Here is a 288,358-nt window from a genome sequence, read left to right as displayed (position 1 = left end):
CTGTCTTAAAATATTCGTCAACGTCCTAGAATAACCCGTCTCAAAGTAAAACGAAGGGATGTCCGAAAGGAAGCGGCAAAACCAGTCGTCCTCCCCCTAACACGAGCACTTGTATTTTGTCATTGTCTGATACTCCACACTTGCTATTGACTGAGGGATGATGTAAATCCGGCTGCAGGAAGCAAATGCACTGGTCCACATGGTCCCTTGTATGGTGATCTGCCTTCAGTTGATGACAATCTATAGCCTGGTTTCATATTGTATAGTCATTTACTGTTAACACATTTTAGATTTAATACCTAGTTTTAAATTAATTTCTGTGATACTCTGTTTTACTGAGCATTGCAATATATTTGCTGAGAGAGAAGCCGTATTCTGGGAGTTGTTTGGGAGAACGTGTGATGGAAAGAACTCGATCACCAATAAACGTCTCTTGTTAGCGGGTCCAGTTATTTTCTCGGAAATTTGAAAATTGATCACACAAAGTTAAATCAAAACTCAACATTCAACCCATTTCCCCGCAGCTGTCGGTTATTGGCATCTGTGTGGTATCTTGAGTGAGTAAGTGAGTGATTTATTAAATGAGTGACTTTAGTATTACCCCTCTTGCATCAATATTCCAGCAAGATCACGACGGGGGACAACAGAAATGGACGTTACACATTATGTCCGTGTGGGGAATCGAACACGGGTCTTCGGCGAGTCAGGACGAACGCTTTAATCACAACACTGCCCTACCGCCCTTGATTTCTTGAAATGTGTATGGGTCAGGAAAATAACTGTACTTGTTAACGTCATACTATCGTACTACGCAGGCTAAAGAAACAAGTCAATGGTTTGCTCCTCTAGATGAACTGTAGTTTCTCCATCTGATAATGTTTAGAACTGTCATTTAACCATTCCTTTAAGGCCAATTACTGAAGATAGAAATCTAAATTAATGGTAGGATAAATCTCGTTGCTATGGTTAATGGTAATATGTTGATTTAATGGAAAATATGGTAGGTAGCGATACCTTTTCCACGTGTGTATATTTGGTTAGGATACAAATCAACAGTGTGACAATTTTACATTAATGTTTTATTTAGAACAATTACTGTTCACTCATAATTTATCTCTTATCATGATTGTGTGTATGTTCAGTGCGAATACAGAGCAGCAAGCTTCTAGGTAGGTCTGTTGACTATGAAATGTAATCTTTCCAATGTTATTTAATACATATGGCTTGGACGCCAGTGGCAAACACATCTATATATCGGAGGCTGAATACTCATATTCTATGTTGTAGAAATAAATACAACTGAAAACAAACACTAATTTACGTAGTTCCACAATTTGAAAATATATCTCTAAGAACGGGGGTTCAATGTAGCATTTGCGACAGTCGTAAAATTGATGCTGAGTATCATTCTATGGTATTGCGAAATACGCATTTTCCAAATATTACTTGTCCGTATAAATGAAAACTTGACCTTGCTTTTTTAAAAATATAAGCAGAAAAATAAAATCTGTTGCTAAATATTTTAAACATGTTAAAGAATAGCTTTGCATCAGTGTTAGTTAATTGTACGAGCTTTATGTTCGCTTCATAAAACGATTTGCGTCTTGTCCCTAACTGGGACCTATCTGATACCCTTCCAATCTTAATGATCAAACAGAACTTCTACTTTGTGTCTGGCTCCGATCGGAGTACTTCTGTCTAAGGACATGGCAAGGTTACCAGTGGTCTCTTTGACAAACTTCACCCACTGTATCACAAACGGTAGCAGGTCAGATAATGGAAAAACGCTTTGTCTTTACTTATTACAAATGTAACATTTACAAGCTGTATTGTTAAAACAAACACTGAGAATGGGATATATTCATTCCAGTGAATATGTATAAAACGTCGTGATTTTCAGGGATTTTGTTAAATCCCCTTTAATTCCCGGGATTTTGTGAAACCGAGTGAATTAGGAATTTCATAAAATCCCTGAAATTTTTGGTAATTTTGCAAAATCACTGTAACATATACACAATCAATCACTGAGAACCGATCAAGAAAGAGTTATAGAAACAATGATAATTGGGATAAGGTAAAGCCAGTCGACACAAATAATGAGGATGAGGAAATATGAAGACTAGAGTGATATACAGTTAATTAAGTGAACTGTAAATCTAATTGTCACTTACTCGATCTACGCAGTTGGGATACGATGACATGTGTTTACTAGGTCTGCGAGCTGACCACCCTGACCCTATATTGGTTATTAGCTATCTTGCTGTCTCTTTGTCCAGAGATCGGTGGTATCCAGGTATCTTGGTATCTTGACATCTGGGTGCTTGCTCATTGCCAAGAAACCCCAAATTATTACAACTGAATTCTATAATTATTGTTATTATGCTTCAGGTGCAACCGTCTTTGGTGACAGATTTAGGTTGTTAATAAGATAATTCAGCATTTCCCAGTTTTCTGACGACGTTTATTTTATCTATAAACAAAGAAAGGATTTGATGAATCCGTTCCAGGGTAAAACTCAAGGTTACCAACCCTCTGTATATAACAAGCATTTCTATCATTTCAAGATAACCATTTTACAAACAATACTTATTAAATTGCATAATGAATTTGTTGATTTGCAAACGTATTGAATTTTAGAATGATGTTAATGTCATGTCATTAACATTGATTTTGCTTACCTTTTTAACATCAGAATTCACACCTTTGCTCTATAAGACAAAATACTACGGCAAATTAAATTAATGCTTAATTTCTACATATTTTAATTGGTTCATGGAGATAATAAACTCTGTCATTAATAGAATTTCTATAAATAGGAGGAAATATATACTCATGGAAACAAATAATTATTTATTTCCAAAGTTTCACCTACCGTGCAATACATAACGTGTAAAGAAACCTCAAAAAACATAAAGGAACACTTGTACTTTCAGGTGTTCCCTTATTTGATTCCATGAGTATATGTTGTTACATTTGACGCTGTGTCCGTGTGTAATGGTAGAGACATTCCGCTGCCAGGGTGAGGAGCGCTAGTCCTGCACCGGCTGCAGTAGCTACTATGCCTCCGCCAACGTTGGCAAGTGTCACAGTCCTTGTCGTCTTCACAGCGATACACTCAGATCTGTTTGACCAGCCGTTCGCTTCACGAATCCATTTATCTGGAAGTCCTGAATCAGTCAGAATCTGCATCCTAGTCGAGAAATAAAATTAGATTTAATAGCTGTAATAAATTGTCTCATGTGTCCACTACATGGAACCAATTACCCGTCAGATAATATAGAAATAGATTTAGTGATAGCACCTGGGCCACAGAATAGGAGTCATCTCATTTAGCCACCGACCTTTGTTCCGATTGCAAATGCAGTCAGCTGCTGCTGATGATAATGCACCAGACAATACAGTGATCAACAACATGAGCATCGATCTGCGCAATTGGGAACAGATGATATGTGTCAACGAAGTCAGTGAGCCTGACCACCCGATCCCGTTAGTCGCCTCTTACGACAAGCATAGTCGCCTCTTGTGGCAAGCATGGGTTGCTGAAGGCCTATTCTACCCCGGATCTTCACAGATCTATAAAGCTATCAATAAACGGCTTTGTGACACATACACACGCTCAAATTCCGGCTTTAAAGGTGAGGATTTAGGAACACCAAACGTCATCTGTTCAAACAGGAACCTATCTCCGAGCAAGGTAAGACCGCAAACTTTCGTCATGTAGAACTGTGCGATAAATCCTGGCATGATGGCTGCATATTTGCTCCTTTTCATTTGATTTATATGGTAGTCGAAATCAGTGGAGAAAACTCGTGGATCCGTCATATTTCTTAATGTTATTCTTTTCCATATCTTAGCCATATCTTCCCTCTTTGAGTTCTGAAAACCAACAGGTAAAATGAGCCTGATGGATTTACAAATGATACCTTCTTGGTACTTTTCGTTGGAGTCAGAACCTATTCCATATAAAAAATATCATTATAATATATATAAATTAAAGAAATAAATCTTATATAATATTATATAAATCTACCCGTCTGTCTGACTAAGCTCTGAGTGTCCTTAACAAGAGCCGCTTTAATTATCTGGCGTGAAATGTATGACCTATGTGTGACCTAACAGAGGTAGTTTTACAACTGCCGCGTTGACGTCATTGGGCACCGATGAAGTCTATGAATGTGGCTTTGAATCCATTTGAGGCGCCCTTTGATTTTTCTCAATCAGTTGGCAACTTGAGACAGCAACTACCAGGTAAGACCCGGGGGCTAAGATAGTCGCAAATCAATGTTAATGTATGGGACTTACGACTATCTTAACGCTAAGAGAGCTTCGAAAATCTAAACCACTTCCAAATAACAACAGATGTCAGTCTACTCCTTCATGTATTCTTTTGCCAAAAATCATTTTTAAAATTGCAGCATTTTGTGTTACAAATATATCATAATTACATAAATGCATGAACTACTGATTAAGAAGACACAAGAAGGAGGTTTAACATCTTTAAACTATTCACCTGATTGTACCCACACTGTTTGATAATACAATGCAAACTGTGGCCAAAAATGTTGCAACAACACGTTAGTTGCCATTCAAACTGCGTATAAAGAAATATTTCTGCTTTAATTTCTGATTAGTTATATGGAATTATGATACTATTGTAATATGATAGAATATCTACCTGGACGAATGCTGCAGGAAAGCCGACCATAGGAAAGCCTATGGTATAATCGTGCCTCTGCGAGAGCTCAAGGAAGTTCGTGAATGGCGGCGGTTTGGATTTCTTCACGGAGAACAAGGCAACAAGTCTTGCAGTGTACACCGACGAGATGACAATGAGGAAAATCCACCAGAAACTTGTAAAAATTCTCGCAGAAACGTGAGAGAATGTATGAGTACTTGCTGAAATAAGAAAATATAAATGGCATATGTTCACAGGCATTATACATCGGAAGCTGGTAAAGTTGTCAACATGACTTGTTTGTTGTCAACATGACTTGTTTTGTGACGCAAGTTGATTTTTGTGACAAAATAGCAATAAATGGCTTTATAAACTGCAAAACTGTATGAAATTGTGCACTGGGTTTCGTATGATTATACAGCAGATTTCATTCCACAGATGGGAACAACTCACCGCTGTACTTTTACGATTAAGATAAGGTTAAATGGTTCAGGAGTTCACAGAATGGGCACTTACACTCTCCAGTGTAACAAGACGTTATACATATAAATGCTTCTTGGATACATCCCAAACAGGTACCGGGAATGCCTTCACATTTAGTTCAAATTTGGTAGAAACTGTATTATTAACAAACATACTTATTCGAAGAGGCTACGGTATGAAAGTACCTTGTTTTAAAAATGATCCCACAACAAACCAGAAGACACGTGTTCCTCTTGTGTCTCCAGAATGCCTTTGGTGCAGTTCTAAAACCCCATAAAGAAGTAGCACAGATATTATGCATGCTGCCAACACAAGTAAGACCATAGACTGAAGAGGTTTCAGCAACAACAACCAGCTATAATCTTCCACATCATCTTTCCTATAAAGGACATCCACATTTGTCGTTATGAATGGGGGCAAGAGGTAGTCAAACACTGCTGCCCTGTCGTCAGATATTGTCAAAGCTGCTGCTGCCAAGTCCACCTCCTGAAAAGCAAATACCATACAGAGCACACACGAACTGACGAATAAAATCAAACTCAGCCGGAGAAAATAACAATTTAGATGTGAAACCATGAGCAACGGCTAATGCAATGATTATCACCTTGCAATTCACACAGAATGCAGGGACTGATCTGCCCATTCCAATTTAAGTTAACTCCAACAGCCCAAATGGAGTACTGGATAAATATTCTGAACCATGGAAACAACAGAGATCTTATGGTATGGATTGGTACATACTCGATACAAGGGTACCCTACATGCCAAACTCGGCTTTGTCGGTGATATGTGCAACATATATACCCGGCTATATCAACCGGGCTCCGGTTGTGCCAATCTCTGTATTACCCTTTCCTGTAACTGTTTCATAATACCAGTCCATGTCCCATTTCTGTCCGCACCCCATTTTTTATCTGGTGGTTCTATGATCTGAAAACTAAAAAAATAAAAGGTGACAGTTATTCCGATTGCGTAAAAACTGGTTGTCCACATGGGCAAGATCCGTTGTTCTTAATCTGACTCTCACACTTGCTTAAAGCTTTTGATATTCTGAAATGATTAATTCTTACGTTATATTTGATCGTACAATTTCACTACAATTGAAAATTGACTCTCATAAAGAAACACACATATTTTCACTTTTATGACATTTTCAGTCAAGGTATGCTTGTTTCGGAATTAAGGAATATACTCTTGAAAATGAATAAAGAAACACATGATATATACGTGTTCCTTTAATTATTCTCAGAAATGCCGCCATAGTGCATTGTACATAAATTGTGAAGAAACCTGGAAAAGAATAGAGGAACATTTGTAGTTACAAATGTTCCCTTATTCGTCTCCATATGTATATCATAACACAAAAATATCGTAATAATATAGGCAGGAATATTTATGAACAGAAATATTCTTGTAAACATAACACATATGTGTTCGTTGTGTTGATGATAAACAGAAGCAAGCAAACACACAATTAAATGTAACACGCTAACAAAAGGCACCACCAGCATGTTTGCAGAGACCAATGTTTTATTTTGTGCATGATATGAAATGTTTTTGTTGCTCCTATTTCTATGATGGTAGTAGTAATGTAAAACAATCCATACCTGAAATTCAAATGATGAGCCATTGCTTCCAGTATGTTCATGGACACGGGGTACATGGACGCCTTCATTTGGTATTTCATTGGCCAAATATACAACAAAACAATAGTAGGTGACGAAATGCATACATATTCAACAATATTCTGTAAATGGAGAAATTTAATGAGTCACATTTAGAAACATATCATGTAAGTGACATTGACACATTGTCACAACACACTTAAAGAATTAATTGGGTAAATATCATAGGGAATGGCTGTTTAAGACGCCAGTGTGCATCATACAAAGTGACTCAAACCCATTGTTGACTCCAGCCATTACAATGTTCCGAGTTCAGACTGCGTGCAACAATACGGACGTCAAGACATTCACCCTTTTAATAGTGGTAACTAGGAGCTGCCTGTTATTGTAGCCGTACTTCATATTCGGGAAGACATCGTTAAGATCATATGACGTCACTTGGACAAGTCTTCCTGTCTTCCCAGTCCCATGTAAAGTGAAAACATTCATCCCGTCAGTGTCCTAATAAAAAGAGTGTTCTATCTGACATAATGCTGTAACATTGAAGCAGGTTATATTGTAACTAGCATTAATATTTGTTTACGTTTAGGACACAACACACGTTGATGTCAAGGCTGAGAATGGTATATCAATGAGTTCCCAGTAGTCATAATTTCATAATTGTCACAACGCCCGATTTTAGGCCTTATCCGGCCTTATTTAGGCCTCATGAAAATATACAGAAATTATCAAGAATGGAATGATTAAAAATATATGAGGTAACTCTTGGAGCCATTGTGATATTTTCACTCCCAATCTGTTTTGACATTAGTGATCGGTTAAAATCAGTCTTGTATCATGCTTAGGTACTCACCTTGTCAACAATTAAAGGTATTAGTATAAATAGGACATTTTCCAAGTCCAGTGATAGATGCTTGATATCCTGCAGAGATTTCCTGTCCATGAGGACTATCCACTTGGAGAGGTGTCTAAAGTCAGTTGTTCTGTTAGAACTGCTGTCATGGGAATTTGCCTGAAGAGTAAATCACCAAGAAAGCAAATGCTGCATGTCATTACATCACTACGGCACTGAGCACACTGAAAAACGTGGGTGACATGTTTGTTTGAAATTTTGGAACCCAAGTTTGGAACCCAGAACAACAACAGAAAGGAGTACAGTGTATTCCAAATACTCACCATTTCCAGGACAAATCTTGTGTTCGGAGAGTTGCACATTAGTACGATGTTGATAGATGGAAACATGATGCTGTGTGTTGTTTCGAGGATGGTTCTCATACTTCTGTTATCAATGTTGGAGAGAACAGTTTGAGTGGCCGGTGTCTTCTGTCTTAAATAGTTATGCAAGGTCGAGACGTTAGGTTCTGAAAGTATAATTGGTAGGATTATAGAATTGTTGGTTTACAATATCACAATCGGATATCCAAGAGCCGCTCAGACTAACCAAAACCATTCGTCCCATGCTCATGCTAGAAGATACAAATGCATCACACTGAATAATGTAAACAAATGAAAAATAATTGTGCTTCACATGAAGCGGTGTACATGTTATGGTTTTGAAAGTAACAACACAATCGTTTGTCATTCGTCTGAGCAATGTTTTCACGTCTGATGAATACGATTCTTCCTCGGATATTGTTCTGTCAAGTTTAAGGCATTTAGGTCTTTAGTAAATCTTCAAAACTTCGATGGTTTGCGACATTAATGATGGTTTGTTTTTCAAGTGAACTGTCGCCTTGCTTTTTTTGCATGTATTTGTGACTTTGCTACGGGTGGAGCCAGATACGCTCACCCGTTTGCGAACCTTTAATGTCATGTTTACAGTGGCTCATAAGACGTAATTATCATACTGTCGAAATAGTACAATACTATTTTAGCCTATAACACGATTTCTCTGGGGTATTCAAAACATTTGTCGTTTTTATTTATTTGTTTTTACACATCCTTTGTCAAAACCTAACCAGGTAATAGCAGCAATCATCGAAAGGGTGGTGATATAAGAAACTGATATTTGAAATAACATTCTACTTTCGCTTTCCAATTATGTGATGATTGTCTTCACCTGTATCCAAACAAAGGATGGTCATACCCGATACTGATGTTATCGAATGAGTTGGTATGCCACTCCTGTAGGCCTCTCTGAACCAAATGTCTGTTCATTTGATGCGATAAACATTGATTGGACGACTAACCCAATGTCGCGTTATGTTCAAAAACATAACATCATTTGTCATGAAAACAGTATTTTGACACCAAGTTTTATCCTCAGATTATAATAATACCACAACGGTGTCCCGAGAACATAATAATGCCCCAAGGTTATCTACAGCACAAAGAATGACTCAAGATACCTACAGAACATCATGGTATCCACGGAACATATCAATGCCACTAGGGCATCTAAAGAATATTTTGACACCACAGATATTTCTACATACTATTTTGACGTCACAAGTATATTTACAGGTCATTTTGACAACACAAGCATAATTATCAACTTAACATTTTGACGCCAAACGGATGCCTACAAACAAACTAACACATCAATGTGCAGAGCATCATATCAAGAAGCAACAAATTACCTTCAGAAGAGCATGGTGTCAAAATGACAAATACAGGCGACACGATACTGCATATGAAACACTATGATGCTAAAATGATATATGTGATATATATGCAATATTATGCCATATAGAAGAACAATTCATAATTATATTATAGAACAATAACATTGAAAATTAAAACGAAAAACAGTAAAACTACAAATGTATCACAGGTATCCATTTAAAATTTGTTATTAAAACTAAATCGTCTTTACCTTTTCGCTGCTCATAAATATATACCGGATTATTTGAGTGACTGAAATGTGTCAGGTCAACCTGTCAAGAATCATGTTAAGGTGGATGCACCAGTCGTTGATTGTATGGTGGGTGTTCTTCTTTAGACATCCGATCCACATTTCCTTCCGTTCTAACATCTAGATCGCTACCCAAATATCTACATACGGATTTGGAGAATATATTTACCTGATTCTGTGTCATGTAGGACTCCAACTGACGTCCAGTTGAAGGATTTTACTAAATCGGCGATGAATTTGCTGCGTCGTGAGAGTGCAAGTGGAGACGCGTTGGTTAATGTATCCCTATTAGGAAAGCTTCCTTCTTTGTGACAGCAAGAAAAAGGAAAACGGATATAGATACTGATAAAAATGTAACATTATATTTGGCAAGGTTTCTTTATAAATTCTTTAGGATAAGAAGTACAGCAAATAAAAGTTAGATCTTCAGTATATATGTTTGATAGTTTAGCGTGACATTTTGTTTTTCTGTTACTAGAGAGTTTTTAGGATAGGAAATACAACGAATAAAAGTTAGATCTTCAGTATATATGTTTGATAGTTTAGTGTAGCAATTTGTTTTTTTTTATTACAAAGCTCTCCAGTCCTGTCCAGTGATAAGACACCTGTAACAAGACCAGCCTCAGTGTGTATGTGAAAATCCCTATGTAATATGGGCCGTGGACCTGAATACGGATATAAATTGTCTGTCTGTCTGAAAACGGATATTGATGTTCGTGAAGAAGAGAATTGAACGGGTTTGCTGAAGAATTGTGAGCATGTAAATGTCAGTATTCTGTAAAATTATCTCCAAAACACGAATTCTGTTAATGATCTTTTATGAAAAAGATTTTCGTTTATTTTGTTCATGACCTTATGGAAAAGATCATTATTTTTTTGTTAATGATCTATTGTGGAAAATCATTATTTGTGCTCTTTTTAAAATGATCTTATGTCAGGGTAATAATTTCTTCCATATAACTGTACTGATCAATATTCAATGAACAAACACCATTTCGCTATCACTCAAACAAACACTGCAGTCTTCATTATATGAGAGGTGGAAATGTTACCGACAGACATTTAAGTATTCATGGATAATTCACATTACCACATTTTATACTCTTCAAAAAAGGTAGGGAATAATGAACGTTCAATCTGGATAGGAAGTGTAAACGTTAACATACTTTTCAAGGACAGGCATCTTATGAACACAGCACCATTTCCCTCTATTACCACTCCTAAACACAACGCATGATATTCACGGTGCAAAACGTAGTAGCCCCATACACGTGCATGGGATTCCAGTCTTGATTTTGACGTTTTTCTCAAGAATGTCGGGAAATCACTTAGAACATTAATTTTGACACTCATTTTGCATCACACATTTGTTAGTGTTTGTTTCTAGTCGTTTGTTTTACAATGAAAATCGTGTACATGAAAAATTACACGCCATACACTAATCATCTTTCAAAGCGACAACATTCTAAATAACTATGGTTGTAAGGAAGTGCAGATGTTGATGCACTCTCAAAACATTCAATAATATCATATCAACATTGACTGACTCCTATAATTCTCCTAAATAATTTTAATCGTAAATAAAACAAAAACACGAAGATCCCCTACATTTTTTGAAGAGTATAAAATCCCATTAATAACAGTAAGCACGCAACGTACAAACATTGAACATCTTTCATAGATTTATTGATAGCTGAAATGTGCTTTTTACTATTTCATCCAATACTGAAATATTTCAATGTCAAAGAAATAAAATACGGCTATATACGGACGTACCTGTTGAGTAGACAACGTTCAGCAAAGTAAATAATATACACACTAAATTATGTCCGCTCCACAGCGAGTGATCATCCGGGACTTTAGATTCCATGCTGTATGACAGTATTAAATCACCATGTGGAGACAAAATCATGTTGAAACTGAGATAAAGAACTGTTATAGATCGGTAGGAGTTCACTACACTCTTGAATATCAGATATGTTTAGGCATATAACAGGGACATTTTCAAGAGCGCTAGTTGCCCCTGATAGCACTACATTGATCCATTCACGTTGATCAAACGTATGTGATGAAACTGGGGTAATTAGGCCAGTGCCAATACCAAGATGAGGAGGAAGGCACCAAAGTGTGTTCTGTCTGGTTATCGACTTTTTCGATCTAATTATGGTTCTGAAGTTGGTCTTGGAAATTTCCTGTTCTCATTTAGCAAATTACTGGTATTTATTGTTACAAGTGTCCACAAACCACGGGGTATTTATTGTTACAAGTGTCATTGAACATTGAATACCCACCGTTTGGGTTACAATAAATACGCGCTGTAACGGCGTGCTTAACTGAAATGGTCACAGCCAACCAAATACATGTTGGTATACTTACATGAGATGGTATTATTATTCAAAGGGGTTTCTGACAAATATGGCTAAATATTAACCGATCTAATAAATCTTACGATGTGAGAAAACTGAGAGTTAGAGAGTTAGGGTTTCGGCCATTTTTACAATATAACAGCAATATTATCACGTCAGTGGACACCAGAAATGAGCTCCACACATCGTACCCACGTGTGAGAGGACGAGATGTGTCTTTGGGGTGACAGCGAATGATTTAACCTCTAGGCTACCTCCCTTCCCCGTGTCATATAAAGATCAAAGGTAATTTTCTTTTTTTTTCAAAATCCATTTTCGGGAGACCTATCCTTATCAAACAAAGTTTAACATGAAAGCATAACACATTACAGTTTGAAAGTTGTCAAATTAATTATGTGGTCTAGGTATCCTGAATAACGGAAAAAAAAATGGATAATGGAAAAGCCATACTTTCTCCTTTAGATCGACTCGTGGTTTTCTCTTCAAACAAGCAAATAAGTGCAACTGTGATCTTTCCAAAGGTGATTCGCTTGGCATTGATCGTTTGTCAGAAATTCAGGTGAGTCCAGTGTTGTCATGAAGAGATCATGTAAATAGACGGAAGTTTAGAAAGGGCATCTTGGTTGAATCTGCCTCTCTGATGCGCATGTCAGTCATGGCTTGATCAATGGTGCAATTGATATCTCCAATCGAAATGCCACTAAACAGACAGTTGAAATAGGGGAGGCATATACTGGACTATTGTCGGCAAGTGGATCAAACAAACACCCAGTGAGGGACAGTGAGAATCTCGTTAATCCATTCATGCGCGTCACTAATTAGATGACGAGGACATACCTCACTCAAATTTGATTTGACCGATTTTCGGGGGAATGCTTGAAGAGTTCCAATATATCATTAAGAGTACCAAGAGTACCATTATTAAGAGTTCACTTTGGGGGTCATTTTCGACAGGTTCAGAAACTGTTTAGAAATGCATGCAGTCATGACAGATTCCATCAAGGGTTTTCAGAATGTAAGGAATCTTCCGAAACAAATATGACATTAAGTTTGGTTGACGATAGCCACTTACTCATCATGACATAAAGCTGCAACATCGGAAGCTGAAACTCCAGTTGCAGATAATCTGAGGTGTGAGATATTCAAGAAAATGCCTGATTCTGCTCTCGCTTTTGAAAACATGCTGGTGGTCTGGATCTGTTCCACAGACTTACACATGCCATAATTTTACATTTACCATTGCCAGGGAGAATAGCACATCAATTTGTCTTCAAGGAGATCGCAATTGCTTCTCGTGAATGTTTATTTAACAAAGCACGTTTCACACACAATAGAAGTCCAGCAGGTTTCATCCGTGCTACCGATTTGGGTTTACACAGCCTTCAGAGTGAAGTTCTTGAAAAGCATTTAGAAGTTGGATGCACATGAACATGCGACAAATTTTATAGACAATGTCTTGTTATCCTCTATACAAAGTTTTATAGTTAATATTTGCTCCTTCATCATGTGGAGGGTGCATGGTTATTCAAGCTGAAATAATGACCAAATAACCAAATATGTTAAACTGTTTGAGAGGCATTCTAGAAGTTGCTGAGATAAAGATGACAAGAATTTTTATGGATGATCAACTTCTTTATTCCAGGGTAGCGACGTTTCGGTATAGATTCTTATACCGTTTTCAAGCGTGAAAACGGTATAAGAATCTATACCGAAACGTCGCTACCCTGGAATAAAGAAGTTGATCATCCATAAAAATTCTTGTCATCTTTAACCAAATATGTTTTTTTAAAATCATTGTCTGAATTCTAAATAAATGAGACGTTTTTAAGGATTACAATTTTTTTTGCATTCTTCACGTTTCAGAACTAATGCTTGCTCCTTCCTCAAGTGTAGGGTGCATGGTTAATCCAGCTGAAATAATGAAGAAATAACCAAATATTGGGTTTTCTTAAACCACTGTCTGAATTCTAAATAAATGAGGCGTTTTAAGGATTCAATTTCTTTAATTCTTCATGTTTCAGGACTAATTCACTCTGCAAAATATCAATATAATTACAAAATGAAAGCAGTTTCACAAAGTTTTCCTTCTTTATTTTGCTTGTCCTCCTTAGAAGGTGACCCGTGAAGGTCCGGGGTAGAATGGGCCTTCAGAAACTATGCTTGTCGTAAGAGGCGACTAACGGGATCGGTTGGTCAGGCACGTTGACTTGGTTGACACACGGTTCAGAACTGCACAGATCGATGGTCATGCTGTTGTTCACTGGATTGTCTGGTCCAGACTGGATTATTTACAGTCCGCCTCCACATGTCTGGAATATTGCCGAGTGCTAACTAAACTCACTCACTCACTCACTTCTTAGAAGGCATGTACTCGAATCTATCGTGTTTATAGAGTACAATTAATCCAAGGGCATTGACTCTTTGTTCTCATTGTCCTGGATGACTGACCATTAGATTCAATAACCGATAATGTAGGACTTTGGCACCTGAACAAAGGACAAACCAACTCCTTGAACCACCTAATCGCCGTTGTGTGAAGTTATCCAAGGTTCAACAAAGCAGGAAATCGATGACTAAATTGAGAGAGTTTTACTTTGAGAAAGCCGAAAGTCCCACAAGTCAAAGTTTGCTACAGTTTGAATGCAGTATTGTGGTACATAATCCATAAAAAGAAGATAAAAGTAAGAAATGGTCCTTGCAACCAAGTGACTGCCCATTGCAAGAGGCTACTATGAGGGATCGAGTGGACAGACTCGCTCACTTGGCATGTCATCGACCGATGCTCATGGGGCAGTCGCTGGACTGTCTGGTCCAGGTTCGATTATTTACAGACAACTGTCACATGAGGCGTTGATAACAAACTAAATATCGAAGAACCACCATATATCACTGTTTCCTCAGATAGATAAGTATTGTTTATATCATCCATAGCATAATGTTACAGCAATGATTATTTTCACTTATTTCACCCAAGATAAGTTAAAATCTGCAGCGGTTGTTTATATCACTGACCGGTAACTATGAAGTGGCCAAATTATGAAAATTTTGCAATGTAACGAATATTGGTGTTTTTTTTTACCAACTTGGACAAATCATAACTTTTTCACGCCCTTTCCGACAGGATTTCCCTTCCTTACACTCTATAATGTTTTTCCTCGTTATGTCGCGAGAATAGGTGACGCCTCGAGTGGCGTCACTGGCGGACGACCTTGTTTCTCATCGAGTTAAAGAGTGGTAATACACGTGGTGGATCAATACGTTGATAGATGCAGATGTTAGAGGAGGAGTCTCTCCATTCAAAAACAACAAGCATTCATACAAAAGAACTGTTTGTATTATTTTTTCAGCCGATATCCGTAGCACCGTGAGAACAGGAGAACGCCAGTATACATAACAGTCCATACAACATATTATCGAACAGAATAGAGTAAGGAACATAAGCTGTTATACATAGACACATAAACATGTTAAATGTTCTTCTTCACACCTCTACCAATATTCCAACATTAAGGAAATGAGACAGAGGTACGTGACGTGATGCTGCAACTGCGTTTCAACAGCTTCTCATCCACCTGCATACTTAGACGCTCATAAGTCTATGTCAATAATGTGCCTTCATCCGGAGTGGCAACGCCAGAATGTTAACGTTTGTTGACGTCCTTTGATCTTAGGACACGAGAATACAAAAACTCCAAAGTTAGTATAAGAACTGCTAGTCCCACAATTGCAGCCACGCCTCCACCAACCTCCTCCACAGTAAACGACTTCGTCGGCGGCCCCGAATCACATCCTGACCCGACAGTCACCCCTCTGCTTTCGCGTATCCATCTTTGTGTCAGCCCGGAAGCAACCATCATCTGCATCCTAGACAGAGTAAAACAGCAGAAAAACATTGATTCAATACAACACAACGCTCTCGACCACAAACAGATCAGTCCTCACAGTACAAACTATGTACTGTGTGATATCTTCCGGCTCTGCCATACTATTGGAAACAATGTAATCGTGATCCGAATATGTAGATGTTTTTCTCACAGTCAATGGCTGTATTACCTCCAAAATACCTAACTATATAAAAACAGCCTTGATAAAGCAGTGAAACAACCCTAAGGTACAGAAAGGGTGCGGAATAAAATGATTTAAGTAATATTGTATACAAAGTTTATTAAAAACATGTAATGGTAAATGTTGATTCCACGTATTGGTAAAGATAATCGCAACGGGTCTGAGACATAAGGGATATGCTAATATTTCTATTCACGCACACTTGGGAAATCTAGTGGTTAAGCGCTTAATGCCGAAAACCTGTTTTCGATTCCATACATGGGTTCAAAGTAATGTGATTTATCCTACTAAAAAGTGAGATATAGTTAAAACGTCATCGTGACCAATACTGAGATGCAGTTTCTCAAAGTGTGTTGGAATTAAAGGGGTATCAACGCTGAGGTTTGTTCTGAACATTCCTCTAACCCTTGAAGACCGAGATTAGAACTGGGTGCCCATTTTCGAAAGTGTCCCAGGTAAGACAGATTTTAACTACTTAGGACAGGAGCTAGGACATCCTACCGGATAAGACACATTCTCGAAAACATCCTTCCCCTGTCCTAACTTGAGCCATCGATCCCAGCTAGAATAGCCAGCTCTTTGGTAGGTGAGACTGAAAAACCTTCAGTAAGCTGGGATTCATCTAAATATTATGTGTGATTTATTGCATGAAAAACACATATATTGGGGTAGCGACAATCTCGTTTACAAGATAACTGATAAGACTACAAAACAAAGTAAAGAGTTTGAAAATGGTGAATTTCAGCTTTTGATGGACTTACTAGATCTAGAAGAGAGTATAATTACACACACACACACACACACACACACACACACACACACACACACACACACACACAAACAAAACAAAACAAAAAAACAAAAAACAACAACAAAAAACAAAACAAACAAAAAACAAACAAACAGAACAAAAACAAACAAACAAAAAACAACAAAAAAACAGTAGGATATCTGCAGAACAGTCATGACTTGAACGCCCTTTATCAAAAAGTTATGGTTGACCCCGGAAATAAACAGGAGCAATGTTTTGAATAGGATTAGAATAGGTAGGAATTGAATAAATCTCTTTTGTAAATCTAAACACTATGTGTTTTTAAACATGTATGTCTAGTCATTACCAATAATCTGATCGTATTCACTCAAAAAACTCTTCTAAACGAATACAAAACTGTGTGTTGAAAAAAAATTCAAATGTAATTTAGGTGAGTTACGTCAAAGTTGATGAACAAACAAGACCACACTATGCTGACGTCCACTAAGATTTAGGACAAGTCAGAACCTTCCCCAGTATTTGTGTTAAGTTAGAATGCCCTAGCGCTAGGATACTTTCCGAGAATAAGGTTGGACACCCTAGAGCACGGGATCAAAGTCATGATATCCTAGAGCAAGGATCCTTCGGAGATGGGGGACCTGGTCTTCAGTAACCAGTAAATGGCGACTAACGACATTGAGTGGTAAGGCTTGCTGACTTGGCTTACGTTGCTTGTGTGATCCAGACTTGATTAACAGACTGCGGCGATACAGCTCGACGTTTGCTGAGTGCGACGTTAAACAACAAATAAACCGCAAGAACAACATTTCTCTGTCTGCCTTTAGGATGGGATAACGACATGAATACCACAATATGCGAGTGAACTAGGTGGTTCTACCCATGGTTTCAGTTTGAAATCAAACGTGTCCCGCCCCGCAAAGTTGCACACTTACACCGGTTCAAACTCTGGTTTTAATGGTGAGGATTTCGGGAGCCCAAACGCCATCTGATCAAACAACAACTTCTCTCCAAGCGTGGTGAGTCTGCAGTCATTGGCTATATACATGTCTGAATGGAAGTCAAACAAGATGATTGCATATTTTCCTTTTTTGACTTGGCTTAATTGGTAGGGATAATTAACGAGGAGAACTCGCGGATCAGTCCTGTTTAGGTCAGTAATTCTTGTCCATACTTGAGACATCCCAGGCATCGTGGAAGTCTGAAACCAGCAAGTATGTATTGTACATCTTCAACGCCATCAGCAGACAAGTGACATGGATGACATGCTGTATTAATGATTCACGTTTGACACTTGAAAATCCTTGGTATTTGATGGTAAGAATCACCGTGTAAAAACAAACTGTGTACCCTCTTCATGCCACCTTTCTTTCTCCGGGAAACATATCACACAGTATGTACTCTCGAATAGATATAGTTGTTGGTAAAATCACATCTGTCCTACCTTTAAGTTGTGTGTGTGTGTATTTATCTTTATGAGAAAGGATTTGGCATGTATTCTTATTGCTGTAACCGAATCATTCTCTCAGCTGAAGGGAAAATAAACCGTTTCATCAGTATGTAGGTATGTATAACGTTGTTACATATCTAAATATCCCCATTAATTTCATAAGAACCAAACAATACTCTATCGTTCTGTAAACATCGTCTTTGAGCGACATTTTCCAAGCTGGGAAACATGATACTGACAAATGGATGTACAGTACCTTTGCTTTCGTGAGGCATTTTGATATAGATTCTTGTGTTGGTGTCATGTTTCGCACTCACATGCTAACAGACGCTGTTATGCTCTCTTGTGAAGTATTGACGGGGCCTTGTTGACCTACCCTGAAATACTCTCGGATGTGGCCTTCTGGAACAATACCAATTTTGTAGTCCTGTCTTTCAGAGAGTTCTAGTAGGCTGGTAAATGGTGGCTTATTGGAAATCTTCACAGAAAGGAAGGAAACGAGATTTGCAGTGTAAAGCGATGTGATGATAATGACAAACATCCACCAGAAAATTAAAAGCACTTTGCTAGATCCACGGGTGAATTTATGAGTACCGGCGCCTGCATTGAAATGAAAAAAAAAATACAAATGTTACATACGTATAGGCATCAAATCAATAGGAAACATTTCCATATCTTAATATCGTTATTTAACTGTTTAGAAGTTTAGAACTGTTTAGAATGCATGTAAAAGTTCAGAAAATATATAGTGCAACAGATGGTGCTTTTATAACTAGGTATGGCCAATACGAAAGAGGGATTTCAAGTTCATGATCAATCAAGAAGAGACACTTTCTGAATCCTGTTGAGGTTATTTTGGACTGATTGAGTTACATTGACAGATTACTTCATATAAAACATGAGAATGAAACGCAATTACAGCCGTAAGATCAGACAATATACCTTGTTTCAAGGACGATCCCAGAATGAACCAAAACATATTTAGAAAGACTGTTGCTTTCCTTTCGGTTTTCGGGTTTTCCTTGTATTGTCTTTGATGGAGTTCTATAATACCAAAAAGTAGAAGAACAGCTGTTGCGGCCACCAGGAAGATGAGGAACACCATTGGTTTGAAAGGCTGAAGCAGGAATCTCCACATGCCATCATCGAGATCCTCCTTCTGGTACAGCACGTCTAAAGAGGAGGTAATAAATGCAGGGAGTAGGTATTCCATTACTGTAGCTCTGGACTGAGATATTGACAAATACATCGCAGCCATATCCACGTCCTGGCAAATAGACAGAATATGTTCATTCGTTCCTGACCGGCGGTATTGGTATTGTATAGGAAACCTATGGTGATATTTATCAAATGTTTAAAAACAATTACGTTTCTTCTTCAAGGTTTTAATTGTGATCGCAAGTTAAATATTAATCTTGAATTCATGGTATGTTATTCAATATTTCCACAAACGTGAATTTACAGTAATATTTAGTAATATTTGTCGTCGAGTCAAACATGCCATCAATCTGACATATGGAGACAAGCAACATGCCATGTAGCCAGACTTATACAAGGAATTCTACTTTTGACAATTGAATCACGCTAGCCTTTGTGGTTATGTGTTCATGAAGTGCATGCAGTGGGCATCTCATGTGAGTGAGTGAGTGAATAAGTGAGTGCGTGCGTGCGAGCGCGAGGGGGTGAGTAAGCATGGTTTCACTTGGCGCTTTTAGCAATATTCCAGTAATTCCCCGTCGGGAGACACCAGAAATGGCATTCACGCATCATTGTGCCGATGTGGGGATCGAACCTGGGTCTTTGGTGTGACGAGCGAACACTTTAACCACCCCACCTCCTTATTATAAGAGGATTTAGAGCAGAGACGGATCAACACTTTTCGGGGTCAAAATATCACGATTATGATACAGGTTTTTAATGGCTGATTCTGTGTAGTGTACATACTTGTAGGTCTGTCATGAAATGAGCCATTACTATGGCACAAGGTTGCTTTTAGAACACTCTACCTTGAAGAAACATATAAAAGACAACTAGCTTATGGTCCTGGAATATGTCACTTTAGGTGTATGTTTTCTGTATAATTTTCAGCGTAAATAATTCATTATACTTACCCTATCTTTTAACTGTTTTATCATTCCATTCCACGTCCCGTTCACTATAACACCCCATTGTTTATCAGGAGGTTCAATGATCTGAAAGCTACAAATACATGTCTAATTTCACATTTCTTAGATGTAGACATATATTTCTTGTTGTGCAGCAGACAATTTACATTGTTTAACGGGCATTTCTTAGACGTTGACGCATGACGCAGTAGACACGGTAGATTTATGGGTAAAAAGTTTTTTGATATACCAACTTACTTCTAAAGCAAGCAGGCAAGCAAGAATCACAAAGACATACGGATCCAAACAGAATACCTTTAAAGAGCTGTACGGCAAACCATTTACATATTCTAACTAATGATCGCCGCGAAACAACGCCAATATAAAACCAAACTCTAAATAAAAAATCAGATTACAAAAATTAAGAATCAAACCATTTTGTGATGACACATTGTAAGAGACAACACGCACCTGAAGTTCAAACGGTGTGCCATGGCATGGAGAAGCTTCATTGACACATCATACATACTTGTATTCTGTTGCATTGATATGAAAAACAATTACATCTAGGTTAAAACTAGGTTAAAGATAAATTGCCGGTTTACGTAGGTTATTGTTGTTGTACGTACATGTGACGTATACCAGTAGTGTAAGATTCATATTTTAGAAAAAAACCCAAAACAACAAGGATACTTTCAGAGATATTTTTATAGTCTCCACTACAAAACATTTACGCTTCTAAACTCTCCCAGTTACTCATGGTTCACCTGTTAGAGTGAATCTAATATAGTAAAATACATAAAATAGGATTTCAAATGAAACAAAAGTTAGTCTGTTGATACGTCAGAATGGGATTTAGTACGATTTCAGAACAACATTCCCGATTGTATCCGGCTAATACCTTTAAGCACAAAAGACAAAATTACATCAGTATTTCACTAATCCACCTCATGTTGGTCTTCTCCAAATATTGAATAAGGGTGACGGATGTAGTAAAAACAATAGAGCTCAAAATGTCAACATTATTACCGAAACATAAAATGAACGAAATAATACACTTCCACAAAACTTGCATTATGCAAAGGTACCCATTCAGCAGATTTCAAAGTGAGAGACGTTCACCTTCTTCAATGCCGCAATCAGAAGTGTTCGGTTGTTGTAGCCGTATTTCATGTTTGGAAAGACATTTGTCATCTCAAATGAAGTAACTCGGACATATTTCCTTGCTATTCCTGTTCCTTGCAAGGTGAAGACATACATGTCTTGTGACGTCCCCTGGAACCGACGTTGTAATGGTCATTATTCCTGGAGTGAAATATACCAGTACACGATGTTCCATTTAGCGATCAAACCACTAGCCAATACCAATGTATGTGAGAAAAAGTAATACACACACACACACACACACACACACACACACACACACACACACACATATATATACACACACACACACACACACACACACACACACACACACACACACACACACACACACACACACATATATATATATATACAGAAGGAGAGAGAGAGAGAGAGAAAGAGAGAGAGAGAGAATTGCTTCCACCTTGGCTTAATCATCTGCGTTCATTCGCAATCTTGTATATCCAGTATTCCCTGCTTTTATACCTTTAATATAACGCCAACACAGCGAATACCATGTCTGGATTATCCAAGAAAACAGATCCCAGTAGGCATAGAGGGCTTAATAGCTATGATTTGATTCGAATATGTCACTAATAAGCAGGTGTTGATAAAAGCGACAAAACCCTTTTCCAAATTACAAGAAGATCCTCTGTAAGCTTTTCTCTACATCATTCGCATCTGTCTACGTCATTACAAAACCATTTTGAAACGAGTGCAGTTATATTACCCGCAATGGTCACCAATAGTAGAAACAATCTGTTTCTGTTTCATTCAAAGGCATTCAAGGATTTCGTTTTAATTAAAAATAATATACCATTATCTCTGGGTCGGAGTACAGATCCCGCCACATTAGTGCGTCTTTTCAAGCTCATACAAACGTGAAGTGTGCTTCTCTCGTATGTATTAGATCATCTCTTGTTTTACCAGAATAACCGCATTTTAGGTTTCTGTTTTTTTGGGGACAGGTTTTACTTTTCGCTAGAAGATATCTTCCCAGGTTTAATTTTCCTAACTGTATATGAACATCAACATTCAAATGATACATGAGTGTTTGAAATCAATTGAAAAAAATATTGTTCAAGATTAAACTCAAAGTACACGTTTTCCTTAGCAAAACTGAATGCTCAACTTTCAGGTTCGTTGGCAGAAGCTCTATCGCAAGGCCACGAGGCCGACGATTGTTGATGGGATTAAATTATCTACTCATAGTTACTGTCATTAAGTTGATTTTACGTGCGCTTTAGTTATTGTTATGTAGCTGCATTAAATTATCATCTACATCGTAATTATCCATCATTGACGGTATGTATGTTAGGAAAAACACTTCTCGGTTTTGGTAAACAATGAAAAACCATCGGGGTCGGAAATCCCCACCCCTCCGGTTTCTCATTGTGTTTTCTCCTATACATAAACACGGTGGATTCCAACAAGTTTCAACATCATTCAACCCCAGCATTCAGCACATTTATAAATACATGCATATAACAGATTCTTTCAAAATCTCTTGGTCAACAAGAGATGTCACAAATGAAAGTCCCCAACAAAAACTAAACTGAAAAAAAAAAATCCGCAACCAATCGCAATGCCCTTACCCTTCTCATCTGTGAAACTGGTGCTACGAAAAGGACATTTTCTAATTCAAAAGTCGTTATTGTGATGTTCTGCAGTGAACATAGCTCGGCAAGTACTATCCATTTGGAGAGATGTCTGAAGTCGCTTGTCCTGTTCGATGTGCTGTCATAAGCGTTTGCCTGAAGAAAAGGTTGGCGTGAAACGATCTGTTCCAGGTGAAGTAATATTCCATTCTGTGCACTGGCAATAAACTGGTATTATGCAGTATTTCATACGGACACTTGTGGTGAATTTCACTTATAAATATTAACATACATTATTCTCTTATTTTCAAGAGCAATAAAACTTAAATGTATGACATTATACCTTGCTTTCAGTAAAACAAATTGATGTAAATCAGTTTAATAGGGAGGAAAGTGATGCAGAGCGTTTTGCGCTCAAATAAAACTAGAGGAAGGTGACAAATTTAATAACATAATGGCTGACCAAGATTTGAAAGCGCACAGATTTACAGGAGAGGCGTCTGTGCAGCTAATTGCAGCCCCTTAGATGACAGGAGCCAATTTCTCCTCGAAACATAGGGTGGCATCTTACCATTTGGAGGACAAAATTGGTGCTCCCTGGTCTGCACATCAGTATGACGTTGATAGAGGGAAACATGAGCGAGTGGACTGTTTTAAGGAGTTTGTAAGTATCTGTAATCTCAATATTGAACAATAGAACTTGAGAGGATGGGGTCTCGGAGGCTATCATACTCTGCAAGGTGGATGCTGTAAGTTCTGGAAGTGGAAACATTTTGTGACACATTCAAAACGTTCATTGGTCACGATGTTTGTTTAGGTTCCCTGAGCCCGAGGGCACAAACATCGAGGGCACATCAACCCGAAAGGCGAGGGGTACATCGGGGGACATAAACAAACATCGTAGTTACATCACCCCGAAGGTCGAGGGGAACATAAACAAACATTGAGGGTACACTAGCCCATGGGCTCCGAGGGACTAGTGAACAACGTATTTATCTTACCGAACACCTCAATATTAATTTTGAACTGTTTTAAGCGCGAGTATCAGATCGTACGCTTTAGCCAACCTGTATGAATAAAACGATTCGAAACTTGCATCTTGCAGTCTTTTTCCAGCAGGTATTGTCTTAGTTAAGTCGCGTTGGTGTAATTTCTCTTCTTAATATTCCCAAGGATTAAATTTGGCAAAATATATGTATTGGAATGCGAGGCAAATCCTTTCGTAGCCATCGCTAGATTTTGCAGACGTCAAACAAAAAGAAAAGAAAAGAAAAAATAGAGTTATCTCCCTTCCATCGACTTGAATTCGCAAAACATAGATAATATACATCCTGTAATAAATAATATAAAGAAGTACCGAATGAGTTGCTTTTAAGCTTTTATATACTTTAATTGCCAACGGGATTTTATTTTCAGTTTCACTAACTAGGCGCGCCTGAACGAATTAGAACAAAAAAAGGACGCAATTGATGTATGCAGTCATGAAAACGAAAGAAACGGATCAAGATCAATAGAAAAACTAAGTGTCATGGTGATTACGCCAAAGAGAGTTTCAAAACGAATCAGTCTTTTGCCAGTATCTACAGATCATATTGTCAACACGGTAGAGCATATTGTCAAGTCGTCCCTATCCCCCAGGGAACACAATTATTGAATGAACGTTAAAAATTCACATGGAAGCAGATGCAAACACAACACAGTACGCTGTTATGTGACGTCATCGAGAGACAGAAAATAGATATTGCCCACTGCTTGATCCCGCAATGCCATCCCTTATGTTCATCTCACCATGTACTAAGGCAAGAGTTGTTACCCATATCGAATATATGCATAAGGAATAAAAGCAATGTTTAAACCGTTGTTGAAAGTGATAGTTGGACATATAAATATATTTACCTGTTGAATCGTCAAACAGAATAGCGACTGATGTCCATCTGAAAGATCTGACTATCTCTGCGATGAATGTAGTAGGTCTGGCACACATCATCGTACCATTGCTAGAACATCCATAAGTATCGGTGAATCCTCCTTTAAAATAGATAATATTGTACCAGCCCCAGCTCAGATAATACAAAACAAAGCATGCTAAGCACATGCATAGATAAAACTAATATGTAACTCTCTCTCACACACACACACATTTACCTATGTATTAATCTCTCCATCTCTCCCTCCCTCCCTCCCTCCCTCTCTGAGAATTCAAAACTCAAAATAATAATGATAGTGACAAAGTGAACATACACCTTTGAAACACTTCATAATCTTAAAGCTTCTTTTACAAACACTATTTAGGATATTGACTTTATCAGAAAATAATAACACATTAAATTTATAAATGGATGTATGTTTCCAGAAATATTCAGAAACATACTTTTGTCTTGAAATGGAATAAACTTTACATATTAACAGAAAATGATATTCATCGTTTATGCAACCATTCATACATATATTACAAAATCGTTCATCACGAACAATACCACGACGTCTATTATTAAAGGCAATTCTCCAGATCTTGACAAAAATAAAAGCCTACTATGTTCGCGATCATTTAGAGTGGGTACAAAATATTCAACTGTAAGTAGAGATTTATATTCTTGACAGAAACGTAATTTATTTGATTCACAAACTTTAGAAAACCAATCTTGCTGGTGATAGTCTTTAACGCTTTGCACAAACTCACTAAAACATAGAACAATTACCAGCTACTTTTAAAGCCAATGTAACTCGATTATAGTCATCTAAAGATGTACATCGAAGATAGCATTGATTAGGATTTCTATGATTTGACATAGACATTGGCGGGAACATTACCAGTAAATATATAGCTAGCGGCGTCAGTTGCGTTGATGACCGAATTATAATTTTATATAACTATATATAAACAGCATCTTTATATGTTTTCAAAATTCATTTTCTTTCCAGACTCAGGTTAAAAGCAGTGTATTTGATCTCATTTTATTATATTTAAATGTCACGAGCACATTTCATTGCTTTTTTCATGTCGTTGCTGCACCTTCTTACTCCATGGGAGTACTACAGTGTATGTGAGCACTCTGTAGAATTTTTTTAAAAAAAGAAGAAGTTTTTTTTCGATAGGCAATCTGAAAACAATGCAGTATAAAATATATCGGACTTGTCAGCAATCACATGTCCAATAATCGTTTTTCAATTTGAAATAACGAACATATTATACCTTACATAAGGAATTTCTTTTGATAAACAGAGAACTGGTAAGTGTTATATTAACGTACCTGTAACGTATACTGTGGACATGAACGTAAGCACGAGGAACATCGTCATTCCTCCAATCACGAACACTACCAATAGCATCTGTAACGAGGCAAAGAACTTCTGGTCGCTCGAGCTCCCGATACATATGTGAGAAATTTCCACTTGGTCACTGGATCAATGCCACTGTGTACATTGAAGTTAATTATATGTTTGGCTTAACGAGACATCATAATTCGATTTGTAATTATGGTGGAAATTCTACGGAACGCCAACTGCAAAATATCACGCCCGGTAAGTTGAACCCTATTTCATCTTAGAGTGCAACAGATTATACAGCTTTTAGAAGTTAAATACAGGTACCTAACGTTTTAATTGTTTACGATTACTTTTAGATAGTGAGTAGTAGGCTCGTGGACTTACAAACATTAAAAAAGGCATGTGGTCGTCAACAAACTAGCCCCAATTATGATGAATATGATTGATTAAAATTACTTGCTTTGTGGGCTTCTGAAGAAAGGCCAAAGAAGTAAATAGGCATATTTCCCCTTGATGACGTCCTGTTTTGATTGGCTGTTGTTTATCACCGCTCTCAGCAACAATGCACCTATATGGCGGCGGTCTGTACATAATCAAGTCGGAAATTCCAGTGACTGATGCCATGAGCATCTCTGTTGTGACGTATCAAATCACGTCACCAAGATTGACCAGATGATCACGTTTGTTGCTTCGTACGACAAACATGGCTTGCAAGAGATTCTAAACGAATAATGGATCATTTGAACATATTTAAAAATAACAAGTGCCCCCAAATCAGGACAAATGGGTATTCTCCATTCTTTAAAGCAATCTTGTAAATACGATGGATCAGATCATTTGATGTACTTTCTTCGAGAGTTTTTTTAACATGAGTTGACCAAAATAACTTCGCCTTTGTGACGAATGTCATATGTTGCCGTGTATGTATTTCAGGTACGCAATCTATTTTCTTTTACAGGTGTGTCCTTGATGTGTGTCCTTGGCTGGGCTGGATACCTATAAACAATACCATGCTATCCTGATAACTTTTTATAGCGATCCATGAACATGTGGTAATGATACACTGCTGTCGTACAACGGATTTTAGTAGAGGTTTCTTGTTACAGTGGAAAAGGTTTCATTTCGTGTAGTGTTGTTCTGCTCCGTTGTACTTCCACGCATAGACACCTATGACCAGAACTGCTTGAATATTGCTCTACAAGAAGTGTAAGTTGACTTTTAAACGATATATTTGGGACGAAAGTATTCTGTTTGTCATGCTGCCTTGTGCATAGCTTTTATTTATCTGGATCTCCAGGCAGAGAACTCATTATGCCACAGAATCTCCACAATCTTCATAATTGTCCGGAATCAAACATCAATGATACTAATGTGTTTGAACGTGTGTTTAAAGATGTACGCCTCCCGTGAGTGTTTAATAAAACCACATAAATGCTGACAAAAATCAATGACAACACACTAAACATACAACTCATCGCAAGGGTTGTCGATAATATAATATGCCATAGTACGGAATCAAGCCATTGTTGTTGATTTTTCGATCTGAACACAATAAATAAATATTGACCTCCACTGATCTTCAGAGTTCTCCGGCAGTTGCAAGATTAGGTATGATAAGGTGTATGAATCATAGATTCTCGATGATGACAACACAAGGTGTCTATGAATGCGTGGTTCCTCTTGCACATTGGGCGAAGGAGATGAACCGTTAAGGAGAGAGAAAGTTATTCCCCTAATGCGGATATCTCCAAAACACTGAGTCCTGACATTAGGAGTGTATGTTGCATTGTATCATAAGCTGAAATAAATAGGGAAATGTCATCGTATCCCACAAAATCGATTCTCATAATGTCAGTCGCATGATCGTCTATAGTCACGATTGTCTACAGACACAATCATATAACTTGGAAACTCCTGAGTGCGGAGGAATTAGTGAGTTATATTTAGTGGGCGTCGACAAATATTTGGGAAATCTTTTTATCCTCTTAATTAAGGTACCGAAGTGATCTGATACACACCGCGAGATACTGATAAGACCTCATTTATTGGAACAAGAAAAAGATAACATAATTAGTCTGCGGCAATCTGATATGTCAGTAGGAGAGAGAGAGAGAGAGAGAGAGAGAGAGAGAGAGAGAGAGAGAGAGAGAGAGAGAGAGAGAGAGAGAGAGAGAGAGAGAGAGAGAGAGAGAGAGAGAGAGAGAGAGAGAGAGAGAGAGAGAGAGAGAGAGAGAGAGAGAGAGAGAGCTCGGACTGGTTGTTCAGTTGCTTCCTTCCTGCACTGTGATGAAGGCTTTATGTAGAGTACAGGTGTTAAAGGACCACTAAACTCAATTGTTTGGTTCTCTTTTTATCATCGCATATGAAAGACTTTTGGTTAGTCATAAACGAAACACCATTTTTTTTAAAAAACAAAAAACACCTTGTGCTTAATTAATGACAAGCGCTTAAAAGTTGCTAAAAAGCCGCCTGCTTCTCTCTCGCCCGCAAACGAAACCGCAGACAGGTTACGTAACTCTGTCGCCAGAGCCCTACAGTGACGTCATAGAAGGAACGCTTTCCCGTTAAATGTACAGAAAATGTGTAGGAAGCTCGTCATTTTGCTGATTTCTCGACGTCACCAAAGACATGCCGAATTGTTGTGTTGCCGTCAATTGTTCCTTGGGGTCGGGTGATGGTGTCACTATGCACAAATTTCCACCAGGCTCCGTAGCTTAAATTGGTTCTTAGTGTGTGCGAAGTGAGCTATGTGGAAGCCTGTGGTATATACTAAATCGGATGGTTCGCCCCCAACCACGCTTCCAGGATAGAAAGTGGAGTTCAAGTTTCATCAAGCTTATAAATTCAAGTCTGCTTACTACACATTGCTTACAGGATTTTGCATGGATATATAGCTTTCTTCCTCGGAAACCAGGTTGTGGTCGAAGTGACATATTACATTGACCCCTTATATTGACCGATTCCAAGACTGAAATTGTTATGTTATCAGCAATGTCATGTAAAATCCCGATGTCCATCAATAAAATACATATTTTACTACCGGTAGAAAGTAATTTTGATTTTGGAAGTCGGTGAAAACAAACTTAAGTAGCATTTCTCCTCAGACAGGGCGCCGCCAGTTTTGAAAATCGTGAAGTCACGGGCTAAAGTGAGATTATGATTTGTTCTCATCAAGTTAGAAAATAAAAACTACTGTTTAATGGTAGTTAAATATGCATTTGAATCATGTCCAAAAGGATTTTGAATGACACAACTTTTAACATAACGACTTTTTCCAAGGAAGCAAGGTGCATGCTGGTGACAGTGCGCCTTGCATTGGTGGATGTTGTGGTGTACGCCTGTATGTCGGTGGCGGTGTGCCATGCATTGGTGGATGTTGTGGTGTCCTCATGTATGCCGGTGGTGGTGCGCTATGCATTGGTGGATGGTGTGGTGTACTCATGTATGCCGGTGGCAGTGCCCCATGCATTGGTGGATGTTGTGGTGTGCTCATGTATGCCGGTGGCGGTGCGCCAAGCATTGGTGGGTGCTGTGGTGTGCTCATGTATGCCAGTGGCGATGGGCCATGCATTGGTGGATGAGATGGTGGTGGCTCATGTATACCGATAGTGGTGCGCCATGCATTGGTGGACGTTGTGGTGTGCTCATGTATGCCGATGGCGTTGCACGATGCATTGGTGGATGTTGTGGTGTACTCGTGCATGCTGGTGGCGGTGCCCCATGCATTGTTGGATGTTGTGGTGTACTCATGTATGTCAGTAGCGGTGCCCCATGGATTGATGGATGTTGTGGTGTACTCATGTATGTCAGTGGTGGTGCCCCATGCGTTGCAGGATGTTGTGGTGTACTCATGTATGTTTTGGTGGTGTGCCATGCAATGGCAGATGTGATGGTGGTGTCTCATGTATGAGGGTGGTGGTGCCCCATGCATTGGTGGGTGTTGTGGTGTACTCATGTATGCCGGTGGTGGTGCTCCATGCATTGCAGGATGTTGCGGTGTACTCATGTATGCCGGTGGCGATGCGCCATGCATTGGTGGATGTTGTGTTGTACTCATGTGTGTTTTGGCGGTGTGCCATGTATTGGTCCATGTGATTGTGGTGGCTCGTGTATGCCAGTGGTGGTGCCCCATGCTTTGGTGGATGTTGCGGTGTACTCATGTATGCCATTGGTGGTGTGTCATGCATTGGTGGATGTGATGGTGGTGTCTCATGGATGAAGGTTGTGGATGCTCTATGCATTGGTGGATGTTGTGCTGTACTCATGTTTTTCAGTAGCGGTGCACCATACATTGGTGGATGTGATAGTTATGTCTCACGTATGCCTGTGGTGGTGCATCATGCATTGGTGGATGTTGTGGTGTACTTATGTATGCCGGTGGTAGTGTGCCATGGATTGGTGGATGTGATGGTGGTGTCTCATGTATGAGGGTGCTTGGGCACGATGCATTGATGGATGTGATGGTGTTGTACTCATGTATGCCGGTGGCGTTGTGCCATGCATTGGTGGATGTGATGGTGATGGCTCATGTATGTCTTTGGTGGTGCCCCATGCACTAGTGGATGTTGTGGTGTACTCATGTATACCGGTGGCAGTGCCCCATGCATTGGTGGATGTGATGTTGGTGTCTCGTGTACGCCGGTGGTGGTGCCCCATGCATTGGTGGATGAGATTGGGGTGGCTCATGTATGCTGGAAACAGTGCGCCATGCATTGATGGATGTTGTGGTGTACAACTGTATGCCGGTGGCGGTGCGTGATGCAGTAGTGGATGTGTTGATGGTGCCTCAGTAGGCTGGTGGTGGTGTCCCTTGCATTGGTGGATGTTGTGGTGTACTCATGTATGTCGGTGGGAGTGTGCCATGGATTGGTGGGTGTAATGGTGGTGTCTCCTATATGCCTGTGGTGGTGTGCCATGCATTGGTGGATGGTGTAGTGTACTCATGTATGCCTGTGGTTTTGCCCGATGCATTGGTGGATGTTGTGTTGTACTCATGTATGGCGGTGGTGGTGCACCATGCATTGGTGGATGTTGTGGTGTGCTCATGTATGCTGGTGACAGTGTTCCATGGATTGGTGGAAGTTGTGGTGTACTGATGTATGTGAGTGGCGGTGTGCTATGCATTGGTGGATGTGATGGTTATGTCTCTTGTATGAGGGTTTTGGTTCCCCATGGATTCGTGGATGTTGTGGTGTACTCAAGTATGCTGGTGGTCGTGTACCATGCATTGGTGGAAGTTTTGGTGTACTCGTGTATGCCGGTGGCCGTGCGCCATGCACTGGTGAATGTTGTGGTGTACTCATGTATGTGAGTGGCGGTGTGCCATGCATTGGTGGATGTGATGGTTATGTCTCTTGTATGCCTGTGGTGGTGCCCCATGCATTGGTGGATGTTGTGGTGTAGTCATGTATGCCTGTGGTGGTGCACGATGCATTGGTGGATGTGATGGTGGTGTACTCATATATGCCGGTGGTGGTGCACTATGCATTGGTGGATGTTGTGTTGTACTGATGTATGCTGGTGGTAGTTTGCCATGGATTGGTGGAAGTTGTGGTGTACTCATGTATGTGAGTGACGGTTTGCCATGCATTGGTGCATGTGATGGTTACGTCTCTTTTATGAGGGTTTCGGTGAACCATGCATTGGTGGATGTTGTAGTGTCCTCATGTATGCCAGTGGTGGTGCACTATGCATTAGTGGATGTTGTGGTGTACTCATGTATGCTCGTGGCGGTGCTCAATGCATTGGTGGTGATGGTGGTGTACTTATGTATGCCGGCGGTGGTGCCCCATGCATTTTTATATGTGATGGTGGTGTCTTATGTATGACTGTGGTGGTGCCCAATTGATTGGTGGATGTTGTGGTGTACTCATGTATTGCTGCGGCGGTGTCCCATGCATTAGTGGATGTTGTAGTGTACTCATGTATGCCTGTGGCTGTGCGTCTTGCATTGTAAGATGTTTTGGTGTACTCATGTATGCCGGTGGTTGTGCCCCATGCTTTGGTGGATGTTGTGGTGTACTGATATATGCCGGTGGTGATGCGCCATGAAGTATTGGATGTGATGGTGGTGCCTCAGTAGGCCTGTGGTTGTGCCCCATGCATTGGTGGATGTTGTGGTGTACTCATGTATGCTGGTGGCTGTGCTCTATCCATTTGTGAATGTTGTGGCGTACTTATGCATGCCGAAGGCGGTGTGGAATGCACTGGTGTATGTGATGGTGGTGTCTCATGTATGAGGGTGGTGGTGCCCCGTGCATTGGTGGATGTAGTTGTGTACTTATGTATGCCGGTGGTGGTGCTCCATGCATTGGTGGATGTGATGTTGGTGGCTTATGCATGCCTGTGGTGGTTCCCCATGCATTGGTGGATGTTTTGGTGTACTCATGTATGCTGGTGGCGGTGTGGAATGCACTGGTGTATGTGATGGTGGTGTCTCATGTATGAGGGTGGTGGTTCCCCATGCATTGGTGGATGTTGTGGTGTACTCATGTATGCTGGTGGCGGTGCCCCAGGCATTGATGTATGTTGTGGTGTACTGATGTATGCCGGTGGTTGTGTCCCACGGATTGGTGGTTGTTGTGGTGTTCCATGTAATGCCGGTGGTGGTGCCCCATGCATTGGTGAATGTGATGGTGGTGTCTCATTTACATGTTTTGTGGTGTACGATGTTGAGGTGATTTTTTTACTTTAAACAAAACGTAAACCAAACATAGTGAAATTAATATTTAGTATCCACGTCATTTTATCTTGCAACTGAAAATTTAAGTCTTAGAATTTTATTCAACTTAGGATAAAAGTTGTTTAACAAACGATTCAAATCGTTATTACTGGTTTGTATTGCAAGGAGGTAAGCGCAGCAGTTAGAACAGTGAAACAAGTGCACGTGCGGTACGTGATGAGCGTTAACTTAGACCAACCCAACTTCTCGACGTTTTATTTAATGTGCACCCCAAATCCCCTGTAATACAAACAAAGAAAGTGATTTGAAATTATGATCGTTTGTTTAACAACTTTCATCTTAAGTTGAATAAAATTCTGAGAATTAAATGTTCAATTGGCAAGGTATAAACTTATAAGAAATTTGCCATCGTAATTTCATTTTATTCGATTTACGTTTTTGTTTAAAGAGACATTCATCGGTACGCTTTCACGGCAAACGGACTGTAATTGCAGAATAACACGAGTGAGTCACGAAAGCGATGATTAGTGATAAGCACATCACAATTTACAACATTCCCACCCACGGACGACACTTTGTTTTAATTTATTTACACTGAATGTTCCATACACCTATGTCACTTTGGGTTTAACTTGTAATTTTAAATTTACAATGGGTTATACCTGTATTATATTAGCCGTTGATTATGTTTTAGCTATATTGTCTTACATAAATAAATCTGTAATTAATGAAAGAACATTTTGTTTCGTTTTGTTTCAATAATGAATATTACCAGGTCTTACTTGGCTCACGCTAAATAAGAAAACATGCCTCTTGTGATTGAGGTGCTTTCAATAGCTCTAATCCTTTGTTTCGGGTTCGGCGACTGGGATTAGGTTGCGTAAGCGAGCGACCCGAAGCGAGCGACTGAAGCCCGCTTGGAGCTTGAGCACCCACCTATAGTGATGTGAAATATTCGTCTTGGGGACAGAAAGTCTTGAAATCCTGTAGAGGTAGGACGACTTTAAGGATTCTTCGGAAGGGCGACAGAGGACCAGACAGGTAGGTGTTTCCATATCTATTTGGAGGAAAATATGCATCTTCATGGATATTCGTTTAATATACAGTGCACACTCATTCTCTCATAGTACACAGCCATTTAGGTAGAGATGGGAAAGGTTGATACTGGTTTCTGCATATAAACGGAGTGGTAGTGTAGCCTAGTTGTTCAAGTGTAGGCACGTCTTGTTCAGTACCATTGTTCGAGTCCTCACTTAAATACTATGCCCCACGCCTACTTATGAGGCCCGTCGCTGGAATATTGCCCAAAGCGGCAGAAAACCACACTTACTCGCTGTTGTTAATCCAATCTACATCCGAGAGAAATGTGATTACTGATGCTTATGCATGACTCATTTCTTTCAGACGCAGGAACCCTGGCACACTCTGGATTTGGTGTTGTGTCACTCTAAACCCTTCCACCTGGACTTTAGTACACTGACTTTCCGAGTGTCCGATGGGATGAGCTTTTGTCTCATGGTGGCTCCATTGTGCGTCTGCTCTCCGCGTAGCCCCCTGCCGAGCGTACATGGAGTAGGTTCGGTGTTAGGGCCTGACTGTACAGTCAGGATGGTTGTTACAGCAACCCAGCTAGTTTAGGGTTGGCACACTCTGTGGCCCCAGTCTTTTCAGCACCCCCAGTAGACCCAATGCTGACTGCACTTGACTGGTAGATTAGGGGTTAGTGTAGATAGGGCCCCCTTCGTGCATGCCCTGTACGATGCTATCTATAGATAGTATAACTTAGTGTTAACCCACCATTCCGTCCTTCAATAGGTAGTTCGAGACAAAGCAAGTCCCGGATGGTCACTTTGAAAGTCAGTGTACTGGCCACCTGCTGGTAAAGCATTCACTATTTCAGTTTAAAACTTAAATTAAATTTTGTTTTTCACGTCCCGACATATTTGCTTTGTATTTAAATGTAAGGAGATCGTCGAATAACCGAATGGTTAAAGCGTTCGCTCATGACGCTCCAAACAACCCTATTTCGATTTTCCATATCTGAATGATGTGTGAAGCATCTATTTGTTGTTTCTCACCGTGATATAGTTAGTATATTGCTGAAAGCGGTGTACAAAGTACACTCATGCAGTCATAATCTGTGTGAGAAGCATAAATTATGTAAAGTGTTCTTTGCCTTTTTAAGTAGAAACGTTGCTTACGCATGCAACTGTTCCTTTCAAACAATCTTTTGAATAAACCATAACATGCAATGCATCCTTGTTTATCATGACGTCTACTGCAAAATTACAACTTGAGTTTCATGTTTGAGATTTTACGTGTAGGCTTATAAGTTGCATTTATGCACACAGTAAGTGCCAGCGATGTAAACTATATTCTCTTTACTGTTATGAGCAGGGATGCCATCTACCTGGGGTCGGAAATGGACCCTGAAGTCCCCCAGAGGCAGGACGACTGCCAAGAAGATATTCCGTGGACAGAAGTGGATCAAGGCCTCTTCTGGCGGCAGGACAACGACCACAAAGCCGCCAGACGACCAGGAAGGCAGGTTCTCCAAACTGTCTTTTGAAGACAACATACAATATATTCTTGTTGACGATGACGTCATGAGCAAGTTACAACTTGTGTTTCAGGTTACAGCGTTTTCCTGACCAAAAAGCATATGCTTTTTATATTTATTATCTATGTAGTAAGTATCAGTGATATGAAACATTAACCTATTCGTTATCGTTACTATTAGGAACGTGGATGCCATCGTCCTGGGGGCGGAAATGGACCCTGAAGTCCCCCAGAGGCAGGACGACTGCCAAGAAGATATTCCATGGATAGACGTGGACCATGGATTCTTCGGAAGGGTGACAGAGGACCAGACAGGCAAGTGTTTTCAACTCTATTTGAAAAAAATATTTGTTTCATATATAGTGCTCACTAATTCTCTCATAGTATACAGTCATTTAGGAGTGAGTGAGTTTAGTTTTACGCCGCACTCAGCAATATTCAGCTATAAGGTGACGGTCTGTAAATAATCGAGTCTGGACAAGACAATCCAGTGATCAACAACACGAGCATCGATCTGCGCAAATGGGAACCGATGACATGTTTCAACCAAGAAGTCAGCGAGTCTGACCACCCGATCCCGTTAGTCGCCTCTTACGACAAGGATAGTCACAGCCATTTAGGTATAGATGGGAAAGGTTGATACTGGTTTCTGCATATAAACGGAGTGGTAGTGTAGCCTAGTTGTTCAAGTGTTGGCACGTCTTGTTCAGTACCATTGTTCGAGTCCTCACTTAAATACTATGCCCCACGCCTACTTATGAGACCCGTCGCTGGAATATTGCCCAAAGCGGCAGAAAACCACACTTACTCGCTGTTGTTAATCCAATCTACATCCGAGAGAAATGTGATTACTGATGCTTATGCATGACTCATTTCTTTCAGACGCAGGAACCCTGGCACACTCTGGATTTGGTGTTGTGTCACTCTAAACCCATCCACCTGGACTTTAGTACACTGACTTTCCGAGTGTCCGATGGGATGAGCTTTTGTCTCATGGTGGCTCCATTGTGCGTCTGCTCTCCGCGTAGCCCCCTGCCGAGCGTACATGGAGTAGGTTCGGTGTTAGGGCCTGACTGTACAGTCAGGATGGTTGTTACAGCAACCCAGCTAGTTTAGGGTTGGCACACTCTGTCGCCCCAGTCTTTTCAGCACCCCCAGTAGACCCAATGCTGACTGCACTTGACTGGTAGATTAGGGGTTAGTGTAGATAGGGCCCCCTTCGTGCATGCCCTGTACGATGCTATCTATAGATAGTATAACTTAGTGTTAACCCACCATTCCGTCCTTCAATAGGTAGTTCGAGACAAAGCAAGTCCCGGATGGTCACTTTGAAAGTCAGTGTACTGGCCACCTGCTGGTAAAGCATTCACTATTTCAGTTTAAAACTTAAATTAAATTTTGTTTTTCACGTCCCGACATATTTGCTTTGTATTTAAATGTAAGGAGATCGTCGAATAACCGAATGGTTAAAGCGTTCGCTCATGACGCTCCAAACAACCCTATTTCGATTTTCCATATCTGAATGATGTGTGAAGCATCTATTTGTTGTTTCTCACTGTGATATAGCTAGTATATTGCTGAAAGCGGTGTAAAAGGACACTCATGCAGTCATAATCTGTGTGAGAAGCATAAATTATGTAAAGTGTTCTTTGCCTTTTTAAGTAGAAACGTTGCTTACGCATGCAACTGTTCCTTTCAAACAATCCTTTGAATAAACCATAACATGCAATGCATCCTTGTTTATCATGACGTCTACTGCAAAATTACAACTTGAGTTTCATGTTTGAGATTTTACGTGTAGGCTTATAAGTTGCATTTATGCACACAGTAAGTGCCAGCGATGTAAACTATATTCTCTTTACTGTTATGAGCAGGGATGCCATCTACCTGGGGTCGGAAATGGACCCTGAAGTCCCCCAGAGGCAGGACGACTGCCAAGAAGATATTCCGTGGACAGAAGTGGATCAAGGCCTCTTCTGGCGGCAGGACAACGACCACAAAGCCACCAGACGACCAGGAAGGCAGGTTCTCCAAACTGTCTTTTGAAGACAACATACAATATATTCTTGTTGACAATGACGTCATGAGCAAGTTACAACTTGTGTTTCAGGTTACAGCGTTTTCCTGACCAAAAAGCATATGCTTTTTATATTTATTATCTATGTAGTAAGTATCAGTGATATGAAACATTAACCTATTCGTTATCGTTACTATTAGGAACGTGGATGCCATCGTCCTGGGGGCGGAAATGGACCCTGAAGTCCCCCAGAGGCAGGACGACTGCCAAGAAGATATTCCATGGATAGACGTGGACCATGGATTCTTCGGAAGGGTGACAGAGGACCAGACAGGCAAGTGTTTTCAACTCTATTTGAAAAAAAAATATTTGTTTCATATATAGTGCTCACTAATTCTCTCATAGTATACAGTCATTTAGGAGTGAGTGAGTTTAGTTTTACGCCGCACTCAGCAATATTCAGCTATAAGGTGACGGTCTGTAAATAATCGAGTCTGGACAAGACAATCCAGTGATCAACAACACGAGCATCGATCTGCGCAAATGGGAACCGATGACATGTTTCAACCAAGAAGTCAGCGAGTCTGACCACCCGATCCCGTTAGTCGCCTCTTACGACAAGGATAGTCACAGCCATTTAGGTATAGATGGGAAAGGTTGATACTGGTTTCTGCATATAAACGGAGTGGTAGTGTAGCCTAGTTGTTCAAGTGTTGGCACGTCTTGTTCAGTACCATTGTTCGAGTCCTCACTTAAATACTATGCCCCACGCCTACTTATGAGACCCGTCGCTGGAATATTGCCCAAAGCGGCAGAAAACCACACTTACTCGCTGTTGTTAATCCAATCTACATCCGAGAGAAATGTGATTACTGATGCTTATGCATGACTCATTTCTTTCAGACGCAGGAACCCTGGCACACTCTGGATTTGGTGTTGTGTCACTCTAAACCCATCCACCTGGACTTTAGTACACTGACTTTCCGAGTGTCCGATGGGATGAGCTTTTGTCTCATGGTGGCTCCATTGTGCGTCTGCTCTCCGCGTAGCCCCCTGCCGAGCGTACATGGAGTAGGTTCGGTGTTAGGGCCTGACTGTACAGTCAGGATGGTTGTTACAGCAACCCAGCTAGTTTAGGGTTGGCACACTCTGTGGCCCCAGTCTTTTCAGCACCCCCAGTAGACCCAATGCTGACTGCACTTGACTGGTAGATTAGGGGTTAGTGTAGATAGGGCCCCCTTCGTGCATGCCCTGTACGATGCTATCTATAGATAGTATAACTTAGTGTTAACCCACCATTCCGTCCTTCAATAGGTAGTTCGAGACAAAGCAAGTCCCGGATGGTCACTTTGAAAGTCAGTGTACTGGCCACCTGCTGGTAAAGCATTCACTATTTCAGTTTAAAACTTAAATTAAATTTTGTTTTTCACGTCCCGACATATTTGCTTTGTATTTAAATGTAAGGAGATCGTCGAATAACCGAATGGTTAAAGCGTTCGCTCATGACGCTCCAAACAACCCTATTTCGATTTTCCATATCTGAATGATGTGTGGAGCCGATATTTGTTGTTTCTCCCCGTGATATAGCTGGTATGCTGGTATGCTGGTAAAAGCAGTGTGAAAACGACACTCGTGGAGTCTTAATATGTGCTGGAAGTATAAATTATGATACAGAATACTGTTTACCTTTATTAGCAGAAGCCACTGTGTTCTTCCAAACGATCTTTTAAAGAAAACATAAAGTGCCTCCTTGTGTACAATGACGTCTACTGCCAAGTCACAACTTGTTTTTCGTGTTTGAGATATGTTCTCGTGGAATCATATATTTTGCATTTATTCACACAGTACAAATGATGTAAAATATGTTTACCTTTATTATCAGGAGCGTGGATGCCATCGTCCTGGGGGCGGAAATGGACCCTGAAGTCCCCCAGAGGCAGGACGACTGCCAAGAAGACATCCCATGGACAGAAGTGGATCAAGGATTCTTCTGGAGCAGCATGTGGATGTTTTACTGTTCGGACATTTTGTGACAATGTACTCTGCGTGTCTACTACTGCAAACCCTCCAGTAGAATAGGTAGCGTTGCATACGTTGAGGGAACACGGTTCCAGAGGTTTTTTTTCTCAAAAATGTTTTTTATCTCTGGTTTTACGTGTCGGGCTTCAGTTACCTTTGACCTTGTTCAAATCTCAAATTTGATCAAGATCAATTTAGACACACATTCTGCGACAACAATGTTGGTGTTTATGTTCGACGATTTGGTACTGTTCCATGTTGGGAATGATGACATTAATAAAACATAATCCGCACAGCTGGTCCAGTTGTACTTGTTTGTTTTGCTGTTTTGTTTGTGAAACTTGTGAACTCGAGAAGAATTGTTTTTGTCCATGGAAATCGGATGTGCACGACATTATCGCCTTGTAAGAGTGCTTGTTTTTAGCCACACACTGCCATGCACTGCTAAACACCGCCAACACAGAAACACATCACGAAACAAGTCCAACATTATGACAATAGATCAATACACGGGGGTATTCTAATGTCTACAAACCAGAACTTACAATACAAAAGCCTATCAACATTACCAGATCACATCGCACAGACCTTTAGTTCAATGTATGTACTAAACAATCCAGTGGTGTCTGTAGATGAGACAAGACATTAAATGAAAAGCTCCCACCAACATCCAATAGTCTAGAATATTACATTGCGCAAGTGCATGTTTGCCAATCATATTCCTTAACCAGCTGACCATGGTTTGAGCATTTGTGATGGTCAGCGTATCCCTATTCTGGTGTTCTGATGTCGAGAGATGCTGCTCCCCATGGATTGGTTGAACTGACACAGAGTAAATGCAATAAAGTCAGTATGCCATTAGAGAGAGATCTATATCAAAGCAGATAAACTGAACAAATTGTAAGCTTCTGAATGTATCAAAAGTGATTAACAGTTATCTGACAGACCATTTGAATAGCTACTACGAGAGCTTAGAGGCAGTTATCGATCGTGAAGCATAGTTTTCTAATACTTTGGATACTGCTATTTCATCAAATAGTTTAGGAATGTATAGCTTTTATTAAGCATAACATTGAAGTTTGTTTTTTTCTAAACTGTGTTAAACATGTGACACCAAATGAATTGTTTGTTAGTTCTCTACTCTGTATAGGCACTAAAACTACAATGGTGGCCATCTTGGCAGCCATTTTTGAATTCTGGGTAATATCAAGTTATTCCATGTAACATGTTGTCACTCTAGAAGTAAACAGGAAACAAAATCTTGTCTCAAAGAGTAAGCTGTAAAACATTATCTTATCACGACATGACCATACAAAATCACCTGTTTTGTGCCCGAGTCACCACTCTAGAAGATAAAAGTGTCAAAAAACATAAAAAGTATCAACATTGGCCGCAAATGGACACATTCGGTGTTAATTTTTATGTAAATGTAACTGCCGAGAAGACCATTCAAAATGGCGGTCATTGTCATTATTTTCAAAAGCAAATATATGTCAAAAAACATATACCCCCTTTAGCAGTACACAAAAGTCACAATGACAGTGATCAGACTGATATTAGTAAAACTATCCATGATTAACTTTGAGATGTTGTCGGCCAGCAAACCAAATGTCATGAAAATGCTCACAGACCTCCACCACATAAAATGGCCTGTGAAAACCTGAGTATTAAAGGCCTTTTCATGAGCCAAAGACATCATACTAACTGAAGGAAGATAGTGTCAAACACACTCAGTACTGGGGAGGCTACGACATCAGATTTTTCAGCTGCCTCCTCCTGTACTACTTCAATGCCCTTGGATACAGCAAAGGGGTTCACCTTTTACGGTGTCTTGTCAGGAGTCTCGATCACAAGGAAAAGTGGCCAATACTCAATCGATGCAGAAGGTCTGTGATCAATATCAATAGGGTCAATTTCAAGTGGACATTTTGGGCGGAATTTCATAGTTGTAAACCATGGTTAGTGTAATATGGTTCATCATCCGAGCCACCCACCCACCACGGAGTATCACAAGGACAATGCTGAAGCAAGTGGGTCTCCAACGTACAGCACCAAGGATACCCGGATGATCTACTCCAGCAGAAGAATTGATATTAATATTTCTACCTGACTGGCCCATGAGCCATATTAACTACGAGGTCGAAAATATCGGGGTTCATATTTTGTATACGATGACCTAGGGGAAAATATTACTTTGTCATGGTGAGGTGATGTCGTGAGCAATGCAAGGACGACACGTCTCCTCTATAACGTTGCGTTCTAAATGAGGCCACTGTGGGTAACCAGCCCATGTTTGAAAGTTGAGTTTGGTAATAGATAGGCACACTTGTGCCTAAATATCTGTACACCCCTCGCTTCTGTTCGGGGAATACCAACATTCCAACATAGTTTCACATTAATTAGCAACAGCCTTAACAATAATAAACGTATTGTATCGTGCTTACGTCAACTTTCAGGGTGTATTGCACTCTGTAGACAGGTGTAAGTTGTGGTAAGTTGTCAAAGTTAGGTGTAAATGGAAAATTAATGTCAGTTATATATTCTTTGTATCTGAACGTTAGATCGTTTGTTAGCGTTGGCGGCTATTTTGGTGAATCCTTTAAGAATAATTCGGATTTAATGCAAGGCGATGTTTTGTCTCCAATTCTATTTTCATTTTATGTCAGTGATTTTGAGACCCCCTTTTTGAAGGTAACTGAATTTCTTACAAATGTAAATCCCTAAGTATTTTTCTATTACTGTATGCAGACGACGTGTCCTAATGTCTGAATCAGTTGATGGTTCACAAAAGCAGTTAGATTCGTTGTTGAAATACTCCACTGAAGTTAAAAACTATACATGTAATTCTATGGCTTATGCAGAATTGGGTCGTCTCCCTCGCATATATCAGAGACAATTTAACATGATAAAGTATTGGTGCAAGTTGCTTCACACAAATGATCTTATCCTTCGAAATTATTATGAATGTCTTTCGTGAGAAGTAAAGACCCGTCGTGTTAATAGCTGGGCGTATCAGGGGAACAATATTTAATCTAACATTGGTATCAATGAATTATGACATAGAGATGAAGTATGTCCTGCATGCCTACCTTCTTACATACGAAGTTTCGATCAAGCATCTCAAGAGATTGTTGCTATTTATCCAATTTATCAGAATGTGTAATTTATATAAATATTATTGATATTTGCACTTTGCTGTATTACCTATGTAAAGCTATCCCGCACATCTTCGGGAAATATTTATCTAAATTCCTACGTAACTCTCGTAATTCAACTATAGAAACAGCTTGTTGAAATAACAGAAAGAAACTGTGTTTTTTGTGAAGACGACATTGAAGACGAGTTGCATTTTATATTAGTATGTCGTTATTTTATTAATTACAGAAAACTGTACATAAAACCATATTACTACAGATGCCATATTACTAAGATATAAAACCATATTAGTACAATGCATAAACGCATTCAACTTGTAAGTGTTAGAAATGTAAAACAGTTGTGTAATTTAGGTGAATATTTGTATAAAGCTTTTTGTCTCAGATATGAAATGATGCTAAATAATAAGGTTCTTTCTGTACATTCTACATTATAATCAATGTTTCGTCATCCACCTGTGCCAACTTTCGTCTTGGTAGGCACCACTGATTGTCTGTAAAGGTAAATTATGAATCTCAATCTGACATGGGCAGTCATATAATGGTATAAGACATCACTTCATATAATGGTGTAATACATCACTTCATATAATGGTATAATACATCACCTGAATCATCCAAACGTTCATCGATAGGTAGGGGTCGTGTTTGCATTATCCCAAGATTGATACTAAATGTGATTTCAGACACGTGTAAGGAGGAACCATTGTTATACCATTCAGTAAGTTAGACTGATTTAACGGAACGGAATCGATGACGAAAACAGCAGATTGGAATAGGCAAGGCAGGATGAATGACGTCTTTAACACGAGCCGAACCTAAGTATGGGAAATTGACGTGGGCTGTTTTGGAAATAACACTATGCAATTTGTGTCAGCGGTTTCTGGAAAGCAAATTAAGAGTTACTGGAGAAGCGATAGATTTAATGCCGTTCAAATACACGACAAGTTGTACCACGGGGCGTTCAGATCAGATGTGATTTCATTCCGACTTTAAACACGTTTTCTTTCAACATAACGGTTCCGGTGACTTTTATTTTGTATGCAGTCATTCTTGTGAATTGGTGGATGTTTTGGTGTACTCATGTATGCGTGTGGCGGTGCGCCATGCATTTGTGGATGTGATGGTGGTGGCTCATATATATCGATGGTGGTGGACAGTGCATTGGTAGATCTTGTGGTGTGCTGATGTATGCCGGTGGCGCTGTCCCATACTTTGGAGGATGTTGTGGTGCATTGAAGTATGCAGGTGCCGGTGTGCTATTCATTGGTGGATGTGATGGTGGTGTCTCATGTATGCCTGTGGTGGTGCCCCATGCATTGGTGGATGTTGTGGTGTTCTCATGTATGCCGGTGGCGTTGTGCCATGCATTGGTGGATGTGATGGTGGTGGTTCATGTATACCGATAGTGGTGCACCATGCATTGGTGGATGTTGTGGTGTACTCATGTATGCCGGTGGCGGTGCGCCATGCATTGGTGGATGTTTTGGTGTGCTTATGTATGCCGGTGGTGGTGCGCCATGCATTGGTGGATGTTGTGGTGTGCTCATGTATGTCGGTGGCAGTACGCCAAGCATTGGTGGATGTGATGGTGGTGTCTCATGTATGAGGGTGGTGGTGCCTTATGCATTGGTGGATGTTGTGGTGTACTCCTGTATGCCGGTTTCGGTGCACCATGCATTGGTGGATGTTGTGGTGTGCTCATGTATGCCGGTGGTGGTGCGTCATGGATTGGAGGATGTTGTGGTGTGCTCATGTATGCCAGTGGCCTTGCGCCATGCATTGGTGGATGTGATGGTGGTGTCTCATGTATGCCGATGGCGGTGTCTCATGCATTGGTGGATGTGATGGTGGTTTCTCATGTATGAATGTGCTGGTGCTACATGCATTGGTGGATGTTGTACTGTACTCATGTATGCCGGTTTTGGTGCCCCTTGATTGGTGGATGTTGTTGTGTCCTCATGTATGCCGGTGGCCGTGTGCCATGCATTGGTGGATGTTGTGGTGTACTCATGTATGCCGGTGTCAGTGCACGATCCATTGATGGATGTTGTGGTGTACTCATGCACGTTGGGGTCTGCGTGACATTTATATTGGAAGCAATGTTATATTGACCTCCACCTCACTTCCAAGGGTGAAATTGTTATGTTATAAGCAATGTCATGCAATATCCTGTTGTACATCAATAAAATACATATTTTACTACCAGTAGAAAGTAATTGCCCTTTTGTAAGTCGGTGAAAAGAAACTTAAATAGCATTCATCTCAAGACAGGGCGCCGCCATTTTTGAAAATCGTGAAGTCAAATCCATTTGAATTAATTGAGATTATGTTTGGTTTGTTTTCATCAAGTTAGAAAATCAAAACTACTTAAATATTATTTGAATGACACAATCTGTAACTTAACCTAAGCGAGGTCGGGATCGAAGTGCAAATACCGCGAGATAAATTTCTTCACTTGCTAAATTTACTTGTATGTAACGTTCACTCACCAGTATGTAGACATTTGTCAATATACGTCTTTATATTTGGTCTCATAATCCTAATTACTTTATAATCATACTTGCGTGCATTTTGAAACTTAATAAAAAGAAGCGATCTGCGAATGTATAACAGAAATGTAATATGTAGACATTTCATAGTTTTCCTATATGAATCATAATTCGCACGCAGCCCTAGTGTTATCATTACACTTAACGACGAAAACAATGATTCTGTTGAAAGGTACGATAGCTTATTAAAAACAAAACTGCAAATATTAAAATTAAAGTTATAGGAGCAATGTTACCTTCTTCGAGGAATGTATGCATTAATATCCACAAAAACAAGTGACATATAATTCTGCCAAGTGATGTGTCTTTTAACAGTCTAGTATACGAAAACGTAATGTATCGTTTCAGGTTTTGCACATTGCTGTATAGTTTCATTGGTTACCCAAGATAGCACACCTGGCAACTAATTGCATAATGTGCGTCATTCTTTTTAAAAGGTTATTTAGTTAGCCAATAATGAGCAATCAATCAATGTATTGGCGGTTAATCTTTTGAAATAAGGGTGTTGTTTTACATAGACAAAGACACGACAGAGTGCATTTAGTATAGATTAGTAAATGCACATACTTAAACACTACCTTTTGACAAATCCCCCATTTACATCCCCATAAACTAATTAATCAATCAGCGTGTTATCGGTTCATCCTTTGATCGATCCAGACAAAAGAAATGCCAAATAGGGGCCTTTGGCGGGTAATCTAAGTGGCGTTACCACTAATTATACCTGTTATAAATTCATTAACTGAGCATCAAGTGAATAATGACAAATAACGTGTAGGTTTGTACCACCTAACACGGATTACAACCTAGCGACACCAAGTGATTTTGACAGAATCGTCTATGAAAACAGGGGTTGTGACTCGAAAACTAGGCAAAGCGGGAGACAAAAGTAAATGATAGTAGATTGTGAGAACATATAGCTTTCATTTTTCTCAACAGCTTTTGCGATTTCAGGTTTGTACAAACCTGTAAACGAAATAGTTTACCCCTGAAATGTAGATGAATACTGAACAGACACTCATTTCTATACCCACTATTACGTCACGGAGACACGCCGCTCTGATTGGTTGAAATTTCGTTTGCGGTTGAGAATTGTGCACTGTTGACAAAAAGGTCGATTTAAGGTAATTAAAGATCGAAATGAGCATTTTTAATGACGGGGTTTCATTTATAACGATGTCAGCAAGTGATTTTGCATTTGTACCCTATTAGAGTATATGTGACCTTTAAGTAAGAAGAAAGCTAATCTCATGGCCTGGTATTACCATTCTTCTTTCTTACATTTCAGTTATGAATACACCATCGTGTATTAAAGAACCAAAACACTTCGTTCATTACTGAAGTGCCAGATTTGTGATAGTTGTATCAGATTCAGTCCATTTCTTTGTTCTTTGCTACATTTTCTGTGTGATTTGTTACATTAAGGATCTGCGATTGTGACTTTGTTTTGTATATTTTGCTTTTCTGAATACCAATTAAAAATAGATCAATTGATTTTTAGAGCCTTCCCATTACCATCCGTAGACAACAAAATAAGTCAGCTGATATTTTGTCTTTTTTTTCTGAATCAGAAAATTATTCTAAAATGTACTGCTTGCTTTCAGTAGATTATTGAAAGTACTTTTCTGAAACTGAACTGAACCCGTTTGCACAAAGACATCTCAGCGTTACGATGATCGTAACTTCCATAATTTAATATAGGCTTACGATCTTCATAGCGCTAAGATTGCTTTGTGCTAGCGGGCACAGGATGCTGTTGTACAAAGCGATATAAAGGCGAAGTTGATCGTAACTCCCATACTTTAGTATAGGCTTACGATCGTCATAACGCTAAGATCGCTTTGTGCTAGCGGGCACAGGATGCTGTTGTACAAAGCGGTATAGAGGCTAAGTTTATCGTAACTCCCATACTTTAATATAGGCTTACGATCTTCATAGCGCTAAGATCGCTTTGTGCTAGCGGGCACAGGATGCTGTTGTACAAAGCGATATAAAGGCTAAGTTGATCGTAACTCCCATGCCTTACCATCGACTTAAAATTGTCGTCGAAATATGGTTTGCATGTACAACGGCGCCCTGGGGCCCTTCAAAACAGCTCTTAAGTAATCGTGAGTCTCTAAGGTAACCTTAGTGCCATGTGAAAGAATGGGATTTAGTGTTAAATTTAGTAAAAGTTGCTTTGTGAAAGGAGCCCAGGTTTCCATCATGTTCTCGCACTCTGTACCAATAAGCCTAACATGGGCGTTTCAAAATATAGATGTTCCTTGTGAGACGTTAATGATTCTGGATTATGGGAGTGATATAAGTATTGCCTTGTTCAACACATTAACGTACTGTTTATTGATTTTCTCAGTCTTAAATGTGTCCTGAAATAAATCCAGTAACATTTACTTTATCAGTTTTCAGTACAGCGAATCATTATTGTAGATACAGCTGTTCAGACGAATCTGATGTACGTTTTATCTATCATTTAATTTATGCCCATAAACAGACATTACTCGTTTCTCCGGATGTCATTCACAGGTTAATATTTAAGTAGAACACGTGGAAAAGTAATTTAAAAATGACAACATGAAACTGACCTGGAATATCTAGAGTGAACAATCATGGACGTTTTATACGCTCTGACCAGTCATGTCCCCTGTCAAAATAGACATATATATCTGCCGAATATTTGGTTTGACTGACATTGAAGATCACATATACCGAAGTCACTGGTCGCTGGTGATGCCATATACAATTTGTATACCTGTCCACGAGTACAAAATGACGTTTGCTTGGAATGACGTTAAGAAACCATTGTTCACGCGTAGGTGTTACTGAATCAGAAAGAAGTTGAGAATGATACGAGGTAACCCGTCAATATGTCATCATTTTTAAATAAATAATATTTGCTGAGTTTTGGGGGTGCCATATGTATGAAATGCTAGAAAGAAATGTTTAACAGAGTATCAAGATATTATGTGACTTACAAGACGGTATAATGTTTACATCTTGCGTCAGGCGAATTATCTTTGTTTGTGTCTAATAGGGTTGGGTATATTGCTAATTCGTATTGCGATATATAGCAATATATGTTGGCGCATTGTAATATGTGTTTCAATATATTGTGAAAGTGTAACACATGGGTTAAGGCAATGAGATTATTGCTTACTTCCGTCTGGAACAATGTCGCTGGCATGAAAGGTAGAAGTAATAAACAGAATTACACAAACGACACATGTTTGTTTTCGAAAATAACTCTATCCGCAATGTTTAAGGATGTCATCTGCTTGACGTTTGTTGTTCTGCAGAGTCCATCTAGACAAAGCGATCGAAGCTTTAAGCTGATCTTAACTCCCACACTATAACATAGACTTACTCTGGATCGATTTGTGAAATGTGCTCCTGGGCCCCGTTTCACAAAACTCTCGTAAGCCTAAGATCTCGTAACTTTTCTCGCAGCATTCGCATCTCCTATGTTACAGTATAGGAGGCACAATGGCTACGAGAAAACTTACGAGATCTTAGGCTTACGAGAGTTTTGTGAAATGGGCCCCTGGTTGGTCAGCAAACCCTTCCGAGATGTGAGTTGTGTCTATTGCTGATTGTTATTTTCGAGTTGAGCTAAGAGAGGGACAAACCATGTAATTTTTTAAGGAGGACAATGCTTTTTTGCACGGTCATACTGGAAGGAGAATGCTAGCACGCTAAATCCATGTCATTTAATTTACTTGATGAACCAATTAAGTTTCTTCTGTTAAATGCAAACTTTATTTGGTTCTTCATTTTCTGGGGAAATATAAGCAAATCCTAGAAAAGTTCGAGACAATTAGAAAGTGGTCGTTTCGGAATATCATCGCTGTATTTGTTGTTGTTAAAATACTAAAAAAATATAAAAAGAAAAATAAAACAAATAAACAAAACAAAACAGACAAATTTATGGAAAAAAGCCAACAACGTACCGTGTTCATTCAGATGTGATATTTTAATTATTTTGATTGATACAAGGGAGACACTTAGCTTTCTGGGACATTTGGAGACATAATAACGATACTGTCACATAATAACAATACTGTCACAATAATAACAATACTCATACCTGTTTCGACCAGTTCCACCCGTGAACACTGTCTGTTGTTGCCACTATTCTAGACCTACACGGCGCTCCACAAGGGAATTGCAAAGTTACAGTAAGTGAGTTTAGTTTTACGCCACACTCAGCAACTGTTTCAACTATATAGGGTCGGTCTGTAAATAATCGGGTCTGGACCAGAGCGACAGAATAAAGCTCGATCTAGCGCAACTGGGGACCTGATCTTCACGGATCTGAAAAAGAGAGTACAGCATCAGAGAAAATACCACCTCTTCTTAGTCCATGCTAACACGCTTACAAGGGACATAACGCACACTTTTGATTGCTATGACCACTTGCTGATAATTTTAGTCTTAATACGTATAACGAACTAAGTGTTCGAACCCGTTAGTTCATTATAGTTTACTCGTGTAAACTGTTCAGTATAGCTGGGCTGTTAATTAAATTTCACATATCATTCACATGTTTATATATTAATCAATAAAAGATGAACTGTGAAAACAGCCGGGTTTTCTTGGCTTATTTAAGGGTGTGTCCGAACCATCATCATCAGCAGCATCGACATCATCATCAGCATCGACATCAGCGTCAACAAACACACCAGATTAAACACTACACACTACGATGATCGACTGTGTACAGCATGAGGTCGACATGGGCGTGACGCCTTTATTACACGAAAGTTTCAAGAGGAGGATTATATCACGACAATTATGCTCACAGACACTAATAAGGGAACAGATGAAGTGCATGTGGTCCTTTTTTATTTCCATGTCAAGACATTGATTACAGAACAGTCTCGTTTCATTCATATTTGGTTCCGTGCTATTGCACAACTTAGTGCGATAACCAGTCCAGAATTTTAGACTATGCCATTTAACTGGATACATATATATTAATCAGTATGATCTGATTAGTCTTCGCACTTTTATATTGTAAAACTAACCTCCTTTTAATCGTAGCAAACACGTCGTATAGCGTCCTTTGTCGCTCTGACAAACGGAAACCTGGAAATCATGGAAATCTCAAAACGAGGCTCTGCCGCTAGAAACGTTTGCCGTTCTCTGACGGAACTGATATTACATGAACTTCACTGTGCATTACAGAACCACGCTGAATAAGCACAAAAAACCCCACATAACAGTTTCAATCAGTGAGCCAGATGCTTTGTGAATCATTTTGCGACCTCATCAAACAGGGGCACTATGTGATTCCATAGTTAAGGTATGCTGCCTGAACCTCGACGTTGAGTATAGAAAGACGGTGTTATTTTAGTTTAAAATAATAATTCATTTGTAAATACCATTTTCTTATGAAACAAGGAGTTGGAATTCAGTTTAACCAGAGGTGTTTGTGGTGTCAATTTACACTTTCACACAAGAAAAATCGGATCGGCTGAAAAGAAGGTCAGTGTCTGAATAGGTTTATGAGACTTATGTTTCAGTATGCTTACAATGTAAAACTACCTTGATTGGGAAGGAATGTAGAAAAGAATAAAGGAACACCTGTTCTTTCATGCGTTACCTTATCTGTGTGCCTATTGTGGCTGGTAACTGACGTCAGTGAAGAGTCAGAGGTTATTACCCAGGTGAAACGTACGCGAACAGATATGAGTGTGGTCAACCAAGAAACATAATTTAGGTGAATTACGGATTCGAACTCACAATCGCAGGTTTGCCTTGAATGCATAAGGTATGCAAGCCTGCTGGACTAATTGCAGGACATCTAATCCACATGAGCACCTACGATAGTGAGATCCCAACAGGCAATGTATCAGCGTGTTTCTTCTGTGCCACCTTGCTTCTCTGAACCACTCCCATCTGTCCCAAACACAAATTATGCAGTGAAAGTTAAAAAGAATGTATGAAACAACACGAATGTCAAAACAGAAGCTTTATGTATATTTTTAAGTGTTTGATGGTTGATTTAATGAGGGGATATCACCAGATTAGCATGTTTATTATATCCTATCTAAAAAAGTACAATAAGATAACGATGAAATCCATTCACACCTATTCAGGGGCACATTCAGGGGCACAAAACTACTTTTTCTGAAATTCTAGATAATCATAATGCATCGTTCTACAAGTCTGGACTATACCCAAAAATGTACATAGAATCAATACATATGAATATACTCAAACACATTCTTTCGTATTTTCCTTTGATCATTTATTGCTATTAACAGTAAAACTTTTTCCTATACACAAAATCGCAGCTGGCGTGACAGCTAGGCCCACAAGGGCGTTTTACTAACATAGATCTTTGTAAGACTTTTGTGAGTTAGAGATTAAAACATCAAACGTTTTGTGATATATTGCCTTGTCATTTATCGCACAACAGATCGTAAAACCGATCTATAGATTATGTAACACGTGTTTCATACATTTTCAGTGATTTCAAGCTAATAAACAGAAAGCAGTCGTCAAGAATTGATTATCGATGAGCAAATCCAGAGCAGTATGTACTTGTGAAATGACATTGACGTTCCACTATTGAATCAGTATTCTTCAGTCCGAAAGTCAGCCTAATTATTTTGATAGATCAAAAGGTGGACAACGCCAGTTATTGCTGGTAAATCCAGGATGATCCCTAGATGCAATACATCCCTAACAATACATGGACATTGCCAAATATTGATTCAATTAACAAAACCCTTTCCACTCCTTTAAAAAGTGTCTGCAGAAAGCGTGCCATTGTACTACTTAGAACATGCTATGAACATGCATTAAAGAATCACTATCTTATACACAATAACTGTCAGTTCAAGTGTTGATCAGGATCTATAGTTAAAAGCATTTGGGAAAGAGTTGCATAGAGCGACTGAAGTCTAACACTGCATGTACCCCAGACTTATTGAAGTGTAGATACCAATTTTTGTTACAGGATCTTCTTCTGAAATATGGCTCGAATGTAGTAATATAGTGCTACTGTGGATCTAAATATGAAACATGTTCCGGTTCACAAATTTGTGGAAGGCTTTTGTACTAATTGATGGCACTCAGTTGAGTAGAAATACCCTCATCAATACTCACAAATTAGTGACACGGACATACAGCCAAGCATTATTGTACCAATCCTTGATGAGTCGAATCTACTGATTTGTGTGTCCCTTGTATTCCTTACTCAGTCATCATTTTCGGTGACAACCAGCCTGTGATATCTGGAAGTATTTACGCAGTTTCCTTCAGATGCCAGTGAGTGAACCCGCGAAGGTCCGGGGTAGAATAGGCCTTCACCAACCCATGCTTGCCATAAAAGGCGACTATGCTTGTCGTAAGAGGCGACTAACGGGATCGGGTGGTGAGGCTCGCTGACTTGTTGACACATGTGATCGACTCCAAATGGCGCAGATCGATGCTCACGCTGTTGATCACTGGATTGTCTGGTCCAGGCTTGATTACTTACAGACCGCCGCCATGGTTATCCAGAGAAGTGTAGATTTTGCACTTGTCGCAGTCATGTGTCTCCATAACCAGGAGACCGTCTTGCTCGGTGTGCTAGGGGAATCTGTGTTATATCCTACAGCATACGTGATCAAAGTTGTCTTGAAAACGACAACATAGCGGAACATATTCATGATTCATGTACAACGTATGGAAATCAAAAAAGGAATTGCTGTATGTGTGGCTCACTATTACCTATCCCTGAAGACCATCCTCTTGCAGTGCTGGCTTATTTTGGCCATCTCTGAGTAGACATCAGTGGACAACCTAAGGAGACGGCCTATATCAACTTCACGAACTACATCACAGCAACAATCTGCTGTTGACAAATAAGCTGAATATTTACAAAACGAAGCAGGCTGATGCCGTTGTCTTCATCAAATGAGCTTGTTGTGTATACAGTTCCTCTCCTTCGTACAATATATACAATGAATGTGCTAGTGACATTTCTGAACAAGTCTGCTTCAGGCGCCCATTTTTAAGATGATCCAAGATAATGATTCTGCGATATATGTGTGTTCGTAAACAACTTAGTCATCAAACTATAAGTTGTGTTATAACCTCCATGTGAAAATGAAACATACGACGTCTTTATTCTTTATGCTTGTGATTCAACCACTCATGTGCTGTATCAGGTATTCATCAATACAGGATAATCCTTCACGGCACAAACAGATGTGACACGTATGTGACAATGTATTTACCTCAACACCATACCACACTTATCATAACAAAACAATAGGCGTGGCCTTGAAAAGAATCAAGATGAAGATTACATTTCCGTCATACGTGAAGCCTACTGCTTTACATTCGAGACGGGTCTGCATGAGCTATGTCGAATGTTTACCTCTATTTAGCTTTTGTGATTCTCCTTGTTGACTTTAGTGAACAGCAGCCCACAGCTGAAGGTGAAGTATACATACGTGAGGCATATTTAATAGTTACGGTATTTTTTAACATTAGTTTTGAATAACACTACCAATCCGTGAAGGTAAGGTTACGATGGTTGACTTGGTTGACTCATCACCTCGTTACCAGTTGCTCTGGTTGATGCTGATGTGCTGGTTGACTCATCACCTCGTTACCAGTTGCTCTGGTTGATGCTGTTGATGTCAGTAACTGGATTGTCTGGTCCAGGCTCGATGTTTGACAGACCACCATCGTATAGCTGGAATAGTGCTGAAGGGGAATAAAAACGAAAACAGAAAGGTATAACATTTTACTCATTATTGTTTGATTTTTAAATGCATAATGACCAAGGCTTAGTTTGATTGTGTTGCATCGCAGATTTTAAAATTATGATTTTAATGCAAAACGGATTCATAACATTATATAAATCTTGTGCATGTTGTAAATACACGAGAATACAACTTACCCGGATGTCTAACACACTGCAATTTGTTGTTAAGGGTGTGCGTGGTGTGAGAGATCAGTACGTAATGTCACATTTCCTTAATCTGTCGTCAGGCAGATTACGCAGAATTACCTCCCTTCCCTTAAAGGGAATCTCTAGTCAACGAAGGTTGACAAGTTGTTCTTGTCTGGTGCTAAATGTTTAATAAGTCTGAATTATGCCTGTTTAGTTGAGCTGTTATTGTAGGAGAATGGGCCTGATTCTGTATGATTATGTATGGCGGTACGTTGCATTGGATTGTGAACATATACGCATTCAGTTAACCACAATAAAGAAATTGTTGTTTTAGTTTTCAATTGTAATCTGTCGATGACGTAAGTTTACCTAAATATTTTTATTCAATTCGCCATTTTTTCAAATTTCTGGATGATGTATGTCTGCTTCTGGTATGTTTTACTCCATTAGGTCGATTGAATCACTGGTAGCACATGCTGTTTATATTTTATTTTACGTCTGGATTATCACAGTTCAACTTGGAGTGATTATGCGCTGAGACAGGTTCCATGTGACATTTATGACCACATTTAATAGTCTTATGGTTGTATCAGTGAATATCGGTGATAAAACAGATGTTCGCAGAATGGGTAAGCATGTCTTGCACCAGAAACAGCGGAATAGAGACATAATGTGTCCTAATTACAAAATGCAGCTACACGTTACATTGCAAAACTTTTCAATTCATATTAAGATGACATGCAGTTGACAAAATTTCACCATTCCAAACAAGTTTCGTGAACATCTGACATGGGAAAAAGAACATAAGAATATCAGACGCCCGTACAGTTATTACCTATGTGACAACTATCAGACATTTATTTCACAATGAAAGGCCACAGGCCTATAGTACAACAATTCTTCATGTGTGGGTGGTAGTGTATTCCCTCTGAGAATACACGCTTTATGAATATATAGGGACAAACACTGTAATTATTTATCAAACACATAAGCTTGAGATTCAGGGTGTACATGATAATGTTTCTTCATACATCTATACTTAGCATCAAAAGTAACGTCAGTAGATATTCCAAATTTGACAGGCACTTTATTCAATTCATTACAGAATGTGATGCAATAAGTGTATGGAAAAACGGTTTTGTTTACAGTTTCTACACACATTGATGAATAACTAACCAGCATTTCATTGGAATACGTTAACGTTTAATGTCTAAACAGAGTCCTGACTTCAGTACCTCGTGTGACCACCACGGGAGGCAATGACCGCAGCACAACGTCGAGGCATGGAGTGCACAAGTCGATTGATGAATGCCATGGGCACCTGGTTCCACACTCTTAGGAAGGTTTGACGCAGTAAATCAGCAGTGTCTTGGGATGACGTCATTCAACCGCCTTTGAATTTCGTCCCAAAGGTGTTCAATTGGATTTAAATCGGGACTTAGGGCTGGCCACTGCATTACATTGACACCATTCTGCTGTAGGAAGTCCCGTGTAGCCCTTGCAGTGTGGGCTCTGGCATTATCGTGCTGAAACACGTTGTTACGGTGACGAGCAAACTGTGGTATAACGTGGGGTCTGAGGGCTTGGTCAATGTAACGCGCTGCTGTGATGCCGCCTCCTCTTCCAGGACCAAGATTCTGGAATACCACAGGACCAACTCTCTGGTTTAGGCCAATCCCCCCCCCCCCCCCCCCACCCCAAACCATGATGCTGGCACCTCCCCATGCGTCCCTTTCTATCACACACTCGTCTGCGTAACGCTGGCCGCGACGTCGCCAAATTCTTGTTCTGCCATCTGCCGTAGAAATGCAGTACCGACTCTCATCTGTGAAGAGAACAGTTCTCCACTGTCTGTGTCTCCAGTTTTGACGGTACTCCAGTGTGGAGGCCCTGGGGTAACATAGGCCTTCAGCAACCCATGCTTGCCATAAAAGGTGACTATGCTTGTAAGAGGCGACTCAGCGAGAGCAGGTCGTCAGGCTCGCTGTCTTGGTTGACACATGTCATCGGTTCCCAGTTGCGCAGATCGATGCTCATGTTGTTGATCACTGGATTGTCTGGTCCAGACTCGATTATTTACAGACCACCACCATACAGCTTGAACATTGCCGAGTGCAGCGTAAAACCAAACTCACACATTCACTAGTAGGATAACACGTTTATTTACAGATTTATAGTTTATGTACCAGATTTCAGTGCACAATTGTACATTTACGTGTAACATTTGGTTGAGAGCTGGTTGGTAAATGTTGTTTTCAATATTTATCAATGCTAAAAGGTTTGGATCTATAGTATATTACATGGAACACTGCATAGTTAGTCTTGCAACTGATGTTCAGTGTACACTACAACCTAAAATTGTATGTTTCTTTTAATTGGATCCAAACACCAGTTCAGAAAGCTAGAATCGGACGCCATCTGTCTTCACATTGGTTATGCTGAGGTTGTGTCCTCACGCAGTGCGGGAAATCTGGGAGTAATCAATTCATGATTCCACCATGTCCATGTTGTTCGTGTCAGCAAAGATTGCTACGACATTTTCAACATCAGCAGAGTACGCCACCATTTTGACATTCACACCTGCTAAACGTTGATGCACTGCCTAGAAACTACAAAAGTTGCCCATTGCAACGCCAACATGTCATCCAAGTCAATTCAGAAACTCCTAAGAATTCATCTCTCAGCGGACCAATGTATCCCCCATTGTTCCCGCTATGACCACATCTCCCTTGTGCTTCAGTCAAGTCAAGTCATGTTCCATGGACGCCCATCATATTATTCCTGTCAACATTTTCAACATCAGCAGAGTACGCCACTATCTTGACACTCAAACCTGCAAAACGCTGATGCAATGCCTTGTTACTTCAAAACGTGACTATACGCTAACGTGTCATCGAAATCAATTCAGAAACTTCAAAGAATTCAGGACTCAGTTCCCCGGTGTATTTCCCCTTGTTCCCGCTATGGCCATATCTTTCCAGTGCTTCCGTCAACTCAAATCATGTTTATTGTACTCAAGGCCTCCGGCCCACATACAAGGAGCTACATGCATATACATAACATCAAATATTTTGATGCCAAACTATTTTTGTCCAATATATATTTTTAGGCAATTTGTCTTACAACTCCTGTGCTTGAAAACAAGATGACGTCATCTGAAAATGGGGACATGGAATGGTAGCATTATGTCTGCATGTGATTGGTTACCGTTTGAACAGTTTTCTTGGTTTGGGTTGCAAATTCATTGATAAAGAATGTAAATAGAGAAGGACTTAATATATAACCTTGCTTAACTCCTACTTGGCTCACACAAACCTCCACATTGTCATATATACTCAGGAATAATTTTCTAAAGGACACCTTGTTTGTCTAAGTGATTCCGTAGTTTGTTTCTGTTCAGAGAATCGTACGCCTTAGACTAAAATCTACTGCTGGGGAATAAACTGTTTGTCCCCATTAATTAAGATATTTCTGAATAACAGAATTTAAAGCAAATATATGTATCAATAGGAAATGCTTTTCTCCCTGAAATGTGATTTTTAATCTTGTCTACTGCCTTTGCCCATTCAACTAATCTCATTATCTATGGTAGATGTAAATATTTGAGTAAATATGCTTACTAATGTTATGCGCCTATAATTATCAGGTTTATTTTGGTCACCGTTCTCACGCATAGGCATTATCATGCAGGTGGACTATGATTTGGGGACTTATCCCTTTTCCAAAATGATATCCGTTCTAAGAGTATCAGTAACAAATCTGATGATGAAGAATACTTTAAAAATCCGAACATAGCATTGTCTACACCAGAGGATTAGCTTTTCAGTGTGTGATACTATGAAGCATTTCCTCCTTATTGCTTCACGGGGGCGGTGGGTAGCCTAGTTGTTAAAGCGTTTGCTCGTCACGCCGAAGACCCGGGTTCGATTCCCCACATGGGTACAATGTGTGAGGCCCATTTTCTGGTGTCCCCCGCCGTGATATCGCTGGAATATTGCTAAAAGCGACGTAAAACCAAACTCACTCTCTATTACTTCACGATTCAAGAATATCTTTTATGAAGCCTGAGTCAAGATCAGAATTACTCACTTTAATGTCAGAATGGTTACCTGATTCACTGTCAACAATTGTCATTACTATATTGCTGGGTGTGTAAAAAAGGATGTGTTAAATATATGACAAAAGGAACAAAAACTATACTGAATTCTCCTCTTTAACTTTCCTAGGTACTGTCATGGCACTAGATTAAACATTATGTTCGTGTCTTGTATCCAGGATTTGTTTCATGAAGTCTTCATAGCATGGTTTATATAATTGTTGTCCGACTTAAGAGGTTAGGCTTTGTGTTCGTTTGTTTTCCTCTTTGACATATATATGTATATATTTGTATATTGTCCTTCAGTTTGCAACCATAAGCCGGACAGAGGACCATGCACTGCATTTTACCGTCGGTATCACTTCAACCCTGCAACCCAAGCGTGTCAATCGTTTACCTATGGAGGTTGCGGTGGTAACGCCAACAATTTTCAGACCATCACGGACTGTGAGAAAGCCTGTTTCCCAAGTAAGATTGCACATTACATGTTAAGTTTCCTAAATACCAAGCACATTTCCTGATATGATTTGGTTCATATGCTGTTTAACGCCTCATTCAGCAATATTCCAGTTATATTGCAGGGGCCTGTAAACAGATCGAGCCTGCTCCAGATATGATTATTTGCAGTCGACGACCATACAGCTGAAATATTGCTGACTGAGGCGTTAAGCAACAAACTGCCAAGCATTCCAGACTGCCAGAAGGTTGTTCAACGTTATATTTTTATATAAAGCTGTAAAGTGTCATACAATATGTCATATGGACGGATACCATTATTTTTCTTATCAGAAACAATAGCAACTGGATCTGCCAGACGTACAACTTGATCATAGTTTCTTATAAAACCGAGATTATTCGAGACTAACACTTATTTAAATAACTATGTTTAATTCTAACTATATTTAATTCAGATAGTAACTGAGAAATCCTTGAGGAAATCTAGACTTGATTCATTCAGAGCTGTAGCACTTTCGAGAGGGCCAGGTTCGACGGGACATGTGGTTCAGGGACTCTGAGACTATGGTGATTCCTTAGTCGAATGACTGATCGTATTATACTCCTTCTTAAAATTACCAGAACTCTTCTAAACATCAAACACCTTGTGTAGAGGTAAACATTTGAACATTTCGAGTAATCCGAGGCAAAATGACGACCTAATAACCAACACAAAGGGGCCAAGTTTTTCGCCTCAATTGGAAATAATAACTGAAGTAATACCAAGGGTCCACACATTCGCTTCTAGTGAACTATAAATTCGACACATCAAGGTTCGACACAACAGTGTTTGACAATTCACTCCCATTTCTGTTGGCTGTTTTACGCATTTAAAACATGTCAAGGTGTGTTGTTTTCTTCTAGCTTGTGCTGAGCCGTCGGACAGAGGACCATGTAGGCCCATTATCAACCGGTATTTCTTTAATGCTGAAACTAAAACTTGCGAGACCTTTATATACGGCGGTTGTGGCGGTAATTCCAACAACTTCGAGAACGTCACGGAGTGTCAGGACACCTGTATCAATGGTACTTGACTATTCCCGTCTATTCCATAACATACAAATTGACACTACCATCCAGGCTGGAACATCATGAACTATTACGAGTAGCGGATCTGAATCAATATTTTCAAGTATTCTTGATTTGTACATATTGTTTTTTAAAGTTCTCACGTTTGTCCAACATAAATACGACCCGGATGAGAATTGATGTTCATTAACCGATGCTTGTCGTACGAGGCGACTAACGGGATCGGGTGGTCAGCTTTGGTGGACACATCGTATTATATGTCAAATGGGTAAATCGATGCTCATGTTGCTGATTACTGGATTGTCTGGTCAAGACTCGAATATGTAGACGTCATATAGCTGGGATATTGCTGAGTGCGGCGTGAAAGTAAACCCATTCACCCTCATAAGTACTTTGAAAAAAGTCGAGTCGAAAGTATAAGGGCCGGTTGTTATACATTTAATGGCAATAGCAACAATTAAACATGTCCATGTGTTACTATGGAAAAAAAATAAAAAAAATAAAAAATAAATAAAATCAAGTTCAGTTCCAGAGAAGCATGGGTAAGTTCGCTCAACAGATAGTCCCCACTGTCCCCACAATTTGAATAAAAAGAGAACATTTATAGCATAGTTAGTTCATAAACGTTTAATAAACTTGAGTACAACTTGTGAAGCAGATTTCTTGTATACGAAGTCTCTCACCTGAAGACAGATCTATGCGTTCTTTGTACTGGATTTTAGTCACCTGAAATTCTGTGTAATACAACGTTGAAGGCTTTGATTGATTTTCAGGACTGGCACTAAGTAAGGAATCAAGGATATTTCATGAATCCATTTGGCAGATCTCTCTCGTGATTTTAGGTCTCTTTTTTGTTCCAGTGACTCTGATATACATACGCATAAAACGTATTAAACACATCTGAAACGTGTAAAGCACTGACAAGACCGTTTGTGTAATCAACATGGTCTGAGACCTACATTTTTTCTGTCGTTCCCGCCAGAGGTGCGGTGTGGTAGCCTAGTGGTTAAAGCGTTTGCTCGTCACACCGAAGACCTCAGTTCAATTCCCCTGGTGGGTACAATGTGTGAAGTCCATTTCAGGTGTCCCCAGCCGTGATATTGCTGGAATATGGCAAAAAGCAGCGTAGAATACACCCACTCATTCACTTCCCTGTCGTAAGAGCGATGATCTAACTGGAGGAAGTGCCGTAAAATTATATTGTCCCTTAAGCAACTCGTAATTTCTGTCATGGTCAATGTAACTATGTAACAACTAGTCTTTTAAGCCAACTCAACACTGAGAAGTTTCAAGTTTCACAACCACCAATAGCTTAAGTGATTAACAAGTTCCTGCTGGGGTATCATGCAGACAGCACAAATCCAGTCATGTTTCCATGATCCCCACCAGGCATGTGTGGGAAACATCCAGATTTGATGTATGATACAAAATTATATTTTGACTCCCTATTTTGACTTATACCATACGTTCTCGAATGATTTCAGGCTAATACTTGACATGGCTTAGCATGTGTTTATGATGGGCGTAACCGATGGGGTAGGATAAGCTCACCTTTTCGCGAACACCTGGTGTCATCATCACTCTGTCTTAGTGACTCAAAAACACATGCTCTGTCATCGTATCGCATGGTGACAATCACTGGATTGCCTGGTCCAGACGCTGTTTACAAACAACAACATACAGCTGTAAACGCTGTTTACAAACAACAACATACAGCTGTAATGCTGCTGAAACACATATCTATTTATGAAATAGTCAGAGCTGTACAATCTTCTCCGCATTTAGCACAGATTTCTTATGAATGCAGAAAGGGTTTTGTCCCTTCTATTTACGACGGTGTAAGCACTATTGTAGTGTTTGAATGTGTTTGACAAATCGTTATTTCCGACGTTATATGTCGAGTACAATGCCGACGCGATCTGCCTTTTCACTCACTCACGCTGTCATTGTTTTACAGTACGTTGTGATTATTTTGTAGTCTGTAACCTGACACCGGAAGTTGGACCCTGCACGGCACGTGTCCGTCGTTTCGCCTTTGACCCGATTTCGCAAAGGTGTAAGAAATTTATCTACGGCGGCTGTGGTGGCAACGCCAACAACTTCAAAACCATCGATGCTTGTTGGAAAAAATGCAGTCGGGGTGAGCAGGAATAAAGATCTTGATATCCTTGATATGACTTCTCTGTTATGGCTATCACCTCTTTGGCAGGTGTGGGATCATCTACTAAATGGGTTATCTCTGTTACATGGAGTCATTCTATTAAATGGTTTACATACCAGTACTCAGTGTTTGATTCCAACAAAGGTATTCTGTGTATTGCGAAGAGTATTCGGTGTCCAAGATGGCTGGTGAATGTGGATACATCTCTTGTGGTGACGTCGATTCCCAGCCAGCCATTACATGTCAAGTATGTTTACATCAATACACATTTACCCTTGTTGAAATAAGTTTAAAATAAGCAGATATCAAGGGATGGTGGTGGTCACATGGAAAAGCAAATACCAGTCCAGATGAACAATGAAATTCCTTTGCATGTATTTGTGACGGGCTCCTCTGATAGAGCAGGGATCATTCAACTCGTCGCGAAGGCAAGGTGGTATCAGATACCCACGATGGCTTATTCGTTTTGTTTGTTTGTTGCTTAACGTCTCACTCAGCAAGTATTCCAACTGTGTGGCGGCGGTCTGTAAATAGTCCACACTGGACCAGACAATCCAATGATCAACAACACAAGCATCGATCTACGCAACTGGGATACGATGACGTGTATCAACCAAGTCAGCGAACATGACCACTCGAACCCATTTGTCACATCTTACGGCAAGCATTGGATACTGAAGACAGTTCTAACCCTGTATTTTCGTAAGGTACAGTGGTCTCTAAAGACACTTTCATACTTGTGATGGTTTGTCGCTTTCTCTCTGACCCTGTTTTACAGTGAGGAAGTATTAGGTGGAGGAAATACTGCCATGAGGATGCATTACATTGAGGATATGTACGAAGGCCTATGTCAGTAACACTGTATGTACTCGTGATGGCGTCTTTCTGTAATATGTAGAAGGTATACACTTTCTTAGAGGTACAAATGTTTAACACAGACCCTGAGCAGTTTGTACCCTTACTCGTAACACCTTCCACACAAGTTCCTGTCTATAAACCTTCCCTGTGTACAAGTATCCTAAACTGGTTTGCAATAGTTGGAAGAGGAATACTGAAAGTTAAGCAACGTAAAGCCAGCTCTCATATTGATGCAGTGGTAAGATTTATCCACATGCACAAACCATCTTGGACATACTGATGTAAGTGACGATGACTGATACATGTAGTTGTCATAAGATACATTGTCTTTCCCAAATCGTTTACAAACCGAGCTCAGTATGTTTTAGGAGCACATTGGAAAGAACGTATTTGAATGTATGTGACCCGTCTGATTCTGTTGGCCCGTTAACATCCGGGTTAGTAATGATCTCCAGTAACCCATGCTTGTCGCAAGAGGCGACTAACGGGATCGGTTTACACATGCCATTGTATCCCAGTTGTGTAGATTGATACTCATGCTGTTGATCAGTGGATTGTCTGGTGCAGACTCGAGTAATCACAGATTGTCGAGTGCGATGTTAAACAACAAATCAAGATGCAAACAAACAAACAAACAACGTGTATTGGTATATTTCAACACAGTTATTCAAGCAACAATCGTTTGCTCGGTTCATAACTAGAGCTCATGATCTTTTTGTCAAAAACGTGGGCATCGTCTAACGTGTTTCCTGCTATAACACTAAGACTGAATGTATATCTGTAGCGGGGTAAATTATTCTATATCTAACTACACCATTAGTCGGGAATATTTAAACATAAAATATGACGGCTGTACCTCGTTAGGTACCGTGTATGGCGTCACTGTCACCCCAGTCCTGAGCACACTAAGGGACACCCAGTTCGTATTCTGGGCTTGTGTGCGTGTGCGTGTGCGTGTGCGTGTGCGTGTGCGTGTGCGTGTGCGATGTGGTGCGATGTGGGTGCGGGTAGTAGATGTGGGTGGGACCTGAAATATTTATGGGGACTGAATATTTTTAGTTTTATTTTTACAGCTGAAGGCGGATAAACTCTGTGGACGCCTTTTTACCATATTTTGATATAGTTTAGGAAGCGTTGTTTCTGTATTTCAGAGGCTAGCTAGATGCTACTTCGCTAGTCCTGGTAATCTTTGGGTTGGTAACTGCCACTTTGCAGATGAAAGCAATCGCTGAACACGAACAAACCAGCCACGACGTAGTTAAAAGTTTGCCTGGGAACACATGTGTACGTGTATATTGCTGCGTTCTTAGTATGGGTTGTTTAGCTTACCCGGCTCCGTTGCTTGGTGTTCAGATTATAGAATCGTTCCTAACTCCTTAAGCTGTCACCCAATAATACGACAAACGACCTACCCCACGCTCGCCAAATGACTGGAACCGTTGCTCACTGTCCAACAAGAAAGATTCGTGCCTTAAGAAAACAGTTTCATGATATTCCCACAATATTACGTCTGGTCAATCGCGTCATATTGTGCGGGGACTGTGGGATAGCCAAGTGGTTAAAGCGTTCGCTCGTCACGCTGATGGCCCGGGTTCGATTCCCCACATGGGTACAATGTTGACGTCAATTTGTGGTGTCCTCCGCCGTGATGCTGCTGGACTGTTGCTAAAAGCGGCGTAAAACTATACCCACTCATGTTCTGCGCTGCTCTAAACAGAAGATTAAAATAATTATCATAATGACACTTATTTAACGCCGAATGCCAACCTGCATGGGTATGATCTAAGCCATACAGTGTGATGCACATTACTACCCCGGATAACCCAAGTCAAGATTACCTAGAAGGTTATAAGTCATATGTCCTATTCTACTGGATACCCATGGTCTGCTGGGGAAACAGAAGCACATCGAACCAGATAACTTGTCTTGGGTGAGATCACATGCATCATAATAGTGCATTGTTGTAGAGCAGACCAGATCACTTGTCATGACAACCCATCTAAAAACTACCCGCGCCAACCCATCTAAAAACTACCCGCGCCCATTTTCAACTGATTTGTGACCTAGGTCCCATGCACCACCACACACCATCAAGATACTATCTAGTTGATATGCAAACAAGATAAGAGGAGATAAATTGTAACTGCAAATACAAACGCTACCTCACGGGCTGACACAGCTTTTTGAGAAAGGGGTTGGGGTAGGGGTGGGTTGCACATTTTTGAGAAAAGGGTGGGTGGGGATGGGGGATGCACACTTCATTTTCACCCCAGTTTCAATGAGCATTTAACAATATTTCGGGAAAAGGTAGGGTGTGCACCCCTCCACTCGCCTCTGGATCCGCCTATGTACCTAGCTGGTGGTTTCACGGTGCATTGTATGATTTCGTGACTGTTTGTTATCTCACAGTCGTTGAAGAGCAGGAAGGTCAAATCAACATAAATTAAATCTAAGACGAGTTCGTGTACTTCATTGGATAAGAATGTTCACATGCTGGGTACATACCTGTCTGGACATTGAGTGAGTGAGTCCGTCAGTCAGTTAATATTGATCTCCACATGACGATACGGTGAACTCTTTTGAATTGTACAGAGGGAATCCATGATCTACTGTTGACAGATTCGCATTATAAATGAAGATCATTCCTTGAAAAAAATAAAAGGATAAGGGGTGAAAATGTTGTTAAAAAGACAGGCAATTATGAAAGAAAGTCCGGACTTACCCATGATAACCGCTACAAAGTTTGGACAAGCCCTAAATGCCATCTAAATATAAAGCTTTCGAACCTGTGGGGCTTACAAGAAAGAAATGGCTTTCTGCTCGACCGAAAGAGTCTATACTTGAAGAAGGAATGGTGGGTATGACAGGATTTGGTGTTCGTCACTGTGTTTTAAGTGTACGTTGAATGTAAAGAAATAGTGTTGGGAATTGGTTGAAATGCCGCAGATCATTGACTGACTGATTGATTGATTAATTGATTCATTACCAAGGAGCAATCATCCAAGAAGAATGGTTATCGTCATTTTTCTGATTTTCAGGTGATTACCAAAATTCACATCCAAGTAAAATGATACAACCTGCTATTTTAAAGTGATGACTACTGTATCATGAACATAAACTCCTGTAGTCTTTAAGAAATATGCAGCCATGACTTTTCAGCACGTGAAGTGAGTTTTCTACCAATTAAACACATTTTCAAACATAGACAGCGCTAACATATGTTCTTCCATAGGCGTTTCAAACTCTAAAGCAATTGTTCCAAAATAGTTTGTGTTCGATATTGAGAAAATATGATCGATTGCTTGATCGGTCGGTCATTGCGACCAATCTTCGAATATTTTCAATTCACCGGAACACCATGAAAGTGAGAGTAGACTTTACCATTGATAATGGCCATCGATAATATACATACAGTCAACTGAAAACTGGTACGAAGCGAAAACAAACCCCCAAAACAAACACACACACGCACACACGCACACACACACACACACACGCACGCACGCACGCACGCGCGCGCGCACGCACACACTGAAATACAACTACATACCTTACGCTTTCTAGTGCATATATAGCGGAAGCTGTCTAAACCGGAATTCTTTGGGACTGAAGGAAGATTACGGTTAAGACGATGTGTCGGATTGTAGAGCTGATGATAAATGTACAAGCCAGGGGAGGGCTTGAGACTTTGTGCCGGTGTTGACAACTTGCCGGAATGGATAGATGTCAGTTTTGACAGCTTCCATTGTAATTCATTTCTCGACCAGGGCCAACTAACATGAGATATCTAAGCAAATATCGCTGTTGAAAATGGAGCGAGTTCCATTGTCGTGTGGTGTATACAATGCAGCAGTATATTCATAAAACACTACGAACAGTTTCAAGAACCTGGAAGGAACGAAACAAAACGAGATTGTATTGCCGGTTTACTTCTTACCTAACAGACCAGTAAAGATTAAGTAAGATTAGGTCCGTATTAGTCCTCAGCAACACATACATGAGAGGCAGCTGACGGGGTCGGGTGGTCAGGCTCGCTGACTTGGTTGACATCTGTCTCACTTATGTAGATTGATGCTCGTGCTGTTGATCACCGGATTGCCTGGCCCAGACATGATTATTTACAGACCGCCGTCATATAGCTGCAGTATCGCCGAGTGCGGTGTAAAATTTAACTCACTCACTCCTACCTATTAAGTAGGATCGTATACGAGAAAATAATTTCAGCATGATCAAACTAATATCATCTCAAACTTCAGCTCGGAAAAGCGTCATAATGTTACGAGCATTTATATGCAACCTGTGACAGCCATTGCGGCGTTTCTGTGAGTGAGTGAAGAAGCTTAGCATAACGCCGGTTTTAGCAATATCGATCGAACGCTTTAATCAAATAACATAGGCTTGACGTTTAACTGGCTGCGAAATCGATAAATGTAAAGGATATATAGTGTGGAAATGCACGTACACACACACACAGAGAGAGCATGATCACCTGTTCACGCACGCACGCACGCACGCACGCACGCGCGCACACACACACACACATACATACATACATACATACATACATACATACATACATACATACATACATACATACATACATACACACAGCATGATTCCCGTTAGTTGACTCTGACGACATGCATGATCATCTCTCACATAAGGTAACGTTGAAAGCTTTCGTGGAATGTACATATCACAAACCAGTGAGTATAGACAGGAGGCAATGTAGATCCAACTGATAGTGGTTCTCAAGATACTTAATACTGTTGACGACACTCGTTGTGACGAGATATATGTTAACGGTTGAACATAGACAACAAAAGTAGGGTAGTTGATACATATTGGATTTATCCGTAACTACGACAATAACACTCTGTCTACTTGTCATGAAAAAGTCGCCGTGACATAAAAGGTCGCTGTGACATTATCAACAACAAATGTTCTAGTCCAGTAATTATATTTACAGGTGGCCTCGATATAACTCAATATTGTTGAACGCGACAGAAATTAAGCACAAAGAGTTATGTAAAATGTCAATAGATTGAATACAATGCCTTCGTCTAGTGTGGTGCGCGGTCAGGTAAGATTAATATGAAAGCAATATGTCACAGTGTTCACTTAAGGATGCAACAACGTTACCATTCGGAATGTTGCTTTCCATAGTAGACTCTTACAAACAATATACAGAACAAATGAAACCAACAACATCCAACAACAGCTGTGTATGTGTGTGTGATGTCCTCGTCACAAACTTGGTTAGGTATTTTCAGCAACTGGATACCATGACATGTGTCAGCCACATCAGAGAGACTGAACACCCGATCCCGTTAGTCACAACTAGTTACCAACTTAGTTATCATCAAATGCACATGACAAAGTTCATCTCCCACAAGCTGTCAATTTCAGAGAAATTATCGAAAGTGAGAATTTTTCATTCTGACTAAAAGGAAAGGATTAATGACACTACATGAGTAATAACGGAATTTTAGATTCGTGAAACAAACATTAATTTTCACTTCATTTGCATGTCTAATTTCAAAGTTCTTTCCTGGCATGTCCGCCACAACGATTTTAGAGGACGTACATATTTAACTTTGTGTCAACAGTATCATATCAACACTGTGGCAAGAAAAACTGTAAACATCCTGAGTACATGGCACGTAGTTACAACAAAATAGATTGACAAAGTACTATGGGCATATAGGTAAATATTTATAACTGAATGACCATGGTAATAAAATCATTGCTCACAAGCTAGGATACCGACCAATTCTTTAATTTTCAGTTGTTTACTCCAATAAAAAGAATTCGTTTCAGTTGCAAAGGGGCCAGAATCAGGCAAAGTACACTTGATACATTTCATGATACAGTTAATACACATATACGCTTGAAAGGTTTCAAAGCCGCTTAGCTTCGATGTGATGAATTGTGAAAGTCTTGTATTGTGTAATTTGCGAATCGATAACTAAAGCATTGTGAAAAAGGTTTTATACGAATCTGCTACTCATTAAATGTGTCAAAGTGAACAAAGCATCTACAAAGTCAAGGCCTAACTCTGCTCTCATGATTCAGTGATAAAAATAAGCGATCCCAAAAGAATCTTCTGGCATCCTCCTCGTCTCCCCATGGGATAAAGGGATGCATTCTGACCAGGGCGTACACTGACTGTGTCAGGTGGGCCACCTGAATCTCCTCCAGCAGCACCAGGATAATGGGATTCCTCTCCCCTTCCAGATGTCTCTGGACAAACATCAGCTCGAACTGACACTGTTCATCTCGGGCCATGGCATTCGACAGAAGAATCAGGATGGTTTTACTTGCATTCAGATTATTAACAACGTTATCGACAATAGGGAGACCAGCCAAAGAGTCTCGGTCACGAATGTACAATCTGGAACCATGTGTTTCCTCTGCTCTTGGAATGAGTTCGTCTTTTATCCATCTGATGTCCTCCACACTATATATTACATAAGCATCATATGTAGTCTCTACATTGTCAAGTCGCTGGAACTCATTCAGCTGGTGTCTTCTCTTGTACATAAAAAATCGAATGTGCCACCTATACCTGTATGCAATAGACCCCGAGATGAGGACAAATGACAACAACCCACATACACCAATAAGAACAAAGATAGCAGGAAAAGGGAGAAGGCAAGATTGTTCAGGCATAGTTACTTTTGATAGTACTCTGCCTTTCATTTCCCCAGGACTGGAACACACGTACTTCTCTGGATAGCCTGTGAACTTCTTACTGTCCGACTTTATCCATTTCAGAAACCAGAGGAGTTCACAGTTACATGCAAAAGGATTGTGCATAAAGTCAACAATCTGAAGCTTTTGTTGGACTTCGGAGGTGAACACGCGTTCATCTATTCGAGCTAATCGGTTACTCGCTAGCCAGAGATGGGTGAGATTCTTAAACGGTGTAAGGCTGCCAACGGGTAACTCGTCAATGCCATTATCATACAGCTTCAGGTATTGCAAATTGGGCAAGTAAACTGAAATAAACTTTGGAAACGATAACAATCCACAGCTCCCAAGACCAATTCCAGTTAATGAACTTAAGTGTCCAAACCAGTCGGTTAGGTCCTGGTCGGATGTGTGTGAGAGTTTATTATAAGAAACATCAATTGACTGTAGATTGGAGCATCCTTTGAATGCGTCCTTGTGCACGTAAGTCTTGAAGTTTATACCATTTGACTCCAAAGATATGTATTGTATTTTACTGTTGTTGAATGCAAACATTTCTATATAAAGGGAGCCTCGTCCTACATTCTTGAGGATTACGCTAGTTAGTGAGGGCATTTCCGAGAATGAGTTTGACTTTATCTCCTGGATATTTGCATTACTGTTGATGGTAAAGACTGACAAATTCTTTAAGCACTGAATGTAACGGCCCTCAATTGTGTGAAACCCATTATGGTCCAACTTCAGTGTTTCAAGGCCTGGGAAAAAGGATCCATTTGTCCTACAAAAATTCGGAAACGTGGAAATATAGTTGTCTTTGAGGTCCAAGTAGAGTAAGGATGGGGCGTTATCCAGAGTTACTTCACGGATGATGTTATAAGCCAGTGATAAGGTCTGGATGTTGACAAGACCACTGAAGTCTGTCTGATTATAACTTTCAAACTCGTTTCTCTCTAGGTCCAGAGACTTTATTGTAGGGCTGTATAACCGCTGAAAGATGCGTGAATCATTCAACTTTAGTCCACACAGTGATAAGTTTGTAAGAAGAAGATGGCTCAAAGTTGGGAATGTTTCTGCTAAACACGTTCCTGAGAAAATGTTTCCATCAAGACTCAACTCTGTTAAAGTAGTCAGATGAACAAATGAGTCGGCAGACATGCTTATTATCCTGTTTGATGTCAGAGTTAACCTTTGTAACTTGAGCGATTCGATGTTTTGGAAGGTTTTGGAGGAAATGTTTGGAAGAAAGTTGTTAGAGAAAGTCAGGTCAGTGATGAACTGTGGTAGCCTTGGAATATAAGTAAGTTTCCTTCCATGACCTTTGCATGTTGCTTGTTTGGTGACATTGTTACAGCTGCACCAGTTGTTGCCACAGTTACCGTGACGTGAAGCCGTTGTCAGCGTCACCAGCAAAAGGACGAGGAGGAGTTGGCAGATGGATGACATTCGAATTAAGCCTCTGAAATACAGAAAAAGAAACTATCGAGCAAGATGTTTCGTGAGACAAGTCGGTCTTGGAATAGTTTGTGACACTGGTGCAGGTGTTTACGAAGATTACAGAGTTAATGGATGACACTGTTCAAGAATCACGGGATCTCATATTACAGAAAAACGGAAGTCCAAAATAATGCAGGCATTAGGTCTGTACCGTTTGGGCAATATTCATAAAATCATGTAGGGATCAGGTAAAACCACGAACATGAGTATGGTGAAGAGAAACCCCGAAACATATAAACATGCCTTTGATCAACCTGCCATACATTTTTGCACGTCTGAGGGACGCAGAGTGTGCAAGTCTGCAAAGTTAGTTAGACCTCTGATTGCCACAGCGTATCGATACTCACTAATCTTTATACAAATCTACACTACTCATTTTGGATGCCAAGCCAATCTTCCAACAGGTAAAGGCTGGTAAAGGACACCTTTGTTACGTTCAGATGAGATCAGACCCTCTTTTCACAAAGCACTAAGGGGATCGTAAGTCACTAAATTAGCTTTAGTGCAATGTTTAGGAATGGGAGTTAAAGTTAACCTTAGTGAAAGGTGCTTCGTGAAAAGCCCCACCTCAGTATTACAGCATGACAACAACCCTGATTATGTTTAACCAAGGAGACTGGACAATCAACAATCCAACATTTCTATACATCTTTGTTTCCATTGACCCCAGGAATAGGACAGAAACAAGGCACTCTTCACCACACTCCAAAACCAATATCAAACCCCCAAACCCCAGGATCCGCTCCCAGTTGAATCATTTGAGACAACACCGGCTAGCCACAGCAGATACCTAAACACCCAGCATACACCGATACCATAGCTCAATACCCTGGTAGTAGTGAACAGCCGTACTCCCATGCTTCCACCTCTCACATTTCACAATTAATCAGAGAGATCTGTAGACTCTGATTTGTAATTACAATGTATAAGGGCTGTGCAGTGGTTTAAAGTTAATTCCTTATACAAGTTTACTCGCTACATCTGTTCCGGAAAGAGTCAAACTCAACTCACACTCCAGGCGTCACAAGCCATATCTCTGTTTTCCTTACTACAGTTGTACCTTACTGCACCTGTACCTTACTACAATCCACAGTCCTACGCATTGTTTCCCTGACGCACATATGTATTTTCTTTTGGTGCACTGTATTCATATTGCCTCGCTCCAGAAAACTCAATATCTGCTCTCTTACGAACGAATGTGCAAAGTGTTCGTAGTAAAGAGACACATCCATGTGTCTGCGCGTTCGAAATAACTGCAGGCCCGGAGGCCCAGCGGCAGTTTTTATTGTCTCTCGCCGGCAGTTTCAAATATGTACAGGCCCTTATGGCCCTCAGTAAATTATCGGTCAATTATTTTTCATCTGGAATGTTTCCCCTTTTTTAGATCATTAACGTTCGGGAATCCTCCACGATCCATCATATTTCAATACCTTCCGCTTTGGCGTAGGAATGTCAACACCAGTCTAACAAATAAAAACTCCCCTGTGTGCCATAGGCTTCGCTTAATTTTGTAGAAACAGTGTGAAAATGTGTACAGTGTGTTTTGACTTTAAGCAAATGGGCTTGCATGTTTCACCCACGGCCTGTAGATTTTAACACCTGAAGGTACCAGCAGACCCTGATGGCCAACTTGTAAATTAAAGTATTGAAAACACTGTGTGTCGGTCATTTGGCCAACCCTTCCCGTGCATTGCCACAAACTGATAGACATGAGGGCAATTTGCACCAACGATGTGGACGTAACTGAATCGGTAAACTCGTAAAGGAAACATCCGAAGGTCACGTGCTCCAGCGGGCCGCTCAGGACAAAAAAAACCCCCAAAACAGTTGTGCCTTTAAAACGCCGAGCTGCTTTTCAGCCTGTCCTCGGGTTTACAAGATCGGGGTCTTGTCGGGAAGAAAACTTGTCTGACTTGGTTAATTATCTGTCGTTATGAGCTTGTGGCAATTGAGAGACGCAATGATTCACAAACCGTCACAAACACATTAATTTATATGCATGTGTTGATAATTGTCTCCGTCAGTCACGTGTATTAATGTCATGAGTCGCGTGAGTAATCCCTGACTGATCTGGCTCGGCATGTGTGAGTGCCTATGTGTGTTTTGTTTCGTTCGTGCGTATGTGTGTACCGTGTGCGTTTGTGTGTGTGCGCGTGCATGTGTGTGCGTTTGTGTGTGCGCGTTTGTGTGTGTGTGTGTGTGTGTGTGTGTGTGTGTGTGTGTGTGTGTGTGTGTGTGTGTGAAAGTAAGTGGATAGTTTGGTGTGCTGTTGTGGTCAGTCCAGACTAGTTTCCGAGATTTAAATGGCATATAAGTAAAATGAAGTTATTATGGATGACAGCGTCTTCTTTGTTATATGTCACAACGTTTATCCTCTATTCTGTGTACCATCGCCAAGTGAAATGAACCGGTTTTTGTCTCAACGGAGTGATTTCTGTCGACAGAAGTGTCAGCAAATGTGAAATGTGTGATCACGTAGACTGTATTTACTTGACGTGGTGTCATGTCAGACGTGGTGATCAAAATCAAAATCCCAGTGTCAGACACAAAGCACTCCTCTCTATGAGTTCAAGATCTCAATGATTTATCATATTCACTCTAGAAACGAGTAATCAGAAAGTGAAAGCAATTGCCAACTCACATTTTCAACGCCATGTTTGTTCCAGGTAAACTCTACCGCTTACCCACATTACACTTGTTCACAGATGCCACTTGCAAAACGCTATAGTCGTGGCAGATTCTGGGACACGTTGATCGTGCACGTCACAGGAGTCGGGGTCAGGATCGAGCTGAATATTTGCGTAGTGATAGCTGTCCCGCGTGCAGTTAGGTCAATGCTGGGATTCCCCGACTGAGTTGTGAATGTCACCATTACGTGTGATCCGGCCGTACGCCCACATGAAAAAACTCTTATCGAGGAATTGGGCGTTTCCCGTGATCTAATAACAGTGTGGTCTGTGCTAGTTTTTACTTGCAAATTCACACTCTGTTTAGACCTGCTTTTTATCATTTCGTAGCTCCTGTTTTGCAGTGCGCTTTATCTATGCACAAGTCAACAGCCTCTTAATGTACATCCCGCAGTGAGATGATGAACTAGCTTTACGAGTGATGGTTGGGGAATCGTCACCATGTTGTACCTCACGCTCTCCTCACAAGGGACAAATATTTCAGTGGCAAACATTTTTTTTATTGTAAGATATTTAATGATTGCTTGTTTTAAAGAAGTAGAGTTGTCATAAAAGCTTTTGAATAATATATTTTGTAAGTACATGTAGATCAAGGGTATTTTAAAACTGGTAGAATGAATTATTAACGGCAGTTGTTAATGGCTGTATCCTCAAAGGCGTTAGGTTATTGTAAAAATACTGTCCTCCTTGGGCGGTATAAGTCCCAAAAGTTTCAAGGTATAATTTGATCGATCAAGCTTTTTATGGTGTTTGTGTCATATCAATAATCGCCATTTGCTGAAGGGATGCTGTCAATCCAGTTAGGGTCAATGCAGGTAGCAAAAGTAATCTAAGTCCTCATGGATCCCAGTATGGCATTCTACCTTCAGTTGTGGGAGGTCTGAAGCCTGTATTTTTTGTTACGTGTTGTCCAAATAGTGTTATTAGCATGAACGTAACGTAATGGTGGTCTCTAGTTGTGTTATTGTCCCTTAACGACAGGTTTCATAGTATGTATGTACATGTACTCCATTTTAAGGTTGAATATGTTTTGGTCATGCAATATTGCCGATTTGGCGTTTAATATTCACTCACTCACTCACTCACAAAGTATACCAACAACAGTTTGAATTTTAATTTTTCCCATATCTACTAAATATTAAAATCGTTATGTCCTAATACAATACCTCTTCACAGTTTATATGTATTATGAACAATATCCGTGTTTCTTAGTAGATAAATCTTTTGTGATCCCGGCTAAGGATTTTCTCTTGAAGAAAAGGGATAAATTGAACCTGAAACGGAAAGTACAACAAAAATGTCAAACAGGAAATAACACTGATGACACTTTGATAACATTAGAATATACATAATAATAAGGTGGTAGATATTTTTTTCTGTAAATGATGTTTAAAACGGACAACAAAATGTAAATTTACATGTTTACACCTTTCGTTTAATAATTCTTCGGTAAACCGTGAAACGGAACGGCTTGTCAGTGTTCGTCTTTCCTTGTCAGTTGCCTTCTGCTGGTCTGTCCGCGCTCTTCTCACCGTCTGGCAACTATTCTCGCCTGTACATTCGGGGCGGTTGGGTGGAAGACCCGGGTTCGATGTTTCCACATGGGTGCGATGTGAGTAGCCCATTTTTACACAACACCCACCCACCCACCCACACACACACACACACACACACACACACACACACATACTATGATTGCTGTAATTTTGCTACAAGCGCCGTGAAACCTTACTCACTCTCTACTGTGGTACGATACGATGCTTCTGTTCTGCTTTATGAATCACGACATAAATCAACTTGAAATGAGACCAAAAGCAGAAAAAAATGTATCCATTGCGTCAACGCCTGTGAAAGGCCAGTGTCAACCAAGTCAGCCAGTCTGAACACCTGATTAGTCGTCGCTCAGGACAAGCATGGGTTGCTGAAGATCAATTTTAACCTGGATCTACACGGGTAACGGATACAACAGAAACTTCAATAAGCACTTCTGCTGAGTTATAGTGTAAAAAGGTGGCGGCTACATCCTGGCGGTACACCCCGATTAAAAACTCGGGATTTTATAACCGCTTCAACATTTCACTAGTGCAATGCTGTATGCATATGAAGGCTACGATGAGTTCCTTGAGCAATATAGTGAGTGAATGAGTTTAGTGAGTCCAATATAATTTCCTGTTTTTCTGTACCACCCTTCCACTTACAACTGCATGTTTACAACAACAAACACATATTTGTTAAATAATCGAAATCTTCCTTTTCGGACTTCAGCAGAGGTTCTGAGCTGAATTGTTTCATTATTTTTTTATCAACTTTATTTGTGTCGTAAATCGACAGACGTTTTGATCGAAGATGGACGTTTTGATCAAGAACGAGGTTAATGAAGCCACCTTCTTCAGTATGGTAGGTATTATATTATTATGTAACATCTCGCGTATCACAAAATCAAAGTACGAGGGGATGTCAATAAGTTTTGAGCCTTACATAGAAAAACACAAAATATTGGTATGAACCACATTCATTTTTCAACATACAACCTTGTGAGTCAAGACACTTGTTCCATCTTTTCTGCCAGTCGCTGATGCCATCTCTGTAGAAGGCGCTATTTTGATCCCCAAACCAAGCCTCAGTAGCAGCAATAAGCTCATTATCATCCTGAAATCTACGACCGATCTACGTGAAAATCTTCTGGATTCTTGTTGTATCTGGTTAGCATGGAGTTGCTTATGGTGACCCTTGTTTGCTTCATGTCATCTGTAAGCATTCTTGGCACCCGTCTTGCGCACACCTTAGGCATGACGAGATGTTCATGAAGAAATGTCTCGATGGATCCGTGTGAAATGCCTGTGGTCTCTTCTAACTCGTGGAGTCTATGCACTCTGTCAATGTTTTCCTGACTAGTACTTGTTGTTGGGCGACCTGGACGGGGGTCATCTTCAAGACTCTCTCTACCATGCTTTAATTCATTGACCCATCGTTTGATGGTAGCAGATGAAGGGGAAGACTTCCCATAAACTGCTCAAAGCCTTTCTTCAATGTTCTTCACCGAGTTTCCTTCAAGAACTAAAAACTTAATTACTGCTCTATACTAAATTTTATTCATTTTCACTGCCGTGAGGGGGGTCTCTTTCTGTCAATGTGAGCTGTTCAATAACTTCAGAGAGTAGGATACCAAAACTTACATATCACATCAGCTACACCCCAAGGTTCAATGTCGTACCATAGGCTGTGACACCTGGGTATGAATAATGCTCAAGGCTCAAAACTTATTGACATCCCCTCGTATCAACCAGTTATATAAGTAATCAAAGCACGATTGTTTTTATCTGCAGGGACATTTGCAAAGTTATGCGGTTGGGTTGGGGGCATCTTTTTTGAATGATACTGTCAAAGTAGAAACATATTGCGAGAACGCAGGAACTTCAATGGATAATTTGTCCTCTGTCAGATTCCATGAAAGCTTAAGTGTCTTTTGCCAATAATTTCCAGTTTCGACTTCCGCATGTTCCCACGATATTACTGAGACAGAGCAAGTGTCTTCACCAAGTGAAACTTTCATCTATTATTCTACATAATCACTCCTGTTTGAAATGTGAAATGTATTAAAGCATTTAAAGTAAACTGCAATAGTGTGATAGACTGAATTGAATGAAATATTTCCTTGGTCTTAAGCATGGGATATTTTACAGCATAACTCAGGAAGCTGAGATGCTCAGATGTACAGGAAATAACAGTCACAATCAGTTTGTCAGAGTATGAATCCGGTATTTGCTTTTTACAGTATTTTGCTTTAACCGGAGTTCAGTCAGACATGCTTACATACAGCACAATTTCACATAAGTTTGAAGCATAAAATTCACATAACTTCTTTGTCACAAACTGCATTCTTTGATCAGTCAAGTTCACTTTGACGTCATCACCGACACAGCCATTCATCCAGTCTGTCAAAACGAACTGGTTTCACATCAACAACTTTCGGTGACTTCATACTTGGTACAGTAGATAAGGATGCATGCATACATCCTAACTGATACTAAAAGTAGTTGTGTAGATAATGTCAGGATGCATGTTATGTACATACTTCAATACAGGGAATGAGTTTCTTTCGAATCCAGCGTAATGAACAATATTACCCCCTGACAGCCCAAGGTGTCCGTGAGGCGCCATAATTTTAATAATCATGACTTATCCCACCGGGTACCCAGTCACTGCTGAGTGAACAGAGGTTATTTCGAACAAGGCTGACTTGATTAAAGGGAGGCATATGTCGCGTGGGCACCGTCGTGTGACCGGACTGAAGTCTTAGAAGCTCCTGGGAGTCAAGCTGCCAAACACCCACACGACGGACTCGCCGACACCAGTGGTGCTTACGAGCAACTGATTTGGGACCTGAGCTCTACATTCAAATCCGCCACACCACCAAAGTCATAAACACCTACACCCTTCACAACTGACCGCGTATCAAGCACCACCAGTGACATAGCGGATAATTGTTGACAACCGGGTAATTGTCGATATCAGTTATAAACCTAATTAAAAGTTAGTGAGTTCTAGACTTTTTCACAACCAAGGATGAATTGACATTTCCTGGGGTGTGTGGACCATGTCCACCTTGTGGTCTGACTTTTCATCCATTGTGATCCAGAAAACCCGCGACTCATCAAATGTGTCAAAGTGAGCACATTATGCATCTAAAAGATCTGGTCCAGCTCTGCACTCCTGATTCAGTGATAAAAATAAGCGATCCCAAAAGAATCTTCTGGCATGCTCCTCGTCTCCCCAGGGGATAAAGGGATGCATTCTGACCAGGGCGTACACTGACTGTGTCAGGTGGGCCACCTGAACCTCCTCCAGCAGCACCAGGATGATGGGATTCCTCTCCCCTTCCAGATGTCTCTGGACAAACATCAGCTCGAACTGACACTGTTCATCTCGGGCCATGGCATTCGACAGAAGAATCAGGATGGTTTTACTAGCATTGAGATTATTAACAACGTTATCGACGATAGGTACACCAGCCAAAGAGTCTCGGTCACGAATGTACAATCTGGAACCATGTGTTTCCTCTGCTTTTGGAATGAGTTCGCCTTTTATCCATCTGATGTCCTCCACACTATATATTACATAAGCATCATATATAATCTCTACATTGTCAAGTCGTTGGAATTCCCCCGCCTGTTGTCTTCTCTTGTACATATAATGCCGAATGTGCCATCGATACCTGTATGTAACAGACACCGAGATAAGGACAAAGAAGCAAAGTCCGCATACACCAATAAGAACAAAGATAGCAGGAAAAGGGAGAAGGCAGGATTGTTCAGGCATATGTACTTTGGACAGTATTCTGCCTTTCATTTCCCCAGGACTGGAACACACGTACTTCTCCGGATAGCCTGTGAACTTCTTACGGTCCGACTTTATCCATTTCAGAAACCAGAGGAGTTCACAGTTACATGCAAAAGGATTGTGCATAAAGTCAACAATCTGAAGCTTTTGTTGGACTTCGGAGGTGAACACGCGTTCATCTATTCGAGCTAATCGGTTACCCGATAGCCAGAGATGGGTGAGATTCTTCAATGGTGTAAGGCTGCCAACGGGTAACCCGTCAATGCCATTATCATACAGCTTCAGGTATTGCAAATTGGGCAAGTAAAGGGAAATAAACTTTGGAAATGATAACAATCCACAGCTCCCAAGACCAATTCCAGTTAATGAACTTAGGTGTCCAAACCAGTCGGTTAGGTCCTGGTCGGATGTGTGTGAGAATCTATTAAAAGAAGCATCAACTGACAGTAGATTGGAGCATCCTTTGAATGCGTCTTTGTGTACATTTAACTTGAAGTACAAACCACTCGATTGTATAGAGATGTATTGTATTTTGCTGTTGTTAAAAGCATATTGGTCTATATGAAGGTTCCCTCCTCCGACGTTCCTTAGGATTACGTTAGTTAACGAGGGCATTTCCGAGAATGAATTTGACTTTATCTTCGGAATGTGGGTATTACTGTTGATGGTAAAGACAGACAAATTCTTTAAGCACTGAATGTAACGGCCCTCAATTGGCGTGTAGAACTCGTTATGGTCCAACTTCAGTGTTTCAAGACCCGGGAAAAAGGATCCATTCGTCCTACAAAAATTCGGAAACGTAGAAATATCGTTGTCTTTCAGAGTCAAGTATAGTAACGATGGGGCGTAAGCCAGAGTTACTTCACGGATGAAGTTATAAGCCAGCGATAAAATCTGGATGTTGAAAAGACCACCGAAGTAAGCCTGATGATAACTTTCAAACTCGTTTCTCTCTAGGATCAGAGACTTTATTGTAGGACTGTATAACCGCTGAAAGATGCGTGAATCATTCATCTTCAGTCGACGTAGCGATAACCTTTCAAGGGGAAGATAGCTCAAAGTTGGGAATGTTTCTGATAAAGTCTTTTCTGAGAAAATGTTTCCATCAAGACTCAACTCTGTTAGAGTAGTCAGATGAACAAATGAGTCGGCAGACATGCTTGTTATCCCGTTTGATGTCAGAGTTAACCTTTGTAACTTGAGTGATTGAATATTTCTGAACGTTTCTGGAGAAATATGTCGAAGAAAGTTTCTTGAGAAATCCAGGTAAGTGATGAACTGTGGTAGCCTTGGAATATAAGTAAGTTTGCTTCCATGACCTTTGCATGTTGCTTGTTTGGTGACATTGTTACAGCTGCACCAGTTGTTGCCACAGTTACCGTGACGTGAAGCCGTTGTCAGCGTCACCAGTAAAAGGACGAGAAGTTGGAAGAGGGGTGGCATTCCAATATGGTGTCTGAAACATAGAAAAAGGGGTTCAAGAAATGTGTTTTAGATGCTGTTTTAGAAATACTTGAGAGGACAGTTTTGGAACCTACTGCATTTGACGTAGGATGACTGAGTGAGAGGAGGAATTAATTGACTTAGCGTTATTTGTTGTTGTGCGTACTACAGGCCTACAAAAATTCCCACTGTGCAGAAAAGCCAAAAATAATTGTCGATTTCCATTTCTATGAAACGATTGACAGCAAGTATATCGACATATTCAAAACTTTTTCTAAGCAAGGCGAATCACGGTTGCTCGGTAATCAGAAGCGCGGTTCGTAATGTGCATGAACGGTTTCATAGCCTTTCGTTGCCGTTTTTATTGTTTCAGTAGCGTGGTGATATATTTATGTTTCCTTTTCCACGATTAATGGACTTTTCTGAGTTGTTTTTCTGCACAATGGGAAAGCTTTCCTTGGTAGACCTATTAATACTACACCAAAATCAGAATCCGTAGTTTAACAAGCACTTCTCGTAATGACCCATTAACAGTGTGACCCGTAATGGCACAGCAATGTCTGGCTATGACCTTAGTTTCTAAATACCCGGTGCAGAGGAAACAATAGACTCTGGAGAGAAGAAACCACTCCCATCTTGCGTAGAAACTAAGATTAGCTGCCCTTGAGTTACTGAAAAGGTCATGGCCACTGCGAATCGCTTGCAGACACCTTTCGTTACTGTCCTTTCCTTGTTTATCAAAAAGCTATGGTGTTCACTGAATCGGGTGAGAATCGTACTTAATGGTATCGACTCGATAATTATTTATTTATTACCGCAAATAACGGTATTAAATCGATGACGGTAAATCGATGTTGCATTCTCCGTGTTGTTGAAGTGTCGAGGCGAATCATACAGTTTTATTCAACATAAAAGCAATCCCCTAACGTAAGGCTAATTATTTGCGTCAAACCAACACCAACTTAACGCCATTTTGCTACCGACTACAATCTTGGCTCTAAAATTGGTCCCGACCTATTGTATGTTTTGATTGTAACTTTTAATGATATTAGCCTACAATCGCTTTGTGTAAGTGGATGGCGATTGTAGCCGAAGCCTCAGATCGCGATCCTAAGGATTTACAATTGTAGCTGTAAGACCGTTTTGTACAAGTGGGCCCTGGGCTATAAAGATCTTAACTGATTGTTGTTTTAAGAATATGTAGTGGAGTAGGAAGGTAAGTCTATTCAATATGAAGTCACACCTGGGATCAAACACAATGAAACGGATTAAAATATCATCGTATAGTCATGTCTCTGCTACTAATAGCTTTAGTTTCTTTTAAATAAACTTAACCCTATAAAATGGAGTTTTTGTCAAGCATCGATAGTCGCAATGGCTAACCTACAGAGTTCATAGTGTCGCAGAAAGGAGGAAGACAAGGTTCTACAAAACGGACACAAGTATCGTCTGAATGTTGTGAGACAAGTAGTCACACACTGGAAGTGCGTCACAGATAGAGACAAGGGGAAATGCACCGCCATAGGCCACCACATATCTTCTGTCACAGAGCACAACCTGACCAGGGCCTCATTTCACAAAGCTCTCGTAAGGCTAAGGTCTCGTAACTTTTCTCGTAGCATGTGTACCTGGCATACTGTAACATAGGAGGTGCAAAGGCTACGAGAAAAGTTATGAGACCTTAGCCTTACGAGAGTTTTGTGAAACGGGGCCCTGACTGGTACAACGTGTCCGGGATAAGATGCAGCCCGTCCAACAGATCTACAATGAAGAGATACTGAACCTTGATGAAGATGCTGCTGCTACCGTTGCTTCCTTCTACAGTGTTTGCTCTGGCCTCTATGGTCAACATACTAAAGTTCTATCACCTATCCCGCGGACACGTGCAACATATGTCATATTTGGGTTAACGCTTACTTGGTAAAGTACAAATTCTAGTACTTTTTTGAGTTGAGTCCCATCCGGGATTCAAACCCGCACCCTCAGAGTCTGGCACCTAGTCGCCAGCACACAAAATCAGCCGCCTAGCCCGCTCAGCCACCGCGACCCGTCACCTCATTAAGTTGAATTAAAAATGGATATAAACTTTCAAGTAACTGTGATACAAACATAACAGTGTATATGTTTATGTTATGTTGATGAAATATGATATAAACATGTATAATAATGTACATATATCTGATATTATGGCATTTATTGATAGTTCTATTAATGCATGTTTTGGTATAATAGAAATAATACATTAGAGACATTGTTGTCAATAAATGAAGTCATTTCATATCCCTGTACACCTCTTTTCCTTCTTTCAGTTAGAGGAGTCCACTTTCAGATCGCAGGGATAGGGTGACAACGAGAAATAATTACGTTGAATAGGGGTCTGCGTACGGTTGATATCAAAGCCTTTTCATTGACACTGAGAAGGCACATGAAAAAAAATCAAATTTAGATAATCGATGCAATTTTTGAGTGAAGGATACCTTGAATTATGGTGCAAATTTCCATATTTTCGATGCTAAAAATCCTTTTTGGAAGGATGTTCTTTAGATATGGAAACTACACTGTAACCAAAACATATACAATAGAAGCAGATAGCATTAATGAAACCCTAGCTCAATCGTTGTGGCTCAATCATTACTTTATAAACCCAAAATCACATTATCGACACTGAGCTAATACAGAATATTAATCATGAAAGATTTATATAATGAACTTGGCTTGTTATCTTTACAAGATTTGAAAAATAAATACAGTAAAAACAACTCCAACTATCCGTTAACTCCAACTAAAATTGTGGTCCGAGGCCACTTACTTGATAACTACAGCGAATGTTCACAACATACAGTATGCCGAAGCAATCAATCCTCACCTTACTGCCTCTACCAGTGTTACTGTTTCACACTGACTGCATCAATTCGAGTGGAGACAACTCATTATCTGGTGACACTGATTGCCTAGTAGGATATTTGTTACTTTATCAACTCGTATTGATATATCTGATATCAGTAGATGCTTTGGTGAGGTCCTCTATAAATATTGTTTTAGTGGACTGAGTGTGAAAGAACATGATATGAAGTACAGTTTGTTTGTATATGAACATAAGTTGTTAATCAATTACATGTTTAACCAAGTTCAGTCAGTATATCATTCATGACATAAATTAAGTAGCCTGTTCATGAGAGAGTTTGAGTCACAGCCTTAAAAGTAAGTGTTCCAGTGGTATGATGTCTGCATTTGCATGCTGTTCAGCATCTCTTTTTGTGTGATGGTATGGAGATATCGAACGTCGTGTTTCAGTGACACCAAGCTATACGCTCTTTTGTTTGATGCATTATATGCAAACTGTTTTCTGAATGAGGACGTAAATTGCAAATTGTACATAGATCCTATTACACGTAAATATTTTTACTTTAAATCACGACTTGTATGATTTTTTCTGTAATTATAAAGAATAAGAACAGTCCACTACAAACTTACCTCTTCCACGTCATTCCCGTTCAAAGTGAATGCTGTTTTTTCTCCACTACGATGGTGACTTTAAAACCCCTTGGATCAGACTGTAGGCGTAAAGAATTCTGCCACACAACGCGGGTGCTGGTTGAGTGGCTCACGCTTGTCGGAGAAAGAGCTTGAGTTTTGACATAGACAACTTCATTAGAACGCTGTGATATAGGGACAGTGCGAACACTGTAATTCACTGAGTGAATTAGGATGTCCTGAAGTGCAAGCGAAGTGTACCAAGCGCGTCTATTATAATTCTTCCTCACGTTATCGCAACATCTACTCAGTGTAGCAGATTTAGATACAAGGAAATATAAAACGCCCTCTCTGAAGCGATTCGTCCAGATCCTACATTTCCACAAGATTCGGCATCCCTCTATTAACACTTCTCCGAAATGTTTTAGTCTCGGACCACGTAACGTCACGACCAACCTATGCCATAGGTTTACGAATGACATGGTGCTATGGACGTTTTGTAGATAAATATCTATTGTTTTGCTATTAAATGTTTGCAATACTATAATTTACCAGCTGGCCATCAGGGCCTGGGCTGCTATCTGCAGGCTTTAAAATATACAGGCCCTGAATGAAATCTGCAGGCCCATTTGCTTAAAGTCAAAATAGACTACACTGTACACAATTCCACACTATTCCTACAAAATGAAGCGAAACCTATGGCACACAGAAGAGTTTTTATTTGTCAGACTTGTGTTGACATTCCTACGCCAAATTGTAACACCGATCTTGTAAACCCAACGACAGGCTGAAAAGCAGTTCGGTGTTTTAAAGGCATAACTGTTGTTTTTTTTTTGTTTTTTTTTTGTCCTGGGTGGCCCGCTGGAGCACGTGACCTTCGGATGTTTCCTTTGCGAGTTTACCGATTCAGTTACATCCACATCGTTGCTGCAAATTATCCTCATGCCTATCATTTTGTGGCAATGCACGGGAAAGGTTAAGCATATGACCGACACACAGTGTTTTCAATACTTTAATTTACCAGCTGGCCATCAAGATCTGCTGGTACCTTCAGGTTGTAAAATCTACAGGCCGTGGGTGAAATCTGCAAGCCCATTTGGTTAAAGTCAAACCAATAAAAATAAAATAGACTATATTGTACACAATATCACACAGTTTCTACAAATTAGGCGAACTCTATGGTACACAGCACAGGTGGCCAAAGCGCAAGTTATCGAAACATGATGGAACATGGATGATTCCCGAACGTTGGTAAAGCAAAAGGGGAAACATTCTCAGTTGAAAAATAACTGACCGATAATTTACTGAAGGTCATAAGGGCCTGCACATATTTGAAACTGCCGGTCCGATACAATAACAACCGGCGCTGGACCTGCGGGCTGGCGATTATTTCCAGCGCTGGTCGTATCGGCCACACATATTTCTCTAGGTGGCCATCCCAGTGATGACACGTAATTAGCATTTGTGTATGGTCTAGTGAGGGTCATAGAAGGTCATGATCAGTACCGCCTTTACTTCACTGAAACAGTGTTGGCGAAAGGATCCAGGGTGAATATTGGTTCGTTTGTTGTTTAGCGCCTCTCAGTAATATTCCAGTTATAGGGCGGCTGTCTGTCAACAATCGAGTCTAGACTAGACTAGACAATCCAGTGATCAACAGCATGGGCATCGATCTACGCAAATGGGGTACCATATCATGTGTCAACCCTGTCGTCGAGCCTGACCACCCGATCCCGTTAGTCGCCTCTTACGACAAGCGTGGGTTAATGATGACCAGTTTAATTCTAACCACGATCTTCCTCGCGAGACCAGGCTGAATGCCATTACACCATGAAAAGTTTCATTCTTCATATTACCGAGGATAGCACTAAGGCTTCCAGATCTATCGTTGTTTTACTGCCTAACAGGTGAAAAGCCCCAACGGACCAAAAAGGGCCAAACCTGGAAAAGTCAAACGGACCAAGGTAAAGTAAACAGGGCAGCAGAAGTCAAAAGGGCCAAGACTGGAGGAAATGCATAACATGTTGTTGCAGTAGTTATTTAAATCGTCTCAAGCGAACGTACAGTGTACTGAGACCCATTTTTGCTCAAAATGTGATATATACACACAGAAAACATACTTTTCAATATTAGCTTTCAAACTAATGCCGCATTTATAGCATTTCAATCAGTGAAAACAAGCGAAATACACGTGATTGCATTCTGATTGCGAAGAAAAGGTCGGACTTTGCCACGAGAAGGTTTAAATCCTTAGTTCCGTATGGACGAATCCGAGTTTTAGGTCAAACCAACCTCACGCGAGACCGCCATTTGACACGTGATTTACAAACGATCCTTCATAAACATCCGGTTTGTTGGAGACAAGGAGACGACCGGAGATGTGTCATGATGTTTCCGTTTTGAATGTACGTACAGTCACTGAACATGTAACGTATCAACATTTGTCATTTTGTTCCTTGTGACAAGATGTGTTTGAGTCATTTTCCAGTTTTCATAAAACTCATTTTTATTTAGGCGATTGTCGAGTGTTTATCAACTTGTTTCTTGTAACTTACTGCCAAGTCAGTCAATTCTACTCACCATGACATCACAACAACACTCCCACCCCTACCCCCTTGTGTAAGTTGTGTTTAAATAGAAACATTTCTATGACAATTAACGCTTGTCCTAGTTGTTCAGAATAGCCGAACGCCGCGATACGGTCCAGTCAATTTACATGATTCAAGACATGACCCTGCATGGCGGATCTCAGTTTGGGTAAACAGTTCATTTTCAGTTGCCTGATCTGCAATATCCAAAAGTCTCCACGACTTCATCTACAGTGTGTTATGTGATGATTCTTTTGTTCCCGAGACATTCTGTCATTTAGTCCATAAAATATGCAGATTTAATTTGTCTCATCATACCCATAATGTCAACTCTCAATCACTAAACATTAAATTGACGTAAATTTCCATCTCAGCTTTAAGGACCAATGAAATGCAGATGATACTGACCAATATTTTCACCTTAAAGTTTCACCTTTATCTTTACTTTTTTTCCCTGAGAAAAATTATAATAACTTCTCAAAAAGTAAACTTTGATGAGTTTAATGATGCGGTGACATCTCCATCTTCCCATCAGCTTATAAGTTATATCAGCAACGGTCAACATTTACAGTGACAATGAGAGCGTGTCTTATTCTTTTATATTTCTATTTTTTAAAAAAAAAATTCAATTGTGAAATTTCCTCGATAGGTGATGGTTTGAAACAACAACAGTTTTATTACCAAATTAATGTCACATTTGGTTAAGAACAAGAAAAATTCAGAAATGGCAAATACTGGTGTCGTTAGTTATTGTGAAAGCACAATATACACTACCACATTTCTTGTTGACTGTATTTCAGAAAAACCTGATCAGCAATTGAAAACAAGCCAGAAATGTTGATGAATAAGTAATCTATCATCAAGATCAATTTTGTTTCATTATATTAAAAAACATTGGATCAAAATGTTGAAAACTGCTAAAAAATGGTGATAACTGGTCTCTGTCCAGTATAGGTACAGAATATGTTTGTTACATAATTCAAATTATTAACATCTGAAACTCCAGGACCAGTGTTGTTTTCTCCAGATGAAATTGGTGGCATTTTCTTGAGATGGCATGGTAGACTGCATCCATGTGCCCTCAATCTGCCACAGGGCATTGAAACTGTTGATGAAAATCTGATCGTTTATTGATGTCAAACATACATTTTTATGAAAGCAGAAAGTGAAATCTTTGTTGTACCAACAGCTGCCATTTCTGATTCAGTATTGCACCTGTGATATATTTATATTTACATGGCTCCAATGTGTGAATGTGTAGAAAGGTGACACTAACTGCTTGCAGCAGTGGTAGCTCTCAACACTTAACTCAAAGCCTCATCCCAACCCTACCCACACAACTCCCCATCTGACCACCCCCAACCAACACACACAAAGCCTTTTCCTTTTTGATTCAATAGCAGTAGTTTAATTAATTTAGGAACTGAAATATTTTTTCAAATTTTGTTTGACTTCATTGTCTTAAACACTCAGGCAGTGGAGTAGCATTTGCTCATCATGCCGAAGACCTAGGTTTGATCCCACACATGGGTACAAAGTGTCGAGCCCATTTCTGGCCTTCCCCAAGTGTCATATTGCTGGAGTATTGCTAAAAGCAGTGTTAAACCATTCTCACTCACTCACTTATACACTAAGTCTTAGAGAACCATGTGCATTCAATGTTTCAAACTTGTTATTTCTTTCAGTATTATGGAATCCAGGAAGGTGTTGGTCTGGCTGCAAAGGGCAATGGCATGTCAGTTTGACACTCTGACACTTTGAGATGATCCGTCAGCTCTCTGACGAGGTACAGTCCCACCTGCGTTCTGGCGTGGCCATCACAAGCCTGACACAATGTGTAGAGGAGCTTATCATGAATGCTCTAGATGCTGGTGCCTCATGCATAGCAGTCAGAGTGGATCTACCTTGCTTCAAGGTACAGGCAGTGGACAATGGACAAGGCATAGGCAGAGACCAGCTGGAGAAAGTTGGTGAGAGGTACAGGTTTATGGATTTGTTTGTTTCCACTGATTTATATGAAGACCATGAATGATCCTCTATGCCTCAGGAGGAAAGGGTCGTTATCCGGATATTTCTGATCATAAACTTTAACTTCAAATATTTATTGGGTAAAGTTCAGCTGTGAGTTTATTAAGTGATAGCACATCGAATTATGTTGCATCTTAACTATGAGGATGTCTTGCCTGTTAAACATTGTATATGGAATTTTACAAAATGACAAGTTCCCAATAACCAAAAGATAAAATAGAGCACCTTTCTAGGTTTCATAAAGTATATAAAGTATAATGAGCAAGCAAGATAGATTAAACTGTAAAATCATCTTCCCAGGTAATATTTTGGCAAGTGTGACGTGAGAGTCCTAAGTTGTAATCAAAATTATCAAATAATTTCTAATGTAGTCACTAAAGAATGTGTCCTTATCTGTTTAAGGTACTCGACCAGCAAGTGTCATGAGCTTGAAGATCTAAACAATCTTCAGTATTTCGGCTATCGAGGTGAGGCTATTGCAAGCATCCGAGATACAGCAGCTGTGTTGGAGATCACCAGTCGAACCAGTAGGTCCCATCAGACATACTGTAAGATGTTCCAGAAAGGTGTGGCACAGGCAGTGTCAGAGTCTGTTATTCATCGACCATCCATAGGCACCACTGTGACTGCCCATGACTTGTTCTACAGTCTCCCAGTAAGGAAGAAAAATATGAATGAAGCCTTGGAACTAGAAAGGATACGCTATAGAGTTGAAGGGATTGCTTTGATCCACCCATCTGTAAGCTTCAGTCTCAGAAATGATATTAGTGGGAACATACTTTTACAGACACAGAAAAGTAGCAGCGTGTTGACAGCCTTTATGCATCTGTTTGGGACTGGGAAGTCTAAATGTTTGAGAGAGGTATCTCTCCAGAAGGGTTGTTTTCTGGTGGAAGGTTTTGTTGGGAAAGAGGGTCATTGCGCTAAGAGCCTGCAGTTTGTGTATGTGAATGGTAGACTGGTTCTGAAGACAAAAGTGCACAAAATTTTGAATCATACATTGGGAAGGTCTCTTGTATTAAAGAGAAAAGGATCCAATTTTGAAGGCAGTATAGGAGGAATACAATCAGTAGGTGCCCAGTCTTCAAGTCCACCGAAACAAGGAGACAAGTATGCCATGTTTGTTATCAATGTGAAATGTCCACTTGATGCATACGATATCACCTTCGACCCAGCAAAGACATTAGTTGAGTTCAAAGATTGGACAGCTTTGACTGATGCCATTGATGAAATGGTAATGGAATTCTTGAAGAGAGAGAACCTGGTTTCTGTGTCAGACCTGTCGTTAGTTTCTCCTGTCACTGTACCAGGTGAGAGCAGCCACAGTGATGCACTGAAGATCCCAGATGGTGGGGATGGGGCACCCCAGGCAAGTGAAGATGTCCAAGGATCAGAGTCGGGTTTGAATGAAGCCACTGATTCATTAGATCCTGAAACCAAAGTTAAGGACTATACAGAGAACATTTCTACACTCAATGCATCTAACTGCCTCTTCTCAAAGAGAGTGAGGAGACCTCGGGATGTTATGGCAATTCGAAAGAATCAGCTTCTTCAAGATGAAAGTTTGATAAAACACAAGGATGAGCACTCTATCAGTTCTGAAAATTCATCGAAATCTTCAACTGAAGTTAATTTGATAAATGAGACGCCTCTTTTAAATGTTCAGAACGTTGGCGATGGGAATATGTCTGACAGAAATGACATTTGTACATCAAAATCTGCTCAAACATCAGCTCCTGGTAAATATCAGAACCCACCTGACATGAATAATTCAACTCTGTATTCTTCAAAGTCACTCTACGAAGCTACACCTCTCAATTTACTGACTTCAACAGTCACAGATCACCAGTCAAGTGATGGGAAGGAAGCAGTAGACGACATTTCAGAGGAACCAATGCAGCTATCTGAATCAATAACTGATGACATCACAACATCAAATCCATGTGATGACAGTGAAGATCCATTACCCAGTACTTTAAGAGACTGTCAGATCAAGATGAAATCTAACACCTTGTATACTGTGGATACTGAAAGGAAAGCCTTCATATGTCTCCCAGACTCTACTCCTGGTGCTTCCACTTCTGGAAGACAGAAGTTACAGAACCTTCATCTCATCTCACAGAAATCAAAATCATCAGCAGCAGACAAGATGTGCAAGAGACTTGGACTTCCAGCTCTCAGTAGCCTTAGCGAAACCAGAGCTCATGAAGAACATGCTCAGAAGTCTGCAGCCAAGAAGATTAGTGAAAGACTTGTGCTAAATGCAAGGTCTGCGGCAGGAAAGAGAATCATCAGTGCCAAGTTAGAAAAATTTAAGAATACTAACCTTGAGACCAGGCAATATTCCAACAATCCTGGAGCTTCAGGTGATCAAACAACAGAGCTGTCAGAACCTTTAGTAAGGGATGCTTCATCTGAACAAATAAGAGGGTCTGATACTGGTATTGTAACTGGAGCATCTGCTCAGAAAGAAGCATGTCATGATTATCATAGCAGCTTTACTCAGCTACGAGGTTCACTCAGGACAAGCAGCTTGCCATCACAGGATGATTCTTCTACCATTCAGTGTGGTGAACAGAGAGCTCATCAGCATCAGCAAGCATTTGCTACTGATGTACCTTCATCTTCTACAGTTCAGGACATAGCAGTGGTATCAACATCTGCCATTCAAATACTACAACCATCAAAATCCAATGCAGCTGCAGAACAATATATCAATGACAGGAATCCAGTTGTGCCCACACTTGATGACATTGAGTATCTAACTTCAAGATCAGAACATTCAGTCAGGAAAAGATTTAATCCTTTTGCTTTATCAACTGCAGCAAAGTTATCAAAGTTAGCCAAAAGGAGCTGTGTTGATGATTCTTGTGTGAAAACATGCAGTAGAGAGTTCCTGTCATCTTCATCCTTTGTTGAGACACCTGCTTCATTTTTCAAAAATGTAGAGAACATCGTCTCTGATGAAAATGAGAACAAGGTGGAAACCCTGGTAGATACAGCAGTTCCTGATGAGTTAGAACTACCAACTACTCCTGATGATCTTGAGGCTGATGGAAGTGACCCTGTCACATCAAGCAGTGAGAAGTCATTAGAGTATTCGGATTTAAACCAGAATGTAACATGTGAAAGAGGGAGAACTAGAAGAACTTTACTGCCATTCACGTCATACTCTGACAGAGTTTGTGACAGAGTTGATGACAATACCATGCCAGATTATTTGGATGTATCAGAGACGGAGAGTGTGGACTCAGTGATTCTGCCACATGTTGACATTTGTTCACCTGAAGTGTCTGATCAGGAGAGTGGTTCTCCTCCAGCTTACTGCCAACAAAGCTTCCAGCCAACTGGCCTGTCTTCACAAGGCTTTACTCTAGACGTGAAAGCATATGATGAGGATTGCCAAAGTGGAGGATTCTCACCCAATGTTGATAGAGTTACACCTACGACAGGATCTCCCTCCAGCCCAGCTGAGAAAGTGGATTATGCCCGTGAAACACTGTCTGGTTTGATTGGTGATGGTTCTGTTATTTGTGAAGACGAGGAAGAAGTTGCTGACCCAGACTTGCCAGATTCATCCTTTTCTGTTCTCCTTCCATCAGGTACCTCATGCTTGAATAAGGAGAAAGATTCTGAAAGTGACATGACTGTTGCTGATTCATGTTCAGTCACCACCTCAAAGTTATCATATATCTCCATGACGAAGGAAGATGATTTAGCAACAGAGTCACCTTTGCTATCTCTACCTCATTCAACATTTGAGGATTGTCCAGATTTTAACTCCTTAACATGTGGTCAGCGTAGTCCCCAACAAGCAGATTCAACCAAATTGACTCGTACAGATGATTCTTTCCCCTTGAGAAAACTGCTGCCTGGAGACCCAAAGGATAATGAAATTCAAGTTTATGGCAGAGGTTATAGTGATGATGTAAGTGAGACCATGCCTGACAGGGCTCAAAGCACGCATCAACAGACCAAGTCTACTGTGGATAATTCATGCTCGGGTGTGCCTATGGAAGTCACACCTACAGAAGATTTGTTAGAAAATTTGAATGAAATCAATGACAATCTTGCGAAGGAATTTGAAAGTGAAATGACAGAAAATTTTGTTGATTCAAGGGAGTTAACTCTGGATGACATTCATGCAAAGGCTTATTCACCAAATCGCAGTTCTGTTCAGTGTGATGGGGAACAAACCTGTGACTCCAGCTGTGGACCAGTGTCTGATGTGAGCATTGAAAATAGGAATCTTGGATCTAGTTGTTTCATTGGTGGATATACAGGTGATCAGCCTTCTTGCAGCTCAGCAGGGACACACACCCAAACAGTGACAAAACCAAAATGGTCAGATGTGGAGGATCCCAAGACAGGTAAATGAAGAAATGATTTATTTTGTCTGTGTCAGGGCTTCTTGTCATTATAGTTAGGTAATTTAGGAATAGTTATTCCAGTATGTTCACTCTAGATTTTAATCTGTGTCAGTGTCAACTGTACTCATATTAGTCATAAGCCCATATTAGCCATGAAGATCTGGTTTATAATTGATCTTCAGTGACCCGTGTTTGTTGTAAGAGGCGACCAACAGGATTGGGCGGTCAGACTCACTGACCTGGCTGACACATGTCAGTCATTCCCGAATGTGTAGATTGATGCTCATGGTGTTGATCACTGGATTGTCTGGCCTAGATTCGATTAGTTACAGACTGCCCCCATATTGCTCAGGGCAATATAAAACTAAACCACTTACACATAAGTCCATATCAGTTATTTTCATGTTGTCAGCATAGTGATGTTTAGTCACACCTGGATATACCTCCTGGTAATACAACAGCTAACTGTTTTGGCAATAGAATAGTCTTTTTTGCTGTCAAAATAGCTTTGTTTAAAGGTCACATTCAGGTTAAACGTCATACAGGTTAAAGGTCACGTTCAACGTGTAAAACACAACTTTGCAGATTCTGATACCTTTCGGTATGCACTTACTGAAACAAATCATCAAAAATGCCAATTCAATCTATAAAGTTGAAAAAAAAATTCGATGAAAAAAGCCTGCGAAATCGGTGTTCAAATGATTCACTAAATTTCCCCCAGCATGCGCAGTAAATAAGTTCGTGGAGCTTGAAGCAGAGTGCATGCCCTGAGTATGACGTCGTGAGCAATAGTCTAATCATGGTTGTGTACACAAACAAGTAAATAATCTACTCGTTATTGTGGTAAGCAGCCTGTGTCACAGAGAAAGGTCATTGTCTGGTTTATTGACACCTATATGTCTGCCTGCCTGTCTGCTAAAGACAGTGTGTGAGAATGTGCCAATCGGGTAAACGTTTATAATATTTTAACACAGATAAGCCAAAATTTGAAGACCTAAAAAGGCAGTTTTGAGAAGGGAGTCGGCCTATCTACAGGCTACACCTTCGCTTTATATTTTTTCATGGGGTAAGAAAACAACAGGATTATCTTTTGGAAATCAATATGAATTTGTTCATGTCTATTTCCGATGATGGATCACAATAAAACATGAGCAATTGTTAATGGTTTGGCTTATATGTGGAGCATACCATTTTGATACTGGTTTTAAGGGTCAAATTAGTACCTCGGCTTATCTGTGAGATTGGCTTATCTACTGTACATATACAGTAGTGTGAATATGTGTGAAAATGGTCAGAAGTCAGTATCTTTGTCATTGTTGATTATTGCTCATGATATCCTTTGATTATTGTGATTATGCCAATATGACAGTCAGAAAGCCAATATGTTAACATTGTCCTCTATATAATCCTGTGTCTACTGTTGTTTGGAATTGGTTTAAATCTCATAATGGGTGATTGGTTCATTACATCAATCATACAGAGTAATTGGTTTGCATCATGTATAAAAATTTTCTCGTTATGTTTGTTAATGCACAAAACAAAAAAGGAAAAACATGTAGTTCATTTCGTTTCTCTGCCAAATGCACAGAATGCATTTTACAAATTTCACAGCTTTAAGGATGGCTGGTATGATAGGCACATGAATTTCCTGGAGGTTTTATGATAAATTTAGTCATGACTTGGAACAAGCTTGTAGTACTTATGAAATGTAATCGACAGAATAAATTTTGTGAAAAATATTGTTATTGCAAACAAGTGTTCCAAAATTGTTTATGTTCAGTTATGAGAAAACATGATCGATAGCTTGGTAATTTTGTATTTGTGACTGTGATCAAACTTCAATTATTTCAGTTTATCGGACCACCACTAATATATACAACATTCTCTTATCAGGTAAGAAGATCTATGTCAACAGACTTACTGGGAACACAATGTTTGAGGACCAGTGGAAACAGTGTGGATATGAAACTGATGGACATGATGGAGTAGTTGACGAAGGTGAGATATTATGTTCACTTGTACATCTTTAAAATGTTAAACAGTACTGGCAACAGACACAAGACAAATTGTGTAGAACACTCTACAATATGCCGATTTAATTCTTTTACGGGCTTTTCAAAAGTCCAAACTATGAACTCCTGAACAAGATGCGTGGACTTGAGTGTGTTGTTTACTTTGCTAAGGATAAAGCAGATGCTGTTTATGATTGTTTATCATTGTGCCACGGACACATAGATCAATGCGAGGTAGCAGGATAGCTAAGTGGATAAAGCATTTGCTTGTCAAGATCAGGGTTCGATTACCCATGTGAAGCCCATTTCTGGTGTTTCCTGCCATGATATTGCTGAAACGTTGCTAACTGACTGACTCACTGACTGACTGACTCACTTAATCACTCACTCTTGTGGCTTCATCCACAATTAATACTGATCAAGTTTGGTGCATTAATCAGTGTTCTGTCCCTTCCTTGAGTTTTGCAGGTGTGTGTGAATCTGGTAGAGTGCATCCATATGTCATGTCTTTTGTACTTTTTCTTTTATGTTTGGACTGAAAGGTGATGCATGTTTGATGACTTGTAATAAATGTCATCAACCTTTGAAAATCACGATTAGAATTGGTCTTCAGGAACCCATGCTTGTTGTAAGAGGCGACTAATGGGTGGTCAGGCTCACTCACTTGGTTGACACATGTCATTGTACACAATTTTGTAAATGCTGTTGATCATTGGACTGTCTGAGCCAGGGTTGCGAGACTGCTGCCATGTAATCAGCTTATTGCTGAATGCAGCATTAAACAGTGAATACTCAGACAGCTTTCATACCCAGCTTTATATACCATACACACCTATTACTTGTCTTTCTAGAGGCGGTGGAGTAGCCTAGTGATTAAAGCATTCACTCATCACACGGAAGACCTGGGTTCGATTCCCCACATGGGTACAGTGTGTGAAGTCCAATTCTGGCGTACCCCGATGTGATATTGCTGGGAGATAGCTAAAAGTGTCATAAAACTGAACTTACTCACGTTTCTTTATTAATACTGTAAATACTGTAATGGACATGATCAAGAACCACAACAAGGCAGTAAATCTGCTTAGCATTACCTCTTACATTTTGTATGAATTATTTCATCATATTCATCATGTTCATGTTGTTGATTTTTTTGTCCAATTCCAGTGGCTTTTGTTTTTGTATCGATTCAATGGAATCTCTACCAGAGTTAGCATGGTCATTGTGCAGCTGTGGGAATGTGGTTCTAACTTAAGAATTAAAGTTATATGCTCAGATGTTGACAAAAGTGTACTCTTCTCAAACAGCTGTTAGATACTGACTGATTCACACTAGCACCAAGTTGTCTCCCCTTAGCTGTGTTTGAGGTTGTGCTTGTATTTTTCCGGTGTCCCCAGGGTCCCTTTGACCTTTGCACCAATTTGCTGATCGTGCTGCTTATATATGTATATATGAGTACAGCAGAGACATATCAGTATATGGTCTCTGGATACACCAAGTGATACCATGTGTCTAGTGTGCTAATATCAGGACTAAATCAGAGGAGTGATTCAATTCAAGGGTCACTTGTATTTGTATGAATCATCTAGTTCCCCAAACCATTTACTTTCAGTATGTTCTATAAAAATTCCTTTCTTAGCACTGAATATGTCAAATTTATTTGATGTTTTCAATTCTAGAGGCTTTACTAGGTGTTAAGTAATGCTGAGTTATGACCTTGGAGCCGATTCTGTATGTTACAGTCTACGACTTCTTTTACTACTTGGGGATGGTAAGGTAGCCTGGTTGTTAAAGATTTTACAGTCATGCTGAAGACCTGGGTTTGATTCCCCACATGGTAACAATGTGTAAAGCCTATTTCTGGTATTCCTACCATGACATTGCAGGAATATTGCTAATAGCGGAAACCTACACTCACCTACTCACACACCCACTGGACAGAACTGCCTGTCCTGCAAACTTTCTTAGGTCCAGTAAAGCCTATTGTTTTTAATTTCTTGGTTTACAGATTTCAGGTCAGTAAGGGGTAAAGAAAGAAAAAAGGAAGGGAATATGGAGATATTATTTACACCCTTGAGTATATCATATATGTTAGGTGCAGCATGCCAGCTGAGAAGCCTGTGGCATTACCTCTCTCTCTGTTCCACAGGTAAAAGCGAATATGGTTGACTAAACAGCTCAGAGAATACAATATTTAAGTTAAATGACAGGATGTGGACCAGCAAAGATAGCTACACCCACTTACAAGTGTTGTTTCAAGGAAGATTTGAAAGTTATAATTTGCTATTTTTTCTTCCTTTTTTTTTTCTCTCACTTTGTATGTTTTCTAATGAGTTTGGCAGCATATAGTGGCTAAAAAAGATAACCCGTATAAAAACATTTTGTTTTATTTTTCCTCTTTCATTATATTTCAGCTTTGTGTGGATCTCTAAACCAAGTAACAAAAAAATGCCTAAGCTTGTAGTTGTCAACATTATGAGACCGATATGCACTGAAAATAAATACTGACTCAGTAGGTTTTGGTACACACTGTGTTGTAAAAATCAGAGTATCTTTATTACTGTCAATGCTTTTCAGACTGGATTTGAAAGATACTTTCTTTTGTTGATTGACCATGTGAAATCCAGCAGCACAAGATGCCAACATAATGACACTATAGTATTAAATGTTATCACATTCACAGACTGACAACATTAAAAATAAAAGTAATTAAAGATTACAAAGAGATGAGGATGATGGTTCATATCTATTAAGAAGCAAATAATACACCAGAATGTAACGGAAAACACCATTCACATATAAATAAGATACACATGATGATGATGATGATGATGATGATGATGATGATGATGATGATGATGATGGCATATTAGAAAATTATAAATAAAATATTTGCATAAATAACTATTGGTATCACAGGGTTTTAATTATCACTGCAATTCCAAACCAATAACCTCCTCCAAGCCATGATCACATGTTGATAAAGTCTTACTTTTTGTTAGTTAGATGGAAAATATTCTGCCCTAAAACTGAATATATTTACATGTACCGTGGTGTTACTCTGTAGGGTATCGTCCCAGTATGACTTCTCCCAGTTTGACTACTCAGGAACATAAACATGTAATGGAGCACCCATATACTGATAATGTACTGTACCTGTGTAGCTGATTACACCTAGTTTGTCTACCCTTTAATCCGATTACCACCTAAGATAAGGTAATTCTCTACTCTGATTAAAAATTAAATTTTGCCGTGTACCTTTTAATATACTGCCATAATTTTGATGGCTGCACAACATCATTACTGCTATACTGATTACACTTGTAGTTTGGAACAGTCTACCAGATGGAGGGGAGAAAGCTCGTAATTAAACACCGCTCGACTGGAACAGGTTGTTTATTGGACGGGCAGTCAAACTGGAAGTAGTGAAAATGAGAATTTCATGTGTTTCCTTGATTTGAGGAAAAACACCCTATAGCCTTGTAAGCCCTGACCTACAGAGTTACAATTGGGTTAAAGGTCCAGAAATGTCGCAGGTTGTACCGGCTCCTGAAATATTTAACCATGTTGAAAGGGGTTTTTTTTTGCAGTCTTCCAAAGTAAACTGCAAACTTTCTTCCTTTCCATGCACCCAAACAACCATCAAAACAAAAAAAATCTCTGCTGATAATAAATCATTGTTGTGAGATTAGAGTTATCCTTTTTTATCTTGTTTTCATATAATAGATATGGTCTCTGTTTTCAGTGACTGTTTTCACAGTAACACTGTTTTTGATTGGTTGTATTTTTAGATTAACCAATCACAAGATACGTTGCTTAACAAGATTTAACTTTGATTATCACATGAAACACATGCCTTGAAACGAATACTGTCACATTTTCATTCCTGTGAAACTTGAACTAAGTAGAATCTGGCAAGACAACATTTAAGTCTTGCAGGCCATGTTTTGGGGCTATTTCACACACAGCATGTACCTAGTTCTACAAAACATTCTTCCTTTATATGGATCACATCCACCAACAGATAATGATCTGTTTGTTTGCAGAAAGCATGTTTCATGTTTAAATAAATTTTGCATGTTTGAATATCTTGTTTAGATATTTGGGTGGGAATAGCATTCATTTAGGCCTGGATACTAGATAACAACTTTATGCATGTTTTACACATGAAACACTGTAATGTTCTAAGTTGATGCAAGTCTGCAAGGCTGACACCAACAGAATTTTAAGAAGGACCAGTGGCATTTTGTGGTCTATTCCTTAAACAAAAGATGAAATCTTTAGCATTCAATATTTTCCAGATAGGTACAATATCAGTTCATTTCTGATCTTGGTTTAACACATCAACCCATTGACATGTTTGACGTCACATTTTGTATCCTTTCATAGCTCCTAAAGTGAAAATGACTCTTGGAAGATTTCATGCAGTTTACTTGGCTCATCCCAAGGATCATATTTCTTCAACAATGTTCAAATACCTGATCCAAGGAATATCCATCAGTTCACGTAACATTTGCTGGTGTGTGTTCACTCTGTCCCGTGCAGGTCATTCTCAATATGGTCAAAATGACTTCACCTTCAAATGTCTCACTCAGACAAGTGCAGATGAATCGTGATAGTGCTTCATGGTGGTACTCTCGAGGAAAATATTTTGAAGAAATGTAGGATGATATGGGGAAGTTTCCATGTTTACTGTTATAAGAGGCACATGCCACCAGCACACCATAAATGTAGAGCATTTTTATAGCCTTGGCCACTTAATACTTTTTCTCTTTTGATACAACATATGGATTGAGGTTAGAATTGGGCGACGCTTTTTTTCATAGCGTCTCACACGTTCAATTTCATCTGATTTCCATAACCGGTCTCCACTGTCACCCTGATGTATGTTCAGATAATCAACAATTCCTTTATGTCTGTCATCAAAACATCTATTCTCAAGATGCTTGAAATACGCTGGACTTGTAGAAATAGCACATGTAAGATTAGAAATCCAATTTTCATCGTGAAGCACTTGCTGAAATGAGCTAAGTAATGGTGAGAGGAAGTTTTCCATATTTTTCTGGGCATGTAAAACAATGATATTTGCTTTACGATTCCACCTGGCATTTTCGATTACCACATGCTGTTGGAACATAAGCTTGTCCGTAGTTTTTGATGATACGACTAACACGTTCCATACTGACCGGCTTGTGAATCGATCGAAGTAGTAGACTTCCGTCTTTGCACCAGATGGAGCCTCTGACAAGTCAATACACTGCCATCCTTGTTGGCGGAGGTGTGTTATCGCTGGCTGGATGTAGTCCAGGTCTCTGTCATCACAGACGAAGTGAACATGATAGTCTTGGTTCCTTGGGAGCTGCTTGGGAGGCATTGTTAATGCATCACACACCTTGGTGCTTTTCAGTGATGTGGCAGTCTGTCTGAGTGTCTAGTGCCAAGCCAAGCATAAAATGTCACCTTTGGATAAATCCTTTTCATATACTCCACGCGTTTTGAGAGTGCTTTGAAAAAGTGCATGAGTCTTGATTTTCTATATTCATTTCATCCCTCAGAACTTGTGCCACGGAATGATTTTAGCCAACATGGCGGACTTGTTAGGACGCCGGCCGGCTTCTAATGACGAACAGCTGATGTATTGATTTTGTGTTATTTTAGGTTACACATCATGTATGTTGTCATTGATTGTGTACTGAATGGCCTTGAACTCTCCAATCCATAAGTGGTGGTCTGTTCAATACATGGTTTGTTATGGTTACTAGAATATTGCAGAGGATGTGAGCAAATATCTCAAAGAACATTTTCATTCATGATTTGTATGAAAGTCAGTCAGCATGTGCTTGCCTCTTGTGAAATTATGTGAGCATGTGCATGGTTCATGCATGTGTTTATCATATACACATGCACAATTCATGGTCATTGCGTAATCCTACACTACTCTCATGTTTTTCTTGAGAATAGTTGTCACAACATCTGATGCCTGTGTTTGGTGTGTGTATTCACACAATTCTAGTTCTATTCTAGAACCATGGAGTTAAGCATATCAGTATTTTAACCAAAAGCATGACCAGTTTCATTACACTGATCAGTAGTCAAACAGTTATGCTATACTATTCAAAAGAAGTTAAGAACATCCAGTTCTTTCATGTTGCAGCAGCAGTGATCATTCACTGCATAATATGGATAATCTATGGTAAGGGGCAAGAATATGTGCCCAAAACTTGTTTCGAGTTGTTTAGATATTAAATTCGTTCTTGGACTTGTCAGCTCATATTACAATTTCTCCATCTCTGCTTGCAGCTTATTTATGATGCTTTGAGTAGACACCTATTTATGTATATTAATTCATAGCAACGACTAATAACTAATTATAAATCATAAAAGTTTCATTAAAATATCCTGTGTGTCAAAATACCCACTTGTCTTGCTAGCCTGTGGTGAGTAAAAATACAATCGGGCCAGTAAAATCTACATAGTCACTGGTCCGACTGCCTAGTGAATTTTCATGGAGTTTGTTTAGTAAATGCATGTATATGTGTCACTCTAGCATGATAAAAATAATATTAGCACCTTAATGATGAAACCTGTGTTATATCGACAATATCTTATTCTCATTTATTTTTGTAATTGTTTACTTAGCTTCTACATTCAAATTTTGGGCTAGTGAATTATGTTGTGTGCTACTAACTATCAAGCATAGCTTGCCCTACTGGCTAGCAAAATTTGGAAACTATTTCATCATCGCTTCCATCAACTTTATGTGTAAGGCTGCCCACCTGCCTTGAATTTTCAATAACAGGTATATGTGTATGTGTGTACGTTTTAAACCCCCTAACACCCCACTTGTATCAGCCAGTGAATAATATAAACCTTCCTTATCTCAGTTTTTCCTGCTTCCTTGGAAATCTATGCCCTGTTGAGTGACTTCCTTGAATTCTTGTCATCTATGGGCATGGTATGTAGCATCTACACTCATCAACAAAAGTAGGGGAACCTGAACTTTGAAATCTTGTAGAAAGAAAACCCATTTAGGAACGTTACGACATTCATCGTATGTATTCATCTTGTGCATCATTTCCCGTTATTACCACACGCAAACACAATGCTTGGGAAGCACTTGCATAACGTGGGAGCCTCCTACACGTGCATGGGATGTCATTCTGAATCTTGACGTTTTTCAGGCAGGTCAATAAATCACTGTAGACCATTTTTTCCAATAATTTTCTTGCACCTGTGCATGGTCAGGGTTTTCAGGGTCAAAGCACATAGTACTGACTGATGATTGTAAACCTGAAAACCAAAATCGGCAGTCGTACAGTACATTGAAAGTACAGTTCCCCTACTTTTTTTAAGGGTATATTTATGATACGGGGTAGAATTGGTGTTCAGAAACTAATGCTTGTTATAAGATGTGACTAGCGGCTTCAATGGTAAAATTTAAGTAGTGTTGATTTAAGTAGTGAATGATTACTAAATGAAATATATATATATTCATCAAATGTAATAGTTTGTTTACTTCATTCAAGTGTTATATACTAAAACAACAAAATTAGGATTAATTGAAAACATGTTATTTACATCCGACAATTATTTTTAATCCTTCTTTCGATCGATTTTCAATTATTTTTTATCATCGGAACACCACTAGTGGTAAGGATTGCTGGTTCGGTGGACACATGTCATCCTATCCTAACTGCATACATTGATGCTCATGATATTGATCTCTGGATTGTCTGACCCACACGATTATTTACAATTTGCCACTATATACAATGATATAGCTGCAATATTGTTGAGTGCAGCATCAAACAACAAACAAAACAAAACAAACAGGTCACAAAAAACAAAACTGCATTTCTGCATTTAACATCAGGTACTCATGCAGGTTTATTGCATTAAATTTCAGTACATATTTCTCCATGTTCATGGTTCCTGTTTACCCTTTTACAATTGTTACCTTGAAGTTACAGTCTCTGTCATACCTGATCAAGCTTTTCATAATCTCATGCATGTAAACACTTAAAAAATAATTGCCCTCTCCTCTTTTACAACAATTAACAACATCAGTGAACATAAATCATTAAATCGAAGTGATTAAAATTCATCATGAATGCAGTGTGAATAGCCCTGTCACCTTACATGTTACAAACACACATGTAATGTGTGTGAAGACATGGTTGAATGCCATTTCTACAAGTAATATATAGCGGAAATAACTTAAAATTGCTAGTGTACTCTGTTTTTTTTGGCACATGTAAAAACACTTCCATGATCATTTTCCCACCATACTGACCAATTTTGTTGTTGATTTTTAAAATAAACAACATGATTGCTATTGGAAAGTTACCCGGACATCAGTACAGCAAATTTGCTTGCCAACAGAACAAACGCTAGACTGGGATGTCAGGCAATGGGTTATTTCCACCCCTGCAGTCATTACATCAATGTGAAAATTCTCCATGAAAGCAGTGTGAGTATCCCTGCCGCCTTACATGTTGAAGAAACGGATGTGCATGAATCAATGATTGCATACTCACACAGTCACATGTTACTGAAACAACTTCAGATTCTTTTATTCAACTACCATATGATTAATTTGTTACTATATTCTGTGAACATGATGAAAGACTGAGTGTTCATAAACTCTTTTGATTCATTTATAATCATGATTATAAACGTGATAAAGACTACAAAATAATCCTCATGTAAATATTAACAAAGGACACCCACATTTACATTAATTTATACTTATTCAAGTATTACAGCAAACATATTTATGGTCCTGAATATAATGCCATCTAGCCATTAAAGAGCATTAATGACTTCATGACTTGACTAAAACTGACAGAAATCTGAACTAACACCTGACATATAAAATTGTTATGGCAGTGGTAACAGGTGGTGAGCATAAATGTCATGAGGGAAAATGATACTCAGGAGGTGTGATTGACTAGCAGATGTCTCAGTTCACTGTTGCGTTGAAGCATCGATTCATGAGAGTAGGATGCTTGAAATGCCATTTTTAGCAATAACTCAAGTTAGTAACTACTCATGTAAGTGTTACTTTATCGTATATCATGAAACATGACATGATTCTGTAATTGAGTTATACATGGTCTGGTTGATCGCAGTTTGTTGAGCCTCATGGAATGCTAAAACAGCATGGATTTCATATACTGTGTCATACATTTACATTGATATGTATCGATACATAAACAAAGTGTATCGTGACTGAATAGCAGGCCTAGTGCATCATAATGTCATGAATATTCCTCTGTTCATAAACTGACCATTATATGCCATTATGACATCGCTGATAATTAAAGGATAATCTACAAGCATTCTGATTTACGATTTGTCCTAAGTGAATGAACAGCGTGAATCCGAGCATGTGATGAAGGAATTCAGAGTTTATTCTTGAGGGATGGATAACCTGTGATTTTTTAATATTTTAAAGAAAGAAAATAAAGAAAAGTGTTTGTAATTTTAACCCTGATGAAATCACATAAAGTCACCATTTTTCTAATCCATTTGAGTTGTCATACTGGCTAACTGGTGTTCTACAAGCATTATGGTACATGATTGGTCCTGAATGTATGAACAGTGTGAAACCAAGCATATGTTGAAGGAATTAAGAGTTCATTCATTAGAATAAATAAATTAGCAGCCCAAGCTGTGCAATTTTCATGCACGATCTGATTCAATGTACACTGCCATGCGCTACATGTGTAATATCATAACAGAGTATTGTCATGATTAAAGCAGCTAAAATATCGTCATGCTGGGATGGATGTAAAAATACCTGCCATCTTGACTAGCTATGTGAAACAAAGGTATTGGATACAAGTAAAGCCTTAAAAAGTAGCTCATATTCAGTGCTCAGACATCATGGACACGATAGATCATGAATGTGCACCAAGCGGCTGCGAGAGTTGGATGTCCCCAGGGAGTTGAGATTGATAATATGATGTGCAGTTGAGACTGGCATCCAATGATTGAGGGGAAATATGTCATCACCTTAAGCATGTACTAGCTGCATGGATATGTGTGCTGTATAAATGTCCTATAATAATGATGCAAAGGTTCCTTAAAACATAATGTTAGTATACATTCCATACAATGTTTTGTTCCTGTCTCGTGAACAAAAAACCTGAAATATGTTTTAGTACATGTTAAGCAGGTTCAGTCCTTGCCCCAAAGCAATTGCAGCGCTGAGATGACCGTATCTCCCTTGCTTTAACATAGACTGTCATAGGGCTACGATGACTTTGAGGAGAGGGGTCCTGACCCTGTTATTGTGGAAACCTTGCTTACACGTAGTCATTGTTCGGGATGTCTCTATGCACACAGAAACATTTTCTTCAATCAAACAATAATGCGTAAAGAAAGCTTATTTGTCATGCAGTATCTCAGTGAAAACATCTCATTTTCAGGCCTTGCCAGGGAGATGTACTTCACTTAGCTAATCCATCTAATACTCAGTGCACATAATTCACAAGTTGTATGGCTTCTGTGATAAACCTGAAGTACAGTTTTGGACAACTGTGTATATCACAGAGATGATAAGAATTGAAGGAAGTAGAAGCCATGTTGGAAGACTAGTACACACAAAAACTGGCACGTTTTGTGTTGATTTTCCCCAAATCATTTTGTGACCAGGTGTAGCATGTATGGTGAGGGACATACACCAGCATACATATGTTCAGACTTCCAGAAATCTAGATAGAACATTGTGGCTTTTGAGTCATCTTGATGCTTCAAGACTTCTTGGTATGCTGGAAGTTGTCTTCTGTATCACAGTACATGTTCATCACAATACTTTGTCCAGGTAGGATGTTGCTAAGTGACTTGAGCCATTAGTCCCAACCCAAATCTTGGAATATTTCAGGTAAAGTTGGCACAGTAGGATCAGCTTTTACCACATATACCAGTCCACCCAGTGAAATCCATTTGCTAAGAAGAAACAGTAATAAAATACAAAGGTTGGGTTGGCACAGTAGGATCAGCTTGTTCCACATATACCAGTCCACACAGTGAAAGCCATTTGCTAAATTAACAATGAAGTGACCATTTTGGTCAGTCCTGACTGTATTGTGATCTTTTTTCTTCATTCTAGTTTTGATTTAACAAAGATACGAAAGAATTAAACATGTTTTAATCAAAGTAAGCTGTGGATATCTTTGATGCCTTTGTGGTAACACAACACACCAAAGGAACGATGTGGTGTCATAGTTTGGTACCTGATATAATTTTGTGGTTTGTAACAGACCATCATTAGATCATTCCATCTTGGGTACACCCTGGTATCTTCCATTCCACTAGTCAAGGCTAGGTGTTGCTTGGCTACAGGACCTCAAGTTATGTGCTGGCATGTTTTGACCACCTGTTCCATTGGGCCTTTTTTTTATCATTGGGTACTTTATATGTGACCTCATTTCCCTCTGAAGCTGAGCTCCTTCAGTGTCTCCATAAAAAGGTGTTTTCTTAAGGAATTCCAGACGCTTGGCACGCTGGAGATCATCAGAAGAAGCACGATTCACTTCATGTCTCATTTTTAATTTCCTCTTGTGTTCAACTTCAAACTGATTCTCATCTCTGTGACTTTCTTCTGCCATAAGGAATGCATCAGGTGGTTTTGCAATGATAGATACAAGATGAGCCAGCCACTCCCTCTTATGCCTCTTCACAGTTTTAAATGGAAGAAGTCGTTTTGGGACAGCACCGTTCTCAGTGTAAATCACTATGATATTTTTCTTGTTTTCCTTTCTTGCATGATCAACAGCTAGATCGATCTGATATCCCAACCCATCTTCACTGATGCTTTTGGAAGCAATGATGATATTCCATAAGGACTTTGATGTAAATTCATCAATAAGCTCTATCTCTGTTTTTCCTGCTTCACCATAGCTGTCAAGCTCCACACAACTATAACCACTACGAGATAGGTACTTATTTGCATAATCTACAACATGCAGATCTTTCACCGAGCAAATAAATTGAAGATGCCACTTACAACCCTTTGGAAGCGGGGGAGCTGATGCGATGCTTTCCCAACTAGAGAATGAACTGTTTGAAGCATGGAAATGTGACTTCAAGGACTTGAACGCTTGCACAGGACTGTCTGTCATGTGTCTGGTTCTCCCCACACATGCACATAGTGACTGTGATCGCCAGCCCATCCCAGGCTTTTTGTAATGTCTTTTGGATACATTTAGCTTCTGGGTCGAGTTCTTTATTCCCATTCAACAGTTTATATCCTGTCTTCCTGTCTTCACACAGGGAGTGATAAAAAGATGGCAGTGCACTGTCTAGGGTATTCCCCTTCTAGGGTTGTGACAAAAAGAGGGAGTATGCTGTAAGGATTGTGTGGAGGTAAAAAGTCCCAATCATTTATACATGATATACAGGATACAAGATTCAGAATAGATATACAAGCAGTACAGTACAGTGTTAAAGCTAGCAGTTTTTGAGTACATACACAAAGTCGTTTGGTTAAAGATATTTCGGCAACATTTTTACGAATAATGACTGGCCCCGCTACCTGTCTGATGATCTAATTTTAGATACAGTCTATACTCTCAAATGAAGATTGCTTTGATATGTATGTTGCAGGCAGACATGTTTCTGGGTTTTTTTTCTGCCCTAATGCTGCGTAAGAGCATTAAAAATTGTATGTAAATTTTATGAGCACATAATATGTGTCAATAGAGTTGCAATGTCAGTAATGTAAAACCGTTGTTAATTGTGTCCGGTAAACATGTTAATGTCTTGGTTGAGGGGACACGTGGCAGAGCCTATGCAGGAATTATCAGATCAATTATGGCTCACCCACCTGTTATGGTTTGCAGTTGGCCATTAAAAAAATGTATCATCTTACCACACTGTGGGTGTTTTCATACAGTTGCTGCTCTCAGTAAATGCTGCAGTGAATCTAAATGCTTAGTCTGAAATCAACCTTAGTTTGAAATCCTACTTGCTTGAGTGAACTGTAAGAGACTATATGGAACTTGTTGTAGAATTTATTCAGGTGTGACAGGAATACTCAGATGTAATCAATTTTCACAGTGAAATGGTTAAACAAATACTGTATGTTGAATGAAAATATGGACACAAAGTGAACATATAATGAGAAGAGGGCACCTATTAGGATACACTCTAAGTGTGTATAACATGATTGTCATTATTGCCAAGCTGCCTGTGAGGCTCGAGAAGGTTAACAGCCACTTGATGTATCCCACTGGGTACCCATTTTCTGCTGTGTGAACAGAGGCCATTTTGAACAAACTCACTTGGCTTTGGTGACTTTGGACTAGTATTTAGATGACTTAAATGATACTCTTTGTGACTTTTACTCCAGATCAGTAATTGCTGTCAAGTAAATCTGCAATGAAAAGACACATTATTAATTTGTGTGACTCAAATTCATTGAATGAGCAAGCTTAAACTAACAGCTAGTCTCTGAAATGAACTGTTGTACTGAAAAAACGTTCAAAGTGAAAAAAAATAATATAATGAAATATTAAGCCATGAGACTTTCTTCATTTTCAGTGACCCTGAAGCTATGGAAGTCTAAACTTGCCATATTTTCTAGACCTGCATGGGCTTTCTTGGATATATATACTTCAGGGTCTGTACGACAGACTAGAGCAAGCTGGGCAGGCATGAATGTTTCTATGCATAATAAATATATTTTATTTCACTTTGTAAAATTGTCATATGTTAGCATTCACATTACAATATTTAATGCATGTAACTCCCTAATAAGGACCCCTGTTTGAAATAATTGTAGCATGCATCTTATAAAGTAAGGTCTGAGTCATTTTCAGCTTTACAAAGGTGTCTAAATGTCTGGTAGAATTTCGAACAAATTAGAGATTCTTTTGTTAGCATTGTTTAAACATGTATACTGACAAGGTTATTGTCTATCCCTGCTGGTCAAATATCCCAAACATCTAAATGTTACCTTTAAATAATTGAGTCTAGATCACACAATCCTGTGATCAAAAGCATGCGTTTCAACCTATGCAAATAGGATATGACTACATGTCAACCAGGTAAGCAAGCATTACCACTTGATCCCATCAGTAGCATCTGAAGATCAATTCTAACCCATATGACTGCTTCCTCTGCTTTAGAGCTGACTGCTGCAGTGATGGCATTGATGCCGCGAGGGGCTTCATACTTCAGCAGCACACTCCATCTCTCAGTCCATGTAATTTATACACCAATTTTATCATTTGCAGGAGGAGGCACTTTGATAGTGAAAGATGACCCTATACCTCTGTCACCAGCTGGTAGGCAGAAGCTACAGAACTTGTTGAACTGCCATCTGGTGGCAGAATCCAGTGATGATCAGGTCAAGTGGAGACAACCCCCATCAGGTGGAAAGGACCAGTCAGAACAAGGTGAGGCTTGTCAACAAACATACTCTAAGCGTATTAACATCAGCAGAATATTTTGGTTCAGTCATGTTAGAACACTTCACACTATCCCAGCTGCTGTGTCTGGCAGTGAGCCTGTCTGTTTTGTTTTCTGTACAAGGATTGATTTGAAATCAACTGGACCGGCTTGTATTGGAAAGAACCTTCTAAAAGTCTCATCTCCCATCAGAGTCATATAAAGTGTTCACTGGTCATGAAGGGCTCAGGGAACATAAACAAACATCAAGGATACATCACCCCATGGGCCTTGAGGGGTTAGTGAACAACATACATTGAAATGTATTTCACTTTTAAGTGGGGAACATTAAAAATAATAGAAGAGCGCTTAGCCTATCAGAAAAGGACATTTATATGTGATGTAAGGTACTATTAATTGTCCTTTATGTTATGGTACTATTTATATGTCAGTGGAAAGACATATATAACTGTGTTGTAATATATGTGCATGTGTTCATGTAGGTTTTAGAAACATTGCAATGCAGTGCTAAAGGCTGCCTATTACTTTTTCTACAACAAATATCTGTATGTATGCATGCAGCTGAATAGCATCTTTTAACAATCCTGATGACAGCATCATGTTGTCTTCTGCATGTGTTCATGTAGGTTTTATAAACATTGCAATGCAGTGCTAAAGGCTGCCTATTACTTTTTCTACAACAAATATCTGTATGTATGCATGCAGCTGAATAGCATCTTTTAACAATCCTGATGACAGCATCATGTTGCCTTCTGTGTCTAGGTGATGTCATATAGTTATAATTATGTTATCTGTGTTCTGATTCAAAGTGCGACTCTATCTAGGGCTTAAAAGTCTTTCTCAGGAGGTCATATTCTATTTAGCCAGTCAGTTTGGAGCACCTGACAAAATACACATCCTGTCTTTGCAGATTTCAATCATCAGTGCGTCACAGAGTAATCATAAAATGAGTTATTTCATGGAGTTTCCAGTTCTCGGAAGGGTTTGACGTTATACATGTGATAAGAAATATTTAAGAATAATGTCTTGAAAAGGATCCCTTGATCTTTATGATTAATACTGAACATTGACACATGATTGAAATAAATGAGCAACAAAATGAACACAAACAGGCATGTAATAAATTAAACATGGAAAGAAGCTTACCGTAAATATTTCCCATCAAATGAAAGGAACAGTGAGATGTTTTGTTTCAATATATTTAGAAATACTATCAAGGAAATGTGCTCTGTGGTGCTTTCCTTTTGTGAAAACTTCCCAAGAGGAGAGTATATATGAAACCAAATTGTTCTAGAATGCTAACATCAAGTTGGTTCAAGTACCTACTTATCTTTCAGTTTCATTTGTCATTTGAAGTTTCCTCAGGATTCACTCGACAGTAATCCTATCGTGACTTTCTGTGTTACAGGTGTTTGTTCATGTCAGTTGTGTTTCTTTCAGATGAGCCACATTCACTGGAGGATCTATTTTCTTCTTGGAATAACCCTGTGATGGAAATTCCACAGAAGGTGAGACAGTGTTGTACAATTATATTGTGGGTCAGGGATCTTTGACTTGTCCTTCAAAATAGCTAAACCCATCCTGAATTCCATCCTAGTATAAGTAGGAGTTGCAAAGGTTTCATTATTCATCAGATGACTTGCTTGGTTGTATTATCATGTATATATCATATAGTGCTTCTATCAACCCTCACTCTCCTCATTTGTTTGGTGGGGTAGTGGATAAAGCATTCATTCATCATGCCAAAGATCTCAACATACATTGTTTGAAGCTAATTTCTTATGTCCCCTGCCGTGGTGTTTCTGGAATGTTGCTGAGAGCGACACAAAACTAAACTCACTCACTCACTCACTCACTCACTCACTCACTCACTCACTCACTCACTCACTCACTTATCCTCTCCCCTCTTAAAACAAAGTGGAGAAATAAGTGGATGAGTTGCTTCCCTTGGGCATGCCAGGAATTGTTGATTCAAAGTGTGGTTCAACCTGATTATGTTACCAGGTTTGTTTGGGTGGTGGGGTAGCCTAGTTGTTAGAGTGTTCACTTGTCATGTCGAAAGCCAGGTTTGATTACCCACATGGGTACAACGTGTGAAGCCCATTTCTGGTGTACCCACTGATGTATTGCTGGAATATTACTAAAAGCGATGTGAAACTAAACTCACCTCACCCACTCACTCATTTACTCACTCACTCACTCGATTTGTCAGTGCCATAAGCATGCTTGAGTTTCACCGAAGTGAGAATTCTCATAGACCTGCATCACTTCCACCATAAAAAAGTTTCATACTATTTGAAGTGGCCTTAAACTCAGCTCACTCACTCAATCACTCAAGAAGTAGCATATCTCCTCTAATAAGCACCCAGGTGCTTATTCTTTCAATGGAGTTCCAGATCTGGTGGTTATTAGGGGTCTGGCACTTTTGCACTTACTGTGTCTATTTACTGTATACTGTCAGTGTGCTGCCAGTGCTTATTAGAGGAAATATGGTACTTCAGTTTACTAGTTTTAGGGTACTTAGTGTCTCGTAGTTCACATGACAGTGCTGGCTTAAAATACTGTAGTGATGAATGTGAAACTATGAATACAATGCGCATAGCTTTCTGCTCTTGAATGAATGAATGCTCGTCAAATTTAATGGTTAGCTTGCTTCATTCAAGTGTGTTATGCTGAAACAATAAATACTGATTAGTCAAAAAAAAAAGTTTTACAATCAATGTTTTCTCTTAGTCTTTCTTTCATTCGATGATTGAAATAATCGGAACACTACTATTGGATTGCATCGTTTGAACCCTACTAATATCAGTCAGTTTGAAGTGGAATATAACACGGTGTTAAACATGTGACATGACAAACAGACACAACAGGCGGTGTTTTCCTTTCAGTCGTGTGTCAGCGCTGAGGTTATACACTCAAGTAAAGCAGCCACAAGGTCCTTCAAGTCTCTCTACCCTACCAAGTTTACTAAGACCATGCTGAAGAACTTCCAGGTAAAACACTAGTCTGAGTTCTCACCGAACTAGATGTTAAATTATCTCAACCGTGTCCATTGTTCAAATTGCAGTGTACAAGAAAACTGACTTTAATCATACGAGATACGGAATGTTGATTTTTTCATCTATTTTGAATCATGCTTTTGAACAATGATGTTGAAAACCTCCTATGTTTTAGTACTTTTTTAAAATGGTGCACATTTGGTCTAGTACTTTACATCAATGAGCTCATATATGGAGAGTTTGAATGGGCTTACACTTCTTGCCTAAGGAAATGCCAAATAGTAACTATTTTGGGGGGACTTTCCAAAATCATTATCTTGGGTACTTGCTGGTACATTGAGTGAAGTAATTTCAGTTTAGTTAAAGCAAGGGCCTGCTTCACGTCATGGTGTAATTAGTTCAAAATGTCGCACTCAGTGTGTAATAATGTGAGGGTGTAATAACTAATGATTAATTAGTATGATATGTATCTTATAACATGAGTTATGAGAAGGCCCAAGATTCTATGCAACAGTATGCCCAAAGAGTTGACACCAGAGTCGGTGGATCAGTGTGCACTTGAATTTCATTCTCAACTCCCTTAGACATTTACAAGGTTAGCATAACCTTCTAAAACTATTGGGTGTCTTTCAGTTTGAAAGAACAGACAAAGAAATGGTGTTGATGGAACCTAAATCACACTTTCTAGTACTGTAAATTGAGTCTAACCCCTATAAAAATCTGAAAGTTTGAGTAACTTACTATATTAATGGTTTGCTTAGATGGTTTTCATGAAGTTTGTTTTCTCTTATATGTTTAAGGTCCTGGGGCAAGTGGACAACAAGTTTATTGCCTGTGTTCTCCAGACTGAAGAACCGAATACTTCAAAAGGTTTGTTTTACTTGATATGTTTCTGTTTGCCGGGTTTTTACAACAGAATGCCACAGATTCTTTTGAGCATTGGAAAGGCCCTAACTGTCAGTGATTTGCCCTAAAAGGACCTGTTACGCAGCAAAACTTGGCAAGTTATATGTTGCAATGACAGGTGATGTTAATTAATCACCTCTTCAGAAAAGATTTTCACTCTGCAGCAATGTATCTAAGAGCTATTTCCCTGTGATGGTCGGTTTTTACACTTGCTTTCAGCTCCTGATCTTATTGTGTTGTTCGACCAACATGCAGCTCATGAAAGAGTACGTCTTGAACAGCTGACAGAAGGTGAGGAAGGAGTTACTTCCCTTTGAAAATTTATGTATGAGAAGCTTGTTGTATCAGTTTTTAACTGATGTGAACCCACTGACTAGTTCAGTTTCTCTGATAAAAGTGAATTCTTTAAAATGGACCAAGCATGGATGTACCTTTTGAAGTAATGTTATTTAATGTTCTGCTGTGAAACCTTGTCAGTCTTGGCTCTGTTACTCAAAGTGATTGTAACCTTAAGGTGATCATAACTCTTTAACATAGACTTTATAATAGGCTTATGACTGACTACGATCGCTTTGAGGAATGGGGCCCTGAACAGTACTGGTTCCAGTAAAATTATATGGATTTCCAGATAAATGGGAAAAAAGGGCACTATGTAAATGTGTTTTTTGAAATATTCTCTTTAATCAATGTTAATGTCTGGACCATCAGGGCTCTGCTGAATACCTTTGATTAATGAAGCTATTGAGTTAAAGTTTTGGTGCTGTTCAGGGGTAGTGAGGTAGCCAAGTGATACATGTGGTCATGGTGAAGACCAGGGTTCAATTCCCCAAATGGGCACTATGTGTGAAGCCCATTTCTGGAGTCCCCCATTATGATATTACTGGAATGTTGCTCAAAATTGTGTAAAACTTAACTCACTTGCTCATTTAATGGATGTAATATTTGCAGATATCTATGTAAACAGTGATGATGTGACTGACTGCTCAATCAAATCCAGCCAGGTTTCGCCTCCTAGGACCTTGACCTTTACAGAGGAGAATGTTCGCCTGATAAAATCTTTCAGGGATGAATTCAAGCGGATAGGTATATTCTTGCACTATTCATATTCACTGTAATAAGTATTAAGAATTTGCTCAGGGAGACAAGAATGCTTTATCATGTCATATGTATTCAAGGGTAGGAGAGTCTGGGGTCAGTGACATAGTTGATTTTATTACTCTCCCATGGAAGTATAGGTATATTCTTGCACTATAGTCTATTTGGCTGAAAGGGGACTGATGAATTGCAATCTAGCTCCAAAACAAATAAACATAATGTACATAATGTAATGAAATGCTGATCATAATCAAAACATCATACCAACTCTGTGAGGCTTTACAGATTTTTTTTTCTTAGGATAAATAAAGTTGTTTAACAAACTTCATTAAAATATTGATGCAGTTCACTATTTGTTACGAGGGAAGAGTGCAGAGAAAGGGACAGCCAGGTGTGTGAGAAAGCATGGAGACAGCACAGCACAGGTTAATGAATAAATAACTTTCTTGGCACATGTGCACGGGTTTCTTGAACACCTGACTGTGCCTTTCTCTGCATTCCTCCCTATTACTAAACAGTGACCTGTGTCAATATTTTAATGATAGCTTGTTAAACAGCTTTTTCATTATTAGGATGAAAATTCTGCAAAAACCTCACAGAGTTGGTATGATGTTTTGATTATGATCAGTGGACTGTCTTAGCTACCAGGGCCCAGATTTTTTAGCTCACTTAGCGCTAAGGTCATCATTCATAAGAGCCATACATTAATATTGACTTACGACTATCTTAGTGCTAAGAGATCTTCGAAAATCTAGGCCCTGGTGTTCCTGCCATGATATTGCTGGAATATTGCTAAAAGTGGCATAAAACCAGTTGGTGTCATGTAAAGGGTATGTTATACATACAGCAATTGTACCTTTTGTATTGAACAAGGTGTCATAGGAGAGACACAGCATGCTCCTCAAATTCAAAAGTCTTCCACCATGACATCTCTTTAATGCATGAAATCCAAATGCACTAGTATGACATTTTATCTGTGTGTAATTCAGGTGTAACATTTACCATCAACGGCTCATCCCGATATTCACTCAACATCCACTCTATCCCTGCATGTCTGGTTGAGAGGGAGGCAAATGAAGTGCGCAGAGGCAGGGAGTCGGTTGTCATGGATATTGTAGAGGTTGATATACTATGTCAGGATTTTGCCTGATTTGAATATTTTCTTTTGGTATCAAGTATAGAAAAATTCAGTACATGGATATTGCTATTGTAGATTGTGACTTAAGAATTTTTGGTTACTTATGTTAAAGTTGAAATTGTAGTCCTTACATATCATTGTGATATTGTGGTTAAAGCATCACTTGGTTAAAGCATGAACCATTCAATCTATAACAGAGAGAGTCATGAATATGTGTCACATTTTGGGACAATCCGTTATGAATGTAAAGATTGACATTGTGTTTGAGAAATATTTATATAATGTCCCCTTTTTTGTATTTCAGACTCTAATCAAAGACCACCTTGAGGTAAGAGGGTATTTTGTTGCTATATTCAACCACATTTGGGGAAAGGTTTCCAGAACAGTTTAGATCCATAGTTGCCCAGTGCTTGTAAAAGATGATAATTCATATAGACAGAATGTTTCCTCATCATTAAACAATGAACAAACTGAAAGAGTGAGTGAGTTTAGGTTCACGCCGCTCTCAGCATTTTTTCAGCTATGTGGCGGTGGTCTGCAAGTAATCAAGTGTGGAACAAACAATCCAGTGATCAACAGCATGAGCATTCATTTACTCAATAGGGGTACAAAGGTCAACCAAGTCAGGGAGCCTGACCACCAGATCCTGTTAGTCGCCTCTTATGACAAGCATGGGCTACTAAAGACCAATTCTAACATGGATCTTCATGACAGGAGGATGAGTGTTTGTCTGGCTGATAGTGTCATGGTTGTTGGTTATGGTATCAATCACATGTTTGCCAGGCCCACCCTTGAGAAGTTGCGAACTAAACATCTTAGATGTCGCTAGCAGCAGCATTCACATCATTGCTCAACCAAGGTTTTCATTGATAGGTGCTGAAGATAACAAGAGGAGCTAGAAATCGGCTGCCACAAACCATTCACAAGGTGCTGTGCTCTCAGGCCTGTCATGGTAAGATCACCATTGGGGATATTAATCATTTATCATTGTGGTTGTTGATAAATTTTGGAGACTGAAACCTGTGCAGAGCATTCACCAAGTTACCTAAGTTCAAAATATTTTTCAGTAATAGAACTCATACCATAATCAGTGCTAAGGCTTATGTATTACGTCTCTAAATAGTTTCAGTCAAAGTTATTACTAAACCTGTATTGTATACCATTACAGGGGCTATTAAGTTTGGAGACAGTTTGACTTTGTCCCAGTGTAGAGAGCTTCTAGAGTCTCTGGCAGAGTGTGACCTTCCGTTCCAATGTGCGCATGGTCGGCCATCTGTCATGCCTTTGCTCAGCCTTCAGCAGCTTCATGCTAAAGTTCCACCAGAGGTAAGTCTATATATGATGTTGTTCAGTCTACAGAAGAATCATGTGAAAGCCTCACTAGAAATAGGCCTGTGTAAGCCTACACTCAGTCTGGAGTAATGTACTCAATCTGTGTAAGCATGTACAATGAGCAGTTTCCTGTTAGTCCACACCAGGTAGTCCGGTGTAAGCCTCTACTAGTGTCATATTTGGAAGAGGTTCTGAAGGCATACAGAAACCTTATTGTCAAAGCATGGGATACCTGATTTCAGTTTACAATTGTTTTTCATTGTTTGACAATAGATCTCTCTCCACTTGGTATGCATGAATATTCCAGTTTCATTCACACACAGCAAGACTTCCAAACCACTGCCTATATTGCTGGAATATTGCTGTAACATTGCTGGAACATTGCTGTAACATTGCTGTAACATTGCTGGAATATTGCTGGAACATTGCTGGAATATTGCTGTAACATTGCTGGAATATCGCTGGAATATTGCTGTAACATTCTGTAACATTGCTGGAATATTACTGGAACATTGCTGGAACATTGCTGTAATATTGCTGTAACATTGCTGGAATATTGCTGGAACATTGCTGTAACATTGCTGTAACATTGCTGGAATATTGCTGTAACATTGCTGGAACATTGCTGGAATATTGCTGTAACATTGCTGGAATATTGCTGGAATATTACTGGAATATTGCTGGAATATTACTGGAATATTGCTGTAACATTGCTGGAACATTGCTGTAACATTGCTGGAATATTGCTGTAACATTGCTGGAATATTGCTGTAACATTGCTGGAACATTGCTGTAACATTGCTGGAATATTGCTGTAGCATTGCTGGAATATTGCTGTAACATTGCTGTAACATTGCTGGAATATTGCTGGTATATTGCTGTAACATTGCTGGAATATTGCTGTAACATTGCTAGATGCAGCATTAAAAAAATCACTCCCTCACTAACTACAACCACCAGGTAAATCATTGTGAGAAATGAGTGAGCTATATAAAGGGTCAAAGTTGTTCTCTAGGTCAAAGCCTGAATAAATATTCAATCAATCGCTTCTTGCCTTACTGACCTTATTTATGTTGAAATCAACATATTCAAAATTTATCATCATTTGCACTTCTATCATTGTTTAATGCATATTTTATCTTGTTTCAGAAAACCAAACGTCCAAGCTTGTGGAAAATATCCAAGCATCTCTCCATCAATCAATGAACTCATGAAGACTTGATTATTTGATATTAATTTTATCTTGCAAAAATAAGTTTGCTGCAATCAATCTGTGATAACTATTTTGAGCATTTATTTTTACCTTTGTTCAGTGTTAGTGATTTGATTTTTCATTCACATCACCGGAATCTAACGACGGCCTGATGATTACTAGAACTCTGTGATAAGCTATGAAAATGCATTATGATTTTTATGAATGCACTTCTCATTAAAGAAACTATACACAGGACTGAATTTGTCATCCATGTAATTCAGAATCAAATGATATCATGCTGCACCCATTGCTCCTTGCTTTTTCGGTGACCATCTATGCTGGTGAAGGGAATTAGACGATTACTCATGATATTTCATTTTCCATAGATTTTCCATTTTCTCATCATACATGAGATTTTGTTGAAAAATTCATTTCTAAAGGAATTTATTGAAAACGAAACATGAATTGGGTCAACAGGTGTTGTTAATATGAAATATGTTATCTGAATGGGCACAGGGCAGAAAATATGCATGTTTGTCATAAGAACTGATATTTATGTCTGTGACTGATAATTTTATTACCTCCCTTTCCTGACTTTTTATCCAATCAGGTGTCTACACTGGGAAGTTGAGTGTTTAAATCAGAAGGCTTCCATCATAAGTCAATTCCACTTCTTCGGTAAACAGTAATGTTAAGAGATTGAAGGAGGTGTTACATATATTGTTTTTGAAGGTTTCAGACTTGTTAATTTATCTGTATGATCTTTTCCCTTAAGCCTGAGTCCCACAGCCATCAAACCTTCGTGGTTCCATTCTGGAATATTGATGTCTGGGCCTTAAAATGGCTTTCAGTCACAATCAAGAGTGAGTGTGTTCCTAATACTTCCTTGGAGTGCATTTCTGTTATGTCAGTGCATGTGAAGTTGATGTGAACGTCCAGTGTGACCAAAAATATTGACCTTGACCTTCATTAAACCTGCCAGCTCAGCTGTGGTGCAGACATACATGGAACAGGACCAGGAAGGTTTTGGGATTTGAACCCAGGATCATGGGTTTATGGAAGTTGAAGGAGGGTGGGCTGTAGCACTTTAAGCAACAGAACCATTTTAACCATCAGTTTTTCATAATTCCAAGTTTAACATCCTGTGACATGATGATCTGTAATGAGTCTGTGCATTAATGCTTATACCGTTATGAAAACAAACTTCAGGACAATCAACACAATACTGTATTAATTTAAAATGCACGTAACCTGTCAGTTAGACACCATTTTCAGGTTATGGTGAACAACATACTCAGTCTTTCTTTGCAGTTATTAATAAACTCAAATTTGAGAGTAGGCATCCAGCGGGCGTAATTTAGCATCTACTTCCAGCTGATTGTTTTGGCAGAGGACTTGAAATTTCTCATCTCTTTCTCATTAAGATTGAAGGTGACCATAAGACGGCGTGACTATAACTTTACCGGTCAAGATTTCCTAATTATATCGAGAACTATTCTAGCATTTACAGCCTTTTATTTTACAGCCTTTTTTCAAAGAGCGCAGAGGGTTGAGATCCTTCAAAATCTCGATACAACATTCAAACATGTTTGCTGATAAACTGCATGCTCATAAAGCATTAAATAATCTAGAAAAATGAAAGACAGTGGGTAACAGTTAATTTTGTCAGTGATTATCTGTAAACAGTTCCAAATGCTTCTCATAGAGCAAAGGTAAAACTGCACTCAAGGTATGTACCTCCGTGTCAACACACCCTTACTACAGACTTGAGATATTATATTTGCAGGGAGTTGATATTGATAATACGATGTGTCGTTTGAGTTTGACATCTAGCGATCGAGGGAAAATAAACGTGCTTTCGAGCAAATGAGTTGAATATTGGCGCTATACAAAAAATGTTAATATAAAATACTATAATAAAAAGATCACTAAAGGAAGCATACTTGTGCATATGTACATGAGTAAGTCGTTCTTTCTATTGTTACTAATGCATACCCGTACAATAATAACATAACCACCTGCTGTTCACGAAAACTTTTAATCGTGTATGGCACTTCCGGATGCCAACATCCGATAACCAACGTCTGAGCGTCGTCTCCGCCTATTATTGTTCCATAAGCAACAAGGAAGCGCCACCAAAAAGATCTCCAGCAAACACTGTACTTGTAAACCACGCAAGCGAAATACTGGCACAGTCTAAAATATTCATAATAAGTGATCTGATAAATGATTTATTGTGGCATAGTGACATAGTAAAACGCTTCACAGTGGTTTGTTTCAGATAAGATATGTATTTAATATAATGTTTATATTTATTTAATATAATCCTTTGAACAGTGTTGGTAAAACCTTACACACCCACTCTCATTCAGCTAATGTCCAGTTCTCATGTCATGGTTTATAGACTACTCAAGCGTATTTTGCATAAAACTGAAATACCTCCTTCCACGATGTTCCTTCTACGTCAACGCTTCATCGGTTCCCAATTGAGTAGATCGATGTTCATGATGTTGATCACTGGACTGTCAGGTCCAGACTGGATTATTTACAGACCGCAGTCATATGGCTGGAATATTCTTGCTTGCGGCGTAAAACTAATCTCACTCTTTCTACGTCTTAAAAGACAAAATATGTCGCTCCAAGTAGATGCGGTTAAACATCCCGTATATCGTCTATGGATGAGTATGATTTCATCCCGCTTTTACTAATATCAGACATTGTACCCGCGTAGGGAATAAAACCACGTTCCTTGGCGTGACGAACGAACGCTTTAACCACTAGGCTACCCAACCGCCCTGCATATGCATTGATTAAACTGCTTTCAGAGTAGACCATTCCGTGCTCCATCACATATCAATGATAACGTAGGTAACAGGACAGTGGAGTGTGTTTGTGAATGTACGCGTTTATTCTTTCGACACAGGTATATATGTCCAGCCATGTGACATGGCATGTTTTGTGGGGCCAGTGCTGTCACAGCTACTCCGTAGTGTAATGTTGATTCGTGTTCATGAATGCAACGCGTTTCCACGTTGTCGGACACGGCGACTTGACACAAGAGGTAAGCCCTGAGTTGTCACAACTCCGTCCATGGTTTAAAAACAATACATTTATATCATCAGTTACTTTTTGTTCCATAAGGTCATATAGGCATAAAAATGTAGAGGGACACTTTTTTATTGATGGGCAGCGTCTTCTTCAGATTTTTCTTTTCAGGTTGTGATTGCAGAAATTAAAGTATAAAGAATAACGTGGTTCACTGTTTTATTTAGAAACTGCACAAAATTCATTAGAAAATTTCTCATCCGTTAATGAATCATGCAACGTGCTACTTTATAGTGTTGACTAATATATCATTAACATAAAACTTTCCAGTAAGGGAAGTGACTTTTCCAAGAATAAAACACATTTTCTCGCCCTGACAACATCTTGGATATTAACATCGTCAAGTGTTTCAAACATTAAACAGACGTCGCAAAATCGTTTGTGTTCGATTATGAGAAAATGTGGTTTGCTTGGTCGTTTTGTCTCTGCGACCAGTCTTGGATTATTTCTTTTAATCGAACACCACTAAGGTTAACTGAGGTTTCCGTAGCTCCAAGATATTGTCTTTCGCGTCTACTGCAATCAAGAAGTTGTGTGTCCAATAAAGGTGCTCCTTTTCATCACAAGCTTCTAAAATGTCATTTAAGCAAGGGATAAGAATGTGTCAATATTATTAAATGTCCATATTGTTTATTCTCAGGCTACAAACATGGATGTGTTAACGGTACCTGCACGTCTTAAATTCTGGACCCAGAAATATCCAAATAAACCGGCATTTATCTTTGAACATCCCCTGCAGCCAAGAACAGTGATGACGTTTAATGATGTGACAACACTCGCGGGTAAGTTCGCAAGTCGCCTTCAGAAGCTGGGCGTAAAGAAGGGAGATGTTGTCTGCTCCACGCTACCCAACTGCCCCGAGAGAGTTGTGTGTGACTTTGGTGTGATGGCTGCAGGAGCAATCACCATTCCAGGGATCACTGTGCTGTCTGACGGGAGTGATATCCTGTACAATCTACAGGAAAGCGAAAGCAAGGTCCTCGTGGTAAATCCTGAATCCGCAATCTGGCAGGTCGTACAGCAGAAGGTTCATCTGTGTCCAAACAATGGAATCCAATCAAACGTATTACCTAATCTCAGAACAGTTATATTCATACACGGAGATAATGAATTTATTGACTCTCTCAGAAAACAAGACCCGCACCCAGTCGACATTCCAATCGAACCGTCAGACCTGGCCACAATCTTACACACATCGGGCTCAACAGGGTTTTCAAAACTGGTGTCTACAACTCACGAACGACTCTTCAGATTCAGCCAGGCTTATGTCAACATGCTTAATCTTAATTGTGAAAAGACCATATACCGAGACAGACCTCTTGGTTGGTCTGGAGGATTTCCCTTCTTCTGTTTGGAAGGACCAGCAACACAGTTTCTACTGGACGAGAGGTTTCAAACACCGAAGGATAACACAGAATTCATTTGGAACCTAATCTGTCGTGAGAAGATCAATACTATGTTCGCTACCCCGCCATTTGTACTGTCACTGTTAACCAGGGATCACCTACATTCAGACACAGACTGGATGATGGACATCATCCTGACAGCAGGACAATGCGTCAAGACCAACATTGCTCCTGCAATAGGAAAGCTGTGCCGGGAACTAGGTGTTGCCTATGGGTCTTCAGAAGCTGGTGTCTGCTGTCACCAGCGCTACATCGCTCCAGAGCAGCTGGTGGACTTCAACGTTGGGAAGGTTCGCGAAGGCTGTCAACTGCTTGTCGTCGACGACAATCTCCAACCGGTTGAAAACGGAACACATGGCCAGCTCATTATAAAATCTAACGGATGCTTCAGCGAATACTTCAAGGACCCAGCAACAACACGAAAGGCTTTCTCAGATGACGGTTGGTACATGATGGATGACATTGGGTTCAAGAATGCCGATGGCAACGTTTTTGTTCAAGGTCGAAAGTCAGATTTAATCATGAAAGGAGTAATTAAGGTCTATCCATTCTGGCTTGAGACGCAGATGTTGAAGTCGTCACTGATACACGACGTCATGGTTGTGCCCGTGCCCGACGACGTGTACGTGAACGAGATATGTGCATGTATTATTCCCAGTCGTCCAGATGTCCTCATCCAGGACGTCCGTACCGTCTGTGATGATCTCTTCCGACAATCTGCTTCCAGTGATGTTCCCGTTACACCCAGATATTTCATAATACTGAAGGCCTTTCCTTGCAACAATACTGGTAAGGTTGACAAGAAGGCCTTAAGAGAGATAGCCATAAGGGAAATAGATAACTTTTGCTGAACCGTGTTGATCTGATTCATAGGAATGACTGTAACTTTACTGTTATCGGCATTTGTGTTTTTGTCCATATATACACTTATATACCACAGTTCTTTTGAAGCTGGAGGTGAATTGTGCAAGCGACATGCATATATTTGACGTTTAGTATGCCATATAGGTTTAGTTTTGTCGGGTTTTGGTTTTGTGTGTTGTTTAGCCGCACTCGGGAATATTCCAGCTGTATGGCGATGGTGTGTAAATAATCGAATCCCGACCAGACTGTCGGGGGATCAACAGCATGAACATCAGTCAGACATGTGAGTACTGGGTCATCGACCCTGACTATCCGATCCTGTTTTTCGCTAGGCACATAATATCACAACCGAAAGTCAAAAGCAACCTATATCATTTATAAGTTCTGAAACTTACTAAAAAATTACTAGCTTATATATGTTTATTTATTCAAGCAAAATTGTACAGATTTGTTTCGGATAGATATGATATTGCATTGCCTTGGTGACTGATAGCATACTACACAAAGTATCAGGGCGGGTAACATGAAAAAAAAAATACATTCAATCATACTGATCAGCAAACCGTGCCGTATTTTGTTGAATTTGTAAGTGACATATTCTTAAGTGCGGCGTGCTTGTGAATCTGTATAAATCACTTAAAATTTAATAAAGGAATATAGACATTTGGTTTTTTTACTTAAATATAGTTTGCATATTTTGAATGATACAGGCACTTAAAGTTCCGTGTTACAAAAGAACATTTGTCACCATCTGTGAGCTTATCTTACAAATCTGCCTGTCATCTGACCACGCAAGACAACAACCATATAACACAGACCGAGACTCTTAGATATCCTCTTGCAGCGTGCAGTCTAAAATCTAATAATGGACGAGTATAGGTTTACGCCACGTTTAGCAATTTTCTGGCAATATCACGTCGGGTGACACCTGAAGTGGACTTCACACACTGTACTCATGTGGGGATTCGAACCGGGATCTTCTGCGTGGCGAGCGAACGCTTTGACCAATGGGCTACCCCACCGACCCTCTAGTATCTAATAAAAATACTTAGATGCACCAAATCAAGTTTCGTGAAATACTATATCTATGTAATTTTAAAATCATTTAAATTATTTTTTTAAAATAACGAATACGTTTGTAAAAGCCTAGGGTCTTCCTTCAAGCTCGTGTGACATTAAACATTGGAGAAAAAATAGCATCATGATAACAGTTACATTTGCCTTTTAGCACTGCCGCTTTATCAAGAAGCAGTCTTAGATTAGCAAACCACAGATCGAACGTAGTATCAGGGTGCGTCTGGCTTCAACAACCCCGGCGGTTTAGGGGGTGGTGGCGGTGGTGGGGGAGGTGAAGTGGATGTGTTTCCTGGCCTTTGGTCTTCTTTGTCCTCGTTTGGCTGAAGGAAGAACAAAAATGTATGTCGGTCTCGATTATGAATTGTAAAATAGATGCATTCTTGCGTGAAGCAAAATAGCTGAAGCACAGTATTACAGTTAACTGACGTCCGGTGTTTGCGAACAGACTGAGCATGTCCTACGTAAATGTTCATAGGTGTTATCACACACTTAGGTGTTATCACACACTTAGGTGTTATCACACACTTAGGTGTTATCACACACATAGGTGTTATCACACACTTAGGTGTTATCACAAGAGAAACATGGTTCATACCAAATCTCATGATTATTAAAAGTAACGTATGTGTGCACGTGTAATCAAACTATAATGCACCAATATTTAAACTTAAAGGAGTGTGCGTACATCTGGCATCATGGTATAATTCAAATGTTGTAACTACATATATAAGCAGACAAGAACTGATACCTGAGTTTGAGAGTTGGTAACCCTGTTGGCCCTGTGCTTTCGAACGGAGATGACACCAGCGATGACAATTATTAATACGACGGCCCCACCTAAACAAATATTGCAATGTTAGTCAATGTTTTACATGGACATGTACACAAGCGACACTACATGTCGCAAGTAGAACTTCCCTTGACCACTCAACAAATGTAAAATGCAGTGGAAGCCGTCTAAACCGACACTTATTGGGGCTGAAGAAATAATCCGGTTTTTGACAAAATGCTGGATTGTGAGCTGATGGTAAATGTACAAGCCAAGGGAGCTAAGTTTTTGTGCCGAGGTTGACAACTCGCCGGATTGGACATATGCCAGTTTGGGCAGCTTCCACTGTATATACTTCCCTTGGGGGAACAAACTGCAAACCTTATTCAGCTGAAATGCACGAGAATCATGCATCAAATTGCTGACTAGCGCAAATATCATGCTTGTGAACAACTGCATTTTGGTGTATAGCTTTGTTAGGAATTCGCCAATTTTCACTGGGTTTTATCATTTCTTTAACTCATGACAATACGCTTTTCAAGTGTACGAATTTGAATGCGCCTGCAGAGCACTGGTGGCTCCGTCTACCCAACTTGAACCAGACCGCTGTTACCAGTACGTAGGCAAAATTTACGAAAATCCAGCCACACGGTCATGCAGTCTTCAGCGTCACAGCGTTAGGCCGCTACGTTCCGGCGTTAGGCCGCTACGTTCCGGCGTTAGGCCGCTATGTTCCGGCGTTAGGCCGCTACGTTCCGGCGTTAGGCCGCTACGTTCCGGCGTTAGGCCGTTACGTTCCGGCGTTAGGCCGCTACGTTCCGGCGTTAGGCCGCTACGTTCCGGCGTTAGGCCGTTACGTTCCGGCGTTAGGCCGTTACGTTCCGGCGTTAGGCCGCTACGTTCCGGCGTTAGGCCGCTACGTTCCGGCGTTAGGCCGCTACGTTCCGGCGTTAGGCCGTTACGTTCCGGCGTTAGGCCGTTACGTTCCGGCGTTAGGCCGCTACGTTCCGGCGTTAGGCCGTTACGTTCCGGCGTTAGGCCGCTACGTTCCGGCGTTAGGCCGCTACGTTCCGGCGTTAGGCCGTTACGTTCCGGCGTTAGGCCGTTACGTTCCGGCGTTAGGCCGCTACGTTCCGCTATAGGGCACAGCGGCATCATGGACATTATACAGTTATTGACTGTTGTGTTTGATAGACCTTTCAGACATATCTACTGTCTTGACGTTTCTGGAGAGCTACCTTGATGTTTAAATTCATTTTCCATTTTCCGACTAATACATATAATTAATCTCTTCTGGTGTATTGTTCAAGATTGTCATATACACAGTTTATATTATACAATGGGAGGCAGACAAATATTTCATTAATATCCTCACGATATGTGAATGTTTTTATCTGAAAGCAACATGTATTCCCCATACCTCTCATTTAACATGAAGACCGGTGGAGCAGCTCAGTGGTTAAAGCGTTCGCTCGTCACGACGAAGACCCAGGTTCGATTCCCCACATGGCTTCAATGATAGAAGCCCATTTCTGGTGTCCCTGTCGTCATATTGCTGGAATATTGCTAAAACGGCGTATAACCACACTAACTCACTCACTCATTTAACATGATGCCTACTTTCTCCCTCATCTACACCTTACCGAGCCATCAGACCTACCTCCAGCTCCTGCTACCGCTCCTATAGGCATCCCTCCATCCTCAAGCCTGCTCTCATCCTTGAACGCACTTTTCACCGCCTCATCCACAGCTGGACATAACATCGTCTCGGTCTGACCATTAGAACCTACAGGGCGAGAACATGGTCTGGTAAGGCATTTACACTACCAGACATAATGTCAAGAAAACGGTATGACAAGCTCCAGGTGGGGATCTAGAAAAATATTGGAGATATCTGAGGAATCCGTACTTGTCAGTGATTTCCGTAAGAGTCACTTTAGAAGCTTTGAATGGTTATGGTGTTGGATCTTGCTGACTGTGTGAATCCTCACGGCTAGGATTTGATTTCACCATGCTGACCACCCTTTTCCCTTAGGCAATATTTTAACAGACCGACGTCATGATGTTAATATGTAGCTAGACCTTAACAGAAAAAATCACTAAAACCGGAAGCGAACTTGCGTCAAAAAGTGCGTCAAAGGCATTACCAGTTCATGGGGTTGAGAATTATTCAGTCTTGTGTTATCTTAACTTTATCATATACTTTTTGCGATCATGTTTTCAACCCATACTTACGAATGGCATCACATGTGTCCTTGAGAGAGGCTAAGACAATGGCCCTATCGTATGCGACATTTCGGAAGTCCTGCACTATCAGATCTGCATTATACAACCCAGGACTGGGTTCTGTGACATCCGTTATATACACGTGGACATTTGAAGTGGTGTCGGATCCTCTTTTCCTTCGACTGGTACTGCTAGCGTTCACAGCCTGGGTAGGGAATCTACCATATGTTTGTATGAGGTCTACGAGTCTTGCTTTCACTTCTCCCAATCTTGATGCGATGTATTTGATTAGAAGTCTAACAAGAGTTGTAACATTCACACAGTTATGTCCTTTCCTTTCAAAGTTCGGAACACAGACTTCATCAGTAGCTTCACACGGTGATTCAGCACAGGAAGATTTCAGATATTCACATCTGACTCCAGTCCTTTCCGCATGGCATTCACAGATGTAGGTCAGGTGTCTGTCAACACACTTCCCTTCACCGTAGCACAAGGCTTTTTGACAGTCATCTGTAGAGGTGTCACAAAACTCACCTGTCCAGCCAGCGTCGCATATACACATATACTTCTTTGAGTCCGCACCATGAACAACACACGCGGCATCGTTCTTACATTTATGGTCATAGCATGGAGTCTTCTCGTTTTGATTGATTTCACAATATTTGCCTGCAAATCCACTGGCGCATTTGCAGGAATAACTACCCAATGCATCAATACACGTTGCGCCATTTTGACACGGTTTTGTAGCATTGTAACAGTCGTCAAAATCCTTGCAGGTGTATCCATCCCCAACAAAACCAGAATTACACTTACAATATTCATACGTTGTGTTAATAATAACACACCTGGCATCCACATCACAGTCTTGGTCGTTCCTTTTACATTTGAGGGACTTTCTGATGAAGATCGTAATAGTCCGAGATGTCGTCTGCTGTGTTTTAGTATTTCGCGCCTGAACTGTGACCTTGACCGAAGGGGCAGTAATTCCAACGAGAGTACCTTGCAGTACCAGATATGAGTTATTTTTCACCTGAAACAACTGATTCGCGTCTTCAAGTATCTCAAATACAACATTGTCCTCGACTGTTCTGTTAAGGTTGTACAGAGCTCCTATCACTGTCCCCTCGTCCGCCTCTTCCTGGACCCTCTTGTTGTCGATGGTGATGGCGGGAAGTTTGAGGGCATCTAAGTCAATGTCTGTGATGGGGAATTTTAGCTGTTGTTCCAACGCCAAACTTGGTTGTCCGTTGTCCACTACCTTGATGGTCAGCACTAACTCCGGAGTCGCCTGGTCTATTAGTTTCTCCATCGGTATAGCTTTGATCAAAGTAAGTCTGTTCTTCTCCTTCACCTGTATTAACATGCGGAGTTCTATTGATAACATCGACATTCACTGAACAACTTCGTTCCTTTTGTTACTACGACATTTAGCAATACTTAAGCCTCATGTAGGCTGTCTGTAAAATACTGGCGCCTTAACAAGTATTTGACATCATTAGCATCGATCTAGACAGTTTGGGTACGATAGCATGACAGCAAGCCTGGCCACCCGATCCCGTTAGTCTGAAGTTGCTGGAGATCATCGTCTTGTCAAGGAACGACACTTTCTTTCAAAAGTTTAAGTGTACTGGATAATATTATACTAGTAAACTGCATAAAAAGAGTTTCTGTAGCAAGAAGAATATAAATGACAAATAGATTGTAAATTATTTTGAAATGTCCACTATAAAATCAAAATCTTCTTGGTCATTGTTGTGACAGTCTGGCTATTCTCCTTAAAGTTAAACACTGAGACCTGTGTTACCTTGCTCCACAGATAATGCTGCAGTTTCATGCCAAACACTCGGAAGTACATATAAACAGCGATATAATACAACTCGTCTGACCTGCACGATGTCGGAGTTCGCCCCCCTCACAGTGAACGTGTGCGACTGCTGGACATCGTCGTCCACAGCGGACAGTTGACCTATTATGTAGCCTGGCCGTCCCATGGCTGGTAACAACATGGGGCCATCTAGCTTGATCTCTGTAGGGGGCTCGTTCACGTCAGACACAACTATAGTCAAATCCTACAAAACAAACTTACTTTTAGCTCCCCGGTCACAAACCAAACTGTGCCATTTAGCCTCCCGGTCACAAAACAAACAGTGACTTTTAGCTTCCGGTCACACAACGAACTGCAACATGTGTCATATTTGGGATTTCACTTTCTTAGTAAAGTAAAAATTCTAGTACATTTTTGGTTGAGTCCCATTTAGGATTCGAATCCGCACCCTCAAAGTCAGGCACCTAATCGCCAGCGCACAAAGTCAGCCGCCGCGACTTCCACCCTGACTCTGAGGGAGCGGATTCGAATCCCAGATGGGCCTCAACCTAAAAAGTATTAGAATTTGTACTTTACTAAGAAAGTGAAATCCCAAATATGACATATGTTGCATTTGACCACCTTCTAAAATGGCATTGTGTAATCACAAAACAAACAGACTTTTAGCCTCCCACTCACAAACAGTGACTTTTAGCCTCCCGATCACAAAACTGTGACGTGTAACCTCATCACAAAACCTTTAGCTACCCGGTCACCAAAACAAAAAAGTGACTTTCGGCATCCTGGTAGCAAAAGAAACTAACTTTTAGCCCCCCTGTCACAATACAACCAGACATTTAGCCTCCCGGTTGTAACCAGGCAATAACATACAGTCATGTTCATCTTAAACTGCAGTATGTATTTACCGCTTTCACTCGGCATCAAACGTAGCCGAACTAAGAGATTTCGCAAAATCGGTAATTTCCTCACACAGGTACAATCTTGTAAAGCTCTTTCTTGTGCCCCCCGTGCTGACACTGCTAGAATATTAAAAGCGGCGTAAAACCATATCTACTCATTGCAAATTAACCGGTTAAGATAAAATACAAAAAATAAAATAACGCCCACTCGCCTTTTTCACTTTAAATAGTCCGTCCATACATGATATAGCCACTGATACAGAGGGCGTGGTTTCATGGTCAAGTTCATCATTGAGGACAAGGGTCATGGTACCATTGGTGCTAGTCTGTATGATGAAGGAGGTGTCCTTGTTGGTGACGTAGCATGAATACGATTGGTCAGTTTCCTGGTCCTCAACATGGATATTCGTAACGACCAATCCTACTTTCGAGTCCTCGAGAATGGCCGAGATTGGCTGAGTGACGATGTCCGTTGGTGCTTCGTTTACATCTATTATTGTGATATTAAAGTCGACCTGAAATTTATGAATGAACCTGTAGATGTCAATGTGTTATTAACATTATTGCACATGGTGTGTGCATAATATATAGGAATTGAGCAAAGCTTTTGAAAAAGTTACGCAAATGACAGATCACAACACTAAATAAAATAAGTCTCGACAAATGTGTCAAATCTGATATTTGAAGTGATAACGTCATGTTGATTTTCAAAGAAATTGCGACCAGTGAAGGTCCCCGGGTAGAACAGGCCTTCAGCAACCCATGCTTGCCATAAAAGATGACTGTGCTTGTCGTAAGAGGCGACTAACGGGATCGGGTGGTCAGGTTCGCCGACTTGGTTTATACATGTCATCGGTTCCCATTTGCGCAGATCGATGCTCATGCTGTTTATCACTGGATTGTCTGGTCCAGACTTATTTACAGACTGCCGCCATATAGCTGGAATATTGCTGAGTGCGGCGTAAAACTCAACTCACTCAGTCATTCAAAGAAAATGCACTTGAAATTTCAACCATATAACCATTTTCATTATCATAAGAAATCTCAACTACAGTATGGTTCAAAATTATTGAGAATAGCTAAAGCATTTCATATTATTAAACGAGAACAAATCAGATAAAATTGAATGTATTGTGAAAGTGAACTGACCTTTTCATGTTGTGTAGGTAACAATTTAATATTTTATCAAGTCTCCTTGAGCTTCACGGCACAGTCTAAGACGGGTAGGCATACTTCCTATCAGAAAGGTTAGTGTCTCGTGAGTTATGCTGTCCCAGTATCAGACCACTTCTCTCTTCATATCTTCAATTTTTGTCAACCCCTTTTGATTCACACATTCCTTCATCATCCCCCAAATGTTCTCAATGGGATTTAAGTCAGGACTATATGCAGGAAATGGTAATGCAGTCACATTTTTCTCCTGAAACCACTGCTTGGCATGTTTTGCGGTGTGTTTAGGATCATTATCTTGCTGCAAAATCCAGTCATTTCCATAAAACACGTGCACTTGGAAGGAGAAAATTATCTAATATGTTAGTGTAGCGTTGACTTGTCAGATTTCCCTCAAACACACACAGCGGGGTCGTTCCTAATAAGGATATCCCTCCCCATACATGAAACTTTGGGCTGTATTTAGGTCGTCGATACAACGGTGCTGACGCAGACTTTGTCCATATTTTCACATTATTGGGATATACCCATATTGAGCTTTCATCAGTAAAAATCACATTTTCCCAGTCAAAGTTTTCATGTGCCAAACACCACTCAACACGCCTGTCTTTATGTTCTTGTTTCATGAGAGGAGAAGGAATTCCAGTCTTTTTCTCCCATCCAAGATCAATCAAATTTCTTCTAACTGTACATTTTGATACAACTGTTGATCCCCTTTCTATCATTTCATACCTGATGTTGGAGATGCTTGCCCTTTGCTTTTTAGACGCTAAAATTCCCAGCCGGACGCGATCTGAGAAGTCCAATTTTCTGGGTCTCCCTGCTCCTTTCTGGTGCCCAAAATCCTTTCCCTCTTTAAAATTCTTCCTAATCCTATACACAGTAGAAAGAGGAGTTCCTGTTCTCTCTGCCAATGTATTTACATAATCAATTCCTTGATTACACAACTCAAAAATCAACCTTCTTTTATCTTCAGCAGACATTGTTGACAGTGCTGAGGAAAATGACGTCTGCTACAAATTCAGGGGAGGTAACTCTAATTGTACTATACTTAGTAGGCCAAGATGAGTTACCTCCCTTATACCATTACTTAGTTTTAAGTATCAGTGAATCAGTTGAGGTGTGAGGATAGCTCAAAGTAAGAAGAAAAATTCTCAATAATTATGAACCAGACTATATATGACTATGACTACGATTATGTATATCATAACATGTGTATGTAGACCACTAATAAAATTAATAGTGATGAATTTTGGTAAGTGCAATGAGATACGCATATCCTGCCCCACCGGTAGCTCCTGTCACAAACACATGCAAAGACAAGTCACGTTTTACACAACTGTAGAATTTTAAAGATGGTCCAAAAGATTGACTATCCTAATGTTCCTGTACCACCTTTACAGATTTAAAAGAACGCCTCCTTGGTGTAGTGGTTAGAGCGTCCCAACGATATTCGCAGGTTCGAACCCCGGCCGCATCATACCAAAAGACCTTAAAATATGGTACATATCGGTCCTTGCCTGGCGCTCAGAATTACTGGGAACAACAAGGACTGGTCGGCTCGAAGTCAGTATAATGTGTCTGAGTGGGGTATTCATGCTTAACTGAGGCATGGTATCTCAGTGAGTTATCACTATAAAAGGCGACTGTGCTTGTGGTAAGAGGCGACTAACCGGATCGGGAGGTCAGGCTCACTGACTTGGTTGACACATGTCATCGGTTCCCAATTGCGCAGATCGATGCTCATATTGTTGATCGCTGGATTGCCTGGTCCAGACTCGATTATTTCCAGACCACCGCCAAATCTAAACTCACTCACTTACTCATATTCTCGAAAGGATCTATTCAATTTCAGTAATATACCCCTTCATCTGAGAAGTGGGAAGGTGGGTTAGTCTCGTGATTGAGGTGTCTGCTCGTCAAGCTGAAGACCCGGATTCGATTCCCTACATGGGTACAATATGTGAAGCCAATTTCTGGTGTTCCCTGCTGTGACATTGCTGGAATATAAGTGGCGTCAAAAGCAGCGTAAACCACATTCATTTTCCTGAGTATTATATATACATACATTACTTTGAAAAGATTGCAAAGAGTAGCTTTGACCACATAATGCCATGCCTGTCAATACAGAATTTGTCAATACACCATTACAGATATACGGTATTCTATTTACCTGTACATTCAGGGGAGGGCTTCCACTGTCAGTGGCGGTTATCCTCAGCGTATATATGGCGGAGTCCTCGAAGTCCAACGGGACGTGGCCAGTCTTCAGTGTATCCCCATCAATAGCAAAATGGCCTGAAATATATATGAGGCCTGAGATTAGTAATACCTTCTTACGTACAGTCTGTTTCATTTCATTTGAGAGAGGCGATTTGTTTACTAACACAATAACTGCAGTTGTAATAACTTAAACAAAACCAAATTTTGCACAGTCTCATGAAATCCACAGACCAACTCTGATGAGAAACAAAGTTGTTTAATAAACGATCATGTGTTCTTGTCACTTTCCGCTGTTTTAACAAGGGACGGGCATTTGCTGGTAAAACAGCCAGGTATGTGAGTTATTAAAATTAAAATTTCAGTGTACAGGCTTTTTGATTACCTGGCTGTTCTACCAGCAAGGTACCATTCCTCCTTCACAGCTCAGTTGATCACTTGCTTGAATGGTTCTTAGGGGAGCCTCGTATTAATATTTAGGTGTCACGCCAAAGATCCGATTTCGAATCTCCAGACGGTTGCAACGAGTTAAGCCCATTTCTGGTGTCCCCGGCTGTGATATTCCTAGGATATTGCTAAAAGCGACCTAAAACCAAACTCATTTACCCACTTTCTTGATAACAAATTGCTTAATACCTGTGTCAGTATCTGCACCAAAAGGTCGCATGTTTGTAATATAGATGTTAAATACACATAGGGCTATCTCCCTCAAATAAATTCTCATACCTGTTGCTACGTCCTCGTCACTGAGCGAGTATGTGAATGTCTGACTGTAGTCCTCGTCCTCGGTCCTCAAAGTTCCAATAACTGTCCTCGGGACGGCGTTCTCCTCCACACTGTTGGCACTCAAGGTAATTGTCCTCGGAGCCTCGTTCACATCTCCTATCTGACAGAGTAAGTGGGCAGTATCGATATACTGAATGAAGGTATATTACCGATTAAAGCAACTAGTTATTTTTTCCCCGAAATGTACAAATAATGCCTTATAACCGAATAGAGGCCTCTGTGAGCTCGGAGATTCGGAACCTGGTCTTACTTTGTTTGAGGCCTTGCAGAAATGGCTGGGCCAAATAGAAAATGATGCGCTTCATTAAGTGATAGACAAACTACTCAGTGAATGACTGCACTGGCAATGAAGCCTTTGTGGCACTCTGACGTAAGAAAAAACAGTTATTGTGCATCTTGCACCAGCGCCAAGTACCGGGAACACAATTTGCCCTTGTTCGATATCTGGGTTCAATGACTTGCAAACAAGTTGGGTGTTGTTTGGCGTGATATAGCTGCACAGTACGTGTGTAAGGGCTCCTTTATTACGTATCCCCTTGTTTCAAGCATGGTCAACGTGACATATACCTGGATCGTTAGGTGACATGATAATGTTTGGTCGTTTCACTCTTCAGAAAGACGTGTTCGATGACTTTAGTTTTTGATTGGCCCTTCATAATTTGTTCTCCTCAAACCAATCACTCTATTCCTGTGTATAATACCTTCATATTGAATGTCGTAGTGGTGGATAGTCCTTCGGGATCACTGGCCTTGATTGTCAGAGAAACAAGAGTTGTCTCCTCATAGTTGAACTCTGTGCCAACCACCAGAGTACTGTCCCCTTGGATACTGAAATCCCCGGTTGGATCAATGATCTCAAATTTGACCTGTAGAACACAGTAACAGCCACATGTAAAGAAATACAAAATCTGCATCCTCCAGTAAAAGTGTATCTGTTGAATATATCAAAGGTAGATTCAAAAGGTATTATGTGCAGATGCAAAGATGAAAGCAGTCTCTCATCACGTAATATTTAGTACAATTAATGTCGGTTTAAATATATACCATGAATACAAGTACTGTTTCCTGTAAACGCGCTTCTACCCATATCTAAACACAAAAACATATATTGGATCCAATATATGTAAAGACGTGTGGAAAATATATAACTTTATTCCATTTTGAATCACTGCAAGGTAAGATGGTTTCACTTTCGCATAATGCATAGAAAGCAAACAGAAGTGCCTTTATCTACAAACTGCAGAATTCTCTTTTATGTACATTTTGTAATGGTACACATGAAACTTTGAAACAATCTTTATTTGACTTTATAGATATAAAAAGCTCGTGACATCATTGGTTGGAATGGATCAAACATAAAACTGAAATCAACATTTAAAACCAAATATAACACACATATTTGGTTACACAGAAAAAAGAAACGATGCAATAAGCTTGACTCTTTATGTAACAAACAGTATACAGATTAAATGCCGCACATAAATGGCCTAAACGAAATTTTACAAGACTTCTATGACATCAGTAAGCAGTTTCTCGAGTCAGATTGTAGATATGAAAAAAATCATGCTCTGGACTTCATGCCACGAGCTTTTTTCACAATTTTTGGTATACTCTGCCATATTAAAATATGTTCCAGAAAACAGAAAATGTCTAGATCTGTTAAGTACGCTATGTTGAAAATGTATCTTGTACATGTTGTGATGCCTACAAAATGGATGTAAAGTGATTAAAAAAGCAACTAAATATAAAAAAACAACAACATAAGACGCCAGAATCAGAGATTAACCAGCCTCCTTCATATTCAAAAGGCAAAATATCTTAATTGCACTGGTGTTGACACGAGATTTCACAAAAGGGTAAGTATACCCTGCCCTACCTGTAGCACCCAACACTCGCAATATTGGCAGAAAAGGTTTTGGTCTCTCAAGCAAGTTTCTCAAAAACCTGTAGGTCTATCAGTCATACGGGACGGTGGGGTAGCCTAGTGGTTAAAGCGCTCGTCACGCCTAAGATCCCGGTTCGATTCCCCACATGGGTGCATTGTGTGAGACCCATTTCTGGTGTTCCCTGTAGTGATATTGCCTGCATAAAGCATAAACGCGCCGTAAAACCATACTCGCTCAGTATCACTCACACTGTTACCTTTTCACCATCTGGATCAGTGGCCGCGATTTCAGCCACCACTTTCCCCTTTTCTTCATTTTCAGGAATCACCATCTTTGACAGGGTGATGTTGTATGGAGCATCGTTGACGTTTGTAACGTTGACGGTGAAGCTTGAGCTGACCTTAAGGAAACTCCCATCTGCCCCTTCATCTTGACATATTACCTGGGGACAAATAGGAGATCCACTGCACCCTCACTCAGCGTCTAAACTGACGGAACTATTTTCATATCAACAACTCATGGATGATACAGCTATATTTGAGATAAAGCGGCTTCTGAAAATGGGATTCAGTGGCTGCTCATAAAAAAAGTGTTGTAATCATATACTGGGCAAGAGAAGTTAGGGATACAGTCTTTTTGTGACTGATACATTATCAGCCTGGCAATGAGTAGATAAATCATTATTCATAATTTCAAAATATACATATATCCCTAAATATTTTGTCCAGTATATTACATTATAAGAAGTACAACGCAGGTCATTGTGCAAATCGCATATTCATCAACACTATATTTAACACGGGAATTAACTGGAATATTTCACTCACAGACGCACAGATGCACGCACGAACTCTGTTCTCGACAAAGCGTATGCTTCAGTAGAGCAGATCAAATCAGTATTTTGTAGAAACATAAATTATTATTATTGCTATTATAATTACCTGCAGTACATAGTTTCTGACACCTTCATAATCCAGCTGATCCCTGAATACGACCAGCTTCAGGTCATCCTCAACCTGTTCAAAAATAGTTGAATTATAATCCAAAAAACATTACATCTAGTGTATTTTAAATTCTTCATTTCATGTTTTCATTTTCACTGAGGTGATTCTTTTAACGCAAAATTTTAATTGATATTGAAAGGTGTATTTATTGTGGTTTAATTTACGTGATAACACCTTTTGAATGTTTCAGTGACACCATATGCGTGCAAGCATCAATAAAATCAATTAAATGGTAAATGAATTTGTTCCTGTCACGATATGGTGAAAAATTGCCAACTTAAATATTAACTCACACACTCTCCTTCTGATATATTTAGGGCATTTAAAGGTGGAATGCATAAGAAAAGCAATATTCATGTATGTCAACTTCTTCATTGTGAATAACATGACGTTTCGAAACGTATGCTTGCTCCTTCATCAGGGAAATGGCAGGCAGTATCAAGGGGCAGTATCAATGTTGTGTTATATATATACATACACGAGGCACTTCAAGGAAAACATGTTTAACAACGTTGAGGAATGAAAATGATGACGTGTCACCGCTGCAAAACGTGACACTCACAATACCGAACTTGACATCCAAAAGTCCTACTTTTCTTACTAACAGTATGACACTTATATAATTATTTGGTCTCTTTGTAGTATACCTTGAATGGTACATCTTGTATGTTAACCACTTCACACTTATGTTTCTGACCGTGGTCCTGGTCGGTCACATTGAAGACGCCAACTACACTGCCCACTGGACTCTGCTCGGGAATCTGTCACGAAATATATATGTCTGCAAACAGTGTGTAAAGTGACTGAAACAACCTGTCAATGTGTACTCTGTCCAATTCACTCGGTCATTGTGCACATTGGTTATACAGTTTGTGAACCACAGTACTTGAACCTTGCAAACCAAATACATGTGCAAACAGCACATATATTGTGTAAGCTCCGAACATTAGTCGCATGTTCTATTTTCAGATAATTCCAACTTTGGCTGAATGAGTGAGTTCAGTTATACGCCGCCTTTAGCAATATGCCAGCAACATCATGGCTGGAGACACCAGAAATGGGCTTCACACATTGTGATCATGTGGGGAATCGAAACTCTTCAACTGAGGGGAAACCCGGTATACCGATACCGATAGTCTGTTGCATTATACTATTGCGATAACGATAGTCTATTGCAACAAGCAGTGGCGATACTATTGCAGTAGTCTTTTTCTCTTTGCATTGAAGTCATTTCACATATGAAGGCATAGTTTAAGTGAGATTAAAAGAAGTTGAAGTAGTTTCAGTCACTTTTAATATCTGCCAAGAAGGTAAACAGTTAAAACATAAACATATTTGTCAACTGAAGACAATTACTAAAATATCGAGAATTTCACAAACAATCGATGCATCGATAGTAGCTTTCTTCTTTTCTCCCATCGATTAATTGCTATCGGAGACTCATCATCTGCTATCGGAGACTCATCACCAAGGTAAGTCGACATGTCCTTACAGCCGTTGAATTCACTTGCAAAAGGACACACCAAATGGTTCATATTCCATGTCATACAGAGAAGTGGGACTAAGGTAACAATCTTGAGTCAAATTTGTCGCAAACGTTTGCTTGGTTTATAAACCATTCTGATCTGTACCAACCTGTCAATATGTCTGAACAGACGCCGAAATGACATTTCTACAAGTAATGACATTTCTACACTTGCCTCATTGTTATTTAACTGGACAGCCGACGGAGCATCGTTGCGGTCCTTCAGCAACACCCGGACTGTGCCCGTGTAGGACAGCGGAGGTGAGCCGGAGTCCACGGTCTCCACCAACAGGGAGAAGATGGAGGAGGTCTCGTAGTCCAGGAACTCACTGGCCAGCCCAACAACTAGTGTACGCTCTTTAATGTCAAACAGGCTGGATAACCGAGGCTCCCTCGCACTTGACTCAACACTTGATGAAATACAAAATATGGAGTCTAACTCTATATGTTCATATTAGAAGATGAATGTTTCATTCAATGCGCTATGTTACTCAATCACATACATTTCGGTGGTAGAGTCACGTGCTTCACTTAGAATAGAAGAGTTATTTATTTCTACATGTTACATTGGTTATAAATGTCTGCAAATTCTCTAACTAAAAGAATTTTCTCACAGTTTGTGGTTGTATCTGGCTATACGGTGGCGGTTTGTAAACAACTGACTTTGAACCAGACAATCCAGTGATCAACAGGGGGAACGTGGATCTAAGCAGTTGGGATACGATGGCATGTGTTAATCAACTCAGCGAGTTTGACCCGCCGATCCTGTTAGTAGGGTAAATAGGGTAAGTAGAGTACATCAATTCTACCAATATGAAAATAGATAACACCATAATAAATATACAGTCTGTTTTGACCCAAATAACTCCATACATATTTATCAACTCGAAGCGCCATGGTCATGAGTGCATTCGACTTCCTCATTCTCAGCTTCCTGATTAAAAACTTCTTGTGGACACAACCATCACAGTTGTTGTAAATATTTACCATTAAATCCCGGTTACACTAAATATAATAAATCCATCCAGGAGATGATGGTCTGACACTCCACGTGAAAACATACAATCAGTCAGCCCCATTCAGCGGGAAACTTACCCCCTAGCAACCCCTTTCAGAGTGTAAATGTATGTCTGGTTTTTCTCCTGGTCCACAGTGTTGAGGTCCCCGATAGGTGTTCCTGGGGGTGAGTTCTCTGGCACCGAGTCACTGTATATTCCCACGTGGGTCGGTGCCTCATTCGCGTCCTTTACCGTTATCTGATGAAGGAATCGTGTGGCATCACACAGTGTTAGATGGTAAGGAATGTGATAAATATAGCAAATATAACATCATATGATATAGTCATGTGAGTTGGCACAATGTCTTTTGGTTTGTCGTTTAAGGGCGCATTATTCCAGACAATCCAGTGATCAACAGTGTGTGCGTCCACCTACGCAAATAGGATACGATGACATGTGTCAACCAAGTCACCGAGTCTGGTCACTCGTTCCCCTTCTTATAACAAGTATGGGTTGTAGAGGAAGATCAATTCTAACCTGGATCTTCACGGGTCCGGTAATAAATAGAGACTGTATAAGATCATATGATATAGTCATTTGACCCAGTAAAACGCTTTCGTAGGGAGTAAGTGACTGAGCGAGCGAGGGGGTTCAGCGACTTTCTTGATAGTATCACGACAAGTTAGGTCAAGAGTTGGGGAAATGCTGAAGTCGTGGTTGTGCTCGTCGTTGATGTTTACTACCATCACGAGCAGGATGTTGTGCTGGCAAACATTAAAACACAATTAGGGCAAACCGGATTCGAACTCAGGACTTTCTTGATAGTATCACGACAAGTTAGGTCAAGAGTTGGGGAAATGCTGAAGTCGTGGCTGTGCTCGTCGTTGATGTTTACTACCATCACGAGCAGGATGTTGTGCTGGCAAACATTAAAACACAATTAGGGCAAACCGGATTCGAACTCAGGATTATAAGTTTTGGTACTAAGGGACATATTTTAACACAGGGAATAGCTATCTTTGGTAGCATGTTCAGAGGAAGAATATTCGATTTTCATGTACATTTAAGGCTTAAAGCACAGAATCTGAATAAATACGTCATGGACCAGGTCTAATGTTTACACTGACATCATCCTTAACCGTACATGCATAAGAGACACTCGTATTTACCGTGAATGTTTCTTTGGTCACAACATCTTGACCTTTCCCATCCTTTCCTGTGACCTGGACAGCAATTTTGACCTCTTCGGTTGCTTCGTAATTGAGGGGAGAATTTAAGACCAAAGAATCTCCGTCAATACTCCACGGGTACCCGCTTCCTTTCACTGTAGATACGTCAGTGTAGACGAATGTCTGCAGGTAAAAGATCGCAAACACGTATTGAAGGAATGGTCACTTAAGTATGGATAACCATGAATATTTATTTATGTTTTAAGATATCTATAGATTGCACAATAGATGTATTTGAGAACGCAAGTACTTTGTAGCAATACCAAGGCCAGGATAGGTAGGCGCCCTATCGCTCCGCTTTATCATAGAAGCTTCGCTATATCAACGAACAATGACGAATTGAAAAAGATATGTATTTTCAATACGGACGTCTAGCAACATTTGTTAATAGAAATGGACGACGAAATTGGCGGCGTGGTCAAGGTCACGGTTCTACAACGGTCGTAACCTTCCGAGCTATCGTAACTAAAGAGTTTATCACAGAATTAGGAATGACGTACGCATAGCGCTAAGAACGGTTTGTGGATTGTGTAAAGTTGTTGGTTAGAGTGATGCCAGCAATGTCAAGCACTCAGATTTCTCGGGTAATTAACGACCGCTGACATATGTTGTGACAGAAGAGATGTGCCTCTTTATTTCTTTTAAAATTGCCCCTATTTTCTGCCAAACCCAATCAACATTTTCAGGCATATGTAAAATGATATATTTCTTGACACACCGTCAGAGCAGTAAGTGGCAGTATGAGAAACAAATCAAACCAGGACCTAATCGTAAACATTACATCCTTATATTAGTCAGATTCTGATCCAGAGTCTCTTCTGATCTCAATGTGATGAACCTACCCCTGATATGGGTTTCTGGTTTAAAGCGTTCACCACGCTGAGTTTTCCAATGTTCACAGGGGCTATATTTTCTTCCACCTCCATTGTGCCATCAAGGCGGATGGATTTAGGGACGTCTGCAGTTTCGACGACCTTGACCTTGACGTCAGCAGTTACAGACTGCGGTGGGACGCCGCTGTCGGTGCATGTAACTGACAACTGCACGGTCCTCTCTTCCGCAGGTAGTGTCGACTTCACCTGTCGAGAATGGGGGACTATAGTGCTGCTGGAAATTATGTCTAAAGTGTTCATTAAGAGTAAAAAATATTTACTCTGGAAACCATTACCCTTGAAACATTAGACTGAACTCTGAAAGTCATAATTATTCTCTGAAGTCTGATGTATACATCTGAAATATACTTCGAAAGTTTTAAATATGAGTCGGAAATATAATTTGAAATACTCTCTAAAAGCCATTCTGATCAACGTGACAATTTTGAAATAGGCAATAACAATCTGAAATAATAAAATTATTTCAGAAATCGAATAATTCGAATGTGAGTTTATTCGTTCTTTAAGTATGAATAAACCATTAAAGAATGCGTTCAACCCAGATTGTTCAATCATATTATAAATCAGAGCATAAACTGATAGCAGTGTACAGTAAACATATAGGATATAAGATGTTGACAGATAGTTGGATGATTCCCTGCCTGATTTTGTTTGATATACTGAATAGCGCACGATGGCCTTCAGCTTCACAAAGGAAATGTGTGAGTGAGTTTAGTTTTACGCCACACTCAGCACCATTCAAGCCATATGGCGCCGGTCTGGAAATAATCGCGTCTGGGCCACACAATTCAGTGATCAACAACATGAGCATGCTCATCAACAACATGAGCATCGATCTGCGCAATTGGGAATCGATGACATGTGTCAACCAAGTCAGCGAGCCTGACCACCCGATCCTGTTAGTCGCCTCTTACGACAAGCATAGTCACCTTTTGTGGCAAGCATGGGTTACTGAAGGCCTATTCTACCCCGGGACCTTCACGGGTCTCACAAATGAAAGTGATCGTAAGTCGCTAAGGTAATCTTAGTGCAATGCTAAAGAATCGGAGTTAAGGTTAACCTCAGAACAGGTTTGCTTCATGAAAAGATCCCCTGAATGTTTTTGTTACTTCTCATAATCTTACTTTTAAAGAATTGTCTGCAGTATTAATACTGAACATGTTCTGCGAAGCATCGGCAGCACAATGGAATGTCTGTTTCTTCCCCACTTCACCCTCGTTGTCAGGGTCGACCACCTCCACAAACCCTACAACACTGTCTATAGGTGCAGCCATGGATATCTGAGGGAATAAACTCATGGTTACTTGAAAAAACATATATGTATTGTTTTATGCCGTTATAGCAATATTTAAACAGGAGTGACACGGGAAATGAATCCAAGTGAACTTTTCGTCAGCAAAGCTACTACCTTCGTTGTCCTAGTAGACAAATATCGGAACACTGCCAAGTTTTGTTATGTTACGAACTGAAGGAGTTTAAAGAACGTATGTAAAACGTATTCAAGTGGACCACAAAACAGTTGGAACCTGGTCAAGATCGTCGCCGTGGCTGCCTGTCATTTTAAGGGAAGTCATGGTGATAATATCGAAATGGTCTAATAAAGTATGGCAACAGGTTCTGTAACAACTTAAATGATACAAGTATTTTTGCAACAACATACGTCATAACTTCCACATGTTCTCAAGCGAAGTCCACTCCAGCAACATCTACACCGATTTCAGTGTTACACACATCGTATGGCGTTAACGTCAATAGTTTGTCGTTTCTACCATCGATTAATTGTCATTACGGAGATTTAACAATTGCAAGCCAGCCATAGTTCGATCCGTCACTACAGCCTACATAGTTTTGCGTTCACATGTGTCTACTGGACCGTACCTCAGTGTGGGAGAGAGAAATGTTGGTTGGCTTCTCGTTGACGTCTATGACAGTAAAGGTGAAGGTCTTGGTGAAGGACATTGGGGGGTCACCAGAGTCGACGCTCTTGATCTTCACCTTGTACTCGGATTTCTTCTCAAAGTTTAGAGCCGCGGACGCCACTAGCACCTCCTCTGCTGACACCTTGAATATCTCCCAGTAATCAAGGACCTGAAAGACAGCTGGTGGGAATGCAGTCATGAACGCTGAACATGTGTAATGTAAAATCCAACTGAAAGGAGATGCATAAGTATACAATTTTTGCTTTTCTAAGCAATGGGCCTAGATTTTCGAAGCTCTCTTATCGCTAAGATAGTCGTAAGTTAATGTTAGTGTATGGCACTTACGACAATCATTGCGCTAAGAGAGCTTCGAAAATCTGGGCTCTGGTCATTCTGATGGTTGTTGGGACAGTGGGGCAACCTATTGTTTGAAGCGTTCGTTTGTCACGCCGAAGGCCCGGGTTCGATCCATCTTATGGGTACAGTATGAAGTCATTTTTTTTGTCCCCCACGTGGTATTGCTGGAAAACTGCTAAAAGCCTCGTAAGAAATTCACTCTCGCAGTGGTGGTGTTTGAGACGTTTTCGATGAATGTGTGTCCTGAACATAACGACCCTCCCTAAACGCGATATTTTTGGGTGACCTTCCTATCTCCTTGTAAGTATATTACATGAATCTACCTGCAGAGACAAAAATGAAAAGGACTGGATATTGTATTGCAGAAAGTTAATTGTTTCGTAACTACCCCTAAATATGTGCATCATTTTTTCACCCTTCTTAAAAAAAAGTAAAATGTTTTATTGACTCTCCCATATTAACCCTGAACTGAATATGGTCGGTCTGGTGGCCTAGTCCCAGGTTCGATTCCCAACATGGGTACAATTTGTGAAGTCCATTTCAGGCGTCCCCTGACTCAAGTGATATTGCTAAGACAGGCACTCACTGAGCTGAATAGTTGGCAATCCCTTACCTGATATATGTGTGTGTCCTTCCTATCTTCATCCTTCGATTGCAAACTCCCGATACGGAAGTTAGGTACATTCTCTGGGATAGACATGATGTTCCCGTCTATGAATATGTCCTAGAAGAAACAGCATACAATATATAAATACACATAAATATTGTTCGTGTTTCGTTTTTAAGTTAGTGTGCATCAATAAGCTGTTAAAGAAGGCGTTCAAAACAAATTGTCCAATCGAATTGTAAATCAGAACATAAACTGAAAGTTGTCTGCAGCAAATACAAAGGAAACATGATGTTGACAGATTATTTGAAGCCTCCCTGTTCGATTTATATATATATATATACGCCTGAAATGCGTATATTATATATATATATATATATATATGCTGAACAGCAAAACAAACGCAACTCTGTCTTTTGGCAAAGTTTATAAATATACAGACACGAACTCTTATTTTGATGAGATATCATTTTAACGAAACATGCGTTTCTTTTACTGATCAGTATATATTCATTTCAAACGTTGAAACATTTATGTCGACATAAACTCCGATATTAGCAACCTACCGTTGGGGGGTCGTTAGTATCCACCACGGGGATGTTCCATCTGTCAGTGATTGTGAGACCTCCTTTGTCAGTAGCGGTAGCTTCGACAGGGATAGTGGCACCGTCGTTAGTGATCTGCTCGAAGTCTATTGCTTTGGCAAGCAGGAGGCCGATGGAACACTGAGTCACGTTGATGCCTTCGTTAAGCTTCTACAAGAAGGGAAAATATTTAATGCCTGAGGGGTAACTGTGATCATATCATTAAAATCGTTTATTTGCAATCTCAGAATATATAAGACTTCGTTATGAACTGTCCAAACTAGAAAACATGATTGGTAGAGTTTAAATATTTAAAAGTCACGTAGAGTAACCTTTGATTTTTGGCGGCCATATTGGACGCCATCTTGGAATTTTCGGAAAGTGGGTCCAAAAGATCGGACACCCCCCAACAATATGTTTTATCATAATATTCCCCTGCACTTTCCATGCTTCAGTGCGGCATGTAATGATCAACCCCAAAATTCGACCAATTCCACAGCACTGTTTGGAGGAACTACCGTTAACGCTGTCTTTACCAGGCTGCAGGTGGGCCCGCTAGCGTCCACTTTAAACACATCGTCCTTCACCGCATCCAGCGTTACGGTGATTCGCTCTACGTTATCCTCATCTGTAACGACGATCGCTCCAACCACCTCCCCGACTCGCATACTCTCCGACACGTTCAGTCTGTCCGCACCGCTCACTGACCGGATCTCCAGGCTGGACGGTTTGTCGTTCACATTTGTAACATCAATGGTGAAGGTACGGGATATCTGCAAGGGCCAGATTAATGCTATGCAACGTTGTCATTGGATACGATATCTGTGTTTGTTTGGAAACACTTGCGCAGTGTTTGTGTTTTGGAAGGCACTCTCGTAACACTTTTTAAATATCAACTGTGCTTTTAGGAAAAGATAGTAATAAAGAATCACGTTTGTGTCAGTTAATACGCATGTTACGATCCTCGAGCGAGAGACCGTTTTGTGCATGTGGATCCAAGAGCGGGTTATACTGCGCACAAAACTTGGAAATGCCTTTCGGATCGGGGGATGTTTGCAGTCCTGAAACTTTGTTAAATGACCATTGAAACTCGGGGGGAAATGAAACGTGCGCTCCCCTCTTTCTCAAAAAGCTGTATCCGCCTCTGCTTATATTTTTTCAATGTAAGTTCTGGGTTTTGAGACATCGATGTGCATGAAAAACAAAAAGTTTTCCTTGCCCTTTGAGTATAGAAGGTATCTGTAAGAATACTCGAATAACGTAGGTTTTTAACGTTTTAGCGGTCTCACATCAAGGACTGCGGGCGGGATTTGCTATAGTTCTCGAACAACGTGGATGTTCATTATCCTTACCCCATTCTTCAAAGACAGATCTACACGTCGTCTGTCAAGTTCCACTTCACAATAACAATCTTGCTGCGCTCGGAATAACGAAGAAAAAAACCTGCATATGGGAAATCTTATTTTTGCCTGATACTCTACAGGGGCGTTCTATGGGGACAGCATAACACACTTATCCCCGTGCTAATCTCTATATAGTCACGTTACATATCCATATCGAGCCCCGATCATGCATTTTGCACCATCGTTTAACTCACCGACAGACCAGGCTTGCCATCATCGGTCACAGTGGCGTTGATCGTGATACTCGGCTGTGCCTCATAGTTGAGAAGACCGTTGACCAGAACTTGTTTCTCTCGGATGGTCAAAAGGTCACTCTGACCTATGCTATACGATAATGTCTGACCAACGTCATCGTCATCAGCACTCAACGTCCCGACTACTGTTCCAACCGAACCATCTTCAGGTATGGTGCTAGCTATATGAAACAAATTAATTACTTAAATTCGAGTTCAGAGAACCCGCAAGTTTTCTCTCCCTAGTCAGTAAGGGGCATTGTTGGTCCAGGTGACACCCCGCGTTCTAGGGATCTACGATTCTAAGGTTGATTACCAGATTCCGCCTACAGCGTTCTACCAGGTTTGTCAGCACTCTAATGATTTTCGTCTCTAAATGGTAAGACCCATGAAGATCCGCGTTAGAATTGATCTTCAGTGACCCATGCTTAAGCTTGTTGTAAGAGGCGACTAACGGCATCGGGTGGTCAGGCTTACATGGTTGACACATGTTATCAGTTCCCAATTGCGGAGATCGAAGTTCATGTAGTTGATCACTGGATTGTCTGGGTCAAACCATATTATTTACAGACCTCCACCAAAAGCTGAAACGGCGTGAAACTATACTCATTCACTCACTCGCTCACTCACTTACTCCAGTGTCCTTAAGCATGTATAGAAACATATTTAGATCTGACACCTAACCCTTTCAACCTGAATGATCATATTTCAGTTTTCAAATCAATACTTCACTTTCAAGACATTATTAATGTTCCTCGCAGTATTCAATTCAGCACTTACCTGAAAACTTGAGATTGGTTGGTGGGTCATTTGCGTCAGTTATGTCAATGACGAATTCGGTGTCCAAGGTTAAAGGAGGCAATCCACTGTCTGTTACCCGAACCTTTGCTATTGTGGACCGTTTGGTCTCGTAGTCAAAGTCAGATTTAGCAACCTGAAATTAAAGTGGTAAATTGTTGCACCATATGGTAAATGTGTAGTCATCTGACTTCAGCACTCTATGAATAAGCTGTTTCTGCAAATTCGAGAAGAATGGTAATAAGATTCACATGAATAAGGAAGCCGTGTTCCTAACATTCTGAGCAGAGGCTCACTGACGACAGGACTGAGGCTGTGTTGATTGACACAACGTTTGAAAAAGATCAACGGATATCAGTGTCAAGAATCCATAGCCTAGATTTTCAAAGCTGTCGTTACGATAGTCGTAAGTGCCATACATTAACATTAACCTACGACGATCTTAGCGCTAAGAGTGCTTCGAAAATCTAGGCCCTGGTGTTTATCTTGACCCTTGTCTCACCATGGAGCAACAGGAAAACCGTCTCTGAAGAGAAGGTTACTTCCATCGCCACTCTATTAGTAACACTCGTCGTCTTATAATCACAGATGATGCTAAAGTTCTCACTCCGTCACTTGCTCTCTCGGGGACTGACTATTGCAATAGCCTACTGATTGCAGTCAGTACTGACCTCCTGTTCAGACTTCAGAAATTGGATGGCGCACAAGAAATCTTTATTATTACTGATATTAATATTCACCATACATAACAAATTCGTCAAATCATCCTAACTAGAGAGCATCATACCGGACAAAACCTTACCAGAAGCCGAGACCCATCTATCTTGAATCTGCCGTGGTCGTCTTCGATGATGGTGTAGTTGAATGTCTGCGACGTCGTCTTGGTATTGTCCGGGTCATCAGTAGATAACAACCCGACCACTGTGTTAATGGCACTGTCCTCCGATACCTGGTATAATTAGGGAATGGTCAGCTAGCTGGGTTAAACTACATAAGTAACTGGTCAAAATGTGAGTAGGAGCGTTTGCTTTGATGTCGCTTTGATGTCATGGGGCCCTCTAGTATCACGGTAGTTAAATGATATCGCCATAGAGATTATGAACACCGACTGGCATTTAGCATTTGATATACGTTTTCAGTTCACTGATGTTTAATCTTCATTTCTGTCACAGAGTCGCAGGTCGTTCAATATCATGGCAGCAATCCCATTTGTCTCGTTTGACCCGGGAATTGAAGCAAAACGGTATTATCGCGGTATTGCTTTTTTTCTTACTATGACACAAGGGACAAGCGAATGACACTGTGAAACGTTTACTAAGAGAAGTAAGGAATCTAAACCGTTATATTATAAAAATTACTTTGGAATTTTAATTCACATTTAATCAAAACTTCTGAAACTTCCAGTCAGTTGTCACAGTATTACTCTTGATTAAGTAACTTGTTTCAAAATGTTCCAGAACTTTAATATTGATATGATATTGATTAGATATGACATTCCAGTGAAATAAATGACTTTTCCCAAAGCATTGAAATTTATATTACTTATTTAACAGCCGATGTGGGACGTGGTGTTTCTGCTTTCCTACGATGACAGAGTGAGTGAGTTCAGTTTTACGTCGCACTCAGTAATATTCCAGCTATATGGCGGGCGGTAATAGAGAACTCACGACAATACAGAATTCCAGTACAATACAGATGTATCACAGCCGGTCAGCTTCACGTGAGAGGACGTGGAATCAACTAGCGGCATAACCCTTCCTGAATTGCATCTAATGTTGGTTTTTAAACCACAATCGCAGAATTTCAGCGTGATCTTCTCCCACAGAACTATAAAGCGGCTAATGTTAGCCGATGTCCAAACTGGGCGTAATGACTTTAAAGGTGTTAAGCCAATGACGGTCGTTACTTATTCTTGTTAGAACTGTGACCCTGACCTTCACTTACATGAGGGTTAATCCTCGGAAATTAATGGCAAGGTTACAACCCCGTCAACCTACGCTGATCGTAAGAGGCGATATGTTCTGAATGTTGTTTCCGATGCGAACTTGGACAAACTGGAAACTATTACTCTTATCTCATGGCCTGCCTTTAATCTACGTACTTGATTCTTTGACAAGGACAAACTAGTGGGAGCCTCGTTTACGTCAGTGACCTTGACCGTGACCCGCTTCTCCGAGGACATCGGCGGTTGACCATCATCAGTGACACCCAACGTCAACACAAACTCAGAGGTTTTCTCGAAATCCAGACGTGCAGAAGTCGTCAACTAGATGTGAATGCTCAAACATTTATGTCATGTAGACACCAAAACAGACATGCTATTATTATACATCAGAATCAGTGTGTAATTCTCACGATGGAACTTTCAATGATTCAATGACTCGTAAAGATTCCATAACCCGTGAAGAACCGGGCTAGCGATGATCTTCAGTAACCCATGTTTGTCGCAAGAGGCGAATAACGGTATCGGGTACTCAGGCTCGCTGACGTGTTTATTAAATGTCATCGGATCTATGATCATTGCGTAGATCTATGATCATGGTCCAGTCACGAATATTGACAGACCGCCTCCAAACAGCTGGATTATTGCTAAGTGAGGCGTCAAAAACAAACAAATGTATGTGACATGACCACATTCGTATGGATTTCTAATTCATGTAAGGTTTTAAAGTGTCTGGGGCGGTGGGGAAGCTTAGTGGTGTCAGCATTTGCTCGGTCCGCTGAAGAACCAGGTTCGATTCCCGACATAGATACAACGTATCCAGTCCATTTCTGGTGTCTCCCGCCGTGATATAGCTTGAATATTGCTAAGGCCGGCGTAAAACCTTACTCACTCACTTTAAAAAGTGCGGTTTGCAATTCTGACATCCTTACTTGAATAACAATAATCTGCCTGGCTATTCTCAAAACGTTCGTACCCTACGAACTTCTTAAGCCTATGTTTAACACATTGGCTACGATCAAAGTTAACAAGTCTTAGGGCTACGAACGTGTCGAGAATAAGGGCCCAGGATCTTGGCAACTCTTGACACGATACCTTGAGTTGGTTGCCGACAAAGAAGAAAAACTGGGGTCCGTTCAGGACAGCAAATGAGTGTGTCTGGTGGACGTCAGGATCTACTGCAGTGACGTTGCCAACTACCTTGTCCACCGTATTCTCTGCGACTGTCAGGATCCCATCAAGCTGTCCGTCTATCAGCAGATCCTGGTAGTGATGATATACTATAAGTATGGGTATTTATAATAGGCATCTTTGACAGGTATACAGATTTTTGTACATCTGTAGAGTTAATTTAATTATTCCAGAGAGTCCATCCATTGACTCTTGAGCTTTCATATTAAAGATATGTAAAGCTGGAGCATATACTGGTTCATATACTGGTTCATATATTGGTTCATTAAAGACAAGACATCAAATTATTAGCTTGATGTGTGTTTGAGTTTGTGTTGACGGGAAGCTATTCTAACAGCGATTCGTTGTAAGGAAAATAAATGTGAATTCGACTAAAAACGTTGATAATTCAAGTGTATAAGACGTGTTACAAATTCACTGAAACGTTTAGTCAGCTAAGACAATTTCTTGTTTACATGCTGACTGTAACATGTATACAAATGTATAAATTACGTAAACAGGAAATCATTTAGTCTTGAAGTATCTGAATTACTGACAGCCACTCCGCGAAACATGAAGGATGGCTTTAAATGGAAATCTATACGTTTGTATGTTACAAGACAAGTTGTGGAATATCATTAACGAAATTCTGTTTAGTTCCCTGTACCTTGGGAGGATCGTTTTTGTCCATAACGGTGAAAATAAACTGCTGACTCAGCCTCTTTCCATCACCATCAGTTACCGTGATGTTACTGACGAACGAAGACTCAGTCTCGAAATCAAACAGTCTTTCTGTTCTCACGTTGCCAACGCATCGTGTTCCCTAATGAAAGATAAAATAAGGCCACATTCAATGTCAGATCCATTTAAAGGCTTAACATTCATAAACTAAATAAAAACACAGTTGTGGCGAGATTTATGTAAATACTTCGAGCTATCCGAGCTTCGACACAACCGCGAAAGATCACGATATTTGTAATACCAAGCGTCAGAGCTTTCACTTCGAGACTACTGTAGTTTAATATATAGAAGGTCGACACAGCGGAGTTCAGCTTAAGCAAAAAAGTTTAAGAGTTGTGTTATTTGTTTTATATACAACCCGTCAAAAGTTTAGACTTACTAGAATACACTTATTTCAGTCAATTGTAACAGTTCTAAACTAGATGTTGCAAACTATTCCATACGGAACTGATGTATTGAAAAACATATTCCTAACGTTGAAATGATTATTGTCATGATTTCAATAAATGATGAAAATTGGCAAATTATTCACATAAGATTACACCAAAACGCAGTTCCACTTCCCACAGCACGATATTTGCAGAAGCTTTGCAGCAATGTGATGCATGATCCAGGTGATCTGTTCAAGGTTTGCTGTTATTTGCCCCAAGTTAGTGAAGATCTTTCGATGTAATCATGTAACGCATAGTGAATGCTTTAAGGGAGTCTTTTGATGGGTAGTGTATTTGTACAGACCTAAAGTCCGTGGTGTAAAGTACTATGGTACTTTTCTCTCTGTAGATATTCATATTTAAGTTCTAATGTCTTTTATGGTGCAGTCTGCAAAATGTACATCCGATTTAACATTGTTCAGTCATTAGGAAATAAAAAATATTAGGTCTTTACTTTTGTCAGAGTTAAACATCCCATTTCTTCTATAGAAATCATGTCACTTGACGACACAGCAGTTATGTGCTCGTCTTTGTCGGGGTCAAGGACAAAGAGTTGACCAATCACTGTCTCTTCCGGCTCGTTCTCTCCAACGATTGGTTTATCCACGGGGAACGTCGTGTAAGGACCACCTTTTATAGGCTCAACTGACATTTGTGTTGGCGCTTCATTGACGTTTATAACAGACAAAACGAACTCTTTCTTGGTCTGAAAACGAAGAAATTGTAACGATTTCGTTTACAAAATACATGGCTGCATGCATGAAATATGGGGCATTATTTGTACTGAAAGAAAATCATTCTTGAAGTCATCAGCAATCACTAAGGAAAAGCTTCCATTTTGTTTTGAAGAAATCATTATCCAAAATGTCACACATGTAGGTAATGTGGTTAACGGGATACTAGTCATCACAACACACTGGGGTATATTTCTAAAATAATTACAGAAAATGAAAAACTACCTGACTGTCATTTGGTTTACAAAGAGACTATATGCAATGGTACCGTCGCATATACTTCCAGTGGACGAGTTGGATACGAGCAATGGTTGTAGTAAGAAAGCAAGAAGAAATCTGACTACATCGCGTTTGAATCTTTACTTTCTCTCATACAATTCAAATAAAATTTCAATCAACTCATTGTGAGAACCAAAGGAAACAAGTTTGATCGTCAGAGACCATATAGTTTTAAAAGTGGTATCTCGAATACTTAGCCGAACATGGAAATCCAGAGAACGGAGTGAGAGTTCTAGTCATAAGATCAGAGTTCTAGCAACAACAATTGACATGACAAGTAAGCATATCAGTCCATCCCCATGTTAAAATGACGGTGAGACTTAAAGCTGAAGACCCGGGTTGATTCAACGTGTGCTGTATGAAGGCATTCTGATATTCCATTCATTCGAAACCCTTCAAAGGAAACAATATTTATATAATTCATCAAATCAACAGTACCTCAGCTGGAGGTTTGCCGTTGTCATTGACCTTCACAATGAGGGTATACGAAGATTTCTCCTCAAAATCTACCGACTTGTTGAGTACGAGTTTGACACCGTCAACGCTGACAAGGGCAGCGGCGTCACCACCAGCTATAGAGAAGTCCAGAAACTGGTCTCGATCCTGGTCCACTGCGGACAACGTTCCGATCACACTTCCGACGTCCATGACTTCCGGGATGTTGACATTGTCCAGCAGGAGGTCCACAGGAGGGTCATTGAGGTCCAGAACAGATAGGGTCAGCTTGAAGGTGTTGGTCAGTTTGGGCTCTCCATCGTCTGTCACATCAACGGCGATGTTGTGTGAAGCCTGCGACTCAAAGTCAAACAAACAGAACGCACCGCCCTTCGCCTGACACATCACTCCACCGTCAGCAATCTGTAATGAAACCAGCATTAGAACATTCTAATGATAGAGCAGCCTGAAAAGACAAATTGTTAAGCAGTATCAAATACTGATGACACCAGGTGTTCGAGAAAAGGTGAGCGTATCCTGCTCCACCGGTGGCAACTGTCGTTAACCCACGTACAGGCTTGTCAATAGGAGATTACAAGATCACCTGTTGTAAAGTTTAAAAGAGGGAATCGCATCTCATACCACTTTTAACACTGATGCATTTGGAAACGTCATTTACATGTCATTAAACTTCACTTTGACTAAGATGGCTGCAACCTTGATTCAGACCAAGAGTCATATGACGCACTTTGATTTTTTTAAAACAAGAGCATACCCTAAACTACTGTAAATGTTGTAAGGGTCACACGGTTGAACAAATGATCCCCGGCCGCGATATACCAACAGACGTTAAAATATTTTACATGTTGGTTCCTGGCGCTCGGCAGTAATGGCTGCCAGAAGGACTGGTCGGCCCGGGGCCAGTTTAATGTGCCCAGTGGGATATTCATGCTTAAATACGACATACGGTATCTCAGTGAGCTAGCACTATAAAACCAGCTTACTTCTAGTCTAGTACAAGCAGCCGTCATGTGAGCAAAATACTACGAACAACCAAATTTCACCTCACCTCACCTATTATTAAATTAATGTAAAAGACATCTAATAGTGGTTTAAAACTATTGATGTATTTGGAAATGTATTTTCAGACTTAAATGCGTTTCAGCGTTAAATGGGTGTCCGTTTGATCGTATTCAACACTGACGGATCCGGTCAGGCCATAGAAGCTATCCCAAGATGGACCAAAAGTGTCAAGTCAACTGACGTCTTAATCTATCCAGACACAACTGTGTTTACCTTCAGCGTGTCTCCTTGCAATGTGAACCTTCCCCCGTCGTCGTCCAGTAAAGTGTAGGTGAAGTGCTGGACAGTCCGCCCACCAGCGTTGTCAGGGTCGCTGACCGTCAGCTGCCCCACCACAGTGCCCGCCTTGACCATCTCCTCAACCTACACACACCACAGTAATGTGTCTCAGGCGGTTACTACAGCGTTAGAAAACTTTCAAAATTTCCCACTAGACCACAGGACCAGTGACTGGACAATAATTAGTGGTCCTGTCACTGATCCAAAATAACATTCTTAGATTTACTTACGTATCAAAACTATTGTGTTCATTTGAACTTTTAGCATCTTTTTAAATTTATTATTGACTTTTTACAGTGATCCTGAGTAATTACTCCGACTTATAAGTATTCCTTCAATTGAACCCTCGCTAAAATATACAACTTCACTTTAATTTAAAGACACGTTTAATCATTTAGATGGGAATATCACTGGGTAGAAGGGTCACTGCAAACTTTAGTGGCCCCGATGAATTTTTTCTCGTCAGAGACCATAGGACCAGCGAAAATTTCGCACACAGTCGAGTGTGAATAATGGTACCAGAACATATTTCTGCTTGTTAAGTGCCTCACCCTTTACGAAGTGAATATCCTATTGATGATTTTCTTTCATCTGGCTTTGGCTTGTTGTGTAAGATGTTTTTATGGCTATGCGAAATTACTTTGTCTTACTTGTTTAAGTGCATGTATGTATTGTACCTTACATATTTGTGTGTGTCTCTTCCAGACAACACAGCATCATCGTCGTCATCATCATCGATGAACTTAGTATTTTAACGTTTTATTATTTTGCTAATATTTGTATGGCGCCGATATCAAGTTCAGTTGCTCAGAGGCGCTTTTCTCTGCATCATTAGATGTCAAGGCACATCGTATTTTCAAATCTCAACTCCCTGGGGCTCTTTAAACTTTTGCAGCCTACTTGGCGCACCGTGTTAATGTGACTTTCCCATCCTTACGAGGTACGACATGTGCTGGACACCACGTCCTTACTTGGCTGTTGCTGATGTTGAGAGCGCGAGGTTGTTCATTAAGGTCCAGGACGTGGACCGGAAACCTCTGTTCAAGTGCCAGACCTCCTTTATCCTCCACTTTCACTGTGATCGCCAGCCTCTTCTCAGTCTCATAGTCCAACATGGCATCTGGAATTGAAACATATAATCCAATATGTACTGTTCAAGAGGATCAGGTAAGATATAGAAAACAAGCATGATATTCTTGGACTGTAGAACTTAGACATAATGGTTAACTTATCAGATCCATCGTTTCCTAAATTCGTGTATTGGTGATGGTTTGTCCAGACTTCATTATTTACAGATCATGGATATAATCCGGGGGTATTATTGGATGCAGTTTAACACATAAACTGAAACACACAAACAGATTATTCAAGTAGTACAAAATGTACAGCAATGATCTTCTAAAGCTGCTACGATTGGTTCTTCAGACGCTACCTGTCACATCTTTAGAGTGAGTGAGTTTAGTTTTACGCTGCACTCATCAATATTCCACCTATATCATGGCTGTCTGCAAATAATCGGGTCAAGACCAGGCAATCCAGTGATCAACAGCATGACCATCGATCAACACAACTGGGATACGATGGCATCTGTCAGCGGGCATAGCCTGGCCACCCGATCCCGTTAGTCGTATCTCACAACAAGCATGTGTTACTGAAGATCATTTCTAACTCGGATCTTCACGGGTCAACTGACCATTTGAAACATGACTAAACAACAATTGTTCTCACGTCTTACGCCAGTTCAAAACTATCAAGTCCTACTGAATACCATACGCTAATAACGAACTGACGAATTTAACGAACGAAATCAGTGACTTAGAAACAAATGAAGAGGACCCAATATGACAAGAAAATCAAGCGTGTTGATACTGCAATTGCAAGCCAATGTATTATTTTACAGAAAATGAGCCAGTACCTTGTGATGTTTCAAGTTGACCCTTCGCCGAAATGACGAACTTGCCAGCAGCGTTGTCGGTCAGGGAGAAGACATGTGTGTCGTCTTTGTCTGGGTCTGTGACCGTGAATATACTCAGCTGTTCCCCGTTGTGATTCTCGTCTACCGTTATGTCCCCGCCTATATATTGCATTGCCTAAACAACACACCATGGTGGCAGTATTCAAAATGTAGTTTCCACCAAGAAACATTGAGGAAAGGTATTAACCAACTGAAATATGTCCTTGGTTTTAGCACTGGGATTCATAGACATGAATATGTAATATCCTGTATTTTGGCCAGCTGAATTACACCGTGAAATCCCATTACGTTGGATGGATGGGTGACTTGTTCATTTTTATTCCAAATGAATTGACCAATGCTCAGATGAACTATTGAACTGTATGGTGCAGACCGATTGTTTATAGTGTTTGCCCTTAAACCAGGAAAGGGGCGGTGGGGTGATTTTGTGGTTAAAGTATTCGATTGCAACGCCGATGACCCGGACTCGATTCCCTTCCCTTTCTAATGTCCCCCACTGTGATGTTGCTGCATATTGCTAAAAGCTGTGTAAAACCAAACTCACTCATTGATTCACTCAGAAGCTTAATCATAGAGTGTTGGAGTCAGTTGGCTACCCATTTATTATATGGTGCAACCAAACTAAATTCACACACAGCAGGCCCTATGTAGCCAGGAACATAAAAAAGGTGAGAGTCTTGATCAGAATATCTAGGTCCTATATTTTAGCCACAATATAAAAATTCCCAGCAAACAAAACAAAAGCTGTGGGTCCGAGTGGTTGTCAGTCGGCTTTGGGGGATGAAGGATGTAATCAAATTGTACTCACCACTGGTGCCTCATTGACGTTGGTAACACCGACAGTGAACGTCTCTGACGACTGCATCCCCTGGCCATCAACCGCCTTCACCACGATATAGTGCTGGGGGTTCGTCTCAAAGTCCACTGGCTTTGACAACTTAATATGGGTGCTGCACAATGTACCTGTGCCCTAGGAAAGACAGAGTGAACTATTCGTACAGCTATAGACAATGGGATCAAAACCACCGCCACATAGCTGGAAAAATGCGGAGTGCGGCGTAAATCTCACTTACTCTAACAAACAAAAGTTTAATAATCGTGGATATATATTTCTACATCAAATCCCTGTGATTTCCACTGACATTGTTTATGAATCATAAAACATTTGTTAAACGTTCGTCCTTAGCGCCTGCTCTTAAATTTTGGAATGGAATAAAACCTTTGCTGGAAGCATTGAAAAAGTGTCTACAAGGTTAATTTCTACAATCACAAGGACGCTACCCACATATTGCTAGTGTCTACAAGGTTCATTTCTACAATCACAAGGACGCTACTAAACGAAAGCTAATGTCGAGTTTAACACGCAGACATAATTGAAAATACACCAACACGTCTAACCAGCATATATACGCGGGCCGTTCGATAGTCTAGTGGTTAAAGCGTTCGCTCGTACATGGGCACAATGTGTGAAGCCCATTTCTGGTGTCCCCCGCCATGATATTGCTGGAATATTGCTAAAAGCGGCGTAAAAAAACTAGCATACCAAGAAGAAATGTACACATTTTTGCCTCCAGTCTTACTTCTGGTCTACAGAAAGCAGGCTTCGTCTCGATCATGAAGTGACCATTAGCGTTGTCCAGCAGCTCAAAAGTAATGACTGACTCTGGGTCATTGTCCATGGCCGTGACCGTTCCAACAATACTACCTATTAGTGCGTCTTCTCGAAGAGTTGGTTCGTTCCTAGAAAACTGGCTGACGCCATCTTGTGACGTAATGCTGACGTCACGAGGGGCTTCTTCTGTTCCAGTCACAGTGAGATAGAACATTTCTTCAGTCTGTAAAGAAACATGTGAAAACATGAGCTTCTTTGATTTTCGTGGTATTTTTGTTTCAATGCCGTTATTTATATAATACGTACCGTTTTTTGATCCATTCCGTTGTCCGTTGCATGTACAACTATTTTGTAAGTCTTTTTGTTGTTTAGTCGATCATCCGTTGCCTTGACAACTGACTTAGCTGATGATATCTTAAACAGGCCTTCTGCATCCTCTATGAGGGAAAAGGTGTGAGTCTGTCCAAAGTCCTCATCATCCACGGTCAGAATCCCAACCTCCGTACCTGCTGTTGCTAATTCCTCAACTTTATTGTCTGCAACAATACTTTCGCGTGCAATGCATATAATCCTCGTATTTTCCTCAACTTTATTGTCTGCAGTAATACTTTCGCGTGTAATGCATAATTTTATAATCCTTATGATTTCCTCAACTTTATTGTCTGCTTTCGCGTGTTATACATACTGTCCTTGACAATGTAATTTCCTCAAACGTTCGTGTATAACGCATTAAATCCTTGTAATCTTGGTAAATCGTTAAGGGGAAGGCATAAACCAATGTCTGATTAGCCGTCTTTCATATGCTAGAAATTAACGTCATTTGCGCCACAGTGACATATCCATTTTTTTCCTATAAGGAAACTATCCATACAGTGTTACATAACCGTGGCATTCTTTAATCGGTGACCCGATTAGATCCAGGGCCAAGATTTTCGAAGCTGTCTTAGCGCTACGATAGCTGTAAGTGCCATTCATTAACATTAACTTACGACTATTTTCGCGCTAAGAGGCTCTTTAATCCCTGCCCTGCCCACAATGTTCAAACGCTAAGAATGCTTGCCAAAGAGTACTCACCGCTGAGACGCAGATTTCTGGGGGCATCGTTGACGTCAGTGACGTTCACCTCCAGCACGAACCGGTTCATTTTGCTGGGTATCCCATTATCGGCCACAGACACCTGGATTGAGTGGCTCTTCATTTCCTCGTAGTTCAACTGACAAAAGTCACCCCCTTTTGACAAGCAGTTCTTGTTGGATTGAGCAACCTAAAAATACCCAATAAGAAATCGAACTTATACTGCCTTCATCTTGCTGCATTTCCTCCACTGTCTATTCGCTACATATAGCGCTCCGCCCTTTGTCTACGCTGACTATTTAAATTCGAAGCCCTTTCCTGTTGATGATTGTTTGGTTAACCAACCTGATCTCTTAGTCATCTTTTACTGTCATCAAAAGAGGGGAAGCAGATATTCCAAACCAGGAATCCAAAACGGCCTAAGTTGTTGAGGGTGAAGGTCAAGGTTTTGTGTCATTTGGAAGCTAAACAAGGGTTTAAAGGCAGGTATGCGCCTAGTGTAAAACTAGGCCACTCCATACTGGTAAATGTTTTCAACCCGAGTCCACCACGCTCACACGACTTCCCAAGATGGATATCATTTTGACAGAAACAAATAATTGAAAAGGAGCGTGCGTAGTGAGCCGGAACCTTAAGAAATCTAGACTTGCTTCATTTTAGGGCTTTAGCTAGCAGAAAATGCTCAACTTAAGTGGAAATTATGCGGTTTGAGACAGACTAGAGGTTCATTGAGACTTCATTGACGTAAGTGACCTCAGCATCAAGAACATGGGCTCACCCTTTTGGCGACACTCACTCACTCACTCATTCACCCACCCACTAACCCACCCACTCACTCACTCACTCACTCACTTGGCCGGACCCTCCCTCCTTTACACACATTCTTCCTCATACCCTACCAGCAACTGGTCCCCCTGAATTCGGAACCTCCCGTCGGCGTTGTCCATCAGGCTGAAGGTGAACAGCTGTCTGTCGGAGTCAGCGTTGTCGGGGTCGACTGCAATCAGCGTTCCTATCACCGTGCCCTCCCCACTATTCTCAGCCACCTGAAATCATTATTGCATAACAAAAACCGTCTTAATATTATCAGTAAGAAAGACTCTTTATGGATCCTGTTAAGTCATCAGGATTAGGTATCAGTCCCAATTTGGATTTGAAATTTGCTACTGCCAAAGTTCCAGAACTAATTGAGAGCAGACCCGTTCTCCTAGCTGACATACTTGTATAAATAAAAATTAAACATAACTTATCATTTTCACTTCTGTGATGAGTACTTAGCGGAATTATTTTGTTTTTGATTATTTTAACTCAGTTTGATGATACTTTTTCAAAAATACAATACAAAAAGTATTTGTATTTCAGAATGACAATGTTTGGTTGAACTGCTCTGTTGTACACACCGTACCTCCTGCCATATAAACATTCATAAACAGTTTGCAATATTTTCCGAAATTTCTCTCATAGGATAATTGTGGGATTGCCTTGGTAAATCTATTTTATCGTATTAGTTATTAAATTTAAATTTACACGATCAGAAATCGAGATATATACCCACTCATTCAAACAATAGGTTAAAGGCAGACTTACTACATTGTTGGAGAGCGCCAGCTGTGAAGGTTGTTCATTAATATCCTTCACGACAACTGTGATGTTCTTCTCCAGTGACTGTGGAACATCTCCCGAGTCGGTGACCTGCAGCGTGAGGTGGATCTCAGGGGTCACCTCGTGATCAGCAGGAGTCGACAGCTGGAACACCAGTGTTCACACTAAAAGCTCACTTTTATAAATAAAAGTAGAGATAAGGTAAAATCCAAGAGGAGGCCATAGGCACATTTGACGTTTTGTCACGTGATTTTACAAACTCTTTTCGTTCAATTTTAATTATCTAAGGTGACTTTGAAAACACATGTTTCCTAGGAAAAATCCCTTGCGTTAATATTCACCTTTAAACGCAGCTTTAAACTGTTTACGTATCACCGGGAGTTTAAACTGTTTATATATCACCAGTATAATCTGGTTTAGTTTCAGATTAAAACCCAAACGATGCGGGTCGTGTTCACATCTTTGGTGAAACCCACACGTACAGTTATAGTCTTGGATCAGCATTATGAACCCACCATGACCGTGCACACACACACGCACAGATATGATATATATATATATGCACTCATCTCCATGTAAATTGGACAGGAGCTCTAGTAAGTTTGGAGATTCTGGACCTGATGAAATGACATGATTCACCTGTGCGGAAAGGAACATAATGCGGTCAAGTGAGAGCGAGACAGACTACAGACTCTGAGGACACTTAGTCTCTGAATATATAATTTTGATAGTAACAAACAAACCCATTTAAATTTAAATGGATCTCAAGGGAGACCAGAGACTCAGAACCTGAGGCAACCTAGACTTGCTTCATTTACGGCTTTAGTATTGCAGAGAGGGCTAGATAGAAGGGAAAATATTGTGGTTCAAGCTACAGACCCTGAGGAGGTCCCCGCTGATCGCGAAGTGCTCGCCGCCATCTTGGTACTTGATACGGTACGTGTGAGTCTGCCCTTTGTCTCGGTCGATGGTCGACAGGGTGGCTATATCAAGAGGGGAGACGTTCTCTGCAATGTCAGTCTTGGACGTGGAGATCCCGTCCAGCAGGATATCCTGGTAGGGATTGAACAAGAGAAGTATCAGGCACAAACTTGCCAGCTCCCGTTGTGGCTTGAGACTTAAATCTCACTCTTTCAGGACAAAACTGATAAATCTCACGTGAAACTAGGTTCATATGATTTATTCAAGAAAATGAAGACATTTAAGGTATGTGTTATTAATTTCTTTAGCATGCGCATTTTGAGTGCTTAACATTACACAAATACTGTTTTCATTGACGTTCCTGAGAAGGGGATTATGAAGGCTTAATCGATCTTCGAACTAGGTCAAAACTTTTGCAACGAACATTCCTGCAAACTAAGCCCTGAAAATATAGCTCTGTCTGCTCACATGGGGAGGGTCATTGGTGTTCTTTATTTTGATGGTGAGTAGTTGTTGTGTTTCCAAGTCTTTGTTGTCCATGGCAACCACGGGTATTGAGTACAGAGGATGCTTGTCGAAGTCAAACGCGATGAGACTCAGAAGTGACGTCACACACAAAGTTCCCGGTGAGTTCTCCTGTTTTAATGAAACATCAAAGTGAGTGAGGGAGTTTGGTTTTACGCCTCTTTTATTAATATGCCCGCAAATCTCACGGTAATCCTCAGTATCGCCAGGATAAACCTTTCGATGTATCTCTACTGTATCCTGGATGCATCTGTGGGCCTGATAATTTTATTACCCCCCTTTGCTGGCACCACATTCTCACAGTAGCAAATCAGCTAAGGCGCCATTACAACCGAGCTTTTTTGTGGTGCCAAGTTTAATCGGTTAGATAATTTAAAAAGCGAAAGCGATTGGTTCGCTCATCTTCCCAGCATAGACATCTGATTGACAAATAGCCAGCCAAGCGAGGTAAAAAATTTATCGGGCTGAGCCACAGATTCATCCTGGATTTAGTGGAAACGTATCGTGATATCGAGGATGTGTCACACCTGAGGACACCAGAAATGGGCTTTTCACATCTGGAGATGCAATATTATGTCTTTGTCGACTGAGTATGTTTGTACACTGCTTTAAGAATTATTCCAACATCATCACTGCGGGAGGCACCACATGGGCGTCACACATTGTACCCATATAGGCACTCGAACCCGTACGTGACGAGCGAACGCATTAATTACTTGGCTACCCCACCATCCAACATTGTAGGGGCAAATAATAACTGAAACTTATTAATATATGAGGCCAAAGACTGAACTACGTAAATTCTCCGAGGAGCTTTTCATGGATTCGTATATGAGGGGAACGATGTCGTTGAAGATTTTCTGAGTGCTTCCAGACACCCGATTTCTCACTCCGGACTGTACCGATCATGGCCGAACGTGTCTGTCATTGAAAACATCACAAAAACATGGCTAACCTGTTTGGAGCAAACAGGCTGTGTTGTCATGAACTCGTCTTCAAACGCTGTGATAGAGAAGCTAATCTTCGCATCAGCGTCGGGGTCGACCACGGTGATGTTTGCGATGACTGATCCGACTTTAGTATCTTCTGACACGCCCACGATGCTGTTACTGGTGAAATCGGGAGCCTCGTTGACATCCAACACCGTCACTGTCATCACAGCTGCCACCTATAGTGAGTGACTGAGTTTTATGCTGTTTTTAGCAATATTCCAGCATCATTCTGGCGGGAGACAACAGAAATGGGCTTCACACATTGTGCCCATATGGGGAATCAAACCGGGTCCTCTTTATGACGAGCCAACGATTCAAGCACTAAGTAATCTGCACCATCTACATCGAAAACCCATCTTCACTAAACAGAACTTGTCGTAAATATCTAGGCATCGATAACATCATATTTTACTTGAATCTTCTAAAAATATATATGCGATATGTACCTCCTGATAGTTTTAAAAGATCGCTGCTTCTCAAATCAACAAATAACATGCTAACCGACGCTGGTGGTGACCCATTATCTGTGACCTTGACCTTGACTTTATAGTTGAACGTTTCTTCGTAGTTAAGACTTTTGCTTGTGACCAGAAGGTTAGAGTCGCGTATCATGAAGTTGGAGCTGTCGATCACCTCAAATGTCAAGGTCTGTGATTCATCAGCGTCATCTGCATTCAAGGTACCTAGGGTTGGAATGTAAAATTTTGATGTTTAGATGTGTCATGCATTAGGCCCAAGCAATCAGTTTGTTTGTTTGGTCCAGACATGGCCATTTGCGTTTCCACTTAGATTTAACATTGACCTAAATGCCTAATTCACTGTGCCCAATAAACAACCGAGTATTGGCAAGACAAATCAGTAGAAGGTTGCATATATAATGCTGCGACCAAAGATTACAATCAGGGCTGATGTGATGACTGTAACACCTCAAGGGGGCGGGACGTGGCTTGACAGTTCGTCTCTTCTTCAAGTCCCTGGTTTGCCTCTGGTGCTGGTTTGTCCACGCCCTTCCCGCTTTCTGCCGGCTCTGACCCTAAATGTCTGTCCTCCCTGCTTTTATATGTACAAGAATAACAACAGTTTGCTTAGCTTGCTACATTTTTGACAAGTCAGCAGTTTTTATCAGCATGATAAGTCATCATTTTCCTCTGACATGATCTGCTCAGGTGGCCATGTTTGGATTAGCTGTGGGTGACATATCGCTGACAAGTGTCCAGACATATCACTGACACGTGTGCACAAACAATAGAGTTACATGACCAAAGGTGCCACATACGCTTGAAATTCAGAATTCTGGAAGTATATCGCAGCACTCGAAACAGCCGGCTTTCTAAATATCGGTTAAATAAAGGTTGCCAGATATATCTGTCAAGTTGTTCAGTGAAGTAGTTAGTAGAATTGCGATGATTGTGTGGATATATCTTCTTTATTCTTTGTGAATCATCGTTTAGACATAGATTCTTTTGTCCTTATCAAGTTAGTGATGACAAGCAAGCAAGATTCGACGAGTCCATAAGATTATCATCATTCTTCATCACCTCAAGTTCTAAAATGCCCGTCAAAGAAGAAGTAGTTTTTAGTTACCAACTATAGAGCCGGCTGGTAGGTTTTCCCTCACACTGGACCGAGTCAGTCGGAGATTTTTTGGTGGATCGTTGGCATCAAGAACGTAAATGGTAAATATCTTGTCATAACTCATCCGAGGCTTCCCGTTGTCGCGTGCTCTGACAGTGATGTGGATCTCGGGACTGGACTCAAAATCCAGACGACAGAGGTCCGTCCCACACCTAACACGCGAGGAAGCTGTGACAAGCTGATTGTCCTTGACCTCAAACAAGCCTCTACCGTCGTCCAGCAGGCTGAAGGTGAAGGTCTGACCTTTAGGGTCTTTTCGGTTGTCAGGGTCTTCTGCTCCGAGTTCACCCACAACAGTCCCTAGAGCGCTGTCTTCTGATACCTACAAAGAATCGACCTTAGATTAATATAAAAAGTGTAGATATTCACGAGGGAATGTTGAATGATCAAATCTTCAAAGATCACCTTTATTCCTACCCAAAGACACTGAGTTCCCATTGCCACTACACAGTTTAGAGAGCCAACATTGCCAACATGTATAAATGTTTGTTATATATGTTGCATTTGATACCGATTCTCAGGGTCACAAATGGGTAACATTATTTAACAGAAAGATAATTTTGGATTCCGAGAGGTATGTTAGGATCGACATACAATTTCCTTCATTTTGATACTGGGTTATAGGCTGTTAGTAATGGGTAATGTGTGGAACAATCAGCATGACAGATCGGATTATCTACGCCATGATCATGAACATGCCTCCGATTAATCTATACCAAATAATCCAAATCCAAACTATGTCTTCACTTGTCAAAACAATGCCGCAGCTAAAATAATCCTGTAATGTCTGAAACATGCGCTATTTTTTCATTGTTTATGTTTCATCTTGTCAACACACTGTAATGTCTCTGCTGTTTTCAGTAATTATAATTCGCAAACTTTGTAACAACTGCTATTTCTTCAGTATTAATATTTCATAATGAAAATAGACCCGTGGAGGTCCCGGGGTAGAATAAGCCTTCAACAACCCATGCTTGGTATAAATGGCGACTATGCTCGTCGTAAGAGGCGACTAAAGGGATCGGGTGGTCAGGTTCGCTGACTTGGTTGACACATGACATCGGTTCCCAATTGCGCAGATCGATGCTCCAGTTGTTGATCCCTGGATTGTCTGGTCCAGACTCGATTATTGACAGACCGCTGCCATATAGGTGGGATATTGCTGAGTGCGGCGTAAAACTGAACTCACTCTCTCACTCCTATTGACAAAAAACTGTAGTAGCTACAATACTCCAGTAATGCCTTTGCAATATCAGTAACAATTCGTAAACATTAAAAACCCGGCTATTCTTCGCTATTTGTATTAATTTTCACCTTGTCAACGAACTGTCGAAGCAAAAATAATCATGCATCACGTAATACCAGCGCCTTGAGCATGCACTAATGCGTGGATATGTGCGCTATATAAATATCATATATCTATCTGTCTATATCAATATAATATCTCTGCCATTTCAGTAATAATTCACAAACATAAAACATACGTTATATCTTTACTATTTAATATTTCATCATGCCATCAAAGTGTCGCAGCTAAAATAATCCTGTAATGCTTCCACTATTTCAGGGACAAATCGCAAAAACTAAAACATCCTTGGTTTTCAAAAGGAAGCATCATGAAAAGGCATTTGTCATACGCACTTTGTTCGCGGAGAGACTAATATCTGATGGTGGTTCGTTCATGTCGACGATGATGATGGTGAAGGTTTTCTGCAAAGATTGAGGAGGGACGCCATCGTCTGTTGAGGTGATTGTCAGAAGTGTTGTCTCCTGTGTTTCAAAGTCCAAGTTCGCTGTCGATGATGTCTGAAAATGTTAATGCAGATCACTCTTAACTAAAAAACTCCGTACCCTACGAGTCACTATGAAGTCTGCAGAGAAACGCCCAGAACCTAAACATTTGGATTACGTCCAAAAGATTAGCGGATTTTTTGTGTACATCACACCACATACATTACTTTCGCGCACACTACGACGATATATCATCGAGTAAAGCATGTATATATCCGCTAATTAAACAAATATGTCTTAATTCTTGGACAATTTGTTACTTCTATGCTTTAATAGTTAAAGTAATTTCAACTCTGCTTTGGGGGTTTTGTGGACAAACATTATCTGTATCTTATCGCCATCTTACTATCAAGAAATCTATCGTAACGCCCCACAACTCGTTGTACAAATGTGTCTATGGTGTCACGACCCCTTTGCTTACAGTTCGAATCCATGGGGACCTGCTAAATCGTGGCATGTTTGGATTCCTTTCTCACAGAGATGACAAGCCTTTAATGAATATCAAATGCTGTTTAATCCAAAATCATTCACACATTCCCTTACATAATGTACCAATATATTCTTACTTAACAGGAATAAAGATTTAATGCTTTTCGTGTTAAAAATACGGTGCCATCCATTTCGTGTTTATCGTTAAGTCAACGTTAAATGTTTATTCAATGTTAATTGTTAGTTCAATGTTAATTGTTACTACGTTCAAATTACAAAGCAGTTGTACCTTCAGTTGGTTCCCCTCAATTTGGAAGTTTAAAGCAGCTTCTCCAGACAGGAAGTACACATGGTTGTCTCCCTTGTCGTCGTCCATTGTGGCAATAGTAGCTACAGAGAATGATCGCTGATCTTCGGGAACCTTGACCTCGTTGGACGCTAGGCCATTTAGAATTATGTCCTATGCACAAAATACAAAATATCTGTTAAAGATGCCATACTCATCGTAATTGTGGTTGGTGTGCTGTTGCTGGTTTGTTGTTTAACATCGCTCTCAGCAATATGCCAGCTGTATGGTATATAATCTGGACCAGACAATCCACTGATCAACATCATGAGCGTCCATCTACACAACCGGGATACGATGATATGTGTCAGACAAGTCAGCGAGTCTGACCATCCAATCCCGTTAGACAGGCATGGGTTGCTGAAGACCAATTCTAACCCGGATCTTTTACGGGTTGTAATTGTGGTAAATTGTGGTGTTCGTTGGGGTTACACAATATCGTGTTTGGTAAATCAGAGAAGGTGTTTGATTGTTGTTTAATGTCGCACTCAGCAGTTATCCAACTATGTGGTGTTGGTAGGTAAATAATCGAGTCTGGACCATACAATTCAATGGTCAACAACATGAACATCGGTCTGCGCAACTGGCATACGATGACATTAATAAAATCATTGGTCAACCTTGTCAGCGAACTTGACACCGCAATCCTGTTAGTTGCCTCTTACAACAAGTATGGATCCAAATGAGTGAAACTTACCATATTATATGCATACTTTTCTCCAAAGATTACATGCATTCATTTATACGATTTTGCTCATATCATTTAAGAGGTTGTGTGGCTTTTATGTTTAACGCCGCACTCAGCAATATTCCAACTCTGTGGCGGCCGTCTCTGGGACAGAAAATTCCGTGAGCAACATCATGAGCAACGTTGAACGTTTTAATGTGAAAATTTATACAACAACCAAATTCTTAAATAGCAACCATATTTTTTCTCGGTAGTATAATATAATGTATATGTCTAACCTACGAAGGACGCATAAGGTCAACTAGTATAAACTAACTTTAGGAGGGTCGTTGGCGTCCTTGACAGTGATGGTCATGCTGTTAGTGATACGGACTTTCATCTTGTCCGTTGCCATGACCGTGATGTGGAAGTCCTGCACCTCCTCGAAGTTAACTGACTCCTCCATCAAGATTGACGCGGTGCAGTAGTTGTTGATGTGCTGGAACAACAAGCTTAGAATCTGAATATATATAATTTTGATAGTAACAAACAAACCCATTTAAATTGAAAAGGATCCCAAGGGAGACCGGAGACACCAAAAATTCAGAACCTGGCAAAATCTAGATTTGCTAAATTTAGGGCTTTGGCACTGCAGAGAGGGCAGAGAGAAAATAATGTGGTGCAGGGACTGTGAAACTGACAATTCAATGACCTTGACCTTGACCTTGACCTCATTAGCCCATAAATACTTCCACATCTACTTTCAGTGGGAACATTTATGCACAGATGGGTAATAAAAGAGGGGTTAGGTATGAAATCCGCTGACCTTGACCCATTTGGTATAAACCCTATAATCTTTGACACTTTCAGTTCTACTTGCAACGGTAACAGTTATCAGGTAGTTCGGTAAGAGAAGGGATGCCACTTGAAATTTCTTTCGCACGTTTTTTTCTTCTTGGAAAGGCATAATCGTTGACCCATATGGAATATGATAATATGTTAACATGGTAACAGTTTCTAACCAACCTGTAATGGCACACATCGCGGCGAGACCAAACTAAACTTGCTGTAAGTAGAAATGACTCTCAGTTCCAAGTTTTCATTTTCATCCGCATCGTATACACTCAGTGTTCCGATTATCTCCCCTGGAATATACGTCGTCATAAGGCACTTCACATAGACCACAATATTTCATAATTACTGGGGCAAATGAGTGCAAGCACTGCTAATTCTGCATGTAAAGCACATCTCGTCAGTATATTTATAGCGTAAAATTAAAAATAGAAAATCTTTCACGAAACAAGTATTTAAAATATTAACATAAATGATAACATACATGAGACTTACAGAAATATTCTGAGGGTAAAATGGAAATAAACACTTACTCAGAGAAAGCGGTTTGAATCAGAGTTTTAGAAGACAGCGGCTGACCTTTGACGTTTTCTTTCACTCTAGGGTGATCTGTTTCATAGCTGAGCTTGCTATTGTCCGACATTACGTGTAGATCGTATGGTGATTCATTCACATCCCCAACACCAAACATCAACTGGAGGGTGGCCTAGGGGCAGAATGGTTTACCCAATCAGTTCCAAGAAGAAATGAGACAATAAAGTGTGCATGAATCCCTGTCTAGCAGAAACTGAACAAGGTGGTAGCAAAAAGGTGAACGTTTCCTGCCCCATCTGCGATACAAGCACATGCACAGGCTACTACCATAAATTACACTTGACTACATGGGAAAGTCCAACAGCCTTCAACACACACACATGCCGTGTCTCGGACCTGCAACTGAACATTTACGACGATTCTGGCTACAATAACAAAACCTTTGTTTTACTGATTGGAATATTATACCCTATATGGTGCTGTTTTGTTCGTTGTTGAAAGTCACAAGAACAAAATATTTAGTGTTCTTAATTAGAAGATAATACCATGAATCGTATGGGTTTGTTTGTTGTTTAAAGTCACAAAATCAAAACATTTTTTTTTTTTGACAGGGGAATAATACCCTGTATGGTACAGGTTATTTATTTATTTATTTATTTATTTATTTATTTATTTATTTATTTATTTATTTATTTATTTATTTATTTATTTATTTTCACAAGTCACAAGAGTACACATGGTGTAATCAGTGAGTCAAATAAGCTATATAAAGTTCTGGACAACTGACCAGCAGTTATTACTGGAGTTATGACGTAGTCTCGATAATCGTGATACTTTGTCTGACGATAAATATATGTATACTTGTTTCATGTCGTGATATGTTTCGTTGACCTTAATATTGTTCTTCTTTAGTATAAATTGACGGCTATTTCAACATTTAAACTGTTACCTGCTATTAAATATATTTTTTCAGAATATAAGATTGCATAATGTGTGCCGTATCGCGGTACGTATGGTATCGTGAAATCTCTGTATAGTCACATCTCTAGTCATTACCTCCATGGGCGGGCTACCATTGTCCGTGACACGGATGTCCAGTGTGTACTGTTTGTTCTTATTGGCCTCATGATCAAGCTTCTTTGAGGCCGTCAGTTTGTTGCCCTTGATCGTGAACAGGTTGGAGGGGTTGACAAGAATCTCGAAGGTATGAGACTGACCAGCGTCATCATCAACGACAACTACCGCCAGCGTCTCCCCTGTGTCAAATTAACAATTCAAAACACAATTTTCTCATAGCTTTATGCAGCATTATGCAGCAAAATCTGCCAATAATAAAGAAGTTATGGTCCATCCATACGTATTTATCGGTCAGCGTGAAAGTGATTCCAAACAACCCTTGATGTACCGAGGGCGATGTTACGTATGCGTTACCATGGCTGTGCCTTTTCTGGAACCTTGAAAACTATTCATGCAACTAATTACGTCAACACAAAAACATTTGGACCGATGAATAAACACCACTACCTGAAAAAATAACTCTTCTTGGGCTTTTAAAACACATTTAGTTTTATCTTTAATTTTGAATGTATTAGAATTGACATTATGAAATCAATTTTGAAGAATATTCAGATTCAGGTACCCGGTTCCACTTCTTCCAGGACATTCTGGGGATGAAGGCCGAGCTTCCTCGGTTTCTCATTGACGTCTACAAGTGTGATGGGCAGGTCGAACACATTCATCATAGGCGGTTGACCGTTATCCTCCACCAACACGGTTATGTAGTAGTTTCGCCGGGTCTCATAGTCCAGGGTACAATATCTACCACCCACAGTGTAGCACCTTGGGTCGGAGCTGGCAGCCAACTGTCAAACAATAGGGTTCATTGGTTAGGAGGGAGTGGTATTTGTCTTGGCCGTACGTGGATGAATCACCAGACTAACCAGCCGGTTGGTACCAAGGGTGCGTGAGTGGGTTTAGTTTTACACCGCTTGTAGCAATATTCCAGCAATTTCACGACGGGGGACACCAAGAATGAGCTTCGGATGTTTTCCTCTTTTGGGGAATAGAACCCGGGCCTTCGTCGTGACGAGCGGAAGCGTTAACCACTGAGCTACCCCAACGCCAAGTTGGCACCGTCGGTGCATGAGGACACACAATCAACAAAATCTTACAAACCTACCACCAAATCATCCATCACACACACATACACGCACTCACAAATACACACCACACACACTACATGGTTATATTGCCATATAACCAAAGTGGTCTGTAAGTCCTCAAGACTACACCAGATAAACAGTTTCTTGGGTCAGTACGATGATACACATCAAGCATTGTCAGTCTGATTTCTGTTTCAATCAAGGGAGATATAGCACATGTTTTGTGTCATAAACCCAGTTTCCATCGAGCAACTTGCGTTGTATGAAAAACATAGGGTAAAAAGTATCCATTGACGTGACACCATGTCAATGAAGTGACACCATGTCAATGAAGTCAATGGACTGGTGAATACCTGGTGTCATTATTACTTGATAGTGATTCATGTACACATGCTCATGATATATATCTTTTTTGTCAAATAAAATATTTTTGTATCTCCACTAGTTGTATATATCGTCAGTTGGTAAGTTTCGGGTAGTTTTGCAGGGGCCCCGAATGACCTGGATAAGGCCAATGTCTCATAGTCGCTGAACCACATTATTTTCACTGATGCCTAGCCATCCCTGCAGTGCTCAAGTCCCAAATGAAGCAAATCTAGATTTCCAAAGGTTCTTTCAACTCACGGGGGCTCCTTTTCAATTTCGAATTCGTACAGCTCAACTGACACATTCCATTGACTGTTGAGTTCAAAAGGCAGATTAGTGCCAGGTATATCTGTCAATTGGTGATAGGTTTTGCTTAAGGGTTTTAAGAGGTTCATTTATTTTGTATTTCATTGTGCTAGTACTGAAATATGTTCATATTTATATACTATTTGGTTTCATTATCTATGTCACCTAATGTATTTGCGCGCTATATTTTGAGGTAATGTGCTGAAAGGAATTGTTCAATATTCGATCATGATTTTTCTACCCTTATAGACATACCTATGTTATACCTATACATCGATAAGTCGAATTTTTACTTGGTCCCCAGCGATTCGACTCGTCGTAATTTGACTGTATATTTGTTACAATCAAAATGATATAACCTTGGCAACACATTGTAATAACCTCTAACTGCACACATCGCCAGCACAGACTCACCTTCACACATGTTTGTCCGCCCTCGGTGGTCAGTTCAAATGTACCGTCAGCCGAGCTGATCAAGTAGATGGACATTGTCTGACCGGGGTCATCATCCGTGACCAACAGACAGCCAACTTGAGTCCCTTCTCTGCTGTTCTCTCTAATTTTGTTCGGTACAAGCTGTATGAATAAGAAATCGAGAAATGTAAAATCGATAAAGTTTCACATCGCATTTAACTTAACAAAGAAAACCATGTTCTTTTGTGGGTGTAGGTGGATGTTGGTATGTACCTCAGCACATCGTTTAACAACCCATTCGGCAATATTCCAGTTGTATGGCGACTGACTATGACTAATCGAGTTTGGACCAGACAATCCAGTGACTAGCATCGATCTAGGCAGTATTGGCACGATGGCAAGTGAGTCAGTCTGACCATCCGATCACAGGTTACTGAAGTTCGGAATAGGAGTTAGGTGTTCGCTGACTGCAGTGACAATACATGTACATACAATAGAGACGCACCCGTGGTTGATAGGGTGAGCAATGATCCGTTGTTACAAACGACGGATACTGGGACCATCCTATCTTCACACCTAGTTGCGGGTAAAGCTTTGACAAAGTACTGTGACTATGAGTCCTATTGAATAGGTGCTTAGAAAGGATGGGAAAGTCGCATTAACTTAGTGCGCCCAGATACGACAAGAGTTGTATGATCCCCAGATAGTTGAGATTGAAAAAAATATACGATATGCCTTTGATATTAACATCTTATTATCGAGGGAAAAAACTGAAGCGCCTTACACGGACACATGGGTGGAATATAGCGCTAGATACCCAAATATAACACTAGTCTTTTGAAACGCATGTGCTACTGGGACTAGTAATGACTAGTCTCGACAAAGTTCAAGGGAGAAACGTGTTGCCATATAATATATTTTTTTAGAAATCGACACCAGAAAACATACATGGTACATTATTACCTTTGATGGAATGGTTACATCAATGTTGCATGGTGTTACCATGTTACTATGTTTCCAGACAGGCAGATCCCTACCTTTGCAGATCTCGGTGGGTCGTTAGCATTCAAGACTGTCATATGGAAACTCCGGGTGATGAACGCCCCGTCAAAGTCCGTAGACTTTATTATGACGTCAAACCTGGATAATTGGAGAAAACGATCAGTAGTATAAGTGTCGTTTATACATATATATTCATTTATTACACATGCAATCATATAAGATCAGCTTTAAGTCAGGTGTCGACGTCAAAATACAACACAGCATCCTTTCAGATACTGTAACAGCTATCACTTATTAGATGAGTCATAACCCAGTTTGACAAGATTTTCTTTTTAAATTTGCTAATCGTTCCTTGTCTTAAACTGGTTCACGCATGCTATTACTAACAACCTCATTCTAACAATCATCCATCACGAATTCAAGAAATTATTCAACCAATCACGGACCCTAACATTAGAAATGTCTGTTAAAGAACACAAAACAGTTTATACAACTGAATTATATACATCAAAGGAAATATTAAAGAATCAATACAAATTAGTCACTTGGTACCAAATGCAAACATTCCGGTATGATGGAGCGAGTGTCACTGCCGGTATGGTGGAGCGAGCGTCACTGCTGGTATGGTGGAGCGGGGGAGTGAGTATTGCTTTTCGCTGCTTTCAGCAATATTCCAGGAATATCACGGCGGAGTACACCAGAAATGGGCCTCACACACTGTACCCATGTACAACATATGTCATATTTGGGATTTCACTTTCTTGGTAAAGTACAAATTCTAGTACTTTTTTTTTTCGGTTGAGTCCCATCCGGGATTCGAACCCGCACCCTCAGAGTCAGGCACCTAATCGCCAGGACACAAAGTCAGCCGCCTAGCCCGCTCAGCCACCGCGACTTCCACCGCTGAGCGGGCTAGGCGGCTGACTTTGTGTCCTGGCGATTAGGTGCCTGACTCTGAAGGTGCGGGTTCGAATCCCGGATGGGACTCAACCGAAAAAAAAGTACTAGAATTTGTACTTTACCAAGAAAGTGAAATCCCAAATATGACATATGTTGCATTTGACCACTTTCTAAATGGCATCGTGTAATTGTACCCATGTAGGGACTCGAATCCCGATCTTCGGTGTGACGATCGAACGCTTTAACCACTAGGCTACCCCACCACTCCTGATATGATGGGAGTAATTGCAGAGGTTGTGGATATCACCGTATATGGGATTATGCGTATTAAAGTAAGTTCAGATCTGTAGTAGCCTGGTGGTCCTCCTCCATGTCGATGTGTGTATGCATCACCCTGTTACACAACTTAATGTTGGGTTCGATATAGTTATATTGATCTGTCCGTGGCTGCTTCACGCTAAGAGGCCAAATTCCAAACCCACCATATGTATGTTGAGTTCGATCCCTCTCGATCAGTTCGGGTCTACCTTAATGGACACTGGATGCCAAACATGCACTAACAGCAAAAGTAACGTAAGTTTCGGAAAACCGAAATCTCATGAAAGTAAACGTTCGTGTTTATGTCTTCTGCTTCCAAACTTGATAAAAGATCAGACATATATATACGTACATTTTTCAAATACCCTGGACAGGTTTACAGGACTGTTTTACCCAGACAACGTTTATTACGAATACTAAATAGTCTTACAAAGATGTAGACATTATTGTTGTACCCGAGACAAGTTCTTTCAAGGTGTGTATTCAAGGGACATATATGCTGTAGGCGAAATATCTCGCCGAAATGCGTCTTTATCAGTTGTGAGCTCGAAGTCTTTGTTCGATCCTGTGTCTTAACACCGTGCACTATTTTGCAAATTAATAATCTGGGTTTTCTTCACTCTTCGGCCACGATGTACCTGAAATCCTGCTCACTAATAACACCACTACACTACGAATAAGTACTATATTAATCCTCACTCTCTGGTGGATTCCGACTCGTAGCTAGCTTCCTTCTGTAGACAGACTCTGTTACCCTTGATATTCACTGTCCCCGTTGGGTCGCTCACAACAGAGAAGACGTGCTTGTCGTAAGGTTCGTTGTCCACTAGAGTGGTCAAGGCAGCGAAACAGGTTCCAACAGGCCAGTTTTCGTCAATCGTCGTAGCGTTTATCTCAATCTAAAACATAGTAGGCATTGGTTTATAAAATGCTGAAATGACCCATCAGGTAGTATTTTAGTACTTGCATTAGATTAGCTAGTCAGCAAAAGGATAATTATATTTTTTTCTTTTAAAACGGGCTTTGCGACCGAGAAATCTATACTAAAACAAGTCTAGATCTTCTCTATATACTGATACTTGGAGTATGGTGTAGCTAGTAGTTAAGCTATATATCATCTCCTACTGGGTTCGATACCCAATATGGCGCTATTTCGTTGTTAAACGACTTAAAATCATACTCAGCGACTGTTTATTGTCAACAAGTTATATCACATCATTCACATCTAATTTCCAGTTCGGACACTTGTTTTTTAAGAACAGACACTTTCAGGCCTATTTTGATGTTATCAGAGATGTTACACCGACGTGGAGAATCACGTTACCCCTACAGCTTGTCATTCCCTTAGATGACAGAAACGAGCAGAATCACGTTACCCCTACAGCTTGTCATTCCCTTAGATGACAGAAACGAGCAGAATTACGTTACCCCCAAAGGCTTTCTGTTTGCCAAGCCACAGTAGAGCGAGTTCTGCGACCACGTTCGATTCGACAAACACTGGATGGACCTCGGTGACCCCTTGACTACAAATCCCTCGCTGGTACAACCTACAGGAATACACACATCCTGGAAACTCTGGCCCTGGAATATGACAGGCAATATTGTAGTGAGGTAGTGAGTGAGTGAGTGAGTTTAGTCTTACGCTGCAGTATTCCAGCTGTATATGGGCGGTCTCTATATAAACGAGTCCTGGTCAACTATGTTAGCGAGCCTGATCAGCCGATCCCGTTAGTCGCTTCTTACGACAAGCATGGGTTACTGCAAATTTTCCTCTGTAAGAATCGAATGTCAATGTCTATGTGCCTGTCAGTCAAAGTCTGTGCTAATGACAAAGAGTATTAGTTTTCACGGACATCAAGGATGGCACATTTCTGCAAGTAGTTGCATGCACGTGACTATACAATAACATAGCCTAACCTGACGATGCAACAAAATAGGTGAAAGTCTGTCTTGTGAGTGAGTGAGTTTAGTTTTACGCCACACTCAGCAATATTCCAGCTATATGGCAGTGGTCTGTAAATAATCGAGTCTAGACCAGACAATCCACTGCTCAACAGAATCAGCATCGAACCAATGACACGCGTCAACCAAGTCAACGAACCTAACAGATTTCTGATCTCAAATAGGGACATCAATTCAGATATTCTACTGTTGAATGGCGTAACATAAGTTCCTCATCAAAATGGATGACAACTGCAATTGTTTGCGGCAATAGGTTCATATGACGTCCGTATATTGGGGACAACTGAAACAGTGGAACGATTAAGTATCATTCAGCATATTTTCAGTTGTAACCTTAAAGGCAGTCTCATAATACAACTGCGTATGTCCAACTGGCGCACATGCAGACCTCAGGTAGACATACCGAAGCGAGTTAGTTTATGCCTCCCTTGTCGATGGACACCATATTTGTCTACAGGCCTAGGACCATTGATACGATGACAGTGGCCTGTAAATAATAGTCAAGCCAGTGACTGATATATTGAGCATCTATTTACACAGTTGGGATAAGATGACATGTGTCAACCAAGTCAGCGAGCATGCACAGATCCCGTTAGTCGCCTCGTACGTTAGCATATGCCACTGGAGTTCTAACCTGACTATTCACAGCTCTCCGACAGGCATCATAGCAGGTCTATGTTTGATACTAACATTTAGGCCCCGTTCCTCAAAACGATCTTAGCGCTAAGACACCCGTAGATCTGTCTATAAAGATGAGTTAAGTTAGTGAATGGGGTCCCTGCTATAACCCCCGATTACTTACTGTGGGACAGCTGTACTTGACGTTCTGACAGGTCTCCCTGAACCTAAGGCCCACCGGGCAGTGTCTACTGTATGGCCACTTACACCTGATCTCGGTGCAGCTGTACCCATCCTGCTGCAACTCGTAGCCAAACTGGCAGCTGCACACGCCCTGGTTGCACAGCTGGCTGCACTGGGGGTGACAACCTCTCGTCTCCTGGGTTGGATATATAGTTACTTGTAGTGAGTGAGTGTCGTTTTACGCAATATTCCACAATATAACGGAGGGGGACGCCAGAAATGGGCTTCACACAGTGTATCCATGTGGGGACTCGAACCCGGGACATCTGCGTGAACGTTTTAACTGCTAGGCTACTCCCACCACCACTATAGCTACTTGGAACACATGTATTACATCTTATCTTCTTTAAAGAGATGAATGGTGGACACATTTCCCATTTCCAAGCATTATTTCAAGGGAATAGGACCTGGAATGTGTACAGACATTTATCTGAACTTGAAGTCACGACACCATTCTTTTTTATTATCAGATTCATCAAGATTTGCAATTTCCACATCACTTTCGTCACACCCTTTTCACATGAACTGTACCAGAGAGCACAATTATTTGCAAGTGCAACACATCGTAATTTAATCCTGAAAAGCATGCCATACTTTCCGTGTCATGAAATTTCTGAAAAGAAGGATTTAACAAACTTCAACATGTTATTCTCATAGTATATGTTTCCGAAAACTTTAACAAAATTACCATAGTATACCAAACAGCAAAAGAAACGCAAGTCTGGCTTTTCGTCAAGTTTTTTAAAACGAAAACATGAACGCTTACGTTCATGAGATTTCATATTTTAGAAAATCGCGTTTCTTTTACTGTTCAATATGCATGAACTTTTCGAAAACTCAAAATTTATAGTATGTCGCAATGGACGACATACCATGGGCAAGAATACGTTAGTCTTCTCAAAGCTCATGTTTCTCAAGGGTTCTCAGAATTATACTGTGACGTGGAACATCCACCAAACGTGGCTTGGACAATGCTGCCTTGTGTACTACGTGCATTATCCCAAAACGGCCCATTGTTGTGATGTAACTACTGCAATGACCGTGATCAATCCCTGGTCCATTCATACCAGCTAGCGGTTAAGTGGTGGGTAAAATAGTGGAGATTTCGACGATGGAAAACACGCTAGACGACAGTGGGTGTATAACTTACGCTCATCCAGGGACAAGGTTGCCCGCTACACTCTGTATTCACGGTCACGTTCCTATAACGCTTTTGCAATCCTTTGTAGCAGTTGCGCAGACACTCACCCCATTCCGACCACCGAGACACCTTAAGCCAGAAACAATGTCCAAGCAGTGCAGAGAAGTCAAAAAGAAAAACAAACATGTCTTGCCGTCGCGTTTGAAAACTGAATTCTGACATCGTGCTTAAGCTTTCAGTGTTTGCCATCTCACTACCACTTAAAGGTGTTCCAGTATTTGGGCATAGCTTAGTCGCTTTTTTGGATCGAATTCACGTGAGTGAGTGACTGAGTGAGTGAGTGAGTGAGTGAGTGGGTGGGTGGGTTTGTGAGTGAGTGAGTGAGTGAGTTTTTGTTTTACGCCGCACTCGTAGCCGCGCTATATGGCGGTGACCTGAAAATAATTGAGTCTGGACCAGACAATCCAGTGATCATCAGCATGAGCATCGATCTACGCATTTGGGAACCGATGACATGTGTCAACAAAGTCATTGTCTCCTTTTATGGCAAGCATGGGTTGCTGAAGGCCTATTCTACTTCGGACCTTCATGGGTCGAATCCACTTGAAGAGGGACTCAAACGCTGAGAGTAGATACTAACGCCATTATGAAACAAATTAACTTTTAGTGTCACTTGTAAATATCAGTATGACTTTGCAACGTCTTCTCTTGGTTATTTGGCCTCTGTGACCATAAAGGCTGTTTTTATTGACCAGCTGCTGCGCGATCGCTTGGCCAATGTTTGACGGTAACTGTGAAGTATGTAAGTAATTTATAATGTGATATAACTAACATGCAACATGCTATACATACCAATCAACAGCATGGTACCTTGATTTCATTGGTTTGAGTCACAGTATCACAAGTGGTGATTGTACTACTTATATGAATTGTGTAAGTTGGTGATACTATACAAAAGGTATAACGGGAATGCAAAAAAATGCTGTTCAGTTTCCAGCTTTGCTTATAGTATTATTAATTAAAATCGAAATCGTTAGAATAATCATGATTGTGCATTCTATGTAAAATGTAGTCAAGCTCTAAAGATGACGTGGACAGCAATAACTGTGCCAGAATTGTGCACCCGGAACACTGGAGTCCGCCACATTCATCGTTCTGTGTGGTGGTTCGGTTGTGTTTCATTTCCCCCTCTTTGCAGTTGCGCACGCACCCTGACCATTCGGTCCACTGACCAATCTAAATACAACATCATGAGGCAATAGAATATACAGTAAACTATCCTTATATCCGTGGACAGTTTAAGTTTGGTTGTCGTTTTGACAATTTTCCAACTTGTAAATAAGCAAGTCTGAACCAGACTATACATTGATCGATATCATTAGTATCACGATGACACCTGCCAACCAAGTTGTCGAACCTGACCTCCCAATCCCGTTAGTCGCCTACTAGGACAAGCTCCTAACACGGATCTTCAAGGATTGATGGTTTAAATGAAACATTACTAAATATTCAGAAAACTACTCTAGAAAACACTCTCACTTCAGTTTTACACGTCGAAAAGCAGTTTTTAAAATCACAATATAGTTTTCCATTGTCAAGTTCAGAAATGGTCACGAACAGAATGACTTGCAAGACAGGCCGAACAGAAATTCCACTTCTGGTTTTCGTAGCTGGAATCGGTAGACTGAACCCAGTCAAACAACAGGCTTACCTGACAGTCCCTCCTGGCGGCGTGAGACCTGCACGGAGCTGTGTCTTCTGTCGTCTTGTTCAAGCACTGACCGCCACAGTAAGCGGGTGTCAGCATGGTCCGACTCCTGAGCTTCAGACCCTCCCCGCAGTCCGTGCTGCAGGTTGACCACTCGGTCCAGTCCCCGAACACACAGTTTACAACTGTCGTTTGCTCGCACTCTTTAGTCTCCAGTAACGTAGGACAAGGAGATCCATTGCACGCCTGCTCGGTCGTCTTGTTGCGGGATCGTTGACTTGTAAATATAAAACAAGGGCTTGTAAGTAAACGTCCATTTTTCCTTCAGATATTAACATAGAATTGTTTCGCAGACAACAACGATGAATATGGTACTTTTTTGTTAACAATTACACGTCATTGAGGGTTTAACATTTAATTGATTTGTCGCATCAAGCATGTAGCATCCAATGGTCAAGAAAACATTCTAATTTTGTCAGAATCGGTTTTAAGGTGCTCCATGTGTTTACTATGGTCTGGAAAATAGGCTGGACAATTGAACTTATAAATTTTAGACTGCCTTATGAATTTTCATTTGGTCATTTTGTAAATATACTGAACCACAATAGAAATGTCTCACTGATAGTGGTTTTTTGAATCACACGTTTTAATTCACTCATAGTAACAATAAAATCGGAGGTCTGAGTTCAGACTTGACAATTATGGTTAAACCATTTGCGGGAGTCACAACTTCACTCAAACAAAATCACTAAAAAATGGTATCATTAAGATAAGTAATCAGCATCGTTTATGGCCTCCATGGACATCTATGAAAGCGTTGCATCATCTGTATTTGGAATGAAATGTTAATGGAGGCTATTGGCTCTTGGATCCATGCTCTGCGAAGTGCCTTAGCAAGCCCAGCCTCGGCTGTCGGCCTTGGTTGGCGGTCATTCTGTCTTCTTTGAATCTAATCCCAAAGGTGTTCTATTGGACGTCAATCCTAACTGAGGGCAGACTATTGTAGGTTATGGATGCCATGTTCTCATAGGAAGTCAAATGTTGCTCTGGCAGTGTGAACACGAGCGTTGTCTTGCTGGAGGGTGTGATTTCTGTCCAAAATGTAGTACAAATTGGGGTATTGAGACTTTGTCAATATAGCGAGCAGCTGTCACGTCATTTCCTCAGCCTGGACCAAGATTCTGGAACACCACGGTGTCAACTAACTGGTTCAGACCCATTGCACCCCACACCATGATGCTAGGACCATCCCATGCATGTCTTTCATCAATACACCCATTGGAAAACAGTTCCCCTGCCTTCACCACATTCTCACTCGACACAGTCTTGACACTAATGGGTCTGTTGTGAGTCCCAATGGTCTGGCGTGCTGTTTCCATCGTTCTGGAGAAGCGATCTTACAGATGGTTGCACACGATCTGTTTTGACGCTGTGATGTTACTGAAGGCCGTCCACTGAGTGGACGGTCTTGGATGCTGTGACTGACCTCATACCGCTCTTGCAGTCGTTGCATTGTCCTAGCATGAACGTTAAAATGATTGGCAGTTTGTCCAACATGCAATCGCCCGAAGACGTTCCTCTGGTCTCTCATAATTCGTGTCATAGCGATTGTGCCAAAACAAACATAAGTTCGGGCGAGTTTGGGACTTGCTTTCATTGGTAGGGTTGTCACGATGTGCACCTGCATTTTTGTTTTCGGGAATGCCATAAGGAACTTTTTACAGCGTCTTCTTTTATATGTGTGTTTGATCGATACGCCTTTCTATCAAGAAACACACTGGTGTTGGTCAAACTGTCAATTTTGATTCAAAATCATGTTAATAAAACAATAAAATCATAAAATAAATGAAAAAAACATTTTGCAAAAAACAAATTTTGCATTTGGTTTTGAAATGTTTCTTTTGTGGTTCAGTATATATCACTCTCTCCGACTCCGATAAAAATGTTAATTATATTATGTCATGCCGACAATGTCGGTCTGTTGAATTATTTTGTGGGCTAGAACTTTCAGCCGAGGTTAGCCCGACTGACCAGTAAAATTTGGAAGCTATTTTGCTCACTGTTACTGAAGGATCTGATAGTTGGCTACGTTTCAGGTCGGGTGGTTATTATTATTATCGGGGTTACAGATCGATGATGCCTCACCTGACGCCTTTGCCACAGGTAGTGCTGCAGAATGACCAGGGTGTCCACTCGGTGACCACACAGTCCTGGACACAGCACGGACCAGAGCAGTTTTTCTTCTCCACGAGATTAGGACACGGCTGACCATGACAGTAACCGTCCACCAGTATAGACCTAATGCGCTCCTTCTGACCACGACCACAGTGACCATTGTCCAGCTCGCACAGTGTCCACTGTGACCAAGGTGACACCTGCAGCGACAGAGAGTACTGTCATAAAACCAGTTTACTATAAACTGAAATGAAGAAAAGTACGCCTGCATTAAAATTATTGTGATGTTCGCTGTTAACATTGCTTTACTTGTATGTTTTTTAACGCCGCACCCGGTATGTTTTCCAGCTACATGGCAGTAACTTCTTTGAGTCGCATTTAGAAGTTAGTGTGATGAACAACGAGGAGAGTGCTATAAACAACTCCTTTAACAATGAGCGACGTTTCGGTGTAGCAATTGACAACAGTGCTAAGAACTACATCGAAATGTCGCTCATATCATATAAAAGATGCTGTATATCCACAGCTCTCATCGTTTTGCATTAACAGCTGTATATAATAGAAGTGTGAATAATCGATATAAATCTACGCATTTGGGATACGATCACTTGTGTCACACAAGTCGTCGAGTCTGACCACCAGATTCCCTTCTTGTGAAAAGAATGTGTTAAATGTATTAAGTATTGGTTACTGGTGACGTCTGTGTTTATTTCAGTATATTTTCAGTTTATTTTCAGTTTATTTCATTATACAGATACATACAACATGATGTATATGAGACGATGAAGCACCGTAAGATACCACATTGTATCAATTCAATTAAGAAATTGTGAACGTTTCTTTGCTGCTAGAAATACATATTTAGCTGCATTATAAATAAGAGAACCATTTTAGATGCAACAATTGTACACATTTATGGAAAGATGGAGAAAAGTAATAATTCTTTGGGAGCAAGGCCTGACGAAGATTATTCTAAAAGTTACTTTCTAAGCAGAAGAGGTATTCAGACTCGATAGTGCATACAATACAAAAAGTGCATAATCTTTCACTTCCTGCTAGGCCAACTGTTCGTCCTTCCTCGATTAGCAATTGATGATTAGAGCATCAGAGCTTACAGAGTGCAATGCGGTAAATAATCCTCACGTTTAATTTCACTTTTAACAGATATATTTAACTGAAGTATGGAATACAATGATATGCTTTCAAAGAAACACCGGTTATCAATTACAACACATGTCCTTAAAACTGGAAATAAAACACTTAATTCAGCTTGCATCTTGAGTAAGTGATACATAGCCGAATCAGTAACTAAAGAACACATTTTTAACATTTAAAATACTTCCTTCCAGTTTCTGCCAAACTGCACTGGCCAAAAAAGCAGGGAAAAGCATTACCAAAATATCAGTTTACCATGACGTGTTTTATACAATCGGATTAGACAATAGATACATAATTTACAACAACCAACTTTTACACAGGGTTAGGCACATGTTTCCTCCGCTACATACAGTCATTCAGGACATCTGTGTCTGTGACGACATTGTGAGAAAGCCAGTACCTGGTGTGACCACCATGAGCATGGATCACTGCTCTGCACCTCCTGGGCATGGACTGAATGAGTCGTCGAATCTGGCGTTGTGGAATCCTTCTCCACTCATCCTGCAATACGTGGCTCAGCTGTTGTAGCATCTGTCGAGTACATCCACATATGTTCAATGGGGGTTGAGATCCGGCGATTTGGATGGCCAAGGCAGCAGATTCACATTGTTGTTGGCAAGATAGCCCATGGTAACACGTGCAATATGCACTCTGGCGTTGTCTTTCTGGAAAAGTTCTCTTCTGACGTCAATGGCAGGAAAAAGGTAGCGTTGGGAGATTTCATCACGTTAGCGTACAGCAGTTAAATTTCCCTCTATGCGCACCAGATCTGTCCTTCCAGTCAAGATATGCCTGATCACATCATGACACTTCCCTCACCGTATCTGTCAACTTCATAAATACAGTGTCGAGTGTAGCGGTCATTTCTCTGTCGGTAGACACACATCCTACCATCATGGCGATACAGCAAGAAACACGACTCATCACTACACCAGATCCTCCACTAGTGCACTAGGGTCCATGGTCGAACGTTTCTGAACCATTGCAGACGTGCACGACGATGATGATGCCGCAGAAAAGGTTCTGTATCATTGGTCGTATCTCATGCTGTCGTAGGCGATTTCTGATGGTTTGCGCTGATACTCTACTAAGTCCTGCAACAATATCGGCTGTGTGTGCTGTACTGATTGTCCGGTTGCGCAGATGCAACACCCGGAAGAAGCTGTCCTGCCCCGGAGTTTTTTTCTTTTTTTAATTTTTTTTTATTGTTTTATTTTTATTATCCATTCAACTCAGTAGACAGATACACAAATAAATGATGCAACAGCACAAGTACATAATAAGACAAAAGTTCATATGGATAAAAGTTATACATACTGGATTTATGGCAGCAGTGGTGACCATTTTCTGTCAAATGGTAACATTTTATTATTCTTAGTAGCAATAAACTTTTCAGTTTTGAAAATATCACCCAGTATTTTTAGAAATGCATCCAGTGATAACTTGGTGTTTTTAATACTTGATACATGAATGTATTTTTTACCAGCAAGAAGTATATGGTTCATTAAGTCAGTATTATTTCCACCAATTAAGACTGTATATTTTGTCAGGGTAAATGTTTCTGTTGTCTTATTGTCAATATATTCTTTCAGTTTCAACCAGAATGTTTTCACACATTCACATTCCCAATAAATATGTATCAAATTTTCAGACACTAAGTTACAAAAAGAGCAAAGTTCATCATCAACTAATTTCATTTTCAGTAATTCTTTTTTTGTGTATATAATATTATGAATAAATTTAAATTGAAAGTCAATCAATTTAGTATCTTTTGTGCATCTTCTATAATCTTTAAAAATATTTTCCAATGGGATTACAGTGTCAAAGAGTTGTTGCCATTTTTCACATGTAGAAGGGAAAGTTTCAGTACTTATAAGCTTATCATAGAAATATCTTGACCTCTTTGGTGCTGAAAGTAAACATATCAGTGGTGTGCTGAGATAGTGATTATGAACAATCAATAGATTATTTCTAATAGTATCTTTCCATTTTCTTGGTATATTTGAAAGAACCTGGTAGTAATCAAGAACTGTGCCTTTGATTTTGTAAGTTTTCTTAAGTTCATTAAATGACAAAATACCTTGATCATTACACAAGTCTCTTATAGAGTGAATACCCTTAAAATACCAATGTCTTATAATAAAATTACTATTTTGGAATTGATGGTTGAACCAAAGGGGTTCAGATAAGATTTGATTAATATCTGTAAAATCAGTTTTATGTGTTCTATAAAATATTCCCCATGCTGCCAACACATCTTTCCAATAGGGATTAATTATTTTCACATAATTTTCAATGTTGGCTCCAAGCAGAAATATATCCTTGAATGGAAAGGTACTAGGGCTAGTGTTTTTATTTAGGAGATATTTATTTAATACTGACAGTTTTAATGAGTTAATGAATACCTCTACATTAACCATTCTTAGTCCCCCTTCTTCATATTTTCTAATAAGTGTTGTTCGCTTTATCTTATCGCGCTTATCATTCCAGATGAATTTATAAAATATATTGTTTAATTTATCAATGAATTCCTTTGGAGGATTTGGGAGTGAAGTGAATATATGCACTAATGATGAGAGTGCTAAAGTTTTAATAACCGTTATTTTCCCTATTAATGTCAAATTTCTTTTTCTCCAATTCCCAAGAGTTCTATTAATAATTTCTAGTCTTTTTCTTGTATTAATTACCCAAAGGTTATTCAACTTAGGATTAAGCTTTATTCCTAGTACATCAAAATCCCCACTGTGCCAATCAAGCTTAAGATCCTGACATAACATCATGTTACTACCTGCCATTGAGCCTATCCATATTGCTTTAGTCTTCTCTACGTTTATTCTTAAACCAGACATTTTGTAGAAATTATTTAGGGTGTCAATTGCTATGCTTAAGCTTTCTTCACATCCATCAAGAAATAATTCAGTATCATCTGCATATTGTCCAATTTTATGTTCAGTATTATTCAACGTCATTCCTTTTATTGCACTGTTGTTACGGATCATTGTTCCTAAAATTTCTGCCACTAAAAGGAATATGTAGGGAGAGACCGGGTCGCCTTGTCTACAGCCCCTTTCATTGTGAAAAAACTGAGATAGATGACCATTTTGTATAACACAAGATGTAGGATCATTGATTAATATTTTGATCCATTTTTCCATATTAGGTCCAAAGCCAAATTTTCCTATTGTTAGAATTATAAATTCTTTAGAGACAGTGTCGAAAGCGTTTTCAAAGTCAATAAGTAACAACAGTCCCTTTTTACCCTGTAATTTTGCTTCAAACATAATATCATATACCAGTCTAATGTTCTCACTAATACATCTTCCAGGGATAAACCCTGTCTGAGTTTCATGAATTAGTGTATTCAAAGTTTTTTAAATTCTATTGGCTATACATGTACTGAGTATTTTATACACAGAATTTAGAAGGGAAATTGGGCGCCAGTTTTTTAACAACTGTCTATTTTTGTTAGCTTTTGGAATGCATGTGATGACGCCTCTTTTGATTGTTGGACTTAACATATTTTGCCTGAATGTTTCAGATATATATCTACAAACCCAAATATGGAGATCTTTCCAGAAAAATTTAAAGAATTCTATTGGGAAACCATCTATTCCTGGGCTTTTGTTATTTTTCATTGATTTAACAGCTTGTGTTATCTCATCTATTGTAATGTCACCCTCAAGAGTTTCAGCTTCAACAGTTGTTAGTTTTGGTGTAATAATATCATTGAATATCTCAATATATTTACTTGCTATTGTACCACCTGATGCATATAGATTTTCATAAAATTTTCTCTGCTCATATAGAATAGCCTTACCATCTGATATTACTTCTCCTTTATCATTAATGACACTATTCATAAGCTTACTGGTATAATTTCTGTTTTCGAGATGACCCGGAGTTGTGACCCTTGGCCTACCAGTTCTCGGTCGATCTCTTGTAGAGTTGTGGAGTCTGTAGTGCTGCCACAGACGTGAAATGGTCCTCTGCCCCACGTTGAAGTGCCTGGCTACTGATGACTAACTTTCTCCAGCTTCCAGATCTCCAATGGCTCCGTTTTTACACTCTTCATTCAGTCTTGGCATCTTGAGGGTCTCCATGCCATTTCTCCAAGTTTTACTTCAAGGTGCTGTATTTTGGCGACAGTCCCCCAAATGTTGCTTTTGTGTGCAATGAATTAGTGTATGGGCTGCACTCACAGTTAACAATGACATTTATATTGAAATCATTTGTATTGAAACATTCTACCTTGAAAAACAGATTTTAGCTATATGAGTTTCATTTTCTGCCCAGTATATACTGGAAGTTGTAGGCCTTGTTTAAAACAACATTATATTTTTGGTAAAACAACCTTACCCAATATTTAATAATCTTATCTTATAATAATTGTAAGTGACATCCTTTAATAGCTGCTAAATATTAACTATAATTATTGTTTATGACACTTGCTTCGGTACCGCTTACATGTTTGTCAATAAATCAGCTACACTAATCCCACCAATTACACCACGATCCCCCACCACTTGGACCTTGATTAGAATAGACCCTTCAACACCAAGAACCTTCTCCAAGATCGATATGGATTAGAAAAGGTCGAATCCTCTTGAAGACCTGGATTAGAGTAGGTCCTTCAAAGCCTCGAATCCTCTCGACAGCCTGGATTAGAATATCTTCAACGCCTCGTACGCTCTCGAGTACCTGGATTAGAATTGGTCCTTCAACACCAAGAATCCTCTCGAGTACCTGGATTAGAATAGGTCCTTCAACACCAAGAATCCTCTCGAGAACCTGGATTAGAATTGGTCCTTCAACACCAAGAATCCTCTCGAGAACCTGGATTAGAATTGGTCCTTCAACACCAAGAATCCCCTCGAGACCCAGGATTAGAATTGGTCCTTCAACACCAAGAATCCTTTTGAGAACCAGGATTAGAATTGGTCCTTCAACACCAAGAATCCTCTCGAGAACCTGGATTAGAATTGGTCCTTCAACACCATGAATCCTCTCGAGAACCTGGATTAGAATTGGTCCTTCAACACAATGAATCCTCTCGAGAACCTGGATTAGAATAGTTCCTTCAACACCAAGAATCCTCTCGAGAACCTGGGTTAGAATTGGTCCTTCAACACCAAGAATCCTCTCGAGAACCTGGATTAGAATTGGTCCTTCAACACCATGAATCCTCTCGAAACCCTAAATTAGAATGTATCCTTCTACATCTTGCACCGCACCGGGTTAGGATAAGTTTATCAACGCCTCGAATGGTCACGAGGACTCAGATTGCTACATAAGACATTGAACTCCAAGAAGACCTAGATTATAAACAGAAGATCGGAGACATAAACTCCGATATCAACAAATTGTAGGTTAATTTCCCATTACTCGGACTAAAGCGGCTACCATCTGACATACTGATTGCAGACTAAGGCTCTCATAACTTACACCGTTGAACCTGTAATATTTAAGAATCGCTTGGGCCTCTTTCAATTGGAGACGCCATCCTTCTTATAGATACTTCCCATCAAACGTTTAGACTCACTTGTGTAAATATAGCCACTTATTTCAGGCAACTGTTCTACACTGAATCAAAAATATTCAACATTGTTTAAAGGTAGTGTTTATACATGCACTGATGTTTTTTTAAAACAATTCCGGAACGTGGAAAGATTATTGTCATGAATTCGATAAATGATAAAAATCAGTGAAACTCGGCTAGTTCTTAGCCAGACTTTACCGCTATGCAGCTGTTCACATATATGATATTTGCACATGCCTTTCAAACGTGTGATGCATGATCCTCGTGCAATTCATCTGCATAAAGATTGCAGCAGTTGCTTCCCTTTAGTGGAGAAATCCATCTTCTATGTAACCATATATATACATAAGATACAGTAAGTGTTTAAGGTGAGTTTAAACTTTTTAAAGGTAGTGTTGAATATGTATTGAAGAAAGTTTGGATCTCTTCCAATTCGAGACGGAGTCCTGCTTATGCATAAGTATTAAAGAAGATTTCACTTACGCATTGGTCACGTCTCCAGATGCCAGATCACAAACACAAGCAAAACCAAGTCAATTGTTTATGTGGGGACACATGGAATAAGTAGAGCTAGGGAATGGCATCAGACATAATAGTGTTACTGGAGGCCAAATTTGGAAATGTTTTTCATATGATTTCAACAAAAAACATTTCACAGCGTAACTAGCGCCCTTCGAGGAGTAGCACATTAATGTCCTCGAAGAAACTACAGTCTCGATTGGACTTCACAAATTTAGAAATTTATGGAATTTAGAAACAAAACGCCGAATCTTAGGCTAACATCTGAAATAAACACATTTTACCGATAAAAAACAGATCCAAAATTATATATTCATAGAATATAATAAAACGGAGTCAAGAGACTTTAATCTTCATTTTCACAAAAAGTGACTACTGGATGGGTGCAATCATCCCACCTGTCAAAAGCCACGTGAACATCTTTTTGTAATTCTGAATTTTCTTGCAAAAAACCTAAAAAGCAGACGAGGTAATTGGTATTAATGATTTTGTATGTACATGTTTCATCCATGTGTTAACCTTCATACTGATAACGTTTTGTGTCATATTTTACCAAGACATTAAAAAAAGACTGCATATCATTATTACAAAGGCACACTACAAGTCTGTTTTATGCTTACTTTACAATCCACGTTGTTGTACCTCTCACATGCCTTATGGTCAGTGTGGACAGGCTCCTCACACGGCTTGCCCTTGCAGACTGCCTCTTCCACATACCTAGTCCTGGTCATATTGCCAAAGCCACACGTAGCCGGACACTCCGACCACTGGCTCCAGTCCCCCTGGACGCAGTCCACTGGGCAACACGGACCCTGACACTCCATCACCTCCTGGGGGATGTCGATACACATCTTACCACCACACTCTGATTTCTGCGCCACGTATTTCATTCGCGTCTGCGTACCTGTCTGTTCACAATGTGCATTACAAGATCCCCAGGTCATCCAGTGCCCGTATACACAATCCTTATAGCAGCATAAGGTGTTGCAAAGCTTCTCCGTGGTACGGTCGTCACAGTAACCTCCACAGGATGCAGGATGGATCTGAAACCTGTACCTGGAACATGCTATTCTTGCTCCAGGATCACTGCAGGAGGTGGTCGAGCAGGAACAGGACCAGGCATACCAATGGTCCATCAGGCAATCTACGGGGCAGCACTTCCGGCTGCATGGCTCCGTCTCCGTTGTATTGTCGCTGCACTTGCCACCGCAGCTTGCTTCCTGGAGAATAAGTCGGGTTCGAACCCGAATCCCTGCGTCACCACACGTTTCTGAACACTCTCCCCATTGAGTCCATTCCTGGAGCGTGCAATTCTTTGGAACACAAGCTCCATCTGGAAAGGCTTGGGTGGGAATGGTTAGCACCAGACCTATCAATATTTTGATTACCGCGGATATTCTGAAGTGTAAATGATCCATTTTTGGGCCTCTGGCCGAAAACCTCTTTCGGAGGTTTATACACGTGTGGAACAAAGCTATGGGTTGTCCTCTAATGCTGATGAACATTCGATAAAAATGACTTTCATTCGTTCATTTTGATGATTTTAGTGACAACATTCATGTTTTGGCATTCGACCGTCCAAATGCACCAAACATGCTCTGTCATATGGCACGACTATATGGCAACTGGTTACGTCTATGTATGCCGATACGTGTTGTTCAGGATAGTGATCCAAACAAAGGAGGTGAGATTAATATGCAAATCCTGCCCTCGGGATTAGTCTATTGATCCCAGCAACATATGCGTCTGGCACATTACAGGGCGTGGACAATAACTTCTTTAGAACTTGTGACGTATATGTGTATCAAAACATAGTCAACATAAACCCAATGTATTTAACTCGCTATGGTATTCTCAACATAACTTTCTGGAAGATGACAATGAAAAAGTACGGCCTATCTTAACCAAACTTACATATTTTGTGTCATTATATACGGTCAGAGGTTAAATTGTTTTGATTTTGGTTTGTTTGTTTTTTCACGCGGAGAGAGGTCAAATGTGTTACTGATGAACACTGACCAGTGCTTGAATTTATTTATTAGTACCGTCCGTTTTAGAATTAATCAGTCTCGGCGTGTTTGTTGCTGAAGTCCAAACTTAAGTTAATCTTACGTACGTGGAACAATAGAGCATTGTACATCAGCATGTGACTAGCATTTGTACGTGACCGCTTGTGGAAGTATGGGATTTTGAAATACATTAGTCAGATTCACACATATTCATTCTATAACCACCTTCACACACACACAATTCAAATGTCTCATCACTGATTCATGTCATGGATATGCTTTTTCACATTGGCAGCACAATATTCTTTAATCCAGTTCGCTATTTTATTCAGCGTGTTTACACGGTGACCCTTGTACCATTCATGTCCAATGTATACTCTTTGTACTTTAACATTAATTTTGTCGCGACATATATAACGCATTTTGACAAATGCAAAATGAGGTATTTAGGATCTATTTTCATATAATGCTCAATACTTTATTTAAAAGCGTGTTTAGATCATCTTGGTGTTTTTTGACTTGTCTATACACGTGTTTGTGATGACGACATCGGTGGAGCAGGATGTTCCTGCTGTTAGCCAGAGACCATATACCGGTATATGGTCTCTGTGTTAGCGAACATCTTGTGATTGTCGACTGATAAAAAAATGCCGATGATGATGTCTAAATTGTAAGATGGACTGCCTCCACCACAAAACCCTTATGATTACGAACTTTCGTCGAGTTATTAATGATTACCTATTTACGCACATATAGATTTTGATTTAATTGTCTGTGTATAGCTATCGGGTACGAAGCGAGATAGCACGTTGGGTTTATTGACTTGGTCGTACAGCATGGTGTGTTGGTTTGGGGGAGATCGGGACGCGCTATTGTGTCTACACTTTGCTAGAGTTCGTTTGATGAAGTAAATCGCATTACAGCGACTAATCCTTGACAGCTTGGCGGATATCGAACCTGATATTCATGTGTGGTGTACTCTTCACACAATGTTTATTGTCATATTTCGATGTCACGTTTCTTGTCACTTGCGCTATCGTGTCACAGGATTGTCCTGTCCATTACTTCTTTGTCTAATCGAGACTCCAGGGTTAACTGGTTGTGGCATTTCAGCTGTACTACTCCTCTGTCGTGTAAGACAAGACCGTTTGCTTTCATGTAAAGATTGCGTGGGTGAGTTGATACCGCGAAAACCTTCCATCGTCGCAGTTGGTTAGGAAATCCGTACAAATAATTCCCAACGCTATGTATTCGCCCAATGAAGTCTCCTTTCGCGTATATTCGAGACTGATTTTCAGCTGTTAAAGTGCTATGTTGGGGTAGGGTTGGGGTGAAGGATGGGATCTTTGTGCACATTTCCAGAAGTCAACAGAGAATAAACTTTCTGTGTCGAGTCTTCAAATGCATGAGATCCATACAACTGATCTTCAGGTGTAAGACAATAAACAAGCATACCGTCCTTGACTTATGTTCTACATGTATGCGTTGATGCAAGTTCAAAATGGGTGAGTGAGTGAGATTAGTTTCACTCCGTTTTTAGCAATATTTCATCAATACCATCCCGGGGAACACCAGAAATGGATTCATCACGGCTTGATGAGCGAACGCTTTAACCACTAGACTACCTCATATGTTCAGATCCAGGAAGCTGTACCTCTGCTAATATCTGCGGATGTGAATTTACAAGTAGCTGCATGGTGAAAGGGTTTTCAGGTATACTGTCACTCTGTTTTTAACGCCGCTCTCCAGCTATTTATGGGGCGGCTGGGTAGCTTCTGTAGGCACCTGTCGTTGTTGGGACAGTGGGGGTAGCCTATTGGTTAAAGCGCACGCTCGTCACGCCGAAGACCCTGGTTCGATTCTCAGATGGGTACAGTGTGTGAAGCCCATTTGTGGTGCCCCCGCCGTCATATTGCTTTGATATTGCTAACAAACCGGTGTAAAGCAAGACTCACTACTCCACCCATATGACTACGGTCTGTACAAATCAAGTCTGGACCAGATAGACCAGTGATCTGGTTCTATAGTCGCCTCTTACAACAAACATATGTTGCTGAAGACCAGTTCTAACCCGGGCCATCTTCACCTGGTACTAACTGAAACCACAATGTTGTTTTAAGGATCCATAATTTAATATATTTCCCTGTAAAATACTATTACCTTACATGGTGTAACAGTATCTGGTAATGTTAAATTCATATCAGTTGTAAGGCTCGGGTGGCTTTGATGTAAAAGTTACTTCATCAAGATCCATTATGGATAAATCTTATTTTAATTCTTTGACACACAACGTTTCGAGTTCGATCTTTTCAGAACGCTTCATAAGGTGATGAAATGGGATTTGTCCATAAAAGACCTTGGTGATGTACATGTATAACAACTTCTGAATGCTGAAAAGACATAAATGTCACGTGTTTTCAGGTCTCAGTCTATCACGAGTGAAAAGTACAACAAATAATAACAGCGGGGAAAGTGTATTTTTGTACACTGGGAGTCTATGTCAGATGTGTATGCGTTTTAAAGGTCAATTTTGTTTCTGGGAGCGAAACAGGATTAGGGCACTGATAGCTCTCAGTCTGTCACTTCTAAAAAAAATACTGTAAAGATCCAGGATAGAAGTGTTTTACAGAAACCGCGCTTGTCATAAGAATCGTATATATAACGGGGATTGTTCATGGGGTATCCCAATTGTTCAGATCGGTGCTCACGATGTTGGTCACTGGATTGTCTGGCCCAAACCCGATTATTTACAGACCACCGTCATATAGCTGGAATGTGGCTGGTTAAACAAACACTAAGAACTAGAGAGGAAGACTGCACATGATGGACACTGAATTCAGTCAGTACTGTATGCACAATGGTGCACAGCCATATCGGGAAGTAGCAATCTTTGACACCCTGTCGTACAGTGATCTCGTTAATGGTTCCTTGTCGTATTAAAAATATTCTTCAAAATTTAGTTTGGGAAGTATCGATGATAAATGTTCATATTCATCTATATTTTTCATGTGACTAACTACTAACGTCAAAGGAATGTTTCACAATTTTCTATGTGTTTAGGTCTGAAGGAAAGCAGAACCTGTCCGTTGTGATTGACGAGTAGAACTGAAAGACTGCTATGGTTTCATTCGGATGTTATATTTGAACAACTTTAAAAACTTGCAAGGACTGACGTTTTGATCCTTCCGCGATGTCGTTTCGTTTCGTTTTAAATCGTGTAATTCCTTTTCGAAAGTCCCATCAAGATGGCTGCCCCCACAGATGTAAGCATGAAAATATTATCTGCTAACGTGAAACTTATGGTGGACATTATTTAGGTTCAGAGACAGAGTGCTAGTGTCTTGCTTTATATACCAATTAACATATTTGACAGTTGTCGACAACCAAGGGGTCATTTTTTTTCTCATTTGCGTTTGGTCGAGTCATGTGTTATACGCGTCATCTGTTTTCGTGGCATTAACAGCTCGGTGGATATGTTTGGTAGAATGCAGTTTACCGGGCTCAGCACTCACTATAGTGCTCCCGCTGTCTCGCTATATCTCTTATTGAAGTTACTACCTCACGCTCAATTGATCCCTTCTGTAGAGGCAAACAACACAAAAGTCTTTACGATCCTAAGGGTTGTGGGTTGGGTTTTGGCTCCCAGGTAAAAGTTCCACCGGTATCCGCCTCACCCCCATACCCCTTCCCTTTTTTACATGGAATATTTTCACCTTCCCCGGCGTAATATTCCAACACTAAAATAAGGTTCATTAATTTTTTTTATACCTCTTCTAGTTTACTGAATGTATATCCCAGTGTTAGGGGTTTTCGACGGTATAAGACAAAAAACATAATTTTTATCTTTAATATCATTTTAAGTTTTGATTTTGCTAACCATGAGCGATAAAGGTATATTCATCTATTTCACAAAAAAGTATCATGTGTTTCCAACAAAAGTAGCGTTTATAGCATCATATCGGCGAAACTACAGTCGCTTGTCACATCCGGGTATTTTTGTATGTGTTTTCGACGGTGAGCCATACTTTTCCCTCCGCACTGTGAGAGAGTGTTTTGATCATGTGGTTTCCTGTTTCATACATAACCTGTCACTAGCAGACGACTGATCTTGTTGAATTTTGCTTGCTATTTTTTGTTATACAGGCAATTGATTTTGCATCTGAAGTGGTATTAACGATCGAGGGTAAATAATATTGTTGTTTATTTGCTCTTTACATAACTTAATTTCTTGATTTCAATGGTCAATAAAACGTCTCATGACGGGAACTGGGCATCCGCCCTACCGATGAAACTGTGTGTGCACTCCGATCGCGCACGATTTCCACGGTATAGCGCTGGCAATGCAATCGTCGAAGTCACCAGAACATTGAATTCAGCTCGCTTTGGGATATAAAAAAGGGGAGTGCGGTTGGAACTCTCTCCATTAGGGTTTGGAAATTGGAGCTACAGTTTGGCACCTTTATGATTCTAAGGGTTAGGGTTTGGCACGTCACTAATTAGCTTACTAATTCAGTTATCCGTTGAAGTGTGTTTGAGCCCTGTCAACACTAAATTATCTGAAAGAGTGTGTCTGGTAAAGTGCAGTCCTCCCGATATGTTTTTCATTGGTTTAACCATATTTTTATTTTGCCAAAAGCATGCAGGAACCTGGATAGGCGAACAAGCCTATGCTTCAGAACATTACTCCAGTAGCTGGATACATAAATGAAATAGTTTGACAACAAAAGAATAAAACTGAAACCACATAACATACATGACTGAGTATTGAATATATTTATTATGATGTTGGCTTTGCGTAGTAACGAAATGTACTGCTGCTGAAATTCAAGTTTATGAAGCTTGTCTTACAAGCTACATATATGAATATATGTAAATAGTTGATCACAGGAATGTCTGGTCCAGACTTAATTATTTACAGACTGTCGCCGTATAGCTGGAATATTGCAGATTGCGGTGTTAAACTGAACTCACTTGCTCACTGGTAAACACTTGGATGATATATGTCGATTATATCTGTCTGTATTTAGATCTCTACAGCAGAGCTTGAGCCAACAGTAGATGATCTGACAAAATCTAGTCCCAAAATTTAAATCAAAGTAATTTTGAGGTTTTGTTGGGTTCAGCATGGTTTTAAACTGATTCAGGGAAATATCATGCTTGGTGAAAATGATTGAGAATATCTTTGCGCACTACATTTAACAGTTTGAATGGAAATACTATTTCTAAGATAGTAGTTGCTTCATTCAAATACTCTGCATGGACATCACATCACATCATACATGTTTTACAGTTGCACATACTATGCTGACAGTGTCTTGACCATTTGCCTTGAGAGGTTACGCTGGTTATTACACTATGCCGACTGTTTGTTTTTGTCTTTTCTTCTTGCCAACAAGGGCTCAGGAGTCAGGTTTGCACCCAATGATTTTTTCAAGATTCACTAATTGGGTTTAGATTGATGTGAAAAAACAAAAGTGAGAGCCACAATGCATGGTTGTCTGTTGACTACAGGACCCATTGCAGCTCTCAGCAAATGTGAAGAAACCCAGCTTTTATAACAAGGCTTATTGAATATGTTGTAGTAGACATGTGATTCACAAAACAGTGTTTTGACTGTCTGGAGTATACTGTGTAGCATTAAAGATATTTGTACACAACCATCAACACATAATGTTAAAACATGTACATGTAACTGGAAGCGGCTTCTAGATTTGACAGAGACACTTCTCCATTACTTACAAGTTGCATCTGTATTTCAGCTGGAGCTGTTGACATCAACCACAGCAGAGACAACACTGATTGCAGGAACCTTGGTAGACATTGGCTGCTGTCCTCGGTGTGTTCTGCGATATCTCGGGGAGAAAAAACCGTGGGTGTACAAAGCAAATCAAGAGGTGATCTTATATCATTGTGAAGAGAGTGAGAGTGCCGGAAAAACAGTATGTGAACCAGAAAATTGTGATATTTGCCTGCTTGTGATTTGGTATCATTAATATCACTCCTTCTTCGGGACAGCCAAAGGTCAAATTAGCATGATTAGTTTAATGATATTTTATAGATGGGACCCAATGATAATGAATCTAAATGTGTGAATCTAAAAGGCAAGTTATCATGCTTTCTGGCCAAACTGATCATCAGGATTACTGTATGTCTGAAGCATTATACATTCAATCATAGATAGTTTGCTTGCCAGGGATGTTTGTGTGAAGTTTGTGTCTTCAGAACAGTCCAAATGTGTAGGTAATTGGCAATTTTCATATCAGTTTTGGTGGAAATGTAGAACTCTGTGTCTCCAATCATTCTCCAAGCTTACCCCAGCTGGACTACAATGAGTACCAATCAACTACAGCCCCATTGTTTATCATGTGTGTATACAACAGGGTAGATATTGTTTCTGTCAGTCAACCAAGTGACCACAACGGTCCATCTTGTGTCTGTTGAAAATAAAAACCATGATGCCGTGATTTCTGTTAGCAGGAAGAGCAAGAAAGGCCATTGTCATTACGTGATACTATGATTTCTGTTAGCAAGAAGAGCAAGAGAGGCCATTGTCATTACGTGATACTATGATTTCTGTTAGCAAGAAGAGCACGAGAGGTCATTGTCATTATGTGATGCCGTGATTTCTGTTAGCAGGAAGATCATTATGTGATGCTGTGATTTCTGTTAGCAGGAAGAGCAAGAAAGGCCATCGTCATTATGTGATGCCATGATTTCTGTTAGCAGGAAGAGCAAGAGAGGCCGTTGTCATTACGTGATGCCATGATTTCCATTAGCAAGAAGAGCAAGAGAGTCTATCGTCATTACATGATACCATGATTTCCATTAGCAAGAAGAGCACGAGAGGCCATTGTCATTACGTGATGCCATGATTTCCATTAGCAAGAAGAGCACGAGAGGCCATTGTCATTACGTGATGCCATGATTTCCATTAGCAAGAAGAGCACGAGAGGCCATTGTCATTACGTGATGCCATGATTTCCATTAGCAAGAAGAGCACGAGAGGCCATTGTCATTACGTGATGCCATGATTTCCATTAGCAAGAAGAGCACGAGAGGCCATTGTCATTACGTGATGCCATCTGTTAATCTGTTAAGTCTGTTAAAATGTTTTCCCTGATGCTGTGGGAGCTAACTTTTGTCGTGGGATTAATCACTGGAATCTCATTCAGGTGCATCTTACAAAGCCGCAGCTTTTCTTAAAATGCTCAGTCATCCAGAAACATACCTATTGACATATTTGATATGATCACTGGCGATGGTATAGGTGTGCATGTTCCAACTGGATGAAAACGTACTGTAATCACATATGGTGTGGCTTGGTCAGGTCCTGTTTATGTTGTATGTGGGATATGTCAGTGGGATTATCACAGACCACATAGTTTCTTACCATGCCTATGATGATGACGCCCAGCCCCTGAAAGCATTTCATCTGTCAGATCTCTTCACATCTCTTCAGCAAATATGCTTGAACTCAATGACACATAAATAGAAGCAGTTCTCATTGATGCAAATCAACGAGAACCTAGGCAATGTCAAAACCAACATGTTACCATGGTTACAGTAGCAGACATCACTTTCCGTATTCCCCGTGTTATCATTCTATGCCTAAGAATAGATGTTTTGGGTTTGTTTGTTTTTTATAGAAAGCCTACCCTGACCCTAACGTAATATTAAATTTAAACTCCAAACTTAAACCCTAACCCTTAGAAACAAGCATGATAAATAGAGTACCTTTCAAGGAGGGGTTACGGGTCAAGGATTTGGGTGTATACATGGACTCTTCCTTGACTCTGGATGCTTGTGTTAACTGTTTGAGCAGGAACTGTTACTTTTACCTCAGATCTGTTGGTAACATAGTCTGAGCTCCTGCACTTGTATGTTTCCACATGCAGCTTGCTCTCATTAGTCTCAAACACACAAAATCGACTGGTCATCCTGTCCTACAAAATGAAATCCTTTGCATACCACATGTTCACTCACTCCCTGTGAAACTCTCTCCCTTATGCCATTAAAAGCTCTGGCGCAACTGATATTCGTAACTACAGGCTTAAAACCCACCTGTTTCAGCTTATTACTAATAGTTTCAGCAGTGAGTACTCCAGAGTAAATATTCAGAAGCGCGTTGTGCATTCCTTATGGTGTTGAATAGGCACATTATAAATGTGCAGTTATTATCATATTGTGGCTCACGTTAAACATGAATGAATCAAATGTTGCAGGACCTGCAGAAGCTTGTGTGCCTTCTGTGTGAAGAGGAGGAACTGAGCCGTAGTGGAACTCTTCCCTGTCCAGTATGTCTGGGCATCCTAGAAGATTTCTGCTGCACAGACTTTCTACAGAAGGTGAGAGGTTACACCATTCAGTCGGAGCTAGAAACAGTACTCATTTCCCATGTTTGTCATGCTAGGGGTCAGTTCTGGCAAGAATAGGTTCTAGTACCCATGTTTGTCTCTCTAGGGCTCAGGTGTGGTAAGAATGGGTATTCAGTGCCTGTTGACATTTCTCAATTGTACAAACTCTAGAAGTACCAAAAAGATGTTCTTTTGGACAACTTTACCACATGGCAGTGTCAAAAGGCTGATGTCTGACATCTACTTGTGTCTAACATCATTGATTTCAGATCTGTCTGAGGGAAATTTCTGGTGCCTCTATATGTGATATTGCTGGAATATTGCTGAAAGTAGCATAAAATACACTCACTCATTCTTTTGCAGATCAAGGAGTGTGTGGACAAGAATGGCTTTGAGTTCATCAATTATCAGTGCTCACTTTCACTGCCAGTCTCCAACATACTCAGAGAGGTAAGGAACATCAGGAACATCACTTCTTATCCTCACATGAAACGTTAATGGCAAACAGAAATTTGTATTAACCTCTGTGTAAATTAGGACAGAAACATTACTTGTTGAACAAGTTAAGGTATCTGTGTTACCAAAGCCCAAAAGCTTCATTTAGATACCCCTGAAGATCCGGTGTAGCAGCCCAGAAGAACCCCCTACCGATAACTCCTGCTTGTTGGGTCTGGACCCTGCTTGTTGGGTCTGGACCCTGCTTGTTGGGTCTGGACCCTGCTTGTTGGGTCTGGACCCTGCTTGTTGGGTCTGGACCCTGCTTGTTGTTAGAGGCGACCAACGGGATGGGGTGGTCAGGCTTGCTGACTTAGTTGACATATCATTTTATCTCTGTATGCTCATGATGTTGATCATAGGATTGTCTGGTCCAGACTCGATTAGTTACAGACCGCTGCCATATACCTGTAGTATTGCTGAGAGCCGAATAAAATTATACTCACTCCCTCACTCATACATTTAGAATTTGTGGTATCCTGAAAAGGGGAATGACCAGTGGATTCATTCTGTGTAAAAAATACAGGATTATTGTGATTGTAAGCTTGTACCTATGTGTATGTCAAGGAATTTCAGTAATACATGGGATGATGCTCCAGTAATAATAATTGGTGCACAGCAAACCATGCTGGTTGGAAGATACAAGCACATGGATTGGCTGAGAGCCAGTAACTGGTATTTTGTGTGTCATTGTGGGAAAGTGCCTGTTGATAAACAAACTCCCAGCTAAGTCATATTTTGTTAAGTTACACAAATATGTGATGCAGAATGGGTGATCATCTAGCAAAAGCGTATGATATATGATAATTGGATTCAAAGAATTGTCAGAGTACTCTATAATCATAGTTATCATGTTTGATGTTTCCTGACCCCATGGATAATATCAGTGAGAATGCTACTTTGTACTTTCGTGGACTTTCAGTGGTAGCTGGCAAATAGTACAGCATCTCAGTATTATTTTAATTTTGTCTGACATGAGTTACTGTCTCTTTGAAAAATATGCATGCCTTAACTCCAGTGAGAAGCCTTCATTCATTCATCCTATACAAGAAGTATAGATTGTGTTGATATCCATGGCATCAGGAACTATGGTAACCATGGTAACACAAATCAAATAGTAATACAATCCTGCAAGGATTACACAGTGCCATTTGGAAAGTTGTCAAATGTAACCTGTGTCATATTTGGAATTACGCTTTCTTTACAAAGAAAGTACAAATCCTAGTACTTTTTTGGTTGAGTCCCATCCGGGACATGTGTAACATATGTCATATTTGGAATTACAATTTCTTTGTAAAGTACAAATTATAGTGCTTTTTTGGTTGAGTCCTATTCGGGATTCACACCCACACCCTCAGTGTCACTCAACTAATCACCAGCACATAAAGTCAGCCACCAAACCCAGATGTTAGAATTCAAGTTGAGCAGTTTCATTTTCTATAAAAATTTGTTAAGAAACTTGAAACCCCAATCAAGTAAACATTAACTCAATGAAGCTGCAAGCCTGCACCTACACAATACAAAAAATTAAAACAACACAAAATTTTAATAAAAAGAAATAACCGTCATTAAATATTGATAGTCACATACTCTATCAATGCATCAATAGTTTTTCGTTTACCATTGATTTATTGCTATTGGAGACTCAACTATTGCAATCCATCAATAGTTTGATGCATTGTTACAGCCCTAGTTGTTTGTGATGATGGTGTCTATGGGAAACAGTTGAGACTGTGTCCATGTTGATGGGATTTGATGCACTGCACACCAATAATGGTACTACCTTTCCTTTCAGCATGCTCTTACGTTACACCTCGGGAACAAATTTGAGTAAGTTTTTGTCATGATATGTTATAAATGTATTGAATTGTAAACTTAGTGACACACCTCACATTCTGAAAGAATGTTCTGGATTAGTTTGTGAAACGGCAGGTTGACCTGCATTTTAGAATCTGTCTGCTGTGATATCACAAGACTAGACCCGTGAAGATCCTGGTCAGAATTGACCTGGTCAGCATCTCATGCTTGTCCTAAGAGGCATCTAATGAGATTGGGTAGTCAGACTCACTGACTTGGTTGCCATGTCATTGGTTCTCAGCTGCATAAATCAATGCCCATACTGTTGATCACTGGATTCAGTGGATTGTTTGGTCCCGATTCAATTATTTACAGACCACATTTACAGAGTTTTGTCCCTTTGATGTGCCAGAAACCTCGGATAATATGTTCAAATCAGCATCATGCTAATATTCATGTGGCCTACAGAAGTCAGTGTGCTGTGATATGCTTGTAAAGGTATAGCTGCATATGTTACACACTGTGCTATGTCCGAGAGTAAACTGAGACGCCCTCATACTTTTTTATTGTGTATGCTGTATTATGGATGGTACAAAGCATCTACAAAGTCATGTTTTTCAAAATCCAGTTTCGCATATCGTGGTTTGGATGATGAAGCTATCCCTTCAGTGAAGGATGTCTGGAAGTGGTTCTCTGGTCCAGAGCTGTCTCGGATATTAGGGTCTTCATTCCAGCTCAAAGTGAGTACTACATGAGCAGAATCAATTTTCATTACCATCGTACCAGTGTTGTCATGGAAAATGGGATCGTCATTCCAGCCCAAAGGGAGTTGCTCATATACAGAATTGATCTCTGTTATCTGTGTAGATTATAAAACCAGAAGTACTTTCACCTAAAAACATGCAACTTGATTGAATAACAGCCTAGATCATGTTGTAACTATTTCACCTTATGAAGTTGAGTCTCAGGTTATACAGAAATTAGTGTTTGCTGATTCAAACACGAATTAGCCCAGCATTCCCAACATGCTTTTAGACCCCCTCCATGAATATCTGTCCAGAAGAAAGTGGTTGGTGGTCAATCCCAAGACATGTACTTCTGTTTGCAGAAAGGCAATAGTCTTGAAAATGACATTAACCTTCAATGCTGCAGGCTTCAGTTGACCACACTTCACATGTATTGATGTTTCTTACATAAAACAATATTCATTCAGTCAAATTTGTGATTATTTGCAGAGTCAGTTTGATATATCAGTCAACTTCGCCCATGATGATGCAGAGAAAGAATGTAACTTCCTGTAAGTATATAATCCCATTTCACACGGTGTGATCTTAGGGGTTCCTCATTACCACCTACGAGTAGTTTAGAAACTGCTTACACCACATACTGAAATGGAACATTAAACATATATAAAGTGAAGATAATCAATCTGTAGCATACATTAACAGATGGAAGTATCAACACTGTGATTTTATGACAGTGATAGGCCATGTATACAGTTCCTCTCCATGTCAGTGCTCAAAGCGCTTTCTGCACTCAAGTTAAAACTGTATACAGACGATTAAAAGTCACTTGTAGCGGAGAAATAGATGAGTCTGCTTTGTGATTTGAATGTACTTAGATGATTTTAATTTGATTTGGAGAGAGTTCCACAGAGGAGCTGCTGCATTTGGAAAAGGTTCTTGAGCCAAATGATTTTCGATTATAACTCAGGACAGCAAGTAACAGGTGTTTTGATGAGCATAGAGTTCTTTCTGTAGAGTAGTGTGTCAGAAGGTACTAGAAGGTTTTCAAGGTAGGAAAATCCTGAGTTTTAGAAAGATTGATAGGGGGCAGAATCGTTAAGTCAGTCGTTTTATTTCAGTTTGTTTAAATCTTGTATAGCAAGTATTAGTCTTTTGAATGCTAGTATATATGTAACATGCACTCAGTGAAATCTGTATTGCTGTGTGAGATATTGTCGCCTAATATATCATGTAACTAAGAGTGAGTGAGTAAGATTTTATGCCACTTTTAGGAATATTCCAGCAATATCACAGTGAGGGACATGAGAAATCTGTTTACACATTGTGCCCGTAAGGGGAATCAAACCCGGGTATTTCTCATGACGAGCAAATGCTTTAAACCAGTTGGATGCCCCGCTGCCCCTGAAACTAAGAAGATCAATGATAAGTGCAACTTGCAAGTATACTGTTGAAACTACCAACTATATTACAGCATGCCAAGGAATGATTCTGTTAAAAATGTATCGGTGGAGGTCATGTTAAATAGATTTTACGAAACCAGATCCCTTCATACGCAATATGGAAAAACTACTATTAATAGGATATGGCGAATCAGCAGCCTTTGAAATGTCTGCCTGTTCGACCACCTGGGACGTACCTCACTTTTCATATTGTCGTTGTAGAGGACAGTTGTCTTTTTAAGAGGCTCTCATACGTGAGACGAAGCTTACAATTCTGAAGATAATGAGTGAGAAAACTACCAAATCTGTATGTATGGTTCCTTTTTTAATGCATGGGCCTTCTTAGGAATTCGTAAGGCACACTTTTTCATTCATGAAATGTTGTAACTTTGCGTGGTGGTCGTGACCTTCAGCCATGTGGCTGACAAGATGGCGGTCGGCACACACCTTGTGGTTATTTTTTCCCAGCCTTGTCTAGTACATTTAGGCATGGTTATAAGATACTAGAGGATATATGTATACATATCCCGCTTTTTTACATGTTTGCCTATTATCCATATTTTAGGTAAATAGCTTTATTATTTAACAGTTAAATATCGCCCGTGTGTATTATTGTTTCTGTTGAATATTCATGTGTTTGGGATTAACAGGCCTTGCTATTAGTCATAGCACGGTTCTGTTTTTTCTAGTTCAAGACATGCGGTTCTTGTAGCGCTACACTTCCCCCGCAGGATGGGCATCTTTTATGCCTTAGGTGTCTAGCAGAAGATGCTTACGATGAAGAAGGATGTGAGATCTGCCAAGCGTTTTCCCCTCGGGCTCGGAAAACAAGGCACGCTGACCCAATATTTTACAGGTCCTTAATCCAGGCAGGGTGGAATATTTGGGCCCAAGAGCCGCCATCAAAGAAAAGTAAAAAAGAGTCCAAAAAGGGTTCGTCTTCGGCTTCAGTTTCGGGGTAGGGGAAAGCTCTAAGCCAGCGAAGAGTACTTCGATACCCCCCACTGCGGTGGCGTCTACCTCCACACTCCGTCTAGGGTGTTCGGTCCATAGTGTCGGGCCGCTCGGCTCTTCTCGAGCCTCTCTCCCTCACAGACATTCTCGACCAATCCCCTGGAGCTGTCTCTCGATGATAGATTGGAGATGTCGCTATTGGGAGGTCGAGGAAACCATGGAGGAGGGTGAGGATCGGGGTGGGCCGAGCGAGGCATCATTCTTGTTAGGCGCTTCGTTGAGGCAAGTTTGGGAGCGCATAGCTTCCGTCTTACCTCAGGTCATTCTTATCTCGGCGGCACCTGACCCCACGGAGTTCCGGCTCCCGGGCGAGGAGTTCGCCCCAGCCAAAGCGGTGGATACTTGGCTTCTTATCCTCCCTTCAATTTTAGCCGAGGCCATTAATCCCCTTCTTACAGGTGCTCGGTCATGCTTCAATCTTCCCGAATTAGACCGTCGTTACCTTTTGTTGGATCTGAGTTTATACAACCCTCCAGTGGTCGATGATTGCATATATGCATTGGTCGCCCTGGGGGGTTTGTCGGGTAGCTCCTTGGCCTCAGATAAACAGGGCCGTCGGCTACCACCCTTCACGTCAAACGTTACTGCTCTCAAATTGGCATACCGGTCATTTGAAGAGTATCCTAACGTGGCTCAGTGTCTCAAGGTGACTATTCCCGTTGCATACACCTCAGTGTTGCAACGTCATCTTGTAGATGGCGGCGGAGATGAGGCGGAGGGCGTCTCCAATACTCTCGCGCAACAACTTACAGAGGTACAGTCGCATCTGGCACGGGACTCGATCAGGTCCTCGGCGTGCCAGATATGTCTGCCGTTATGGGCCTCTGTAGGCTGTGGCTGTCTGTGGCATGTTATTTGCCAGCCACTCAGCAAGCTCTTTTTTCACTGTCCTTCCGGATGGGGTCCACCCTCTTTCCGGGAGCGGCAACTGTTGTCCGGGAGGCAGCGGAGGCTGTTTCTACGTTCAAGGACTCTAAGCCCTTGCTAGAACAGCCTCTCACATCTCGTGCACGGCCCTCGGTTCTTACCCCCGCTTATCTTCGGCTCTGGCCAAGGACTCTGGTAAGTGGGCACAGCCCTTGCAGGGGCGGAAGGGTAAGGGTAGGGGCAAGGGCAAGGCTGCGGCGCCCCAGGAGCCTTTTCCTAGGCAGGGGAAGTCGGCCCCAGCTTCCCATTAAGCTGTCCTCCGGAGCCCTTGCATGTGAACCCTAATCAAGCAGTCTGAGTACTGCCGACATCGGAAATTCATTGCCTCCTGCCAAATCTCCCTGTGGGTGCCACCTTTCTCGATTCCTGTCAGAATGGGAAAAGGTGATTTCCAATCCCTGGGTCCTATGCACACTCAGGGACAGCCTCTTACCACAGTGGAAATGAGATCCACCTCCCTTTTCCGGGATCCATCGCACTCCCGTGCTGGTAGTTCCGGAGAAAGCCAAGGTGCTCCGTGCTGAGATCCAGTCTTTACTGGACAAGGCGGCCATCAAGGTAGTTCCGATGGGACAGGAGCAAGAGGGATTTTATTCCACTTATTTCCTGGTCACCAAGAAGGATGGAGGGCTCTCTGGCCTATTCTCAATCTAAAAGGCCTGAACAACATGCTGCAGGTACCTTCATTCAAGATGGAGACACTAAGGTTGGTGCTCTCATCTGTAGAAAGAGGCGATTGGTTCACGTCCATTGACCTCAAGGATGCGTACCTGCATGTTCCAATGCATCCCGAGATCTGGAAGCACCTTCGGTTTTCCGTCGACGAGGTATGCTATCAGTTTCGGGTGCTTCCCTTCGGCATCACTACAGCTCCGAGGGTGTTCACCAAACTTATGTTAATCTCGGCGCAAGTGGCCAGGTCACAGGGCAGGTGCTGCCACCCTTACCTGTACGATTGGCTCTTATGGGCACTTGCTGCTCACTTGAGTCGAGATGCAACATTCGCGGTGATGTGTATTCTCACCAGGTTGGGCTGGATTATCAATCTCAAGAAGTCAGACCTAGTTCCCACACAGGATCAGGTCTTCTTAGGCACACGGTTCGACACAGCGAGAGGCTTAGTCAGAGAGTTGTTTTACAATTTCTTGAGTCCTCTTCGTCTTCGGCTCAGGTTTAGCTCCAGTTGCTAGGCAACATGGTGGCGACAGTGGACATTGTTTGGAGAGCGCGCTTGAGGATGCGACCCATTCAGTAAGCCTTGGCGCGGTTGTGGTCCCATGCCCAGAGTTATGAGACTATTCTCCACACTCCAGAGTGGTTACTTCCTCATTTACGGTGGTGGACAGTGATAGGGAATCTATCCAAGGGCTTGCCCCTGGACACTCCCTCACCAAATCTCTCAATTCAGACAGACGCTTCCCTCACAGGATGGGAGGGTGTACTGGGCGTTCAGTGAGTTTCGGGTCAATGGCTACAGCGCGAAACACGCCTGCACATCAATATGCTTGAATTGAGAGCTGTCCGGCTAGTGTTCCAACACTTTCAGGAGATGGTTCATGGCTGTGTGGTGCGTCTAGAGATGGACAACCAGACGGCAATGACCTATATCCTTAAACAGGGCGGTACGGTATCTCTGTCCCTCCTCGAGGAGGCATGCCACTTTCTGCTGTGGTGCGACCGGTTCAATGTTCGGATGTGTCCGGTTTATCTCCCCGGAGTGGACAATGTTTGAGCAGACGCGCTCTCTCGACGTGACCTGGCCCCACATGAATGGATGTGGCATCGGGAGATATTCGGGATCATCTCCCAGTTGTTGGGGTCATTCCAGGTGGATCTGTTTGATTCTGGGGGGATGAACCAGATTCCTGTGTTTTGCTCTCGGATACTGGATCCGAGGGCCATCGCCCGGGACGCTTTCCAACTCGATTGGACAGGCAGGGTACTGTGGGCGTTTCCGCCTCTACCACTGATTCTCAGGGTCCTCTCGCAGCTTGCCACCCAACCAGCTCGACAGCTTGTGCTCCTTACACCACTTTGGTGGTCTCAAGGCTGGTTTCCAGTAATGATAAGGTTTCTGGCTCTGCCTCCTGTCCTATTACCCTTTCGACCGGACTTACTATCCCAGAACGGAGCGCTGCACCCGAATCCCAGGATTCAGTGGGGGGCTTGGCTGCTATCCTGGATCGCCTCCAAGCGATTCCTGCACCAGTTGTGAACACAATTCCAGCAGGTTTGGATGGGATCCGTCCAACTGTCCGGTGGACTGTCCGTGGGACTTGTCAGTCGTTCTTGACTGGCTGTCTGGTCCTCTTTTTCACGAGCTGTCTCTTTCTCTCCAGCTGTTAACGTGGAAGGCTGCCTTTCTTGTGGCGGTGACGTCAGGCAGGCGGGTGAGCAATATTCATGCAATGTCAGCAGATCCTGCTCTGACCATCTTTCACAAAGACAGGGTCAGTATTAGGCTGCCGGATTCTTACCATCCTAAGATCGCAGGCACTTTTTCTGTTACAGCACCTATCGAGCTACCTATGCTAATGCAGCCTCCCTCGTCCGGTACCTCTCTTTGACGCGCTCACGTCTTAGATGTCCGTAAGACTCTCAGAGCTTATATCAAACGAACTGCTGATATCCGTAAGGATAAACAGTTGTTCTGCTGTTATGGCGGGGGGAGAGCTGGTCTGCCGGTAAACAAGCAAACCGTATCTAGGTGGCTTGTCTCTGCCATTTGTATGGTGTACACTCATAAAGGGTTAACAATCCCTAATGGGTTAAAGGCTCATTCAGTTAAGGCAGTGGCCACATCACAGGCTTATGCGGCGGCTCTGACCATTGAGAAGATCTGCTCAGAGGCTATTTGGAGCCGGCCGAGCTCGTTCATACGTCACTACCAGTTGGACAAACATTCACGGGAGCGTGCTCGGTTTGGCCATGCAGTTCTCATCAGTGGACAGGGTCGTGATTCCCCAAGCTGAATGAGCTTTGAGATCTTGACCTTGTATATAATCATATATTCATGGTGGTGGGTTTCACGAAACCATATTTTATTGGTGATGGGTACTTACTGGTGGTTGTATGATTCTTATATAAAAAGAAACATACGTTTTTTCACTTTAGTATCGACATATGCTATTGTTCATTCTGCCTTGTTATTCTCGGCACTGCTTCACTGGTTTGGGGGAATATTGTCAGTGTAGAGAATGAGGTGTGGCCATATGTCCATCGCCGTTGAGTTCGATTGGCTCTTTCGATCCTAACTTGCCACGCCGCCCGCCTGATTGACATCAGCGGCTTGGTGATTGGGTAAGTGTATTTCTCTATCTCTCGCAGCTTTGGCAGTGTATGAGAGTGTGTAGGATACACGTTAGCAGACAGAATGACGCTCCCGACTCATGTTCGTTGGGAGTCTGTCTTATGCTATACATGTACCCCAAGGAGGACTTCTTCTGAAAAAGAATTATACAAACCTGTAGAGGTTATGAATTCTTTGAAGAATGTCCTCCTTGGGGTACAGCCACCCGCCTCCCCACATTCTGTCTGACGAGTTCAGCATGAAAAGTAAGGTACGAGCTAGACGGCGAGAGTTACCTGATCTTGGCTGTTAGGGGGGCCAGGTAAGGGTGGTCTCACAAGACAAAAACGAGTTTTTGTTTTGTAAAATATTTATTCAATATTGTTACAATACAGGGGTCAGGTAAGGGTGGTCTCACAAGACAAAAACGAGTTTTTGTTTTGTAAAATATTTATTCAATATTGTTACAACTGTTGTAGGCATTTTAAAATGGACATTTTAATGCTATATATGTACCCCAAGGAGGACATTCTTCAAAGAATTCATAACCTTTTCAGGTTTGTATAAATTCCAGTTGGATTACAAATTGCGCTGCTTGTCAAACCTAAATTACTTAGACAGGTAAGTTTTGGTCAGGGCTGGCAAGTTTTACGTCCTATGATCTGGCGGACTAGTTTGTGAATTTCATACCGATATCAAATGTTAATGTTTGTAGATTTTATTGCCAGTTATCTGTACTAAATCTTGACAAATTGTGTCATAATAACATAGGGACACTCTGTGGATATTGTTGACCATTGTGAACATATCACAGTGTATGAAACTCCTGAAAGTTTCAGCCACACCACAGGACTGGTTAGATGTAAAACACCTCCCAGCCCTGACCAAAACTTACCTGTCCACAAAATATCTTGATATACAATAACACATATAAATCTGAACCAAACTATTGGAAGAGTGAATTTGAGAATCTGGCAGGCTGTTTTGCAAATATCTGGTCCTGGGCGATTGGGCAGGCAGGTGTACTGAATGCTGCATATAAACTGTTTTGTTACATGTGTCTATTCTTCTCTTTATGATATTTTCCAGCCTTGATGTTCAGCCTCATGTTTTCCGAAGACGCAAAATGAAAAAGGTAATTATTGTACAGACAGTTATGTGGGAGTGACGATGACTGTGATTCTTCTTGTTATGGGTGCATTTGATGAGCAGAGTTGTGTCCCTTTGCATGCCAGGATCCTGTAATTATGGTTTTGAATCTCAGATTCACCGTTGTTTATGACATTAAGCATTCATTTCATAAGCCAGTTGATTTTGTTGATGTTTCTGATGTTCAGTAAGAAGTGGCTTTTATCTGTCCTCTCTGATATGTTACTCAGTGCTCCAGATAAGTTATTCGAGCTAAACTGCCATAACCTCATTATTTTCTAGATCCTTGCATACACGTAATGGTTTGGGATAGAGAACATTGACAATGGGCCAATTTCAGGATTATTTTCTGAATTTAGAATGGGCCACTGCCCTTGTACTAATAGTAACCTTCAAAATTTTAATTGGACATTTTTTATTTTGATATGCAAAATGGCCACTGGCCCCTGCCTTTCCTAATCCCTGCACATAAAGAAATTTCACATGTTAAAATAGTCTAACAACATAGTGCGTGACTTTTCAAATGTATCTCCTAAGGATACTGCAATGAAGAATGTATGTATCACTGTGATAAATCGGGCAGTGTGGTAGTCTAGTGGTTACAGCGTTTAGTCATCATGCCAAAGACCTGGGTTTGATTCCCCACATGAGTAGAATGTGTAAAGCCCATTTAAGGTGTCCCCAACTGTGATATTGCTGGAATATTGCTAAAAGCGGTGTAATACTAGACTCAGTCACTCACTCTGTTGAGGGTAAGTGACTTGTAACACTTTGGGCATGGCAAAAACATTCTGACTAGAATTTATCTGAAACAGGAGAGAAATGGAACTATTATAAAGAAGATGCACACATCAGTTTAAAAGACCAAGTAGACTGGATTCAAGAGTGTTACATTACTGCATTCCCCTCAAAATTCTTCGTATCTAATGTGAGTGTTAGGATGTTAATTACAACTATCACATGAATCTCTATGTTCATGATTTTAAATCGCCAACAAGTTGTGTTTCAAATTTGGATTCACCAAATTTTACATGATTATGTATTTTATCTTTATTTCCTCTAATTACCACACAGTTTGACTTCGAGACATTCACAAGAACAAACGTGGCCAAAGCTGTTCGAGAAATCAGTGATGGAAAATTCCAAGAGTAAGTACTGACTGAATATTTTGGACTGGAACTGGTAACATATGGTGATTAATGGGCTAGCCAGTTGTTTTGTTGCTTCGTTGTTTTAAACAGCACATGGCTATATGAGCCCTTTGTATGGTGGTCTACTTCAGCTTTTGGTGACACACAACCTGGTTTCTATATTGTCCTGTATTAAAAGTTTCAATGCTTACATGCTAGTTTTATGTTTCTATCTGTGATAACGTAATTCTTTGTTTCTTGACAGATTTTTTTTATCCTTTATTTATCATTTAAATATATATTGTTATAGTCACAATTTGGCTGCAGTATTGCCGATGTGACTGTAAATCTTAACTCACTCAATCCAGCTGTATGATTGTTGTTTGTAAATAATCTTGTATGGACCAAGCAATCCAGTGATAGATATTATGCGCAATCTGTGCAACTGTGAGAAGATGCATCAATCAAGCTGTTGGTCACCTTTTACAAGCATGGGTTTTCTGAAGGCAAATGGCAACTCGCATCTTCATTGGTTTCATGCCATAATTCATATGATGTTGCCATCCCATCCCGGGGATGTTTCAGGATCTGCATGTTCAGATAAACGGGTCATTCATAGTTAAAGTTATGATGAATAATTGAAATAATGAACAATGATGCAAAGTAGCTATCATCCACATTAGAAGAGTAAATTTTCTAAAATAATCAACCAAAACTCAACACATTGACATCAGCTACCTGCAGTGCATTTGGTGTATGGTCTACAAGTTACTACCCATGAAGGTGTGGGTTAGAATTAATCTTCATTATTAACCCATGCTTGTCGAAGGAGCGAAGGGGGTGACTAATGGGACTGGAGGTAATTTTTGTTGACTCATGTCATTGTATCCCAATATCATAGATCGATGCTCATGCTGTTGATCACTGGATTGTCTGGTCCACTTGATTGTTTACAGACTGCAGGCACATAGCTGGAATACTGCTGAATGCAGCATAAAACTAAACTTCACTCACTCACTCACTCCTACAAGGTACATGCCTCAGAAGGGATGAAACAGATTGTAACCGATGTATCAATACATGACGTTTGAGACTGAGTGTTGTTTTTGTGGTGTCCCCCTTCAGGTGCTACACATGTCCCCCTGCCCGGCCAGCCAGCAAGTGTCATTATCAACTGGGATGCTCACATGAATCCGTCTTTATAGCAGGTAACTTGTTGCAGTGTTGTTGGAGTGATGATGATAAGAACACTACGTGCAAGGATGAAACTGGTTGATGAAAGAAAGATGGTCTAGTTTCCTTGGTGTATAAATGCTCTTCATCTACTTTCTAAGTGTAGTTTGACTGATTAGGCAGATACAACAAATACAGTCGGAATCTGAGCCAGACGCCATGGATTGTTGATGGTGGCCGCAAGTCCGAGACGTCAGTTCAGGAACTGCTGTGTGGGATCATCCTTGACAGGTTCAAGCCAACAGGTACAGATGCACTAACCATATAGAGCTATTCAAAGGGCAGTGACCTCAACTCACTGGTGTACCCTATTAGTTAATAAGTTCGTTTGTCACACCGAAGACCTGGGTTCAATTCCTCACATGGGTACAATGTGTGAAGCCCATTTCTGGTGATATTGCTGGAATATTCAAAAAGCAGCATAAAACTAAACTAACTCACTCACTCACTCACTCACTCACTCACTCACTCACTCAGCATTGTACTGTTTGATGAAGGTACATGCATTAAGACACTATGGATGCAAACATAGACCAGATTATACTCAAGACCGTACACTACATGACCTATGTATATTTTGCATGCAGATCACAAGTTGTCATCATCAGGAAGAGAAGATGTGGATGTCCGGATGTTGGGAACAGGTGAGTGTGCAGGCTGGAAGATCCATCTATACTGTATATGGTAGTTGCCTTACAGTTCATGATCCATATGTACATTGCACCCCTAAGTCGATTTGCTGATCAATGATCCATATATACCCTGTGCCCTTTAGTCAACCTGCTGATCAATGATCGATATATACCCTGTAAACCCTTAGTTGACTTGCTGATCGATGATGCATACGTACCAGTTGCCAGTAGTCACCTTGCTGATCAATGATCGATATGTGCCCTGCACCCAGTAATCACTTTGCTGATTGATGATCCATATGTACCCAGCACCCCATAGTCAACTTGCTGATCGATGATCCATATGTTCCCAGCACCCCATAGTCAACTTGCTGATCGATGATCCATATGTTCCCAGCACCCCATAGTCAACTTGCTGATCGATGATCCATATCTACCCTGTACCCCTTAATCAAAAAGCTGATCGATCATCCATATGAACTATGCCCCATATATTAAGGTTCAGGTACTGTTAAGAGGGCGTTACTGTGATCATCAGGCATCAAGTATTTATCACACTTTATTGTTTCTGCTAGGTCGACCTTTTGTTGTGGAACTCATCAACCCACATGTTGTGAAGTTCACAGCTGAAGACTTAAAGACAATTCAAGAGGTAGGGACACATTCCTTTACACATGCTTTTATTTCTTAGATTACAATTTATTTTCTTTGCCTAAAATGCACAGAAGGTGTCTCTGTGAAAAAACAAAATTATTTTCAACTTCAATGAACTCTAAGTGACCTCTGTATATGTTGACATTCTCTTTTTGTAAACAGGACACCAACAGCCTGACCAAGGATGTGGCAATATCGGACTTGCAGATTGTATCCAGGTAGGATTTAGACTATGGTAAATCTGGTGAATAGTGCAAAAATGGAACTATAGTTTGAAAATGTGAATGATCATTTAGTAAGCTGCATGTCAGGCATGCACAAGGGACATTCTCCAGTGATATCACCAGCATCAAGCGTTGCTTTTCACTTCAGACACCACTGTGGTCTAATGATCTGTTTGTTTGTTCAGTGGTGCACTCAGCTATATTCAAGCTGTATGGCTGCAGTGTGTAAATACTCGAGTCTTGACAAGGCAGCCCAATGATCAACAGCATGGGCATCAATCTACTCAGTGGGGATACGATGACAACCATGTCAGCCAGTCTGACCACCCGATCCCGTTAGTCACATCTTATGACAAGCATGGGTTGCTGAAGATCAGTTCTAACCCAGATCTTCATGGGTTTCCTGAACATAAATATATGCAATTTCAGCTTTGTTTCTGTCTTCTCTGCTTGTTTTGACCTGTGAAGGTCCGTTGTAGGACAGGTCTTCAGCAACCCATGCTTGCCATAAAAGGTTAGTATGCTTGTCGGAAGAGGCGACTAACGAGATCAGGTGGTCAGGCTCACTGACTTGGTTGACAAGGTTACAGCCCGGGAAAGCCACATTTAGATAATTAGTAGCTGATTTTGGTGTGGCTCTCGCGGTAATAGTTACGGTCATGTGATTACAGAATTTGGCTTTCGTGGGGTATGTTGTCAACACAGACCGGACGGTGCTTATAACTACCGCAGTAAACACAACAAATATCGTTGTCTCATTCTCTTTCTTCATTTAGATTACAGTGTTTGGGCTCATTTGAAATAATAATGAAATAATAATGAAATAATAAAATAAATACTAATAAATAAACAAATAATTATGATTTGATCAGCTGTGTGCTTATAGCCACTGTAATAGTCACTTCACTTCACTGAAATCACTTCATTGCAGATGCAGAAGGTCTCCCACATGGTCTGCATACGTTATCTCATTGAGACTCTGGTTTAATAGCTGCTGCTTCAAAGATGCTATACGTGCATCTATTGCACGATATCTCCTTCGACGTGAAGGTTCTTTGGGCTGATGTGAAAGTCTGAGTATGGTGACCTCTGTGAGGGACTGTTCCCGTTGGAAGAGCTGGATTACTTCGAAAATGTTCGGATGGGACTTTTTTCAAAAGTTTCTTGATTTTGTTGTGCCATCCTTCCAAATGATTATTCGTTCGGTGCCCTTGATTTTCAAAGTGATTCCAGATTTTTGGAATGAAAGCCTGGCCTTCAACCCAGCTTGTGGTTACGTAGTCCATGAAGGCAGTGACCTTAGGACTTGCAGGAGATTCCGCAACGGCATCGAGCCACACGTCTTCTATCTTGTCACAGGGCACCAGGGGCAAGGCAGCAGCTCGTCGCACCAACTTCTTGACTTCCCCATCTTCTTTGTAGTCACTAACCAGGCCTTCTTTCTGTACCCTCCTCCATATGCATTGCGTATAGTGAAAGAAGCACCCTCTCACAGAAGCAGCTGGAAATACACCTCTCACTGCATTGTGAGCTGAACGTTCAAAGTCCAGTTGATCGCCCCCTTCCGTCTTTGCATGCTTGTCTTCAAGGTTGATTTTGGGTCGACTCTCAGGAAGGCGGGGCAAGGTCTTGTGTCTTTGACGATACAGAATGGTGTTCAGTGACTTGAATGATGGGATCTGCTTCAGCATGTCGTCTGAGATGATGTCGTTCTGATGCAGTCTTGAGATCTCCTCGCCATAAATAGTAGGTATGGGAGTCGTCTCTGTCCTTGCTCTCTCCATCAGTCTTGCTTTGAAGGCGTCGACTTGAAACTCGAAGGGAAGTGGGTCGTGGGAGTGTCCAAAAATCTCTATGGCATAGAGTATCTCGCCCTCAGTTGTGAGCCTGGCAGTACATTCCCTCACAACGCAAGACCAGTACCTTTTCCCCTGGCGACTACTTCTGCACCGAAACTTGAAGCATTTGTGCATTTGCCATGATTGTGACACTTAGTGAGCGCAATGTCACTTATATATCTTATTTCTAACAGGATATTCTCAATGTCAATTAAGAACACGTTTGATCTCTAACTCGTTACATACTTTCAGTAGGATGTTTTCATTTGAAATTACCCATGACTCAATGTCAATTAAGAAAATGTTTGATCTCTAACTCATTACTTACTCCCAACAGGATATTTTCATTTGAAATCACCCATACCGAGACGCTCTAAAAAAAAAAGACAGGACGCTCTTTTACAGCTAATGGTAATCGGATTAGGTAATTAAGGTCCAGAGTAGGTGAAATGCAATCAACCGTAAATGTGGCTCTCGCGGTATATGTCATTTTTGAAATGTGGCTTTCCTGGGGTGACACCTTGACACGTCATCAGTTCCCACTTAAGCAGATCGATGCTCATGCTGTTGATCATTGTATTGTCTGGTCCAGACTCGATTATTTACAGACCACTGCCATATAGGTGGAATACTGCTGAGTGCGGGATAAAACTAAACTCACACACTCACTTTGTCATGTTTTAAGAGCATTTTCATAATGTAATTTTTCATGGCTGAAGGATCTCCCAACCCTATTTTCATCAGTTTTAGGGAAAGAAATATTCATTTGGCTCCAGTTGTTTTCCAAGCATATCACCATGATCACACCTGCACAAATTTTAGTGCTTACTTTGTGACTTTTATTAAAGACTTGGGTTCAATTCATCACATTGGTACAGTGTGTGAAGCCCTTTCTGGTGTCCCTGCCATGATATTGCTGGAATACTGCTAAAAGCAGTGTAAAACCAAACTCACTCACTCACTAATTCATTCACACCAAACAAACATGAGTTTGCACTCATAGAGTCCACGTATCCCTCAGTGCTACAGATGTCATTTGAGAAAAAAGTCCATGAGATTTCTTATTATGAGAGATAACATCTGTGATGAGACATGTGAAATATTTGCTTTATTTGTTGGAGGGGCTGTGGGGTAGTTTAATGGTTAAAGTGGCCGTTCATCATGCAAAAGACCAGGATTCCATTCTCCACATGGGAACAATGTGTGAAACCCATTTCTGGTGTCCCCCTCCATGATATTGCTGGAATATTGCTGAAAGCTGGGTGAAACCATATGCACTTACTCATTTGTTGGTGTCCAATAATGTTCTAAACTGTTGCATGAAGGGAGGACACAGCAAACTTGAAGGAAGGCGAGATTGAAAAGTCCAAGTCGTACAGCGCCCTCTGCTGGTCTGAGACCGAGCTACAACAGGAGCAGCTTGACAAGCTGAAAGAATTAACGGTACAAACAGGATAAAGGATGCTTTAGACATTCTGATTTTTTAACATATACTCACTGTCTTTATTGAGAGATCAGGCAATAAAAGACTCACTGTCTTTATTGAGAGATCAGGCAATAAAAGACGAAAGTATCACTATAATGAAACATTTTCAACATCCATGGATGCAATTCAGTTGCATCTAGAAAGAACCATTTTATGCCAACATTGACTGTCATTAATTGCATTGGTTGCTGTCATGTTTGGGGTTTGGTACTGCAGGGGGATATAGTCAACATCTAGTCTGTCTGTCATTAGTCATCTTGTTTCCAGACCTTAACTCAAAGCCTTCATTATTTTTCCATAAAAGTGGTGTATATATGAAACAGAACCTAAGGTGATGCCTTTTGCTATGTTCAGAGTTTTCTCATTTATATTTTTCTCAGTTTCGATGGAAACAATTTGAGCTTAGTCTCAAAAAGGGTGGGTGGGTTTTGTTTCCGGAGCACAACTCCCAAAAAGTTCCATATCTTTCAACAGGACTCGGCAGATAAATGAGACAGATCCCAGAGTGGTGCATTATGCTATTTGCTGGTTTTTAACATCTATATTTTTCATGATTTCCATGGATTTAGACTTAGACTGTAAAAGAATCAAGTTGGATTTCAAGTAACTGTCAGGTGATTTGTTCTTACGAATATGTGGGGACTTCGGTGATCTGTCATCTTCTGATCACTTTTGTTTATCATCTTCAGTTCATATTTCCAGTTTGAAATATCATTAAACATATCACAGTGGTGTAGGCATAAACAGCTTGTTCTTCTGCTGTTAAATCACACTGACGACATATTCGAATGTAACGACACATGTTGACACACGTCTTATGTTTTGGCACACTACATACATTGTCACCTGTTAATAATGATGCTGAATTATATACTTTCTTTCTGATTTCAGGACGTAAAACTGGATCAGAAGACACCAATAAGAGTACTACACAGGTAAAGCCCTAAGATCTTAACCCTTTGTTGTATAAGGAAAGAAAACGGATCAGATGGTCAGGCTCAAGACTTGATGGTGTAGGATGTGATAGTTTTATCAGTCTTTTGATTGTTCTGTCTAGATTTGATTATCAACATGTCACTGGTTCATAAAGGAATTGATGATGATTTTGATGGAGAAGCATGTACAAGGCGAATGATCTCCCTAATGTTTTGTACAAAATAAGTGACCCACTATCATATCATGTACAAAATCAATGACACCCGCAACCCCCAATTTTTAATTTTAAGCATAGTTTGAAATTATTTTAGTGTATAAAATTGCTGACCCCCTGATGTACGTACATATGTACAAAACTGATTACCCACGCACGCACACACGCTCACACCAGCTATTGATTATGAACAGTCACTAAATAGCTTGAATATTGATATTAAGGCATTTAACAACAAACAAGCAAGTATTTATCCATCGTTAAGGTTTTGATGTTGAGCTTATCCAAGATGTAAATCACTTGACAAAGAAGTTGGCTTCTATGATTGAGATTACATTGTTCACAGAAACAAACAGCTCTGTTGCTAATCCTTGCAAAAAGATCACTTTGGAGGTCCATTGTCCTGTTTCACAAAGTATGGGTAACTAGTGGTGTACATGTATCTTAAAGTGTGGTTGTGAACTTTTCAGCTCTACAATTGTAATAGGTCAATACTGGGTCAGTGGTGGTAGGGTAGCCAAGTGGATTAAGCCTTTTCTCCTCACCCTTAAGATCGGGGTTCGATTCCTCACATGGGTACAGTGTGTGAAGCCTATTTCTGGAATATTGCTAAATGAGCGTAAAACCACACTCACTCCCTCACTTACTGTGCTGGTTCCAGTGAAATCTAGTTATGAGGAAATAGCTAAATGGCATTTTGTCTTGTTCCAGACGTCCTTTAGCCTGTCGTGAGAGGGTGATACACAACATGCATGCTGTGAAGGTAAACAAACACCACTTCCGACTGTATCTCTCCACACAAGCTGGGACGTATCCTTGAGGAAGTCACACACTAAACTAAGAATCGAAGAACTACTTTCTCATTTTCATTATTAAATGTGGGTAGAACTGTATCTGACACAAGGTGTTCAGTCAAATACTGATATATGTTAGTATGATGTTGCTGGTATCGAGAGCCACAGAGCCTTGGGACATTTTGGTCTCAAATGGGAAAACCGTTCAAAATCTTTCAACGAAACTTGGTATATATATCAAACAGATTTTGAATTGGTGCCTTTTGCTATTTGCAGATATTTCGTAATTTAGATTTTTCATGATTTCCATGTGGAAATGATTTGGACTTAGTTGGACTTCAAGTAACTGTCAGATGATTTATTCTTTCAAATTATTTGGGGGAGGGGGATTTGTCATCTTATGATGACTTGTTTATATTTTGACATCCCACCCATCTTCCCCATATAGTTTTTGCAATTAAACCTCCCACCCAATCCTCCTCTATGGTAAATCACAAGTGCCTCAAGACTGACCAGTTCATAGATACACATGTATCACCACCATCTTGTTGCTTGTGAAGAAACATTAGTACTGTATTCAATATGTTGTAAGTATTATATTCTGCTTAACTTCAGATATTAATTTTAAAAAATGAAAGAACTGCCTTTCCTCTATAATATTCCTTAGTAGCCTGCAGGTATATCAAGGAATTCGTCCATGGGGACTTTGGCCGAACCACTCCAAATCTGTCCACTCTTCTTGGGGTGGAATGTGATATCCTGGAACTGGATGTGGAGGTAATATTCTGTAGAACATATATCTTTTACTGCGAGTTGCCATGGTTGCACATTCACGGCATGGCAGCTATCAGATGTACTCCAACTTACTCCTTTGTGTTGAAATTGATGTACCATGAATACCAAAGATAAACATTTATTAATGAAGCACCTGTGTGTGTGCTTGATGTGTTGTAAGCTGGTTAAGATATACCTTAGTATGGTGGAACTAACCCCTTTTGACACATACCTATGCTTGAGATTACTTTTTGTTTTCTTTTAATGATCTTTCATTGAGATCATGGATGTCTCAGCTATCTGAGCGCCTCACTTTGCATTACTTTTGGCATTACTACACAGTTTGGAACGCAGAATACAGTGCTCACAGGGTTTAATGATGGTTTGGCCCAGTTCAGTGTCCTAATTCAGTATAAAGGCCAATGGTCCATTATACAAAAAAAATCATTAGAATGACAGATGGGAATATCTGGGAAATAGAGCCTCCTTAACAAACTTTGCCACAGTTGTTAATCGGTGTCTCAGCATTCTACTGATGATCACCATACCCATGACCCTGGGTTTCACCGTCAGAAACCTTGATCACCTGATGCCATGGTTTATCTGTTATACTGTACAGATAAACATAAAACCAAACTCATTCATTCACTGAGAATTTGCAGGTAATTCCTGCATTCATCATAATTCCATCACAGTCCCCTAAAATTCGTAACTTGAGCAAACACACCCTTTTTTGCCAATAACATTACATATTTGCACTCTTCTGTTCCAGGCTGTGAATGTTGAATGGCCACCTCGACTATCTTGATGGCACCAGAGTCACCTGTGATATGAAAGACATTTCTGCAAATACTGTTTTTACTGCATCTGTTGTATTTGTGTTGACCAGGATTCAGGAAACATGGAATGACTCACTCCACTGGGATTTCTTTATAACCTCCCCTCAGGTTGTATGAATCACCTGTGACTGTCCTTGATCAACATTCCACTGTGCTTCAAATCTCAACACATTTTGATTGTTCTATTTAGTATGGCCTATGACTGTTTTCTCTTTAAAGGTTTTATTGTGGGGTGTATTTGAATGTTTAAATTTTAGGAAAAAGGTTAGTTATGAATGCATCAAATAACAGCAGATAAGAATACTATGAATGCAACATGCAAACATGGATGACCATTTAAGTTGTAATCCCTGAAGGATCAAGCTCCATTCAAAGGCCGGAAGATATCTGTCAAGATGAAGTTGGGTTTTTTTTCTTCGACAGACAATTACAGTGCTATGGCCACTACATATTTCCACAGAATAACTGTAGAAAAATATCATGGGCAGAAAAGTTCTGAAAAACTTAGAATATTGTAACCCTCCCCCTGTCATTGAACTGCAGTTGAAATAAGCAACATCAATATCAATACCTCAAATGAAATTTTGTCCTGAAAAGTCAAGTGCTTGAGAACTTAAGGAAACCGGATGATATATGAGAGATAGGCTGGGGATCTTTCCATGTTATTTTCAGTTCTATTATGAGATAACACTTGTCTAATATTCCATTTGTTGACCATTCATGATCATAATCAATTTGACTCCACTGTTGTTAATGTGTAAGAAATAAATGAGTCAATTCATTTCAGGACATATCACCTGAAGACTGTTTTCTGGATCTCAGCTGTTTTGAAGGCAAAACGTTTGAAGCAATATCTGTCAGTTAGTAATACCATGAAAAAGGCTTTTTTGTTACAGGATCTAATGAAACAACCCACCACTGATGTAATTATTTAACCACATCTTCAGGCTCCTGTGTTTGACATAACTGCTTACCAAAGATATTTCAGATTCTTGACTGAAAATAGTGTGTCAGTTTCAAAGTATCTCAGTATGACTTGTCTACCTGATTTTGAAAGAAATATAGTAAAATCTTCACTAACAATGAACACTGAGAGTAGTATAATTGAATATATGTCCTAAATGTACAAAGAAAATAATAAAATGTTTTTTAGCACAAAAATGCACATCTTGAAACCACAGAATATCACGGACTGCTAATCCATGACAGCTATCACAAGACAAATCTTCAAAACTAACTTCATATATTCATATTCAGAAATTAAATCAACAACACCACGCTTCATACTGGATTTATTCTTTTTCCCATTTGGTTAAAAAATTATTACTACAGAATGAGGCTTGAACTGTACATTATCAATTTGTCCTATGTTGCGACACTGTGAAATTGTAGGCCAGGTAATCGGCAGTCGGCAAGCAGGCAGGGACAGGAAGGAATGGATACATCAGGAGTGGGCCTTGAACACAATATATCAACATTAACACAACACAGGGTCCACATGGACCTCAGGAATAGCACTATTTCAACATGGGGGAACAGTCAAAGGCCGTATGCCTTTCTTACAAGTCCTGCTTGTAGTGGATATTTTCAACCCTGTCTTCCAAACTGAATTTTCAGAGGAAGGAAATAAGGTCTTAGTTTTGCCATAATTATTTACAAACATTGCACTTATCAATCTGGCTATATTCCAAGAAGAATTCACATCATATGAAAATTCTGAAACATTCATTGCATTTCAATGTTGACCAATCAGTTGTAATGTTAATGGCGCATTCAGAATTCTTTAAATCTGATTCCAAGAGATAACGGTTAACCCACAAGAACATTTAGATTTGGTGACCAAGAGACACCATTTCAGCAGTTGTTCAAAGAGAAGTGGTTAATATGAAGTCATAACTGACTGGAAAATTCCAAAGTACAAAGAGTATTCACCAGGCCAGGCCCCTATTTCTCGAAACAACCTGACAATTTGAAAGAGCTGAATTAAACATAAACATAAACAAAACATAAGAAACCCAAACAAGTATATCAATTTCAGTTCAGTCTGGGAAATGCTTTTTCTCAAATTTGAGTCAAATTTAAATTAGTTAAATTCAGATTTATGTTTGCTTCGGGAAATTTGGGCTTGGTAATTCAAGGCCCCAATGTGATATACAACTTCTTCAACCAGCAGCAAAATGGAAGTCATTGATTACCCTGCTGTTGAACCATGGTATTGTGAATACACACAAACCATACCTTTAGATGGTAACCTACTCAGGAGTATTGTACTAAAAAATATTACAGAAACATTGTGCGCTTCTCCCTCTTACTATGGTGCGTTGTTTGCGACAATCCAACATTGGCGTATCAGAGAGATGTCCAAATGGGTCCATCACATGACATTGTCAGATGCTTTGATATACAAATCTACCAGTTGTTTATAACTCATCCTAGTCAATGTAAATTTTCAGTTTCTCTAAAGAGGTAAAAATTTTCTGACTGCAAAATTTCATTACAATAACATACCAAAGTACTGAAAAAATCTGATGGAAGATTACATCCTGAAATTCAGAACATTTTCTGCTCAATGATGAAAATATCCACATCAAGTTTGGCACAGGTGGAGGAAAGGACAGACAGAAGCAGGCAGATATACACTCTAGGGCACTTTGACAGTTACTGTAAAGACATACACTTCTTAACCGGCATAAACAGAAGCACCCCATTCCCCGAGCCACACGGTGTGAAGGCATCTGGGAGGGGCATCAGAGAACTAGTTGTGTATGGGAAGGAATGCACACAGCTCTGCTCAAGTCTCTAGTCACCTGGTCTCACAGATAATGCTCTCAACAACCTCATCACTTCATCTTGTAGTCAGCTTCAACCCATAGTGCATTGTCGGGTTCTCTTAGCACAGTAGGTTAAAAAAGTAGGATCATCTGGAATGCGATTTCAATTTATGAAAATAATTAGCACAATGGTCCTAGCTAGAAGCACTGGTAACCTTGGTTGGTCCTGCTTTGCAACTCAAAACAAAATTTTCGTTCTAGAGGATTGATTTGTTCATGAGAATTAACAATGCAGATCCTATCACCCAATGCTGGCACTATGAGTCAAGCCAAATCTTACTAAAGATTAGAGGTTCTCAACCATCTAGGCTGTTGTGAGCATTGTCATAGTATGTGAGCAATATGGGCATTTGTAGGAAGCAATCCTGACGGTAGGTTATTCAATAACAACAACAGCTTGTCCAAGACAGTGGGTTAGTCTTGTCACACAAGCTAATCATGATATCTGTAGTTTTATTCACATTCAGGTGTCACTATATCACCATTCTTGCTATTGGCATCACATTTCAAGCATCACCATTTTCATCAGTATTTTCCAAGCCTGCTTGGGTTATTTGTTCACAGTTGTCCTTCCATGAAGATCCTCTTCAATCACTGCAGATAATGAATCACACTTTGAAGGGCACAGCAAAATAATGATGTCCCTCACAGAAGTCGTCTTTACAATATGTTTAGACAGCACACATCAACAACAAATCCCCACCACTCCCCTATATTGCTGAATGGACTCTTCCATATTGTCATACTGGAAGATACTATTACGGTGAAAGAGGGAGGTATAGTGGGCAAGCTGATTGTTGAGTGCCGCACTGTTTGATTTCAATCAAGTCTTTGTATCACAATCTAGTCAGTCCTAGCTACTTTGTTTGCGTGAATGTACAAATTTGTAAGTCTTAGGCGGCAGTACAGGAGTGTCTCTATCTTCACCGTTAAGGTCCAAAAAGTTATAGCCCCTGTCAGAGTTATGCCTAGGCAAAGTGGCGATATGTCCACTGTGAGCAGAGCGAGGATGGGAAACGCTAAGTGATCGGGGCAGTGTATTGTTCACAGTACAGTCTCGCATGGAGTCCCGTCTCGGGGGCACAGGTGGGGGTTTATCACTGTCCTGCCGTGGGGGTGGGGGAGGTGGGTCACATGGGTCCGTGACCGAGTTGCGGGGTTTGCGTCTGGGCGGGAGGGGAGGTGGTTGCAGTGGGTAGTTGCCATCTTCAGGGATGGCAGCAGGAGTTGACACGGAGCTTGCTAGACTTGTACTGCTGATGCTCAAAAACCCAGCATCTGAAATGGGTAAAAAACTCTTAAATACATAAATATTGTTGCTCCATGGAACTAGATTCCAGTCTGAACCATAAAATGGTCATTGCCATTTTTGTGCTCATATTTCTCCATTTAAACTAGCCATATTTTATTACAGTCATGTCAAAGCATAACTGAAACTTAGCAAGAAATTTCTTAATCCAAATGATTTCAATGAGAAAGTACTGTCTGGATTAACTACTTTCCACTGAATTCATACACTACGAAAGTTTAAGTAACTTATACAAACCAGGTACATGTGCAAGAAGAACTACACAGAAAAAAACACCTGTAATATCAAGTGAGACAAAAAGACTGTTTGCCACAATTCCCGCAAACAAACAAGTGATGGATATTGTGAGCAATGACTCATGCTGTCAGAGGCACCTTGTCACAAACACACAAAGTGTAATCAAAACTACCTGTTACAAATCCCCAGTTTCTAGAATGTATTGTGTATTCCTTAACAAGCACAGGTTCTTAAGGACTCAGATTCTCATCTCAAATCCTACAGCACCACTTTCATGAAGTGATACTCCTACTTAGTATGTACTTACTGGCAATTCCATGATCGAACACACTGTTGAAGCTGCTCCCCGTGGCAGTGTGCGGTGGGGTCAGAGGACTGCAAGGGGTGAGAGGGGGCGTGGCAGCAGCCTCGTTGGGCTCTGTATCTTCCGGGCTCTTTACCGGAGCAGGGAAGCCGATAGGGAAGACGCTCCGGGTTGATGTGCTGTGTCGGTTGGCCATGGGTTTCACACCAGGGGACTTCAATGAGTACTCCAGAAACTTCTTGGGCTGTGAGAAGTGGCATAGTGTCATTCAAATCATCCACATTTTGGCACTTACTTTAGGTTAGGTACATTGTCTGGAAAGACTGTCCAGTCTGAATCACCAAATATAGTGGAGACTGTTCCAAATTGACATCCTTGACATGTTTTCTAATGGTATTCGACTTAGGGACACCCTTAAACTGAAACTGTCAACATTGGGGCTATGGCCAACCCCTGAACCTCCAAACACCTTGAACAGCGGTTATAGCAATATTCCAGCTAAATCTGGGAAGGATACCAGGAAAAGTTTCCACACACTGTATCTTTTACAAACTGTACCCAGGAATAGAACCTGGGGTCTCACAATGCAGTAGATGAAATAGATGAGAGAAAATACTTACAAACTTGGGCACCTGTTTGGCTCCTCTTGGTTCAATCTCCAGTGACTTCGCATACAACATGTCATTGAAGTCTTTCTCAGACATGCCTTCCAGAGGATTCAAGTTCTCAAAAAATTCCTAAAAAAAATATGGAATGTATCACAACACATTTCAATTTCTTCCACCCGTACCCACTAGAGACACCTGGAAATCCCTACCCTAAAGAATTCTCTGCAGACAGTAAGACAATTACTCCCTACCCTGATGGAGGTCTCTGTGGACAGTATGGCAGTTACTCCCTACCCTGATGGAGGTCTCTGTGGACAGTATGACAGTTACTCCCTACCCTGATGGAGGTCTCTGTGGACAGTATGACAGTTACTCCCTACCCTGATGGAGGTCTCTGTGGACAGTATGACAGTTACTCCGTACCCTGATGGAAGTCTCTGTAGAAAGTATGAGATTTAGTACCTACCCTGATGGAGGTCTCTACAGACAGACAGTAAGGTTGGTTCTGGTACTGTTGAATCTCCCCTGTTATCTCGGCCACCTTTCGTCTCTTGCTGAAGTTAATCAGCCCTGGATGCCGGTTTTGCAGGAAGTCTGGGTTTCCTTCTTCAGTTTTCAGGATATTTGTCAGGTACATACCTGAGAGAAAGTAAATCAGATATGTCCTCATAAATAAAAGCAGCAAATTTAAAAGAAACAATCCTTAAACTGAACATACATATGTACAGGAACTGTATTTATAATGTATACACACTTTAATCAAATGGAAGAATATACAAAACAGATGAGGTAAAATGGGGTTTCACATCGTACTTAAGAATACTTCATTCATATAACTACATGCATGCATGTGTATGTCTGGCTGCTTGTACCAGCCCAGACTAGTTTTATAGTGCTAGCTCACCGAGATACCATGCCACAGTTAAGCATGAATACTCCACTCTGACACACTATACTGACTCCAAGCCGAAAAAGTCTTGCTCTACCCATTTATGCCGAGTGCCAAGTAGGGAGTAACATGTACAATATTTTAACTTCTTTTGGTATGATGCGGATGAGGATAAAAATAAACCCATTATGTAGCATAGGAAATGAGTAGAAAGAATCATAGTTATAACAAACATTGAAAGTATAGCTGACTGTATGTCCTACAATTGCAACAGCTTCACATCAAGTCTCCATGCTACTTACCCAAGAATGGCACACAAGGTGGGTTTATTGAGCGGAGTTTAACTTTGTACTTCTGCAAATGATCAGAGTTGAGTTCATTGGCTTCATCATATGCCCGAAGGTACTTGTTAGGGATCTCCTACAAAACAAGCAGTTGAGTGTCTTGTTAGTCACCTGTATTCAGCTGTACTAATGAATTCAATCTAGGCACCAGTAGCTTCAACATCAAACCATGTTAAATCAGGACTCAGCTTTCTTCAGACATCACAATCAGTACTATCTACAATCCATCAGTTTCCCTGCTTTATATGCAGAAACCATTTACACCCATGAGTGAGTGGAGTGGGTAAGTTTTGTTCTACACCTCACTCAACAATATTCCAGCAATATGGTGATGGTCTGTATATAATCAAGTCTAAACCAGACAATCCAGTGATCAACAACATGAGCATCAATCTGTGCCATTGGGATACAATAATGTGTCAACCATGTGATCAAGTCTGACCACCAGATCCCTTTCACTGCCTCTTAAAACAAGCATGGATTACTGAAGATCACTTCTAACACAAATCTTTATCGGTTTAACCCATTAACCCATTCTTCAGCAATCATAACTTTCATAAAAGGTCTCTAAAAGGATCAGGAACAACACACATACCTATCACTGCAATTTCCCAAAACATGACTATCAACACTAATTTTATGACAGAGAGAGTTTGGAATTACACAGGTTTGTACAATATCATGGCTAGTGGCTGTTGAAATGGGCGTCATACAACGTACCCATATGGAAACTTTAACCCGGGTCTGCAGCGTGTTGAACAAATGCCTTAACTGCAAGGCTACACCACCACAGATTTTATGAATGACTTTCTACAATCTATAATTCAAATAAAGAACTAAATTTACCTTAAAGGTGTTTTCTAGTCGATAAACAGGTGCTGAGTTGAGGGCACTGACAACCTCGAGCACACCATTGAAGTTGTTGAGCTCCTGGAAGACATGCATGATCTCGAGAATCCGTGACACAATGGCCACACGCTCCTCCAGGTTCTCGGCTTCTATAATACACTTCTCTAGCCAGAATGTGAACTGTAATAGAAAGTAATCACAATTTCAACAAGAAGGAAATGAGAGTGGGTGTAGTTTTACACCACACTCAGCAATATTCCAGTATGACGGCAATCTGGAAATAATGGAGTGATCAAAAACATAAGCATCAACCATATTGACAAGTGAGTCAGTGAGCCTCTCAATCCCATCCCGTTCATTGCCTCTTACAACGAGCATGGGTTACTGATAATCAATTCTAACCCAGATTTTTAGAGCTTTTGCCCAAGAGTGAGTGTGACAGCTTGTCCTACATCCATTACAACTCCATACAACTGATATGGAATTTACCATGGTTGAGAAGTGAATCATCTTCAGCAGGTTGGGTGATGTCTTCATCTTGTCCCTCTTGATCCAGGGACTGCCAACCAGTTCTGACGGTTTCACAGCTCGGTACAAGTCAAACTCCAGCAGTGTCACCTGCCTGGCAATCTCTATGGGGTGAAGCTGGGAACACAAGCAGAATGAGTGAGTGAGTGAATGAGGACGTGAGATCTGGAAATGGGCTTCACACGCTGAAACCATGTAAGGAGTTGAACCTTGGTCTTCCATGATCAGCATAATAGTATAAATATATAGCATAATTTTCACTCATTCCTTCCATCGATTTAGGCCAGTGAGTTAGTTTTACACCAAACAGAGAAATATTCCAGTTATATGGCTTTTACAACACACATCTTCAGTTCAGGGGTTCCACCTCATTAGGTAATATACATAGAAAACAGTATTCACTAGACAGCCCACAGCCTGCAGACCATTCTGAAATAGGCTATCCATCATGACTATGAGAAACACTATGTACAACTTTGTAAACAGTTTGACAGTACTTACTGTCATAAGGTCATAGTCTTCTGCTCTTCTGGTAATATGCCATTCTATGGAAGGGGGCTGTTTTTGATATGTAAATTCTCTCCCGGGATTTGTACTTTCACACTGGAAAGAAACAAAAAACAAATATCTATCAAAACATTAACTGTTTTCCACAGACAATAAATGATCACTGTTACAGTTTTTATATACTTCCATTAAAGACAAATGCTTGACCTAATCTCCTCTTGAGACCTACAACATGGAGTCAGCAATTTTATTACTACCACAAAAGACACATGATCATGATGGACTTACCCTCCTCTGGATGACCTTCATGATGGAGTCAGCCATTTTCTTCATGGCCTTGCCCTTGACAGTCTGCAGGAACTTTGTGAGCTTATCCAGCAAGCTACTATCCCGCTCGAAGTCATAGTAGTGGTGGTCAACCCAGTGTCGCAACACATTCACCACTCTGAACACACAAAACAGAACATTGATCATAGGGCACCTGAGTCACCAATCCTCAGACTGTCTCACGCATCAACGCAGTAAGTGGGTGAGTGAGTTAAGATTTACAGCCACATCAAAATATTTCAGCCATAACGTGACTAAAAACAAGTGATCATTCTAAAATGCATAAAGGTTGATTCTTGAAATACTTGTCGGCAAAGAACAGTAAAACCAACTAGAATATCACAGATATGAACATGAAACTAGCATGTAACTCTAAAACAACTGAATTACAGTCGAACCCCGTTTACCCGGACGTTTTGGTTTCACTCGAAAATCGTCCGGATAGCGAGAAGTCTGGTTAACTGGATCAAACATCCAAAATGTGAAAATTAAGTGAAAGGAAAAAATATTCACATACGTATATCAATAAATCAACACTCAGTAGTAATAACAGTAAATCATCATAACATATAAGTGTACCTATAATACATGGAAGGCGTAACGTAGGTTACCATTTGTCAAGTTGTCTCGGACGTAATCGTGTAGCGTGTGGGCTTCAGATGGTAAGTTAGATGAAAAACATAAATCACAACTGATAACAGGGGTCGATTTATAAGTTTTATATACAGTAGAATTACAGTGTGGTTTACCTTAATCCTACTTAGCATGTGTTTTCGTTACTGATGAGATGTTCTCACATGCACCAAATCCTAATGAACAACCCGAATGACACGCGTCACTAGTGTTTTGATGGCTAATTTATCAATTCACACCAAATGCCTCCTGATAGATTAAGAAATCACATAGTCGTGCGGTAAACGGTATTGACGTGACACATACACATGCACGTTGCACAGATCTCTGCGTCTGGATAACTGGATCATTTTTCAATGGAAATGTATGGGAGTGGTTTGAAAATTTGCTGTCCGGGTCCAGAAGCGCGGGGTCTGGTTAAGCGAGTACAATTAATGAACGTAAGTTTCGTTTCACATAAAAATCGTCCGGAAGGCGGGGTTTCCGGATATGTGGGGTCCGGGTAAATAGGGTTTGACTGTATACAATACAATATTTAAACAGGGTACATACTGCCAGTACCTGAGGGTAGATCACCATACTTGGGACTCAGTGCAGTTAGTCTATGATTTAATCAGCCAAGCTGCTGGCTAATATCAAGCATACTACATTGACAGGTTTAAGACCTATCCAAGCATTTTATGGCACTTTTGGAGCTTTTCAAGACCGATTCAAACTTAAGGTGCTACTAAGGTCATACTACAAAACTCAAGACTCACTAATGCTTACATGAACTTCAAGAGACTGTATTGGAAACGGGGTTCAAAATTTTTTTAAAGCGACTTGCCACAGGGCAAATGACTTCAAGAAAGTAACTGACTAGTTTTCCACTTGCCCTGATTTTAAGACACAATGTTTGATGTTAATGTTTACTGGACTATTTATCGAAGAGTGATAAATTTCAAAGAATATTAGCTCTAAATTACTATTACTGCAAAATGTAATAGCTACATTATCAGCAGACACAAAATGAAATCCATGTTTATTTGCAGTTTGAAACCATAAGTGGAAATTATCTAGTAGTCCATGGACAAGTAAGATACCATTATTTGATTGCGGAAATGAAACTGACTTATCCCAGGCGTCGGGCGATGGGATTTCTGAACCCCCGCTGTATTGGAAATGTTTAAAACATATACAACACTAGTGACAGCATTACAATCATCATACTGAAAATCATACAAAACCTGTGATCTTGTACAATTTTTAAAATATAAAACAAGATCTAGTTGTCTTTCATATCTGCATGAATTTCCATCACTACTCCACACCCAAAATGATCTCATAAATGTTGAATTACCACAGTTTTATCATAGCTTGAAACAGCATAGGAAACTATGCTGAAATGTCACTACCATGAAATCATGGATCATCCATAACGTTTTTTTCATCTCTGTATCATAGCCAACTGAATGGCACAGGTGAGTGATTAAATATAAGTCATTTTAAGCAACATCAGCAATTTTGCAGCAATTCACATGCAAATCTCATATAGGAAGAGTTACTGAAGTCACTCTGATTATAGTCACAAATAATGGTGGTAAAAATGCAAGAAAGCTTACCGGAATTGCACAGGTTTCACATATTCTTTGCGGAAGCGTTTGAGGTCCTCTCTGGTACGGAGACTGTTGTCGACTTCATCTGAATTTGTGTCATCACTGGGGAACTCAGGTATATCAAATCTTGGACAAGGTTAAGGTTGAATATATGTGCGCTCAAGATCTTACATCTTACACCTAGATATTACTGCTGCCTTTTAACAATGAGCTTCGAGACATTACAAACAATATGTAATGAGCAACCATATTTGTTTAAAACCCCTAAATTATATAAGTATTTGAGTACTGTATAATGGTATGTCAGTTCATCAATCATTAATTTCATACCTTCAACAGCAGGTTTCCCAAACTATCTGCATTATATTTCGACATCTTGTCTCTTTTTAGCGAAAACATATTTCATTGATGAAAGTATATGTTTATATCTATATATCCGATCTTAATGAAATTTCATAAAATTTCTAGTGCAATCGTATTGACATAGGCTAAAATAGCGAATGCAATAAAGTTGTAGAGGTTAGCATCTTGAGCTATGTGCCAACAAACAATGAAATATTATTAGGTAACAATGTACAGTCAGTATTGTACCCTCTAGGTAAAGTACAGATGCTGGTACTTTAAGGCTGTTCTCTCTTACGGTGAGGCACCTACTCTACCAGCACACAAAGTCAGCTATCTTACCCTTTAAAACACAAAAGCTAACCTAACTGTCTCAAAACCATTACCTTTCAGTAGAAGGTGTAATTTACACTTGTTTGAGGAGGAGATGTGAACTAGGCCGATGTTGTCAAGACTTCAGATTCTATCAACAAGATTTGCCCCAATTGTTATTGTAAACAGATAATTTGTTTTCTACCTGGGAGTAAGTAACACCCGCACTCCATCAAAGGATAACAAATTGGTTTTATGTGATGTGCAAATGTGGATCCAATATGAACAAATGTGGAGAATCGACAGAATGAAATTTACTGTATCCAAAGGGATTCACAATATTACTCACTGTACCCAAAACACATCTATGACTTTGCTAAGTGTTTGGTTGTTTCTTTCAGAGCTGTTACTTTCATCATTTCACCCATCAGTCCACATGATCAATGATTTATTATAGACTCCATAAAATAACCAGGACATTCAGTTCTCTACAATGTTACTTAAAGGGACCCTCCTATTGCTTGCAAAGACCCATAAAACTAATAATTAGGGGACCCCTGGTTGCTCATGTTTGTGAGTCAAGGTAAAACCCAGGGTTTAGCTTTAAGCTAGACCATTCACACACATTTCAACAATTGTGAGAAACCAACTCGAAGACTCGAAGAAATCCACACTGACACTGGAGAAAAGGATACCTTTCTATGAGAAGGTCAAGCAGTTCATTTGGACTACAGATTGACCGGTAGGTGGTAAGGAATGTTCGCACAAACTTGGGGTCTGCGTACATGTGATAGGTGAGGCGCTCCACCAGTTTGATGAGCAGCCCACCCTTGATGAGTGGGCTCTCAATAGACGGATCCTGGTTCTCCTCAAAGACAATGTTCTCTTCAGAGTCCTTCATGGCAAACCTGCAAGGAGGAAGAGAGACTGGATTAAGCATATATATATGATGAAATCCATCCCATAGCATTTGGTGGTCAACTCAATTGTCTTTCAGGATGATCTAGCCAATACTTCCTTCACTCAGTATTTCCAGAAAAAACTGTTAAAATATTTTTCTTGAAGCCTATCTGAAAACTTATGTGCTACAGAGACACAACTTTTTCCCAATGCAGAAAATCTGTTTGGGCCTATGATTCAACTACTTTGCCCCATCAATCTTCAGCAAGCCAAGGCAAGTTAAGATTAAGTTAGAATTGGTCTCCAGCAGCCTAGGCTTGTTCATAGGTAAGAAATGGTATCAGTTAGTCAGATTCGCTGTCTTGGTTGATGTACGTCATCCCAATGCAGAGATAAATGCTCCTGATATCAATTACTGGATTGTCTGGTCCTGACGTAAATATTTACAGATTGATGTACATTAATGTAGTTCGAATATTGCAGAAAGTGACGTGTCATTTAACTAACAAACGTCTGTCAACTAACAAACTTCAGTATCAGAAATGCAGAGAGGCAAGCTATGACCACCATGCCTCTTGACAACTCAACTAAACGAGGTGAGGCCATGACACACATTAAAAACAAATTCACTCGCAGAAATACATTTTCACTCAGCAGTATACTATATGGCAGCAGTCTGCAAATAATCAAATCTGGACCAGAAAATCCTGTGAACAACAGAATGAGCATCGATCTATGCAAGTGGGATACTATGACATGTGTCAACTAATTCAGCAAGTCTGACCACCTGATCCCATAGGTCACCTTTCACAACAAGCATGGGTCACTGAAGATCAATTCTAACCCGGATATTCACGGATCGATCACTCACCTGTACAGTTCAGGAGAAGGTAGACGGAGGGGATGCTGCTTCTCCTCATCTCGCAGAATGCCGTCCAGAATACGCTCCAGGTTACTCCGGGTCTGGAGGGAGAACAGTGCTGCCATCCAGTTGGCCTTCTCTTCTGCTGACTTGGCATACAGTGTAATACTACCTGCATGGTCTCGGGGCACAATCTCAAAGGCATTCTTCGGTTCTGAAAAAAATATTTTCATATTTATGCATAAATGTCTCAGGACATTTGGAATAAATTGTGCTAGATATTGAATGGTTTCTGAGTCATGCTCCGGAAACAAAATGATTACGGACGGACAGATGGACGGACAAAGTGTCCCCTATATCCCCCCCGCATTACATGCCAGGGGGATAACAAACTGGTATGATGCTTCCAAAACTCACAAGATGAATAGATAAATAATGAATATGACTTGCACAGGTAATCGGGTTCCCTACCTTCAGTGTCTTCCTTGTCCAAAATCTCTACTTTACGAACAAAGTACTTTTCTTTCAGTTTGTATTCTGGAATAGACACAGTTCCCGATGATCTCCTTGCATTCAGGTTTTTCTTGCATAGGATGATCAGGCCATCAAACAGGAAGACATATCTCTCTGAGGGGCGACGACTGGTGTACTTGGTCAAGATCCCATCTGAAAAACATCACAGGTGCATAAACACAGGATTTATACAAGAAGTCACAACACCGTACTTAGTGAAGTGCTTTCAATATCCACATTTCCTGGAATGCTCAATGAAAATGATCCTTTGAGAGTCCCGTATTGGGATTTGAACCATGGACCTTCTAATCAGAAGTTGGATGCCTTGTCCATATGACCAAAAAGGTTGACCCCATCAGCAAGCTGATAAGGTAAGGGTGTCATATGGGTGAGTCAGTGAGTTTAGTTTTATGCTGTGCTCAGCAATATTCCAGTTATAAAGCAGTGGTCTGTAAACAATCCAGTGATCAACAGCATGAGCATCAATCTGCACATTTGAGCCTTACCACCCGATTCCATTAATCGCCTCAAACATAGTTGCCTTTCATGACAAGAATGGGTTGCTGAATGTCTGCTCTACGTCAGACCTTCATGGGTCAATGTCATATATAGTACACCCGGCTACGACAATGCTTCAGTTATTGTGAAAGCTAGTAACTGCAACAAGGAGACGCCGCTTTAAGCGATACTACAACAATAGCCCAGCAGAAGACAACAGAAATGGGCATCACACATTGTACCCGTGTGGAGAATATAGCCTGGGCTGAGTAAACACTTTAGCCAATATGCTACCCCACTGCCCCAAGACAGAGATGACTCTATACCTGACAATCTATTAATGTCCCAGCTGCTGGGCACCAATTCCAACCTATTATCAACACAAAATCATTTACTGTCACGTGTGACTCACCCATGATGAATTCACTGCAGCTCTGCCAGATATCCTTGCCTTCCCAGCCATCTATGCTTCTCTGGATGTCTGTCATTTTCTGCAAGATGGCTGTGCGGCCTGTTTGACCTTGAAGACGTGTTGATATTTCCCTGATAAAGAGAAAAGTTTCATGAATCACAAAAGTCATATATCTCATAAAGTAATCATGACAGTTATTGAATAACAACTAAGATCACAAAGATCTAGCACACAAGTTATCTCCCTTTGATAACTCTGTAACATGAGTAATCAAAGGCATTACTGCCCTAGCTGGTGAACACAATACTATGTACAATGTGGACGCTTCATGATGGTAACGAGGGAATGTTTCACAGAAACAGACTGACAAATAAGTCAGCTTATGAGTAAAGAGCTGTTTGAAACTCCTGTGCCCCTTACACAGTCCTGGAATGTTTGAAACTACATTAAAAAAAATCTGGCAAAATAAAGATACATAATAGATACAAACTGGAGTCAGAATGCTTCTGAAATCTACACGTACCAGGGTTTACGCTTGGGAATGTTACCACCGCTGAACTTTCTGTCCAGTGAGAGTTTGAGAGCTTGTAAAAGGCCACTGGCTTGTATCAGGCACTCTCGATCTTCTTCATTTTGACTTGTATCTTTCAATAGCTGGATAAAAAATACAGAATTTTCACAAACCCATTTGCATGAAGATACAAGACCAGTATTTTTCCTACCTAAAAGTCTTATTAGCCTCCAAGCTGATATTTTATTAATTCCTACAAATATACATGTTCTCAGCTAAAACAGCAAAATCTTCATTGTAAGTAACATGGCTCAACCAAAATGACATGAGGGAAAGAACTGTCATTACCAACATACTGAAGTTTGTCCATCTGCATGATTATTAACACTGATGTCTAAGTGGTTGGTTGGTTGGTTGGTTGGTTGGTTGGTTGGTTGGGTGAGTGAGTGAGTGAGTGAGTGAGTGAGTGAGTGAGTGAGTGAGTGAGTGAGTGAGTGAGTGAGTGAGTGAGTGAGTGAGTGAGTGAGTGAGTGAGTGAGTGAGTGAGTGAGAATTCAATTTTATGTTGCTTCAGCAATATCACTGCAGGTGACACCAGAAATGGGCTTTACACATTGTACCTATCTGGAGAATTGAACCCATGTCCTTGGTGTGACAAGCGAACCCTGTACCCACAAGGCCACCCCATCACCTCTATTGATGCTAACTCTCAATATAGCCATGTCTGACCACACGTACAGTTTACAGTTACAGTCAGGCCACGTTAGTCCAGACCCTGACAATCCAATTCCCGCGATATCCGAACAATAGCTAGCTGTAACCAATCTTGTTTACTATGTAAACTCATTAACTGTTGATTCAGTAATCCGGTGCTTCACTCTCCGTATCCGAACGTTAATCAGCAGTAACAGATTAGCTAATTACACATAGTTTTGCTTCATTAATCCGGCGGTACATCAAAAAGGTTTGGATAATCCCTTCACACCATGAGCCCCATTCAGTGGTAATTGTTAAACGACATTTGTGAGTTGAAGATGTCATTAGTTTGTGATTTTGATCAATTAGTAGGTCTCACTTTTGGTTAGTTGGAATAATGCCTGTCATGCTTACTTCCTGTATAATACAGTAATCGTGTCAAAATGAGATCACCTGACGCTTGTCAGTCATAATGGCAAGTCCTGCCCCTAGGCGTAAAAGATGTGAAATTACTGCCGCACAAAAAAAGAGAAAACCCTAAAGATAATTTTGATCTTATGTGTAAACATTTTGGTCAAGAATTTAGACATTCTATCGGCAAGAGCACAATTTCGGACATCGGAAATGTTTTGTGATTGGCTATGATCATTTGACAGACAGATGCAAACACGTGGTTGACACGTGATCTTACTTCGTGACAATGCTGCCAGTCACAAGTGTGCCAATGTCAAACTGACCAACGTGAAAGTTAATTTCTTGCCCCCAAACACCACATCACACATTCAGCCAATGGATGCTGGGATCATGAGAACTTTCAAGGCCCACTACAAGAAATATCTCGTCAAGCATTTCATCCAGGGTGCCAACCAGCCACAGACGCTTAAACTCTGTGAAGCACTGAGAAAACTGCCTGGTCCGAAGTTAAAAAGCTCCACCATTCAGAACTGTTACCGTCATGTAATTTCTTTCACAAGTGAGTTTTGTTACGTGTATGTATAATCTATCCAGACATGATTGTATGCTTTGATTGATTATTATATAAATATATTATTATATAAAGTTATTATGTCTACAAACTGTAATAAAGTCTTTTGAAACTTGTATACGTTCGTATGTTTTTGTATTGCCATGTCAAAGGGAAGTAACCCTATTGTAGTTGTGTTCATAAAAGTTCGTTTCAGTAGTCCGTACGTTTCACTATCCGAATGTTTTTGATGAAAAACAGAAGTGTCCGGATTAACATGGCCTGACTGTATATTTCAAAAGCTATCAGTGTCAAGGGTCAAACCAAATTTAATAATTTTCTCTAAACATCTAGTTTGTCTCTGCTGTCCTCACCTTGATGACTTCAAAGTAATGCAGACAATGAGACACTGGCCCCAGTAACAGCTTTGGAAGAACATACTTAGTTGCAGCTTTCAGGCCCTGCCCTGCACACTGAAACAGAAGGACAAGCGATGGTGTACATTACAGATGCTTTCTCCTCCAACACTGTTCGAAAGAAAAGAACAAAAGAAAAGGGTCTATGTTAGAATCACTTCATCTACAATTGCTGCAGTTGCCCCCCCAATTACGTTTAATACGGCTTCCACATAAATGAAGCTCATTTTACATAAGTTACCTGAAAAAAAAAACACTTGTTCTACAACATGTTTAAGGATGCAATGAATGTGTCAGGCTAAATTTACACATAACACATTCTCAGACATGCACATTGTCTGTTGTAAGGTTTTACACTGTCCTAATGACTTAGGGGGTGGCCTGTAATATATCCCTCTTTGAACATTTGATAGTGAAAGCTTTTATCAAAACACTGCACACATACAATGGATAACATCAAAGTTAAACATCCAATGCATCGAGACAGGGGAAGTGCTACATTCCTTGTCAAAAACACTACACACGCAAGGGAGCTGTTCCAATAATTTCAACTCAATAAGTACAAGTGACAGCACCATCTGTAGTGCAACTGACGTGTTCGACAGAAAACTTAAGTTGGGAAACAGAATCCAAAACTGACAACATAATGTGACTCAGGACGTTTTTTCATCCAAAACAACAATTTCTAATTTTTAGATATCTCCCAAACAAAATTGCTACCTTGATGAGTAACTCGCTGACATCGTCCCTCATGAGAAGTGTGTTGAGCCGCTCCTTGCCATGTGGAGCCAACATATCGTCCACATACTTCTCATACACATTGAACTCCTCTCCCTGCACACACAAAACACATAGAAATGTCTGCACTGGCAACCTGTTTATTGAACAAGATCATTTTCACTTCTTTTAGTATCATTTTAGATATGTCATTGTTGTCTAATGCAATACTCTGCAATATTCCATCGGTCTGTTAATAATGGCGTCTTGACCAGACAATCCAGTGATAAACATCATGAGCATCAATTTTACACAACTGGGGTACAATGACATGTGTTAACAAAGTCAGTGGTAGTTGTCTCTTATGAAAACCATGGGTTACTGACGATCAATTCTAATGCGGGCCTTCACGGGTCATCACAACAAAGACCAGTGGCCATATAACTGTCAAAAGTAAACATTTATACTTATAACAATTCTGAAAACTCAACCTGACTGGCTTAGACATATATTCAGTTGTGTATATCTCACACCAATAAATAATACTTAAATTTAAGTAAACAGGAATCAGGAGAGGCAGGAGTCATGGGCCATTTCGCAGACTAAAATGAATGGAAAATTAAAATTTTGAAGTTTTACTATTTCACAAGCGCAATGGCCCATTCTAAATTCAGAAAATGGCTACTAATCCTGAAAATGACCCACTGTCAAAGTTCTCTTTCCCTATCCATGGGTAAAAACAATCTCTTAAATATAAATCATGATTATTTCAATCAAAATCACAAATGACAAATTGAATTCACGAAAGGATACAACCTGATTCACTGAATAGGCCAGTAATTCATAACAGCCATACTGAGTATAGCTCTGTACAGTGATGCAATACACTAGCCATGTCCCAAATATGTGATCCTCATCCATTTCAACCTCCATATGTGTATTCAAGGAAAGTTGCCTACCTCAGTCATGTCCTCAAAGCATGTACCGACACATGGTGGCTCATTCTGCTCCGCTATTTCCACCTGGTCCTCCATGGAGCTGAGCAGATTGGCAGTAAACTCGTACACATCCAGCACATTGCTGAAGATCACCTCTAGATCCTAAAAAAATACTCGAATGTCAGTTATATCTAACAAGATGATGATTCAAACTAGACCTTTACAATACATAACAACAGTCATTAGATGATGACATATCTACCTCAAATATCTGCCACATTTTGCTGTAAGATACTGAATAGTTTTCAAGTTCTGCTCATCCCTCCATTTTGAAACAAAGTCAGAATCATTTCCATGGAAACTGGCAAAAATGATAAATCACAAAAATCTGAAAATAGCAAGAGTACCTCTTTTGGGTCTCCCCTACATATCTGCCAAGTTTTGCAGAGAGAGATTTAGAAGTTTTTGAGTTGTGATCCAGAAATGAAGCCCATCCCTCCATTTTGAAATTAAGTCCAAAAAGTTTCCATGGAAACCCAGAAAATCATAAATCAAAAACATCTGTAAATAGCAAAAGACACCACATTGGGGTCTGCCACATATACCTACCAAGTTTTGCCGACAGATATTAGAAACTTTTTGAGATGTGTTCCGGAAACGAAATACAACTCGCCCTTTTGAGACAAAGTCAGAATTGTTTCCATGGAAACGGAGAAAATAATAAATCACAAAAACCTGTAAATAGCAAAAGGCACCATTTTAGCTTCTGATTGATATATCTACCAAGTTTTGCAGAAAAATAAAGATCGGATTTAGAGTTCTGCTCTGGAAACGAAGCACATCTCTCCATTTTGAGACGAAGTCAGAATCGTTTCCATGGAAACTGGGAAAATGATAAATCACAAAAACCTGTAAATAGCAGAAGGCACCACTTTAGGTTCCGACTGATATATCTACAAAGTTTTGCAGAAAAATAGAGTACTGTTTTTCAGTTCTGCACCGGAAACGAAGTCCACCCCACCATTAGACTAACACCAAAATGTTCCATGGAAAAACACAAAAAAATAAAAATGCCAAAACTCTGTAAATAGCAAAAGGCACAACTATAGGTTGAGATTATTATATCTGTCGAGAGTGGTCTAAAAATATTGAACGGTTTCTGAGTTATGCTCCAGAAACCAAATTATTATGGACGGATCTACGGACATACGGAGGGACATGCAGACGAGACGTCGACTATATCCCCCCACATTACATGCTGGGGCATAACTATGAAACCTTTCACGAAAAGTACCTGTAGTCCTTTCAGGTTTTGAATAGTTTCAGATAAACTGACTTGTGTTATTACTGACACAATGTCAGATCAGCAACTATGACTGTGGGTTTAGGCACAATAAAGGCAACATAATGTTCCCTGTCCTCTTGGCTTAACTTTGGGACAATGTACTCCAACAACATGAGTGGGTTGGTGAGTGTGTAAGATTATACGTTGCTATTAGCAATATCCTGATAATTTCATTTTGGGTGACACCAGAAATGGGCTTCACACACACTGAACAGTAAAAGAAATACAATTCTGGCCTTTTGTCAAGTTTGTGAATAGAATATATAATCATGAACATTTACTTTTATGTTATTTAATTACTTCTGTGTTTCTGTTGCTGTTCAGCATATTTTACTCATGTGCGGAATCAAACCTTGGTCTTCCAGTGAAAACTAAATGTTTTAATCATGATCAAGTGACTGACGTTGTGAAGGATTCATGAAGTTGGGATGTGAAAATGATGCTCAATGAACCAAACTATCAAAAATGACCATGACAGACTCTTAAATTATCATTAGAAATGAACATTAGAAAAACATCTCCTCAATCAACAAAAAATTATATTGGCCATTGTACCAATGTCCTGTCAAAGTTCAACTCCACACAGTCCACAATGCCCAACTCACCTTGCTGCGTGGAAACAAGTCAGCAAACGGAGCTCGGAACACTTTAATGATCATGTTGAGATCTCGCATGTACTGAGTCTCTTCCACAATGAAATCTTTCACAATCTCTTCATAGGTCATAGATTCCCTACGCACTGGCTCGTCCTCAACTACAAATGAAACCACTTCCTCCTGGGAGAACATGTCCATCAACACCTGAAAAAAGAGCAACAGCAACGAGTGAGAGAGTGAGTCTCTGGTGGGTGAGGGAGTGAGCGCGTTATCAACAGCACAAGCTTCTATCTACACAAATGGGATGTTGACATGAGTCAACCAAGTCAGTGCGTCTGACCACCCAATTGTGTTTATCGCATATTATGACATGCAGAAGCTGCTGAAGACCAATTCTTGCCTGGATCTTCAGGGTTCTAGTTATTTCTAAAAAAGATAACATCTAAGGAATGTCCCCACTGACAAACAAACTTTTTATGTGTATTTTAGAAAACTGAAGGATCCCTTGCCACTAGCCCAGGGAATACAGGGGACATGGAGGATACGGCCTCTCAATATCTGTCACTGAGTCAGTGAGTGAGTGTGTTCGTTTTACTCCTCTTGTAGCAATATTCTAGCAATACCGTGGCAGAGGACAACAGAGATGGGCCTTACACACTGCAACCATATGGGGAGTCTTCGGCATTTAGAGTGAACGCTTTAACCACTAGGCTACCCCACCGCCCCATACATGTCCTTGAACCTCCACTGTTCTAGGGACTCACCTGGTCTGCACATATTGCCACCTTGATGTCTTGGGATGTGATGTCCTGATGTCTGATGTTCTTCACATAGATACCTGTGAACTAAACACACACACACACACACGTCAAAAACAATTCACATTCCTTAAGTAGTGGTGTTCCGATCAATTAAAATAATCAAAGTTTGGTAGCAGTGACCAAATGACCAAGCAACAGATCACGTTTTCTCATGTTCAAACAAACAATTTTTTGGAACAACTGTCATAGTCTTTGAAACACTTAAAAATGGAACATAATTTCAAAGTTGTCTGGGCCTGAAAACTTGTTTAATTCTTAAAAGCTCACTTTACTAACTGAATAATTACAACTGAATATTTCTTGAAGAGTCCAGGAAGTGTATGTTCATGATATATTAGTCAGAATTTTAAAGTATCAAGTTGTGATATGTTATACATATGTGCATTAACAACCAGGCTAGCTATTCTCGAAACGTTTTTAACCCTACGAACTTCTGAAGCGCATTCGAAAATAAAGGCCCAGGATAGGAAAATCTGAAAAATGATGCTAATCAACTTTTTTCGATGATTGGTCGTTGGTAATAAAGAAATCATCCATCCAGTCAACCTGTCATTTCTCTATAGTTATCAAAAAAGACCAAACAAAGTCACAGGAAATTTTGCAAATGGCAACTGGACAGGATTATGACTTCTTTTTTTGTGGATTTTTTGCATGTACACAGGTAGTTATGAAACTTAATAATGACTGTGAGCAAAATACTTTGAAATAATGAACTATACTCTGATATGTATTTTATTGCTCATTATAACAAAAAGTCTGTAATCATCATGAACTTCCGGGCTGGTGTACCGCTAACCTGTAAGATTGTCAACAATGACCTGAAAAATACTTTTGCAAAATAGTGTCTCATTGATAAGTCAACCCCCTTCTACAGGCTACGTTTTTCCCCTTAAACTTTGGCTTATCAATGGTAATATACGGTATTTGACAAGCTGTTGAGGCCGATTCTGACTGTAGTAACTTAAAGGAACAAGACAACCTTACTTCCACTGGATTCTACAGGCACCCATCAAAGCACAAACATGAGAGGCAAAAGTAATTCTATCCTGCCTGTCATTATGGCAAAATTGTCAGCAATGATGACGTACCTTGAGAATGTCAGCAGCAATATACTCCAACACAGCAACAATGTACACAGCAACCTGGTAGTCCACACGGTAGCCCAGCATCTCCTGTAGACACAACATCAAGCACACAACTCAATGTCTCCTCACCCGATACAGTTAGTCACACACGTACAACCAAAACCCTATTTAGTGGAGCATTATTATGCCCGATACTGGTCACTACTGGTCATGTCATTAAGTTAAGTACAAATCACCTCTGCAACCAGAGCTGACTAGGATAGTTTCAAATTCAAATTTGGAAGTGTTCATCAACACTTTTTGAAACAAATGAGACTGAAAATCCTGCTCTCACCAGGCACCAACAAATCCCTTAACATCTTGAAAAAAAAAAATTGAATAATTATCCATCTTCAACCAGATCAGCTGATATATATCACTGACAAATGGAACATCTGAAACGTACCCGAAGCAAAGGATGAACTTTATCCACAGGCAAGACAAGAGTGTGACTCTCATTCTTCTTTTTGCTCTTCTCAATGGCATTCTGAGCATCGCCAATGGCCCACTTGTCAATAGGGTCAGGGAAGGTCCTCTGTACCCGCTCCTCCACATCCTGTACAGAATGAGGCTGTGCTGAACACAGGGTAGCCAATAGCTGGATCATCAGCTCCTCGATATACCCCAGTGCATCGTCCCGAGCATTGAGGGAAGGGTGCACCTGCCGGAGCACCTGCAAATATAAATACATAAACATATAAATACAGTCGAACCTCATTTATCCGGACGTTTAGGTTTCATTCGAAAAAAGTCTGGATAGCGAGACATTTGGTTAACTGGGTCAAACAAGCAAAACGTGAAAATTAAATGAAAGCAAAAAAATTTCATGCACGTATATCAATACATCAAATGTCATTAGTAATAACAGTAAATTATTATAAGATATAAGTGTACCGATAATACATGGAAACCGGAATGCAGGTTACCATTTGTCAGGCTGTCTCGGACATAATCGTGTAGCATGTAGAGCTTTAGATGGTAAGTTAGATGAAAAACATAAATCAATGACAAAAAGATTCTACAGTAGAGCATGGATATAGCGAACACGGATATAGCGAACAAACGGATATAGCGAACAAATTTAAAAGTCCCGTCAATGGTCCCTTTATAATATCATTAAAATTATACGTGAATAACGAACTCGTGAGTAGCGAATTAACGGTTATAGCAAACTGATTTCCTGACCCCAAGCCCAGTTAACGACTTAAGTAGCGAACTCACTCAGTGTCAGCTCAGTGTCAACTCAGTGACTTAGCGGTATACATCAACCTTGTGGGCGGTGAATCAACATTGTTTAACCTCGTTGACGGTGAATCAACATTGTTTAACCTCGTTGGCGGTGAATCAACATTGTCATTAATTAATTAACAAAAGAAACACATCGTGTTTAAAAGCTTGACTGATACACAGATCTTCAGTTCGCTCTCGTCGCTATGGCAGGCAAACGTAAAGCTATCACCTTTGACACAAAGCTTCAGATAATCCAGGCTGTAGAATCAGGAGTAAGATCGAAGACAAACATCGCTTCGACTCCGTGTTATATTGTTGAAATTGTTGTGATTGTTAAACATGTTCTAGATAATGTATTTGAACAATGAAATCAGAATTTTAATGTCAATGTACAAGAATAAAAATATGTAGCCCATGTATATACGTGTCTCTTCATCTCTATAAGCCAATATGGCGGTCAAACGCGAATAACGAACAACGGATCTAGCGAACTAAATCCCTTGGTCCCTTGGAGTTCGTTATATCCGTGTTCTACTGTATTTTGTCAATTGCATATTCTTTTTTGTACTTCTAAATGCCCTGTCGTGACAGATAGCAGGGGTCGATTTATAAGTGTTATATAAACTACATTTAGTGTATTTTACCCTAATCCTAAGCTTATCTTACTTACTAACATGTGTTTTCGTTACTGATGAGATGTTCACACACGTGCCAAATCCTAATGAACAACCCGAATGACACGCATCACTAGTGTTTTGAAGGCTAATTTATCAATTCACACCAAATGCCTTCCGATAGATTAAGAATGAAAACACATAGTCGTGCGGTAAACCGTAGTGACGTGACACATACACATACGCGTTGCACAGATCTCTCCGTCCGGATAACTGGATCATTTTTCAATGGAAATCTATGTGAATGGTCTGAAAATTCGCCGTCCAGGTCTGGAAGCATGGGGTCCAGTTTAGCAAGTACAATTAATGAACATAAGTTTCGTTTCACATAAAAATCATTCGGAAGGTGGGGTTTCCGGATATGTGGGGTCCGAGTAAACAGGGTTCGACTATAAATAAATATTGCTGCTTTTGGCAATATTGCAGCAACATCATGGCAGGGAAGATCAGTAATGGGCTTCACACTCTGTATAATGTTTAAAGAAAGAAATATTTCATTCTAAGGAATAGCAAAAGACCAAACCATTTTAGCAATATGTACAAATTGTAGATATTTTCGTATTTAAAAGATGTTTCTAATATTTCACGTGTAAAGACAGATGACTTGTTTAGAAATGGCACTGCTTTTAAATTTGTTTGTGAATGTCACATACTAGAGTAAGCACAAACCCAAAATTAAAAAAATATGATTTATAAACTAACCCTCCGTTGTATACAATGATTCATTCTGGCTATCACTCACCTCTTCATTCTCACAGTCATCCAACACACTCGCTCTCTTGCCTCTACTCAGCCAAGCACATACGTCATACACCATCATTCACATAAACACTCAAAATATTTCTACATTACAAATTAATTACCTACCCTGAACAACCAGTCAAATATACAGGAAAAACAGCCAAACTGACAAGCACAGGCACAAGCCCACGTTGAAATTAGTGCTTATATACACCCAAGCCATAATACAAAACTTGACTGACTCCAAAGCTATAATACCCGCCTTGACTGACCCCCCAAGCTTACAATGGTCTCTCATACTATACACCTCCAACACAGACAATCCCATACTGCTTACATCACTTCATGAGCTTGCACATCCTCACTCCAAACTTATCAGACCTCAAACATAAAATAAAACATGCATTATACTAATTGTGATTTGGGTTGTGAGGAGTCACGTGTGGTGTGGTACGGTGTGGTACGGTGTGGCATGTGGTGTGGTACGGTGTGGTGTGGTGTGGTACGGTGTGGTGTGGTGTGGTGGATTGTTACACTCAGTTATATTCCAGCTATATAAAAGATTTAGTGCAATGACACACCACAAACAAGTGTTCAGCCTCGTACAACCATTAGCATAGTAGGGGACCTATTCCAATAAACAATCCTCACAAATTCCCTACAATTCAAGGGGTTGATTATGCTTATATCATAATTGTTGGCTTCCATTCCATACTCCTTCTCAACAAAGATCTTCCTTGAGTTCAAACCACTAATGCATAATTACATCCAAAGAGTCTACTCCAATACATATGCTTACATAATGGACCTAAGCAGGAAAAGCAGAACACTGAAAAAAACCCAAACAATCCTGAATGTGCTTGATGTCTTGTTTTGCTGATTACTTCCTTGTTATAATCATCTATTGCATAAACATATGACACCAAAATGTCCTTTGCCATCGTCTCCATCACAGTTTAAGTTACTGTAAAGTCATAAGGAGCGGTGGGGTAGCCTTGTGGTCACAGTGTTCCATCATCACAATAAATTCTTGAGTTCGATTCCAGACATGGATACAAATTTTATTTTGCAATGTGTGAAGCCCATTCATGGTGTCCCCCACTGTGATATTGTGGGAATATTCCTAAAAGTGGCATATAACTAAATCTTCTCACTTCCTAAGGTCTGCATCCAGAATTTACATGGGCTTCAAACTGAGTGGGACAGTCTCTGGTATTTGCCTGTTACACATCAATTCTAGCACTGTTTAAAATCAAGAATAAATAAGAGCCTTAACTTGAGCACGATGTTATCAAGTTACAGACACAGGAGACCCCTTAATTCAAGAACAAGTCATAAGCTCCCCTCCTAACCTATCAGGGGCCCAATGTTGAATAAGCTGCCACTTAATAGTATTTCTGTTGTACAATGAGAGAAACAAGAACAAAGTCACCTTGCTATTAATCTGTAAGACACTAGAGGTACTAAATTTAATCCACAAGAAAACATTTACTGAAACACTATGATCGCCATGGTTACAACACATTCATTTCTTTCCGACTAAGCATACATTCAAACTGTTTCTAATCCATCTAAATAAAGATAAGATTCAGCCTACAGCAGAGGACATGAACAGATCGTTTAATAAGTATTTGTTTCTAAATAAATTTGCCATGGTCCAGTAAAATATTCCCAAATCTCACATTTTGTAACCACTTCAGAAACCTACAGCTGACACATGGGTAAGGTGAGTTATAGAAACCTGGGCACTAAATTTGGACTCATTCCGGTGCTAATTACTTAGAAGATTGAAGTTAACATGATTACAGAAATCAGGTTTTAGATTTGTATATATGATATTTACCATAATCTTATAGAACATTTGTAAATGACTAGGTTGCAGGATCCACAAAAATGTAATTTTTTTTTAGTAAAATTGATATTTTATACTTATACGGACTCATGCTTATTATGCTTGTCTCCTTCTTCTAACCGAACGTTGTGAAACACTTGAATCCCTTGATGTTCCCTTCATTGAAGAGGACGTAAAATCAAATCAGACACATGACCTGCCGTGCTTGTTACTCCTTCCATAATTCCATAAGCCTGACACGAGAATTACTGGGAATTCTGCGCGCCTGATGAGGGGTTGGGAGGTCTTGACATCATGAGTCAAAAGCTGCCTTCCATTATCGTTGTAAGTGAGCTATTTCCATCTGCAGAGGGTGGCGACCCCAAGGCTCTTATTTCATGTGGTTTGGAGGCCTACAGAGGTTCAAATCCTGCTGTTTTGTAGGCCCTCAGTATAACGGCTCTCATCCATACTGAGATAGTGTTGCAGGATACTTCTGTAAGTGTCTCAGTAGATAGTGGGATGAATAGGTGCTTGAACTTTGTCTCCTTGACTTAGTTCGCTGAAGATATATTTTCAATGCTCTCACTGGGATAATGATAAATCCTGTATCATGTCGCCCAAGGACTGTCAATAATGCCAGGATGCGGAATTGTACCGGTTGTCGAGGCAGTTGATTTTCGGCGATAAATCCCATCACAGTCCTTGGTGCGCAAATCTCCAGATGATCCGTGTCAAATCATGTACAACTGAAGTCCACGGCATGTATTTCTGACATCTGTGCTGCCGTTGTTAGGGCAAGTACAAACAGCATTTTCTGTGTCAACAGTTCAAAGAATGTCTGACCTAGAGGCTCGAAAATGTCAGTGGTGAGATGTTGCACAGCTGTCACAAGCTGTTGCGTTGCTGCTGAGTAATTCTGGCACTTTCATCAGCTAAATCACAAATCTCAAGGTGATGACGAAGCCGAGTGCCGCTACAATGGTTGATAATGTAGGATGATAATGAAGTCCTCTTGCATGCAACACTTTCATGTTGTAAAGATTCTTCTTTCCCCAGAATGTCGAGTTTTCATAAGAACCAAGTCTGACTTCATCACTAATCTTCCAGTAATACGTTACCGCTCTGTGTATGCCAAGCTCATTGCTGCAGGAATGTTTCAATCAGCTGAAAATACATGAGGACAGTCGGAGGTAGTGCGAACAGGTATACGCTTCATCTGTAATGAAGATTTTTGGTACCAGAATCACTTCGTCTTCAGATCATCAACACTGTAAGTTGTGAGAGAGCTGTCCTGTATGCGAAGTCGATTTATAAACTGGTTGGCTGTCATGGCAAAACACTGCCATCTTTTGCAATAAGCCTCCAGCTAAACAACATTGATTCTGCTGTTAGAAGACCTCATGCCTCTTGAAGACAATAAGATGCTGCTGTAGACTGCTACCTGGGTTGTAAATATGATGGAAGGGTTGTTTACATCTATAGACATCTTCCTGAGACCAGATCACTAGCTGCATTCTGTACAAGGCTTTGTCCTGGGAAGGACAATCAGATTCCAGATATGACGTCACCAGTGTTGCAGCCATATGATCATCATGAAATCTTGTGCAGTCAGTGATTCCCTCATTAGCATTCAGGCTTGTTTGATAAATAACTGACTTGAAGAGCCAAACCTTCCGCTGCTTAACACTGACAAAGGCAAACTGTCCTCGTGGTCGTTGTTCTTCAACTGAATATTATACAGTCGTTATCTTACACAGATGCTGCGAACCAATTTCCATGCTTATCCACATCAGTAGAGGTTGACTGTCGTAACTGGGTTTATTAAGTGTCAAATTAATCTTGCTGAATTCCTCACTGCTGGTGCATGGCGACCTGATGTTAGTGCCAGATGCTTGGAGATGAACTGTTATTCCTTCTTCGAAGTAAGTAGAGTAGGTAAGATCATCTTAACCTGTTCAAAGTTGGAAACTTCTGGCTTTAAACGGTAAATGTTAGTATGCTGATTCTGCATGTGCTGGTCTAGTAGAATCACGCATGCATGCACACATGCTCCTGTGAACAATGAAGCTCCATGTTCAACAGTGATGACGACATATCTCAGGTCATATGCTCTGAACTGTAATGATACAGCTGATGGTGAAGATCTTTGTGAACGGGAGCGTTCACACAGTGCATCCTCTAAACTGCCGAGGTAATACTGCTGGTGGTTAATATCTTCATGAAGGGGATTGTTCACATGCATCTTCTTCATCTAACAGACCTGTTGCGGCTGTTGAACTATCACACAAGATGACTGTAGTTGACTGACGATGTCCACATGCTGCAGTGGTTATTGATTCTTAGAAGCATCCAATGTGTTGAGTATAGACGTTGTTGATGTCTGTACTGAAAGTAGACTCTCTGAAAGTTGCAGCATCGTTGTAGATGGTGCTTCCCAGAGTGAGCCAACCTAAAAATGTTTTAGCATGTATTTGAATAGTAAACAAATACAAACAAAATTCTCACCAAGTTAACAGTGAAGAATGGAAGAACAAGTAACCAAGTAGAATATAATAACATGGAAAAGCCACAGAGCGCTGTGACCTACAACCTGTAACCCCAGGAGCATGATTTCATCTGTGAAAACGTAATCTCACATGAAGAAATACATGTTCCACAACATAAAAAACTCTAAATTTATCGACAATTTCATATCACAATGAGACTGTATCGGGGCTAAGTTGACCATTTCGAACCATATCTTCAGGTGATGGACAATAGAATGACAAGCATGGCAGGTCATGAGACCGAATTGCATGCAAATGCATGAGCTAAAGGGGGTTTACTTGTGGATGAGTGTTCATTTTGCTTTCTCTACAATGATGGGAACTTCAGGGGATTCAAGTGTTCCACTTCGTTTGGATAGAAGGACACAAGCATAATAAGCATGAGTCAGGATAAGGAAACTTTAGACATATGGATGTATAAAATAACAAGGCAGCACATTTGACTGTGATGTATGCTGTGTAAGAGTGCTTGTTCATATCATCACACAATGCACCTGACAACATCAGTTCAACAGGAGTTCAAAACATTCAGTATTTTTTCTCACTGATTGCATAGGCAACAAAAATAAAATCTGTTGTGATGTCTGAAAATCTAAGAATTATCCTGGCTACTAGAAACACGACCACCAAGACAGATAAAACCAGTAGCATACCAAGTTCAAAGCTCTTACGTACTATAGTTCACTGATTGCATATGCAACCAAAACATCTGTTGTGATGTTTTAAAAATGTAGTATTACTAATTTCTTTTGTCAATTTTTATTTGGAGTCAACTGGCTAACTGTAAGTTACAACATTGACGTGAGGTTTACTTCAGACCAGTTTTGGCAATATTCCAGCAACATTATGGTTGGAGACACCAGAAATGGTTTTCACACAATGTATCCATATGGGGAATAAAACTTGGGTCTTCAGTGTAACAAGTGAATACAATAACCACATGGCCACCCCACTGCCACCACCAACAAGATTAAATGAACATGGCTAGTTACGTATCTCAATGTGAATAATGTTACACATTATTGAATGCTTTCTACAATGTCATTGAATTAAGTATCAACAAAGAAAATAAATCAATACTTGTTGTTTCATGGCATTTTAGAATTTCAGAAAAAAAACCTACCCTTGACATAAAATTATGAAGTAATACAATGTACTGTCATTCTACAATGCAAAAAAGAATCCATAGGTACAATGCCTAAACCTGTTTTTCTGTCCTTCAGAAATGATATGTTACTATATCCGATTTACTGAACAAATGCTTATGTTATTGGTTTGAGGGTTCTAACTAAACTCTGATCAAATACACGGAAGTAATTAAATGGGAGTATTGACTCCATTTTCTGCACGTAAATGTTTTTTCTTCATATTGATGAAGCAACCAATCATGCTGAATCATCAAAGTTCATGATCTTACGTGTGTTTTTGTCTGAAGTATCCACAATGTTAAAGGTCACATGCAACGTAAAACACAACTTTGCAGATTCTGATACCTTTCGGTATGCACTTACCGAAACAAATCATCTAAAATGCCAATTGAACCTATAAAGTTGGGAAAACGCGCTGGAAAAAAAGCCCGTGAAATCAGAGTTCAAACTATTCTCTAAATTTCCCCCAGCGATGGGGGAAAAAGTGTTTTCAGCAGCTGTACTGTGCCCATAACGCATGCGCAGTGAATAGGTTCATGGATCTTGAAACAGTATGCATGCCCGGGGTATGAGGTCGTTAACAGTAGTCTAACCTTAGATGTGTACACAAACAAGTAAATAATCTATACATAAAAAAACTTGTTGATTGTTGTAAGCAGACTCTGTCACAGAGAAAGCTCATTGTCTGGTTTATTGACACCTATATGTCTGCCTGCATGTCTGCTAAAGACAATATGCAATACACAGCTTTAATCATCGAGCACATGCAATCTGAACTTAACATGTACCCATCAGGCTATACGCCATAAACAAAATAAATTGATTTATGACTCGTGCACCTGAGTCCTGTCTCTGCCACATTATGTAATTAGGCAGGAGTGATACTTGTACACATGACATGTTTTTATGTCTGTGGGTTACAAACAAACTACATCCATTTTTCTCGGATGACTGGATCGGACGGAAACTGGTGCAAATTCTTGTCAGTTTCAACTCCTGTTTTGTTCTTGGATGAATGACAGTTTCAAGCCACGCATTAGTTCACCATCTCTCCTGAGATGATTTTTTGATTGGATTGAACACAAATTCAGAGAACATGTATTTACAAACCCAACATCTATACATACATTCTTTATGGATAACAACTTCGTCTAGTGTATATGATTTTGTATGACAACGGTATATGAATTCATACTGAAAAGACGCATCAAGTACAATAAAACAAGTTGTTATCCAAAAAGAATCTTACTTTCTTGTGACTCGCCATACTTCTAAAATGCCCACCAAACAGATCATCTTTTTGTACACACAATAAGCCCTCAGCGTGTCAGCAAATGAACCAGCCAATCGGAAGCTGTCATTACACTTGAGTGCACAGCCACCTGCTATGACTGGGTTCGGTTTCGTTTCGAGGGAAGTAAGCCCAAGTACAAAATATTGCACTTTTGAATCGTGATTGTACGCTTACAGTTTTGTTTATTTGTTTTTTTTTTACAATCAGCAATGTATTTTATGTCATGAATAAGTGATAATTGTGTTTTAATTATGTTTGATTTTTTGGTTGCATGTGACCTTTAAGATTGTTATTTGAGTGTGCAGCTATAGTTTCTTAACCTAGGGACTCCCTTGATCATATTAATGCCTCCATTACTAAATTTACACAGGGATACAATCACACAAAATTCTACTCAAAATAACACTCAAAGCCAAGTTCAGGCTAATAATTATAAAGATTTTGCCAAAGTGAGTATATGTATCATCAGATCACTAAAGTCAATACATCATAATATCTTGATATCATATAAGTGGGTTCGGGTGGTAACTCTCATTAACTAGGTTAAATGCACATCATATCAGACTTTCATGTCCCATTTGTACACATTAATGCTCATGGCATCAGTCACTGGATTATTGAGTAAAGACTACTCTTACACATGTAGTTGAAATATGTTAATTGCAGTCTAAGAACATACAATCATCATAATATATCCTGTCAATATCAGTAATAGATTAATACTTGAATTTGCAACATTATCTAAATTTACATCTTTACCTCAGACTTGCATTTGATGGTGGTATTCACACAAAACATAAAATAACTATTCTATCCAATGCCACCTCAAGCTCTTCATAGCAGAAGCTCAAACCAAACTCTCTCTGCTCAGCGAGTAAAAAAATATTTCCTGTTTCTTCTGACAGGAGGGGAATGGAGGATCTCGTATTGATGATTCATCTCTTTAAACTAGCAGCTTACTTTTTCACTAAGTAAATATAACTCAAAGGAAATTAAGCAAAATAGATGCTTTAATTGCTTTGTATATATGAAGTTTAGTATAACATGTATTGTGCAAAGTCACTCCTCATTATCATTTGCAGCTATATTGATCATGTGTTTATATTCTGAGGACACACAACTTACACAACAGGATCATATGAGACTAGGAGTTATTACAGCCAAGTGACATGGTATGAGCCACAAGTTGTGATATTGTGCAATGATGACATTTCAGATGCAAAAGTCATACACCGCTTAAAAGGTAATAAAACTTATCACACATGGCATAGCAATTTTGTAGACAGGTGTGTCATGTAATACAAGAAACCTTCTAACCAAGCCTTACTAATGACATACATTTAGAAGGCTGGGCTGTACAGGATGTGCTGGCAGTTTACTGCTGTCTTCACTGAAAGCAACTGTTTGCATGTTTACATATTGAGATAATAAATATTTGTATAATCACTGTCGAATCTAAAACTGAGAAACATTTGCTACAGATCTAATGTGGATTTACTGTTTTCAACGTAATAAGATATAAATACAGTTTGTCTTACATGTGAATAGTACACTGATAATGTTATCAATCTGTGAAAACTTGAAAGCATCATGCGAATGACAAGTAACATGCAAATGACAGCTAACATGAGCATGACATGGGCTGTTGATAAACATGATAAAAACATACATGTTGGCACTGCTGCTAGTAAGTTTCACTATCAACATGAAAACTATCCATATCTAATCTCTGCGTAACAACTTTTACAATCACTCTTTGGATGACAGTATGTGTATGAATGCATGTAGGTCCTACTTTCTATGTGTAAACATCTGTATAGCAAGATTATCAAAAAGTAGCATATCGTAGCAAGGCATACGTGTCATTAGCCTTACATTCAAACACATCCTTTCAAACGCAATATTTGTGACATGATCGGTTACACGAAAACATTGACGAACGCATTATCAGGAAATGTTCCGACTTTCAATAATGGATGTCATTGTACTCACCGTTATTAAGGGTTTGATGAATAAACCTTTCCATTTCGATGAGGTATCTTCAGAAACTGTTTCAGATGTTGGATACATACCGGTATGTTGTGACATTCCTACGGAACTGACAAGTTAAACCATTTACACACTTGATCTGCTGTTTTCTCTTCCGAGCCTGCCATGTTTAACATACAAGGGAAATAACCTTACTTATCATTTCACAAATACAATTACATAAGGTAAGTTATTATGAAATGTTTGCGACCAGCAGTCCGCGTATATATTTTTCTCGCATCTTACTATCATTAGCGTTCACATAAACAATTGTTTTACTTGCTGTTTACATGAAACAACTACATGAAATTTCCGCATTTATCACAGGAAATAAGGGCCTTAGATTCTTAATACGCATGCGTACACGATTGGGTAATATGGCTACGACATTATTTATCTATCAGCAGTTATTACAGTAGAGCGATTACAAATAAATGGGATTCAGACGACAGTGTGCGACACATTTCTCTACGAATTGGCGTAACTGGCGCCATAATTTGTCGTAAATAAGATATCGTTTGCTTTTCGACACATGCGATATGCTTCAATTATCGTCTTCGCGATTCTAGCTGTTAGTACTAAATCATTGAAACGTGTACAGCTGGGTGTGTTACGCTCGAGTACTTCAAGACGAAAACCGCCCAATTATTCCCCAATTGCAGAAATTAATCGCGTAATTAGTGTTAGCGTGATAATTACGTCAAATGGCGTAAAATTTCACACGTAGACTAATGATTAGTAATTGTGAGTTACACAAGCGTTGTTGCGCAAAACATCTCGCCTATTCCTCATTTTTTATATGACATATATTTACCAAACAATATATGTTGTTTTTTTATTTCCTCTATATCGAGATACATTCGTCCAGCTGACACCTCCCGACCTCTGTCTCTCTCAGTTAACTGATGCACACAATCATGATTAGAATTTGTGTACAAACGGAAGCACTGGACGGGGAAATAGATGTGTTACGGCAGGGATACTCTAAAACATATATAGGCTCCCTGGTTACGGTAAATGCTCAAATTGGCGCTGAATTGAACTCACTGGCTTGATTTAATCGCCGGCGGTGCGCATGGGTGTCAGACATTTAAATTTAAAGCCACATTGAGCTCATGAACAATTCATTTCATTGCTCCGAAATCAACATATTCTACACACAAAAAATGTTCAACCATAAAAAATGTTACTGACGGGGTATTAGTACCAAATAAAAGTATTTTTACGAATACCCCAATCAGTGACAGTATATACCCTGATGCCAGTTTTTATCATTGCAAGCCCCTGTGATTCTATCTATATCACCGCATTGTAATTCTACTTGCAAGGAAACCTGTGAAGTTTCGGACTATTTCGGAAGTTTCACTCGCTATTAGTCTTCAGCCAGCCAAGTATGTCGCCAGAGGCGACTAACGGGTCAGGTGGTCAGGCTCGCTGACATGCGTGATGCATATGTTCACATCCCAGTTGCGTAGGTCAATGCTCATGATGTCGATCACTGGTCTGTCAGTCCAGACGCGAGTATAATGCATACAACTGGAAAGTGCAGGGTTAAACACCAAACTTGTAAGGAGACATGAGAAATGACCCATCTTATTTGCATATCACTAATACATAAACTAAGCTCTCCAGTTTCGAAGGGGATATTATAGTTTCACATAGTTGTCTGGCGTTGTTGTATATACACCGCTGTTACACAGGAAGGTATGCAGGTACGCTCTTTTCTTTGCGATTGTCAGTGTTGATAAGTGTTGTTGCAGCGATATAGCACAATACCGTATATTCGGTTTGTTTAATTTACGAAAGCCCAGATAATTTTTTTCTGTTATAAAATTGATAGTAACCACTTTTACTGGTCATTACCACTTTGTTCTAGTAAATACCACTTTTGAAACTGGTAATTGCAACTTTTTTCTTGTCATTACCACATCTGAAAAGGCAAAATTATCAAATCTGTCAAGGAAATTTAGAAGTGGAAGCATAAGAAAAGTGATAATTTCCATAAGAAAAGCCAAATCGTCGTGGTATGCACTATAAAGATGTTGACATCCATACATCTGGCTTTTCTTATGAAATTATCACTTTTCTTCTGGTAAAGACCACTTTTGAAGTAAATCAAAACTTTTAATGTTTACTTATTCGTGTTTACATGCATATTCATTTTATGCGTTCATACTGCCGTAAAATACTACACAGCAGTGTCTGCGTTGTATTGCAGTAAAATATTGCACTGAAATATCTTCCACGGGCGAGAAATAACATTAGTAATTATCCAAAACTGTGTTTCACTGGAGTTACTGCTTGTGTGAGATCAACTGGTGTCTCCTAAGTACGAATGTGTGAGTTTAGTTTTACGACGCACTCAGCAGTATCCCAGCTATATGGCGGTGGTTTGTAAATAATAGAGTCTGGACCAGACAATCCAGTGATCAACAACATGAGCATCGATCTGCGCAACTGGGAACCGATGACATGTGTCAACCAAGTCGGCGAGCCTGACCACACGATCCCTTTAGTTGCCTTTTACGACGAGCATAGTCGCCATTTATAGCATGTGTTTCTGAAGGTCTATTCTGAACTGAAGTAAAGAGGGAAGTATTTTAACATTGACATCTGAAATGATAATTTGACGTCAGTGAAGATTTCTTTCGAGCTCCTTACGGCTCCACGATGTGCGTCTGGATTCCTAAGACGCCTTTTCAGTTTAAATGGAGCTGTTTGTTTCTTTAATAAATATATATCAGCGACTGGTCGTAGATCTGAGACGCTTTGACGTGCAGGTTCCACTAAACATGGATTCTGTTCCCTTCGTTCACACATGCTGTTACTTGGTTTGTCCCCTCCAAAGGGGGCACAGGTTTCCTAGTAGCCTAAGGTGTCGTAACCCGTTGTTAGGATCTGCGTTCGAATCCCGGTTTGCCTTATGTTGCTCATTTGTCAGAGCCTCTGTAACGTCTAGCGTTGTATTAAGAGATAATCATCATGTGTTGGCCAATTTCCGGGTGTTATTGAGTATTGGAAGCAAGGGAATGCATTTGGAACCGACGGCATTAGCTGGAGGTTTCAAATGAAATATTCCCGTGCTTCAAATACTCAATAACACCCGGAAATTGGCCAAAACATGATGTTTATCGACATTGTTAACACAAAAGTAAACCAAAGGGTTTTACTGTGTGCACTCGTTTACATCGAGTACGGGTACAGCAGTGAAGTGTGATCAGCAGGCCGTTTCAGCTGGTTCCCATGGTAGCATCTGGAGCTGCTCATTTGTGACGTCTTTCTAACTTTACGTCACAATATGATTTGAATGACGTCACCACTGTTGATGACACAACAAAACAATTGTTTACGTGTCAATACGCACTGAATATACTCGCAGTTTCCGGGAATCTAATACCATTTGATCATATCTTTCAACCAATCAGGGCTTAGATTTTCGAAGCTCTCTTAGCACTAAGATAGTCGAAAATTAATGCTAATGTATAGCACTTATGACTATCTTATCGCTGAGAGAGCCTCGAAAATCTGGGCCAGATTACAGAACACAGTGACCTTTTGGTTTACAATTCTGTTTAATAGCGTCGTTAAACACAACAAATTCACTCACTTAACATTATTCCCCTACACGAAGACGCTGTATAGCATTTCTCACATAGTTTCAATACTGCCTCAAACCCGTAAGATCCGGTTTAGAACTGGTCTTCAGCAACCCATGCTTGTTGTAAGAGGCGATCATGTCGGTGGTCAGACTTGGTTGAACCAGGTCATCGTATATCATTTGCGTGGACCGGTGCTCATGCTGTTGATCACTGGGTTGTCAGATCCAGACTCTATTCTTTACATACTGCCGCTATATAGCTGGAATATTGCAATATTCCTGCAATATCACGTCGGGGAACACCACAAATGGGCTTTCACGTGGAGAATCGAACCCGATTCGTGAAGTGCGAAAGCTTTTACCACAAAGCTACCCCGATCACCGCCCTTCAGGTCATTGTAACACGAACACCAGAATTACATGGGAATTGCATAGTCGGAAATTGGAAAAGGGTAATGGCTACTTGAACGTTCTGTTCTCTTTCTACTTTCTTTCACATCAAATGGCTAAAGCGTCACGCCCAAGGGGTGAGTGAGTATGGTTTTACGCCGCTTTTAGCAGTAATCCAGCTATATATATATCACACCTCGGGATACCCGAAATTGCTTCACACGTTGTAACAATTTGGGGACTCAGACTCTGGTCTTCGGAGCGACGAGCAACGTTTAAATAACGACTAGGCTGTGCCGAGAGAAGCGTATGATTCTGTAAAACCGCGTGTCACAGCCACAACGAAAATATATCGAGCGCTCATGAATTCAACAATTATTACGGCGTTGAAAATTCAACATTTTGTAAGAGTAGCCAGTTTATTAGCACTCCCTGGGGCAAAAACAGTACTAATAGAAACTGTAATTCAGATATGAATCACTGAAATAATTGAGAAATCAATATGATGGCATTTGACAAATCTTTGGCTCCATTGTGGGCATTGATTGCATGGTTTTAGACTAAATGGAATGAATAACGTTGTATTAAAGTATTACCTGTATTTATAAACTTCACGTCTTGTACAGGAGATAAACAATTGGACTTATGTTTTGATTTCTTCGTCTGAGTGAAGGTTGTGTTGGTGATTTAGTTACTGACACAGGTTATGACTTCTGTAAGTTTCTTGTAATAATCAGCTCATACCAGGATGTTTTCTTTCACAGCTGTGTAAGCCTCGTGTAAACCGGTATATAAATTGTTGCCGGATATTTACTGTGGCCTAACCAACGTTGGGTATGCAGTAAATATCTGCCTACCAAGACGTTTAACATTGTTGAACGACCCACTTGACCAGTTTCGGCAACAACAAAAGCGGCACAAGATGTAATCGGATGGGCACCAAATCATCACGTCAGCTCATATCATAACAGCAATGTTTCAGAGTAATCAGAAAACATCACATCCGCTTTTACCCATCCATGTCATTTACATAAGAATCTATGAGTGTGCTTTTAGCAGCACTCCAGCAATATCACGTCGGGGAACAGCAGAAATAGGCTTTACATATTGTATCCATGTGGGGAATCGAACCCAGGTCTTTGACTTGGCAGGTGAATGCTATAACCACTAGGCTACCCCACTCCCCCTTCACAATCAGACTTTGTAGACATATTTTGAACAAGATGCATTCAGTACATACAATATCTTACCATTAACCGTGTTCACCATTTGACTGAAATTATTCTCAAACTTTTAAGCAAACTTGCACTAATTGTATACAATCATGCTTCTGTCTCTACTGTAATGGTTCAAGTTTATAAAAAGACAGTTGTAAATGCAAATGAGACATGGTGGCATAGATCTGTATCACCTCTGGCACAGTAATTTATATATTGTGTCATAAAATTAAATCAAAACATTTTCATATCATAAAATTTCAGGAATTTTGTTAGTGATGACACAATTTTCATATCAATAATCATTAATACTTTTTCGTATCAATGATATTTCTGATTATTAATAATTTTTGTCAGCCCTAATGCTGCGTCATATAATTAGAATACTGTTCAAAGCAGTGTTTAACACAACTCACTCACTCACTCACTCACTCACTCACTCACTCACTCACTCACTCACTCACTCACTCACTCACTCACTCACTCACTCACTCTGATTCAAAGTGATATTCATCACTGGATTATTGTTGTGTAGTAAATGTTGTGCTGTAATGCTTGTTCTGCATATCCATTGCAGAAATGAGTTTTCGTAGAGATGACAACCGTGTCCGACAGTGATGACCAAGAATCAGTTGTTACCAGTTGGTGCTCACTGTTTAAACAAGGAACAGACTTTGATACATGGGGACAGCCACTGGAGGCTACAGAAATGTACCAAAGGTAAGGCAGACTGTGGCTTAGCAGCATGTGAATTAAAAACTCTCATAGTTTCTTCCTCTGATACTGATAGCAATCAGTAAAACCAATGATAGTTAATTTTTCAATGAATTACAAACATGAAATCATACATAGATTTTACAAATTGAATTAAAGTTTTAGGTTTTGAATAATATTGTCATGGTTATTGTTTGTGGTACATATTGCAGCAACATTACTAAACATAATGCACTTTAAACAGTATTTGCTGTCTGGCACAAGGAACTGAACGTAGTCAGTTTATGAAACAATTTAAAATTACTATTTTTGTGAGAGAAATCAAATAATGCTTGCTCCACTATCTTAACCCTGTTAGTAGGAATCATCTGGACCAAGGTGAAAATCAAAGATGTCTGCTCATGTGAAAATATTATGAATCTATGTGTCTTGAAATATTCATGAAAATGTATCTGTATGTATCATACACATGACATGGAATATTTTAATCTCTAATTATTACTCATGCTGTCAACCAATATATTTACGGACAAGCTGCAATAATGATGACTGGGTAATAAACAAACATTCATTCACTCACCATTTTAGTTTCACCTTTTTCACACTAATTGAGCATTTTGCTGAAACAAACTATGGTTCATTTGCAACATATGTCATATTTGGGATTTCTCTTTCTTAGTAAAGTACAAATTCTAGTACTTTTTAAATTTTTTATGGTTGAGTCCCATCCAGGATTCGACCCGCACCCTCAGAATGACTTTCGCATGGAAGTCGCGGTGGCTGAGCGGGCTAGGTGGCTGACTTTGCGTGGTGGCAATTAGGTGACTGACTCTGAATCCCAGATGGGACTCAACCTAAAAAAAAAAAAAGTACTAGAATTTGTACTTTACTAAGAAAGTGAAATCCCAAATATGACATATGTTGCATTTGACCACTTTCTAAATGGCATCGTGTAATCATATGGTTCATTTGGACTAAGTGTAATTAAAACACTAACTCCAGTCATCCAAATCCCACTCTAGCTAGGTGAGAGACCTGTTTTGACAGAATCTGGCTGAGTGAGATGACACTGTTTTGTGGGGCATTTGGGTAGTCTAGTGGTAAATGCGTTTGCTAATCACGCCGAAGACATAGGTTCAATTCCCCAGCTGGGTACAATTTGGGAATCCCATTGTTGGTGTCCCCTGCCGTGATACTGCTGGAATATTGCTTAAAGCAATGTAAACCTATACTCACTGTCTCATTCACTTCAAAGTTTTGTTTTACAGCTTATCCAAGCAGCTGCACCATTGTTCCATGAGTGACAATGGTATTTTCACAGATAAACAAAAGGTACAGTTTATACAGTCTAGAATTACTATGAAGCCCAGAAACCCAAATTTGATTATCACATCTGGATACAGCTGTTACGGAACTCATCTTTGTACATTCTGAAGAAAATTGGACCTCTCTGCATGTTCAAGATGAGTTCAAATAACCATCAGATCTACACATCAGATCTAAATAAGAAGTCTGTGATAATTTAGAAACGTATCAAACGGAAATTTAAAAAACCTACCTCTCAAACAATATCTGTTGGATCCTTGTTATTAGGAACATCCATGATGGTGTTTTAGATTTTCGTGAGGTGATGACCTGTTTTGACTTTATATTTGTTTGCGTATACAACAAATGTTTTGTGGTTGTATTTGTTTGTGATGTTCTCATACTCTTCTATTTCATGTATTTTCACACCACTACTAAAATTGAGATTCATTTCTAACTTGTTTGACCAGCTGACACTTTATTTTTATGACCAACTGACACTATATCATTATCTGATTTTCAGAAATTCTTGGAAAAAATTAGAGTTTGCCTAGATTCACGTTCGAAATTTCTTCAGGTAAGAGACTGTCATTGATTGTGTAGACTGGACCTTGTCTTTTGTGGTTGTAATATTTCTAGTTCTTAAGGGGTCTTAGTCTTTCAGGAGATGTCATGTCAGGAGATGCACATAAAAACAAAAAAGAAAACAAAAGAGAATGGGCTGTCAGTCACGGGTTGCCTTGACTGCAGCATTCAACAAAATTCATATATTCAGTTGATATAAATAGCAGAGATACCAACTTCTACAATTTTATTGTAGTCGCTGTGAACTTAAGCCTCAAATTATGCCAATATGATTGCACTAGAATTTCTATGAAATTTGAAGATTATAGTTCATGGGCTACTTTTGCAAAGCAACCTTAACTAAGGATAACCTGAACTCCCATTCTTTAACATTGCTCTGAAGTTACCTTAAACTTGGTAACGGGGCGGTGGTGTAGCCTAGTGGTTAAAGCGTTCACTTGTCACACCGAAGACCCGACTCCCCACATGGGTACAGTGTGTGAGGCCCATTTTCTGGTGTCCTCCGCCGTGATATCGCTGGAATATTGCTAAAAGCGGCGTAAAACCAAACTCACTCACTCACTCACTCACTTGGTAACCTTAGTGCAGTGTCAAAGATTGAGTGTTAAGGTTAACCTTAGTAAAGGTTGCTTTGTGAAAGGAGCCCCAGGTATATAGACAAATACATGTTTTTGTCGATTAAATACATTTTCTCCAAAAAGTGATGATAAGAAAAAATGTAATGCTGATAATTTTTAAATCTGCTGTTGGAGGCTGTTGAGAAATTAATGCTTCATTCTTGATTAGTTTCGTGTTATCTTTCTCATAATCCATCTATTTAAGTATTTAGCTGATTTGTATTTGTGTGGTCCAATACAAATTTTTATCTTTGAAAGTACTACTACACTTTGGGGTTGGCATCTCTTAAACAGTAATGACTGACTTACAAACTGATTCACTAGCATTTTTTTTTATTACAGGACCGTGTATCAAAGGAGGGCATATCTTTGGAAGACCTCCTGAAACTAGAGTCAAGTAAGACACTCACTAAAATCTTTTGTAGTTACTGGGTGACTGAAGAAGTATGGGTTACTGAAGACTTAACCCAAGCTACTTCCTAGCACCTGATATAGCTAGTATAATTCTGACCGATAACAATTTACACTCCCAGACTGTTAAATTTTATTCAGTAAATTGCTACCACTTTTGCTCTGAGATGAATAGGTGAAATTTGATTCCAGCTCTGAAGAACCTTTGCCTGAAGCCAAGTGAGAATTTCCCTGTAGACGTGCGAGCAGCTCAGCTCCAGACTCGGAAGTATCCAAACAGGTACATATTTCAGTGCAACCATGTTCATATTATGCCATTAGTGTTTATACCTTGTCGGGGCAGCGTAGTTCAAACATTTGCTTGTTCATGCTCATTGTTCTTAGATTTGACAAAGCTGGGAGGATGTATCCATTTCCAGATCCAAAGGTGTCTATCCTTCCATGAATCTCTCTTTCCACCTGTCCATCAGATTTCAGTTCTGAAACTGAATGTTAAAATATTATTTAGACTCGAAGTGAGCTTTCCTTTTGAGACCAACAACTTTTGTACCATTATGTTCCAAAAATTGTGTAGTTCACCTGGACACTCCTGACATGTTTGTGTGGAAAACTTCTGTACTAATGCAGTGGAGAACATTTGTCAGTTATCTCCCTTTACCACTTCACCAACAGACAGTCTTATACATGTGTACTTCCAGTATATAAATGCCAGACAAATAAAAACTACTGAAACATGGCTTTTCTATCTCATTAACAGGTGACACCTGTATGTGTTTTAGAAATGCCCTTGTCATCTTCAAAATACTGAAAAAAACTATTATTGTAATCTCATCAAGGATTTAATAGTTCACCATAGTATTGATATGAATATTTGAACAGAGGGGAGAATCAGGTAGTCTAATGGTGTAAAGTGTCATTTCCCAACGTGGGTACAATCTGTGAAGCCCATTTCTGGTGTCCCCTGCCATGACATTGCTAGAATATTGCCAAAAGCATCATAAAACTACTCTCACTCGATCACTTTGCACAAAGGTCAACCAGAATAGTCATCTATTTGACTGTTCCATGGTCACCTTTTGTTGTTTGTCAGAAGACATACAATTACTGACTGATGACAGCTTGGCAGGAACATCATCCATCTAGATTTTATATGTCTATGTTTTGCTCATTCTGTTAACCACTTGTTTGGTTCTGTCAACCACTTTAAGCCTGAAGCTTACAGTAACTCTATACTCTGCTGTCTTGAGTTAGTTTGTTTTGTGATGTTATGTTACGTTTCATCACAATCAGGATATCGTTTGTTCATGTTCATTTTGTTTAATTTAGTGTCCACAGTCTCCACACTTCTAATGATGAAGACAAGCCATCACAGAGAGGTATTATCTTTAAAGCACAGCTGTCATTTCATTTAAAGGGAGTCATTAATTTTAAGTCTGTGATCATTGTTTGATGTGTCTTCATATTTTACAAGGTGAAAGTGCATATAGTTTATGAAAGACATATTGAATTAGCAAGGATACCTTCTTGCTATTGAAATGTCCATGTATGGACCATCCATGGTACATAAATGATACAGTAAGGACTGATTGGTTTCATTTCTCATAATGTTAATTTCAAAAATTATCAAGGCAAACTGCCTTTCCATGAGGAATTCTGCAAACAGAGAACATAATATTCTTTATTTTTCGGTTGTTTGGTTATTTGCTGATAGCATTGATCTCTGTCTTGCCTGTGCTGTATTTTGAAGGAGTGGGTTTTCCTTCAGTTTCAGGCAACCTTTTACCTAAGCCTCTGCCAGTAGCCAATATGCGATACCTGAGTGTCCGAGTGGAAAAGATGGGCTTGAAGGATGCTTCCCAGTTCATAGATCCCTTCATCTGTGTGTCTGTCAAAGGTAACTACAGAATTTCCTCACTTCTCATCCCTCAGAGCTCCCAGTGCTGGAGATTTTTTGAAAGCCGGGGTTTGGGGGGTTGCGCAGGGGGGCAAAGCCACCCCCCTCCGAAAACGTTTTTTAGGCATTTTGAGTTGCATTTTCAAGGCTTCTGGTAGCATTATTTTCAAAAAGATGCAACAAGTAAAACAATGACATAAATCCACATAATTTCTGGACAATTTGGATGACATTGGATGATTTTGGTACCTGCGTGTGATATGAGGCTCAAATGCGTGAGAGTTGACAGGTATGAGGTTAGAATGCTTTTGTGACTTTAAAATTCACTCTTTCTTTACTGGTCGTTATCATGTATGTATTCACCAGTACAGAATGTCTGCAAGCGCTTGATCCTGAACACCTGTGCCCGCACAAGTGCCCGCGAACACCCACAAACAATCCTCATAGCTTCCTCGACAAGGGAACAAAGATGCTGTCCATGTTTAATGGAAAAAACAAGCATTCAAATCATCATCATTAGTTAGCATCCACCTGACGAAGGGGCAAGGAATAGCCAAGAAACGTTGTGTAAAGAATAAAGAAGAAGTTGACGTCCATAACATTTTGTCTTATACATGTCATTCATCACCACTCATCCCTTTCTCTAACTTCCTACAACATGTACAAGAAGACAAAAGGCGAGTTGGTCACGAATGGATTAATGTAACCAAGCACTCACATCTATTCAGGACCCAGGGAAGTAACTAGGTCTCTAGTATTCCATGTTGACAATAGGGGTTACTCTGGACCAAATATATTCCTATGGAATTCTGAAGTAACATTGTGTTTTTTAGAAAAGAGAACAACTTCGCCCTCTACAGATGTTACATATGCATGTGTGCATAGGCTAGTCTTCAAGCAGCAGTATAAACAAAACATTACCTACTTAGCCAGTCCTTTTCAGCTAGTCTGACCAGCCCCTGCACAAAATATCAGCAGCTTGAAAATACCTGTGGTCACATTCAGAGTGAGTCATCATGTTAGAAAGAGGTAGAACTATAAACACATAAGTCTCACACAGGTTCATCCAATCACAGCTGTCAGATGATTCATTCTGCACTGAAGGCTCCCTATAAAACATGCTTGTTAAAGTATAGATTTTTATTTAGTGCACTGTAACCCAAGAGTTTTTTTGGTCAGGATGATTGTTTTACATTGTGCCCTTATTGTGTCCAGTAATTTGCTGAATAATTCTGAAGACCTGGGTTCAATTCCCCACATGGGTACATTGCGTGAAGCCTACTTCTGGTGTTCCCGAATGTGATATTGATGGAATAATGCTAAAAGCTGCTTAAAACCGTACTCACTCATCGTTCACTCCAGTAATTTGCTGTTCATGGTTTCAACTCTGTGGTTTGTCTTACCCAAGCTGTAATATTAACAGGTGGAAGTGATTAGCTGGAATGTTACGGACTGCAGCAGTAGCAGTCTTAGCAATGTAGCTCAAACCTAGGAAAGGAGATGCATATTTGCCAACACCCATGCTAGTGAATGCAGTTATACTGTGTAACAGTTTTGGTTTAGGAATTCCGATATTTGATTGCTGGATGCATCAACCGTTGTAAGTATACTCATTGAAAGTGTTCCAATATTTTTCACATGAGCACCTACATCACTTCCTGTTGTATAATGCCCATGAAGGTCTGGGTTCATCTTCATCTTCAGTAACCCATGTTGTAACCCATGCTGTAACTCATGCTGTAACCAGTGTTGTAACCCATGCTGTAACCCATGTTGTAACCAGTGTTGTAACCCATGCTGTAACCCATGTTGTAACCAGTGTTGTAACCCATGCTGTAACTCATGCTGTAACCCATGTTGTAACCCATGCTGTAACCCATGCTGTAACCAGTGTTGTAACCCATGCTGTAACCCATGTTGTAACCAGTGTTGTAACCCATGCTGTAACCCATGTTGTAACCAGTGTTGTGACCTATGCTGTAACCCACGTTGTAACCAGTGTTGTAACCCATGCTGTAACCCATGTTGTAACCAGTGTTGTAACCCATGCTGTAACCCATGCTGTAACCCATGTTGTAACCAGTGTTGTAACCCATGCTGTAACTCATGCTGTAACCCATGTTGTAACCCATGTTGTAACCAGTGTTGTAACCCATGCTGTAACTCATGCTGTAACCCATGTTGTAACCAGTGTTGTAACCCATGCTGTAACCATGCTGTAACCCATGTTGTAACCAGTGTTGTAACCCATGCTGTAACCCATGTTGTAACCAGTGTTGTAACCCATGCTGTAACCCATGTTGTAGCCCATGTTGTAACCCATGCTGTAACCCATGCTGTTACCAATGTTGTACCCCATGGGACCAGGTTGATTGTTTGGTCCAGAATTGATTATTTACAGACCGCTGCCAGTAGCTGGAATATTGCTGAGTGCACTGTTAAATGACAAACCAACCAACCAACCAACTTGAAGAAAGGGCTGCAAGCATTTGTATTAATCAAAACTCACAATATGTATTACCTGTCTGCTTCGTATGCTAACAAGTGCCTTCATTTCAGATGTGAAAGGACACAACCTGACAGCCATACAGAACACACCGATTGCCTCGGACAAGCAGGACACATGTGTGTTCTTTAATGTAGATGTCCATATACAAAAGACAATAGAAAGTCTGCCACCAGGTGAGATACAAGCAATACCTTAAATAGTCGCTACTGCACTTTAGGGCTTGTTTAGTCGACTGGAGCACAAAAGGACATTAACTCACTCCAGAGGAGCGTTCAGTTGCCACGCTGAAGACTCGGGTTCGATTCCTGTCACGGGTACAATGTGTGAAGCCGAATTCCGGTGTTCCCTGCTGTGATATTGGAGGAATATTTCTCCAGATATTGTTAGTTATCAGTATGGCTTCTCTTGCTCCAGATAGGAAGATTTATCAAACGGCACATGCATACCCAGTTTGCAAAGTTATCTCTGAAGTTTATACTGAGTATCTGTTTTGATGTGGCATCTTAACTGAAATGAGGTAAAATTAATTGTTTCTGTCTTTCTGTGTTTGTGTTATATAAAACTGCACCAGAAGGTTGTGTTCATAAGGGGAGGTAACTGGGTTGTAACATGGACAGGGGAGGTAACTTGGAAAAATTCCTCCCCAAATTTGAAGCTCTCAACAGTCAAACGTGGTGTTTACCTTTGTTTCTGCATCACAGCTCTCAATTACTGCTTACAACTTACTTTGACTCAACAATACCCATTGTTTCATTACCTTTCACAGGTTTTGCTGTGTTCTTTGAATTTAAACACTTCAAACCAAAGAAGAAATCGACAAGCACTAAATGTTGGGCATTTCTTGAGCAGGATGAAATCAAAGAGGGACCAACTTATCTGGAATTGTAAGCAGCATATTTTTGTCATTTATAGTGTGTTGTGTATTTATTATTAACTGAACTTAGAGTCCCAAAGTAAAGAAGGCACACTCCTTCACACGCTCCTGCACACACTCTTACACACCCTGACACTTACACTGTCTCACATGAGCGCACACTCACACACACACCTTCTTATCTTCCCAAATGCTTTCTTACACACTCTCTCAGACATGCCACTGAGAGAGCGAGGCCCAGAGCACTGAGCCTGAACACTCACACATGCATGGTCACAGAGACTAACATACAGACCTTTGTGTTGGGAATTGGTTGAAATCTCACAACTGATGATTCTTCAGTACCAACTAACAGTCATAAAAAAAAATTGGCTAGAGTCATTTTTCTGATTTTCTTATCCAGGTTGTTATTACATATAACTATAGCATGATGCAACTTGATACTTTAAACTGAATACTAATATCTCATTGTATTATATATACACTTCCTGTAATGGTCAAGAAATATTAAGTCATGACATTTCAGTTAGCGAAGTGAGTTTTCTAAGAAATAATGTTTTCAGGCCATGACAACTTCGAAGAGATGTCCCACATCAAACGTCTTTCAAACACTATATCAGTCCCAGAATTGTTTCTGTGTAGTTATGAGAAAATATGAATGATTGTTTGGATGTTTGGTCACTGCGACCAGTCTTAAGATTATTTCAATTAATTGGAACACCACTAACAGACCATCTTAAATGAAATAAGGTAAAATTAATTGTTCCTCTCTTTTTGTGTTAGTGTTGTATAAAGACCCGTGAAGGTCCCGGGGTAGAATAGGCCTTCAGCAACCCATGCTTGCCATAAAAGGCGACTCAGCTTGTCGTAAGAGGCGACTAACGGGATCGGGTGGTCAGGCTCGCTGACTTGGTTGACGCATGTCATCGGTTCCCAATTGCGCAGATTGATGCTCATGTTGTTGATCACTGGATTGTCTGGTCCAGACTCGATTATTTACAGACCGCCGCCATATAGCTGTAATATTGCTGAGTGCGGCGTAAAACTAAACTCACTCACTCACTCACTAGTGTTGTATAAAACTGCTCCATAGGGTTGTGTGCATTAGGGTAGGTAACTAGGTCGTTAAAATGTACAGAGTAGTATAGGGAATAGGGGTTCTGGACCACTTTCAAGAAATGTCTCTACAAAGCCTTATTTACTAAATAAGGCTTTGGTTGGGTCCTTAGCTCTTGCTACTATTACCCCTACTACAAAAAAGTTGGCGGTAATTACTGTGCCTTGGTAGGAGGTAACACTGTGCCGTACGGTACGATCAATAATTCTTCTCTTACAAATCCCCTACCCGGCCCATCCCTCAAGTAGTATAAGTTAGGTTCGTCGGCTTTCATATCCACTTTATCTATGTTGTAAGTTTTGACTGACCATATAGGATCGGTGGCTCGCTTACGGCTATCGCCCTCGTGTTCCCCCGGCTGGTATAGATACCTCACTAGGGCCCTATCTGGTATCTGTTTCTCCTTCCCACGTAATGGAGCGGCCGACTCTGCAACTATTGATTTTAGTTTGATAGCGTCTGCCGGTTTCTTACCGGTGAGACGGGTGACTTCATGGTTGATTGCCGACACCACCTTGGGTAACCTCGTGACCCATTCAGTCGATCGTTTTCCAGGGGTGGCCATCTCCCTAGCATACTGATAGCCGAACAAGCGCTCAGCCAAAGTCCTATTAAATCTCTCAACTATGGCTTGGCTGCGATGGGCTCCGGCCGTGCCACGTCTGACCTTTGTATCGTGTTTGGCTAGCAGTTGTGACACGGCACCCATGAACTCCCGTCCGGGGTCAACTTGCAGCTCTGTTGGCCACGTCAGCGGGCTGCGTTTGTATATGCGTTCGAATCCTCTGGCTACCTGGGCCGAATCTTTCGTGGTCAAGGGTTCGGCTTCCTTGTAACGACTGGCTATATCAACTACGGTTAAGGCATACTTGTACCTCTTGTCGTGGGGTAGGAACAGTAGGTCTGCCTGGTGAACGCTATTAGGTATGTTAATACCGAACCTCCTTCTAGGCACGTAGCGTGGTGCCGGCAAATAGATCTGCCACAGGGCTTGTTTTTCAAGCCACGCTTTGGCTTCCTCCGGGGGTACTCGCGCTATTTTAGCTAGCTTATCTACTGCGCTAGCTCCTTTCCAGTACCCACGCGGGCTGTAGTAAATAGCCTCAAATTTTTTCATGTCCATACGCGTATGTGTTTATACCATCAATAGCTATCCAACGTTTCGTGTCCATAGGCGATAGGGACGTCTTGTTTATAGTCAGTCCGTATATCTTATGTCCATCACTTCTAAGTGTGTTCATTTTATGTCTAAAGGTACGGGTCTTGAACAGGGCTTCCTTGAATCTGGCGTGTTTGATGTGTTGTTTCACCACATATTTCTTAACCCCTTTAGCCTTCCGGATCTCACTATTGTCGGCTTTCAGTATGGAGTACATCTTAGGTCTCAAACCTATGTACTCGGCTATGGGCGTGCCAGCACACTCGTCCTTCATCTTACCTAGGACCTTTTTATTTACCGTGCTGTGTAGGGTATGGGTCTTAGGGTAATCGCTGGTGTCGTATAAATCGAGGTGTTTTTTCATGTCCTCGTACACGTCCTCGGTTCGAATCTCCATCAGCAGGGAATCCGTGTCAGTGTACAGCACTTCACACCTGTCGCCGTACTGTTTCTTGAGCTCGTTGTAGTAAAAGTCGTATATCAGGTGTTTGGATAAATCGAGGATGCTCATCCCCACGTAAACAGGCCGGTTAAATTTTATGTGGCTTTTCTTCATGTGTAGGGCAACCAGGTTGTCTGTGAATATCTTACTACGGTTGAATGCCGGACTGGCTATCAATTTCCTGAGCTTGTCTTCCTCACTCGACCGAACCAGCTTCACGGTCACGCGTTTCCTCAGGTTCTCCATAGTCTTACCAAACACCGAGTTGTTCATGAGCTTGTAGAGATTTTTCTCAAAATCACTGGTGGCTTTTTTTCGTAGGTCTGTGTTCATTCTGATGTAGGGCTCCATCCATGGGCTCTGGTCGAACATGAGCACCCTGTGTATTTTGGTCAGCCTCATACCCAACGACAGGTACAGCTGTAGGTTGCGATAGTGAACGATGTACTTGGTCTTATTCATTAAGTTAGGCACGAGTTTTTCAACGTCTGTCACACGTCCACCTGACAAGTTATGTTGGTACTCAGACATCCAGTCTGTGTTAACCCTCATACGTTCGGGTGCAAGGGGATAGCTGTTGTGCGATGTGTGTAATTCCTTGGGATACTCTAAGTCAACTTCGAGGATATACCCTTTGTTCGAATCTGGTGCAACCCCCATAACATCAACGTGGGGTACCCATTCGAATCCCCCTGTAGGTAGATACTGACTCATGGCCCAGCCGTAGAGGTTGTTTGCGTCGAGGTAGAGAATGTGATTGGTTGGCTTGTTAGGATCGTAACCTTTCACGTATTGATTATTTGCTTTCGCGTATCGTTTGGATGCCATGGAAATACCACCTCGCAAGCCTTTCTCAATGAATAGGTGCATGTCGTAATCTGTGAGCAATTCCAAATTAACTCCGGTCTTTTTAAGCAAGGCGTCCCACGACAGACCTGGGCTGGTGTAATACCATGCGGGGTCGAGTTTATACTGCTTTAAACATGTCTGCCGAAACGTTTCAAACACGTCGGCTAACAGCAGTACATCTGTCCTCAAGTACAGGTCGTGATAATCACCCAGGTTCTTACAACCCAGTTTATTCCATACGTTAGTCGCGTGCGAGTAATCATCTCGTGAGACGGACGCCTCATTCAGCTTGCTATAAAAGCAGTCAATAGGGGGTAGTCTGGTCTCGGTGAACTTGGCCCAACTATCCATGTACTCATAGGGGTACACACCCTTCCTCATAAGCAGGGGTCTAGTCTCGGCGTCTGTGTATCGATCGGTGATAGGGAAGGTATTGTTGGCCTTGACCAGACTGTCGAGTGACGACAGGAGGAACTGAAACGAGTCAATGAACCTAAGTCCGTTTAAGCTGAAGGAGATGTATCTCTCCATGTTGTTGGGGATGCACGTTATATTACCATCGATTTTCGCGATGGCCTGCATGATCAAGTGTGAGTCGTACCCTCTCAAGTTGTGAAAGACAACGGGGATGTTTATTGTCTTAGGGTTGATTTTAAGCTTGAGGTTGCACGCGTTGTGAGCGGCGCCTCTATACTTACCAGTTATGTGGCAGTGATCTCTCACCGAATCACCGTTAAGTGGTGAGTCGCACACGTGACAGTTAGTGCTACTAGCGTGAGCTAGCCTGTCGGCTCGGGTCATACGCATGGGAGCGATTCTATACAATGCATTCCTAATAATTTTTTCTTCCTCCTGTAAACACGTTAGAAACCTTTCAGCCGCGTCAGGGCCCCTATACACTACCGGAGCTTTCGTTTCCCCGTCACAACGGACGACAATGTATCCAAACGAACAGGCTTTATGCTCTTGTGTCTTGTGGGTGAAGCTACCCCCACTAGGGGAATCCCCACCCACAACTAAGGCTTCGAAGTCGGCGTATATAATATAAGGTACAGACATTTGGTTCTTGTGGTTACTGAATTTTAGGATATTTTCACCTTCCTTAGGCATTTCGACTCGTATGGCCGTCTGCCCCACACCTTGACAATCATCCCGGTGGGATTCTAATAAATCAGCTCGACTGAAACCGTGTAGACATCGTTCACAGAAGTGGGTCTTTCCTTTGTATGCTGATTGGTCATACAACAGCTTGCTAAAGTGTTTTATCCATGTGTAGTGATACTTTTCACCTCGCTGGATCATGAATATATTGATAACTTGGCGATCCTTCACCGGGCTGACCCTGTGTACTATTGTTGTGTTACCTTCGTGCCCAAAGACATTTATAGCCAGATTATTCTGTTTTTCTACTTTAGTGATCTGGGATATGGGGGTGGGTTCATCTATACCATCCCATTTGAGCCCATCGTCTTGGGGATAGCTAGAAAGCCTATCTGAATGAGTGCCAGCTGGAAATAAGGCTGACCTGATAGCTAACCTCAGGCAATCGTTTCCTCTATTCTTTACGTTTACTATGGCATGTTTGTTCCTATAGTAGGGAGGCAAGGCTAGGTATGACCCGCCTCTGAACGGCACGTATTTAGCTATGTCGAGATAGACATTATCGATTTTATCTACAGCCCACCCGGACCCCAAGTGTGTGTAGCGTTCTAGGTATTCTCGTATCTGCTGAAAACTATTATCGATTGATGCGTCAATGGTCTCTGCATGTGTGACGACCTCTTGTTGACCTCGGAAGTAAGGCTGAACATATTCAGTGGCCCCTGTGGGGCCCCCAACCTGCTTATCGAGCGACATTTTCACTGTGATCTGAAACTTGATACTTCCTAGGTTATTTAGTTCCTGGTTGACCTTATCAGCTATCAGAGGCTTGATATCTGTAATGTCTATGTTTCTATGAACGTGCATGCGCCAACCTCTCAAATAGTTGCCTACAGCGCGCTCAGTGCGCACGAACTGTAGGTCAATAGCTCTATTCTGCCGTAATAATTCTAAAAGCTGTGGTTTTCTCATACGGGAATACCCGCCTAAACCCAAATCGTGTGCCTCGGCTTTCAGTTGTTTTACAGTGGGGCGTGCTACGGGGGCATGTGATAACAATGCGGTTAACCCGTCTCTCCCCAGTTTTGAATAACCCGTGTGCCCAAGCTGTTTCGCTTGAGCTTTTAATTGTTTTACCGTAGGAGGGGCTTCTAAACCTAGTAATCTCAACAATGCTGGCTTCCGCATTCGAGAATACCCGATAACACCTCTCTGTTTTGCGACCCTCTTGAGCTCGCTTACAGTAGACATCGTGTTTACACCTAAGAGAACTAATGTCTAATTGGTTCACAGTAAGGGGAGGTAACTCTTAAGTGGCTATCTTGAGCAGTCGCCTACGTTCTTTTATGTAGCCTTTTTTATTCTCGTAGATGAGTTGATGTCTGACTACGTTCGCTCCGTGAGCTTTACATAGACAGTAATGTCCTTTAACCCCGATACCACACACAGAACACGTGTAGTTAGGACTTCCCATATGGAAACAACAGAACCCCTGATTCCTGCATTTCCTACCACAGGCCTCGGTCTTCCCCATAAGTATGTATTCGCATCGATATGGAGCGGGTCTCATGTTTACTTATAAAGGTATTTTAGTTTAATTGCTTCGCAACCAACGCAGTAGCTGCTATACCTAAAACTATGAAGCCCAGTTCACGATTCATTTGTCCCTTGGATGGTGTGTAGTACTGAGCGAGTGTGGGTTTATTGAGCGGTTCCAATTGTTTACCAGTTAGTAAATAGTATTCTTTCATTGCTTCATCGACATCGTAGAATGTTTTAATGGCATGGTTTTCACGCTTGAGCTGTTCATTAATAAAATCGATCCTCTGGAGGCGTTTTTTAGCGTACTCGGCCTGTGCTCTTTGTAAGTTCTCAGTAGCGAGATCGTGCCGCTTCCTTTCTTCCTGTATTTCAGCCGCGTGATCATCTCGTAGTTTCGAGAAGAGGAAATTACTCCCGGAAAATGCCAGGGCATTCACTAACGCCCCACCGACCATCATAGCTATCGTGGCCATCCCTATATTTATTTCATTATATTATCAGGTATGATCCCTTGTTTTACTAGGATGTCTTTTGTGGCCATCGCCATACCAAGGTTCATTATGAGCATACCCATATCCTGCAGGTTGAAATCTAGCTTGATAGTTGGTTGTTTAAGCACCATTTTAGTCAACCGAGCGTACCCTACGGCTAGACTGGCGACCACTGTGGCGTGGTATGCGTCGTTGACGAACGTTTTCCCCTCAGACATTATGTATATGATATAAAATATTTTAAATTATAACATGATATGCGGGTCTACCATGGGGGATACCCCCACACCCCCACTGTTGTTGGTGGGTGGTGGCTCACTGTGGGAGGGTACCCCCACGTATAACCACGAGATAGCCAAGGCAGCAGTTACACCTACAGCCAACAACAGTCGGGTTGGGTTGGTCACTTTATGTTGGTTACACCACCGTTTTTTACCGGCAGCTACTCTCTTAGGATTCTTCTGTCTGGTTACTGTTGAAGTGGTCTCCACCGTCACCTCGGGACTCACTGTTTGGGGTGTGGGGGGTACCACCACTGGGGTCTCCTCCACTGGGGTTTCCTGTGCAGCATCCATCTATACTATTATTATTATTCTTTCTCTCAAATTGACAATGTTTTGCCGTGATAATCGCCGCCGTCACTGGAGCCAACAACATACCATATTTGTGGTACAGCCCGCAGCTGATAGAGCTCACGGCGTGTTCGATAAAAGGGTCTTTCTCGAGGTCCTCCCACAGGTAAAGTCGGCGCTCTGGTGGAATGGGAAGGAAGTGTGATACAATACCGGTGTATATCTGGGTCATAGCCGATCCTATTGTCTTTGTCATTTCTGCTCCGAGCCGGGACTCGTATCTAGCGTACAGCTTATCGATTTCTTCGGCTGACATTTTGTGAATTTTATCCGGGGTGTAGTCTCCAAAGTAATGTTTGGCTTTGCCGCCAACAGCCAACGCCACCAGTTTCTCTCGCTTGGGGGAATCCCCAGTGGGGGTACCCCCCAACTGTTCGAGCAATTCCTCACACTCCATCTTATAATATAACAAGTAAGATTTAGTTTTAACTATATAATACCCGATGCAGACAAAACACAGAGAAATGAAGGTTAAGTTGCACACGACAAACACTTCAAATATCATAGCTATGCTTAGCTTTGCTTAGCTTTGCTTAACTTTTGCTTAGCTTTGCTTAGCACACTCTATATGCTACTGGTTGGTCGGTTTTTAGAACGAGCTTAGCGTGTTTAGTTTCAGCGAGCTGTTTCTTCACCCGTTCCCGTTCTAATTTACTCATCACATCGTTCTCTCTCAAACACTCCTCGAACGAATCCCTATCCTTGCAGTGAAATAAGGCCACCCATCGCGTCTGCTCCCTGAGGTCTTTCAACACCGAGTTGAACTTCTGCGTTAGCACCCAGACGCTGTGATTTGCATGCCGGCCGGAGAAGGCCAGGTACGATAGCATGTCTCTCTTTTTTGTTATCTCGCGATTAGCGCTGCAGTCGTCCAGTATAAACAGCGTCGGTTCCCCTTTAAATTTCTCGTGAAGAGCTTTCAACCAGTCCTGCAGACGTGTTCCAGGGTCGATTTTGTGTACGTCCGGGTCCGTCATCACCCAAGGTCGCGCATACGTTTTATTCATGCTCAGAGTAGGGCACATGATAACGATGTTATCGAACACACCCTTGTAGTAACCCTCCAACATATCCAACACGAAAACGGTCTTCCCACAGCCAGTCTGCCCGCACACTATGGCGCAGTGTGGGCCAGTGGGTAACCCCAGGGGGGTGTGGGGGTCTCCCCCACTAGTAGATGGCTTGCACGAATCTCCCATTGTCTATATTAAGTTGCGCGTCCATAATAACGTACAGATATAATTTCAACTTACCAGCGGTTTGAGCCTTCTTAGTAATCTGGATGGTTATCCCTTCGCTGCCGTTATCTATACGGCGCCCGCTACCGTGCAGTTTATCATCATCCGTGGATCGCATGTCCAACCATAGGGCGTACTTGGTGGTCAGGTATTCACCGATCTGCACGGAGCCGAGGTCCAGGTCCTTTGTTATGTAGTCCCCCACTGGTAGCTTTTTTATCTCATCCCACTGCTGGTGTGGCCTCATACCATGACTGAACAGCTGGTTGGGCACGCCCTCGATGGTCACTTCCACCTTTTCAATCTCGGGGTTGAAAAACTTCTCGCTGTCCCTCCGGAATGGCTCGTAATCCTCCACGGGGACGACCAGGATACCTTTCATCGATCGCGCCGGCACGTTCAGGTTGATATTCCACACAGTGTCGCTCTTATCTCGCATGACTGATCTATGCCTCAGTACGCGATCATACAGGATAGCCATCTTCCCAGAATACTGGCTTCGAACCTGCCTGGCCAGATCCGGGCTAGTGACCATGTCGAACTCCAGAGAGATGTTGTCTATGGCATAACTGGCCTCATCACCGTTCGGCGTACGCACTACTTTGCTATAGTCGTTAAACGTGAGCTCGTATTCGAGCCTATCACCCAGCGCGGCCTGGTAAAACGGCGCGTGTCCCGTGAGCAACTCGAAGTCGAGCGGCACGCAGAATCGATTCCCGTATGCTAGAGCGATGGCCTTTTCACCGTCCGATAGCTTGTCTTGCTGGTCTGTCGTGAAGACGTACCCTATGCGCGCCCGGGTTGATTTGCTGATACCCTGGTACACATCATTGACTCGTTCTCTCTCGCTTTTCCAGAGATCCTTGTAGCAGTGAAACACGTCGCTGTCGTCGATGCTCAGTACCTCGTTACCGCTTATCTTGACGGTCGTTTTCTTGATGATAGCTCGACCCACGTTCCGCACTAGCTCGCGTTTGTCGTTGTCGGAGGTCAACGTGATATTGAACGCCAGTCTAACAGTGCCTGGTACAATGAGGTCATTCTCACCAAGGTTTGGAAATCTAACCAGCAGAGTTTGATTCTGGTCTATCTTGCTGGGGTTGTTGGTGATGGTCACCGACTGTCGCACGGCTCTGGCGCCTAATGGCTCTCTCAATCTTCTGAAAGGATCTAATTTTCTGCCGTACATTGTTATATAAAAGAAATATATTTTTAATACTAATGGATGAAGACATACCTATGGATGATATGTGGGACGATAGTGCCCAGGCATTCGATGATGACCAGGAGACCTCATTCTCGCAAGGTGACGAGCTCCTTAAGGGCGCCGTCGACGATTATTACAACGCAGTTGAAAATAAATCCAAACTCAAGCCGTTGGGAAGGAACTATTCCGATTTTACCCTCAGCAATGGCACGCTGCGTTTGAAGTCTCGCCCGGAGATCGATCTCATGAATAAACGCACTAGAGAACCGCTTGCTTTATCAACATTAGCCGGTAAACATGGAAGTCAGTTGGTCCAAGATGAACTAGGTTTCATAGATTACGGTGGCGCGCGACCTAAGCAGTATCCTCCGAAGTTAGTTCAAGGTCTGGAAGGCATCAGGGACGCCACATCAGATCAAAACATGACTTATGATATTAAAAAGATGTTGGCCGACTACGAGAACGAACCCTTCCCGGGGCTCGAATTTACCGTTCGGGAACTGAGGGGGTTGGACCTGTTGATGCAAACCATTCGTGGTCAGCTCTGGAAAAGCACAGCCAAAATGAGTGAGATAGACGACCACATCGCCTATGAAAAGAAAATACTCGGTGAAACTGAGGACGAGTCTATGAAAGCCACCATTGAGGAACGAATACGTAATTTGGAAGATGAAAGGCAGACCTGGTTGGAGACAGCGTCCGGCTACAAAGAAAAGCTTAGATCCCAGGTCAGACGTATACGGGAAACCATCAATCAAGTCCTCCACCGAGACACCACGTTAGCAGACAGGATTCGGATATTGTTCCGGGAGCAAGGGATCACCATCGCCAGTATTCTGACTGCATTGGGTTTCATCATATCAACCCTGGTGGTGTCACTGACAGGGGGAACACCTGTGGGGCCTGCCGGTGGGGGAGTTACCCCCACACCCCCTGGCGGTGGTGTTAAAGACTGGATTAAAAAACTCGGGGAAGGCCTAGCTAAACTGGCTGGTAAAGCCGCCGAAGCCCTTCCCGGCATCCTGGGTAGCATCGTCTCGTGGTTGTTGAGCGCTCTGTCTAAAACTGCCATGTGGCTCAGTCAAAACCTGTGGGCAGCCATCGTCGCCGTGGCGGGTCTGGTGTACGTAGCGGCTAAGAAATCTTTAACCAAATAAGTCCCAAAGTTACCCCGCCAACCACTAGGGCTGTTTTATTATCAATATGCTGCTGATAGGGGGGTCCCCCCACATGAATATGGGGGTGTGTGGGGGGTACATGAACTTTAGGCTTATCCACTATACCCTTTTCACGTGGTGGGATGTGTGGGATATAGGGGGTGTTAATATCGGAGTTGATACCCAACTTTTGATCCTTCGTGGCTATGACTATTTTGTTGTTATAACCCACCACTTTTTTTATTCTCAGTTGCATATCACTCGGGGCCATGTATAACCCCACGCCGAACACGTAATTGACTTTCGATCTGGCGTATTCTAACACGTTTTGGTAACGGTCGATGGCCCTCGGGAGATCAACTGGAGAATTGATAGCATCCTCAACGTTGGCAACGAATTGTGTCTGAGCGTCGTAAGCAGTTCCCTTACCGAGGATGTTAGAACGCGTCATCGACTGCGCACCCAACAGCGCCCACACGTACGTTCGAATCGAGTCGTTCAAGCGTATTGTACCAGCACGAGTGAATTCTTTCGATGTTTTTGAGATCATTTTAGTCCAGGCTGTGGCTGCATCAGGACTGGTTTGCTTTATACAGCTGACATGGATCTTTTCATTCGTTGTGGGGCCTGTAAATGTATGACGGTTTGGGTTGTATGAACCATCTTTAGAACCGGCATAATATGTTCCGGACCTGTAGAAGTACACGAGAACTATACCGAGACCATGGTTCACACCAGGAAGGCGAAAGTCTTTATTCGTTGGAATCTCAAACTCCCCACAAATACGTTCATAAGCGCGTCTATCATAGGGGTTATTCGTCATACTCCACGCTTTATCTTGGGGAAGAGGAGCACTTATTTCCTTCAATATTCGTCTCGTTTGATAATAAATATGAAACAAAATAACCGCCTTACTCAGTTCGTCTATACCGTAGTCTGGTGCCACACCCGACCCTGTCGTCGCACACCACACAGCAAAGTTGAGTTGGTTCTGCCAAAACTGCATTGGGTTTTGATTCCAGTTTACCACCGCCTGCGCGTTATTAACGGACACGACATATTTTTCAAAGATATTAATAAAGGTTGTTTTAAACCCCGTACCATCTGCATTCACCACGATTTTCAAGTGTGCTAAATCCATATTATAATATATAATTTATATATTATAATATGTACATAACACTTCCAGGAATAACGAGCGGTGAGGCCGTTCAGCTGACGCACGCGATCGATAACACGTCAGGTCAACTCGAAGTCGCACTCTGCGATATCACCTACCTACCGCAATGGACTAACATCAATATCAGCAACAATAAGCTGTTCGTCAGTGGAACTCGCAGCCAGATAACTGACGGCTACTACAGCGTGTGCTCTCTAAACGACGAGGTCTTCAAACCCCTGGGAGCCGAACTCAAGATGAACGACTCAAACGGTACAGTGGTGTTAATCAACAACGGAAGAACCTCCTTGAGGCTCGGCCGACCATTAGCGAGGATACTCGGTATGTCTCCTGACGAGATAAAACCAACAACAACCGTCACAGGCACGAAGTTACCCGATCTAGTACCGTACCGAGAGCTGTACATTCATCTCGGTCAGGTGAGCACAACGTATAACATTCAAGGAGGTCACCCTTCCACTATATTGAGAGCAGTGCCGGTGAAAACTGAGAAATTCAACGACGGTAGAACCGAGTCGTTTTCACCACGGCAGTATAAGAGATTAACCCAGGGCAACATACCTGAGCTGACAATATCGGTGTTAGATATAAATCATAATCCTGTAAATATAGGATACCTCAGCTTAACGCTTCACGTAACATGACCAGCGCACAAGGGCCCGGAGTGAAAAAATGCGTCAATATCGGGATCTCCGACCTCGGAGACACACGCGGTTTCGACGCTCCCGGAGTAGATGGTAAATCGTATGCCTTGCAACTGAAAAACAACATTTACAAACGCGTTGAAATCCCCTCCGGTGGAACCCTAAGTGATATGATAGATACCACAAGAGCAACAGTAAACACTAAGTACTCCCTTGTCAACACCGGTGATAATAATTGGGTAATATACCCATCGTTCGAAGGTAAACTGTTCGACTTAGACGATGTTGAGAGCACTACCGTCGTCAAAAACAAACCATATATGCTCGTCTTCACCGAAGATGACAAGTGGGTGTTGTTACCCGATAACAAATGGTTTCTCAATATTAAACTCGTCTCCCCTTACGTGTTCACGGATAACAAAGACAACCACCTAAACAAAGTCGTGAACAATGGAACCCTGCTCGTGGCTTACGTCCCAACTCAGAGACGTAGTATAGTCGTCAGCCCAGTCAACACTATAGCAGCCCACATGCTATCGAGTAAACCGGCCATGCAAAACGTGAAATTGCAGTTGGTGTCTGAATTCGAAGGCGTGGTCAAGATACTAGAGGATCTACCGGCAAACTCAACATTGTTCATCAAAGTCTACCTAGGGGAATCATCGGGGAATGATGTCGAGATCGTGAAGGGGATCAAACTCGGGTGGGTGAAACGACACCAGTTTCAAGTTTGCAACGTTTACGTGCGGGTGGGTGTCGACTCCAAGACCAGTCTGCAGGGGGTCAACGTGATCGTGGAAAACAAGATATCACTAATCAATATCTTCCTGCCTGACAACATACACTTCATGGGTATGAAGTTAACCCCTGAATTATTATCAGAAAACCAGTTGGAAATTATATCATAATAGTATAATAATGGCCAGTCATCATCCCAACACTACGCTTAACGACCTGGGAGATACGGAGGGATTCGATCAGCCTGGTGAGGAAGATGAATTATACATCCTGCACTTCAAAGACAACGTGTACAGACGGGTGTCGTTATCAGATTTAAAAGAACCCAAATGGCTGATCAACTTAACACTCACCTCACCTTATATCACATTAACTGAATCGGGGCGTATCTCTAAGATTATGAACAACGGTATATGGCCCGGGGATTTCATTACGGGGAATGAAGCAACAGCCCCGGTATATTTTTATGAAGGAAAAATTGGATTAATTTCTGGAATAGAAAGTAAATTAACATTTAGCAGTAGTTATTTACACGAAAGGAAGCTTGAGATATACTCCTCCTACACAATCATCATAGAAGTCATGTTTACGTATTTTGATCAGGAAAACTCCTCAAGAGTACACCAATTTTTACCCGGGGTGTCAATACACTGGTTTACCGAACACTTAGATCAATATTGCCGTATTATTATACAACGGGATACCCCCACGGGTTCTATAAAACGTTTAATAAGCCTCCCTGGGGTTTTTGTTACAACAGAAAAGTCTATTAGCCTCTCACCTATTACCCTGAGTAGAAGTCTAGAACTTGTAGACTTCAAATACATTGATAGATTTTTAACTGAACCCCAATTAAAATATCTTTCAAAATATATATTATAGGATGGGTCTGTACCCAGTCGTAGAGGAAGTAGCGAAGACGTTGGAAACCGTAGATGGGTTCCGCTTGAGGCAGTTATGTGATGTGAAACGTCAACTAGAACAAGACCGTGACACGCGGAAAGCACTATGTAAAAAGTACAATAGAGCTTTCAATATCGTGGACGGGGCTGACACTACCCTTATGGCAACCAGCATGGGACTAGGGGCGGCAGGCGTTGGGTTGTTGACTACCATCGTGGCTGCACCTATAGTGTTAGGTATTGAAATAACGGCTGGGGTGACAGGGTTGGTAGGGGTGGCGCTTAAGTTAGTATCACGTAGACTTAATCGTAAGGCATTGAAACACGACGAGATCAGGGTTCTGGCCGAAGCAAAGCTGAACACAGTGAGTGAGCGAATTTCCACGGCACTCTCTGACAGTAAGATCTCAGAAGAGGAGTTTCGTTCAATCCTATCTGAACTCACAAAATATAACGGAATGAAACAAGATATTCGGTCCAAGTCTCGTAAGTCTGCTATCAGCGAGGATGAGAAAAAAAAGTACATAGAACAGGGGATACAAAAAGCCCAACAAGCCTTTATTACGAACACCAAAGAGATCATAGGCGGTTCACGTTAAACTGTTTCATCGATATAAACATAACATAGGGGCGATAGCCGTAAGCGAGCCACCGATCCTATATGGTCAGTCAAAACTTACAACATAGATAAAGTGGATATGAAAGCCGACGAACCTAACTTATACTACTTGAGGGATGGGCCGGGTAGGGGATTTGTAAGAGAAGAATTATTGATCGTACCGTACGGCACAGTGTTACCTCCTACCAAGGCACAGTAATTACCGCCAACTTTTTTGTAGTAGGGGTAATAGTAGCAAGAGCTAAGGACCCAACCAAAGCCTTATTTAGTAAATAAGGCTTTGTAGAGACATTTCTTGAAAGTGGTCCAGAACCCCTATTCCCTATACTACTGTACAGATATCCAGAATGTTTAAAGATATGATTGACTCATGTCATCCTCTTTCTCTTTCAGATACAAAAAGCCGACAGATCCTTGCCGAAAGAAAGTCCACCTGTTGACAGTTAAACCCTTGTATCTACACTTAAAGCTGTCTCTAGATTCTTAGTGGTGTAACCTGCATAGTGGAGTCAGTATTGGGAGATAGGAAGAAATTGTTGTACAATCGTGTATACTTTGAACAAGTTATGCCACACAAGAGTGTGCACTGCTAGCAGAACTTGCTATAGAGTTAGCTTGATCAGCAGATACATTGTTTTTGTTATCTTTACTTCTTTTAAACAAGCAAGGAATGTTTCCATTTGGTCATAGAAGTCAAGAAAATATCTTATGATATCTGAAATATGTTCAAACATACAACAGTCATATACCATTCAAAAAAGTGGGGGATATTGGATTTACAAGATTGATAAAATCCAAATGATGGTGAAGAAAAATTAAGGGAAAATGTGACCGTTTATTCCATTCCTTTGTAAATGTTTCATCTGGATATATATATATCTTACTTTTTCTCATATGCATTGGCATTGGCTAGTGGTATGTTTACAAAATGGAATGTCCCCTGCTTTTTGTTTAATAGTATATTTCATTATACTAGCAATAAAAGCAGCATATTCTGACAACCTCTCTGTCCTATTAGGATATGATGCTTTTTAAGATCGTTACTACTTATCATAGTATTTTATCCTACACAATGGTGTAAGGTTCTATACTGAAGTGTTGATGCATGGTAGAAGAAAGAAGTTGTGTTCCATAACAGGATCTTTCCTTTATTATAACTCACCATCTTCTACAATGTCCATCAAACAGATCAGGGAGCTGTTGTACAGAACAACCGTACGCTAAGGCTACCTTAATTCTGTCTTAATGCATAGAAATTAGGGTCACCTTAGCACTAAGATTGCTTTGTTTGGTTTGCTTTGTACAACAGCACCCAGCTAACTAGGATCACTCTTCTTGACAGGCCTAGGAGAAGAAATTAAAGTAAAACTACCTTTATAAAGGCTAAACATATCTGTATGGAATCTGTCAGAATGGAAATGCGCTTGTTCTTGTTGTATGTTTTACGAACATGTTTTTACTGTAAGACCCATTTACATTATATGAGAGAATGTATACAGCATGGGTCATCTGATGCTTTAGAATCAAAAGGTATACAATACATATACCTATCTGCCATATTTGTTGATGCCACTGATATAGCCACATGGGTCAGCAGTGCTGTTGGCATAGGTAGGCTACAATGTTCAGGGTAAGCTGAACCCGATATTTTGCATTTGTATGGTTGTGCCAAAAACTTACAATTGAATATCAGAACATTTTACAACAAAAAACTGATCAGGGCCATGTTTTAATAAACATATATTTGTCAGTAGATTTCGTCATATGTGATCAAGTCATATCCATAATAGTATGGGAATATGGGATAGCAAGAAATGAAACACTAATCCTTAAGTGTGTTTAAAGTTGTGTATCGTTGGTTTTCGGATGCCATACATTTTTAGACATCAGCTTTTATTCTCGCTATGATAAGTTAAGTTATGTTACAGAGATGTTGAAAACACTCGTACGGTAGGTTGAATTTTAAGTGCGTTAACTGTAATAGATTAGTGACATGTTTTATGATTGTTCATGCAATAATCGAGGAAACAACAGATGTTCTTAACCATTTGAAGACCCATAACAGGAGGATAAAATCTAGCACATCCTGTGTGCTTGATATCATCCATCTTAATGAGAAGCAGAGAAAGATTCTGTGGAGTGTGGTCTGGGAATGGGCTGCCAAACAATCCCAGAAGATCTAAAGAGTCATCAAATCTTCCGACCATCATTTGCAAAAGACCAAAACCCCTTCAGCAACAAGTATATCTGAATAGGATTTGCTGTGAAAATGACTTTTTAATATCCTCACCCATAGTTTAGAGGTATTGAACAGGGTACTGTGTATGGAGTAAACATAGAAATTC

General features: G+C 40.4%; 9 protein-coding genes across 9 annotated transcripts; 5 read left to right on the top strand and 4 right to left on the bottom strand.

Moving 5' to 3' along the window:
• The first annotated feature begins 53,737 nt into the window (after positions 1-53,737).
• LOC137295237 (carboxypeptidase inhibitor SmCI-like) lies at positions 53,738-62,051 on the top strand. Its single transcript, XM_067826554.1, has 4 exons — positions 53,738-53,816; positions 58,680-58,841; positions 59,733-59,894; positions 61,876-62,051. The coding sequence occupies exons 1-4, from the start codon at positions 53,741-53,743 to the stop codon at positions 62,049-62,051; spliced, it is 576 nt and encodes a 191-aa protein (XP_067682655.1). The 5' UTR covers positions 53,738-53,740.
• Positions 62,052-67,749: 5,698 nt separating this feature from the next.
• On the bottom strand, positions 67,750-73,802 carry LOC137294839 (toll-like receptor 3). Its single transcript, XM_067825964.1, has 2 exons — positions 73,745-73,802; positions 67,750-71,065 (listed from the first exon to the last, which is right to left on the bottom strand). The coding sequence occupies exons 1-2, from the start codon at positions 73,756-73,758 to the stop codon at positions 68,962-68,964; spliced, it is 2,118 nt and encodes a 705-aa protein (XP_067682065.1). The 5' UTR covers positions 73,759-73,802; the 3' UTR covers positions 67,750-68,961.
• A 3,520-nt stretch (positions 73,803-77,322) lies between these two features.
• On the bottom strand, positions 77,323-82,425 carry LOC137295236 (toll-like receptor 3). Its single transcript, XM_067826553.1, has 2 exons — positions 82,265-82,425; positions 77,323-80,586 (listed from the first exon to the last, which is right to left on the bottom strand). The coding sequence occupies exons 1-2, from the start codon at positions 82,423-82,425 to the stop codon at positions 78,468-78,470; spliced, it is 2,280 nt and encodes a 759-aa protein (XP_067682654.1). The 3' UTR covers positions 77,323-78,467.
• Positions 82,426-86,366: 3,941 nt separating this feature from the next.
• LOC137293885 (DNA mismatch repair protein Mlh3-like) lies at positions 86,367-118,380 on the top strand. Its single transcript, XM_067824668.1, has 15 exons — positions 86,367-86,452; positions 88,321-88,612; positions 89,066-93,033; positions 94,927-95,031; positions 109,286-109,447; positions 110,901-110,968; positions 112,349-112,453; positions 113,260-113,329; positions 113,585-113,656; positions 114,314-114,448; positions 115,450-115,580; positions 115,903-115,926; positions 116,472-116,550; positions 116,767-116,924; positions 118,080-118,380. Exons 2-15 carry the CDS (start codon positions 88,398-88,400, stop codon positions 118,134-118,136), a joined length of 5,349 nt encoding a protein of 1,782 aa, XP_067680769.1. The 5' UTR covers positions 86,367-86,452; positions 88,321-88,397; the 3' UTR covers positions 118,137-118,380.
• Positions 118,381-121,877: 3,497 nt separating this feature from the next.
• LOC137294576 (long-chain-fatty-acid--CoA ligase-like) lies at positions 121,878-123,487 on the top strand. Its single transcript, XM_067825621.1, has one exon. The coding sequence runs from the start codon at positions 121,880-121,882 to the stop codon at positions 123,485-123,487; it is 1,608 nt and encodes a 535-aa protein (XP_067681722.1). The 5' UTR covers positions 121,878-121,879.
• Positions 123,488-126,015: 2,528 nt separating this feature from the next.
• Positions 126,016-191,903, bottom strand: LOC137295235 (protocadherin Fat 4-like). The gene is made up of 59 exons (XM_067826552.1): positions 191,106-191,903; positions 183,243-183,472; positions 182,304-182,480; positions 181,101-181,374; positions 179,399-179,518; positions 178,190-178,384; positions 176,854-177,006; positions 176,125-176,324; positions 174,243-174,345; positions 173,206-173,367; positions 171,597-171,819; positions 171,014-171,213; positions 170,003-170,129; positions 169,598-169,716; positions 168,909-169,070; positions 167,848-168,018; positions 166,980-167,144; positions 165,288-165,660; positions 164,205-164,386; positions 163,667-163,879; positions 162,655-162,822; positions 162,145-162,318; positions 161,251-161,409; positions 160,563-160,709; positions 159,664-159,853; positions 158,896-159,125; positions 158,558-158,812; positions 157,786-157,947; positions 156,918-157,092; positions 155,974-156,122; positions 154,937-155,086; positions 153,644-154,063; positions 152,647-152,898; positions 151,688-151,843; positions 150,946-151,113; positions 150,010-150,174; positions 148,711-148,857; positions 147,891-148,044; positions 147,072-147,292; positions 146,011-146,247; positions 145,457-145,645; positions 144,897-145,007; positions 143,886-144,095; positions 143,132-143,287; positions 141,957-142,193; positions 141,055-141,237; positions 139,983-140,143; positions 139,063-139,297; positions 138,010-138,123; positions 137,300-137,374; positions 136,615-136,800; positions 135,174-135,338; positions 134,413-134,572; positions 133,640-133,764; positions 130,557-130,811; positions 129,459-129,641; positions 127,582-128,923; positions 127,007-127,132; positions 126,016-126,482 (listed from the first exon to the last, which is right to left on the bottom strand). The coding sequence occupies exons 1-59, from the start codon at positions 191,901-191,903 to the stop codon at positions 126,016-126,018; spliced, it is 12,906 nt and encodes a 4,301-aa protein (XP_067682653.1).
• A 3,796-nt stretch (positions 191,904-195,699) lies between these two features.
• LOC137294806 (tRNA pseudouridine synthase Pus10-like) lies at positions 195,700-223,260 on the top strand. The gene is made up of 19 exons (XM_067825922.1): positions 195,700-195,757; positions 198,254-198,388; positions 200,717-200,839; positions 201,212-201,298; positions 203,139-203,173; positions 203,769-203,880; positions 204,376-204,437; positions 211,645-211,690; positions 212,779-212,852; positions 213,960-214,042; positions 214,187-214,312; positions 214,655-214,711; positions 215,275-215,351; positions 215,516-215,571; positions 218,741-218,858; positions 219,793-219,836; positions 220,763-220,861; positions 221,523-221,622; positions 222,392-223,260. The coding sequence occupies exons 1-19, from the start codon at positions 195,740-195,742 to the stop codon at positions 222,425-222,427; spliced, it is 1,488 nt and encodes a 495-aa protein (XP_067682023.1). The 5' UTR covers positions 195,700-195,739; the 3' UTR covers positions 222,428-223,260.
• A 477-nt stretch (positions 223,261-223,737) lies between these two features.
• On the bottom strand, positions 223,738-257,251 carry LOC137294802 (son of sevenless homolog 1-like). Its single transcript, XM_067825918.1, has 23 exons — positions 256,846-257,251; positions 245,793-246,059; positions 245,351-245,434; positions 244,206-244,286; positions 243,451-243,645; positions 241,522-241,662; positions 240,566-240,679; positions 239,804-239,902; positions 237,782-237,912; positions 237,259-237,389; positions 236,307-236,501; positions 235,845-236,049; positions 234,769-234,981; positions 233,426-233,545; positions 231,153-231,309; positions 230,859-230,960; positions 230,319-230,474; positions 229,827-230,009; positions 228,939-229,056; positions 228,214-228,386; positions 227,760-227,876; positions 227,143-227,383; positions 223,738-226,567 (listed from the first exon to the last, which is right to left on the bottom strand). The coding sequence occupies exons 1-23, from the start codon at positions 256,939-256,941 to the stop codon at positions 226,143-226,145; spliced, it is 3,744 nt and encodes a 1,247-aa protein (XP_067682019.1). The 5' UTR covers positions 256,942-257,251; the 3' UTR covers positions 223,738-226,142.
• A 4,167-nt stretch (positions 257,252-261,418) lies between these two features.
• On the top strand, positions 261,419-287,763 carry LOC137294807 (axin interactor, dorsalization-associated protein-like). Its single transcript, XM_067825923.1, has 11 exons — positions 261,419-261,584; positions 262,664-262,806; positions 264,069-264,132; positions 264,629-264,682; positions 265,650-265,704; positions 265,911-265,998; positions 267,045-267,094; positions 267,484-267,612; positions 270,172-270,294; positions 270,888-271,005; positions 286,407-287,763. Exons 2-11 carry the CDS (start codon positions 262,682-262,684, stop codon positions 286,498-286,500), a joined length of 900 nt encoding a protein of 299 aa, XP_067682024.1. The 5' UTR covers positions 261,419-261,584; positions 262,664-262,681; the 3' UTR covers positions 286,501-287,763.
• The last annotated feature ends 595 nt before the right edge of the window (positions 287,764-288,358 follow it).

Source organism: Haliotis asinina, chromosome 8 (genome assembly GCF_037392515.1).
Source record: "Haliotis asinina isolate JCU_RB_2024 chromosome 8, JCU_Hal_asi_v2, whole genome shotgun sequence".
NCBI lineage: Eukaryota > Metazoa > Mollusca > Gastropoda > Lepetellida > Haliotidae > Haliotis > Haliotis asinina.
This window is presented reverse-complemented; position numbering and strand designations above follow the sequence as displayed.

Bases quoted from the DNA above. Each gene is read 5' to 3' on its own strand.
- LOC137293885 (XM_067824668.1), top strand. From the start codon at position 88,398: ATGATCCGTCAGCTCTCTGACGAGGTACAGTCCCACCTGCGTTCTGGC. The intron at 114,449-115,449 runs GTATATTCTTGC...TGTGTAATTCAG, and splicing joins GGATGAATTCAAGCGGATAG to GTGTAACATTTACCATCAAC. The intron at 116,925-118,079 runs GTAAGTCTATAT...ATCTTGTTTCAG, and splicing joins ATGCTAAAGTTCCACCAGAG to AAAACCAAACGTCCAAGCTT.
- LOC137294806 (XM_067825922.1), top strand. The intron at 200,840-201,211 runs GTGAGAGGTTAC...ATTCTTTTGCAG, and splicing joins GCACAGACTTTCTACAGAAG to ATCAAGGAGTGTGTGGACAA. The intron at 201,299-203,138 runs GTAAGGAACATC...CTTTCCTTTCAG, and splicing joins TCTCCAACATACTCAGAGAG to CATGCTCTTACGTTACACCT.
- LOC137295237 (XM_067826554.1), top strand. From the start codon at position 53,741: ATGTCGAATGTTTACCTCTATTTAGCTTTTGTGATTCTCCTTGTTGAC. The intron at 53,817-58,679 runs GTGAAGTATACA...ATTGTCCTTCAG, and splicing joins ACAGCAGCCCACAGCTGAAG to TTTGCAACCATAAGCCGGAC. The intron at 58,842-59,732 runs GTAAGATTGCAC...GTTTTCTTCTAG, and splicing joins TGAGAAAGCCTGTTTCCCAA to CTTGTGCTGAGCCGTCGGAC.
- LOC137294576 (XM_067825621.1), top strand. From the start codon at position 121,880: ATGGATGTGTTAACGGTACCTGCACGTCTTAAATTCTGGACCCAGAAA.
- LOC137294802 (XM_067825918.1), bottom strand. From the start codon at position 256,941: ATGTCACAACATACCGGTATGTATCCAACATCTGAAACAGTTTCTGAA. The intron at 236,050-236,306 runs GTAGGGAACCCG...TATTTTTTTCAG, and splicing joins GGACAAGGAAGACACTGAAG to AACCGAAGAATGCCTTTGAG. The intron at 228,387-228,938 runs GTAAGTAGCATG...ACTTTCTCTCAG, and splicing joins ACCTTGTGTGCCATTCTTGG to GTATGTACCTGACAAATATC.
- LOC137295235 (XM_067826552.1), bottom strand. From the start codon at position 191,903: ATGGATCATTTACACTTCAGAATATCCGCGGTAATCAAAATATTGATA. The intron at 183,473-191,105 runs GTAAGCATAAAA...CTGTCGCTGCAG, and splicing joins ACAACAACGTGGATTGTAAA to GTGTCACCTTGGTCACAGTG. The intron at 162,823-163,666 runs GTTAGCCATGTT...TCATTAAAACAG, and splicing joins AGCCTGTTTGCTCCAAACAG to GAGAACTCACCGGGAACTTT.
- LOC137295236 (XM_067826553.1), bottom strand. From the start codon at position 82,425: ATGTTGACCATAGAGGCCAGAGCAAACACTGTAGAAGGAAGCAACGGT. The intron at 80,587-82,264 runs GTAAGGCTAAGG...TCTATGTTTCAG, and splicing joins CCCCGTTTCACAAAACTCTC to ACACCATATTGGAATGCCAC.
- LOC137294807 (XM_067825923.1), top strand. From the start codon at position 262,682: ATGACAACCGTGTCCGACAGTGATGACCAAGAATCAGTTGTTACCAGT. The intron at 267,095-267,483 runs GTATTATCTTTA...GTTTTCCTTCAG, and splicing joins AGACAAGCCATCACAGAGAG to TTTCAGGCAACCTTTTACCT. The intron at 271,006-286,406 runs GTAAGCAGCATA...TTTCTCTTTCAG, and splicing joins GGACCAACTTATCTGGAATT to ATACAAAAAGCCGACAGATC.